The sequence below is a fragment of the Neoarius graeffei genome, chromosome 18, assembly GCF_027579695.1.
Source record: "Neoarius graeffei isolate fNeoGra1 chromosome 18, fNeoGra1.pri, whole genome shotgun sequence".
Taxonomy (NCBI): domain Eukaryota; kingdom Metazoa; phylum Chordata; class Actinopteri; order Siluriformes; family Ariidae; genus Neoarius; species Neoarius graeffei.
In genome coordinates, this window is record NC_083586.1 from 5,495,774 (window position 1) to 5,784,131 (window position 288,358).

Here is a 288,358-nt window from a genome sequence, read left to right on the forward strand (position 1 = left end):
TAGACACAGACACACATTCACACCTACGGTCAATTTAGAGTCACCAGTTAACCTAACCTGCATGTCTTTGGACTGTGGGGGAAAACGGAGCACCTGGAAGAAACCCACGCGGACATGGGGAGAACATGCAAACTCCACACAGAAAGGCCTTCGCTGGCCACGGGGCTCGAACCCGGACCTTCTTGCTGTGAGGCAACAGCGCTAAGCACTACACCACCATGCCGCCCACTGTGACAAAGTATTACAATTATTGTTACAAATATTGCATTTTATGTAACACATAAAATACAGGAACATACAAATTACAGAGCATACAACATATTACATTGTTACATTTAAAGGGGAGAATTATGGTACAGGTTGTCGAGCAATGTCTCCTGACATCTTGGTTAGGACAGACACTCATGTTGCAGTCTAGTACCAAGATTTGGCCAATTGCTCCCAGCTGCGACCAAGATGTGACCAACCAGAGAGCCTTCCTCTTCAAAGAATGGCCGTTTACTTTAGGTCATAGTTTCGACAGGATTATCTCATGGCTTTTTTTGTGTGTGAAAATCCCAACATCCTAACCTTGAAATCCTTTGTTGACGACAAGATGGCACCAGGTGCATGTGGAGCGTCGGCAGCAATTTTGGCTTATGCATTGTTTTTAAATGTTTTGGGTTTTAGATTTGAAAATTGTTGTATTGCCGCAACTATTGTGGAAGTGTACTCATTCAAAAGTTTTTGGACAGAGACGGTCAATCCTCAGCGAATGCTGAAAAAACTTTTTGGACATAGCAGTGTTGCTCTGATCACCATACAGTCCAGTCTCACTGGTAAGGCAAATGGAGCCTGAGAAATGCGATAAGCTGATGCTTTTGGCACCATATTATCCATCTGTCTGTTGCTTTCTGGAGATATCCATCAATGTCCTGGCCCAAACAACTAACACCAGCCAAAGCAGTGATTGTCCTAACTGTGGAAAGGTGGTGAGAGTTAAGGTGAAAGCAGTTGCTTGTGACTTTTGTGATGTCTTTGTTCACATAAAATTTGCTAAGATCACTTTGAAAACATAGGATTTGGCCATAAGGAATAAATCTGATATTCCCCTGGTGTGTAATAGGTGCTGTTTGAATGAAACATGTCAGGCAAATCTGATTGATGGTCCAGAGGAGACAATGCGTTGTTCTGAGGACAGTTTGGATGATATAAGGAATGATTGTGAGGCTGTTTTTAAATCAGAAAGGACTTCATTTTATTCATATTAATGCAAGGAGTTTGCTGCCTAAGCTTGAGGAGATCAGGCACTTCGCATCTACATCTAAGGCTGCTGTGATTGCTGTGTCGGAGACCTGGCTTGATTGTTCCATTCAAGATGTTGAAGTCAAGCTTGAGGGTTACTTCATCTACCAGCATGATCATAGCAGAAACAGAGGAGGAGTGTGCCTGTTTATAAGAGATGATTTAACATATCCGCGGTTCGATCTTCAGGTGAAGGATTTGGAGACAGCATGGGTTGAACTGCTGCTTCGCAAGACCAAGCCCATTATAATTGGTGTTTGCTACAGACCCCCTAAGGAAACAGATTTTTATGAACTCCTTGAAACTGTCTGTTGTAAGAGTAACGTATGCATGGAGAAAGAATATATCATTATGGGTAACTTTAATACAAACCTGTTACTGCCTCTTAGTAGTCTGAAAGAATCCTTCTTAAATTTCTGTAAAATGTCTAGTTTGCAACCGTCAGATATGTGAGGGAAGCGGGTGTAAGTGCAGAAGTAATCAGTTTAATAAAGTGCAGGGAACAGTGTGCAGATACACACAGGCAAACAATCCAAATCGGCAGGCAAGATCCAAGATATGAAACAAGCAAAGGGTCGGGCGAGACGCATACAGGATATCAACGGCAAAGCGAGAACGGGAATAAGAAACGGGCACAGGAATTAGGAAAACAGGAAATCAAGAACATTGTCTGATAGAAAAGCTCAGTAATGCATACAGACGTAGCGTAATACTTCACGATGATCATGCATCAGCACAGTCCTTAAATAAATGCACACACATTTCCTTAATTGAGTTCAGGTGTGCATTGTTAACAGCGTGCATGCTGGAGTCTGCTCAACGCGCACGCAGCCTGAGGCGTGCCTTCAGGTGCACACGCCACAGCATGCAGGACTGACAGAAACCCCTCCCAAAGAGCTCCCACTGAGAGTGAAAATCCGTCATACATGGCTCCGGTGGGGGTTCAGGCTCAGGACAAGACTTGGATTCCTGACTAGGAGTGGGCTTGAGCTCAGGACTTGATTTGGGCTCTAGGCCAGAATCATGCTCAGACTCCGGACTTGACTTGGGTCTTGGACTTGGCTTGGATCCAGGACTGAAGGTGAACTCAAGCTCCGGGCTGGATTCGAGCTCTGGAGATGAGTTGAGCTTTGGGCTGGACTCTGGCTCCAGCTCAGGAGATGACTCAGGCTTGAGCTCTGGATTTGGCTTGGACTCAGGGCTGGGCTTGAGCTCTGGAGACAACTTGAGCTCTGGGTTGGACTCTGGAGACAGTTCAGGAGATGACTCAAGTTGGAGTTCTGGAACTGGCTTGGACACAGGGCTGGAATTGTGCTCGAGCTCCGAAGATGACTTGGGTTCTGTGGATGACTTAAAGCATATATGCAGAATCACAGCTTCACTTTTTATTTATAAATGCCTGAAACCTCAAGAATGACATAGGAATAGTTTTTAACTAATGTGTAATGGTCAAACAACCATTTTGTTTTTTTAAGCATTAACAATAAATCTAATATAGTAATTTTTATGATTAAAGTGATTCATATAGGTAGCCATCTGAGTGAATGACCTTGAGATCCGTGACGTCACAGAAGGAAGTCGATCGGTCTCATCATTTCCGCTATACTAAAACACAGAACTGACTGCAACTCCGATCCTCCATTTTGAGCTAATTTATCGCCATGCCACATAGATGTTTTTGGTGGGTGCAGCAACATGACAGAAGGTGGATTTATGTTGCATTTATGGCCCAAGAATGTTCAAACTGAAAAGATTTAGACACGTTTTGTGAGAAATTCACAGGCACGTTGGGTGCCTAATGAAGTGGTCTCTCCTTTGCTCTGCACATTTTACTGAGGACTCTTATGAAACCTCTGATCTGTTGAGGAGCATTGGTTATAAGCCCACATTGAAAGAGGGTGCAGAATCAACAATTAAAGGAAAATAAAACTAAGAAAAGGGAAAGTAAGTTCAGTTGCACCAATTCTTCTGGAGTGTGAGCCGAGGGTTGTTGCTAAAACCCGGGACGGTATGGGACATATTATCGCTTGGGCAGTTACCTACCTGCAGTTCTTGCTAAAACCGGTGATGTCCCGTCCCAGGTTTTAGCAATTGCCTGAGCCGAGCAGTAATGGCGGAGTACTCCATATGGAGAAAATGGAGAATGAGTGGACCAGCCATCTGATTTCTCCACTGGATGTGTTTACCTCAGCAGCAACATCTTGTTCTTAAATGGAAGAAGTGAATGAACGGAGAACTGAACGAACAACTGAGTCAGATTGTTTCAAAACAAATCGGCCACGAGATTGGCCTTCAAGAAACGAGAACACAGACTGGTAAGCTGCGACTCTCATTTGGATACAAAAAACAGCAACACTTGTTGTTTACATGCATTTAGATTAATACATGTAACTTATGTATTTAAAGGAACAGTCCACCGTACTTCCATAATGAAATATGCTCTTATCTGAATTGAGACGAGCTGCTCCGTACCTCTCCGAGCTTTGCGCGACCTCCCAGTCAGTCAGACGCGCTGTCACTCCTGTTAGCAATGTAGCTAGGCTAAGCATGGCCAATGGTATTTTTTGGGGCTGTAGTTAGATGCGACCAAACTCTTCCGCGTTTTTCCTGTTTACACAGGTTTATATGACCAGTGATATGAAACAAGTTCAGTTACACAAATTGAAATGTAGCGATTTTCTATGCTATGGAAAGTCCGCACTATAATGACAGGCATACTAACACCTTCTGCGCGCTTCGACAGCGCATTGATACTGAGCTCCGTATCAATGCACTGTCGAAACGCGCAGAAGGTGTTAGTACGCCTGTCATTATAGTGCGGACTTTCCATAGCATAGAAAATCGCTATGTTTCAATTTGTGTAACTGAACTTGTTTCATATCACTGGTCATATAAACCTGTGTAAACAGGAAAAACGCGGAAGAGTTTGGTCGCATCTAACTACAGCCCCAAAAAATACCATTGGCCATGCTGAGCCTAGCTACATTGCTAACAGGAGTGACAGCGCGTCTGACTGACTGGGAGGTCGCGCAAAGCTCGGAGAGGTGCGGAGCAGCTCGTCTCAATTTAGATAAGAGCATATTTCATTATGGAAGTACGGTGGACTGTTCCTTTAAGTTACTGGTATAATATTATTTAATTTGCTTCAGAATATGATTGTCTCAGTTCATCTGATTATTTAATTAGCCTTTTACATTTTATCAGTGAAAATGCATGCATGTACATGTATGTTGCATAAGTTATAAAACATATCCTGTTTTAATGAGAGTCAACCTTGGTTCCAAAGGTTGTTATTGCTGGGGTGGTTGTGAGGTTTTGACATCCCTCTCAGCCTACAAAATGCCCCAGTGGCATAGTGCAATATATAGCCTCTGGCAACCTAATGTCCAGATCCTGGCCTAAACGTGGCAGAACTGTTTAATACCAACAAGAGAAGGGGTGAAAGGCGGGTTACTGGCACCTTAAAACCAGTCTCTGCGATTTGTCAAGCTTGCTTCCTGCACTATACTTAGATCCCTTTTGTCATCACTTTGACCTTTTTTTTTTTTAGCTGGCCTTCATCTAATACCCCCTAGTCGATGGCAGACTTTGGAACACAGTCCCCTGGATACTGCTTTGGAACACAGTCCCCTGGTTGGCATTAGGAAGGGCACCCAGCTGTAAAAATGTACCTTGATTTTATTATGGCAGTCTGTTGTGATGAGCGTGTAAACGGGACCCCCTACAGGGGTATCGTTAATGGTAAGGTGGGTGTCAGGCATGGGCACCATCAGACCGTCAGTCCGCGACCATGCCAGTGTTTTCGCATTGCAACAGTGGATATAGGAACAATGAGAGGCAGAGCAGGTGAAGCTGTAGAGACAATCTCACACAAAGATTGACCTCTGTTGCTTACAGGAAACAAGGTGGAGAGGTGCAACTGCACACATGATTAGTGGTAGAGATAGTAGGTATAAATTTTTCTCGGTTGGAAATGAGAAGGGGACCGGGGTGATGGTCTGTTATTAGCAGAAAGGTGGGTCGAGTATGTCTTTGCCGCAAAAAAGAGAGCAAGTTTTCTGATGTCAACAGTAACATGCAGGATGTTTTCCGCATTGCTAAACAGATGAAAAGAGAAAACAGGGATTGCATGGGCGACTGCTGCATCAGGGACGACGATGGTAACTTAACCCTCAATGATGATGCCAAGAAAATGGCATGGAAGGAACCAGTGGCGGCTGGTAGTCTTTCAAACAGGGGAGGCTGGTCGGTTACGATATTTCCAGATTTTAAAAGAAAAAAGAAAAAACATCAATTTTGCCCATACTCTTGCTTCTGATCTGGCTGATTGTTGGCAGGGTCACAAACTGTGAAACAACAGGTTCTTTTGGCCCATTAGCCTACTGTCCAATATACATGATGGTGGTGTTGGGGGGGTATATTTTAACATTTTATATTTTAAAATTGTGGCATGTTTAAAAATTGATCATTATTGAAAGCAGCTCTTTGTCAGGAACCTCAGCAGTAACAGCAGAGTGTTCTGGAATAGGCACAAGCACTGACCTTGGGGAGCCAAACAGAGCTGGGTGCCACACATTTCATTCAATGACACTTTCCCTATATTTTACTTATTTTGACTGAGAAATGTTTTATTGACAATTTTAATAACCCTTCACTTTTAATCCAGGTCTGTAGTGTGAAATGTTCTCAGCTGTGTTTTTGTTTAAAAATGTTTTCCAAATTGTAGCTGTGTTTAATTCATATCCAGAAAAATATATATTCCAATATAATATACTCAGCATAAACATTTTAAATAGATTCTATATTTTTGGTCTATCCATGACATATTACTAAAGTAGCCTATTTACTGTTGTTGATGTGGGTCACTTGCTGTTAGCCAATTCACTTTCTTGTACCAGGAGCGCTGAAAGGAACGAGTATTATTCCCAACCTTTTTCACCAAGTCAATTTGAGGCATTGGTCTACCCTGCTCTTTAATTTAAATTTTTTCCTCGAAAGGAAGACTGGCAAATGGCTTCGCCAAAATTAAATCAGCAATGCTTGGCATCCGTGAGCAGCTTTCTTGCTAGCTGACTAGCCCCCTCAAGTTCAGTCACTCAAATAAATCAGGCAGAAAAATGACAAAGTCCCACAGCTCAGTTTTACCATGGGCATCAGGCTGGGGAAAAAAAAAAAAAAGTCCCACAGTTCAGAAAAAATGACACAGTCCCACTGCACAGTTTTACCATGGGCATCAGGCTGAAAAATGACAAAGTCCCACAGTTCAGAAAAATGGCAAAGTCCCACTGCTCAGTTTTACCATGGGCTCGAGTTGTACCTTTTTTTTTTTTTTTTTAGACAGGGCGGATGGACCAGGGCATTCGTCCGCCTGGCCGTGCCTGACGAGGAGTGCTCTCGGCCGGCTTGGGAGGCCGATGGCAGCCCCTCCTGGAAGTGCGGTTCAGAAAAAAATGGCAAAGTCCCACTGCTCAGTTTTACCATGGGCATTAGGCGGAAAAATGGCAAAGTCCCACTGCTCAGTTTTACCATGGGCTCGAGTTGTACCTTTTTTTTTTTTTTTTAGACAGGGCAGACGGACCAGGGCATTTGTCCGCCTGGCCGTGCCCGACGAGGAGCGCTCTCGGCCGGCTTGGGAGGCCGATGGCAGCCCCTCCTGGAAGTGCAGTTCAGAAAAAAATGGCAAAGTTCCACTGCTCAATTTTACCATGGGCATCAGGCTGAAAGAAAGAAAGAAGTCCCACAGTTCAGAAAAAAATGGGGCATGTGGGGGCGTGGTCAAGCATCGGTCTGTGACCGGAGGGCGGAGTCAGGGAAGTGGCAGAATCACTACACCTGATGTGAATTAACCAGTGTTTGTGTGTCTTCCTAGCAGCCGCACCCCATTTAAGGAAGAGAGCGAGAGCAGAGCGGGCTCTCTCCCGACCAGAACATGCGCGCGTGCGTGTGTGTATGTATATATATATATATCTCAGAGGTGGAAAGAGTACTAAAATATTATACTCAAGTACAAGTACTGTTACTCTGATGAAATTTTACTTAAGTACAAGTAAAGTTACCAGACAAAAAATCTACTCAAGTAAAAAGTAAAAAGTAGATCATTTAAAATGTACTTTGAGTAAAAGTAAAACGTTACTTTTAACAATGGGTGTTTTCTGCCTCCATTGTGTTGTGCAAAAATGAAAAAGAAGAGGAAACAAGGATATATGTACATCTCAACCCAGATGTTTTATTTAAAGGAAGTGTATCAAATTGAATGCTTAGGATAATGCTCCATTAAAACTGAGACAAACAAAAAAGGTCAATACACACAGTCATGTCGTTTACATCGCCCTGACCACACACAAAGCATTGTACATGAAATATAAAAGTGAAATGTTGCACCGAAATCTCGTAGCTTGCCTGTGTGCACTGTGTGTTATTGAACAATTCAATTCAAACATTATTTGTTTTGCTTAGTATTCCTTTCTGGCCTGTTGGATGTAGAATGGTAGGAGGACTGATCACGTCAGGTTGGCGAGCTAACTTGCTTGCATGATTAGCCAACCGAATAACAGACTAGTTACCGTTATGTTACAGTACCAACAGGTTGCTACTTCAACATTAGCAATGCCATCCACTATTTTTGGAATATAACCAGCCTATTGTCGGTTTTACTATGGAAAGGAAACATTACGATCAGGGGCGCAGATACGTTTTTTGAACTGGGGGGGACAAAGCTGCCAGCAAACCAACCCCAACCCCGATATGCCTGTCAAACTTGTTGTGGGTAACCATAGCAACCAAGCTCGAGCTCGAAACCTGTGCAGTCTGCGCAGCTCAACCAACCGAATATCAGTCTTTGTTTTGTTTTATGTGAGTTGTTGCAACTATGTATACACTGCTGTGCACCTCAATAAACCGAATGGTAATTAGTCTTTTGATTTTTCTGTGAAGTTTGCCTTATGCAAAGAAAGACAGCATAGACGTTTTTTCCTCCCTATAAGTGGGGGGGACCGAACGAGGTGAATTCAAATCTGGGTGGGACGAATCCCACCCGTCCCACCCTCTATCTGCGCCCGTGATTATGATGCCAATGACAATACTTACCTCAACATGCTTGCACAGATTAGACGTCGAATTTTTGTATGCCGCAATGGTTGTCTTCTTGGGCACACAATCTGCATTGCATAATGAAACTGTCACCCCTTTTCTCTACGAAGCTGAAGTGATCACGTATGTAGGGCCAGGGGTGCACTTCATTACTGGAAGAAATTGCGTTTTCTGCAGGGTCGTCCACCACAGGTTCCTCGGTCTCCTCCATGTCCACAGGGGTGCTTTATCAACACCCGTGGCCCAGGGGCTAGGCCCCTCATAGGCTACCTGTCAACCCTACCCTTACCGTTGGCCAGGAAAACACTCTTATTTTATTTGCAATACGTGTCAAGCATTTACAGTGTAAGCGCGTAATTAGCCTAGAAGCCTACGACAGGTTACGTTTGGCTCAGCGTAGCTGCGCAAGGCCCATGCTCACATCGCTCAAATACACCGAAATACACGAAACCAAGTCCTACTAGGGTCTATTTTACCGATCTATGTTCAAGCATCATGCAAGTCTTCCTTCTCCTTGAATAAGACCGTGCATTCAACTGCCTTTTTGACATGACTGCATCGAAATACCACTTGCAACAATATTTCACGCACTCCATCAAGAAAAAAGTTAAACATGATGAACACGGGCATACTGTTTTGAGCATACGATTTTTTAAAAAGAAACTAGCTACATCAAAGTCCTTCAATAAACCCATCCTTTAGCACAAATGAGCTTAACCTAGTTCAAAGCATGACGCTAGCAGTAGCTGCATAAGGCAAAATCGTGTGGGCCTTTCATCAACAACAAGCCACGGCGGGCAAACATTAATAATCAAGCGTCCTTACCTTAAAACCTTGTCTTGACCACAGAACTTCAAGTATTTCACTTAAATCCACACGGGTTAACAATACCCCCAACACAGCTAGCGAGAAATGTGGATCTGCGCTAGCTTTGTATTGCTGTTCCCCTCAGTATGCTTACTCTGTCTGCTGCCCGAACTGTGAACATTATAGGCTACAATCTTTTCATCAATTTCTTCAGTAGATGCCGTTTTAGACATTTTATTATCCCCATCGAAATATGCTATTATACTAACAGGATTATAACTCAAATCACACGACACATATTCAAATCACAACTGATTTATTTTACTGTTGGACAGATCATAGCATATCTAGCCTAGCTGCACATAGCCTAGCTGCTGGTAGGCTGATAACTGATAAGTAGCTGATATTCTGAACAGATTGGTGATCCTTACCTTAAAAAAGTCTGTGACTTTAGGCAACGATTCTATCATTACTTGCATCTCTCTCTTTTTTTCCTTTTATGCACCCCGCTAACATGTGAACGCTTCATCTTTCAAAGTCTCTAAATTTGTGTCTCAGTAGTCTGCAGTCTTTGGCGCACTTTCGTGCGTGACGTTACATTTTGTTGCATTTTATTCTGGTACAGTTGTGGGTGTTCGTTTCGCGAACCACATCCATCATGTCTCTAACAGCAGGCTACTGTGCGCTCATTTATTTCTAACCTTATTTCTATCCGTACATTAATGTAGGCCCACGATTCCGACAGTTTATTATTTTATTAATATTACAAGGCCCCTGATTGGCTGTGGCCCAGGGGCTTGAGCCCCCCGAAGCCCCCCCCCTTAAAGCGCCGGTGCATGTCCATCATAGTCTGTGTGAGACTCGCGCGCGCGACAACTGTCCTTCCCGTGATTCATTTCCAGAACGCATTTCCCCAGGGGCGATTTTTAATGTGGGGGGGACACACTGGCGGGGGGGGTCCTCCGCCAGAAAAATTTTAATTAATTTTCAACAATAAGTCCTCATTCAACTAGTCCATATATTCATCAGCCTGTTTTTAAACCCACCGCTACGCCTAAGATAATGAGATGAATGTGACACAATTTATCACCAACAATGACTTTATGGGTGCATTTTACTTTTTATTTTGTGTTTTCTATTTAGTTTTAGATGTAACACAACATGCCACTGGGCCAAGCAATAGTGACACTCAACTGTATGTTTAAAAATAAGAATATTCATAATCTCACGCAATGAACAGGCATGACATGGCATCATGCAAACTTCATAACACAAAATCACACTGTGTCAAGCAACGGTGACACAAATAATTTCACACAATGAACAGGTGCAATTTTGTTCACCACCAACAGTGACTTTAGTGGGTACATTTTACTTTTTTCCGATTTAGCGATACTCATAAAAATGGCATGGCATCATGCAGTCTTCATAACAAAATTACACTGGGTCAAGCAATGACACATAAAAGAGAACTTCACACAATGAACAAGTGCAGTTTTGTCAATCTACATGCAATGATGGTACTACAGTAGCATTTACAGATTAGTATAACAAATAGATTTATAGATATAACTCCTTATATTGGTGCCGCCACAATTTCTACCACTTCATAACTTTTATCCCCCTTTCCTTCACAATCCACCTGGAATAACATCCATCTCTCTCCACTGCTTTCCTTTCTACTATTCCTTCCCCATACACTGATTTCCCATCTTACTTTCCAGAAAACTGCCAAAGACCAGACAAAACAAGGAATCAATAAATATCATCAGAGCAGACTTGACCTCATTCTTGGCATTACAGTAAGGCAGGCCTACTGGGTTTGAATGAAATGATAGCTAACGTTAAGGTAGCTGATACATCTAACATTGACTAGCCAGCTAACTGCACTAACATTTCCATTGGGACAAAAAAACCTGTCCTGTGGGGAAATTTTGACTGACTTTCCGCTTCTTTGTAAAGAATGTCCTTATGTCCATTGTGTCTGGGAGCAAATACTGCAAACAATTCATCATCAATCAAGAATACCCCATTAGGCTAAGCTTATTTCACTGTTTAGTTGAATATTAATTTAACGCGTCCTAGGGTTAATTTTGAGGGCAGATAACAAAAGAATAAGGTTTTAGCAAAAGCTAGACATTGTGAGGTTGCAATGGGGATGACGTCACCTCCTCCACTTTCCAGCAGCTGCACCAACATTTCTGTGCTCGCACTGAGATTCACTTCACTCGCACGCGGTGAGCTGTTGTAGGGAACGCCCGGAAAACCCGGAGTGGATTTTCAGTGCTCTGTGTATTCTCTTATCGATCAAGTGGAATGGATTCTTTCACGAAGCAATAGAAACGGCGCTGGGTGAACTAATATTTGATGTTAAATGTGGGGGGGTCCAAACGAAGAATTATGAAATGTGAGGGGGACATGTCCCCTTCACATTCAATGGTGGCGACGCCCATGCATTTCCCCTTCTCCGTTTTAGCCTTTTTTTTATTTTTTATTTATTTATTTTTTTACTCAGTAACGGTTGTGATGTAAAATGTACCGAAGTACACTACTTAAAAGAAAACATACTTAAGTAAAAGTAAAAGTACACTCTTTAAAAATTACTTGAAAAAGTATAAGTACACAAAAAAGCTACTCAAGTACAGTAACGCGAGTAATGTAATTCGTTACTTTCCACCTCTGAGATATATATATATATATATATATATATATATATATATATATATGAATGAATAAACATGTAGAAGCTGAAAAGCTGACAATAAAAGAGAGTTATTGAGAACTCAGTACTGGCCTGCCGTGCTTCTGTGCTCCACCCACCTAGAACGCTTGCTACAGTGGTGCTGAAACCCAGGGTTGGAGTGCCGAAGCAGAACAGCCCTATGGAGTCTTCCCCTTTCGCCGAGCTGGTCCACGCCCTCCCCACGGCCCAGCAAAGCCAGCACCAGGCACTAGTCGCCCTCCGGAAGGAACAGGAACAGCGGTTCGAGGCCCTGGTTCTGGCTCAGCAGGAAGAGCGACAGGCGTTCCGGCACCTCCTCACGTCGGCAGGGTCCACCGCTGCAGGGCCGTCCCCCTTCACCCTGACGAAGATGGGCCCGCAGGACGATCCCGAGGCCTTCCTCACGTTCTTTGAGCAGGTGGCAGAGACTTCGGGGTGGCCGATGGAACAGCGCATGGCGCGCCTCCTCCCCCTGCTAACGGGAGAGGCGCAGCTGGCCGCGCTACAGCTCCCTGCCGACCGCCAGCTGGCCTACGCGGACCTTCGCCTGGCCGTCCTCCAGTGTGTGGGGCGCACCCCCGAGCAACAACGGCAGCGCTTCCGCGCTTTGCGCTTGGAGGAAGTCGGCCAACCGTTCGCATTTGGCCAGCAACTCCGGGACACCTGCGGGCGGTGGTTGAGGGCCGACAACCGCAACGCCGAGGGGATCATCGACCAGGTGGCGCTGGAGCAGTTCATTGCGCGTCTACCAGCCGGAGCTGCAGAGTGGGTCCAGTGACACCAACCGGCGTCGCTGGATCAGGCCATCGAGCTGGCGGAGGACCATTTGGCGGCTGTCCCGACGGCAGGACAGCAGACAACCTCTTCTCCCCTCTCTCCGTCTCCTCCCGTGTCTCCTCCTCACCCCATTCCCCCACCGCAGAGGCGGGGGCCGGCCCCACCCCAGCCGGCCCGCCGCACCCGCGGTGCCCTCCCGTTTCTCCCTTCTGTGTCTGTCTCTTCCCCCTCTCAGGTGAGTGAGCCCCAGAGCACCAGTGCAGAGAGGAAGCCCAGGCCGGTTTGCTGGCGCTGCGGGGAGCCGGGTCACCTCCAACAGCAGTGCTCGGTAATGGAGGTGGGCGCGGTGGTTCGGATCCCCGACGCGCCAGGAGCCGCCCTCGATCGGGTCGGAGTGTATCGCATACCGGTGAGTATCCAAGGGGATACATATCAGGCGTTGGTGGATTCTGGTTGTAATCAGACCTCAATCCACCAAAACCTGGTGCAAGATGAGGCACTGGGGGGAGCACAATTCGTGAAGGTGTTGTGTGTGCACAGGGATGTTCACAGCTACCCTTTAGTGTCGGTCCACATTTTTTTTCGAGGGGAAAAATTTATAGTAAAGGCGGCGGTTAATCCTCGCCTTACCCACTCTATAAATTTGGGGACTGATTGGCCGGGATTTGGGGAATTAATGAGGCACCTAGTAAAGAGTGGGTCCTGCCATAGTTTAATAAGGGGAGGTCCCGGTGTCGCATTGGCGGGAGCAGCTGTCACAGAGCCGTCTACATCAGCTCCGCGTCAGAGTGAGGAGCCGCCGGCTCCTCCTCTCTCTCGGGGAATCCCTCGCGGATTTCCCGTTAGATCAGTCACGAGACGAGACTCTGCGGCATGCATTTGACCAAGTAAGAGTAATCGATGGTCAAATTCTCCAGCCAAATGCCACCCCGTCCTTCCCCTACTTCGCGATTATGAAGGATAGATTATACCAAGTGACGCAGGACACTCGGACTAAAAAGCAAGTCAAGCAGCTTTTGATTCCAAAAAGCCGCCAGGAATTGGTATTCCAGGCGGCTCACTTTAATCCCATGGCTGGACGCTTAGGGCAGGATAAAACACTAGCCTGAATAATGGCCCGGTTCTATTGGCCAGGGATTCGCGGCGATGTCTGTAGGTGGTGTACGGCGTGCCGCAAATGCCAGTTAGTAAATCCAGCGGCCATTCCAAAAGCGCCTTTGCGCCCTCTCCCATTAATTGAGACCCCGTTCGAAAGAATTGGGATGGATCACGTTGGGCCATTAGATCGGTCAACACGAGGGTACCGCTTTATATTAGTTCTGGTGGATTATGCAACGCGATACCCGGAAGCAGTGCCTCTTCGCAATATCTCAGCACACAGTATTGCGGAGGCGCTCTTCCGAGTTGGAATCCCGAAAGAGATTCTGACTGATCAAGGCACCGCGTTTATGTCACATACACTAAAGGAACTGTATAGGTTGTTGGGTATTAAGCTGATCTGCACCAGCGTGTATCACCCACAAACGGATGGTTTAGTTGAACGGTTCAATCACACCCTCTGTTCGGACCATGCGCCCCTCCAGTGGCTCCACCGCATGAAGGATGCCAACGCGCAGATCACCCGTTGGTATCTGGCACTCCAACCCTTTAACTTCAAGGTGGTTCACAGGCCGGGGGTGCAGATGGTCGTGCTGGACTTCCTCTCCCGTCGGGGGGGGGGGGGGGGGGGGGGGGGAGGAGTCGGCTGCGGGCCGGACGGCTGCCCGGCCTGAGTCGGGCGGTGGGGGTATGTAGCAGTGGGGACGTGGTCAAGCGGTGGTCTGTGACCAGAGGGCGGAGTCAGGGAAGGTAAGTGGCAGAATCACTACACCTGATGTGAATTAACCTGTGTTTGTGTGTCTTCCCCAGTGACCACGCCCTATTTAAGGAGAGCGAGAGCAGAGCGGGTCTCTCACGACCAGAACACGTGTGTGTGGCGTGTGTGTGTATAGTTATATATGAATAAATGTGTAGAAGCTGAAAAGCTGTCAATAAAAGAGTTATTGAGAACTCAGTACTGGCCTGCCGTGCTTCTGTGCTCCACCCAAGTAGAACGCTTGTTACACCCGCCTTTCGCCCGTAGTCAGCTGGGATAGGCTCCAGCTTGCCTGCGACCCTGTAGAACAGGATAAAGTGGCTAGAGATAATGAGACGAGATGAGACATTCATTTGGAAAGGAGATATTCAAAACAGGGTTCATGGTGACTGAGTTTATTATTATTTTTATTTATTTATTTTTAACTGAGACATGGTCAATTCCCAGGACAAGACAAAGAATGCAAAATCTCATCTCATCTCATCTCATTATCTCTAGCCGCTTTATCCTGTTCTACAGGGTCGCAGGCAAGCTGGAGCCTATCCCAGCTGACTACAGGCGAAAGGCGGGGTACACCCTGGACAAATCGCCAAGTCATTACAGGGCTGACACATAGACATAGACAACCATTCACACCTACGGTCAATTTAGAGTTGCCAGTTAACCTAACCTGCATGTCTTTGGACTATGGGGGAAACTGGAGCGAGTTTGTTGGCATTGATCGAGTTCTCCCTAATCATCGTAGTAGCTGTACTAGTCAGTCTTTACTGAGATGTGAGGCCAGATGGATTTTTTATTTAAAAACATTGCAACCGAATGGATTGAATGATGATTTTGACTTGACTTGTTTTCTATGAATAGTTTGTACATTTAGTCTTATGTTTATTGTCTGATGTTTTTTTTTTCTTTTCTGCGTTTATTTTTTATTTATTTTATTTTTTTAAATTAAATTTATTTAATTATTTTTTTATTTTTTATTTATTTATTATTATTTAATTTATTTATTTTTTGTTATTTTCTTTCCTTATAACAGTTGTTATGACTATAAATTATGTCATTAGTTAAATCATAACAAGAACGGAACTGATGATAGGATGTCTTTATCCATGCACCTTAACCTGTATTCAAGCTTGGTTGTAGACCTACTACCTGTTTTCCGTGTACGTGGCCTTGTCTATATATGGGTGTCTTTATTTTTAATTGTTTGCACTGAGGATGGTCTGATTGTGGCCGAAACGTTTGCACTTTTCACTTGAGTAGCACTTTTTGTTTGTTTTAATATGCAATAAAAGTGCATTATTATATCGGCATACAGGTGTGCGAGTTCCCTTTGTTTGGTTCTAGTTATTCTATTGGAACTTACGCACCCACCAGGTATCAATTTTAAGGCGCGGTACCTTCATTGGAAAGCACGTTCATTGATTGTTTGGGTATTCTGCTGCCACCATCTTTAGTAGATGGTTTACGATGGCTAATTTTGCCGAAATTAACAGTCTTACGGACAATTATGCGCAAACGCGCACCTTCTTAGAAGCGGATATTGAGAGTATACTTTTTCCACGGACTGCCCTCACTGAAAGTTTCTCAACAGCTGCCACAACAGCGGATTTAAATCATAAATTCAAACAGTTGTCGCTTAAGAAAACTCGCTATGTCTTACATGGCACAATACTGAGTGAGTACGTGCGCGCTAAGAGGATTCCTCGAGGACTACGTATTCAGAAGCCACCAACTCTGGGCCGTCAAGACCCAGAGTTTTGCCAGCAGTGGTGCCGGATTCTTAATAAGGCTTCCTTGGACCTCACAGTCCTTATCATTGAACACGCACATAAGCAACTAACCCTCATTAGCGCGGAGATGGACAGCCTGTCAACACAGCTCCAGTCAGCCTGGTCTTCAGAAGACCTGTCCAAGTTTAAGGAGGAAATCAAGACTTCGACTGAAAGATATGAAAAGGAACTGAAAAAAAGAAAACTGGCTAAATTTAAAAAGAGACACCTTGGATTATAAAAATGACAACGTGTACCCTTGGTTAAAAGAAAACAAGGATCCGACGCATAGGCGCATTCATCCCAGAGATGCGCCAACATCTGAGTCCAGTGCTTCCGAACTGCCCTCTGACTCTGACGGGGATTTTTTAGATCCATCACACGCTCGTGGAGAGAAACAGCCGCGCCAGCTAACCGCGCAGGCTGTGCACGGGCCAGGAGGGGCAGGAGAAGCAAGAGTGGACACAAGATCTCGACCAGCCAGGTCTTACAACGTTCCTACGAGGCGGAGCAACAGGGACAGGAGGTATGTGAACTACTATTCAATCTCTCGGATGTGAACTTTGACCAGGACGAGATAAGTCTTCTCAATAATGGATTTTCCTTTGCTCCAACCCCTGTGGCCAACCCTTTTCAAACGAAAGTTGAACTTTTCAAATTCTACTGTGCCATGAAACTTAAATATTTCTTTCATAAGGACAGAATTGTTTCCCCACTGCCTACTGTCACCACAGAGATGACATCTGTGACTGCATTCAGACCCAAGAGCACATTTACAGCACCAGTGAACAATGCAGCCATTGACACCTTCTGTAAGTTGGTAGATAGGGATATCGAGTCCATGTACTTGTCTGCATCTGCTACATCGAAGAGGCGTAATTGCACCAAAGAACAATTAAGTTCGCCGTCATCCCTGTCTAAGAACAACGTCATATTCAAGAGTGCTGATAAAGGAGGGGGTCTAGTCAGCATGAATCGTTCTGATTATTAACAAGAAGTACTTAGACAATGGTCGGATGCTGACTCTTACAAAAAGTTACATAATAACCCCACAGGATCTTATAAGAGGGAAATTGATATTTTCCTTAATGATGCATTGGAGAAGGGTTATCTTAGTACACAAGAGAGGAAATTTCTTTCCTCAGATAACCCAATCATCCCTGTCATTTATATATATTACCTAAAGTACATAAACCCTTTAATACATTTCCCACAGGTCGCCTAATTGTGTCGAGCATAGGCTCACTAACTGAATCCCTCTCGAAGTTCGCTGATGCGTACTTAAGACCCCTTGTGGAAGCTTTACCTTCCTATCTCAGAGACACTGGGGATTTAATTGAAACACTGACAAGTTGATTTAGGGGAAAGTGAAACATTTTTAATCACCAAGGATGTTACTAGCCTTTATACCAATATCCCTCATGATATTGGTCTTGCGGCGCTGCAGTTTTTTTTTTTAAATACTCGCCCTCAATGTTCCCCGCCAATTGATTTTCTAACTGAAATGGCGAAATTGGTTTTAACCAAGAATTATTTCTTGTTCAATAATGACTTTTTTCTTCAGGTGAGGGGGACAGCGATGGGCGCAACATTTGCTCCTGATTACGCTAATTTGTTTATGGGTTTCTTGGAATACAAACATGTACACACAAATAACCCATTTATTGACAATATATTGATGTTTAAACGCTATATTGATGATCTTTTTGTCATCTGGAAAGGCACAGAAGAACAATTAAAAGAATTCCACCGTTACATGAACAGCTTAGTGGACACCATTACATTTAGCCTGGAATATGATAAAAGTCAGATACATTTCCTTGATACTTGGGTTAAACGTAAAGATGGGAAATTGTTTACAACACTGTATAAAAAACCCACGGATAAAAATAGCTGTTTGCATGCCTCTAGTTTTCATCCTAAGCCCACCAAACGTGGGCTCCCCTATAGTCAATTTTTACGTGTAAGGAGGATTTGTCAGAGGGATGAGGATTTCCTGATAGAGGCATACAAAATGTATGAACAGTTTATCCAGCGTGGTTATGCCACTGATGTCCTTGATTCTGCCTTGGGCCGGGTGAAATCTGAGGGCAATTCAGGTTGCACTTGTTCAGGTGCGAAACCACCGTGCAAGGATCCTCCTCTCGTCTGCTGCACCACGTACACACCTTTTAGTCATCAGATAAAAAATATTGTTAAACAACACTGGCATGTTCTTCAAACTGATGTTGTATGTTCTGAACTTTTTCCCCAGCCGCCCCTTTTTACATACTTTAGGTCTTCTAACCTTAAAGATAGGCTGGTACATTCAGATACTTTTGATCATTCCAAACGCCCGTGCGCATGACTGGATAACATTACTGTTTTTTTCCCCTGCCGTAATTGTGTGTCTTGCAGTAATATTCATAAAACGGATTATTTTATCAGCTTCAAAAACAGGAAGACACTATAATATCAGAACATTTATAACATGTAATTCTGTCAATGTGATCTACCTCCTAAGCTGTCCCTGTGGTCTACAATATGTGGGGTGCACCCGCAGACAGTTGAGAATCCGTCTCAATGAGCATCGGAGCGCGATATATAGGGGGGACTCTAAATCGCCAGTTGCAAGACACTTCAATGAAGCTAAAACATTTGGCTAATGATCTTAAGTTTGTTGGCATTGACCGAGTTCTCCCTAATCGTCGTAGTAGCTGTACTAGTCAGTCTTTACTGAGATGTGAGGCCAGATGGATTTTTTATTTAAAAACATTGCAACCGAATGGATTGAATGATGATTTTGACTTGTTTTCTATGAATAGTTTGTACATTTAGTCTTATTGTCTGCTGGGTTTTTTTTCTCTTTTTATTTTCTGTGTTTATTTATTTATTTATTTATTTATTTATTTCATTATTTATATTTATTTGTTTATTTTTTATTTTATTATTATTTTTTTATTATTTTATTTTATTTCATTTATTTATTTATTTTTATTTATTTATTTTTTGTTGTTGTTATTATCTTTCCTTATGACATTTGTTATGACGATAAATTATGTCATTAGTTAAATCATAACAGGAATGGAACTGATGATAGGATGTCTTTATCCATGCACCCTAACCTGTATTCAAGCTTGGTTGTAGGCCTATTACCTGTTTTCCGTATACGTGGCCTTGTCTATATATGGGTGTGTCTCGTCTCGTCTCGTCTTCTTCCGCTTATCCAGGACCGGGTCGCGGAGGCAGCAGTCTAAGCATGGAAGCCCAAACTTCCCTTTCCCCAGACACCTCGGCCAGCTCCTCGGGAAGAACACCGAGGCGTTCCCAGGCCAGCCGAGAGACATAGTCCCTCCAGCGTGTCCTGGGTCTTCCCCGGGGCCTCCTCCCGGGGGGACATGCCTGGAACACCTCCCCAGGGAGGCGTCCAGGAGGCATCCGAAAAAGATGCCCGAGCCACCTCAGCTGGTTCCTCTCGATGTGGAGGAGCAGCGGCTCTACTCCGAGCTCCTCCCGAGTGACTGTGCTTCTCACCCTATCTCTAAGGGAGCGCCCAGCCACCCTGCGAAGGAAACTCATTTCAGCCGCTTGTATCCGCGATCTTGTTCTTTCTGTCATTACCCAAAGCTCATGACCATAGGTGAGAGTCGGAACGTAGATCGACCGGTAAATTGAGAGCTTCGCCTTTTGGCTCAGCTCCTTCTTCACCACGACGGACCGGTAAAGCGACCGCATCACTGCGGAGGCTGCACCGATCCGCCTGTCGATCTCACGCTCCATCCTTCCCTCACTCGTGAACAAGATCCCGAGATACTTAAACTCCTCCACTTGAGGCAGGACTTCTCCACCAACCTGGAGAGGGCAAGCCACCCTTTTCCGGTCGAGAACCATGGCCTCGGACTTGGAGGTGCTGATTCTCATCCCAGCCGCTTCACACTCGACTGCAAACCGCCCCAGTGCATGCTGAAGGTCCTGGTTTGAAGAAGCCAACAGGACAACATCATCCGCAAAAAGCAGAGATGAAATCCTGTGGTTCCCAAACAGGATTCCTTCCGGCCCCTGGCTGCGCCTAGAAATTCTGTCCATAAAAATTATGAACAGAACCGGTGACAAAGGGCAGCCCTGACGGAGTCCAACATGCACTGGGAACAGGTCTGACTTACTGCCGGCAATGCGAACCAGACTCCTGCTCCGTTCGTACAGGGACCGGACAGCCCTTAGCAAAGAGCCCCGAACCCCATACTCCCGAAGCACCCCCCACAGAATACCACGGGGGACACGGTCGAATGCCTTCTCCAGATCCACAAAGCACATGTGGACTGGTTGGGCAAACTCCCATGAACCCTCGAGCACCCTATGAAGGGTATAGAGCTGGTCCAGTGTTCCGCGACCAGGACGAAAACCGCATTGTTCCTCCTGGATCCGAGGTTCGACTATCGGTCGAATTCTCCTCTCCAGTACCCTGGAGTAAACTTTCCCTGGGAGGCTGAGAAGTGTGATTCCCCTATAATTGGAGCACACTCTCCGGTCCCCTTTCTTAAAAAGAGGGACCACCACCCCAGTCTGCCACTCCAGAGGCACTGTCCCCAACCGCCACGCGATGTTGCAGAGGCGTGTCAACCAAGACAGCCCCACAACATCCAGAGACTTGAGATACTCAGGGCGGATCTCATCCACCCCCGGTGCCTTGCCACCGAGGAGCTTGCAAACCACCTCAGTGACTTCGGCTTGGGTAATGGACGAGTCCACCTCTGAGTCATCAGCCTCAGTCTCCTCAGTGGAAGACATGGCGGTGGGATTGAGGAGATCCTCAAAGTATTCCTTCCACCGCCCGACAATGTCCCCAGTCGAGGTCAACAGCTCCCCACCCGCACTGTAAACAGTGTTGGCAGAGTACTGCTTCCCCCTCCTGAGGCGCCGGACGGTTTGCCAGAATTTCTTCGAGGCCGACCGATAGTCCTTCTCCATGGCCTCCCCGAACTCCTCCCAGTTCCGAGTTTTTGCCTCCGCAACTGCCCGAGCTGCAGCACGCCTGGCCTGCCGATACCCGTCGGCTGCCTCAGGAGTCCCGGAGGTCAACATGGCCCGATAGGACTCCTTCTTCAGCTTGACGGCATCCCTTACTTCCGGTGTCCACCACCGGGTTCGGGGATTGCCGCCACGACAGGCACCGGAGACCTTGCGGCCACAGCTCCGAACAGCTGCGTCCACAATGGAGGTAGAGAACATGGTCCACTCAGACTCAATGTCCCCCGCCTCCCTCGGAAGCTGGGAAAAGCTCTCCCGGAGGTGGGAGTTAAAGACCTCCCCAACAGAGTGCTCGGCCAGACGTTCCCAGCAGACCCTCACCATACGTTTGGGCCTGCCAGGTCTGTCCAGCTTCCTCCTCCGCCAGCGGATCCAACTCACCACCAGGTGGTGATCAGTTGACAACTCAGCCCCTCTCTTCACCCGAGTGTCCAAGACATAGGGTCGGAGATCAGATGACACGACTACAAAGTCGATCATCGACCTCCGACCTAAGGTGTCCTGGTGCCACGTGCACTTATGGACACCCCTATGCTCGAACATGGTGTTCGTTATGGACAAACTGTGACTAGCACAGAAGTCCAATAACAAAACACCACTCGGGTTCAGATCGGGGAGGCCGTTCCTCCCAACCACGCCCCTCCAGGTGTCACTGTCATCGCCCACGTGAGCATTGAAGTCCCCCAGTAGCACAATGGAGTCCCCAGTCTGAGCACCCCTCAGTACCTCTCCCAGGGACTCCAAGAAGGCCGGATACTCTATACTGCTATTTGGCCCGTAGGCACAAACAACAGCAAGAGCCCTCTCCCCAATCCGAAGGCGCAGAGAGGCGACCCTCTCGTTCACTGGGGTAAACTCCAACACATGGCGGCTGAGCTGGGGAGCTATAAGGAAGCCCACACCAGCCCGCCGCCGCTCACCATGGGCGACTCCAGAGAAGTGGAGAGTCCAGCCCCTCTCGAGGAGCTGGGTTCCAGAGCCCAAGCTGTGCGTGGAGGTGAGCCCGACTATCTCTAGCCGGTACCTCTCAACCTCCCGCACAAGCTCAGGCTCCTTCCCCCCCAGCGAAGTGACATTCCATGTCCCAACAGCCAGCCGCTGTGTCCGGGGGTCAGGTCGTCGAGGCCCCTGCCTTCGACTGCCACCCAATCCACACTGCACCAAACCCCTACTGCTACCTCTGTGGGTGGTGAACCCACAGGAGGTCGGGCCCACGTCGCCTCTTCGGGCTGAGCCCGGCCGGGCCCCATGGGCAAAGGCCCGACCACCAAGCGCTCGCATACGAGCCCCAACCCCGGGCCTGGCTCCAGGGTGGGGCCCCGGCTGCGTCCTACCGGGCGACGTCACGGTCCTGGATTTTTTCTCCATAGGGGTTTTTTGGTGAACTGCTCTTGGTCTGGCCTGTCACCTAGGACCTGTCTGCCTTGGGAAACCCTAACAGGGGCATAATGCCCCCGACAACATAGCTCCTAGGATCATTCAAGCACACAAACCCCTCCACCACAATAAGGTGGCAGTTCTAGGAGGGGTATATGGGTGTGTCTTTATTTAAAAAAAAAAAAAATAAATAAAAAAAAAAATATATATGGGTGTGTCTTTATTTTTAATGTTTGCATTGAGGATGGTCTGATTGTGACCGAAACGTTTGCACTTTTCACTTGGGTAGCACTTTTTGTTTGTTTTAATATGCAATAAAAGTGCATTATTATATCGGCATACAGGTGTGCGAGTTCCCTTTGTTTGGTTCTAGTTATTCTATTGGAACTTACGCACCCACCAGGTATCAATTTTAAAGTGCCATTCCACCATTGGATGTATTTTTTTGGCATAAAATACAATATATTTTATGACAACATGACTAGACAGAGAAATCTTTTAGCTTCAAAATGATATATCAAACAATTTTTTGACAACGACAAGTATATTAATTTTGCGACCAAAGTCACCTACCCTTTTAATTTCCGCGTGGTAGTGAAACGTGATGTCATCGGCAGGTTCCCCTTCTTGTGTACCACGTCACGTGTGACGTGGCACAGATTATCAGCAATGGCAGGTAGAACGCGATTGTCAGCTTCGGAAAAGAAGCGAAGGAAAATAGCAAGTGATGCCCAAAGGAGACGGTCGATGGTGAATATCGGCACAGCAATCGACAAGTGGAAATCGCGTTCTATCCGCCATTGCTGATAATCTGTTCCACGTCACACGTGACGTGGTACACAAGAAGGGGAACCTGCCGATGACATGTTTCACTACCGTGCGGAAATTAAAAGGGTAGGTGACTTTGGTCGCAAAATTAATATACTTGTCGTTGTCAAAAAATTATGTTTGATATATCATTTTGAAGCTAAAAGATTTCTCTGTCTAGTCATGTTGTCATAAAATATATTGTATTTTATGCCAAAGAATACATCCAATGGTGGAATGGCACTTTAAGGCGCGGTACCTTCACTGGAAAGCACGTTTATTTTTAACTGAGACATGGTCAATTCCCAGGACAAGACAAAGAATGCAAAATCTCATCTCATTATCTCTAGCCGCTTTATCCTGTTCTACAGGGTCGCAGGCAAGCTGGAGCCTATCACATTAAAAACACATTAAACTAACACATTAAAAAGGCAAGAAACTCATCCACTAATTAACTTTAGACGAGGCACACCTGTTAATTGAAAAGCATTCCGGGTGACGACCTCATGAAGCCGGTGAAGATAATGGCAATAGTGTACAAAGCGTCATCAAGATAAACAGTGACTACTTTGAAGAATCTGAAACATGAAACACTTTTTTTTTTTACACTGTGTTTACCACATAATTTCATACATGTTCCATGTGTTATGTCATAGTTGTGATGTCGTCAGTATTGTTCCAGTGTAATGGTCATGGCCAAAGAAGGAATACTGGACAATAAGTAGGCTTGGCACGGTTATGGGAAAAAAACCGAACCGTACGATACGCCTGTTGCGGTGCAATACGCGTATAAACCGCGGTACCCCTATTTAAGACGTTCGCCAAAAAAAAAGCCGAATGCCCGTATGAAACCACGTGGTTCTCTTTCGCGCGCGAAAGAATTGAAGTGACAGCAGAGTGTGGATGGCAAGTGCAAAAATGGCAAGTGGGAGTGGAGAAGGCAGGTCGTCGTACATAGAGGATGCCCCCGCGGCATTCAAATCAGGTGTGTGGGAACATTTTGGTTTTCCCATTACATGCGATGACGCCGGCAAAAAATCAATTGACAAAAACATCACAATATGCAAGCTTTGTAAAGTACGAATGCCGTACACTCGTGGGAATACTTTAACACACACATCTGTTCAAAAGTAAGCTTTAAGAACTCATTTTTATTTCTTCCAATTATGAAAACTCTGTATGTGACAAAAGACACCTGGTTCCTCTAGATGCCACAACATGGCAGCAAACACTCCTGACACTTTGTATAAATACTGTAGTAAATAAAAAAGCTGTTGAAATCATCCATGTCTTCCCTCTTGCTGTTTCAAAATACTACCTGGCTTTTCATCAGAGATTGTTCATAAAATGTGCTTATGTCAACTCAAACTCAGTTTGTGCATGATTATTTCATTGTAACTATAATTTTAACCTCTCTTAAATGCTGTATCCTAAACTATGTTTACTTAAGGTAAATAGTAGGCTACATGCCCAAATACAGAGTACTTAAGATTTAAAAAAAAAAAAAACCGCAATACGTACCGAACCGCAGACCTCAAACCGCAATACGTACCGAACCGCGACTTTTGTGAACCGTGCCACCCCTAACAATAAGGGGTAAAATTGTGTTACAACGCACATCAAGGTTTCACTTTTTTTGACATCCCAACATTCCCTTCACAACACATCTCATTATCTGTAGCCGCTTTATCCTGTTCTACAGGGTCGCGGGCGAGCTGGATCCTATCCCAGCTGACTACGGGCGAATGGCGGGGTACACCCTGGACAAGTCGCCAGGTCATCACAGGGCTGACACATAGACACAGACAACCATTCACACTCACATTCACACCTACGGTCAATTTAGAGTCACCAGTTAACCTAACCTGCATGTCTTTGGACTGTGGGGGGAAACCGGAGCACCCGGAGGAAACCCACTTGGAGAACATGCAAACTCCGCACAGAAAGGCCCTCGTCGGCCACGGGGCTCGAACCCGGACATTTCTTGCTGTGAGGCGATAGCGCTAACCACTACACGACCATGCCGCCCACGACACAACATGTATCATCAAATCTTAATATGGGTGCACAGGCTCAAATAATGACTGGCAATTTCTTCTGATTCGTACACAATCTGTAAAAAGTTTCTCAGCACTCACAGGGTAATATCCACAGTAAAAGTTGGTGGCAGCTGGGTGTTGGGAGAAGTTCATGTTTGAATCCAAGGAGCCTGGGCTACAGTAGTGATACCCTGTAAAAAAAAAAAAAAGTTAATAAATAATCAAACAAAAACAGACCCAAAGTCAGTTTGAATTACACGATCATGTGTGGCTTATTGTCTGATATCTGGAAACATACACCTATTATTTTGGTTCTTTTTGGAGGTTCTCTGTTCTCCCCTCTTCTCAGAACCGTTAAAACTATGCGGGAACTGTTACTCACGCACAGGCCTTGCGTGTTTAAATTCAAAAGGAGACAAGAGTGCGGGTTTTCTTCTCCAACATACGCTGTGGAAAAACATGAATATTCAATGAGCGCACGCGTGGACTTGTCCAATCAGAATAACAAGCGCGTGCAACTTCATTCTGCCCACTGATCTCTCTGTAAAATATCTGATGGTTTTCTACATTGTACAACAATACTGAAGAGATGGAAACTATCAAATAACATCTGGAACATATATCAGGGATGAGAGTGGCTTGTGATGAAAAAATCTGAAAAATTAGCCGGGGGTCTGGGGGCTGTAGGCCCCCAGTGGGGTCCAGGGGCAAAGCCCCGGTGGGGGCCCAGGGGGCGAAGCCCCCGTGAGCTCATGGATTTTAGAGATTTTTTACCCTAAAAACCAGTTATCATCAAAATTTTATAAATGTTGTTGAAATACCATACCCTGTTTGCTTACAAAATTGACACTGATACAAAAGTAGAACTCTCTTTCAAGTACATACATTACTTAAACTTTCATTTGATAAAGATCAACTACACCTATGTAAAGGAAACATTGACATAGGCCTTTTGTTGTAATAATAATAATAATAATAATAATAATAATAATAATAATAATAACAACAACAACATAGCTGCCAACATTCTGAAGTTGTAAATAGTAATACAAGGTTGGGTACTGAGTCTTGGTGGGGGGGTCGGGCAAAGCCCCCCCCGCCGCCAAAGCTTTCTAGCAAAACTACCCTGAAAAATCACACTAAAACAAAATAGTTTGACAAAATTTATTCTACAAACTAAACTATCATCTTACATTAATTTGCAAAGTTCTTTTCAACAATGGAAACAAATTTACCTGGAACTAGAATACATATATCATCAAAGCAATTTGGCACAGATCAAACATAAAAGGAACCTCTTGTAATCAACACCAAACATAAAAATGCCTCAAAACATGCTTGGCACAAAGTGAAACAGCTCAAAAAAGTGTCAATTTCAACTTGCTTCTTCACATGACTACAAATCAAAAAGAACAGAATCAACAACACACCCCGGGCATCAAATCGTACCCGCCAATCACAACGCAAGGCTTTTGTTTGGATTCTTTGGGCGGGCTTTTGCAGGAGTGACGACAAGGCTGCGTGACGCTGGAGAAAGCGCTAGTGAACAGCGCGCGTTTGACTCCGCTTTGGAATCAGTTTTAGAAGAATTAGACTTGGAGTTTTCGTTGAAACATGAGCAGGAAGAGGCTCTCCGCTCATTCCATGATCGCTGAATCTTCACCAAAACACTCGACGCTCCAGTGGTGTCCCTCTCCACATGCTGTTTGTTTCCCCCTTAGACATATAAACAGACGCCGCATTGAGCTGGTGTCCGGTTGCTGGGATACGTCAGAGTGTCCGCCATATTGGATGTCGCAAATCTTCCCCGTAAACCAATGCAAGTAAATGGACTGAACTTCATAAAGCCCCTTTCTACAATAATATTTAACTCGATGCCTTTTATTCACCCATTAAGACACACACGTATATATTTGGGAAACAAACAGGCATCAAAAAAACATATATAACTTTTAATGTGATGGTTATAAAGAGTGTGCGAAATACCCTGTACACTGCAAACTAGCGACAGATACACGATAGATAGCTCAGGTAAGCTAATCAGTCAGCATACCGTAGCAAGCTACCAAAACCTGAGGCCACAAAGTGAGCTGAATGACCGCCAAACTGAGTTCGGCCAGGTTCTCACGTCATACCAAAACAAAATACATCACTGATTCCTTCCCATTCAGAAAGGTTAAAAACATTCATCATACATTCAAAAACGCTCATCATAGTGTGGCACTGTATTCTCTAATTCTCACTGCTTATAACTCCTACACCTACCCGGTGGAGATGAGCTGGGAAACTGAAGGAACAGTATTGAAAAGTATTTTTCCAGTCTCACCTGTGAAAGGTAATCCCATGTGATCTCGTTTGGACGGTAAACCTGTTGGTACAGTTAAACGCAGTCAATATGGCGGCGAGGATGACGTATGATTCTACGCAGAATGCGACGTCTATGCTTATATGTCTATGGTTTACCCTCCCCCACTGCTTTCTGTCGCTCTGACTACGTCACAGTCACTGTTGCGCTGATTGGTCAGAGCGGGTTCAAATACGAATCCCACCGGTGATAGACTTTGAAAATGACCCATGAAAATTGGCAAAATCGTATTTTATTGTAGTAAATTCGTATTTTCGTAATCAAAACGACAAATCATAATAAATACAATTTATTCATAGTAGTTGGCAGCTATGCAATAATAATAATGTTAAATTTATATAGCGCCTTTCAAGAAACCCAAGGACGCTTTACAAAAAGGAAGAGAAAACTGCGTTGCTATGGAAAAATATGACCACTAGAGGTCTCCCTTGCCCCGTGGCAATGACAAAACAGCACAACGCAAACCCTACCCTACCCCCCTAAAATTTTCTCAACGGATTTGCAACAATATAAAAAAGGTCCATTTTGACTGAAAAAAAGCGGAATTCCACCAAAAAGCAGAAAACTCTCATCCCTGAATATATGGAATTATGTGGTAAACATAGAAAGTGTAAAAAACAAACCCAAAATGTTTCATATTTTAGATAGATTCTTCAAAGTAGCCACCGTTTACCTTGACGCTTTGCACACTATTGGCATTATCTGAACCAGCTTCATGAGGTCTTCACCTGGAATGCTTTTCAATTAACAGGCAAATAATAAAAATACAGTAAACAGCCCTGTTCCACAACTGTAGTCATCCATATGATGTCAAGAACCACTCAGCTAAGTAAAGAGAAATGACATCCATCATTACTTTGACATGAAGTGTGTTTTAATGAATAAAAATAAAGAAAAACTACTGAATGAGGTGTATCCAAACTTTTGACTGGTACTGTAGATGAATATAGAATAACCGTTACAAATCATGAAGTCTTTGAGGTAAATGATTGTGTTTAGAATGCATGTGTAAGTTTGATGTCTTTTTGTCATGAGTTAAAGGGCAGAGGAGTGAAACATGATAGGGTTACACTTTCTCTCTCTGCTTCGCCAGACTACTGACCAGTTCGAGTACGATGGCTGTGATAACAGAGTCTTACTGCAAATGAAGGGGAACCGGGAGATTGTTTATGATGCACAAGCTCCTCCTCTTTTGATGGGTATGCAGCATTCCTTTGGATTTCCCCCCAAATACAGCCTTTTTATTTATTAACTAATTAATAAACTAAGCAACAAACTAATTAATTTACTAAGAAATTAAATTATTTATTTACTTTTGAATAAATAAGGCTGCTTTCTGTGTGTTTTCCTTATACGTAGTGTCATTGCAATGACGAGTCCTGAAGACAGCTGGGTGGCCAAGTGGCAAAGAATATCATTTATACACTTCACTATAATTCAGTCGTTTATATAGATAGAATGCTGTTAAAACTTTTTTCTGTAACATTTAATTTTGTGGGCGGCATGATGGTGTAACCAATATGTTAAGTGTCCTACTAGAGGGGAGAACACTCTGGATTATGTTTACTCCAACATCAAGCGCGCGTACAGAGCCATACCCCTCCCCCACCTCGGCCAGTCAGACCATCTTTCCCTCCTGCTCTCCCCAGCCTACACCCCCCTCAGACGCAGAGCCAGGCCCACCACAAGGACCATCACAACCTGGCCTGACAACGCACTCTCCAAACTACAGGACTGCTTTAAATGGACAGATTGGGACTTATTTGAACACCAGGAGCTGGAGACATTCACAGGAACGGTACTGGACTTTATCAAGTTCTGTATCGGAAATGTGATGGTGAATAAAAACATCCGGGTCTTCCCAAACCAAAAACCCTGGATGACCAGCCAGGTCCGCTCACTCCTCAGGGCTCACGACGCTGCCTTCAAGTCAGGTGACAGAGCTCTGTACAGTGCTGCTCGAGCTGATCTGAAAAGAGAAATTAAAAAAGCCAAGGCAGACCATAGGCTGCGTATAGAATCCCACCTGTCCAGCAACAACATACGGGAGGTGTGGCGGGGTATACAAGACATCACGAACTTTAGGGACTGTGATGCGTCAACAGGAGACTGGAGTGTGCCGCTGGCAGAGGAGCTAAATTGCTTCTTTGCTCGCTTTGAAACATCTCAGCAGCACTCATCTGCTCCAGCCCTGCCCCCACCACCACACAGTTCGTACATCACCCCATTCACTGTGCAGGAGCATGATGTCAGACAGGTGCTCCTGGCAGTGAACCCCAAGAAAGCTGCCGGCCCAGATGGAGTACCTGGTAAGGTGCTCAGAGCGTATGCCCACCAGCTCGCCCCTACCTTCACCAGGATCTTTAACCTCTCCCTGGCTCAGGCAGTCATCCTGCCCTGCCTAAAATCAGCTACAATAATCCCGGTGCCGAAGAAGTCTCCCGTCACCAGCCTGAATGACTACCGTCCTGTGGCCCTCACTCCGGTAATCATGAAGTGCTTCGAGAGACTAGTTCTTCAGCACATCAAGGACCACCTCCCCCCAGACTTCGACCCCTACCAGTTCGCATATCGTGCAAACAGATCCACAGAGGACGCCATCGCAGTAGCTCTACAATCTGTACTGAACCACCTGGAGCAGCAGCAGAGCTACGTCCGCATACTCTTTGTGGATTACAGTTCTGCTTTCAACACAATAATTCCGGACATCCTTATCAGTAAACTGGACACTCTCGGCCTCCCCCCCTCACATGTGCCTGGATAAAGGACTTTCTAACTAACCGGCCCCAGACTGTGAGACTTGGCCCCCACTTCTCCTCCACCTGCACAGTGAGCACCGGCTCTCCACAGGGCTGTGTGCTGAGCCCCCTCCTGTACTGCCTCTACACCCATGACTGTAGTCCGACCCACAACAACAACAACAACCTTATCGTCAAGTTTGCTGACGACACCACAGTGGTCGGACTCATCTCAAAGGGAGACGAGGCAGCCTACAGAGAGGAGGTCCTGAAGTTGGCAGCCTGGTGTTCAGAAAATAACCTTGCTCTGAACACCAAGAAAACCAAAGAGCTCATTGTTGACTTCAGGAAGCACAGCACTGACCTAGCCCCCCTCTACATCAACAACGTGTATGTGGAGAGGGTCCACACCTTCCGGTTTCTCGGCGTCCTCATCTCCGCCGACATCTCCTGGTCAGCAAACATTACAGCAGTCATTAAGAAGGCTCAGCAGCAGCTACACTTCCTGAGAGTCCTCAGGAAGTACAATCTAAACTCCAACCTGCTGCTGACCTTCTACCGCTCATCCATCGAGAGCCTGCTGACGTATTGTATTACAGTATGGTACGGCAGCTGCACTGCTGTAGACAGGGAGAGGCTCCAGAGGGTAGTTAAGGCAGCACAGAAGATCATTGGCTGCCCTCTCCCCTCCCTGATGGACATTTACACCTCCCGCTGCCTTAGCAGAGCTAAGAATATCATCAAGGACAGCTCCCACCCTGGCTTTGATCTGTTCGACCTGTTGCCCTCAGGGAGGCACTACAGGTGCATCAGGACAAAGACAAATCGATTAAATAACAGCTTCTTTCCAAAAGCCATAACCGCACTTAACTTGGATATGCTCTGACTTTATAGTCTATTTATTTTACTATTTACTATTTTATAATGTGCAGTACTTTATAAGGTGACTCTCTCTATGCAATACTTTTATAATGTGCAATATGTTACGGGTACCGGCGGGTACCACATATACAGCTTATGTTCTCTCTGGAAACAGGAGAAATGAATGGAACAAAGAAACCCCACGTCCATTCTGTCTTCTCGCTCAGCAGAAAGAGAGAGGAGGATTTATTAAAATATTCACAATTTAAATCCTCCACTGTTATACTGTCAATACATATACACCCAATGTTCTCTATGTAAAGAAACACAACTTCAAAATAAAATACCATTTATCTTTGTCATCATTCAGCCAGTACTGAATTATAGGTTTTGTTTGATTACTAAATCAAAATTGACAATAACCACTGTTACATATAAATACAGCTTAGACTACAAATCACATATGCTTAAGTGCATGTTTCCTGTTTCAATTTTTAAATCCTTTACTCTTCTGAAAATGCATGAGCTTACAGATTTTTAACTTGTTTTTAACCAATTTTTTTGAAATATAAGTTTTTTTACATCAGCTTTCAACTTTTTTTAGCAGTACATGAAATCCGTTTTTAACCTTAGCTTTTAACATCAGCTTTCACAATATCACACACTTGAAAATATAAAAACTTCCTAAAAATGTTCAAGGAGCTAAAAATAAACCTCTGACTGACGTGACTTAAGTTACCACAGGTGACGTCATCAGGCGCGAAAATGCGGCTACTATTTTGTCCACATATTCATAACACAAGCTTATTACCGGACATTAAAACATTCAGCAACATGTTAACATATTGCACTTCAGTTACTTAGCTTAATTTATTATTTCACCAACCTGGAAACAGGAGAAATTAATGAAACAAGGAAACTCCACGTCCGTTCTGTCTTCTCGCTCAGCAGAAAGAGAAAAGCCGCAAAGCGAACCAAACTGACGTAAAGCCCCTGGGGCCACGTAAACACCACACTGCCCCCTGCTGTCGAACACACATTACTTCTCCTGATATGTACATCAAACACTTTAGTGCAGGGCTTTTCAAAGTGTGGGGCGCCAGAGTTCTTCAGGGGGGGCGCAACGTGAGGAAAAATAAACCAGAATAAGTTACTATTGCGGACATTTAGCGAACTTCAGCTAGCCTTTACCAGAGACAAAATGGATCGATTTTTAGTACCTAAAGCTACAGTGAGTGAGCAGACAGAGTCTGGGCCAAGCAAAAAAACAGACCCTCCAGGATGTTGCGATTTGCAACAACAACTTCTTCGTTGGAGTTTTATGGCAGCTGGCATTCAATATGTTGCATTGCTGCCACCTACAGTATTAACCGGTCAAAGAACTAAATTCTGTTATATAGGCCAGTATCTCGTAAAAACTTGAACAAATGACGTTTGCCCTTCACACTTGTCCCTATGTCCAGCACATTTTTCAATGATACCTCTTTCATGCCATTCTGCATCAAGGAACTGATCAATACTTTTCTATGGCAGTCATAGTTCCTGCAAGACAAAAAAACATGGTGAACTGTCTCCATCTGCTGGCAATAACATAACCCATCCAGATGTTTCCCTAAAATAAATAATGAGCCATTCAGACACTTATGACCTATTCTCAATCTAGTAATAATGACATCTTCCTTACGTTTACCACTTCTGCAAACATTAACTGAATCAGTAACACTACTAGTTATTGAGAATAGATGCCTGCCCTTTATATCTCACTCCCAAAGATGTTGCCATCTCAAAAGAGATTGCTGCCACACAATAGATTTGCCTTCGGACTTTGATAAGGACAGATTAACATCTACGGTTTCCCGTCGAGTCGCCTCCTTAGCCAGCTTATCCACCTTTTCATTAAACTTGATTCCCACATGGGCAGGTATCCATAAAAATGCCACTGTCACTCCATATCTTCCCACATCTCTAACTGCCAAAAGGATGTCATGTACTATATCTTGTCGCCCCTTGGACATTCCCTTCCCAAGACTCCTGATAGCCGACACAGAGTCGCTGCATATCAGCACCTTCCTATTCTGAAGTTTTCCAGCCCACTGCACAGCCATCAGGATAGCATACAACTCCACTGTAAACACACTCAGCAGATCAGAAGTCCTCTTTGAGGCCTGCACATTCATTCCTTAGACTACAAAAGCTGCCCCAGTAACCCCTGTGTCCTGATCCTTTGATCCATCAGTAAATATTAATACATAATCACGATACTTGTCTTCTACATGGCAATGAAAGCTATAAACCATCTCTGCTTCAGGATCTCGCTCCTTAATTTTAAGCAATATTAGGTCAATGTCTGGGACCTCCAGCTGCCACATAGGGATCAACGGCCACAATACTCCTGGGCAAAAGTCCTCTGAAGAATATTCAATTCCTGGGCAACAGATTCTACAGTCCACCCAAAACTGGGCAGATTCGCCACCTCCCTCTCCCAGCTTGGCTCAATCACTCTTCTAACAGGGTGATCGGGACTCTGTCCCATCAAATTAACCCAATAATTGGCCTGCAGCTGTTTTCTCCTCAGACCAAGAGGCATTTCTCCTGTCACAACCTGTAGAGAACAAACTGGGGGAGATTGCACTGCTCCAGTACATAATCTCAACGCAGCAGCTTGGATTACATCCAGCCTAGACAGTACAGATGCCGCTGCAGATGCATAAACCAAGCACCCATAATCAATCCTTGCTCTGATCAAGTAAACATAAATCAGTTTTAAAGAGGCCAAATCTGCTCCCCAGTTCCTTCCAGCAAGACATCTCATCAGGTTCAATACATTTTTACATTTATCCGCCACTCTTGAGATATGTACTCTCCAAGTAAGTCTAGTGTCAAAGAACACTCCTAGAAATTTAAAACAAGAAATCCTTTCCACAGGACGGTTGTAAAGATATAGCTTTAGGCTGTCACAGACCCTCTTCCTTGTAAAAAACATTGTTTTTGTTTTCTCAACTGAGAATCTAAAACCCCACTTCCTACCCCAGTCCTCTACAAGAATCAGAGACTCCTGGACCTTCTTCAAAGTATGTCGCACATTTTCCCCCTCTTCCACAACCCACCATCATCTGCAAACAGGGACTGTCCAATATCAAGCTGAACATCAGAAAAAATATCATTGATCATTATATTAAACAATAGAGGACTGATCACACCAGGGGCGCAGATAGGATTTTTGAACTAGGGGGGACTGAGCTGTCAGCAAATGATTCCATTTTGTGTATGCATGTATGTGTGCGTATATATATATATATATATATATATATATATATATATATATATATATATATATACACACACACACACTACCGTTCAAAAGTTTGGGGTCACTTTGAAATGTCCTTATTTTTGAAAGAAAAGCACTGTTCTTTTCAATGAAGATCACTTTAAACTAATCAGAAATACACTCTATACATTGCTAATGTGGTAAATGACTATTCTAGCTGCAAATGTCTGGTTTTTGGTGCAATATCTCCATAGGTGTATAGAGGCCCATTTCCAGCAACTATCACTCCAGTGTTCTAATGGTACAATGTGTTTGCTCATTGCCTCAAAAGGCTAATGGATGATTAGAAAACCCTTGTACAATCATGTTAGCACAGCTGAAAACAGTTTAGCTCTTTAGAGAAGCTATAAAACTGACCTTCCTTTGAGCAGATTGAGTTTCTGGAGCATCATATTTGTGGGGTCGATTAAATGCTCAAAATGGCCAGAAAAATGTCTTGACTATATTTTCTATTCATTTTACAACTTATGGTGGTAAATAAAAGTGTGACTTTTCATGGAAAACACAAAATTGTCTGGGTGACCCCAAACTTTTGAACGGTAGTGTGTATACATGTTATTTCACCTCCCTCACTGCCATCACCAGGAACTACCTGCAGGCCAGGACAATGATAACATTTTAACATAGCCTATGGAAATCCAAAGTTTACACATTATCATCACGCACAGAAATTGCAAAACTGCAAAACTAGTTTTAAAACCGCTAAGTTCCAACTGTTAAACATAGCGAGAGGCTGGGCTATGTGTGTGTGTGTAAAGTGTAAACCAGTGCATCCTGACTTTCTAACTATGCCTGTGTGTTGCATGAGCAGCAGTCAGTCAACAACTCTTCGCAAAGTTTCCTTATGAAACAATATGCTCGCTGAAATTATGGCAGGGAACGCCAGATTAAACATTAAAACTGCCTTCTGAGCACTGTATCTACAGGCTGCCACCGAAAGGAGGAGGCTACCAGAAAGGCATCTCTACTCCGTACGATTTTACTTTCACTACGACATTACTTTGAACAGACTATCAAAAAATTGCAAGGTGATATGATAAAGTAAGGCACAGTTTACTTACAGTCTTTTTTTTTTAAACGATGCAATCGTTTTCTGCCTTTTGGCACCCTTCATCATGCCGTATTGGGGTCCTGAACTAGGAGGCGCTGTCCCCGATATGCCTGTCAAACTTGTTGTGGGTAACCATAGCAACCAAGCTCGAGCTCGCAACCTGTGCAGTCTGCGCAGTTGCAACTACGTCTGTACTGCTGTGCACCTCAATAAACCGAATGGTAATTAGTCTTTTGATTTTTCCGTGAGGTTTGCCTTATGCAAAGAAAGACAGCATAGACATTTTTTCCTCCCTATAAGTGGGGGGGACCGAATGAGGTGAATTTAAATCTGGGTGGGACGAATCCCCCCCGTCCCCCCCTCTATCTGCGCCCGTGGATCACACTTCCTTGTGGAGTTCCATTCTCAACCAAACATCGACTTGATATGTCCGTCCCTATCTTGACATGAATACTTCTGTTCCTCAAAAAATCCATCACCCAGTTAAAAATATTCCCCCCAATACCCAACAGATGCAACTTAATCAAAAGACCCTCCACCCAAAGCATATCATATGCTTTTTCAACATCCAAAAACACTGCCACTACAGTTTCTCTATTTGTCTAGCTTTTCTGATTTCATCTTCAAGACATATAATAGAGTCAATTGTGTTCCGCCCCTTCCTGAAACCACTTTGATAGCGATTTGCAACTTCAACGCAAATTCAATCAATCCCCGCGAATTCAGGGCGGTGTTGCAATTATATCCAATCACCGCAACTTTCCCGCAAATTTGACCAATCGTTGGCGTCGTCTTGAGGTGACGTCGACAAACTACCTTCCGCCTTACTTCCGTGTATACGTTCAAGAGAAGCAGCATGCGGCAAGTGTTGCCAGATTGGGTGGGTTCAAGTGCATTTTGGCGGGTTTTGAACATATTTTGGGCTGGAAAACGTCAGCAGTATCTGGCAACATTGCATGATGTGCGAGTCAGTGTTTATATAGGCTTAAATTCTGTTACTGAAAGTGTGTTATGTTTACAGTGAAGCACTGTGTGCACTTTACATTATTTTTTTACTTAATACAAGAAATTAATGGATGCCAACATTTTTGCCAAAATGGTATTTTATTTTCCATTGTTTAGGCAGCTTCAGCATCATACTGTGAGATTCTGTTCAAATTGTTTTTTTCTTCTATGAAGCCTGAGCCATTTATTTTATTAGTTTATAATTATTGTTTAATTTAGTCTTCAGGAGAGACTGCCTGCACACAGTACTAGTATTAATAGTTTTTTTTCTTACATGAAAGCTGAGGCATTTATATTATATTTTAAGGTAACTTCATGTTGTGCTGTGAGGTTCTATGCACTTTAACTTTTGAACCAACAGGTGCATTTGGATAAGTAAAGCCTATTTTTCTGCATTTTTGTAGTCCTGGTCATCTTTTATATTGGTAAAGTTGTTTATAGGACCATTTCTCAGTGTCTTTTTGTTTTTTAATCAATAGTTTTTCAGTAATAACTTAATATTTAACATATCACTCAATTTTAATCACAAAAAGAGAAAATCGCAACAATTTCTCACAACTTTCACTTCCTCCCGCAATGTAATCGCAACAAAAACCTAAAAAACACCAAAACTATCATCGCAATTTTTTGGAAAACCCCTGCAACATCAGACATTTTTGCCTGCAACAATCACAAAAAAGGCCCGCGGAATCCTGGGGGGACTGAAAAAAGAAGGAAGTATGACCACGATTATTTAAAGTTTGGATTTTCATGGACTGGATCTGACGATGCTCCAGTGCCACAGTGTGTTGTCTGCCAAGAGGTGCTAGCTAACGATGCTATGAGATGTTTAAAATGTGTTAAACAAGATGTTTTAAAAAGCACAGATGTTGAAAATGTGAAAATAAAAAAAATAAAAATGTGTACAACAACCATTTTTTGAAAATACGACTGGAACATTAAGTATAGCAACAATAAAAATTGTAAGGGGGGGGGGCGCTGTTGTTTATTTGCTCTCTGAGGGGGGACACTCTCCCACACTTTGAAAACCCCTGCTGTAGTGCAATGTTCGCGAATACAGGTTGATTATCCCTTGAATAAACACTCAAAACATTAATTATGAAATTACAAAAACTACCACAAATGTGATAACACTTTAGTGAGCATCACAAATACCTCACTCCATAATGTGAAACGCAACACATACACCTCAGGACTGTGCACCTTACACACAACACATACACCTCAGGACTGTGCACCTTACACACAGCACATACACCTCAGGACTGTGGACCTTACACACAGCACATACACCTCAGGACTGTGGACCTTACACACAGCACATACACCTCAGGACTGTGCACCTTACACACAGCACATACACCTCAGGACTGTGCACCTTACACACAGCACATACACCTCAGGACTGTGCACCTTACCTTACAATAATTCATAATGTGTAATATTTTATCTTATAATGTGACTCTCTCCTGCAATAATTTATAATGTGACTGTTTCTGTGCAATACTTTATATGTGCAATACCTCACTCCATAATGTGTAACACAACACATACACCTCAGACTGTGCATCTTACCCCCTTACACCCCCCCTTTTTCCCCCCTTCCTCTCTCTCTCTACATGCTGTTTGCACTGTTATTGGAGATGCTTTAATCTCATTGTACATGTGTATAGTGACAATAAAGGCATTCCATTCTATTCTATTCTAGTGGTTAGCACTGTCGCCTCACAGCAAGAAGGTCCAGGTTCGAGCCCCATAGCTGGTGAGGGCCTTTCTGTGTGGAGTTTGCATGTTCTCCCCATGTCCGCGTGGGTTTCCTCCGGGTGCTCCGGTTTCCCCCACAGTCCAAAGACATGCAGGTTAGGTTAACTGGTGACTCTAAATTGACCGTAGGTGTGAATGTGAGTGTGAATGGTTGTCTGTGTCTATGTGTCAGCCCTGTGATGACCTGGTGACTTGTTCAGGGTGTACACTGCCTTTCGCCCGTAGTCAGCTGGGATAGGCTCCAGCTTGCCCGCGACCCTGCAAAACAGGTTAAAGCAGCTAGAGATAATGAGAAGAGATTTAATTTTGTGCTGGAAAACGAATGCTTGGGACTCAAATGTTTTTGTACTTGACTCGATAATGTACAAGTCATAAATTAGAAATCTTTAAGAAAGTTTGTATAAAAAAATAGGGTGCTAAAGACTTTGCACAGTACTGTGTATAAATAAAATATTACTGCTTTTGTGAATTTGATATTTTCTTTCACAGGAAACTTCAAAGCAGGTGTGTGTGCACGTGTGTTCACTGCCTCAGATGGGTTAAATGCAGAGAGGAATTTCACAAGTGTGTGATGAATAAAGTTGTGCTTTCTTTCTTTTCTTTCTATAGACCCTTTTCAGTCACGTGACCTTCGTAAACGCGACCACCATTTTGGACATGTAGCGGACTTCGGCTCGAATTGGTTTGAATGCGAGGAAGGCGACAAACGGAGAACATACAAGAAAAAGGAGCGAGATGCAGAAAACGCCTTCGCTATCCAGCGACGTAGGGCATTTACAGGGCGAGCAGAGGGAGAAATAACAACAGTAACGACACATTAGCAACGCCGTACAGAAATAACGGTTTATGGCACAGACCCTTTCGGTTCTCACTCATCTAGCTGCTACAATGACTGCTTAGACTGCAACAATAATACCTAACACACATTTAAGTATCCGTCGTAAAGACGTGAAACTCGTCGAGTGATGAGTGTGTTCATTGATAAGCTAACACAATCTAAAAGTAGACATACCATCACACTGCCCTGGCGCTGTGTACAGTTTACCTTCTATGGTTTGTGCACTCACTATTTGCCATTACTTTCTCCAACCCAGTGTTACAGATTACAGGGAACGGCCTGGATTTAAGAGACAAATACATGTTCCTCTTGTTTTGAACACTTAGCCCGTGTTTACATTATACCGTATCAGCGGATCATCAGATTAACGTTTTTAAAAGCGATTAGTGTGCACACAGCAACACCAATACACGATTCGTCTGCACACAGCAACACCAATTGAGGTATTTCACTCACGTGACCAAGTCATGTGATGCTGCCATTTTGGACGGCACGGCTCGAATCAGTTTGAATGCGAGGAAGGCGACAAACGAAAAACATAAAAGAAAAAGGAGCGAGATGCAGAAAACACCTTCACTATCCAGTGATGTAGGGCATTTACAGGGCGAGCAGAGGGAGAGGTATTTGCAAAAATTGAGGTTAGCAGGCTTAGAGAACGACGTTTACCTGCTTCCACCAGGATTGTTCACTGACGTACGGAAGTACACGAAACCCTCGTCTTTACCTGACTTCGGCCCACATGATCTGTATACCTATGTCGTTAAAAACCCATCGCTATACACAGGTATTGATCTGAAAGCGTATAAGAGTTTGGATGCCTACAAATATTTTGTCAGGCTGGGTAACATGCCTACATCAGCGGGTCGTCCCTGGAGCCGGTGGTCGCCATCTGATTACAGCTAAGGTTTGTTCACATTTTCATTTACTTTCGGTCCTCAGGATAAACAAAATGTTATTAAATGTCATTGAAATAACTTCTTAGTCTGTTGAGACATGGCCCGTTATAAATTTGTTGTTACCAGGCAATGACTAAGAACTGTATTATTAGGGTCGGTGTCTGTGTTGTAGCAGTGTACTAGCAAGTGGAAGGATGGCAAGCCTAAAGACAATCGTTTTTTTTTTTTGTTACATAGTCAAGAGAGGTGTCGGATCACCGGATCCAGTGTAAATAGCTGCCGGAGCCAACGCCCGAGGTTCCGGAGCGCGCTCCGGCTTGCTCCCCCTCAAATTAAGCGCTGTTTGTAGGACACTGCCTCTGATCTGTCCTGCAGTCTACCAACAGCAAAGGAACACAACACTAGCTAATGTCCTTAGCTAATAGCTACTACAGAAGAACAAAGAGGTTACAATGGGTTATTTTAGCCTATTTGGTTACACACTCGCCGCCACAGAATGTTAACAGCAATGTAATGCCTTTTCTGGCTAATTTTATTCGTCTTACCTCCAACAAAGTGGTCACTACACAAGCGTTGGTATGCCGAGGGCTGCCAATCTGTTAATGGCTGCTATCCATCTTCTCCGTCGGGATCCGATAAAATGATAACCCTTGCCTTGTTTGTTGATGGTTACTACATCCAGGTGCACAACAATATAGTGGCATGATGGAAGTCTTGCTGAAAATAAACACTTTCTTTGCTGCCGTTCCTCAATGCTGGCTGTGGTAAACTACTGGTAGTACACGTCCAAAATGGCGGCCGCGTTTGTCGTGACGTCACGTGAAAAGGGTCCATACTGGAACAGTGACTGGAAGATTACAGTAACTGCCATAAACACCGCCTAGTGGACAGTGTTAGTAATACCAGTCACAGACACCACCTAGTGGCCAGTGTTAGTAATACCAGTCACACACACTGCCTAGTGGCCAGTGTTAGTAATACCAGTCACAGACACCACCTAGTGGCCAGTGTTAGTAATTACCAGGCACGGTGGTGTAGTGGTTAGCACTGTCGCCTCACAGCAAGAAGGTCCTGGGTTCGAGCCCCGTGGCCGGCGAGGGCCTTTCTGTGAGGAGTTTGCATGTTCTCCCCGTGTCTGCGTGGGTTTCCTCCGGGTGCTCTGGTTTCCCCCACAGTCCAAAGACATGCAGGTTAGGTTAACTGGTGACTCTAAATTGACCGTAGGTGTGAATGTGAGTGTGCATGGTTGTCTGTGTCTATGTGTCAGCCCTGTGATGACCTGGCGACTTGTCCAGGGTGTACCCCGCCTTTCGCCCGTAGTCAGCTGGGATAGGCTCCAGCTTGCCTGCGACCCTGTAGAAGGATAAAGCGGCTAGAGATAATGAGATGAGATGAGACACACCGCCTAGTGGCCAGTGTTAGTAATTACCAGTCATACACACCGCCTAGTGGCCAGTGTTAGTAATTACCAGTCATACACACCGCCTAGTGGCCAGTGTTAGTAATACCAGTCACATGTACCACCTAGTGGCCAGTGTTAGTAATTACCAGTCATACACACCACCTAGTGACCCAGTGTTAGTAATTACCAGTCACACACACCGCCTAGTGAAGAATGTCTTAGCATTAAGAGGCTTTTGGGAAACCCAGCCCTCATCAGTATGAAGGTAAAGAAGGAATGAGGTCATTCCATGCCAAATCAACAAATATCTGACAAATTTATGCTCGACCATCTCAGATGTCAATGAAATTTGGAGGGCTCAGAGATACTATTAAAAGAAGTTAATCCCCAAAATTTGAGCTTCCTATCTCCAACAGTTTCAGAGATACAGGCATTTGAATTTTTCGATTTTTTTTTCATTTTGCTCAAAACATACATATTTCAAAGTGTAATATAATCTTTATTATGCAAGATAGAAACCTAAAATTTTGCACAGAGAGACTCAATGTCTTGTACTACAAGCTTCAACTTAGAATTTCAATGGTCATTGTATATTAGATGGTGATTTTAACAAGGAAATTAAAAAGACAAATTTGCATTTTTTGCATTTTTAACTCATTCTGGAAGCTTGCCTGTGGCAGTAATGCTTAAACTAAGAATGTTATTCAAATCTACACAGAAATATCTACCAATTTCAGTTTTACCAAGTCCTAGTTTGTCTGTAATAGGGTTTTGAAATTTGCCGATTTCTAAAACGCCATTTTCAGTAGCAAGAAATCCAATGTGGGATAGCAGTTAGGAACTTGTAAATTTTTTTCAGTAATCCCCAAGACCCATATTTTATATTTCCAAATTTTTGTTCTGTGTCTCTCAAGTATTTTTAAACTACAGGGGTTTAAAAAATCCATTTTCACCAAATTCGAATTTTTGATATATTTTCATATAACTGATATTTGAGGGTTAATAAATGCTTCAATAAGGTTCAAGTAGGTTAGGAGACATGTTTCTTACTCAATTTTAAATAAAATTTCAATTAATGCTCAGTGTTAATTATTTGTAAATTGATTTTAATCTAAGACTGTGTAACATTAGCAATCAATGACCAGCTATTGTGTACCAGTCAACAGCCAGCCTTATCAATATCAACACAGCACAATAGGTGACCTTTGATACCAGAACAGGTGACTCATATCTTATAGTTTTAGAGTCTGTAAACTGCATACTTGTTCAGATAACATTATATTGTTTGGATTATATTAAATACATTGTAATACAGAGCACTGAGAAAATTTACCAATGTTATTAACTGAATGTGTTTCTTTGCAAGGATTGGATATTTTGAATAGTTGAATAGGGAATTTAATTGTAGTTGCTTTCAATTTGAGATCAGTATAAATGAGTTTGTTCTTAGACATTTAGAAATGGCTGAACTTCCTCCCTGTTCTATAGGAATTGGACTAAAGAAAGATTCTGACTGCCATAAACTAACATACAACAGAAACTGTAAGTTAAATACACTCTCTCAGTATAGTTTGGAGCAAATTTCATTAATTAAACAGAGAACTGAACTTGAGAACATTTCAAGCACAGACACAGTATGTCTGCATCATGAGAAACTGTTTCTGATGAAATATGAAGAGCTACAGAAAAGTTGTTGTGATCCATATGAAAGGCACAAGAAAAAAGTTAAAACAGAATTACGTTCAATTCTTCCTGAAACAGCAGATTCACTTTCAAAACTGATAAATAAAAATATTAAACCTGGACAAAAATTGTGTTCTAAATGTTCACAGAGAGGCGGCACGGTGGTGTAGTGGTTAGCGCTGTCGCCTCACAGCAAGAAGGCCCGGGTTCGAGCCCCGTGGCCGGCGAGGGCCTTTCTGTGCGGAGTTTGCATGTTCTCTCCGTGTGCGCATGGGTTTCCTCCGGGTGCTCCGGTTTCCCCCACAGTCCAAAGACATGCAGGTTAGGTTAACTCGTGACTCTAAATTGACCGTAGGTGTGAATGTGAGTGTGAATGGTTGTCTGTGTCTATGTGTCAGCCCTGTGATGACCTGGCGACTTGTCCAGGGTGTACCCCGCCTTTCGCCCGTAGTCAGCTGGGATAGGCTCCAGCTTGCCTGTGACCCTGTAGAACAGGATAAAGCAGCTAGAGATAATGAGATGAGATGTTCACAGAGAGTGAAAGAACATTTAAGCCAAGCAGATTCAGCAGGTTCTACAGAATCAGAACAAGAGAGCATGTGTGTAGATGTGGATCCAACATACACTGGTGAGGTAGCTGAATCACTTGACAAAAGCCTTGTGTCAATTGGTTGCTCTCCACTGAAAATTGCCAAGTATAGCCACAAACAGAAAGCTGCATATGGCAAAGCAAAGCTGCAACGAGTAGAAGAAACTTTACGTTCTAAAATGAAATTTTATTAATTAATGAAATTTGCTCCAAACTATACTGAGAGAGTGTATTTAACTTACAATTTCTGTTGTATGTTAGTTTATGGCAGTCAGAATCTTTCTTTAGTCCAATTCCTATAGAACAGGGAGGAAGTTCAGCCATTTCTAGATGTCTAAGAACAAACTCATTTATACTGATCTCAAATTGAAAGCAACTACAATTAAATTCCCTAGTCAACTATTCAAAATATCCAATCCTTACAAAGAAACACATTCAGTTAATAACATTGGTAAATTTTCTCAGTGCTCTGTATTACAATGTATTTAATATAATCCAAACAATATAATGTTATCTGAACAAGTATGCAGTTTACAGACTCTAAAACTATAAGATATGAGTCACCTGTTCTGGTATCAAAGGTCACCTATTGTGCTGTGTTGATATTGATAAGGCTGGCTGTTGACTGGTACACAATAGCTGGTCATTGATTGCTAATGTTACACAATCTTAGATTAAAATCAATTTACAAATAATTAATACTGAGCATTAATTGAAATTTTATTTAAAATTGAGGAAGAAACATGTCTCCTAACCTACTTGAGCCTTATTGAAGCATTTATTAACCCTCGAATATCAGTTATATGAAAATATATAAAAAATTCAAATTTGGTGAAAATGGATTTTTTAAACCCCTGTAGTTTAAAAATACTTGAGAGACACAGTACAAAAATTTGGAAATATAAAATATGGGTCTTGGGGATTACTGAAAAAAATTTACAAGTTCCTAACTGCTATCCCACATTGGATTTCTTGCTACTGAAAATGGCATGTTTTAGAAATCAGCGAATTTCAAAACCCTATTACAGACAAACTAGGAATAGTGGAGACTTGGTAAAACTGAAATTGGTAGATATTTCTGTGTAGATTTGAATAACATTCTTAGTTTAAGCATTACTGCTACAGGCAAGCTTCCAGAATGAGTTAAAAATGCAAAAAATGCAAATTTGTCTTTTTAATTTCCTTGTTAAACTCACCATCTAATATACAATGGCCATTGAAATTCTAAGTTGAAGCTTGTATTACAAGACATTGAGTCTCTCTATGCAAAATTTTAGGTTTCTATCTTGCATAATAAAGATTATATTGCACTTTGAACTATGTATGTTTTGAGCAAAAAACAAAATTGAAAAATTCAAATGCCTGTATCTCTGAAACTGTTGGTGATAGGAAGCTCAAGTTTTGGGGATTAAGTTCTTTTAATAGTATCTCTGAGCCCTCCAAATTTCATTGAAATCTGAGATGGTCGAGCATAACCTCTTGTTGATTTGGCATGGAATGACCCAAAAGACAGTTATGAGATTAGTGTGTGTTGTGTTAGTAGACTATTAAAACTTTAAAAAATACAAATCACTCAGTTAGTACAAGGTGACTTACTACAAAGGAGAAGATTAAACTGCTGAGATTCGCTATTGAATTGATGACAAGTTGCTGATAATCTCTGGAAACTCGCTTTTACTCACTCTGAAGGTTTGTGTTGCTCTGAAGCTCTGTGTGGATGTGTGGCTCTTATATACTGTAGCTGCAGATTTTGAAACATAACTCATTAAACTGTTTTCATTTAAACTAATTAAATTGTCTGAATCATGTTAGCTGGGTTTTCTCCTAAACTTTAGGGGAAAACCCAGGTCATGTGACCAGGTGACATCAGCTCCCTGAGAGAGAGAGAGAGAGAGAGCGAGAGAGAGAGAGCGAGAGAGAGAGAGCGCATCCTGATTGCTCTGTCTTGCTCAGTAGCCCATTCAGTGTTCTGTGTGGGTGGCTTTACATCTCTCCCGGACCGAGAGCTCATAGGCTCGTCAGAGTGAAGCCATCTGGCCACCATCTTACCTCTCACATCACATGGATTTGGTTTGTGTGTTAAACCATCATATCTGATCAAACTGGCCCCAAGACAAGTTTCTCCTGACCCCCATCCCCATTACCTCCTCTTATTTTCTCAACTTTACCCCCATTCCTTACTAGGGTGACCATTTCCATAACACCAAAAAGGAGGACATTATGCGGCATATCGATAAATTACTATGGTGTACATAGGACTCTGGTATACTCTCATTTACAATACAATTTTGTGTGGTTTAAAAAATATGTTGTGTAGCTGAATAGGAAAAAATATTAATGAAAAGTCAAAAGTGTTTGTTCACAGTATTTGTATTTATTCAATAAATTGTGGTGTTCAAAAACTGACCACTGAGATGAATCTTTTAAAGTGCAGAGTGCCACAAAGCATATCATGTGTGAACTTAAATGTAAAAAACAAATAACAGGTAACATACATAATAAAAAAATGCTTTTTTAAAAAGCACAAATAACCTTTTATGTAAAACAACAAAAGAGATTTAAAAAAACTAAAACATTTACATTCAACTGCTCAAAAAGTATAGCATTTCTAAAGTGCTTCAGTCTTTTGGGGACTTGTCTTCAGTGTCTTCATTTGTATATGGTTGTGTGTGTGTGTGTGTGTGTGTGTGTGTGTGTGTGTGTGTGTGTGTGTGTGTGTGCAACAGTCCACCTGTATTTAAGCAAACTCCACATTCACCCTTTGTAGCAGCTCAGGAGACAACAGCACCTCTCATGGCTCATGGCTTCCAAGCCCCCACTGCCCCCTGGGCCTATTTATATCCTGCAGGGACTGGTACAAATAACAATGTAGCAACAATACTGTAATCAACCTTCAAAAAACTGTATTGTTTTCAACCCCATAAATATTTCATGTAGCCCATCAGTAAAATCATAAGACTAGTGTACTCACCAAAATAGTTGATTGTCTATCTGCAATAGTCTACTTCTGTTCTTTCCTGGCTGCATCCAAGAGTTTTTTGTTTCCAATGAACTTCTTGTACACCTCTGTTAGACCATAAGGTGAACCCCATTTTCGTTTTAGGTCGCTCCGACGTCTCTGAACCACATGCTCTTTAGCTGATAAAAAGGACCAAGTTATGTTACACTTATAGCAAACTTTCCACGTCACAGAATCGCACTCATTTTTTAAATCGAGACATTTTCTGAAGAACTATTTTCCTCAGAGCTGAATGCGATTTTGATGTCACGAGACACCACGTGACCGCGCTAAACCAATTGCGTAGCCGATTTACAACAACAAACTGGAAAAATGACAGCCTGCCTGGTGTTGTCAAATGTAACCAACATAAAGGAATCTCCCAAAATATCCTTCTAAAGTGGGCCAAATTGATTCTAAATAGTGCTTTATTTATAGCATGAAGAACAATGATGCAAGTGACCTTTCATGTTGTCATTTTGATCAATAAATGGAAATAATTCTAATTATCAATGATAAGGAACATTCAGGTATTCATTTGTTCATTTATTCACTCACAACTATATACAACACATAAAAACAATCATAAGTATACATTGACTGGCATAAACTTATATACATATATAAATAAACATCATTATCATTCATTTTATTATGATATCAATGGAATAGAATAGAGGTAAAAACCACATGACATGCTATTCCTCACTGTCAGTGCAGTTATCTTCTTTCTCTTCTGTTTCCTTTGTGTTCGAACAGCTGGAACACCTGCACAAGTCTGTACAACAGAGTCCTGCAGAGACACAGGAGCATCTGTTTGTCTCACAGGCACTCCCTCTGCAACCACAGTGTATCACATGCAGAACAGTGTCAGGGGCTGGATTTCTTGTCATCCATGTCACTTGTAGATTTCCATCTTCCAGATGCCAACCATATCCAGCGGGAGATGGAGCGCCAATGTTTTGTTTCACACATGACCTCATGATTGCAGCCTGATAATTTGCCCTTTTGCAGTGCTGGTGGAGGGCATCACTTGTTGGGGGGATAGATAATTCTGGCAAGGCTGATGATGCCATACAGAAAGCCTTGTACCTAGCCTCATTGATATTTTCTGCAGCTGGCTGATCGTACAGATGGCATACATATTTGCAAAGTAATGCAAATGTTGAGTGGTCTAAGTTAAAGTCAGTCCCCAGATTTTTGAAAGCCTTCAGATAGACATCTTTCTCACATGCCACAGCAAATGTCTTCCTTTTGCCTTTGCCATAAAAGGCACTTGTGGAGTCACAACCAGTGAATGTATGTATCCCAATCAAGGCTGAACACACACTGGCTCCGAGAGCTGATGACACCTTGGTAATGTCAATGATGCGTGTCCTGTTGCCCGTCCCTGTGAAAAAGTATAAATTAGAAATTAGACAAATGCAAGGAGATTGTGTACAGTCAGTAGCAGTGTAGATAGTCATTCAACTACTTTGTGTGTGTGTGTGTGTGTGTGTGTGTGTGTGTGTGTGTGTGTGTGTGTGTGCTGGGGGATGGGGGATGGGATGCATTTGCATAGATTACCTACTGTGTAGTGGGGGATGAGGGTGAGATGCCTTTTAGGTGGGGTTTACATTAGACCGTATCAGCGGATCATCAGATTAACGTTTTTAAAACGATTAGTGTGCACACAGCAACGCCAATACACGATTCATGTGCACACAGCAACGCCAATACACGGATACGCTCGGCTCCGCAGGCATCCTGCACTCCAAATCACTCTGCCCTGAACAGCGAGTGCCCTCTGGAGGGTGCGCACTCCGGCCCTGCGCAGCTCACAGATCGCGCGAGTGGAGTGCACGAGCAGTGATTTGGGACTGAGCCGCTGTGTGTGTGATCTCAGTGCATGTCGGGCATGCGCGTCACTTACCACTTGCAAGTGGAAGGATGGCAAGCCTAAAGACAATCATAACTACACAATGGGCAGTATTTGCATCAGTATTTGCAGTATTTTCATACTTTTATACTCTTTAATGAAAGGTGATACAAGGCGGAAGTCCGCGCCATTTTTCAGCAGTCACGTCACATGACCAACGCCAGCGAATCAGGAAGGTGGATGTCACAGTGACGTTCTCCAATGATGACGCCAGCTAGAGCTCAGCACAGCGTATCCGTGTATCCGCGTATTCTCTTTACACAGCACCGGACCAGACACGATCTGGATTGAATACATGGACCCTGGCAGATTCCCGTTTCCCGGCGTTTCCAGGCATTTTAATGTAAACGGACAGTGCATCCGCGAAGAAAACGAGACAGATACGGTCTAATGTAAACTTGGCCATAGGCTACATCCACACGACAACGGCAACGAGATGTTATTTAAAAAAATATTGCGTCCAAATGGGCAACGATCAGTAAAATATCAGGTCCATATGGCAACGCAACGCTTGCTGAAAACGATGCAATACACATGCCACACCTCTAGGGGCGCTGTAAGACGGTCCCTTCAGAGACACCAGAACAATAGAAGAAGTAAGGACGCATGCGCATAAACTATTATGCGCGAGACTTCATATTAGCCACAAAGTCAGGAAAATCTGTTCGTAAAATTACGTTATAATGACCAAATACAATGAAAAGTATTTTTCCAGTCTCACCTGTGAAAGGTAATCCCATGTGATCTCGTTTGGACGGTAAACCTGTTGGTACAGTTAAATGCAGCACATGAATGAGGCATCTTTATTCTCCACTTTGACCTATCCAATATGGCGGCGAGGATGATGTATGATTCTTCGCGGAAGGTGGCGTCTTTAATGGTCTGGAATAAATTGAATGCTACACATTGATGGATTAATTTGTTGTTCTACGCCCTTTTTGAGGAATGTATTGTAGGACTTAAACCAACATCTGAAGAGGTGAGATTGCTCCTTTTTTTCCCTATTTTTGCTGGCGGGATTGACTCTGCCCTAAGGGCTATTTTCTCTCTTTCTCTCACTTTGCACCATTACACAATAAATATTCACAGTGAAAATATTTTGTAAGCGCGTTTCATGAACCAAGTTATAGGATTTGTTGACAACTTGCATCGAGTTCGTTACACTTCTACCCGGTGTGAAGCACTGACAGTCATGTGGTTGTGACGTCATCGTAAACAAATCCGTTCTACTCATCCAGACGACTTCGCAACGGCAACGTTGCCAGATCTTTCCACTCTGGAAACCGTTCTCAAAAAGCTTGCGTTTTGGGCACCCAAAACGCCGGTGCCGTGTGGATGCCAGGCCTAAACGATAAGCAATTGTATCGGAGTCACCTGAATCCGTTGCCGTGTGGACAGGGCCCTAGCTTACCTGCGGTTAAAGTCTGTGTCTTTGACAAAGCTTCTTTTTGTTGTCTGCCAGCCTTGACGACATATTTGCAGGTTTTCTTGCATATTATACAGATGGCAGGAAGGCTGGGGCCAGAGCTCGAGATGGGCAGGCTTGATCTGGAACGAAGTTTCCTTGTCGGAGTCGTGCCAGTCACTGTTGCAGGGATAGCCTCGCTGGTCTGGGGGTCTTGTTTATCATCTCCCCGCTCTTTCTCTTGCACGAGACGCCTTTTTGCTCTTTCAATTTCACGCTTGTCAATGAACCTCTGGTAACATGTGGGATGGAAAGCCGCGTCTTCGGGAATTTTATCAAAATCCAAGTCAAGACAGTGTTTGTAATGTTCGGATACGTGTCTGCAGTCACCCTCAACTCCAGCCACTGCCGAAGGCTGTTTCGGTAAGTATTCCACCGTATGCTGGTGAAATTCTGTGTTTTTTCATGCTTCACAGAAGATATGTGCATATAACAAGTCTTACTTGTCAAAGATTTAGTTTTTTCAACAGTTTCGGCCGAGTTTTCTTCTTCTTCTTCGGTACTGCTGGATGATAGCACTGCTACTCCGGTGGCTGCCATGCTGCTTCTGTTTACCTAGCACAGCTGGTAGCTACCAGCTACCCAATTCGTCCAGTCTGATGACGTTTCAACCGTGGCACCTCTCGCGAGCCAAAGTGTTATTACGCCTGCCGAATATGTACATACGCCTTGGAGACACTAGTTCTTCATTAAATGTTGCGATTTAAGAAATGAGCGTGATTCTGTGACACGAACTGTTTTGTTGTAATCTTACCACAACTCTTCTTTTTTATGAACTGAAGCGTGTGCGGTTCGGAGAGGTCGGAGCGGGATCCCTTTTTGGAAGGACTTTTCGAGGTTCACCTTATGGCTTATGCACAGGGATAAGTGAAATTGACACACACTTGCAGCTCAGCCTTGACACTGTCCACATCCAGATGATTCCTCTTGTTTCTCCATGCAGTTGTCATCATTGAAAATACACGTTCTGTGTGTGCATTGCTGCATGGGATGGAGAAAATATAGGCGCTGACCTTCCTGAGATTCACAAGTGGTACATCTGCTTTGGAAAACAGTTTCAAATATCATTCCTCACTGTGGCAACCTTCCATTTCTGGTGAACTGAAGGAACCTTCCACCATAGCATATTCCTCATACAGTCCATCCATATCATTGTCCAGATTGCAGGCCTGGACAGCAGCACTGTAGTCTTCAAATGGCACAGCAGTTGTGAGGCCAAGCTTGGCCACTTTGCTATGAAAGCTTGTGTCAGAGAAGTCATATCTTTCAGTGATGTATTTCTTTGCTCTTTCATAAAAAAAGAGAAAATCTGCTTCACATTTTTTTGACTGGCAAGGGGGCAGCTGCTTCAGTTTGCTGTTAACAGTAAACCCAAAGAACCTGTCCTTCATCCTTATTTCTAGCTTTTGTTTTAGTTCAGTCATTACCTTAAACACAGATGTAATGCTGAATGATTTTGCCTCAAGTGCTTCAATCGTGTCGGAGAACACCTTCAGAGCATGACTGAGAAACAGAAAATGTGTCTCTGATACCTCATTTCTTTCCTCTCCAAAACATCTCGACACAATTCTGGCACATTCCCTCTCACCCACACTCTGGAAGTAGCTGGTCAGGGCCTTCCAATATTTCAGGATTCTGTCAATGGATGGCAGCAGGGACAACCACCTGGTGACAACATGCTGTAGCAGGTTGCATTCCTCCACTTCCACAAACTCACAGAATTCCTTCAATTGTGCTGTTCTGCTTGCTGATATGCTGAAATGGCTGTAAACCTTCAGCACAGCATTTTCCACATCAAAATCAAGGCTGCTTGCTGCATATCTGGTTGCTGCATATCTGGTTGCATTATGCAGAATATGGGCCAAACAGTTTGCAGGTCTTTTTTGCTCAGTTTCAACTTCTGATACACACTGTTATGTTTGCCATAATTGACACTGGCATTGTCTGCTGCATATGCAGACATGTTCTTCACTTCTAAGCCAGATATCTCAAGTTTTGCCAGCAGCTGGTTTGTTATGGCCTCTGACGTTTCGTTGCTGTCACTATAGAAATCCAACAGGACATGTTGGATGCCTTCATCAAAGCGAAAATACCTTACCACAATGGGAAAACACTTGGTCGTTCCTTTATTTGAGGCGTCGGTTGCAGGGCCACGTTAAACCTTGCCGAGGCCCTGGGCAGACACCCCCCCGAGGCCCCAGCCCCGCCTGTTGTCAACTGCGCTCAGCAAATTCACCCCCTCAGACGTGCCTGTATAACTAGACACAGAAACTTAAATAATGACAGTGGCACAATTAGAAATACTATTGAATGATAAAACTTTATATCCATCAACACCTATTTAATCGAGAAAAAGCAATGGTGAAATAGGCAATTGCATGGTGAAAAAATCCATCAGACATCATGGGTAACAAGTCTGGTTAACTAAAGTTTAGCCTCAAGAGGCCTTTGAATGAGTGAGTCAATGAACAACATGTCAAGAACATAACCGAGGCCTACAACAGTTTCTTTAGTTTTCAGAACAAGAACATTCATTTGGTATATAATCGTTCGTTTTCATTTTGGAATCCAGGCGACTTTTAACTTGTGAAAACAAAGAGCGATAACAAAGAAAGAAAAATATCTTGCTTCTCAGAAATAAATCTCAAAATGTTAGGCTATGTGAAACATTTCATCCTTTCACAAACGTAATGTCCCAAACAGCAGTGGCACACAGCTTTGCACATTCAGTTTGACAGCCATGGGTCAACTTACAAGGGCACTTTCCTACTTTTCTGGAAAGCGAAGTCATTAATTAAATCATTGAACTCAAGCTGGCGTAGCATGTGAAGACATGGTGGACAGTGATCATATTGACAATGACGGATGATTTATGTGACGGGACAAGGTGGGCTTCCTTACGGGTGGCAAAATGCATCAAACATGTTATCAATATGATCAAAACTTCTGAAAATATCGTTTCATATTTTCTGATCTCGCTACCTCCGAGGCCCCCTAGTGGCCAAGGCCCTGGGCAGCTGCCCATGAAGCCCATTAGGATAACGCATCCTTGGTCGGTTGCCACAGAGAAGGATAGGTTGTTTTCTTTTATGTAGTCGGTATGTAACTGTACAGAATAGGGCCCGAGGACGTTCTCGCACAATGCCTTGGCTTTTGATCAGCCACAAGTGATCCCTTTTGCTGTGGGCGAGTCACTGAAAATCTCCCGGTCCACTTTCACGCTGCAGTCTACACTTCTGTATAACTGGTGATGCTTTACAGCATGGTAAACCTTACACAGCTCAGCAGCGGTTATTTTATTATCCAAGGGCGACGAAGCTTCATGAAAAAATGTCCTCATTGAGGAGGCACCTGCTGCATGTCTATTGCTTTTATGTTTCTGCGTATCCGCAGGCCGTTCAATGGCCGCTTTCCCCTTACTGCTTACATCAACATCACATCGACAAAGTTTGCAGAAGCCATGGAATGAGTCTCGACTGCTTTTTGACAAACTCATGCTCTTTCGTCCATTCTGAATTGAATGTGACGGCACGGTGGTGTAGTGGTTAGTGCTGTCGCCTCACAGCAAGAAGGTCCGGGTTTGAGCCCCGTGGCCGGCGAGGGCCTTTCTGTGCAGAGTTTGCATGTTCTCCCCGTGTCCGCGTGGGTTTCCTCCGGGTGCTCCGGTTTCCCCCCACAGTCCAAAGACATGCAGGTTAGGTTAACTGGTGACTCTAAATTGACCGTAGGTGTGAATATGAGTGTGAATGGTTGTCTGTGTCTATGTGTCAGCCCTGTGATGACCTGGTGACTTGTCCAGGGTGTACCCCGCCTTTCGCCCATAGTCAGCTGGGATAGGCTCCAGCTTGCCTGCGACCCTGGAGAACAGGATAAAGTGGCTACAGATAATGAGATGAGATGAATTGAACGTTTTGGCATGATGCTAACTTTCTGTCAATGAAGCCGGCATGCATATGATGTAACAGCACATGGAGCCTTGTTTATGTTTTTAACCAATAATATAGCAGATATTTATGTGACACCGCTCTTAGCCAATCATTTGTTAGACCAGATATGTTACGTTGTATTGCATCCCAGCAAAGATTTTAGAACTCTGCTCTTCAAGCCGAGTGCCTCAAAATGGAGGACAAACACGCGTCCGGCTTGATGCTGCACTGGATGCCGGACCGGGCATTCAAAAGCCGGACTGTCCAGCCACCCTGTTCCTTACATATCTTTATAGCGCTCCTCTTCACTGTTATTGGGTTTTTTTTCCAGTTCAGTCTCTGATCGTTTTTTGAACTCATGAATATGGCTCTTTTAAAACTATAATTAATTTTACTGACATGTCGCCCGAGCAATCTGTCCCATCCCGTTCCGTGGCAGTGCCTGAGGAAATGAGTGGTGAAGACGCTAATCTGAAGACGAATTTATCATCATCATCATCACCCGAATGAGGGAAAGTTTATCATTTGAACGAAGCGTCTGTGGGAACATGGGAGTATTTTCGGTATAAAACTTTTTTCCCCCTGAGGAAAACATAATGTATGCTTATTCAGAAAAAAAACCCCCGTTGCAGTTTTGAGAGAAGCTCTGCCTCACGCATCGTGTTTCTGTTTCCCAGCTGAAGCACAGGCGCACCCTCTGATGGATTAGCCAACAAGCTAGCTCCAGTTTTTCCCGCACAAAACTCGCCTTTCTCTGAGAAATACGGCTTCGTTTTAGAAATAAACCTGTTCTGGAGAGTGGGTAACCACTCTCCTTCAGAATCGTCCTGAAGTGTTATTTATTTTTACTAAACAACACTTAAATTACCAGTTTTTTTGTGTACAGACTACTATATATGTGGATTTATTTCAGGACTGCCGAAAATTTAACCGGCGAAGTTTCCTCAAGATATACTAGTGCATCTCAAAAAATTAGAATATTGTGAAAAAGTTCAATATTTTCCATCAGTTATTTAAGAAAGTGAAAATGTTATATATTATAGACTCATTACACATAAACTAAAATGTTTCAAGCATTTTTCTATTTTAATTTTAATCAGTATGGCATACAGTACAAAAACAAAAAACCCATCTCAAAATTCGGCACTTTGTATAACTTGCAATGGGGTCCAAATTCAAACTAAATCTTCTGTTAAATATCTAGGGGCTGAAATTGACCAGTGTCTTACTGGTCATCTAATGGCTGCAAATTGGATCAAAAAAGGTACATCTAGACTAAAATTTTGGTCAGGCAAAGCAAATTTCTCACTGGGTCTATGAAAAAACTCTTGGCTTTGGCTTTGATTCAGTGTCACTTCGATTACTTTTGTTGTTGGTGGTATAAAAGTCTCAGTTCTAGAGACAAATTCAAATTTTGCAAAGCAAAATTATAACATTTGTTCTTGGCCTCTCTCCTCGTTCTCATATTGCTGTTTCAGAATTTAGACAGATAAATTGGCTTCCAGTTGAAAAAAGGGTAGATCAAATTATACTCTCACACACTCACAAAATTGTTCTGGGCAATGCTGCTAGCTATATGTACAAGGGCTTTACTCTGGTAAACCAGCATCACCATTACCAGACAAGGAGAAGTGCATCAAATTTTGTTATAAACAGAGTAAATTCAAATGGTAAAGTTTCTTTTGGTCATGTTGCAAAAACCCTTTGGAATGCACTTTCTACCTCCTTGACCCAAATTATTGATACAAAATTGTTCAAATTTAAGGTCAAGGAGTACTTTTTACAGGAAATTGAAAATAGCGAAAATAGTGTCTTCATTTTTTATTAATCTTTTCATTTTTCCAGGTCTTCTTGCCCGAATTTCTCTTTGGTACCTTTCATTTTCTACGCTTTTTCATTTTATCCTTGTTTACAAGAGTTTATTTACACTCACTTTGTATTTAATTTTATTTGTGATATTTGTCAGTTTATATGTGATCTCTTTTAGTCCATTGTATTTAATTTATACTTAACAATGCTAGACATGTGATATTATATTCTAATCTGTGTTGCGCAATCTTATGCTAACTTGCTTATTTGTTTTTTTATGCACATTTATTTTTTTTACTTTTTAGTTGTAATTATATTCAGTTTATATGCTTATGTTCTTAATGTTTTATTTCTGACTTTCCTGTTTGTTCCTGTTTTCCATCCAAGGTGGCGCCGCAGATGGCTACCACGGGACTTTGCTCTCTCGTACTTTTTTTCTGTCTGTACTATGAAAGCTAAGTTGAACCAGAGTCAAATTCCTCGTGTGTGTAACATACCTGGCAATAAAGTGCTTCTGATTCTGATTGTTCATATTTTTTCTACTGTTTGACACACCTTAAATGTATTTTTAATTTTTAAATAATATTGATTGAGTTATGTCATCTTATAATTTTTGCAACTTTTATATATTCATTATACTCAGTTTAATCAGTTATAATATTTTGATGATTCTGTGATTTTAAATATTTTAATTTTGTCGTCGACAAATCACATCTAGTGACTATAACAATATATAGGACCGCAATGGAAATACCATAAGAGACTTCTCTTTATTGCATTTTTATCCTGCAACTATATTTTAAAATATCAATTACATTCTATTAATTTTCATTTGTATTTTTGTTGTTTTTATGCTTTATGCACTTGTAAATTTTTAATTTGTCTATCTCTTTGTTGCAAATAAACTCAATTATTTCAGCTTATTTTTCTGTTTTGTATAGTTTGACTATCTATCTATCTATCTATCTATCTATCTATCTATCTATCTATCTATCTATCTATCTATCTATCTATCTATCTATCTATCTATCTATCTATCTATCAATCAACACAAAGGCTATCCTTCCTTTCTGTTTAGGACAGTTGTTGAAACAGGAATAGTTTCTCATGTTATTTGCCATTTTCACTTCATTCTCACAGTCAGGTCCTAACAGCATTTATTGGTCACAAGCTGCATGAATATTGTGACAGTGAATTATGTGACAAATGAATACTGTTCAGACCTGACTGTAAGAGAAAGATAAACTGAAATAATTTCCGTAAAAATAATTATAGCAGTGGGAAAAAAAGTCAGGAGAAACTTGTCTTGGGGCCAGTTTGATCAGATATGACGGTTTAACACACAAACCAAATCCACGCGATGTGAGGGGTAAGATGGCGGCCAGATGGCTTCACTCTGACGAGCCTATGAGCTCTCGGTCCGGGAGAGAAGATGCAAAGCCACCCACACAGAACACTGAATGGGCTACTGAGCAAGACAGAGCGATCAGGATGCTCTCTCTCTCTCTCTCTGGGAGCTGATGGCACCTGGTCACGTGACTTGGGTTTTCCCCTAAAGTTTAGGAGAAAACCCAGCTCACATGCTTCGGACAGTTTAATTAGTTTAAATGAAAACAGTTTAATTAGTTATGTTTCAAAATCTGCAGCTATATAAGAGCCACACATCCACACAGAGCTTCAGAGCGACACAAACCTTCAGAGCGAGTAACAGCGATTATCAGCAATTTATCAGCGACTATCAGCGGTTTAATCTTCTCCTTCAAGTTCAAGTCAGCTTTATTGTCAGTTTCTTCATATGCACAGGTCATACAAGGAAATTGAAATTACGTTTCTCTCTATCCCATGTAAAGACAGACAACCATAGGACGGACATTAACAAGACAAACATTAAAGCGCAAGACAGGACCAATAACAGTGTAATAAGCAATAAGTAATAAAGTAATGATTTAAAAAAAAAGGGGGGGGGAATTGAAACATTTAACATTTAGAAAAAAAAACTAGGCTAAAGACAGGAAGATAAGAACAAGACTAGTATACAAGACACACAGTACAGTACAGCACAGTCCAGTTGAGGTTATCACAGTAGCAGCATTATGTAGAATAATGTGTTAAATAAATAATAATGTTAATAATGTGTAGCAGCATTCAGAAGCAGCATATAGTAAGTTGTTATATTGCAGGGCCCAAGGTAGTTCTTATGAGATAGCTCAGGTAAGGTGCAAAGTCACATATGTAGTTCCATAGAGAAGTCTTTTCCATGGAGGGCAGCAGCAACAAGAAACAGTGTATGGTGTGTAAAAAATAGTGAGGTAGTACAGGTAAAGGTGCAAAAGTCACATAGTGCAGTTCCATAGTCAGAGTCTTTCCTGAGTTCAAGTCTTTCCGTGTGTGTGTGTGGCTTCCTGAGTCAGAGTCTTTCCGTGTGTGTGTGTTGTGTGTATGTGTTTGTGAAAGGGGGTGGGTGTTCCTGAGTCAGAGTCTTTCCCATGCGGGGGGGGGGCAAGATCCTAACTTCTTGGCTGTCTGGTGGGTGGAGCTGTCAGTGATGGGAGAGAGTTCAACATCCTGACGGCCTGGTGGATGAAGCTGTTGGTGAGTCTGGTGGTTCTGGACCGTAGGCTCCTGTACCTCTTACCAGAGGGCAGGAGGCTAAACAGGTTGTGTGCTGGGTGAGTCTCATCTCTCACGATTGTGAGAGCTTTGCAGGTGAGGCAGGTGGTGTATATGTCTTGCAGGGAGGGGAGGGGTGCATTGATGATCTTCCCAGCTGTGTTCACTATACGCTGCAGGGCTTTCCTGTTGTGGTCAGTGCAGCTCCCACCCCATACAGTGATGCAGCTGGAGAGGATGCTCTCAATGGTCCCTCTGTAGAACGTAGTAAGTCACCTTGTACTAACTGAGTGATTTGTATTTTAAGTTTTAATAGTTTACTAACATGATATACATTAATCTCATAACTGTGTATTCTCACTCCTTCTTCTTTACCTTCATACTGATCAGGGCTGGGTTTCCCAAAAGCCTCTTAATGCTAAGACATTCTTCACTAGGGGAGAGAGAGAGAGAGAGAGAGAGAGAGAGAGAGCATTGTGCTGCTTGCTCTACCATTTAACGATAATCTTTTTGCTGCGATGCTTTTGGGAAACCCACCTTCAGCCTTTAGGTCCTTACGTTTTACGATTCCTCCAGTCTCCATCGAGAAATGCATTTTAGTGTACTTATCCTCAGCTTTGTTTAAGTGTTTGAACTGAATATCATCAGTTTTGAAAAAAAAAATCATGTATGTGGTAAGAGTAAGAATAGTTTAAGCTTGTTTAATGGTTTGATCTGGCCCAAGCAATGAGGACAAAAGATCCCCTAACCATGTAGCCTATGGAACTGAGATACATTAACAATCTGGCATCCGTTACACACACAGTGGCATGCACAGAGACACGAGGTGGTGCTCAAGCACCTGCCCCTCTGCCCTCTGCCCAAAAAAGTGCCCTTTTGAATTTTTTTTTTTTTTTACAGTTTACTGAGGCCAATGTCGACATGATCTTTTAGAAAAGCCGTGGCATTAAAAGCGTGTGAAAATAATGTGCCGGTGCCCCCTCTGCACACACACTGGACCTCTGTCTCTCTTGCTCTGTCATGTGAACAAGCATGCAGTGCATTCAATGTGAGGTTGCAGCAGCATAGCGTCCTGGAAGCCACGGCCTTGTCGTAGCGCAGACAACACATCGGGCAGTCAGTCAGCTCTTCCCCTGCCCCACCAGCCAGGTAACACATGAATCGAGTGAAAATGTATTGTTTGCCCTCTAAGCCCAAGCTGTAATTATTTTGTCATGAAGTAGCCTGTTGCATACAGAAACAACTGCACATGGCAGCCTTTGCCAGCTTATTTGCTCCCTTTCCATATGGAGAAACAAACTGAACAACATTTTAAATGTAGCCTACACCATTGAGGCAACCCCACTCTCCATCAATTCCGACCTGTTTTTATAACATGATTAAGAATATCATGTTATGCTAGTGTGGCAAAGTGGTGGAGTTTTTAACAAACGACTACACCACCTGGGGAATTTCACCCCAAGAATTCTACCGGTGCAAAATAGCTTCACCTTTAAGGACACAGGTTCGAATAAATACAAGAGCAGGAGACATGATTTCCATCAAAAATACAATAATTTTTATTTACATTAATGCTATATGATCAGTTCACTCAAGCATCCACGATGTCACATACAATATAATAAAAATACAAATAAAAAGACCATGGGGGAAGGAAGACACAGGACCACAGCATGGTTTATTTAGTATGGAGAAACGAAGGCAAGGCGGTAGCTTATGGCAGTCAGTGAGGATAAAGGATAAAGACACACCACACTTAAAAACGGCAATAAAGCAAACCACAGCAAATCACAACAAATAGGGAAAAAAAAAGCACACAATCAAAAGAAAAAGTAAATCACCAAATGTGCATGAAGAATCGGACCGTGAAGGGAGGGGGTTCCACCACCAGACTGCTTGGGCCAATCAGCACCCATCCCATCCACACACACTCAAAACAGAGAAGAACAACAGAAGATCAGCACCAGAGGCAGACACGATTTGCCCCATGACGGCCACAAAAATCATCCTGAATACTACCCAACTTGCTTGCCCCAGAGCATGAGGGCCCTCCGTACCACACAAGGCAGATGGTCGCTGCCAGTGATCTCCCCCCGATGGTCCAAAACAAAATTAAAATAAAATATACAAGCCAAAGCCAATGAGCACACCCAAACACACCCACATCTCTCCCATGGAAACTGTAATTAGAGTTAAAGAAAACAAAAAAACAAGTAAAACACTAAAAGTAAACAAAAAAAAACAACCTCCCACTATCACCCCTACAAATAAATGTATGCAAAGGCCACTAGTGCCACCCACGAAGGATAGCCTGCAGGTTGACCGAAGTGGAGGGAGACCAAGGAGTAGTCCGTAGAACGAGGCCCCGCCCTTTCCTTGCTGTACAGGCCGCAACTTCACACTCCGAATATACCCACACTACAAATAACTAGATCACAGCTGGCCACCTAAATGGCACACCAGACAAAGCACACAAACAACCAAAAAAAAAAAGGAAACAAAACAGCAGTGGTCAGACGTGGAGTCAGCGGCAATCGGACTTGGCCGCAGTGACTGGAGCATTGTGCCGGTTTCGAGTGGATGAAATGACCAAAAAGTGTCCGAGCTGCTTCGCATTCAGACGAACCACCAGGCATTCAGACGGGCCACCAGGAAGTACTGGATAAAATGGCAGGCAGACAGGGCAAATTAACAAACGCTGGTGGTAATCAAGGAAGCAACCATATGGACCCTTTTCACGTGACGTCACGACAAACGCGGCCACCATTTTGGACATGAACTACCAGTAGTCTACCACAGCCAACAACGAGGAATGACAGCGAAGCATCGAAAGGAATATAGCCATCAAAGAAAGTTTTTACTTTCAGCAAGACTTCCATCATGCCATTATATTGTTGTGCACCTGGATGTAGTAACCATCAACACACAATGCAAGATTTATCATTTTATCGGATCCCGACAGATGCTGACCGATAGAGAAGATGGATGGTCTCTAAAATATTGGCAAAATGATGTTTATTGACATAGCAATCGTGTGTAACGGGAAGCATTTGCATATCCGAAGTGTTGTGTTTACATCAAACATAAAATAAACCGATATGACAACAACTGCTGCTGCCAGGTTGGGGGGACAAACTAGTAGAAAGGAAGTGTGCCAACAGTGCCAACACACTTCCTTTGTGGTTGATTCTGCTTTAAGGTAAGATGCATTTAATTATTCATCTGCTGTGGGTTTGGAATCGGTAGCCTGACCGATTCGTTCATGTTTGTGGTGCCATTTGTTTGTTGATGCATGTTGAAATGGAAGATTGGTTGTTGACATGATTTCCAGTGATGCTTTGGTGCTGCTGTGGATCAGATGTGTTGAGTAGCCTGACTGTTTTTTTTTCTTGCGTGTGATATCATTGTTGACACGAGGTTGTTTTTTGAACATGCCAATGCGGACATGATTTCCCCTGATGAGTTATGACTTCAGACGTGATGCGTGTGTGGAGGTGTGGAGTCCGCATGATATGTGCATAAGATAGTGTAGGTATCATGCCGCCATCTTGTGTCTAAGAACTACAACTCCCAGCCAACTTCCGCGTTGACTACGTCACGCCTGGGCGGGATCACGGACAGCACATTCCTCAGGAATTCAACAAGAGACTTTGAAAACTCCATTTTCCTTCATCTCTAAGTCTGATCCCGAGCGGAACGGACCTAAAAAGAAACACTCATCAGACATCTGAACCGCGCGTTTTCTCCTCTAACTCCAATCAAGTTAGATTTCGGAAACACGCGATCATCAACTCAAGCGAGTTACTAAACCGGTTTTTGCAAGTATTATTTTCTTTTAAAAGTGTATGCAACGGCAAGTGAAAGCAATTTTATTTTTGCTTAGAAAAGTGGCTGGCCCCTAGTCTGGTTAACACCAGACCATATCACAAGTGAAATATGGTCTGGAATCTGCCTATTGAATTTCTCGTAGGGGAGGTGTGGTTTACGATTGTCAACGGCCATTTATTGGACATTGCGAATGTCTATCATTTGGTGTATACGTAGCCCATGGCCAATCATGGCAGTTGTACCCGGTGACGTAGTTAGAGCGACGAAGAAGACGAAGAGGCGAAGAAAGACTGTAATGCCAAACGCTGTTCTTTTTTTAAAACAAACTTTCGCTCTAAACTATTCAGAACAGTGTCTAAAGCTTGATCGAAAGTTTGGTTCATATCGCTCGCCGCCATGTTAAATGTGATCCGTAAACAGTCCCAAATAAACTACAAGCTTCCGTTTGTCGAGTAGTATGCGTCACCGTCTTTCCACCCCTCTCCACTCTCTGATTGGCTCCCTAACTCAGGCGAGCCTTTAGACCATAGTTTCCATGCTGTCTTTTCAGATCGGAACGATTGTGCAAAGCAGCATGGGATTTCCCAGGCTAGCTGGCCCCCCTTTTCTCTTCTTAAATCCACGCGCGCGGCACTGCTGAAAAGACTTTCGTCATCATCCACGAAGATCTTCAAAGCAATCTCTCTTCCTCACCGAAGCGCAAACTCCTAGAGCTTCCAACTTCAGACAGAACTTTTCTTCAGACAGAAGACGAACTTCTTTTGCAGTAAGGAAGGCACTGGGCGAAAGATTAGTCTTAGGGATTAGTTATTCACTTAATGTGAAGTTATATGAAGTTAAATGAAGTGTATACACTGAATTTTGGTTCTCTATCATTTGTTTGTTGATTTAAAATTGGTTAATCCATAAGTTTGTGCATGTCTCTCTCTTATTCTTTTACTAATATCCTCAATCTCCTTAACATACATTTTGACCTTAAGATTTCAGTGAGTTTGATAATGTTATGAGTGTGGAATTCTTTGTTACTTAGAAAACACGTGCTCACTAAATCATGAGGATTCCCCTCCTCCAAGATTGCAGATAAGACACCCTGGCCCATCCTGGCACAGACCAAATTCCTTGAAACTTAACTCTTTCATACACACACACACACACACACACACACGCACACACACATACTCTGTTATAAAGGTTTCATTCTGTTACCATTCAATTATTAAGTTTTAATTTTTCCCTTTTTTTTTATTAATTTCCTTTTATTATCTTTTTATAATAAACTCCATTATTGAAATTGTGTGGTCCAGCAGAGAAATTATCTGCTGTCCTAATACTTTTGAAGTTGCCCAATCGCAAAGAATTCAAGGAAGGTGTAGATGATTTGTAACATGGTAAGTGATCAATAATCTCATCTCATCTCATTATCTCTAGCCGCTTTATCCTTCTACAGGGTCGCAGGCAAGCCGGAGCCTATCCCAGCTGACTACGGGCGAAAGGCAGGGTACACCCTGGACAAGTCGCCAGGTCATCACAGGGCTGACACATAGACACAGACAACCATTCACACTCACATTCACACCTACGGTCAATTTAGAGTCACCAGTTAACCTAACCTGCATGTCTTTGGACTGTGGGGGAAACCGGAGCACCCGGAGGAAACCCACGCGGACACGGGGAGAACATGCAAACTCCACACAGAAAGGCCCTTGCCGGCCCCGGGGCTCGAACCTGGACCTTCTTGCTGTGAGGCGACAGCGCTAACCACTACACCACTGTGCCGCCCGTGATCAATAATGATATACCATTTTAGCTGTCTGGTAATTTATTGTTAAGTACCAGGATCAATGGTATGATTCACTAAATGATTCATTGAACGATCCACTAAATGATTCCCTGATTTGATTCATTGAATGATTCGCTTCAAACAATTCAAATGAGACTGATTCTATGGTATGATTCAATTCAAATGAGTCAAATTAAACAATTCAATAGGATTGATTCATTTTAACTATTAACCTTCAAATTTAATGAGACTGATTTCATGTAATTATTAAAGATTGATCACTTATCCAATCTTAAATACACAAAATCATTAATTACACCTACATAATTGGTGCCCCATGTGAGGCGATTGGTTTGTCAACTTCTTGAGTATTGTTACAGCAGATTCTATCCCCAGGTGTGTTAAAATGATTAAAACAGGAGTGTGATAACCATGTCACAAATTCTAACAACCTATTGATAACTTAGGATAAGAGAACATCTCCAAACAATTAAACCTTGTTAATTAATTAATTACATAGTTAATATTAATCCTAATTGATTAATAATTAACTCATTGATTGGTTAATTACCCAATACCCAATCTAAATAAAATGGCATCCCCTCGTGTCTCAGAGACTGAAGACAATGAGCAAGACGTGTCCCTTTTTGAGGTCATCGCAGACCTCATTCACTGCTCTGACTCCAATAGGGCAACCGTTAGGGGCATGAGTCGGCATGATTGCCAAGCTGGCATAATCAACTCAATAGCACAAATGAGAGATCCAAAGAGAACAACAATCAGTGTCCAAGATGCACTAGGTAAACTATTCTTGTTACACTTCCAAGATGCTGATCAAGAGATCAGATCTCTGTGTGGAGAGGTTGACAGGCTGACCACCAGCAACGCCAAGCTGACAGCTGAGGTCAATGATTTATCTAGGGAGCGTAGCCTCTTGAAGGACTCCCTCGATGAGTGCGCCGAAAGTCTAGAGAAAGCTGAGAAAGGTGCCGGAAGGGCTGCCAAGGAGCAGAACCCCAAAGAAGGGTGCGAGGGGCGTGAGACCCCCAACCATGCGTCAAAGTTTAGAGCTGGAAGAGGTGTCTGAACTGGACACCGAGGATTACCTGGTTGAGCACCAGGCACCCCGCCAACCTCCATCAACTCGCTACACGACTCCGTCGTCATCTAGCCAGGGTGGAGTTGCCCTGCGCTCATCCCGAGCCCAGGCCCACAGCACACCTAGGTCAGTGCGCTACAGCTTCCCTGATCCACCTTCGGGTGAATCAGACTACGACTCTCGTGCGGAACGGGAGCAATTCCAGAGTAGCTCAGATAGTGAGCACTCAGGAGAGCGAAGGGGGTTGCGTAAAGACGCGCACCAAGCCCTCCGCATACGGCAAATTGACCTACTTGCCAAAGATATCGAGAGATTCGATCCCGATAATAAAAGAACCAATGTAAATGATTATTTACGAGAAATTGACCGATGCCTGATGGACCTACTGTGAGCCACAATGTGAGAGAAGCTTAAACTGGTCTGGAAAACCTCCAGTAGTAGCGTCCATGCCTTTTTAGAGACACTACCACCAAACGTTCGCGATAGTTATTCGAAACTTCGCAATTACATGAGGGAAGAATATGCACCATACACGGATGAAACCTCCGTGACGTTGTGTGCAATACAAATCAAACAAACGGTCTGCGGTGCCTCATGAATATTATAGACAGCTACGTACTGCCTACTTTCAGGGTAGCAATGCACCAGGTTTAGAAGATAGGGGCTTCAAATCCCTTTTCTTACATAACCTCCACCCAAGCGTGCGGACTCAAGTCACACTGACGTGTCGACAAAATTGCTACTCGATGAAGGAAACTAGGCAGCTAGCCCAAATGACCTGGGAGACCATTGTCAAAACCGCAAACAGAAACGATGATGAACCCAGAGTCCTTAGCCTCCAAGGTGAGGACAAGCCCCCGCTAACCTTAGGAGGTGAAGCACCAAAAGGGGGACCCACCTGGAAAAATCCTGGTCCAGCCCGTTCCTTGCCGAGCCATCACCAAGGTGAAGGGAAGAAACAGCAAGGTAAGGCCAGGAGAGACCGATGGCAAGGTCATAGTGACTATGGCAACCGCCCACCATGTAAAAAGGGTCATAAGGAACAAAGCGGTTGGTGGCAAGATTGTCATCCCCGCTCTGGCCAGAGATGGCAGGAGCGTCCTGACCGTAACACTAAACGTAAGGGTAGAAATGAACAACACAGTGACTCAGACCAACCTGATGAGTCCCACTCAGAGCTGGACTCTTTGAAGGCCTGCTTGGCTGAATTTAAGATACTGTTACAAAACCAGTCAAATTCCTCAACCGACAAAACAGAAGAGCCCAAGAAGGATGGCGAAGTCCTCCCGTTGGCGTGACTAGGCCGAGAACCACGAGTATATCTCGTGAAAGGGGGAGGAAATCCCTCTGAAACAGCAGGCGAGGGTCAGGATGTAGGGCCCCCCCTGGTGGCGAAGGCAAACCCACAAAATGCACCTCTCATGTGCGCTAGTCTTCACCACCATCTCTGACACACGGCTCTCATAAGGCGACCCAATCCCAACCAAGCCCTGCAATATAAACTTAGTCAGCTTTACACAAATCAAAATCCCACAGTCGTTGGATCCCACAAAACATGCACAAACTCATTGCAATGAGATTAGTGTGAACACTGATCAACCAAGTGCCATGCGAGATAAAATTTCTGATGAACTTCAGTTCATGTCTTTGCACACTGAGTCCGGTGTCGAAACATCCGACATTGCGATTCCCCCTAGTGGCCACAATTCTTTGAAAAACCTCCCTCTATCCATCGACTCAGACACAGGCACCCATTTCACTGCTGGTGTAATGGCTGCGCTGTGGAACATGTTAGACGTCGAGGCGAAATTCGATATCGCTCACCACCCTCAATCCTCTGGTCAGGTTGAACGAGCCAATCAAACCATTGTGAGCATGCTGCAAAAGTATGTCACTCACCATGGTAAAGATTGGGATGTGAAACTTCCCTTGGTGCTAAGGGCCATCAGGGCCACCCCTCATCACACCACTGGAGTCACACTCTTTGGGATGATGACTGGGTGAGAGACGGTTCTTCCCCCACATCTCCTATACAAACCAGAGGACATGAGCATCGCCAATGCATACACCGCACATCAACATGTCAGCGACCTACGACGCCACCTACAGTCAACCTTTACAGGTGCCCAAAAGAATCTGAATTCGAGTGTAGGACACACAGCCTACTACGTCCGAATCTCAGAGAAGTTCCTACCATTCTGGTTGAGACATTTCGATCGTGGGAAAACTGTTCCCCATCGTGTATCACATTAGGACACCCCGACCTAATCAAACGCTCTCATATCGATGGGTCCATAATAATCGAAGCAAACTTTTTGAACACTCCTCACTCCAAAAGGGGGTGGACGATAGCTAGGCCCATCCTGTCTACTTAGCTTGTATGCATCACTTATCTTTAAGCGTACACCAACATTCCCGATCACATTTATCAACCCAATAAATAAAATAAAAAAAAAAAAACCTTCTGTATGTTACAGAATGGACTCCCTCAGAATCCTGTGCATCCTCCTCACCCTACAACTGAGTCAGTCAAGTGAGGTGGTGGAGCCTGGCCCCCCAGCTGGCATCATCCTGCAGGAGGCTTCCTGGGCTCCTTCTTACAAACTGTCGCATCCACATTCAACGGGTATACGCCCGGCTAGACCCATGGGCCGTATTCCGCAAACACCTCAAGTCACTGATACCTTTGATCGACGATAACGGACCAAATGGCGAGATATCTAATATAGTCGTATACGCTAAATGCACCACTACCCACATGTTAGAACAGTTACAAAAGTTCATAGTCACCGAGGAAGAACGGAGTGGTAAAACATGTCAGAAAAGGTTCCTCGGGGGTTTAATTATTGGTGCATCTGCCATTGGATCCTTGTTGTCTATTGGTCTCTCTGTGGCCAACACAGTCAGTTTGAATACGCTGAAAAAAAAGAAGTTAGCATTCTGCAAAAGGAAATGCCCGAGATCCGAGAGAAACTGCTTATCCAACAAAACAAGCTGCAGGGCTTAGGCAAATCCCTGCAGGGAACTATATTAACCGTTAACATGCATACTGATCTAATCTATAACACTATGCAGACTGTAGACAAATTGGCTAAAAAAGTCAAGAATGAGATCAAATATGTCAGAGAAATAAGGCATTTAATGCAAGACCTGCTTAGAGAAGTAGGTGACTCAATCAGTTCCCTGAGTAGTGGCAAGGTCCCATCGTATCTCACACCCCTTAGCTTGGTGGAGAATATACTACAATCCACCACTACTACTAACGTGCATTCCTCGCAAATACACCTGGCATATAGTCTTGGCAGTGCTATCCCCATTTTTGCGAGTCCACAAGATTTCGAGATAGGTTTCATTCTAAATCTACCCATCATTGAGAGAAACAACATATATAGACTCAAGTCTGTCCTCAACATAGGTTTCTGGAAAGACGATGTTCGCATATACATACAAACACCACCCATGGTAGCATACCATGATGACAACCCCTCTGTCTACTTTATTCCCAGCCTAGAGATGTGCACCTCCACTAAAGACATCCACTGGGTCTGCCCAAGCAACCCATTTATTAGAGACACTACGGATCGCCTATGCGGTCTGAGGGCGAAAGCGCCCGAACAAAAGTGTGTAGGTCAAATGTCCGCAAAGGATGAGGATATGGACACTAGAGTAGAGAGAGCTGGTAGTCGGTGGGTTGTTAACACTCCAAAAACTGAAATCTTGATGTCATACAATCAGCACCACACAGCCACAAGAATGAAAATCCCAAACCAAACGGTGTTCCTTATGCCGCTTTTCCACTACAAACGCGGCTGAGCCGTGCCGTGCTGAGTCGAGCTGAGTTGGGCTGAGCGGGGCTGTTGGAGTTGCATTTCGACTACAACCGCGCTGAACCGTGCTGGCTGGAAGTGGGTGGACACATTGGGTGGAGTTAGCGAAAGTGGGTGGACGTCACGTGATGTCGTTAAGCAGCGCAAACAGTGACATCAGTGACAGTGGCGGAACAAGTCAGAGCCGGGCCGGGGGCGGGGCAAATGACCGGGCCCTTTATTAAAGCTTATCATAACATCATTTTAGGCTACAAAATGTCCGCAACTGTGGTGTTTACCAATTTCAACACTACCGGGTGCAACTATGTTATTTAGTACATCAAGTCCTTCAAACGAACATGTAACTCAGAAACAAAAAACATTAGGATACTGTAAATGGCTCATAATAAAACATCAATAGCCTATACTGCGCACATTATTTGAAGGGCATACGAATGAGCGCTCAGAGGTTGCAACGGTGACAGGAAGAGTCAGAAATAAAAGGAGGGCGGTGCAAACCTCACTGAATGCACTGTGTTTACCAATTTCAACACTACGGGGTGCAACTATGTTATTTTGTACATTAAGTCCTTCAAACGAACATGTAACTCAGAAACAAAAAAACATTAGGTGACATACTGTACATGGCTCATAATAAAACATCAATAGCCTACTGCGCGCATTATTTGAAGGGCATACGATGAGCCTTGCGCTCCGCGAACTCGTCCACGATGCTCTGTATGTCACTGATTCAGTGATCTTTTAAGCGGTAGTCTCACGACCCGAATAGTAAACAATAAACATGGAGGACATGGAGTCGTTAGTGTTGCTGGTCTTGGTGCTGTGGCTTGTTGTCACCGACAATGCCAACAGATACTGGCAAGAGCGTATAGATGAGGTGAGGCGCATAAGGCTTCAGAAATTCTCGTAATTCGTAATTCTTCTTCTTCCGGGTTTACGGTGTTTACAGATCCCAGCGTGCTCGCGGGGCGTGTGTGAGTATGTGAGGACACTCCTCCTCACCAATCAGTGCACAGGGGAGTGTCTGCTCACGCCCCCAACCTCACTCGGCACGGCTTGGCTCGCTTCAGCCCCACTCCAAAACGGTGCGAGTTTTAGGGGCTAAGCAGGGCTGAAACGAGCCGAGTCGTGCTGGTTTTTGGTAGTCGAAATGCGAGCCGTGTCGGGCTGAAGTGAGCTGAAGCGAGCTGAAGTGAGCTGAAAAAGGGTAGTGGAAAAGGGCCATAAGTGTACCACAGGGAGCCACCATTCACATAGGTGACATCACCCTACATCATCTTAGTACTGACCGGTATGATTCGGAGATTGAGATGATAGACGCCTTCGAAGGTTATGATCTTGAGATCAGTAACACCCTCCAACAGCAATTGCTGGTTGAAGGGACCAAAACGGTGAAATTTAGTGTAGATCAGAATGGAATTTCGACCATAGTCTCCCAAAACCAGGTCAGAGGGTCACTTGACCTCGAATCTGCTCTAAGTCTGATTGTTTTGGGACTTCTTCTCTGTGGCTGGGTCTTTTCTGCTGGTATCGCATGCATGCTACACAAACGAATAGCGACACTATACGCCAAGCTGGATAAAGGGGTCTGCTTTTTTATCAGACATCTAATTTTTTAGGTTTGTTTACCTGACATGCAACTGACAGTAGAAGGCGTGACTGACCTGTCAATCCAGACAGGAAGGCCATGCCTTCGGAAACATCAGCTGATAAAAGATGCGTCACCAATAACATCCGGTGACACTCTGAGGAAGACGACAGTCGTACATCGAAACATGTCAGGTAAACAAACCTAAAAAATTAGATGTCTGATAAAAAAGAAAAAACTAACAATATTCAATATAAGACATAATGAACGTAATCGAAAGATTAAAATTAAGTTATGGAGATGAAAGCATCAAGGAGTTTTGCCCCCTTGAAAGATTGACACGGAAACGGGCACGCTACAGGAATCACCTGAGATTCAATCTGCGCTGCCGGGATGAAGAAGTCGTACAGGCCAGCCTGAACATCAAGAACCCGATTCCAACCAGAAACGCGGAAAAAATGATCAGGAAAGTGCGGATGACTCTGGTAAAAGAACGGATACGGTGCACAACTGACAAACTCAATAATATCAACAGCAAACTACATAGGGAGATGGAAACTTTCAAAAGCCGGTTTCCCCAAAACAAGGAAATGGAAATAGCAATACACGGACACTTGGCAGACATACACGAGCAGGAATTCACAGAGACAAAAACCCGACAAATCCGAAAACTGGACAAACTCATTGCACAGAAAAAGAAGGCAGAACCGGAGCACGCACACATCAACAAAAAATGGATCCACAACATATCAAGGTACAAACTCTCACAAGCAGAACGCAGTATACTAGGAAAAGGACTCAACTACGCTGTCACACCGCACAATATACCACACGATGAATTCATTCTGGCAACTGAATTAGCATGTGAGAAAATACAGGATCAGGGAAAAAAAGCAGCAATAAGAAACGCAATAGCTGGTATATTGAAAACGGCCAAACCACCACCCAGTAACCTCACCAAACAGGAAGCCAAAGCCATGAGAACATTAGCAAAAAATAAAGACATCACAATCCTCCCAGCAGATAAAGGCAGAACAGTAGTTATCATGGACACCGAAGAATATGAACACAAAATGATGGAATTACTCAGTGACAATGCCTTCAAGATATTAAGAAAAGACCCAACAGAAGACAAGAAAAAGAAACTTAAAGCATTACTCAAACCACTACTCGATGAAAATAAAATAGATAAACAGGCATATAATCATTTAGTACCCACAGCCAGTGTCATCCCCAGGATTTACTGCACACCAAAAATACACAAACCAGGAACACCATTACGCCCCATAGTAGATAGCATTGGTTCAGTCACATACAACTTATCAAAAGCACTCACTGAAATAATTAAACCATTACTAGGACTCACAGACCAACACTGCAAAAACTCAAAACAACTGGCAGAAGAACTAAAAAACATAAAAATGCAACAAGACGAAGTTTTCATTTCACACGATGTCATATCTCTTTTCACCAGAACACCCACGGAAGCCACCATACAGGTAGTACAAGACAAATTAAAAACAGATAGGACGCTCAAGAAATGCACAAACCTCACTGTACAAGACATCACTCAGCTCCTTCAATTCATCGCCACATCCACATACTTTCAGTTCAGGAACACAATTTACAGACAAAAGGAAGGTTTTGCCATGGGAGACCCACTATCAGCCATCATGTGTGGCTTTTTCATGGAAGACCCGGAGCAGAGAGCACCCACTACAATACCAGTGGAATACAGACCAACACTCTGGAAACGGTATGTGGACGACATATTGGAAAAAGTAAAGAGGGGACACACTCAACAACTTACCGACCATCTCAATACTATAGACAATACCGGCAATATAAAATTTACACATGAAGAGGAAACGGAGCAGTCAATAGCATTTTTGGACTTAAAAATACATCACACAGAAGAGGGGGATATCAAAATAAAAGTACACAGGAAACCCACACATACTGACCAATATTTTAACTGGACTTCCGAACACCCCATAATGCACAAAATATCCATAGTTAGAACATTGCATGAACCCGCAGCAATAATTACAGATGCACAGGACAAAGAACAGGAAGAACAACATATACAACATGCACTGAAGGCATGTCAATATCCACAATGGGCAATATCCAAAGGGGCGGAACAGGTCAAAAACAATAAAACACAGAAGAAAGAGAAAAAACAAACCAACAAACAAGAACACAAGGGAGTAGTGACATTACCATACATCAGAGGAATAATGGAACGCATTCAAAGAGCAATGAGGAAATACAACATTAACACACCTGTCAAACCACACACAACACTCCGTCAGATCCTGGTTCATCCCAAAGACAGAATACATCCGGAAAACAGATGCAACACCATATATGAGATTCCATGCCAATTATGCAATAAAACTTACATTGGGGAGACAGGAAGGAGTTTCAACACAAGAAAAAATGAACATAAGAAAGAGTGCGAAAAGGAGACAGCTACAAGACAAACCCGAACAATAAAAGAAAAGGCACAACAGGAAAATTATAAGTCAGCCATAACAGATCATTGCAAAAGGGAAAATCATATTATGGACTGGGGGAATGCCAGAGTCATCCGCACAGAAGATAATAAAGATCAGCGCTGGATCAGGGAGGCCATAGAGATCCGTAAGCGAAGTCCGAGGACCATCAACCGAGATGAGGGAGCATATATGCTCTCCCATACCTGGAGTGCCATCTTGCAGGGGACGAACTGACAGTAGAAGGCGTGACCGACCTGTCAATCCAGACAGGAAGGCCACGCCTTCGGAAACATCAGCTGATAAAAGATGCGTCACCAATAACATCCGGTGACACTCTGAGGAAGACGACAGTCGTACGTCGAAACATGTCAGGTAAACAAACCTAAAAAATTAGATGTCTGATAAAAAAGAAAAAACTAACAATTATATATAAGACATAATGAACGTAATCGAAAGAAAGGGGTCTGCGTTCCTGACAGCTTCGGCCATAGTAGCGCACACTTTCTGGCCAAACCACCTGTTGCCGTTACCGTGCCAGAAGATTAGGTTAACACCCTAACCACTAACACTTCTTTTCTCTACTCCACTTCCTCTCTTTTCTTGTTTTATTATTTTCTTTGAGTAGGAAATGAAGTATATATATGTAATCTTCACTGAAATGAAGTATATATGTAGTGTTCACTGAAATGAAATATATGTAGCGTTCACTGTTTGAACTTTGAGGTAACCCTAATCTAGTTAGATAATGATTATCTGCCCAAGTGCCTATGGTGATTGTATGCTCAAATGCCTCTACCTCCAACTGTCTCACTAGAACTCACAAGTTTACACAGTCTTCACAGGACACCATGAACTGTACGGAACAAGTCTACCTCAAGGACTATGGACACGGCGATGATACGGTATGGTGCTCTCAGTGCTACGACTCCGTCATACCCCTGAGACCAAAAGGAGGAATGTAGGTATCATGCCACCATCTTGTGTCTAAGAACTACAACTCTCAGCCCATTTCCGAGTTGACTACGTCACGCCTGGGCGGGATCACGGACAGCACATTCCTCAGGAATTCAACAAGAGACTTGGAAAACTCCATTTTCCTTCATCTCTAAGTCTGATCCCGAGCGGAACGGACCTAAAAAGAGACACTCATCATCAGACGTCTGACCCGCGCGTTTTCTCCTCTAACTCCGATCAAGTTAGATTTCGGAAACACGTGATCATCAACTCAAGCGAGTTACTAAACCGGTTTTTGCAAGTATTATTTTCTTTTAAAAGCGTACGAAACAGCAAGTGAAAGCAATTTTATTTTGCTTAGAAAAGTGGCTGGCCCCCCTTTTCTCTTCTTAAATCCACACGCGCGGCACTGCTGAAAAGACTTTCGTCATCATCCACGAAGATCTTCAAAGCAATCTCTCTCTTCCTCACTGAAGCGCAAACTCCTAGAGCTTCCAACTTCAGACAGAACTTTTCTTCAGACAGAAGATGAACTTCTTTTGCAGTAAGGAAGGCACTGGGCGAAAGATTAGTCTTAGGGATTAGTTATTCACTTAATGTGAAGTTATATGAAGTTAAATGAAGTGTATACACTAAATTTTGGTTCTCTATCATTTGTTTGTTGATTTAAAATTGGTTAATCCATAAGTTTGTGCATGTCTCTCTCTTATTCTTTTACTAATATCCTCAATCTCCTTCACATACATTTTGACCTTATTAAGATTTCAGTGAGTTTGATAATGTTATGAGTGTGGAATTCTTTGTTACTTAGAAAACACGTGCTCACTAAATCAGGAGGATTCCCCTCCTCCAAGATTGCAGATAAGACACCCTGGCCCATCCTGGCATGGACCAAATTCCTTGAAACTTAACTCTTTCATACACACACACACACACACACACTCTGTTATAAAGGTTTCATTCTGTTGCCATTCAATTATTAAGTTTTAATTTTTCCCTTTTTTTATTAATTTCCTTTTATTATCTTTTTATAATAAACTCCATTATTATTGAAATTGTGTGGTGTCTATCTGCTGTCCTAATACTTTTGAAGTTGCCCAATCGCAAAGAATTCAAGGAAGGTGTAGACAATTTGTAACATGGTAAGTGATCAATAATGATATACCATTTTAGCTGTCTGGTAATTTATTGTTAAGTACCAGGATCAATGGTATGATTCACTAAATGATTCATTGAATGATCCACTAAATGATTCACTAAATGATTCCCTGATTCGATTCATTGAATGATTCACTTCAAACGATTCAAATTAGACTGATTCTATGGTATGATTCAATTCAAATGAGTCAAATTAAATGATTCAATAGGATTGATTCATTTTAACTATTAACCTTCAAATTTAATGAGACTGATTTCATGTAATTATTAAAGATTGATCACTTATCCAATCTTAAATACACAAAATCATTAATTACACCTACAATAGGCTTCTCATGTGTTTGGAGATCCACACTCTGAGACAAGCACAAGCACCCCCAAGGGAAAAAAAGGGACCCCCCGAAAATATCGGCATAGTTCGAACACTGGGTTGGAGAAAGTAATGGCAAATAGTGAGTGCACAAACCATAGAAGGTAAACTGTACACAGCGCCAGGGCAGTGTGATGGTATGTCTACTTTTAGATTGTGTTAGCTTATCAATGAACACACTCGTCACTCGACGAGTTTCACGTCTTTACGACGGATACTTATATGTGTGTTAGGTATTATTGTTGCAGTCTAAGCAGTCATTGTAGCAGCTTAGATTGCAACAATGTGCCATAAACCGTTATTTCTTCATGTCCAAAATGGCGGTCACGCTTACGAAGGTCACGTGAGTGAAAAGGGTCTATAGGTCAAAAAAAAAAGAGTACCTTAATAACCCACGTTCGAACAAATGCTTCATGTTAAACACAGCACAGCAAGAATGGATGGGTACTAGAGTGAAAGAAAGCACACTTATGACAGTTGCACATTGTAATGTACCCACACCATAAACGCATCCCACCGTGGTGGTAAACAAGGAGGGCTCACCTTAATGAAAGCAAGCCGAACGCGGAAGGTTAAACTCTCGTTGGGCTTGGCAGAGCCCCTCGGCCAGATACAACAAAACCTGAAAAGCTGGAACCAGGAAATGCAAACTAAGAGGATGATCACATGAAATATCGCCCTAAGCAGCATGAGATGAGGGCTTACCGGTTGTAACAAGTGCACGATCTCTTCGAAAATCCAGTAACTTTAAGCCTCGAGTTGCCAGCCCTGCCCAACGGCAACCTGGCCGGAGCATATATAGCCATTCGGACCCACCCTCCAATTACCGGCACTCCCGTCAGCTGGCAGCATGGGACCACCTAGTCACCCACTACACTAGTATGCACGCCGTTATGCAAATAAAGGAGAGCTCCGTTGAGCCCACTGAGTGTGTATATTTCGTTACAAATTTTAAGATGATCTCACGGAAATCTGTGAATAAACACAGTCTTGAGACTCAAGTCAGTGACGGGAAGATCAGACTTTCAGACTTTATCAGACTTTTTAAAGATGGAACTACAGAAAAATACCCAAAACTTTGATATGATTATGAACACAAGAGGAGGGTTAAATCTCAGACTTTTATAATAAGGTGTTCCACATGCACAAAAAAGTGCCCTTTTTCCCCCCCAGAGCACTTGCCCCCCAAAATGTCTGTGCACGCCACTGCACACACAACATTCTGGGAAAAAAAAATCAGTATACACCACCATGTTTTAGGCAAAGTTATCCAAGGCAAACATAAGTTGAAACGTTCCACTCTATTGCTTTGGCTTATCGAATGATTTACTGTATTTTTAAAATCACAAACAAGGCAGGCTACAACTGCGCTGCTGCACATGTAGTACGGAGTAAACCTGAAAAGTAAACCCGATCTGCTCAGAGAGTCATATGAGCTCCTCTTGAGCTCCTCTTTAGCCTCTTTCAAGATGTTGAATATAGGGTTTTGATGGCGCATCCTATATGGAAAGCCACTAGAGGCAAAACATGGCCACGTTCACATTACACCACAGGTTCCTGAATGTGGTCTTGGAATGCACCATTTTCTCCTGGTTCAGCTATAATCAGCTAATTAACTAATTATACAACAGTTCAGTAATATACAGACTCACTAATTTGATTGGCTGAGCAGCATTCCATTTGTGCCTATGTTTAGTATAACCGAACTGGGACGTTACCCCTTTTCGACCCACAGAGAACGGATTCTGTTCTTGTTCAAAGAATCCTGAATGGAATTGGTTCAAGAACCTGTTCCCTGTTGGTCGAAAAGGCATACCTACTCATTCGTAAGTTTTTTTTTTTGTAGGCTGTTGCCACGATGTCATCATGTTGTCAGAATCAGTGTAATGCATCTCTCATAACCCGGGATGAAACAGTACTGTCGTGTGTGTGTGTATTATTTACCAGCTGGGGGGGTCCATATCGTGAAATACTGTGACCGAGGTCTTGAAAATACTGACCGAGGCCTCTGGGCCAAGGTCACAGTATTTCACAATACGGACCGACCTTAAGCTGGGAAATAATATATTTATTTTTTCATCTCTTTATCTCTAGCCGCTTTATCCTGTTCTACAGGGTCGCAGGCAAGCTGGAGCCTATCCCAGCTGACTACGAAGTTCGAAAATGTAAATGTAACAGCTTCATGAAAGTGCGCTGATGGTTACCATGGAAACCCCATGTCTCCTGCACTGCGTTCCTCCCCCGAGTCGTGCGTGCGCTCATTCGCTTTTGTGTTCTTGGTCTCAGAGCCGCGCGCACCAAACAGAGACAGAATCAACGTTTAACATCATTAACAATGCACTTTTTATGGAGACATTTTAATGTTATTCTTTATTTTTTATCCAGTTGAATATTTAGCATACCAATGTATTTTCATCTCTTAAAAATGACCGAGATCCGGACCGCGGGGGCCTCAGAGCTGGCTGCAGCCATGGAGATGAAAAAGACGCTAATAAGAAGATAAGACAGTTCAATGACAAATGGAAGTTCAGGTGAGATTGGCTAGTTCATAGCAAAACCAAAAATACCATGTACTGCGAAGACTGTAGAAAGTCTGGCAAAGACAGGCACCAGTAATTTTAAACTCGAAACTATAAAGGACCACGAAAAGTCAAATGCACACACCGGTACTATAACATCAAAACAGGCAAAGACGGCTGGTCACTACAGGACAGCATTGCTTTCAGTCCCTGGCTGTCATGAAGTCAGCTGAGCTGGAGAGGATGGAGCTGCTGTTTAGAAACGTTCACGCGATTGGAAAGAAGTTGATCTCACCCTAGCTATCAACTTATGGCCTGCTGGAAGCCTCAGGTCATGAAGACCATTTTTCATGGACCATTCAGACTTATCTGATGATGAATGTAATGAGGACATTTAATGTCTCTCTCTACACACACACACACACACACACACACACACACACACACACACACACACACACTATTAATAGATAATACATAATATACATAATAATACTTGATAATACTTGCATATCAAAACATCAAATGTTTTTCAATGATAAATGTTTTGAATTGGACTTTTAATATTAGAATCAGTTCAGTTGCACTGAATGTTATTTTTCATATCATATGATATTTCATATTGTAAGGGGCTTGAATTTGAATTCAATAAACAGAATACTCTGTTTATATTTTTATCTGAATTGGTTGCATGTTTTCATATAGGGAGCTACCTTAACAGCACTGAATACTTGAGTGCTATTGTAGAGATACATTATACGCTGCCATTCATAATTAAATCTAGATCTTCTGAACTTTAACATATCATGGTGAATAAAAAACTTCGATTTCCTGGCAACAAAATTGTGGCTAGTGAAAAGGCTGAATGGCTAGTGACTCAGGAAAACCACTAGCCACAGTGGCCGGTCAGCAAAAAGTTAATGTAAAGCCATATATATATATATATATATATATATATATATATATATATATATATATATATATATATATATATATATATATAACCTTTCTGACCCATCTTTACCAAGGATGCCAATACTTCTGAATCTGACTGCATGCACATAGTATAATTGATACCGATAATGTTTTTTTTCACTGAAATGAATGAGCTGTGATGTGTTTTCGTTCCTTCAGCTGAGCGAGCACTGGAAAGCGTCCCAGCTGTTGAGACAGCTGCAGTTGGGGACAGCAGTCCAGTTGTGGTTCCAGTTTCAGCTGCAAAAGAACTTCCAGCTACAACTGATGCAGTGCCTCCTACAGCTGTGTCACCTGTGAGTGAAGTTCAGTCAGACAAGGACACAACAGTAAGAACAAAACACGAGTAATGAGTCGTAATAATAATAATAATAATAATAAAAGAAGAAGAAGAATGAGTTCCTCTGTGTCCAGGATGGACCCACATCACCATTTGCTGGGAAAAGGCTGACCGTCTACATGTTGGAATCATGTCCTGTAGATGAACAAGTCCAGATGGTGCGTGAGTTTCACACTCATACACGCATAAAAAACACACACCAACATCTGGCTCATACACACTCCTGCTCTGCAGCTCAGCGTATAATCCACTGTTTGTTTCTTTTTGGGGTTTTTTGTGGCCACTGCCTCAAAGAGGCGAAGCGAGGCAGTAGCCACTATGTCATCGTGTTGTAAGAATGAGTGTAACTATAGTGAATCTTTGTAACCAATCAGCACTTATCCTGATCAAGTTCGATTACCCATTCTACTTCTTGATAAACTTCAGAACCAATCAGAAACAGAAACGGAAAAAGAGAAACCTCGTTATAACTTCGTAGTGTTGTAAGATAATCAGCAGATAAAAAGATAAACGAAATTCACCTTGTGGTTCACCAGGGCTACTGATTCGATATCGAGTAAGTGGTGTTCGTTTGAAGAAAATTTACCTTTTTGATTATCACGGCTTTTGCTTGGTCCTTCTGAAAGGTCAAATGAAAGATTTTGAAAGGTTTATTTTTTTAGCTTTTTGGCAGATAGCTTGAGAAGCCAATATCAAACTTCTGCTATTGGCTTTAATTTTTTAATTGTATTTTTTATTTCAGAGTCTTTACACTCCACTTGTGAAACAAAATGTGCTCATTAGTTCTAAATAATGCTTCAAAGACAATTCATGAACAAGTGCTTTCATACTATTTTGAAAATAGATCGAGTTTACAGCACTGCATTTAGAACAAAATACACTAAACAAAACATGGTAACCAAAACACTCCAAGCCCTGATGCTGCTCACAGCTTGGTGATGCTTGCAAGAGATGAGGTGAGTAGAATTGATAACATGTATATATGCTATATTTACTGTATGGACATGGGATCAGAAAACTATTTTATTTATAAACAGTAGCCACATGGACCCATAGGGTACCTTTTTTTTCTCCGCCATTATGGTTTGCAATGTGTTTCCTTGTTGAGATCGAAAACTTCTTCTCCAAGCACCTGCTTTCAACTCATCTTGCTTTTGTTTCTCAATAATCGAGAATAGAAAGAGTCTGGCGCCTGAACCCCACCCATGTTACATGATTGGATGGCTGGGACCATTCACTCAATTTCTGTTCTCTCACACCTCACTCACTCTCTCTGTCTATCTGCAGATGATCATTTGTTGCCTCTTGTTGAGAAAATCCACCCGAACTTGGCAAATAAGATCACCTGGATACTTGTGGGGAACCAGAACAATTACAAAATCATGAACATGATCAGCGATCCTGAGCTCCTGTATGCCAAAGTGAGCGCACACACAATATACTGTACACACACACACTGCACCAATACACACACACTGCACCAACACACACACTCAAGCAATTTACCGAGTGTTTCATCTCTGATTCTTAAAAACGTCTGATATTGAAATGATGAATTAACTTTGGCTATGTGGAAACAAAACCCCACCCACCAATCCCTCTTTCCTCCTCTGTGTGTGTGTGTAGGTGGATGAAATGGACGCGATCCTGAAGGTGAGGGAAGCTGGTCTCAAGCCGGTGAGGATCTTTTAATAAAAACTGGATGTGTGCTGAAATTCAGTTCTGAGACACACAACGATATTTTGTATTCTATTTCTATTGAAACGTTTCGTCACATCACAGTTTACACAGAGATCAAAAATGTTCAGGAATCGTTTCTGACCTTGTGCACTTCTCCTACAGGAAGCCGTCAAGATGCTGTTCGGTGACAAGAACAGGAAAAGAAGGAAGAAGAAGAAGAAGAAGAAGGAGTATAGATTTTAAAAATGCATCCAATATTGCAAGTCTTGTAAAGTGCTCTACATTTTGATTGTCATTTTATGAAGAAGTCTTTGTCACATGCACACATTTTAAATAGAATTTCAAAATAAACTTCAACATAAACTGCAAATTTATTCACTTGAAGGTTAAATTCTTAAATATTTTATCTTGAGGTATATTTTCTCATCTTTTAATGGAAAGCAGTTTGAGCTGCAGTTTCTGTACTGAAAATGCTATGTGAATAAAATATGTTATGATTATTATTGAAGTTATTATTAATCAGTAAGAATTGTGGTTTATCTGCATGAAACAGGGAACTTTAACAGAGCCACAGAGTGAAAACTTGATTCTGTGAATCCGATTAAGTTGTAAATGTCTGAGTTGGATAAAGAACCTGAAGGTCCAGCTGTTCCAGGGGTTTTACTATGAACTGCGTGACTTCACACAGACAAAATCTCACTGACATTGTTTCACTCATTTGCTGCTCGTGATTGCTGAGGCTTCGGGGAATATTCTTCAAATCATGTCCTGACCCATCTGAGAATAACTTCTCCAGTAGACCATGAGCACCTGACTTTTCTCAGAAATCTGAAACAATCATCTCATCTCATTATCTGTAGCTGCTTTATCCTGTTCTACAGGGTCGCAGGCAAGCTGGAGCCTATCCCAGCTGACTACGGGCGAAAGGCGGTGTGTGTGCAATTGGTCTTAAGTGATCAGTCTCATTAAATCAGTCTCATTAAATCAGTCTCATTAAATAATAACATTAATTTTGGTGTTTACTAATAAATTACCAAACAGCTTAATTATGGTATATTCCAAATTATTATGATCACTACTGATGCAGCAATAATCTATTACTTACCGTATTACATAGACACTACAGCCAATAGCATTCATATACACTTGGGTGAAGGCAATTTGGAGTTCTTTGAGATTGTTTGACTTCAAGGATACAGCAGCAACAGACAGACAGGCACAGTTTAACAGAATAATTAAATTTATTATAACAATGATACTAAATGGGTAATAGCAGTTGAATACATTCAATATGGTCAGCAGCAATATATATATATATATATATATATATATATATATATATATATATATATATATATATATAAGGCATAAACAGTGAGGTGAGGTAGTACACTCGATGGGCATGTGTGTGTGTGTGTGTGTGTGTGTGTGTGTGTGTGTGTGTGTGTGTGTGTGTATGAGAGGGAGAGCGAGAGGAGAGATAGTTGTTGTCTCCTTGCTGCCAAGCGAGTGACTGAGCTCTTAGGGCGTGTCCCGTGCGCGGCTGCACAGTATGAGAAGGGAGGAGTGCGAGGCAGAGAGGAGGAGGGAGAGAGTTTGAATATGCGCACGGGAGGTGCATGGACAGAATGTGTTTATGCATGAAGATGTGCTGTAAAGTTTGGAATGTTATCTAAGGTGTTGGGGGAAGGGAAAATCACATCGTGGTCTTCTTGAGACAAAGGAATTCGTCATGGTTGCTAATCCCACTACCTTATAACATTACCAAATCCACTGAAATCTTGATGAGGTCAAAGTGTGTGTAATAATGAAATTAAGGGGTGTTAGAAAGGATAGAGAAAAGCATGCAACAACTTATCTATTAAAACAACGGAGAGAACAATGTAGAACCACAATGATCAACTTGACTCTCTAAGTGTCTACAATGTGCACAATTAAACAGTTTCTGAGTTTAAATTCACACTACTTCATAAAGCTAATTCCTAAGACTAGTTTGCCCAAATGCCAGCCTTACTTCCAGTATCTTGCTCCTATGTAGGAATGCAAAGATGTCCCTAAGTTCCGCGGCGTTTCGGGTGCTCGCGGAGGTTCACAGAAAGAGCAGAGAATTCCTTGATCCGAAGCTTTGTCATTTGTGAGGAAAAGTCTCTGACCAAATAATGTGCACAGTGATTAAGTCAGAAGGAATCCGGTCGCTTCTAACTTTTAATTAACTGCTTGGGCTGCAGTCGTAACGTTACTTATAATAAACAAATAAACCGGTTGTAACTCAATTGAGTGAGACGACGCAACTTAGGTCCTCTTTACCATGGCCAGTGGTATATATGAAAGTGCATTGAGTCTTCTTTCTTGCAAGGCAGACCTCGTGATTTTGGATAGTCCGATGAGTGGGGGTATCTCTATGTCTGTATGACGCGAAAGTCCACAGAGAGAGAGAGCGAGAGAGGGGGTGACCGGGTCACTTATAGAGTCAGTCACATGACTTTGCCATTTTTCTGAACTGTGGGACTTTGCCATTTTTCTGAACTGTGGGAATTTGTCATTTTTCTGAACTGTGGGTGTAAGGTTTTATTCCTTTGTAAGGATAAATAATTGTAAGGATTTATTCTTAATTGTAAGGATTTATTCTGTTCAGTTAAAAATTACCTTCTGGTCAGCTAGACACAGTATCTTTGTTTAAAAATTCCATTCTGTCTGAACATTGCTATCATATCATGAGAACAGGCTGTGCATCAGGGACAGCCCTATGCTATCATATCATCAGAACATTCTGCTTATTTTGATATGAAATGTGTATTATTGATCAGAAATGTGTCTGAACAGCATCAAGGTCTTCAGTGATGTCACACTTATTCTTACACACACAGACACAGATATCAAAATGATGTCATTTCATCCACACAGATAACACACACATATAAAATCCCCTGTATTCTCTTGTCTCATGGGGACTTGTGAATAAAAGATTGCGAACTTATGGGGTTCCTGTCTTTTTTTCGCGACTCACTCCCAGACTTCTGGGTGACATGGGGGGACTGATCTCGAGATGGGGTAATCGCTCTCTGGACGCTGAGGGCAAGAGGTGAAGAACCCTAACAGTGGGACTTTGCCATTTTTCTGAACTGTGGGACTTAGTCATGTTTCTGCCTGATGCCCATGGTAAAAAAAGTCAGGACTTAATCATCATCAAAGAGAGAGAGAGAGAGAGAGAGAGAGAGAGAGAGAGAGAGAGAGAAGATTGAGAGAGAGAGGACTACCAGGAAATACAGAAAAATAAAAAGACATTAGATTACAGGGAACTAACCATAAGTTTGCTGTTCTCTGCCAAGAGAGACAGTCACAGCTGTGGCCAAAACTTTGCTGAAAGCAACCCAACCCTGGACCCTTGGACCCAATGAGTAGCACCTGTATACATATAACAAGTTTGGAGGCTTTGGGATAGATTTAACTTTTAATTCCATTTTTCAACATTTTTTATCTAATCAGGCCATGGAACTGCAACCCAACTTCCTAACCCAGGCTGCAACCCAACCCCCCACAGCTCTTTGTCCTGCTTAATGGCCCTTCCTTTGTTTTGGGCTCTCTGGTACACCAGTCTGCCTGCAAAACCTAACTGGAGGCCAATATATCCCACTATTGCCATCTGGTGGTCAGAGCAGGTAATGCAGTGCCACCTCAGCTTCTTCCCTGGAATGGTCAGCAATGGTGCTGAACTTCCCGACTTAAGTGAACTTAGATTTATTGCCATCTGATGGTCACAGCAGGTAATGCAGGGCCACTTCAGCTTCTCCCTGTTATGGTCAGCAAGTATGCTGACCTTCCTGACTTGAGTGATCTTAGATTTATTAAATGACAATGTAAAAAAAAATCTTATTCTTTTTGGGCTAACACTGTACATACTTGGTCAGCAAGTATGCTGAACTTCCTGACTTATGCGAGCTGGGATTTATTTAATGACAGTGATGTTTTTTGTGAGTTTTCTGTCAACATGAACCACTTTTTTTCTGGCCACTTTGACTGTGCTGGTCTTAATGACCATATATATCCATTTTGTGTTCCTGAATAAGGTTTTTCCTGTGATTTGCAGTGCAAAGGCACCATCTATTGACCGCTATTGGTAATGCAGTGCAAAGGTATACAGTTGAGGTTTGATTTCCTGTTCTCAGAAAGACGGAGACGTTTGCCAGGGCAAGACGCTCTACATGTGCCTCATGTTTACAAGTTTATAAAGTTTCTTTATACTCCACGGGGGCAATGCCCTCTTATGGCATGATTTTGCACATATGTTCAATTCATGTGTAAAATAAAGGAGAGGAGAAAAGGAATTGGATACCCTCGGTATCTTTTCTTTGTTCACCTCACCTATTCCTTTATACATGCTGGATAGCTGAGTATGCATACGCTTAGTGAGGCCAGTACAGTAAGAGGGCAGACCCTCACTTGTCAAGAATTAGACAGAACTTCACCTGCTACTAAAAACTTTTGCCTGTCAAGACGACGCCATTAATCTGCGCTCACCATGGGACTTGTCCAGACTTGCCTGCTCCATAAGACATGGATCACCCGACCGAAATGCCACTCCCCCCTGGTGTGACGGAAGCAGAAGTCAGAGACTGGGAGGTGAGATCAGAGCTATCTGCCTCATGCTCTGTTCGTGCTCCATCCCAACAGGGGTCAACCAGCAGCTCTCGAAAGAGCACAATGTTAGCAGCTGCTAAGGCAAAAGCCCAAGCAGCAAGAACCAAAGCTGCCTATTCTGAAAGAGAAATGGCACTGCAACTTCAGAAAGCCAAAGCAGAAGCTGAATTAGAAGCATTGCAGTGTAAGAAAGAAATGGAGGCTGCAATAGCCGAAGCAGCAGTTCTTCAGGCTGAATTAGACGACGACAGCAGTCGCAGGCAACCTGGATCAGAGCTGGACCAAAGGTACTTCACTGCACACAATGTGCCAACACAAAGACAGATAAAGCAAGAAAGCCCCACCACTTCACCCAACCTACATAGTCACCAGTTTCCACCAGCATGTCCTCCGACGTAGCATCCAATGACAGCTCCTGCACAGACACCAATGTATTCCCCAGCACGGACCCAGAGACCAACATCAGCTCCAAGGCAGCTGCCATCACTGCCACAGTTACCACTACAGCTACAACAGCCACCCATGCCACCTGCAAGTGCGAACTACATGCCACCCCAAGCCAGCAACAAAGCATGGCAGGGAGGAAAAGACTATGGGCTTCCTGCTCCTGCTCCACGCCCTGCCTCACCATGTCACACATGTGCCCGGGGTGGCCACAGCTCCCCAACGGCTGACCTGGCAAAGTTCATCGCTAGGAATCAAATTGTCTCCACAGGACTGATGAAGTTTGATGATAAGGCAGAGAATTACTGGGCATGGAAAGCCTCATTCTGCAATGCCATAGACAATATAGGCCTGACAGTAGCAGAAGAGACTGACCTCCTCATCAAATGGCTCGGCAAAGAGTCATCCGAGCAAGCACGTAGGCTCAGAGCAGCATACATCAGAAACCCCCAGGGTGGCCTCGATGCCATCTGGCAGTGCATGGAAGAGTGCTACAGCACCCCTGAAGCCATCAAAGGGGCAGTGTTCACCAGACTAGAAAGCTTCCCAAAAATATCAAACAAAGAGCCAGCCAAGCTACATGACTTAGCCGACTTATTACAAGAACTGTATGCTGCAAAGCAGGATGGATTTCTTCCAGGACTAGCTTACTTAGACACTGCTAGGGGAGTAGCCCCAATCATAGAAAAGCTCCCGTACAGCCTACAGGAGAAGTGGATGTTCTATGGTTCTCAGATAAAGCATGAGCACCAGATCTCCTTCCCTCCATTCAGTGTGTTTGTCAATTTCATTCAGAGCCAAGCCAAGGCAAGAAATGATCCCAGTTTCAGAGTCACAATGCCTCCTCAACCTGCCACAAACAGAGACAAGCCCAAAAGCTTCCAGAGCAAAATGAATCAGCCCGTTGTGGTCCACAAGACTCAAATTGCCGAGTCCAGCCAGAAAGGTGGGCCTGTAACTGACACTTCAGATCTCACCAAGCATTGCCCAAGCCACAAAAAGCCCCATTCATTAGGATCATGTAGGAGCTTTAGAGACAAACTGCTAGCTGACCGTAAACAATATCTCAAAGACAATTCCATCTGCTATGGCTGTTGTGCTTCAACCACACACATTGCAAAGGACTGTGACAAAACCATAACATGTGCTGAATGCCAGAGCAACAAGCATGTCGAAGCCCTCCACCCAGGTCCTTCACCATCGAAAGCAAAGCCACCCCCACCTGTGTCAGAGGATGGTAGGGAGGGCTGTGAGAACCAGCAGCCTCCAGAGATTGTCTCCTCTAAGTGCACTGAAGTATGCGGTGAGGGGATGAGTGCTAGAGGTTGCTCCAAAATATGTTTAGTTACTGTCTACCCACAAGGCCAGAGAGAAGCAGCAACTAGAGTATATGCTATCATCGATGAGCAAAGTAACAAGTCCCTTGCACGATCAGAATTCTTTGAGATATTCGGCAACAAAAGCACCCCATCTTCGTACTCTCTCAAGACATGTGCGGGCAGCATGGAGGTGTTCAGTACACTGTAAAAAATGTCCGTAGAATTAACAGGGAATTTATGTAAAATCATGACATAAAAAAACTGTAAATACAAAAATAATGAAGCAGTGTGTAATTTACATCAATATACTGTAAAACTCCTCACCAAATACCACTGTTAATTTAACAGTAAGAATATGTTGAATTGATCATATTTTTTTGTAGAATTTACAAATTGTTGTAGTTTAAACACAGACAAACTGTAATACTAAAACAGAATGTGATAGTTAAAATTACATAATTGCCCTGTTAAAAAAAATACAAAAACGGCCACTGTCGTGGCTCAGTCGACTAAGGCGCCATACCGTGAATCTGGGGACCCGGGTTCGATTCTGACCCAAGGTCATTTCCCAGTCTCTCTCTAGCTCATTTCCTGTCTCTACACTGTCCTATTCAATAAAGGTGAAAAAAGCCCCCCCCAAAAAAATATCTGTCTAGTAGATCATTGAAACCAGCATACAAAAATCCCGTTGTTCTTACGGAAAAAAACTGGCAGCTGGAGTCACCAGAAAAAATCCGTAAAATATACAGCAAAACGGTAATTGCTTTTACGGTACAGCTTGTACATTTTACAGTTAAATCCAGCATATAAAACACTGGACTTCTGTTATATTTGCTACTTTAAACTGTAAAATGTACATGCTGTGCTGTAAAAGCAATTACCGTTTTGCTGTATATTTTACGGATTTTTTCTGGTGACTCCAGCTGCCAGTTTTTTTCCGTAAAAACAACGGGATTTTTTTTACAGTGTAGGAGAGCATGTGGCTACATGCTGGAGTCACTGGACAAGAAGACCTGCATCCCTCTACCAGTCCTCATTGAATGCGATGAACTCCCAGACAATAGGTCCAAAATCCCAACACCCAGTGCAGCTTTGCATCACCCTCACCTGAGATGCATAGCCAGTGAGATTCCCCCCATAGACTCTAATGTTCAAATACTGTTGTTGCTAGGAAGAGACATTTTGAAAATACACAAGGTCAGGAAACAAATCAATGGCCCAGACAATGCCCCATTCACTCAAAAGTTAGACCTCGGCTGGGTGGTGGTCGGTGATGTGTGCCTCGGCACAGCGCACCGCCCCTCCTCAGTCACTTCCCTCAAGACATGCATCCTAGGAAATGGCAGCCCCAGCTACCTCGCACCCTGCCACAGCCAGCTATGCGTGAAAGACTCTCCACACAGCCACTCAGTCCTTCAAGTTCCTCTGCCTCAGCAAGCTGCTGCCCACACTGCTCCTCTGTTCCATGGGGACGACCTGGAGTCCTCCATTTTCCACTGCACTAACAAAGACCACCAACCTGCTCCATCTATCGATGACCTCAACTTCCTGAAGCTCATGGATAGTGAAGTCTGTCAAGATAGCACCCAAAGCTGGGTTGCACCCTTACCTTTCTGGGCTCCGAGAAAACATCTGCCCAACAACAGAGACTATGCTATAAAAAGACTTAAGTCAGTTTGCCACACACTAGAGAAAAATCCTGTCATGAGGGAACATTACCCAGAGTCAGACTCTGAAATCAGACCTCAGACCACAGTATTAATCACTGAAACCACACAACACAGCTTAGGAACTGAGCGCTTCGAGTGTTTCTCAAAGTGGACTTCTGTACTGAGAGCACTTGCGCTCTTGATTCACATTGCTCAGTGTTTCAGGCAAACGAACAAAGACACATGCAGAGGGTGGCATACCTGTAAGAAAGCAATCACACCAGAGAACCTGGAAAAGGCAAAAAACATACTGATCAAGAACATGCAACAGGAAAGATATCCTACTGAATTCAGCAACATACAGAGTAAGACAGACATTCCAAAACACAGCCACATTGCAAAGCTCCGCCCACTGATTGACAGTTGTGGACTTCTCAGAGTTGGCGGATGCATTACACAGTCAGGCCTTGAGGTGAACCATACCAATCCCCTCATCATCCCGACTCAGCACCACCTTATGACACTCCTTGTGCACCACTACCATGAGCAGGTAAAACACCAGGGCAGACACTTCACAGAGGGAGCCATCAGGGATGCTGGGCTGTGGCTGGTGGGTGTGAAGAAATGCATCAGAGGCACACTATTCTGGTGTGTCACCTGCAGGAGATTGCATGGCAAGATAGAACATCAGCTGATGGCAGATCTGCCTGCAGACAGGCTTCAAGCCGCCCCGCCTTTCACGTACATCGGCCTGGACGTGTTTGGGCCATGGGAGGTCATCTGCCATCGGACGAGAGGTGGACAAGCCAACGACAAAAGGTGGGCTGCACGGTTCACATGTCTGTGTGTGAGTGCTGTACACATTGAAGTGATAGAGACACTGAGTGCATCTAGTTTCATTAATGCTCTGCGGAGATTTTTCTCCATCAGAGGCCCTGCAACACAGATTAGGTCAGACAGAGGGACAAATTTTACTGGTGCATCAAAAGAACTGAATCTGGAAGACGACACAGACATGCAACGTTACCTGCAAAATCAGCAATGCACATGGATATTCAACCCCCCGCATGCCTCCCATATGTGAGGGGCCTGGGAGCGACTCATCGGTGTGGCTTGTCGCATCCTGGACTCCACGCTCCTGCAACAATGCTTCTCTTCATTGACACATGAAGTCCTCATCACACTCATGGCAGAAGTTTGTGCGATCATGAATGCGAGACCTCTGCTGCCTGTTTCAACTGACCCCGAGAACCCACTTATACTCACCCCATCCATGCTCCTAACACAAAAGACAGGAGCCCCGTCATCACCTCCACCTGACTTTGGCAAGGCCAAGATCATCCGTCACCAGTGGAAGCTGGTACAGCACCTTGCAGAGACATTCTGGCATAAATGGCAACGTGAGTACTTGAGCACCCTGCAAAGTCATGCCAAATGGCAGGACAAAAGACCTAACTTGCAAGAAGGAGACATCGTCCTGATGAAGGACAATGCAGTTCCAAGAAATCACTGGCCGATGGCAATGGTCATCAAAACCTTTCCCAGCAAAGACAATGTTGTAAGGACTGTAGATGTCAGAGCTATTCGCCAAGGCATGCCTAAAGAGTACAAAAGACCAGTTACTGAACTTGTGTTACTTTTCTCTCCTAAACAGGATGTTGATTGTGTTTAAGTGTCTTAAGAGGTAATAGATTTGTGGTATCCTTAAGATACCAGGCAGGGAGTGTGCTGGTCTTAATTACCATATATACCCATTTTGTGTTCCTGAATAAGGTTTTTCCTGTGATTTGCAGTGCAAAGGCGCCATCGACTGACCACTATTGGTAACGCAGTGCAAAGGTATACAGTTGAGTTTTGATTTCCTGTTCTCAGAAAGATGGAGATATTTGCCAGAGCAAGACGCTCTACATGTGCCTCATGTTTACAAGTTTATAAAGTTTCTTTATACCCCACGGGGGCAATGCCCTCTTATGGCGTGATTTTGTGCATATGTTCAATTCATGTGTAAAATAAAGGAGAGCAGAAAAGGAATTGGATACCCTCTGCATCTTTTCTTTGTTCACCTCACCTAGCCATTTATACGTGCTGGATAGCTGAGTACGCATACGCTTAGTGAGGCCAGTACATTGACCAATTGGACTTCTCAGTATTGGTACTTGCATCGGTAGCATGCGCTGGGGAAAAAATTTGGATTTTCTGAAAAAAAATCATATTCATAAATCATATTCATATTCTTTGTGGGCTAACACTGTGCAGGGGTGTGTAGAACCCTTTCTGATGGTTTTTGTAGGTTCTCTGTCCACTTGCACCACTTTTTCAAAGGCCTTGGCCTTGTCAGCCCTGGCCTTGAGAGCCCTGGCCTCGAGAGCCCTGGCCTCGAGAGCCCTTGCCTTGACAGCACATGCGCCGGGAGAAAAAAAAATTTCTGAAAAAAAAAATCTGAAATTTAAGACTCTAGAGGGGTGTGTGGAACCCAAGCCCGACGACCCCTGATGTTTTTATGGTGCTTTTATACATGAAAAGCACATATGCAAGTGTAAAATCTCATGGGCTTGGTGAGTCAGCATACACCAGCACACTGACTGATCTAACTAAAAAGGGGGCATCAGATCCGGTCCAGTGGACGGAGCAATGCCAGCAGGCTTTCTCTAAGGTAAAGGCTGCATTGTGTGGGGGGCCACTGTTACACTCCCCTGACTTTTCTCTCCCCTTTGTTTTGCAGACGGATGTGTCGGACAGAGGGCTGGGGGCTGTTCTGTCCCAGGAGGTGGAGGGGGAGGACTGTCCAGTGCTGTACATCAGCCGGAAGCTGTCGGTGCATGAGGGCAGGTACAGCTTAGAAAGGAATGCCTCACAATCAAGTGGGTGGTCCTCGCCCTCCGCTACTACCTGCTGGGGGTGCCCTTTCACCCTCTGGCCAGACCATGCGCCCCTGCAGTGGCTCCAATGCATGAAGGATGCCAATGCGCGGATCACCCGTTGGTATCTGGCACTCCAGCCATTTAAGTTCGAGGTGGTCCACAGGCCAGGGGCGCAGATGGTCATGGCGAATTTCCTCTCCCATCACGGGGGCGGGGAGTCAGCTGCAGGACGGACGGCTCCCCGGCCTGAGTCTGGCGGTGGGGGTATGTGGCAGCAGGGGCATGGTCAAGCATCGGTCTGTGAATGGAGGGCGGAGTCAGGGAAGGTAAGTGGCAGAATCACTGCACCTGATGGGAATTAACCTGTGTTTGTGTGTCTTCCCCATTGACCACGCCCTATAAGAGGAGAGGGAGAGCAGAGGAAGGGGGCTCTCCCCCAACCTGAACACTTGTGTGTGTGTCTGTGTGCGTGTGTGTGCGTGTGTGTGTGGGAGAATAAATGTAAAGCTTAAAAGCTAAAATAAAAGGGTTTTTGCGAGCTCAGTTCTGGCCTGCCGTGCTTCTGTGCTCCACCCACCTTAACTATTTCTACATGCATGTATAACGGCAGTTTTTGTTTGCATGTTTTGGTTGATGGATCTTTCTCCTAACTTTCTCCTAACGTTTGTAAAGTGGGAACTTTGGGAGAGCTTTTGGAGAACGTTCCCTTTTGGTTGTATTAAAGGTCCCCTTACTACTGCAATACAAGAAAACTTTGGAAAACCTGATGACAATGTTCCAGTTGGGTTCTTTGAGCGTTAGCTACAGACATACAGTCAAGAGTGAATTTGAGTAAATAAAAGTCAAATTTGAGGGTTAGATGAGGACATACAGTCAGTAGTAAACTGTTATGCAACTTAGCAAGAGTTAGCTGCCTTGGTGAATGAATATCACTAAATTCACATTTGTTTGCTCCTTGTAGTATCAGCACAATCAGCTGGCATCAAAAGGAGCAACCTGCCAGAAAAACTGCAGTAACATTGGGCGAGATGTCAAGGTCAGTCAAACTTGTAAATACAACAGAATCCTATCCCAGAGAATAATTTGTGAAGCTGTAACTTAAAATTTGCCTCATTTTTGCAGATGCCCCAAAGGTACTGTGCCCAGCCAAAAGTACTGCACTCAGCTGTGAGAAGCACCAGAGGGACATCCACCGGAGGGCCTTGGAGGAACTGCGCCTGGCCACGAGAAGCTTGTAAGGTACCAGACACAGACGTGACGACAGGTTCACAAAGGTACCACCCCAAGCCACTCAAGGACCACAAAGGTACTTTGCCCAGACAGTACATAGAGCCTCAAAGGTATTACACCCAGCCACGGGTGGTCCTCAGAGGTCCTGTGGCCATTCAAGTTTGCCTCTGGGCACTCCCTGGTGGTCTAGTGGCTAGGATTCAGTGCTCTCACCGCCACGGCCTCGGTTTGATTCCTGGTCAGGGAAAAGTCTTGGCTTGGGTGTGTGTGTGTGTGTGTGTTTTTTTTAACCCCCACCTCCCTGTCATTATTACTAAAATAGTATCAGACTCTCTGTCGGAACAAACTCTTCCTTTGAGCCAGATTCGAACCAGCGACCTAAGGATGGCCATTGTAAGCATCTACAGTCCTTTTTTTGGCCTGATGCCCATTTTTTCTGAACTGTGGGACTTTGTCATGTTTCTGCCTGATGCCCATGGTAAAAAAGTCAGGACTTAGGCCCTGTCCACACGGCAACGGATTCAGGTGAATCTGATAAAATTGTTTATCTTTTCAGCCTGGCATCCACATGGCACTGGCGTTTTGGGTGCTCCAAAACGAAATCTTTTGAGAACGGGTTCCAGAATGAAAAAATCTGGCAACAGCGCTGTTGCGAAGTCGTCTGGATGAGTAAAAAATATAATACTTATGTGCAGTTGTTTCTGTATGCGACGGGCTACTTCACGACAAAATAATTACAGCTTGGGCTTAGAGGGCAAACAATACATTTTCACTCGATTCATGTGTTACCTGGCTGGTGGGGCAGGGGAAGAGCTGACTGACTGCCCGATGTGTTGTCTGCGCTACGACAAGGCCGTGGCTTCCAGGGCGCTATGCTGCTGCAACCTCACAGTGAATGCACTGCACGCTTGTTCATGTGACAGAGCAAGAGAGACAGAGGTCTGGTGTGTGTGCGGAGGGGGCACACATCGGGACATTATTTTCACACACGCTTTTAATGCTGTGGCTTTTCTAAAAGATCATGTTGACATTGGCCTCAGTAAACTGTAAAAAAAAAATTCAAAAGGGCACTTTTTTGGACAGAGGGCAGAGGGGCAGGTGCTTGAGCACCACCTTGTGTCTATCTGTGCACGCCACTGAGAACACTTGTGTGTGTGCGCACGTGCGTGCCTGGGACAATGAATGTAAAAGCTGAAAAGCTACAATAAAAGAGGGTTTTGAGAACTCAAAAAAAAAAGAAATCAGAGAAATTTCTCAGTCCTTCAGCATCCTTTGACTGGATTTTGGGCCAGTTGGATAACTTTTCTCTGAAGGCCTTTTGGATGATAAACGGCTACCCATACCTCTGATTGAGCTTGTTCCAAGCATCACTGTACGCTTCACTGTCACTCTGATAGAAAGTCCCTTCTAAACACTTGAGAGCAGAGCCACCTACGTATCATTTGAGGTAGTGCAGCTTATCAGCAGTGGAGATGTTCTTTCTTTCTATGAGTGACATAAATGAAGCTTTCCACTCAACAAAGTCAATTGGATTCCCATTAAACACAGTGGGCTCTGGCATTGGAAGCCTATTAATAGCGATGCTGTCATGAACGGCTTGTGCTAGGCAAGCGATGTTGATGGGAGGAGATGGAGCGTTGGCTGTCTGAAGATGTGTTGTGGCCAGACGAGGAATGTAGCTGTGTGGCACAGGGTCATGCAAGGACTGAAAAGACTGGTTATCAGACTCCTCTTTTACTTCTCTGTAGTAGGCTTCAAGTCTGGCCTGAGCAGCCTTTAGGTCTCTTTCAACTTGCATACATTTTAATTCAGCTTTGTATTTTTCCCATTCCCTCCTTTGTTCCTCCTCTAGGGCTCTTATCTTCTCCTGTTGTTTCTTTTTCTCATCTACATTCTCAGCTACATCTGTGGCCACTTCTGCTCACTTGGCTGCAACACTGGAGTGCTTGGAGTGACAACTAGAGTTCAATTTTGAAGCAGAACCATAAATGGACTGGGAGTAGTCAGGCTCCAGCAGCTCATGCAAGCGCCTTCCTTCATGTTCTGCATCCTTTACACCAGTCAGTCTTTCATTCAGAATTTTAACAATGTCACTCGTTACAGCAGTGCAAGCATCAACTTTGCACTTTAGCTCTGTGTCTGGTGTGCCTTGCGCTCAGTTCATCATAAACTTTCATAATGTCCGTTTTGCTTTTTTCCAGTTCGTCAGCAAGGAATGCCAGGTGCTTTTCTGTCAGCTCAGATTTTAGTTCTTGCCATGTTTTACGAACTTGGGCTTTCCACTGTTCATAAAGGCTAACAAGTTTCTTTTCCCTTTTGCTCTGTTCTTCTCTACGATATGCTAGCATTTTTTCAGTGGGAATTCGCGTGTGCTCGGAGTGCCTAGCTAAATCTGTAGCATCTTGTTCATCATTTAACAGTTCAGCAAGAAGTTTTTGCTTGGTTTGTAAAGTCTCTTTCAGATCATGTCTGACAGCACCTTGTTTTCTTTCCTTTTCAAGCATTTCCTTGCATTCTTCTATTACCTTTCGAAGGATGGCGATCTGCTCCTCCTTATCCTTGCTGGGCAGATTAGCATCGTTTCCCTCCATTTTCGTTATCCTTTGTCCTTTTGTCCTTTAATCCATGTCGCTCCTTTTACCACCACACTGTCTTCAACTGACCACTGTTCTTGTCCTTTTCATCTGGAGAAATAGTCCTTTCCTCCATTGAAATGTTCGATGCAGCAGGTTAGCTGGAGAGGTGAAGCTCTTACTGTACAGATCCCATAAGTATGTGATGGCAATGATCTTGACTGCTGGTGAAGTTCATGGTTTATTTTCTTCTTAACACAGTACACTTTCAATAAACTTGGCAAACAACGACCACCATAAGAGCTTGTGCCTCCTTATGGGTCTGTAAATTAGATTAGATAGAACTTTGTAAAACTGTTCAACTTTATGCATCTGTCTCTGATGAGGGCCGTAACCTTACTGAGTATTCCATAGCAAGTAAAAGGAAAGTAAACAAAATGATGTTGACCCTTATCAAAATAAAAGCCTGCTTTTCACATTAATCCATAGGGTGGCTTAAGGCCTCTGTACTCTGAGAAATCTTAACTAATGAGCAATCCTTTATGCAAATATCAAAAAATAATCATCTCAGAAATATTGCACAGGTAATCAACTTGAAATAATAAATCTTTCAGGGGGTTATTTACACAGACTGTGGAAACTTCACACTGGCCTTCAAACACATTGGTGTCACAGTCCGGTCCAGTCCATCCATGCCTGAGTTTGTGGGACTTCCACGCCAGCTCCAGGCCGGATCCAGGACAGGAATTCAGTCCTGCCTTGCTGAAGGCCACTTTCCTGAAGCGGCACTCCCACACCTGCTACCACTCCTCTCCCATCAGCCAGAGCCTTTTTAAGAACTGTTTGGAGCTACTCCAGTTGTCAGACTGTGTTTAGTAGACTTTCCTTACCTCACTTCAACTTGTTGGTATTGGTCCTTGGGGGTTTTTTTTGTCTAGTTTTCCATCCAGTTGTTTGCCCCTGTTTTACTTGCCTGTTCTTTTGGATTGTGTTTTGCTTCCTCTGCCTGGATTTCCCTTATCCCTGTGTTCATCAGTTTTGGTGAAGATTTTTCTGTCCTGTTTTTGTCCCTGACTGTGCCTACCTGCTCCCTCTGTGTTTTTGATCTCCTGGCCTGTTCTTTGACTGCTGACTTTTGCCTGAGCCCTACTGTACCTCTGCCCTGGACTTCATTAAAGAAGGGTGTCTCTTCCCCCGTACACTGCCTGTCTTGGGTCCTCACTTCACTTCAGCTTGCCATTTCTGACACATTGGATTCTTTGCCTATTCTCTCTTTCTCCAGACTCTAGGGCCTTGATTTCCAAATGAAATAGAAAATTTACTTTCATATGAAAAAAGGACTTTGGACCACTGAGCAACAGTCCAGTTCTTTCTCTCCTTAGCCCAGGTTACACACTTCTGACATAGTCTCTGGTTCAGGAGTGGCTTGACATTAGGAACGTGACCATTGTAGCCTCTTTCCTGAAGACATCTGTGCATGATGGCTCTTGATGCACTGACACCAGCCTCAGGCTACATCCACACGACAATGGCAACGAGATGTTATTTAAAAATATATCGCGTCCAAATGGGCAACAATCAGTAAAATATCAGGTCCATATGGCAACGCAACGCTTGCTGAAAACGATGCAATACACATGCCACACCTCTAGGGGCGCTGTAAGACGGTCCCTTCGGAGACACCAGAACAATAGAAGAAGTAACGACGCATGCGCATAAACTATTATGCGCGAGACTTCATATTAGCCACAAAGTCAGGAAAATCTGTTTGTAAAATTACATTATAATGACCAAATACAATGAAAAGTATTTTTCCAGTCTCACCTGTGAAAGGTAATCCCATGTGATCTCGTTTGGACAGAAAACCTGTTGGTACAGTTAAACGCAGCTAATCTTTATTCTCTGCTTTGACCTATCCAATATGGCGGCGAGGATGACGTATGATTCTACGCGGAAGGCGGCGTCTTTAATGGTCCGGAATAAATTGAATGATACATGTTGATGGATTAATTTGTTGTTTCTCACCTGTGAAAGGTAATCCCATATGATCTCGTTTGGACGGTAAACCTGTTGGTACAGTTAAACGCAGCTAATCTTTATTCTCCGCTTTGACCTCTCCAATATGGCGGCGAGGATGACGTATGATTCTACGCGGAAGGCGGCGTCTTTAATGGTCCGGAATAAATTGGATTAATTTGCTCCTCTACGCCCTTTTTGAGGAATGTATTGTCGGACTTAAATCAACATCTGAAGAGGTGAGATCGCTCCTTTTTCCCCCTATTTTTGCTGGCGGGATTGCACCATTACACAATAAATATTCACAGTGAAAATATTTTGTAAGTGCGTTTCATGAACCAAGTTATAGGATTTGTTGACAACTCGCATCGGAATGAGAAGATCATTGGCACTACTAGTGTTAAGAATCAGACCATTTCATAAATGAATATTTTGCTGTAGAGCTGCAGTGTTTGTACAATTGCATGTTTTTGCTTCACTATTACTGTCACTATTCTGGTTCTTGCATTACTACTGTGAACTAACACTAAACATAATAATAATAATAATAATAATATCCAAGCTCGTGTTTCACTCTCACTAGTGCTCTGTAAGGCTTTTTCCTGGTGATATTCGTTACACTTCTACCCGGTGTGAAGCACTCACAGTCATGTGCTTGTGATGTCATCATAAACAAATCCGTTCTACTCATCCAGATGACTTCACAATGGCAACGTTGCCAGATCTTTCCACTCTGGAACCCGTTCTCAAAAAGATTGCGTTTTGGGCACCCAAAACGCCGGTGCCGTGTGGACGCCAGGCCTAAATGATAAGCAATTGTATCGGAGTCACCTGAATCCGTTGCCGTGTGGACAGGGCCTCAGTCCACTCCTTGTGAAGCTCTTCCAAGTTCTTGAATCAACTTTTCTTGACAATCCTCTCAAGGCTGTGGTCATCCCTCTTGCTTGTATAGCTTTTCCAGCCAGCCTTTTCAACAGTGATCTCCTGTGGATTACCCTCCTTGTAGAGGTGGGGGTGATTGTCTTCTGGAAAACTGTTAACTCGGCAGTCTTCTCCATGTTTGTGGTTGCATGTACTGAACGAGACTGAGAGATACAGTATTTATACTGTTTTACTCAAATGTGTACAGTATAAGAATTGTATGGTTTTGAGCTCAAAGCCTCTGATCCTTGGAGAGAGAGAACTGTATTTTACAACTAGCTTTGGCAGCAATGAAACCTATTACTTTAACTCAAGGCTAAAGGCCCAACTCACAATGCTCTGTATCCTGTTTTTGCACTGGTTTTATTCTTAAAGTTGTGAGCAGAAATGATTTGGCGCCATTTTCACCCCCAGTGTGATAAGCGGGTGCGTGACCAGCGCCTTCATGGCTGCAGGAGCGGACGGCTGCTTGCTTGTGCTGGATTACCTCTACCTCCTCCCCCTCAAGTCTTGTGTTTTAAAGTGTACTTGTGTTATTGTGTGCTTATGTGTAGAGGTTTTTAAATGTTCCCACACTATACTCCTGACAGGAGCATGGGGGGGTTCTTTTTTTTCCTCATCTCTCCTCATGTTGTTATTATTGTGTTTCCTTTTCTTTTATCCCTGTCTTCCTGTCCTGTTCCCCTTCTGTAAGGACAGGTTGATGGTCAATTTCACTGGTCACAGTGATGATAAATGGTTCATTCATTCATATTTGTATCTCCACTGCTTTGATGCTTCTTTCAGGATGTTGGTCTGCTTGCTGCTATTCTTCTTCTGCCATTCTGTCTTCTCTTTACAAAATAAATTACACCTCCTAAGATGTGTAGATCCTCCACTGAGGGTCACCCTAATTGTGTCATAACTGATCATGTTTTATCTTAGCTCATGTGGAAAAGGAAATATTGGAAAGCGTTGCTATTACCTCTGCCAAGGAGGTTGTGTTTTTGGTGCAATTTTTTTTTCCAATAAATTGACTTGTATGATGCTTTTAACAATAGGCCTTGTCACAAATCAGCTTGACAGAAAAATACAGATTTTTAAATCAATTAATGAATAAATTTATCCCTAATGAGCAAGCCTGAGGCAATGATGGCAAGGAAAAACTCCCTGAAACAACAAAAAGAAACCCATCCTTATTTGGGTGATGACACTGCATGACTATAAATAACTCACTTCTATAAGTGTGTCCTATATGGTAAAAAATGCAATTGTATAACCAGGAAATTCATTAGCATTTTAACATGAAGTCTATCTTGTTGACATTATCAACTGTTCATTGACAGAGACTTGAGTGCAAAACTTTTCATGACAACTGCAGTCCTAAAGTGTATATTTAGATTGTCCATATGGGGCCATCTTCCACAGGAGAGAAGTGATGATAACCTCAGCTAGAAATAGGGCATCAGGATGGATCAGGGGCTGTACATCTAGGGCCATCCTAACATAGGCGAAGTGATGAGAACTCCAGCCAGAAGTATGGCAGCAGGATGGATCAGGCAGGTCCAAAGAGCAGAAGAGGTCAGCATCACTGGTATATCAAGGAGTGACATGTAACTTGACACACACAGAGAGAGAGAGAGAAACTGATATTGTTACATTTGCCCATTGTCACCTATAGTTAAGAAAACGTGTTCCAAGTGCAAGCAATGACTCCAGCAAGATTAACAATAACAGCATAACTGAAATGGAGAGCCAGAAAGTGACACAGACATGAGGGAGCCTTGGAACATAAAGCAGCAGCTATTCCAATGTCAACAAACCCAAGTGAGAGTGGGGGGGACGACAGCATTCATACATCCCAGTTTACCAAAACACTGTGTGCCTGAGGACCCTCCAGATGTACTCCTTTAACTAATAAAAACTATTAGAAAAAGCTTGATGAAAAAGATATGTTTTCAGCATTAAACACTGAGACTGTCTGTCTGAGTCCTGAACACTACTTGGAAGGCTGTTCCATAACTGTGGGGCTTTGTAAAAAAAGGCTCTGCCCCCTGATGTAGTCTTTATTATATGAGGTACCAACAGGTAGCCTGCACCTTTTGATCCAAGTTGGCATTGTGGGTCCAGAAGGACCAGAATTTCGTTCATGTACTGTGGTGCAAGACCATTCAGTGCTTTAAAAGTCAATAGTAGTATTTTATAATCAAATGTGAAATTTGATTGGGAGCCAATACAATGTGGATAAGATAGGGGTGATGTGGTCATATCTTCTAGTAAGGACTCCTGCTGCTGTATTTTGAACTAACTGGAGCTTGTTTATGCACTTATTTATGCACTTATTGGGCGGCACAGTGATGTACGGGTTAGCACGGTCGCCTCACAGCAAGAAAGTTCCAGGTTCAAACCCAGTGGCTGGCGAGGGCCTTTCTGTGTGGAGTTTGCATGCTCTCCCCATGTCTGCATGGGTTTCCTCCGGGTGCTCCGGTTTCCCCCACAATCCAAAGACATGCAGTTAGGTTGACGTGGGGTGGCCTTGGGCTGACGTGGGGCAGCCTTGGGCTGAGGTGCCCTTGAACAAGGTACCTAACCCCTGACTGCTCCCCGGGCGCTCTGGTGTGGCTGCCCACTGCTCTGTGTGTGTGCATGTGTTCACTGCTTCAGATGGGTTAAATGCAGAGGATGAATTTCACTGTGCTTGAAGTGTGCATGTGACGAATAAAGGTTTCTTCTTCTTCTTCTTATTGGATGTGGCAGCAGGGGCGTGGTTAAGCATCGATCTATGAATGGAGGGTGGAGTCAGGGAAGGTAAGTGGCAGAATTACTGCACCTGATGTGAGTTAACCTGTGCTTGTGTGTCTTCCCCAGTGACTGCACCCTAGAAAAGGAGAGAGAGCAGAGAAAGGGAGCTCTCTCCCGACCCGAATGCATGTATGTGCGTGAGAGTGAATGAGCTGAAAAGCCACCTATAAAACAGAAAATAAAAAGTTTCTGAGAACTCAGTTCTGGCCTGCCGTGCTTCTGTGCTCCACCCACTTGGTCTGGTTCTACAGTGGTGCCGAAATCCGGGATGGAGCGCAGAAGGAGACAGCCCCATGGAGTCCTCCCCCTTCAAGGACCTGGTCTATGCCCTCGCCTCGGCCCAACAGAGCCAGCACCAGGCACTGGTTGCCCTCCAGAAGGAGCAAGAAGAACAGTTCGAAGCCCTGGTGCGGGCACAGCAGGAAGATCGCCAGGCATTCCAGCACCTGCTCGCATCAGCGGGGTCCACCACCACTGCGGACCCTCCCCCACCTCACCCTAACGAAGATGGGTCTGCACAATGACCCTGAAGCCTTCCTCGCTCTTTTTGAGCAGGCAGCAGAGGCATTGGGTTGGCCGGTGGAACAGCGCATGGTGCGCCTCCTCCCCCTGCTAACGGGCGAGGCGCAGCTAGCCGCGCTACAGCTCCCCGCCAACAGCCGGCTGGTCTATGCCGATCTCCACAGGGCCGTCCTCCAACGTGTGGGGCGCACCTCAAAGCAGCAACGGCAGTGCTTCCGCACACTGCGCCTGGAGGTCGGCCGGCCGTTCACATTTGGCCAGCAACTCCGGGACGCCTGTCGGCCGACAACCACAACACCGAGGGAATCATCGACCTGGTGGCGCTGGAACAATTCACCACCTGACTTCCAGAAGGAAGAGCGGAGTGGCTCCAGTGCCATTGCCCGGCGTCGCTGGATCAGGCCATCGAGCTGGCGGAGGACCATTTGGCGGCTGTTCCGACGGCAGGACAGCATGTCTCCTCTTCTCCCCTTTCTTCTCTCTCTCTCTCTCTCCCCTTCTGTTTCTCGTCCTCACCCCATTCCCCCACCGCGGAGGCGGGGGCCGGCTCCACCCCAGACGGCCCGCAGCACCCACGGTGCCCTACCGGTTCCTACTTCCATGTCTGTGTCTCCCCCCCCCCTCAAGTGAGTGAGCTCCGAAACACTGGTGCAGAGGGAGAGCCTGGGCCGGTATGCTTGCGCTGCAGGGAGCCGGGGGCACCTCCAGCATCAATGCTCGGCGATGGAGGTGGGCGCGGTGGTCCAGATCCCTGACATGACAGGAACCACCCTCGATCGGGCCAGAGCGTATCGCATACCGGTGAGTGTCCAAGGGGATACGTATCAGGCTTTGGTGGACTCCGGCTGTAATCAGACCTCAATCCACCAAAGCCTGGTGCAAGACGAGGCATTGGGGAGAGCACAATTGGTGAAGGTGTTGTGTGTGCACAGGGATGTTCACAACTACCCTTTAGTGTTGGTCCATATTCTATTTCAAGGGGAGAAATTTATAGTAAAGGCGGCGGTTAATCCTCGCCTTACCCACTCGATAATTTTGGGGACTGATTGGCTGGGATTTAGGGAATTAATGGCACATTTAGTGAGGAGTGGGGCCTGCCATAATTTAGCGGCAGGAGGTCCCGGTGTGGCATTGGTGGAAGCAGCTGTCACAGAGCCGTCTACGTCATCACCGCATCAGAGTGAGGAGCAGCAGGCTCCTCCTCCCTCTCTCGGGGAATCCCTCGCAGATTTCCTGTTAAAGCAGTCGCGAGACGAGACTCTGCGGCATGCGTTTGACCAAGTGAGAGTAATCAATGGTCAAATGCTCCAGCCAAACGCCACCCCATCCTTCCCCTATTTTTCCATTATTAAGGATAGGTTATACTGAGTGACGCAGGACACTTAGACGAAGGAACTGATAACACAGCTTTTGATCCCAAAGAGCCACCGGGAATTTATATTCCAGGCAGCTCACTTTAATCCCATGGCCGGACACTTAGGGCAGGATAAGACACTAGCCCAAATAATGGCCTGGTTCTATTGGCCAGGGATTCGCAGCGATGTCTGTAGGTGGTGTACGGCGTGCCGAGAATGCCAGTTAGTAAATCCAGTGGCCATTCAAAAAGCACCTTTGCGCCCTCTGCCATTAATTGAGACCCCATTCAAGAGAAGTGGGATAGATCTCGTTGGGCCGTTAGATCGGTCAACATGAGGATATCGCTTTAATTTAGTTCTGGTGGACTATGCAACGCGATATCTGGAAACAGTGCCTCTTCACAATATCTCAGCAGGCAGTATTGCGGAAGCACTCTTCCGCATCATCTCCCGAGTCAGAATCCCCAAAGAGATTCTGACTGATCAAGGCACTATGTTTATGTCACGCACACTGCACGAACTGTATGGGTTACTGGGAATTAAGCCTATCCGTACCAGCATTTATCACCCACAAACAGATGGCTTAGTCAAACGGTTCAACTGCACCCTCAAGAACATTATTTGAAAATTTGTAAGCAAGGACGCACGCAGCTGGGATAAATGGCTCGAGCCCGTTATTCACAGTGCGAGAGGTCCCACAAGCCTCCATGAGGTTCTCCCCATTCTAATTATTATACGGGCGTAAGCCGCGTGACATTTTAGATGTGCTGTGTGAAAATTGGGAGGAAGGACCTTCAACAAGCAAAAATGAAATTCAATATGTTATGGACCTGCGCGCCAAACTCCACACCCTCACACACCTAACCCAGGAGAATTTGTGTCAGGCCCAAGAACGTCAAGTTCGTCTGTACAACAGGGGCACGTGCCTTAGGGAATTCACACCGGGAGATAAAGTACTCGTGTTGTTGCCCACTTCGAGCTCCAAATTGATCGCCAGGTGGCAAGGACCCTTTGAGGTCACACGGCGAGTCAGGGACATAGATTATGAGGTGCGGTGAATGGACAGGGGTGGGGCGTTATAGATTTACCACCTATTTAAAACTTTGGAACGAGGAGGTTCCCGTGGCGTTGGTGTCGGTGGTTCCAGAGAAGGCGGAGCTGGGGCCGGAGGTTCAAAAGGGAACATTGACATCGAGTACCTCTCCGGTCCCCTGTGGAGACCACCTGTCCCCGACCCAACTCATGGGGGTTGCCCAGTTGCAGACCGAATTTTCGGACATGTTCTCGCCCCTGCCCGGCCGCACCAGCCTCATAGAACACCACATAGAGATGCCCCCAGGGGTGGTAGTGCGCAGCCGCCCTTACAGGCTACCTGAACACAAGAAAAAAGTGGTTTGGGAAGAACCCAAGGCAATGCTCGAAATGGGCATCATCGAGGAGTCCCACAGTGACTGGAGCAGCCCAGTGGTCTTGGTTCCCAAGGCCGACGGGTCGGTCCGGTTCTGTGTAGACTATAGAAAAGTCAATGCGGTGTCTAAATTTGATGCATACCCAATGCCTCGTATTGTAGTACGGTATCTGGGCTTCCACTTGGGCAATGGGCAGGTGTGTCCCCAAATTAATAAGATAGCAGTGATTGTGGCCTGCCCGAGGCCCAAGACCAAAAAGGGGGTGAGACAGTTCCTGGGGCTGGCTAGCTACTATTGTAGGTTTATACCTAATTATTTGGACGTCACCAGCCCGCTGACTGATCTCACTAAAAAGGGGGCACCAGATCCGGTCCAGTGGACGGAGCAATGCCAGCGGGCTTTCTCTGAGGTAAAGGCTGCACTGTGTGTGGGGCCACTGTTACACTCCCCTGACTTTTCTCTCCCCTTTGTTTTGCAGACCGATGCGTCAGACAGAGGGCTGGGGGCTGTTCTGTCCCAGGAGGTGGAGGATCGTCCAGTGCTGTACATCAGCCGGAAGCTGTCGGTGCGTGAGGGCCGGTACAGCACCATAGAAAAGGAGTGCCCTCTCCCGTCAAAAGGGGGGGCAGGGTCAGCTGCAGGCCGGACGGCTCCTGGGCCTGAGTCGGGCGGTGGGGGTATGTGGCAGCGGGGGCGTGGTCAAGTGGTGGTCTGTGAATGGAGGGCGGAGTCAGGGAAGGTAAGTGGCAGAATCACTGCACCTGATGTGAGTTAACCTGTGTTTGTGTGTCTTCCCCAGTGACCACGCCCTATAAAAGGAGAGAGAGAGTAGAGAAAGCGTGCTCTCTCCCGACCCAAATGCATGTGTGTGCAAGAGTGAATGAGCTGAAAAGCCACCTATAAAACAGAAAATAAAAAGTTTCTGAGAATTCAGTTCTGGCCTGCCGTGCTTCTGTGCTCCACCCACTTGCTCTGGTTCTACATTGGAATATCCAGACAGTCAGGTATTACAATAATCCAACTTAGAGTTAACAAAAGCATGAACTAGTTTTTCTGCATCATGTAGTGACATTATATTTCTTAACTTAGCAATATTTAACCCTTGTAATGTGTTAGAAAGCTGTTCACATCTGTAGTGTTAGCGGGTCAAATTTGACCCGTGATTTAAATCAGCCTGAAAATGCTTAAAATCACTAGTTTTCTTCCAATATTGTTTTTCACCTCATTGCTAACTTAGTATGTATTCATATCCATGGAACCATTGTTGGAATTTTTTTAGTTGGCTCCACAGACCTTGTATCTTAAAATATACCACTCATTTTTTAATTACAAAAACTGTTTAAATTCACTTATTATATTTCTTTTACTCATAGAATGAGTAATTATAAACTGTAAATGTCTTATAAACTGATATTAGAGTACACCTACCAAAAAAAACTTTTTTTTTTTTAATTTAAAATGATTAACAATTAACATTTGTGGTGTTACGGGTCAAAACTGACCCGTATAGATAAATGGTAGGATAAAGACAACAAGTCAATTTCTTTCCATAAAACCAACTTTTATTTAACCATACCAATTAACCAACCAATTAAACCATAAAATGAACAATGATTAACAACACTGTGTGAGTGAGTGAGTGAGTGAGTGAGTGAGTGTGTGTGTGCCTGCATGAAACTGAACTGGGCAGGTGTGTAGTTCTGAATGAGCCATAAACTAAACACTGGAAACATTTTTGTCCAAACCAATATTACTATGCCCAAACATCCCTGATGCGAGCAAGATTGTCATTCACACGACGAGCAACTCTTGTCTCCCTGTAGTCAAAGCGGAGCACTCTTGATAATACATGAAAGGCTTGAAGTGACATTGTGGCATGAAAAATAGGGCGGCCTGACTCACTATCCCATAAGCTGGCAGTAGCTTCATTACAGGATCTGTACACCCCCGCAAGAAGCAACAGTCCCATGTAGGCATCTAGCTGTGTTTTGTCCAACTCCATCCAGCTATCACCAAACACTCTTCTCCCTTCCATGTTGGTCATCTCGAGTAGGATAATCTGAAGAGGTTGTGGAAAGAACAGTTCAAACGTTGACTTGATGTCTTGGGCGTGTGACACAGCGTATCTGGTAGGACCTGGAGTCATTCTGAGGATGTTCTCCCTTGGTGCCCTGCATTGGGTTTGAAGAGGGCTTGATGACCATGAAATGTCACCTCTTCTTGACTTGAACACCTCTCTTTCAGCATCTGTGACATCTGGGTCCTCCTCAGATGTTTGGTCTTGTTCAGGGTCAAGCTGAACCTCATCCTCATCCTCAGACACATCCCCTTCAGCTTCACTTTCCCCTCTGTCTTCAGGATCACTGTCATGACCAAAGATGTGATCCAGCGCCTCATGAACAGTATACCTCTTGCTCATGTTGACTGATGCTCCTACAGAATTCAACTGATAATATCCCATCCTACAGAGGGTATCAATATGCTGCGAGAAAGTTTGAGTTCACATGGGGGGTGGTGATGTAGGGGGCCGTGTGTGTGTGTGCGCCTGCATGCATGTGTGTTCCTGTGTCTCTCTGTCTGTGCATGTGTGTGTGAAGGGGGTCTGTGTGTGTGTGTGTGTGTGTGTGTGTGTGCGCGTGCGCACATCTGCATGCATGTGTGTGTGTGTTTGTGTGATGTGGGCCATAACTGGGCATATTGGGCCATAATTGATCCCCAGAGCAACCCATAGCTTTTAAGTGATGCATAGAACAGCCAGTCTTCTCTGCCGGGTCATTTTTGACCCGTAACACCACAAATGTAACTTTTTTATTTTGAAACCTTTAGAATTTACTAAAATGGTGAAAATCAATTTTGCTGCATTTAATCAGATGTGTCTGAGGATTAGATGAAGCCTCATTCCAGTACAAAAATCCAAATGGTACTTTTTACAAACTTGAAAACGGGTCAATTTTGACCCGAATACAATATAAGGGTTAAGAAGAAGAAGCTATTATTTCTCACATGCACAATCAAGCACAGTGAAAATTCATCCTCTACATTTAACCCATCTGAAGCAGTGAACACAGAGCATTGGGCAGCCATACTACAGCACCTGGGGAGCAGCTAGGGGTTCAGTACCTTGCTCAAGGGCACTTTAGCCCAAGGCCACCCCATGTGAACCTAACTGCATGTCTTTGAACTGTGGGGGAAACTGGAGCACCCGGAAGAAACCCACACAGACATGGGGAGAACATGCAAACTCCACATAGAACGCCCCCGGGGGGGGGGGGGGTTTGAACCCAAAACCTTCTTGCTGTGAGGTGAGAGTGCTAACCACTACACCATTGTGCCACCCTATATTTCTGAGATGAGAGAAAGCTACCCGGGCTAATGTTAATATGAGTTTCAAACCAAAGACTGGAGTCAATGATCACCCCAAGGTCTTTTACTGCTCCTCATGAAGAAACTGAAAGGCCATCCACAGTTATTATGTAATCCTACTTCTAGCTGCATGTGGTCCTAATACAGGTACTTCTGTCTTGTCAGAGTTAAGTGAGATACCCTGAAACCGAGATGCTGATCTCTTCTGCTGCTCAGACCTGCCTGATCCATCCTGATGCCCTATATCTGGGTGGAGTCTCATCACATCGCTCCTGTGGAGGACAGCCCCATAAGGACAGTTGAAAGTCACACTTGGAAGATGTTCTGGACACTTACAGTAATGCTTTTATGGCTGAGGACTTACAGTTGACTTGCTAACTTTAGGACTGCAGTTGTCAAGAACAGTTTTGCAGTCAAGTTTTCATCAATGAAGAGTTTATAACATCAACAAAACTGACTTCATGTTAAAACTGTTAAAATGTTATAATCACATTGTTATCACCCAAATGAAGATGGGTTCCCTTTTGAGTCTGGTTCCTCTCAAGATTTCTTCCTCATGTCATCTGAGGGAGTTTTTCCTTGCCACTGTCACCACAGGCATGCTCATTGGGGATAGGTTAGGGATACAATTAGCTCTTGTTTGAAGTCATTAAAATTCTGTAAAGCTGCTTTGCGACAATGTCTGTTGTTAAAAGTGCTATAAAAATAAACTTGACACATTCCTCAGTTTTATTAAGCTGGTGTCTCTCATCTGGCTTTGCAGAAACATACAACTGTGTGTCATCAGCATAACAGTGGAAACTAATACCATGCTTACAAATAATATTACCCAGAGGTAACATATAGAAAGAAAAAAGCAATGGGCCTAAAACGGAACCATGTGGAACACCAAACTTTACCTTAGTATGCAAAGGAATATTGCCATTTACATCAACAAACTGACAGTGATCAATTAAATAAGAGCTGAGCCAGGAGAGGGCTGTTCCCTTAACTCCCACATTGTCTAGTCTATCCAGGAGAATGGAACCATCAATGGTGTCAAAGGCTGCACTAAGGTCAAGCAATACAAGCAGCGAGACACAGCCCTGATCAGATGCCAACAGTAGGCCGTTTACTACTTTAATCAGAGCTGTCTCTGTGCTATGATGCTGTCTAAATCCTGACTGATACATTTCATGGATGTTATTCCTATGTATATATGAGCATAACTGCTGTGCGACAGCTTTTTCTAGGATCTCAGAGATAAAGCAGAGGTTTGGTATTGGCCTATAATTGGACAGCTGACAGGGGTCGAGGTCAGGTTCTTTTTTAATCAAGGGTTTGATAACTGCTAGTTTAAAGGATTTGGGTACATTGCCACTGCTAAAAGAATAATTTTTTTTTTTTTTTTAGAAGAGTTTTGATTGCTTCTAGTGTTCTGTTTGAAGAATCATGAAGGTAAGAGATCTAGTACACAAGTTGAAGATTTTGATGAGGAAATAAGTGAAATTATTTCAGACTCAAAAGGGGAGTAAAAGATGAATCATTGCTCTGATGTGGTTATAGTGTTCTCTGCACGGATACTTATCAAATTGGCTGGCTTTAAATTGATATTTTCAATTTTGTTCTGGGGGGGGGGGGGAATAATGATCCTACTACATATTGAAGGTGTGCATGTGTCTGTGGTGGTCTTATTCCTAGTTCATATTGCCAAAGTATAAGGATCTAGGATTATTTTTGTTATATTCTATTAGAGAGAAAAACATTGATCTACTGCATTAAGAGCTTGTCTATATAGTTCAAGAGGCTCTCCTTCCATGCTAATTGGAATACTATCAACTTTGTTTGACACCATTTTCTAACTTTGTTTTAAGCTGCATGTGTGATCATTATACCAGGGTGCAATTTTTTTTTCTCTTGAATTATTTTCTTTTAAGCGGAGCTACATCATCTAAAGTATCGGAGAATATTGACTCAAAGCTGATAAAAGTTCTGTGGAGTTTGATGGTGATCCAAACAAGTTGATAACTAGGGGAAACTTCTGATAAATCTTCATGCAGTAGCTGGTGTAAATGTAATTTTGAAGTGATGGTGTGGCAAGCTGCATACAGAATATTTTTGCTCAGACGTATTTTGAATCAGATGAGAGTCTGACGCTACCTCAGATGATGTGGAAGTCAGACTATATTTTCTATATTTAATACAAGTATTAGATCAAGAGTGTGACCACCATTATGGGTCAGTCCTATGACGTTCTGATTAAACCCTAATGAATCTAAAATGGACACGAACACTGTTTTCAGAGGGTCTTCAGGGTTATTGAAGTTTTAGGGTTCTCCCAGTCAGAACGGTCAACTTACTTCTCGAGACCCAATGCCTTCGTGCCACCTACGGATCCGGGACAGAGACACCGTGAAAGAAACAGACCAGGAAAACCAGAGATAGGTTTCACAGCCAGTTTATTCACAGTTCCTTCGTCGAAATGAAAACATTTTTGAAAACATTTTATAGCATCCATTTATCTCTGTGTTTATGTTTTGTCTACATGTACGTAAACACGTGTATGTTATGTGTGTGTGTGGGCGTGTGTGTTACGTGTAGGAATGTGGCGTAGAAATGTGTGTGTGTAGGATGTCAGACTATGACATCAGCTATGTTTGTCTCCTCAATTGCGTGCAATTGAGGGGACCTTGATCTGGGGCAGGTTACATCAGTGTGTGTGTGTATAAATCTTGAATCAAGCATAACATAATGACATTTCTGATGATATGACATGATAGCAAGGTACAAACAGATTTTAAAGGTCATTGCTTACGTACACCCCTTCAGGGCAGATATAACATAGGGCAATACGTACTTAAGATGGTGATGGAATTTTTAAACACATAATATATCTAGTCTACGAAGTCTAGTCAAAGAAGGTCAAATACATCAGAAATTAATGCCAAGTTAAACAGAAATAGTTTAAAGGATCTAAAAGCTAAAGGATGAAAAGCTAAAATATTAAAATCATAAATTCTTAACACATGAATGTGTGTCTTGTGCTAAGTCAGCAAATTACATCTTGATTTCATCAATATGTAGTAAGACAATCATAGGCAAAATAACAAATAAGAATATGTCTAACAATTTTAAACAAAGATATGTTAAAAGAAAATAAACAAAAATAAGAATAAACTTAAAGAAAGTCATACGAAACATAAGAAAAAATAAGAATATGTCTGGCAAAAACAAAGAAATGCTACTTCACCGGAGGAAGGTCAAACAGGATTCAGGATTAAACTCAAAGTCTTAACATTAGAATCATAAAGTCTTAACATTCGAATCAAAGTCTTAACAATCCTAAATTATATTCTGTAATTATAAAACTAACTTAAAACTATAAAACTAACATGAATCACTTAATGCAGCTTTAAATCTAACATTAAATCCAACATTCAATCATTTCAACTTCAGATTCAACATTAAAGAAACTGGTTAACTCTACCAATCTTAAATCACAATCCTATCTATAAAACCAACTTATATCATGGCTTTAAATTTAAATTTTAATCCCAAATACACGTTGGCTATGCAGCTGCGAGTGTGTGAGAGTGGGTCTGACATCATTGCAGACCTTGGCGCTATCCAGACACATCTCTGATCAACAATACACATCCCACATCAAAACAAGCAAAATGTTCTTAATGTCTAGCTGAGACAGAAGGCCATTTCAACCGAACAGAATCCATCCTACAAAGGAATAAAACCTAACATGAAGTGAATATTAAAGTCGACAATAATTCATTTTTTGTCCAAAGAAACAACCAGTTTGAGATGAAATCCGCAAATTCAGAAAGAAATTCAGAACACAGACCACAGATCTGTAAATAATTAGCTGAACTGACTGGGTAGACTTATTTTTTTGCTATGCATGTTAATATAAAGAACTTCAATCATATTGAAATTTTGTTCAGGTTTTTGTATGATGTCTAGGTTATCATAACAAATAACTATGACGCCTTGTCCACTACCAGTTAGACGAAGCTGATACATATAGCTGAGAATGAAGCATATAGCTTCATTTAAATGCGGCATACTCATTTGGTTTGATCCACATTTCCGTTAAACATAGTACATTAAACTCCTGCTCCGTAATAATTCTATGAAGAATTAGTCTCATGCTACAGTACTACACTGACAGTGTTACAGTTGAATCATTATTTATATGGTGGTAATTAATGACTACTTAATAACTACATAAGATCAAAAGAAAACATTAACAGTCTTGTTTAAAAATCACTAAGATTTTTTTAAAATATGTAGTCCTTTAATATGAACAATTAGGATCAAAGTACAGGACATTTTCAGCAAAAGCATGAATAAAAAACATTTAATTTGACAACTTTAAAGCATGCAATGTCTCGGAGTTATTGCACTTGTGGGTTTTAAATGTACCTGAATAAGTAAAACTCTTCCCACACTGTGAGCAGTGATACGGTTTCTCTCCTGTGTGAATGCGCTGGTGTGTTTGGAGAGCACTCTGGCAAGTAAAACTCTTTCCACACTGTGAGCAGCGATACGGCTTCTCTCCTGTGTGAATGTGCTGGTGTGTTTGGAGAGCACTCTGACGAGTAAAACTCTTCCCACACTGTGAGCAGTGATACGGCTTCACTCCTGTGTGAATGCGCTGGTGTGTTTGGAGAGCACTCTGACGAGTAAAACTCTTCCCACACTGTGAGCAGTGATACGGCTTCTCTCCTGTGTGAATGCGCTGGTGTTTTTGGAGATCACTCTGACAAGTAAAACTCTTTCCACACTGTGAGCAGTGATACGGCTTCTCTCCTGTGTGAATGCGCTGGTGTAGTCGGAGAGTACTCTGATGAGTAAAACTCTTCCCACACTGTGGGCAGTGATACGGCTTCTCTCCTGTGTGAATGCGCTGGTGTTTTTGGAGATCACTCTGACAAGTAAAACTCTTTCCACACTGTGAGCAGTGATATGGCTTCTCTCCTGTGTGAATGCGCTGGTGTAGTCGGAGAGAACTCTGATGAGTAAAACTCTTCCCACACTGTGGGCAGTGATACGGCTTCTCTCCTGTGTGAATGCGCTGGTGTTTTTGGAGATCACTCTGACAAGTAAAACTCTTTCCACACTGTGAGCAGTGAAACGGCTTCTCTCCTGTGTGAATGCGCTGGTGTAGTCGGAGAGTACTCTGCTGAGTAAAACTCTTCCCACACTGTGAGCAGTGATACGGCTTCACTCCTGTGTGACTGCGCTGGTGTTTTTGGAGATGACTCTGCTGAGTAAAACTCTTCCCACACTGTGAGCAGTGATACGGCTTCTCTCCTGTGTGAATGCGCTGGTGTTTTTGGAGAGCACTCTGCTGAGTAAAACTCTTCCCACACTGTGAGCAGTGAAACGGCTTCTCTCCTGTGTGAATGCGCTGGTGTGTTTGGAGATGACTCTGACGAGTAAAACTCTTCCCACATTGTGAGCAGTGATACGGCTTCTCTCCTGTGTGAATGCGCTGGTGTCGTTGGAGATCTCTCTGATGAGTAAAACTCTTTCCACACTGTGAGCAGTGATACGGCTTCTCTCCTGTGTGAATGCGCTGGTGTCGTTGGAGATCTCTCTGATGAGTAAAACTCTTTCCACACTGTGAGCAGTGATACGGCTTCTCTCCTGTGTGAATGCGTTGGTGTCGTTGGAGAGCACTCTGCTGAGTAAAACTCTTCCCACACTGTGAGCAGTGATGCGGCTTCTCTCCTGTGTGAATACGCTGGTGTGTTTGGAGATCTCTCTGATGAGTAAAACTCTTCCCACACTGTGAGCAGTGATACGGCTTCTCTCCTGTGTGAATGCGCTGGTGTTGTTGGAGAGTACTCTGCTGAGTAAAACTCTTCCCACACTGTGAGCAGTGATACAGCTTCTCTCCTGTGTGAATGTGCTGGTGTGTTTGGAGAGCACTCTGACGAGTAAAACTCTTTCCACACTGTGAGCAGTGATACGGCTTCTCTCCTGTGTTAATGTGCTGGTGTCGTTGGAGAGCACTCTGTTCAGTAAAACTCTTCCCACACTGTGAGCAGTCATGTGGCTTTACTCCTTTGTGACTGCACTGGTTCCATGAGAGTGCATTCTGATGACCAAAACTTTTGACACAGTCTGAGCTGTGGTGAATTTCCTTCTCTACATCATTATGAGAAGTGTCAGAACTGAAAGCATCAGTTGATGTTGGCTGACTACTGGAGCATTTGGAGGGGATTTGAAGTTCATATTTAATCTCTCTTGATTCCTGAAGTCTCACAGACTCTTCATCGTGGTATCTCTGGATGCACTGGTCAAGGCTACTTTGAGATGCACAGGAACGAGGACATGTGGAGCAGGAAAAGACTTGCAGCAAAGTGTTCTTTACTTCTGGGGAAGTGAAAGGACAAAAGTATCAGAAATTTTACATGAAATGCAACAAGATTATAAAATCTAACCACAGTAACCTAATGTAAGGGAGCATTTTTACTGAACCTCAAACTTTCAAGATTCTACATGAAGACTGAGGAGAAAAAAAAAAGTATCTTTGAGGACAAAGATACAGCAGCCACTAGCTAGGAATACTTGTAGATTCAATAAGGTGCTGGTACAACAGCTAGGCACAGCACTGGTCATAGCCCCGTGGGTCAGACTGACTAAGGGGGAGTAGTTGGTTTCTGTTTGATATAATGTTAAGTCTAGGTAATGGCAAGCCTCGCCTTATTTACATCTCATCCAGGATTAATAAGGAGACTCAGCCCGAGCATTCAAGGATCTGAAACATACAACAATGGGCCTTATTTATCAATCTGGTTATGAATAGATTTATCTAGAAGCATTTACACAAGAAGGTCTTTATTTTTACATATGGATTGTCATATTTAAAATGCTTATTAATTTCAATGAAACACACAGTTAATGAAATTAAATTTTGTGGGATTTTGTGAAACCCACTTGATTCATATTAATGTAAATGGTAAAAGAAAGAAAGCCAGCATCCATAAATTAAGACATAAGAATGGCCATACAGAATTGCAGGCATATAAAAAAAAAAAGGACACACTGCAACAGTTCAAATGGCATTCAATTCAGTCTGCAGCAGTGCAGACGTTTTGCACCATCACATGACCCCCACAGCAATGGTAACTACACCGCCATGACAGTAAGCATGCTTGTAGTGCTTCATTCAGATGAGTTAGTTATTATTGATCAGTATGGGAAGGTTTTGTTGTTTTTGTATGTGCAAATTGTTCTGAATGAAAGAGACATCAAATGTTTTAATTTACCAAAAGAAATTTTTCATCGGGGGAAACAAAATGGAGAGATTTCTACGTAGAGATGAAAGTGGAGCAAAGGAAAAAACCCTGAGATTTTTTTTTTTGGGGGGGGGGGGGGGCAATGTCCCCCGAAAATATTTTAATAAAATAACATGCAAAACCCTGCATTCTAGTGCATTTTAGTACTTATTTTCACTAAAACAAGTTATAACTTTTAAGCCTTTTTCTTTCATGTACATTAATGATTAACATGTCAAAAATATCAAATTTAATTCCCCTAGTTATTGAGTAATTTTCAGGAGTGCATTTAGAAAACGCGGTGGTTTTCCTGGCTACACAGTTAATTACTTTGAAAAAAAAAATCAGACAGTAAACTCAGCAAAATCCTAAAACGCTACTGTTAAAAAGTAAAAGTCTGTTAGAGTTTCTAAAGCTTTCAGGTTTCAATGTTGGGGACATTGAGCCTCGTTTATCAATCTTTTAGTAGAGTTGTGCGTTTGCATAAGCTAAAGTGAACTAAAAATTTCCAATTCATATTTATGTGAGTTGAAGCCAATTGTTTACATTAGTTCGTATTGTCTGTAAATTTAAACACACCAATGAATACCAAATTTCTCATATAAATCAGGGGCGTAGGGTGTGTGTGTGTGTGTGTCACACATTGACTGGCAGCCTGAGTACATTATGTAACAAAACATAATTACCATTGCTAGTTTTAGGCAGCTTAGAAACCGGCTCTTCCATTATTGCTGTTTCTTCCACGTTTTCTTGATGTTGTGTTCTAGAAATGGCACTAAAACTTAGCTTCCAAACCACAAAATGCAACTTTGATGGGGGGAAAAATATTTTTTAATATATATATATATATATATATATATATATATATATACACACACACACACACACATATATATAATAAATTGCTTACCTCTCTTCACGTCGAAAGAAGGAGGAAAGTTTTGCTTGTTTTGACACGGCGAATTATTAACACAAGAGAAAATACTCGTTATTCGCAACTAAAAAGACTGCAGCTACACTGGCAGCTTGAACATGCTTTCTAGTGTGATTGTGTTGCGCAGAACGGTGTCAGTCCTGAAGGCGCGCGCGCGCACCTAACGAGCTCCAGCATGTGCGCCGTTAACAAAGAACACCTGTCTTTAATCAATGAACTATGTTTGGGCTATTTAAGGACTGCGCCCATGCAAGGACGATGCGAAGTATTACGCCGTGTCTAGGAGCGTGAAAAATCCGAAAAATAAATTTCTCCATTCGGAAAACCGGAGATAAGAGTTTTGTCAAATATCCGGATTTCCGGGTCATTCGCAGAAAAAATCCTGCGGAAAATCTAAAAACCCGGAATTCCGGGAAATTCCGTAAACACTTTCATGATCAGGGTTGTAAACGTAAAAGGGAAAAATGGTGCACAAACATTGGGCAGAACTCTGTTGAACGGAGAGGTCAAAAATACGATCATATGCTCACTTCATTTCCACAAAGGTAAGAATTCCAAAAATAAAAAAAATTTATTTCAAAACTGCAGCAAGGTGCTCATTCTTATACAGTGAAGTGAACATGAGCGTCAACACAGCAGCTTGTCATTGAGACTTTAAAAGTGCATTTACATTCAGGGGTCCTTCGGAGCACGTTGTGCGCGCACTTGGGACCTTGTCATTATGGGAAATGCCCGATGCTGATTTGACTGCAATCAGCATGCGCATATAAGGATGCTGTTTTCACAGAGACTTTGCAAGTATGCGGTGGTAGACAGATCTAAGTGCAGGAATAGTGTTTATTAGCAAGCGTGATATTTGCAAAAATATAACACAAGCAAAACCAAAAGCTGAGTCATAAACATGGCTCAAATCATGACAGTGATTTAAAAAAACAAAAACAAAAAAACGGCAACATTCAAAAAGACTGTGTTCTTATATGGGTGTGCCGATTGTTCTCAAATCAGCATCAAGTGTTTCCCATAACGACTGGGGCCTGTGAGCGAGCGCAGCTGCTTGAGCGTGTGTAGGCGTGACAGTCAAGAGTTCGCCTGCTGTGTGACCACAACTTTTAGTTTGCCTGTATATCGCCAAGCATCATCACCAAAACACCTATTTTTCATTGATAACCCATTGCAAAGCATTGCGAGTTGCAGTGTGACTGTAGCTTTACGCCCATGTTCACTTCACTGTACAAGAATAAGCACCTTGCTAAACTTTGTCTCTTATGCTCAACTCTCTGTATAAGATTGAGCGCCTCACTGCACTTCATATGTTTACGAGCCATTTTCCCTTCTACGTTTTCAAATCTTTCTCGTTTTTTCCCCCCGATAATGAATTACTTTTGGTAAATTTAAAAATCTGATGTCTTTTGTTTCATTCAGAATGATTTACACATCCAAAAACACAGAAAAATCTTCCCATACTGATCAATAACAACTAACTCGTCTGAATGAAGCACTACAAGCATGCCTCCTGTCATGGTGGTGTAGTTACCATTGCTATGGGGGTCATGTGATGGTGCAAAGCCTCTACAGGAATTTCCTTACTGTATTATGCAAAGAATGCCACGGTGTGGTTTGTAGTAATAAAGCAACCACTTACTTGTCCCTGAATATGTTGAAATTTTCGAGCTGAAAGAGTTTAAGGAGTTAAAAATAAAGATTCTTTCTGTATGGCATGACTCGTGGAATTATTGAATTTAATACTAAAAATAATGTTATTGCTTATTAAATTGGTTGATAATATAAATACTGTATCACGTGCTCCTGAAATAAAGTAAATGTGTTCTAATTGATTTGTATAATGCTTGATGGGTTTGACGGACAACTGTATTAGCCAATTAACAACTTTGCTTGGTTCAGGCATGCTGCATGTGCGTGTTCAACTAACTTCTATCCAGCCAGCTGGTTATATTGCACTGAAGATATTATAAAATGTTTTTTTTTGTCCCTCCCTCCTGTGTGTTTCTGTAATATGGGGAGGTCTGAAAGCATTGTCCTATATTGTGTGTTTGTTGTGATAGGCCATGTGTTTATTTACCCTGATTTTCTCCCTAATTTAGCCATGGCCAATTCCCACCCATCAGGCTACTCTTCTGTATCACACAACAACCCCCAACCAGGGAGAGCTAAGGCTACCATGTGCTTCCTCCGAGGCAAGTAACACCAGTTGCCCGCATCTTTTACTCATACAATGTCAGTGGGTGGCGTAACACACTCAGAGGAAAGCCCAATCCACTCACTTCCATATGAATGTGCATGAGCTCACAGACACCCGTGACTCACTGGTGTAATTAACAGAGGAGAGAGAGGGCATGTCACCCCTCCCTCCCAGAGAGCCTAGCCAATTTTTCTCTCTTGAGCTCCCGACCACAGATGACTGTGGCATTATCAGGATTAGAATGTGGCAATCTCCCGAAAATAGGGAAGATGATGGGGAGGATATTTTTCTGCTACACCACTCAGAATCCACAGGGCATGCATTTTACACTACTTCTGGTTAAATTGTGCATGATGAATAAAAATACAGCAGTATTTTGTGGTTTACTATATATTCAGTTTCAAACAAGTAACCCTAGAAATGGGTTATGATTTTCAAATAGTCATTAAAACATTTAAAAAAAAATCAATTAGTTTATGCGACAATCCTTTTTTTCTTGCTTTGAAAAAAAGAAGTTTCCCCTGTGTTCACTTGGTGCCCACTATCATCATGACCTTTTTGTTCCATTTGAGTTTTGCGAATTTTGGTTAAAGGCAGAACATGATCCTCATCAGGAAATGGCTCGAAACACAAATACAATCAACAGTATTTCAGAATAACCAGCACTGAGTTTATTCAGTATGTTGAATGGAAGATGTTTGGTTATTTTATTTCTGTCATCAGTATTAAGTTGTACTCATGAGAAATGTCGATTAATTAGCACTCTTATGGAGAAAAGCCAGACGTTACAAAGGATTCGCAATAGCAAGGGATGTAGTGGGCTGACTTCACGTGTCTCAGAGGAAGCCGACAGACTTCACCCTCTCTGGTTGGTCATTGTCATATGATAGAGAAGTCCTACCTGGTTGGTGGAACTGGCCAAAATGAGTTCTCTGGGGCAGTGCTCTGGTTATTGTAGACTCCATTGTACAACAGTATTCATCCCAGAAACAATATTAGGCTAAGAAATAGGTCACTAGATGATGCAGAAAATAACCTCTATAATCTCTTAGACTATAGTAACACCTTTCTGTCTGGTTGTTCCTGTAGGTGCAGGACTGAGTTCTTTGGTGCCCTCCTCTTCATACCACACCAAGAGCTCCTGTCCTGGGTTAATGGGTCGACAGCAACGATACAGAATTCCCCCTCGATACTGAAATGCCACAAGATTCTGTTCTTTATTATTATGGGCACAATTCACATACCTAAAAGAATGAGGCAAGATTCCAGAAAAGGTAAAAATCAGATCAGCCTTACAAACTTAGAGAAAGCATGGCAGAGATACCAGTGACAGCAAGAAGATAAAGTTCTTCCAACAAATTATGAGCTGTAAAATCAAATCACTAAAAAGATCCAACAACTGGTGTATTTCTCACCTCATCCAATTCACATGCATCTCTCTTTTGGTGTCGATGTATTTTTCACACTGTATGCTCCTGTATATCTGTAGAAAAATACCACATTTACATTTTCTTCACTAAATCAATCAATCAATCAATCAATCAATCAATCAATCAATCAATCTCTTTAAATGAGGGATACAGAAATGAGAACGATGGCTCGTGCCAATATTACATTAAGGCTTATGAAGGTTGAATTAAAGTTCTTGACTGTATCTTTAGATTCACAAAACAGCTGACAAGCTTGGAGATTAATTTAGTAACTACAGGAAAATGCAGGCAAGGCTTTATCAGAATTTAGGCAAAGGAAAGGTTTCTCATAAAAGGCTTTACATCTGACATGGCAAAGCTGCGCTGTGAATCAGACCTCTCTGATAAATATCTGCCCCTTGTGTTTTGGTCTCTAAACAGACAGCTTAAAAAAAAACAAACAAACAAAAAAAAACCCACACAACTATAAAGTCAGTTCTGCCACCAAATTGGTTTTATAGAAAAATATTTTGGATTTGTACAAGTAATTGTTATTTGCCATAAATGTTCAGTAGGTAATGTTGGTTTAGTTCAGTATTGCAGTGTTAATTTTGAATTTAAAGAATTTTAAACGAGACTTCGTCTTGTACTGAAAATTGTAGTTTCATTTTAGTCTTTTTATTTAATTTATTAATTTTTTTTGTTTCGTTTTCATCAAGATTTAAGAAGTGGAACTCAGTTTTCATTTTAGTCTAATTCTAGTCAAAGTTTTAGTCATAATTTTCTCACACAGTTGCATGGTACTTGTAAAATGTTTTAAGAGGGGCTGTTGCAGGAGGGGTATTGTGGGATGACCCCCCAGTATGTGTCTGTTTTTTTTTTGCTATGCAGGTTATGTGGAGTTAGCCACGACTGTAATGGTGATGACCGCTATTTTCATATGAAGATGTTACTTTGTTCAGACCAATGCCATGTGTATCTGTGTCCTGATGCATATATCTGTTAGAATCTAGGAGCATTATGAAAGCCATGCGAGTAGGTGAGTGAGCCTACCAAACCAGATTCACTTCTTCCTAACTATGGTCAGGAACCTGAAAAAGAGGGAAGGCAACATACTGGAATGAATTTTGCTAAAGGATATTTCTCCTGGCTGGAAAATTCCCTCAAGAAATACGTTAGGATGTCTGTATGGACAGACCAGCTATTTTGGCTCATCTTTATTCGCCAGGGCATAATGACCAGAGATTTTGCTTTGCTGTCTTTTTACTGGCCCTTTCTGTGGGCTGGTCATTTTGGGTTCACATGACAGCATGCTGTGTGCCTGTTCTCACTTGTCAAATCACAACCAAGTTAGCTAATGCACATTAACATTCTAAACTAATGCAAAAGCAGTGCACAGCAATGAAACAAAAGCCATGTCCAAAAAAAGGTCAAAAATTAAAGGAGGGGCCAAACAAATTTAGGAAAAAAGCAGGCATTAGGAGGCATAGGCTTTCAAATGTAAACAAAAGTGCTCTGAGGGCACAATATCCCCCACTGGCAACTATGTCATAACTCTGGTAAAATGCGATGGAATTGAATGAAATTGCAATATGCATATTACCGACATATACAAAGAATCCTGTCAAGTTCTGTGAAATTCCTCGAAAAATTGAGAGAGGAGTTGATTTCAGAAGGTGAGTATCCTTCCCAGATGGAAGGATGGACATTGCCATGACATAATCCCCCTTCGGGCATTTCGGACAGTGGGAGATTTATTTAAAAAAAATTAAAAAATTATATATATATATATAAAAAAAAAAAAATCTCCTTCTCACCCCCGGCGGGGGGGTGGTATCCATGTCATCCTCAAGCTCGGGTCCTCTACCAGAGGCCTGGGAGTTTGAGGGTTCTGCGCAGTATCTTCGATGTTCCTAGGACTGCGCTCTTCTGGATTGAGGCTTCAGATGTTGTTCCTGGGATTTGCTGGAGCCACTCTCCCAGTTTGGGGGTTACTGCCCCAAGTGCCCCCACTACCATGGGGACCACGCAACCCTTGACCTTCCACATCCGTTCCAGCTGCTCTTTCAACCCTTGATACTTCTCAAGTTTCTCATGTTCCTTCATCCTGATGTTGGCGTCAGCTGGGATCGCCACATCTATCACCACCACCCTCTTCTGCTCTTTGTCCACCACCACTATGTCCGGTCGGTTAGCCAGGATCTGTTTGTCAGTCTGGAAGCTGAAGTCCCACAGAACCTTGGCCCTGTTGTTCTCAGCCACCTTCTGTGGTATGGCCCATTGGGACTTGGGTACTTCTATTCCATACTGGTTGCAGATGTTCCTGTATACTATCCCAGCCGCTTGGTTGTGCCTCTCCATGTACGCTGATCCAGCTAGCATCTTACACCCTGCTACTATGTGCTAGACTGTTTCAGGGGCTTCTTTGCACAGTCTGCATCTTGGGTCTGATCTACTCTGGTAGATCCTGGCCTCTATGGCTCTTGTGCTTATGGCCTGTTCTTGTGCTGCCATGATTAGTGCCTCTGTGCTGTCTGTCAGTCCTGCATTATCCAGTCACTGTTAGGATTTCTTGACATCAGCCACTTCCTCTATCTGACGGTGGTACATGCCATGTAGGGGTTTGTCTCTCCAGGTTGTCTGTTCCTCCTCCTCCTCTGCACTCTCATCAGGGTTCTGCTGCCTGAGACATTCACTTAGCAGTTCATCCTTTGGGGCCATCTTTCTGATGTATTCTCGGATTTTCGATGTTTCATCCTGGACCGTGGTCTTGATGCTCACTAGCCCTCGGCCTCCCTCTTTCCGCTTAGTGTATAGTCTCAGGGTGCTGGACTTGGGGTGGAACCCTCCATGCATGGTGAGGAGCTTTCTAGTCTTGATATCTGTGGCTTCTATCTCCTCCTTTGGCCAGTTTATGATACCAGCGGGGTATCTGATGACTGGTAGTGCGTACATGTTGATGGCTCAGGCCTTGTTCTTACCATTCAGCTGACTTTTCAGGACCTGCCTTACTCTCTGGAGGTATTTGGCTGTGGTTGACTTCCTTGTGGCCTCTTCATGGTTTCCATTAGCCTGTGGGATGCCAAGGTACATGTAGCTGTCTTGGATATCACCTATGTTGCCCTCTGGTAGGTCAATCCCCTCAGTCCGGATCATCTTGCCTCTCTGAGACCATCCGGCCACACTTGTCCAATCCGAATGACATCCCTATGTCATCGCTGTAGATCCGGGTGGTGTGGATCAGCGAGTCTATTTCTCGCTCATTCCTGGCATACAGCTTGATGTCATCCATGTAGAGCAGGTGGCTGATTGTTGCCCCACTACGGAATCGGTACCCGTAGCCGCTCTTCGTGATGATCCGACTGAGGGGGTTCAGGCCTATGCAGAACAGCAGTGGTGATAGTGCATCTCCTTGGTATATGCCGCACTTGATGTTGACTTGGGCAATGGGTTTTGAGTTGGCCTCTAGGGTTGTCTTCCACATTTCCATTGAGTTCTGGATGAAGGTCCTTAGGTTCCTGTTGATCTTATACAGTTCCAGACATTCCAGTATCCATGTGTGTGGCATTGAGTCGTAGGCTTTCTTGTAGTCAATCCAGGCAGTGCACAGGTTGTCTCTTCTTACAGTCTCGGGCAACTGTTCTATCAACCAGTAGCTGGTGCTTGGCTCCTCTGGTGTTACTGCCAATTCCTTTCTGTGCCTCGCTCATGTATTGAGCCACATGCTTACTCATTTTTGCCGCAATGATGCCTGACAGGGCCTTCCATGTTGTGCAGAGACAGGTAATTGGCCGGTAGTTGGATGGGATGGGTCCCTTCTGGGGGTCCTTCATGATTAGGACTGTCCTGCCTTGGGTTAGCCATTCTGGGTGGGTTCCATCCCTCAGCAGCTGGTTCATCTGTGCTGCTAGGCGTTCATGGAGTGCAGTTAGCTTCTTCAGCCAGTACGTATGGATCATATCGGGGCCTGGTGCTGTCCAGCTCTTCATCTTTGACACTCTTTCTTGGACATCTGCCATTGAGATGGTTACTGGTTCTTGTTCTGGGAGGTTGCTGTGGTCAGCTCTTAGGTCCACTAACCATTGGGCATCGGTGTTGTGTGATGCCTTTCTTTCCCATATGTCTTTCCAGTATTTTTCCACCTCAGCTCTTGGTGGGTCTGACCGGTTGTTGTTCCCCTGCCATTGAGAGTACACCTTGGCTGGTTCAGTGGAGAACAGCTTGTTTATTCTCCTGGCCTCTCCCTCCTTGGTGTATCTCTTCAACCGGGTGGCCAGAGCTGTTAGTCGCTGTTTGGCAGTTTTGAGTGCCTCTGGTATGGAGAGTGAGTTGTACTTCCTGGGTGCCCCTTTATTCACCATGTTCCCTTTCTGTAGTTCAGCTAGCTGGCTAACTTCTCTCCGTGCTGCCTTTATCTTGGCCTCTAATCGTCTCTTCCATGGTGGATACTGTTTGTTATGTCCCGAGCCCACCTTGTGTCCAAGCATCTCCATGATTACTGTTGCTGTACTGTGTATCAGCTTGTTGGTTTCAGTGATGGTTCTTGTGGAGATTGTCTTCAGAGCAGCATTCACATCGACTAGTAGATCTTCTGAAGGTACTTGGCAACTCAGCTTCGGTATTCGTCGGGGGCTCCAGGTTTCCAGTTGGGTCACGATCTTCCTTCTCAGGTCAGCAGCTCATGTGTTGAGGCTGTTAGCTGTTGGGGCTTGGTACCCAATCTCTGGTGGTGGGGATGATGACATCTCCCTGCTGACCTGTCTTCCTGGCTTCCCCTTGCCGTAGCATCGTTGTTGTATTTCATTAATCTCTAGTTGTGATAGTAGATTTCGATTACGGATGTTGGAACACTGGGCTAATAGCTGTTTCTTTGTTAGCCTTGATTGTGGGTTTCGAAGTATCCAATGGTCCCACATTCGCTGCATGTATCCCCTCTCTCTGGGATTGCTTGTATAGTAGCATTCCAGCAAATCCGTATTTTCTGTCCTCGTCCATCGATGTCTTGTTCCAGTAGCCCATTTCTCATCAGTTTGCCCTGGTTCCCTAGCAACTGACGCAGACCTTGTTGACCCGGGCGACGTCTGAGCCAGTATGACTATCAGTTATGTCTTCACTCATTCCTGAGGTAGGCTGATATATCATGAGGGGTTTTTGCCTAAGGACCCTTACTGGATGATGTTTTGCCCCGACTGGGATTCAAACCCCGATCTCCTGCGTCGTAGTCAGTGAGCGTTACCACTGTACTATCCAACTGACTGACACACACACACACACACTCTCTCTCTCTCTCTCTCTGGGCATCTGCATTTTCCTCCAGGTGCTCTGGTTTCCCCCCCACAGTTCAAAGACATGCAGATTAGGTAAAATAATCCAGCCACCCCATTGCACAAGCTAGTACATACTTAGGTGGGGTTTACATTAGACCGTATCAGCGGATCATCAGATTAACGTTTTTAAAAACGATTAGCATGCACACAGCAACGCCAATACACGATTCGCGTGCACACAGCAACGCCAATACACAGATACGCTAATCACATGACTAATTCGGCACGTAAGTTGAAACGTGTCAGTGCGGCTCATCGCTTCCTCTTCAGCGGCTGCGCTCCAAATCACTCCGCCCTGAACAGCGAGTGCCCTCTGGAGGGTGCGCACTCCGGCCCTGCGCAGCTCACAGAGCGCGCGAGTGTAGTGCACGAGCAGTGATTCGGGACTGAGCCGCTGTGCGCAAGTCACTTACCACTTGCAAGTGGAAGGATGGCAAGCCTAAAGACCATCATAACTACACAATGGGCAGTATTTGCATCAGTATTTTCATACTTTTATACTCTTTAATGAAAGGTGATACAAGGCGGAAGTCCGTGCCATTTTTCAGCAGTCGTGTCACATGACCAACGCCAGCGAATCAGGAAGGTGGATGTCACAGTGACGTTGTCCAATGACGACGCCAGCTAGAGCTCAGCACAGCGTATCCGCGTATTCTCAATGTTTACACAGCACCGGACCAGACACGATCTGGATTGAATACGTGGACCCTGGCGGATTCCCGTTTCCCGGCGTTTTAATGTAAACGGACAGTGCATCCGTGAAGAAAACGGGACAGATACGGTCTAATGTAAACTTGGCCTTAGTGCTGGTCCCAAGCCTGGCTAGTTTGGTGAGGGTTGTGTCAAGAAGGGCAGCCAGTGTAAAACCTATGCCAAATCAAATATGCGGAACAGATCTGCTGTGGCCACCCCTAATGGGAGCAGCCGAAAGAAAAAAGTAGTTTGGGCACTAGCATCCTTAACTGACCCCAATGCTATTTTTGAGGAGCAGAATGAAGAGCTCAATATGGACATTAAAACATAGCTATAGGCATGTTCATTTAAAACTGCTGTAATTTGCCCAACCATAACTGACTTTCATATGTACCAGAGGTTTTCAAGCTTGTTGGGGGTGAGGCACACCAAATTAAGGTTGATTATTGATTATGAAGAATGTCACACACATTATGATAGGCTTTAAGGTCATTAGCAAGATTTGACCCACAGTGTACTACAGCAGACTGTCATAATTGTTAAACAGATAGGTAAATCAGACAGGCCATTGTATAATTTATTAAAAACATGAGGCAATGCTCATTACAGTGTTTCCCATTAGTTACAGTTGTGGTCAGAAGTTTACATACAGTGACAAATGTCATGATATGAATGATATGAGTGATATGAATGTCATAGCAATATTTGGGCTTTCAATGATTTCTCTGAACTGTTCTTATTCTGTGGCAGAATGATTATACAGCATACATCTTGAAGAAGAAAAAAAGGCAGAGAATTCAGTGCACAATTTTCTTTGGGTTTTCTGAAATCAACACAGGGTCAAAAGTATACATACAAGGTCAAAATTTTACATACAGCACACCTAATATTTGTTTCTTTGCAAGATTGACTTCGACCAAACATTTTTTGTTTACCATGAACAAGCTTCTGGCATAATTCTGGTTGGATATTTCATGACTCTTCATGGTAGAACTGGTAGAGTTCAGTTCATTCCCCCCCCCCCGGCATGGACTTGACTTTTAAGCACGGGCCATATATTTTCAATAGGGTTGAAGTCAGGGCTTGTTTTAAGCTTAATGTTAGCCTGCTTTATCCTCCACAACCAGCTCTGATGCACGTTTGGGTTCATTGTCCTGTTGTGACTCCCAATCATGTTCAAGTTTCCAGTGGTTTGAGGTTATGCTGAAGAATTCTAAGGTAATCCTCCTTCATTATTCCATCCACTTTGTGCAATGAACCAGTTCCACTGGCAGTAAAACAAAGTTTGTGTTGAAAGTTTGTGAACCCTTAGAATTTTCTACATTTCTGCATAAACATGACCGAAAACACCATATTTTCACACAAGTCCTAAAAGTAGATAAAGAGAACCCAGTTAAACAAATGAGACAAAAATATTATACTTGGTAATTTATTTATTGAGGAAAATGATCCAATATTACATATCTGTGAGTGGCAAAAGTATGTGAACCTCTAGGATTAGCAGTTAATTTGAAGGTGAAATTAGAGTCAGGTGTTTTCAATCAATGGGGTGACAATCAGGTGTGAGTGGGCATGTGATAGGTTGATTTTGATCCAGCTAAAAGAATTCATTTCTTAAAAACATGAACAAAAGAGAATTCATTAATTAATTTAGTAAATAAATAAGTTATGATTCATAACTATATACACAGTTTTTATGTAAACATTCCGGTCCTGTAAAAGGAGGTTAAAAGGATGAACAAAGATGAAAAGGATCAGTGATTCTGCAATCTACTAATTCAGTCCTGGTGTCTGAGATCGATTGGTCGAATCTACAGGGGAAGAAGGGGGCTTTCGCGCGCACTTTGCTCCATTCTCAATGAAGCTAACAGAGAAGAAGCACTGTGTCCAGCGTCTTTATTGAGATTCCCCCTTTTTCAGGTATAAAACGAGTATTTCTGCCCTTACATGATTGTATGTGTTGTTAAACTGCTTTGTGTCCAGTTTGAGTAACTTTGACCGAACTTTGAGTGATTTGGAGCATTATTTTGATTGGCACATTATTCACTGGTTCATTGCACAATACAACAGGTAGCTATTATGGCGTGGTGTGCGTTCTGATTGCGTTTAGCACTTTAGCAGATACATGTAGTGGATAACGTTGTTAATGTGTGTTGTTGAGTTACATACATTTGAGGTAATTCTTTAAGTAGCTATTTATGATTGGGATCAAACACTATCAGAGAGAAAGAAAATGGTTAATTGTGTTTACAATGCTTTAATTTATTTCAAATGCACTTTTAGTTTAAGGTTATGTTGAATTATTAAGATTTGTACACACCTCTATGTTTACCTGTAGCATTTTTCCTGTAAGAAAGGGAAAGAAGAAGAAATGGGAATATACTTACCTGAGTACTCACCTGATTGAAATTAACCTGTAAGACAATTTAATAAATTACAATATACTTACCTGATTAAATGTGACCTTTAGCAAAAAAGGAGAAATGTTATGATACTTACCAGTGTGTTTACCTGTGAAAAGAAAAAAAGGCTAATATTCAAATGAAACAAAATTGTGATTATGTAAATATTTTCATTCCATATTCTCAGTGAAGCTAACAGAGAAGAAGCACTGTGTCCAGCATCTTTATTGAGATTCCCCTTTTTTCAGGGTGTAACAGGCACCCTGTTTTATTTAAAGAACAGGGATCTATTAAAGTCTGATCTTCACAACACGTTTGTGGAAGTGTATCATGGCACGAACAAAGGAAATTTCTGAGGACCTCAGAAAAAGCATTGTTGATGCTCATCAGGCTGGAAAAGGTTACAAAACCATCTCTAAAGAGTTTGGACTCCATCAATCCACAGTCAGACAGATTGTGTACAAATGGAAGAAATTCAAGACCATTGTTACTCTCCCCAGGAGTGGTCAGCCAACAAAGATCACTCCAAGAGCAAAGCGTGTAATAGCCGGCGAGGTCACAAAGGACCCCAGAGTAACGTCTAAGCAACTGAAGGCCTCTCTCACATTGGCTAATGTTAATGTTCATGAGTCCACCATCAGGGGAACACTGAACAACAATGGTGTGCATGGCAGGGTTGCAGGAGAAAGCCACTGCTCTCCAAAAAGAACATTGCTGCTCATCTGCAGTTTGCTAAAGATCATGTGGACAAGCCAGAAGGCTATTGGAAAAATGATTTGTGGATGGATGAGACCAAAATAGAACTTTCTGGTTTCAATGAGAATCGTTATGTTTGGAGAAAGGAAAACACTGCATTCCAGCATAAGAACCTTATCCCATCTATGTAACATGGTGGTGGTAGTATCATGGTTTGGGCCTGTTTTGCTGCATCTGGACCAGGATGGCTTGCCATCATTGATGGAACAATGAATGCTGAATTATACCAGTGAATTCTAAAGGAAAAATGTCAGGACATCTGTCCATGAACTGAATCTCAAGAAAAGGTGGGTCATGCAGCAAGACAACGACCCTAAGCACACAAGTCATTCTACCAAAGAATGGTTAAAGAAGAATAAAGTTAATGTTTTGGAATGGCCAAGTCAAAGTCCTGACCTTAATCCAATCGAAATGTTGTGGAAGGGCTTGAAGCGAGCAGTTCATGTGAAGAAACCCACCAATATCCCAGAGTTGAATCTGTTCTGTATGGAGGAATGGGCTAAAATTTCTCCAAGCTGGTGTGCAGGACTGATCAACAGTTACCAGAAACATTTAGTTGCAGTTATTGCTGCACAAAGGGGGTCACACCAGATACTGAAAGCAAAGGTTCACATACTTTTGCCACTCACAGACATGTAATATTGGATCATTTTCCTCAATAAATAAATGACCAAGTATAATATTTTTCGTCTCATTTCTTTAACTGGGTTCTCTTTATCTACTTTTAGGACTTGTGTGAAAATCTGATGTTGTTTTAAGTCATATTTATGCAGAAATACAGAAAATTCTCAAGGGTTCACAAACTTTCAAGCACTACTGTAAGAGGCCTTGGCAAGATAAGAGACAGTATGGAAGTCTCAGCAGCTCGTAATTTATAACCTAAGTGAGTGTATGTAAATATTGGATCCTGTGTTGATTTCAGAAAACCTAAAAGAAATTAAAACTTCTGCACCAAATTAATGTTTTTTTCCTATTAAAGAAATATGTTGTACAATCATTTCACCACAGAAAATGAACAGTTCAGAGAAATCACTGAAAGCCCAATATTGCCATGACATTCATATCCAAGATGACATTCATGTCACCTGTATGTAAACTTCTGACCACAACTGTACCTAGACTGTGGTGGCTGAAACATTTTCAGAACACAACACCATGTGATTTGAGACTGATAACATTAATTTTACAGTATCCACTACAGTCCTGCATTAGTCCAAACACAATTTTCTTCTTTTGGCTGCTCCCAATTAGGGGTCGTCACAGCGGATCTTTCTTCTCCATTGCTCCCTGTCTTCCACATCCTTCTCTACCACACCTGCCACTTTCATGTCCTCTCTACCACATCCATGTATCTCCTCTTTGGCCTTCCTCGTTTTCGGGTGCCTGGCAGCTCCATCCTCAACATTCTCCTTCCAACATGCTCTGCATCTCTTCTCAGGATGTGCCCATACCATCTCAGTCTCATCTCTCTTAGCTTAATTCCCAAGCTCTCCACATGTGCTGTCCCTCAGACGTGCTCGTTCCTTATCCTGTCCAACCTTGTGACTCCCATCCCAAACCTTAACATCCTCAACTCTGTCACCTCCAACTTTGCCTCCTGTCTCTTCATTAAGGGTACTGTCTCCAATCCATACATCACAGCTGATCTCACTAATGTCTTATCAGGGCTCGAAATTTGTGGTGGTCCAGTCGCCCGAGGTGACTTAATTTGTCATTTGGCGGGTAATTCCTGTCACTCGCCAGCCCGGCTGGCTAGTTGAAAATAAAAAATATATATGAAGTGAAGATTCAGACTAGGGCTATGCGATACATCTCTGAAAATTCTGTGTGAGATACATAAAATTTATTATATTGTAACTATCGAGTATTTTATGGTCATTGTAGGTACACACACAGTCCCTTTAAGAAACTACATTTCCCATCAGCCAACTTCCGCGTGACCTGCTTCACGCCAGGGCGGGATCACTAACGTCACTTCCTCCCTGAAGGCATAAGAAACGGAACAACGCTTCCGTCTCTCTCTCTCATCGTGGATGTCAAGCCATCTGGACACAAAGAGATACCCTGCACCAGAAAACCCAAGAAAGACGTCTTTTTCTTGCAAGATCCACGTTTTAGCGCGATTTCTTTGTTTACCTTTGGCCACGGTAAAAATCCAGAAACGTGCGATTTTAAACTCAGAGTTATAACCGTTTTTTTAATTCGTATATCAGTAACATTACCAAACTGCCGCCAAGCAGTTAATTTAAATTTAGGAGTGACCGGATCCTCCTAATTAAAGCGCTGTGCACATTGTCTGATCAGAGACTTTCTTTTCATCACGAGCGACCACGCGTCGGACCAAGAAATTCTCTGCGCCTCACGTCCTTCACAACGGTGAAACTCCAAAAGTCTCGGAACATATCTCCATAATCTTGCTATAAGCAAGATACTGAAGTAAGAGACTGGCATTTTGGGCATAAAAACTAGTCCTAGGAATTAGTTTTATTGAAGCAGTGTGAATTAAACTCAGGAACGGTTTAATTGTGTACACTGTAGACACTCTGTGTTGAATTGATGATTGTTCTATTTTGTTTTAATCTCTCAATTGTTTAATAGATAGGCTTTGCATGCTCTCTCTCTATTCCTGGCTAACACTTTAATTTCATTATTACACGTATCTTATCCGCATCAAGATTTCAGTGGATTTAGTACTGTTATAAGCTAGTGAAATTAGCCTATGGCTAATTCTTTTGTCCCATTAGCCTCCAGGGCTAAGGGTATTGTCTCAAGGGAACACGTGGCGGTCCCCCCCACACTCACATACACACCTTTTGTCTTAACTCCACGAGGTAGGATCCTTGGGCCTTAGCTAGCCACATACGGCTAATTCTTTTGTCTAATTAGCAACCAAAGCTAACCCTCTTGTTTACTTAGAAACATGTGGTCACCAGGCCTCACACACACAAACACATCTTAGCTAGCATTCTTTTGTCTTGTTAGCAAGCTAGGCTAACCTTTTGCTTAGGCCACAGGCCTCACAAACACATCTTAGCTACCAAAGCTAACTCTTATGTTCTACTTAAAGGTGGGGTATGAGATTTTGGAATAACGGTTCCCGCAAGCCATATTTTGAAAAGAAACACGCCCGCCCTCGCCATGCTCCCACCCCCCGCATCTCCACCTCTCCTCCCCCTTATAAAGCCTGAGAAAGTCAGCCTTTATAATGGGTGTCTATTGCGTTACACACCAGTGGAGAGAGCTTGGAAAAATAGCTCAAACTTTCTCATTTAAACTGTGTTTTCAGCCCCAATTTTCACTCCACACACATAATTTTCTCGAAAGTAGTAGCCACACTTGTCCTGATTCACACAATGTGTCTACCTACACAATAGGACTTGCAGTTTTTGAATGAGAAGCCTGAAAATGAAGAGAGGACAGCAACGCAGCCTCATAGACTGTCATTATAAACTTGGCAGAAAAGTCACTCATTTTTAACTCGCTCTAGTGACCTCATTTTTTACACTACAGACAAAAATTACATAATTGTGTTCAGGAGATACTTGTGGCACTCACTGTGAAAGAATTTTGTGAATATCTCCTTCCGTTTTCGTGTAAATCCCCGTTGTTTGGAGGGAGCGCACTGAGAAAATCCTGCGCTCTGTGTGACACTCTGCTCGCTCTCTCTCTCACACACACACACACACACACACACAAGGGACGGGCTGCTCGCAGGCTTCAGTCTGATTGACGTGTCAGTATCCAATCATTTTGAGGTGGTACCTTGATATGATTGGATGGCGTTTTTCCTTTATTTTACACTGTAGACTGGATTAAAATATTTCGTTTTTGGGTCAAACCTTCTATTGTACTGCTTGCAACATGGGTGTGAGGAGCTTTTCAAGCAATATGGTAAAAAATACTCCTGAAAAAAATCTCATACCCCACCTTTAAACACGTGGTCACCCCCCAACACACTCACACACCAAGTATATATCATATTTGTATATAAAGATTTCAACTGCTATTATTCAATTTTTATCATTGTTATAACAAATTCAATTATTATTGAAACTGTGCGTTTATTTGTTGTTCCGATATTTTTGAAGTACCCAACCTTAAAGAATTCCAAGGTGCATATGAGTTATGTAATATGGTAAGTGATCATAATAATTTGGAATATACCATAATTTTAGCTGTTTGGTAATTTATTATTAAGCACCAAAATTAATGGTATTAATTAATGAGACTGATTTAATGAGATTGATCACTTAATTACCAATTGCACCTACATCATCTGCCGACTTGCGTTTGTTTCGTGTTTGTTTAAAACCTTTTCCGGTGGTTTTCTCCCTGTCCCTCAGGCAGTAACGTGAGAGACTGCCTAAGGGTAAAAAAAAAACAACGTCACACACTCGCCACCCAATCCCGGGCGACATCTAGGTGCTGAAAGGAACTTGTGGGAAGATTTTCTAGTTTCAGTTTACAGCGCTGACTCAGTTCGTGCAATCGCTGCTGTTGCATAGGCTACCGTGTAAGCTCTGTCAATTTCAGCGACAAATTAAAAATGGAACTAGTAAGGGGTCAGTTATCTGGCATTTTTTTGGATATCGCGAGGAGGACGTGGAACAGCAAATGGCGATTTGTAAAGTGTGCAAAAAAACCCCTGTCATCATGAAAGGCAGCAGCACTACAAAGCATGTTGGACATATTTTGGGTGCTATAGTCATGATAGTAAGTATATTTGTTTTCAATACTCATACAACAAGTTGCTAAGTTTTCCAATATATTATTTGTTTATTATATTATAGTGCTCTGTGTTGTTCTCATTTATGTATTTAACAACAGTATCAAAATACTCGGGTCTTGAAATAAATGCACATTAGTCATGAACAATGGTAACTCCTCTTTTTTGCGTTATTTTTGACAGAAGTAAAATTCATACATGAACAAATTTTGGCTAGTTGATTTTCTGTTTGGTGAGTTACTTTGGAAGGTAACTAGTCTGGCTGGCTGGTGAAAAAATATATGAATTTCGAGCCCTGGTTATACATCTTACCTTTCACTTTTGCTGGGACTTTCCTATCACAAATGACTCCCAAAATCCTTCTTCAACTGCTCCACCCTGCCCGCGCACTCTCTCACCTCACTATCGCAGCCCACATTTTCCTGCACAGTTGACTCCAGGAAACTGAATTCACCAACTTTCTTTACATCTTCTCCTTGAATCTTCACTCCACTCTCATCCCCATTCTCATTGATGCACATGTATTCTGTTTCATAGTCAAAACACAATTTTATGGTTTTCAATTTAAGACAGCAAATGTCAATGCAGAAGTTAGCATTGATAATTAGCATTCATCAAACTTTAGCTTAGTTAGGGAACGTTAACATCAACGTATCTGAATCTCATCTCATTTTAAAACAACACACTGTTGAATTTCTAGAGTTTTAGTTTGTTTCCAAGTCAGAAAACTGCTAACATGTCCGGTAGCATATATTTGTCATTCAAAATACAAGTGCATGTGTGGCAGCAAGGGTGTGGTTGAATGTCGGCTGTGAAGGGTGAGGAGTCAGTTTGAACCAGCAGGTAACATGTCATGAGTGACACCTGTGTCTCATTACTGGCTATTTATTAACATTTGTCTGTGTGTCTTTCAGATGGCCAGTAACGAATATGAGAGAGACAGAGAGAGCCATGTTCCCCAATGTGTGTGTTCACAGCTTAGTAGTCACTGAAAAGTGACAATAATAAAAGTGCTCCTGGAATTGTAGTGCCTGTCTCCAGTTTCTCAGAAGTAAAGAGTTCTTACAGCATGCTCTAACCAAAGTTCAAAATAGGTCTGTTTTTGGCTAAAGTTAAATTATTGTGTGTTCTCTAGTCAATATTTTATATTTTCTAAAAAAATAAACATCAACTAGTGGAACACAAGTAACCACTTCTGCTTCATTTCTTTGAGGGCTGAAATGCATGCTCCATTTTTTTTGTTTTTTGACAGTTTATGAACTGTTAAACTCCTTTATCATGCTTTGTGGGTGTGACCTTTTTAGTATGGCATCATTATTCTTACCTATACAATTAGGGTGTTTAAATTACTCATGCACAAAATTATTTCAAGCAAGTTCTTCATAAATCTAAACTTTTAATTTTGCCCTCAAAGTGCACCAGTTTGATACACTTAACTTTAAAGTGCATATCACGGGTAAATTCTGGAGCAAGATCAATGTAATTCTCCTATTTTATATTAAACTTTGGTCAAATATCTAACATTCTGCATTCTTCGCAAATTTTTTACCTTGCACAATACCAGAAGAATTCAGTTGAAATCAAGCCATTTGAGGCAAATTCGTCCGCCTCTGAAAAAACTTGGCACTTGCATTTCCCGGCAAACATTGATTTTCGTGACGTCATGTGCAGGACGCCTCCTACATCAGCGCTGGTTTGTTTATGAGAAAACGACCTGGTGGTTTTCTGCAAATTTCTTCAACGTTATCACGTAATTATTAAAATTGTTAACAGATGTATCATAGGAGGGTGTAGCAACACCAATCTTGATGGGATTAGTACTCATCATTTTCCAAAAGACCAGAGAATGAGAGAGAAATGGGAGCGCTTTGTGCGAGGCACCCGGAAAAAGCCGAGGACCAAGCAGAGCCGAGAAAAAGACCAAGAAAATCGGCAATTCACATGTTGACTGTTGCCAGGGTAAGAAATAATTCTGACATCTCATTCTTCATCCAAAAGGTGAAGTAACGTTGCGCTCAGGTGGCGATTCCATATTTCAATGCAAAATCGCTAGTTACTAAACTTGGTCTACACAGGCTGTGCACTAAAACCATGCAAGCTCTCGCAGCCTGCTGGCACTTCCGCAGGTAACGTCATGAATCTGGCTCCAGACTCCCTTGGGATTTTTCCAGACGTGTTTTGTTATTTTATTTTTTTCTGCTGTAGACAGATGGCCTTGTGCAAAATTACCCTTCTGGATGGGTGTGTAAAGGGACATACTTTCAAAAAAAAAAAAATTGGTCCAGAATATGCACTTTAAAATGTACAAAATTTTCTTACAGGGGAGCCTGCTCCCAGACCCTGCAGAGCGAGGTTCACTGACCATAGTTTCACAAAATCCTGTGGGAAACACTATTATTCTGCCTGTGCAGTTTTTTATTTATTTAATTAATTTATTTTTTAACTGTTACTGGAACATCTCCCTGTTCTTTTGCAGGTTAGGGTGGCTGTGGAAGAACTCACTCACTCAACTCAAAACGCAAAAGTAGGTGACCGTGATTATGCAACATACCCGAGCAAGCATGGTGATGGGTAGTGATCTAACGTGGCGAGTGTGTTGCGAGACAAAGATCTCAGCTTCCCATGTAAGACTTTGTGGTCTGTACATCTCATGGATTGAGGCGAAGTCGTTTTATTTTACGACAAGATGCATGCCTATCAAAATTTTGGCCAGAAGTGATCAATTACGGCAGGATTCTCTGTCATGGTGGGTCATTGCTCTTTAGTCCCTAATGCTCTCCAGCCCCTAATCCTCTCCAAGCTTTAACATTAACAGTCCTGTGGTAAGATGATTGGCGGATGAGTCAATGAAAGAGGCAGAAACCGTTTTACAATAAAAGTGCACCTTTTTTTAACTGTCTTTTTTTAAATAATTTTTCTTGAAAAGGTGCAAATATAAACAGTGCAATAACAAAAAATGCCAGGAAAAAAAAGGCAAAATAAAAACAAAACAAAAATAACCATAAAGTTGCTAGGCTATGCTGCTAAAGAACCTTGCACAAACTTTTCACCACCTTACAGACACACCTTACTGAGGCTATGAGGCTTAATACAGCCTAAAGCTAGCTGTAACCCCTCCAAACTGGCTTACACCATTCACAATAATCAATGAACTCAATGTCAACAAAATTCTCACAAAATAATGACTCAAATAAGAAAACAAAATAAACAAGAAAATCATTTTCATTCATTCAAAACATTTCTGTACAGTTACAGAAATGGCTGTAATATGCTAAATATTGTAATGGCTGTAAATATGTAAAATATGGCTATTTTTTAGAAGGGGAAAATACCCCTTCTAAAAATGGACCATTCCCTCAGTTCCCCGCCAAACACGCCTGTTTACAGTGAATGTTATGGTCCTTCGGGTTCCCCCCGGAACCAGGAAGTGGATGCTGGAATGAACTGTGTAGAACTTTGCGCGGGTGGGTGGAGCACAGAAGTACGGCAGGCCAGAACTGAGTTTTCAAAAACTCTATTATACCACTTTTCAGCATATTCACTGTCCCAGACACTCAGACACACGCACATCAGCCGTCTGGTTGGGGAGAGAGCTCTCTTCCTCTGCTCTCCTTATATAGGGCGTGGTCGCTAAGAAGACACACAAACACAGGTTAATTAACATCAGGTGTAGTGATTCTGCCACTTACCTTCCCTGACTCCACCCTCCGGTCACAGACCGACGCTTGACCACGCCCCCGCTGACACATACCCCCACCGCCCGACTCAGGCCGGGCAGCCGTCCGGCCTGCAGCCGACTACCCCCCCCGACGGGAGAGGAAGTCCGCCACAACCATCTGCGCCCCTGGCCTGTGGATCACCTTGAAGTTAAAGGGCTGGAGTGCCAGATACCAACGGGTGATCTGCGCATTGGCATCCTTCATGCGGTGGAGCCACTGAGGGGCGCATGGTCCGAACAGAGGGTGAAAGGATGTCCAAGCAGGTAGTAGCAGAGGGCAAGGACCGCCCACTTGATGGCTAGGCACTCCTTCTCGATTATGCTGTAGCGCCCCTCCCGCACGGACAGCTTCCTGCTGATATACAGCACGGGGCGACCCTCCACCTCCACCTCCTGGGACAAAACCGCCCCCAGCCCTCTGTCCGACGTGTCTGTCTGCAACATAAAGGGAAAAGTCAGGGGAGTGTAACAGTGGCCCCCCACACAGTGCAGCCTTCACCTCAGAGAAAGCCCGCTGGCATTGCTCCGTCCACTGGACCGGATCTGGTGCTCCCTTTTTAGTGAGACCAGTCAGCGGGCTGGTGACGTCCAAATAATTAGGTATAAACCTACGATAGTAGCCAGCCAGCCCCAGAAACTGTCTCACCCCCTTTTTGGTCTTGGGCCTCGGGCAGGCTGCAATCGCTGCTGTCTTATTAATTTGGGGACGCACCTGCCCATTGCCCAAGTGGAAGCCCAGATATAAGTACTTCCACCCGCCCAATCGCACACTTCTTCGGGTTGGCCGTGAGACCTGCTCGCCTCAGCGACCTAAGGACGGCCCTCAGATGCAAATGCCGCTGCCAGTCATTACTATAGATTATAATGTCATCCAAGTATGCGGCCGCATAGGTGGCATGGGGGTGAAGGACCCTATCCATAAGCCGCTGGAACGTAGCAGGTGACCCAAACAGCCCAAAAGGAAGTGTGACAAATTGGTGTAAGCCAAATGGTGTGGAAAACGCCGTTTTTTTCTTGGGATAATGGAGTCAAGGGGATCTGCCAATAACCCTTTTTCAGATCCAGTATCGAATAAAAGTGAGCCGTGCCTAGTCGATCCAGCCATGGGATTAAAGTGAGCCGCCTGGAATACCAATTCCCGGCGGCTCTTTGGAATCAAAAGCTGTGAGACCGTCTCCTCAGTCTGAGTGTCCTGCATCACTCAGTATAATCTCTCTCTCATAATGGAGAAATGGGGAAGGACGGGGTGGCGTTTGGCTGGAGTGTTTGACCATCAATTACTCTCACTTGGTCAAACGCATGCCGCAGAGTCTCGTCTCGTGACTGTTCTCACAGGAAATCCATGAGGGATTCCCCGAGAGAGGGAGGAGGAGCCTGCTGCTCCTCGCTCTGACATGGAGATGACGTAGACGGCTCTGTGACAGCTGCTCCCGCCAATGCCACACCGGGACCTCCCCCTGCTGAACTACGGCAGGACCCACTCTTCACTAAATGAGTCATTAATTCCCGAAATCCCGACCAAGCAGTCAACAAATTTATCGAGTGGTTAAGGCGAGGATTAACCGCCGCCTTTACACTAAATTTCTCCCCTCGAATATTGCTGGAGCGCAACTCTGCCTTTAGATCTGAAAACAACAATCTCTACAGCACTGCCAGGACGGTGCACTCTCAAGAGAGCCATCAGGAGGGCCAAGGCAGACTACAGGCAGAGGATAGAGGGATACTTCAGTGGTGGAGACCCACAGCAGACATGGTGAGGTTCTGAATGCCTTTCTAAGTGCAAAGGCAGAGATGATATAACAAGCAGCAGTGATTCTCTTGAAGAGGAGCTGAATCATTTCTTTGCTCGATTTGAGGTGGGTGATGCAGAGACTAGGAAGAAGCTGATACCAACAGCGGTCAGCCGGACACTGAATGTCAACACTGATGATGTCAGGAGTGCGCTCCGTGGTGTGAACACCAGGAAAGCTGCTGGTCCCGATAGTATACTAGGAAGAGCACTCAGAGACTGCACAGACCAACTGGCAGAGGTATTATGTAAAATCTTTAATCTCTCCCTGTCTCTATGCACTGTCCCAAAATGTCTGAAGTCTGCCACTATTGTGCCTATACCTAAGAAGACATATACTGTATTAGCAGCCTAAATGACTTCAGACCAGCTGCTCTTACCCCCACTGTTATGAAGTGTTTTGAGAAGCTGGTCTTGAGTTATATCAAAGCAGCTCTCCCACCCACCCTGGACAAGCACCAGTTCGCATATAGAGCAAATAGGCCAACAGAAGATGCCATTAGTACAGCACTACATACCAATCTGTTCCATCTGGAACACCCTAAAATATATGCGAGGATGCCATTTCTGGACTTTAGCTCAGCATTTAACATGACCTTTTTTCACTGTTATACAAGCGAGATGGCAGCACGCACAGACACTGCAGCTCTCAGCTCTCCGTCAATGTGTAATGCACTAGTATTGTTTGTATGTGTAGTGTGCTTTAGAACATGGTGTCATGCCACACACATCTACAGTCGCACAGAACTCCTGAACATTGGACTACGATGCCAGATTGCAGTCACGAGCGATTTCCAGCAGACCCACAATATTCTGCTGGACATAGCAAGAGCTCCAGCGTCTCCGTGGATTGTTGTCGGCCCCTACAAGTGGCACAGGTGGCGGAGGGAGCGCAAGCAGAAGCGGAGTTGCCGAGCGGGCCTGCTAACCAGGCTAAGGAAGTAGCCATTCAAACCCCCATTACCCAGCATCTTCTTGACCAATGCAAGATCCTTCATTTACAAGATCGACGAGCTGGAATTATATCTTGCAGTAAACCCCTCTGTTCGTGACTGTTGTGTGCTGATCATCATGGAGACCTGGCTACATCAACTGATCCCGGATACTACAGTACAGCTAGCGGGCCGTACCGCTCATCGCTACGACAGAAACGGAGACTCCGGTAAGAGCAGAGGAGGGGGACTGTGTGTATATGTTCACAATGACTGGTGTACAAACAGTAAGATCACACACACCCATTGCTCTCCTGACATAGAAGCAGTGATAGTTGTTTGCAGACCTTTTTATCTGCCCAGAGAGCTGACAGTGGTACTCATTACTGCTGTTTATATTCCACCAAATGCTAACGTTAGCATAGCTCTCGCCCACCTACATGACATTGTTAATAGACAGCAGCAAGTTCATCCTGAGGGAGTACAAATCATTTGCTGGGGATTTTAATCAAGCATGCTTAAAGAAAGACTGTCCTTCCCAAATTTGTACAGTATGTACAGTGCTCCACCAGAGGGATTAACACACTGGACCATGTCTATTCTAATCTGAAGCATGCTTACAGAGCAGTCCCCCTCCCACATCTGGGTCTGTCTGACCATCTCTCACTGCTCCTCATCCCTGCATACACTCCCCTCAGGAAGAAAACTAAGCCGGTCATAAAGACTGTAAAAACCTGGCCGGAGGGTGCACTCTCCAAGCTGCAGGACTGCTTCGCTGTCACAGAATTGGATACCCTTGAACAACAGGGCTTTACTGACACTGTTCTGTTTTACATCAAGTTTTGTATGGATAATGTCACGGTGGACAAGCACATTCGTGTTTATCCAAACAGAAAACCCTGGATGACAAGCGATGTTCAGTCACTCCTGAGGGCCCGTAACTCTGCCTTCAGGACAGGTGACAAGGCCCTGTACAGCACGGTGAGAGCAGATTTAAGGAAGGGCATTAAAAGTGCAAAGGAGGCCTACAAAAGGAAGGTGGAGGACCATCTGTCAAACAACCACCCACGTCAAGTGTGGCAGGGACTAAAACACCTGACAAACTATAAAGACAACACCTCTGTGACCATCAGTGCCAACGCCTCACTGGCAGAGGAATTAAACCATTTCTTTGCTCACTTTGAGGCAATGAGGCCTCACACAGTCACACACCCCTCACAGGCCACAAGCTCATACACACTCTGCAGGAACATCAAGTGAGGCATGTGTTCAGATCTGTGAACACAAGGAAAGCCGCTGGACCAGATGGAGTACCTGGTGAAGTACTCAAATTCTGTGCTTACCAGCTCTCAGCAGCCTTCACGAAGATCTTTAATTTCTCCCTGACACACGCCACTGTCCCACCTTGTCTCAAGTCGGCTACTATAATCCCCATCCCCAAAAACTCAACCACCAGCAATCTCAGTGATTACAGACCTATTGCCTTGACACCAGTAGTCGCTAAATGCTTTGACTGACTAAGGTCACATCACATTAAGGACTGCCTCCCTCCTGCCTTTGATCCATATCAATTTCACATACAGAGCAAACCAATCTACTGATGATGCCATTTCCACAGCCCTCCACACTGCTCTGAGCCACCTGGAACAGCCGGGGACCACTGTAAGGATGCCCTTCGTCGATTACAGCTCGGCTTTTAATACCATCATCCCTGACATCCTTGTAGACAAGCTGGCTGCCATGGACTTTCCCCCAGCTACTTGTGCCTGGATCAAAGACTTTCTTACAAACTGCCCACAGACTGTCAAGACTGGTACCCACAGCTCCTCCACCCTCACGCTTAGCACTGACTCTCCACAAGGCTGTGCGCTGAGCCCTCTTCTGTATACCATCTACACCCATGACTGTTGTAGCAGTTCCTGATGTGGGTGGAGCACAGAAGCACGGCAGGCGAGAGTTGATGTTCACACACAAACACTTTATTGAGCTTTTCAGTTTTCACTCACTCACTCAACACTCACACATGCGTTGTAGTTGGGAGGGAGCCCCTTTTCTCTGCTCTCGCTCTCCTTTTATACTCTATCCCTGTAAAACAAACACACACACACACACTAATTGACAGCAGGTGGAATGACTTGGCCACTGACCTTCCCCGACCCCGCCCTCCATTCACAGACTGCTGCTTGGCCACACCCCCGCTGCCACATACCCACACCACCCAACTCAGGCTGGGGAACTGTCCGGCCTGAAGCTGACTCCCCCTCAGACGGGACAGGAAGTCCGCCACCACCATCTGTGCCCCCGGCCTGTGGATCACCTTGAACTTAAATGGCTGGAGGGCGAGATACCAACGGGTGATCCGCGCATTGGCTGCGTGATTTGCTAATCGGCATTCACAGCACACCGCACACACCCGACGGACATCCCTGCGAATCCCTGGCCAATAGAACCAGGCCATTATTCGGGCTAGTGTTTTATCTTGCCCCAAGTGTCCAGCCATGGGATTAAAGTGAGCCGCATGGAATAGGAGTTCCCTATGGCTCTTTGGGGTTAACAACTGGGTCACTCGTTCACTAGTTTGAGTGTCCTGCGTCACTCGGTACAATCTATCTTAAATAACCGTAAAATAAGGGAAGGTTGGTGCCGCACTTGGCTGAAGAGTTTGACCATCAATTACTCTCACTTGGTCAAACGCATGCCGCAGAGTCTTGTCTCGCGACTGCTCTAATGGGAAATCCCCAAGGGAATCCCTGAGAGAGGGAGGAGGAGCGGGCTGCTCCTCACTCTGATGCGGTGTTGACGTAAACAGCTCTGTGACAGCTTCTCCAGTTAATGCCACACCGGGATCTTCCCATGACCTACTAGTGCAGGACCCACTACATGTTAAATATTCCATCAGTTTTTAAACCCTGGCTAATCAGTACCCAAAATCAACGAGTGGGTGAGACGAGGACTAACCGCCGCCTTTATGCATTTGGCCCCGGAATAGAATACGGACAGACACTAAGGGATAATTGTGAACATCCCCGTGCACACAACACCTTCACCGCTTGTACTCTCCCCAGTGCCTCACCTTGCACCAGGCATTGGTGAATTGAGGTCTGATTACAACCGGAATCCACCAAAGTGTGATATGTATCCCCTTGAACACTTACTTGTATGCGATACATTCAGGCCCGATCGGGGGCGGTTTCTGGCATGTCGGGGATCCAGATTACAGCTCCCACCTCCCTTGCGGAGCTCTGACTCTGGAGATGCTCCGATTCCCCGCTGCGCCAGCACACCGGCCCAGGTTTTCCCTCTGCACTGGTGTTATGGGTGTCACTCACCTGAGGTGGAGACCACAGACATGGAAGAGGGAGATGGGAGGACACCACGGGTGCAATGGGCTGGCTGGGGAGGAGCCAGCCGCAGCCTCTGTGGCAGGGGAACGGGGTGGGGAGGGGGAACAAGAGGGAGAGAGAAGAGAAGCGAGGAGAGGCACCTTGTCTGCCTGTCGTTGGAGCCGCCTCCAGATGGTCCTCCACCAGCTCGATGGCTCATTCCAGTGACGCCGGGCGATGACACTGGACCCATTCCGCTGTTCCTTCCGGAAGTCAAGAGATAAACTGTTCCAGTGCCACCAGATCGATGATCTCATCAGCGTCGCGGTCTTCCGCCCTCAGCCACCACCGGCAGGCGTCCCGGAGCTGCTGGCCAAATGCAAACGGCCGGCTGACCTCCAACGCCAGCATCCGGAAGCGCTGGCGATGATGTTCCGGGGAGCGGCCAACCCGCTGTAGGATGACTTTCCTCAGGTCAGCATACATCAGTCAGCTGTCAGCAGGGAGCTGCTTGTGCTGCGAGCTGCGCCTCACCAGTCAGGAGCGGGAGGAGGCGTGCCGCACACTGCTCCAGTGGCCACCCCCACGCCTTGGCTGCTTGCTCGAAGAGGGCGAGGAACGCTTCTGGATCATCCTGCAGTCCCATCTTCGTGAGGGTGCCGGCAGCGGTGGTCGACGCCCCTGGTGATGCGAGCAGGTGCCGGAATGCCTGGCGATCTTCCTGCTGGGCCAGCATCAAGGCTTCGAAGCGTTGCTCTTGTTCCTTTTGGAGGGTGATCAGCGCTTGATGCTGATTCTGCTGGGCGGTAGCAAGGGCAAGGATAAGTGCTTCGAATGGGGAGGACTCCATGGGGTGGTTCCCTTCTGTGCTCCTGGGTTTCGGCACCACTGTAGCAGTTCCTGATGTGGGTGCAGCACAAAAGCACGGCAGGTGAGAGTTGATGTTCACACACACTTTATTGAGCTTTTAAACTAACTAACTCACTCACTCACTCACTCACTCACTCACTCAACATGCACACATCCGTTGTGGTCAGGAGGGAGCCCCTTTTCTCTGCTCGCTCTCTCTCCTTTTATGCTCCATCCCTGTCACAAAAACACACACGCGCTCATTAATTGACAGCGGGTGGAATGACTTAGCCACTTACCTTCCCTGACCCCGCCCTCCATTCACAGATTGCTGCTTGGCCACGCACCCGCTGCCACAACTGTACTCCCACCCACCCTACCAACACAATAATTAAATTTGCGAATGACACCACCTAGGTGGGGCTCATAATTGGAGGGGATGAGTCGGCCTACAGGTACGAGGTGCAACAGCTGGCAGAGTAGTGTGCCAAAAACAACCTGGCTCTCAACACCAAGAAAAGAAAGGTGGTGGTCATGGACTTCAGGAGGCACAAAGCTGACCCCACTCCCCTCTACATCAATGGAGACTGCATGGAGATGGTCCGCACCTTTAAATTGAGGACCTCTCCTGGTTGAGGACCTCGCCTGGTCAGCTAACACAACAGCCATGGTGAGGAAGGCCCAACAGCAAATCCACTTCCTGAGAGTCCTCAGAAGGAATAGACTGGAGGAGAGGCCATTGGTGACCACCTACCACTCCACCATTGAGAGTGTGCTGGCTTTCTCCATCACGGTGTGGTATGCTGGCTGCACAGAGGCTGACAAGAAAAAGCTGCAGAGGGTGATAAGGTCAACTGAAAAGACAATTGGCTGTCCTCTGCCCTCCCTAGATGACATCGCTAACTCTATGTCTCTCCAGAACCAGGAAGATCATTCGCGACCACCTCCATCCCGGACACCACCTGCTCAGCCTGCTGCCCTCTGGAATGAGGTACAGGAGCATAAAGAGTAGAACAAACAGCCTGAAAAACAGCTTCTTTCCATGGGCTGTGAGGACACTTAATACACACATGGGTTGCTAAAATGTTCTTTGCTATTTTTATGAAGTGCAATAACTTGACTACCGTGATCTTATTTATTTGTTCCATTTTCATGACATGACCAATATTTTGTTTTTGTGTGTTGTTGTATTTTTATATGTTCTCGCTTTTATGTATGTTTTTATGTGTTTTTAATACAACTTCAGTTGCGGCAAATCAATTTCATTGTATGGGTGTGTGTAATGACAATAAAGGCTATCTTATCTTATCATACCCAGCAGAATGGAGAACAAACTGCTGGACCTGGGTGTGGATCAGCACATGTGCAGCTGGATCAGAGACTTTTTAACCAACCGTTCTCAGGTTGTCAGGATGGGGACTCATCACTCCTCCTCTCTGACAATTAATACTGGGGCCCTGCAAGGGTGCATACCGAGTCCTCTCCTGTTTTCCCTTTATACACATGACTGCATACCAACCTATAGCACAAATACCATTATTAAATTTGCAGATGACACTACTGTAGTTGGTCTGATACACAATGGTGTTGAATCTGCATACAGGGATGAGGTCCGCAGACTAACAGAGTGGTGCTCCACGAACAACCTAGAATAGAATAGAATGCCCTTTATTGTCATTTTACAATCAATTGTATAACGAGATTAGAAGCTTCTCCATTTCCAGTGCAAAAAAAAAAAAAAAAAACCTTAAATCTCATCTCATTATCTCTAGCCGCTTTATCCTGTTCTACAGGGTCGCAGGCAAGCTGGAGCCTATCCCAGCTGACTATGGGCGAAAGGCGGGGTACACCCTGGACAAGTCGCCAGGTCATCACAGGGCTGACACAGAGACACAGACAACCATTCACACTCACATTCACACCTACGGTCAATTTAGAGTCACCAGTTAACCTAACCTGTATGTCTTTGGACTGTGGGGGAAACCGGAGCACCCGGAGGAAACCCACGCGGACACGGGCAGAACATGCAAACTCCGCACAGAAAGGCCCTCGCCGGCCACGGGGCTCGAACCCAGACCTTCTTGCTGTGAGGCGACAGTGCTAACCACTACACCACCGTGCCGCCCCAAAACCTTAAATCCTCACACATAAACATTACAAAAATTGAAATATGTATAAAAAAGTGTCTTATATCCAAGTATGAATATGGATGGCTATGTCCAGAATAAATAATAAATTATTTGTATTGCACAGAATGTAAAAGCAACAGTGACAGATGTTTTGCATAATGTCGAAATTATATTTGTTTTCTCTTAGATTTCAATATGGTGATGGCTCTTGGGAAGAAGCTGTTTTTCATTCTAGTAGTCCTTGTTTTAATACATCTGTAGCGCCTCCCAGAAGGAAACAGCTCAAAGCTGGGAGGCAGGATGTGAATTGTTCTTAATGATGCTCCGAGCTCTGCTGATGCACCGGGTGGTGTACATGTCTGTCAGGGAGGGGAGAGGGCAGCCAACTATCCTCTGCACTGCTGCGACTGTCCTCTGAAGCCTCCCTCTGTCTGCAGCAGTGCAGCTCCCGTACCAGGTGGACAAGCAGTACGTCAGCAGGCTTTCAATGGAGGAACAGTAGAAGGCCAGCAGCAGCTTCTAGTCTAGATTGTTCTTCCTGAGGACTCTCAGGAAGTGTAGATGCTGCTGAGCCTTCTTTATAACAGCTGAGATATTGATTGTCCAGGAGAGGTCGTCAGAGATCTGGACTCCCAGGAATCTGAAATCATGAACCCTCTCCACACACTCGCCGTTGATGTAGAGGGGGAGGTGGTCACTATTCTTCCTCCTGAAGTCCACAATGATCTTTGTCTTTGTAGTGTTTAGAGCCAGGTTGTTTACTGAGCACCAGGTCATGGGCCTCTGAACCTCCTCCCTGTAGGCTGTCTTGTCTCCATCTGAGATCAGCCCAACCACTGTGGTGTCATCAGCAAATTTGACAATCATGTTGTCGCCGTGAACTGGACTACAGTCATAGGTGTAGAGACAGTACAGGAGGGGACTCAGCACGCAGCCCTGTGGTGAATCGGTGCTCAGTGTACGTGTGGAAGAAAGGTGGGGGCCCAAGTCTCTCAGTCTGGGGCCTGTTGGTCAAGAAGTCCTTAATCCAGGTGCACATGAGAGGGGGGAGGCCTAAAATGTCCAGCTTTGTGATCAGAATGTCCAGGATGATCGTATTAAATGCCGAGCTGTAGTCTACAAAGAGCATTCTTGCATAGCTCTGCTGCTGTTCCAGATGGCTCAACACAGCGTGCAGAGCTATGGCGATGGCGTCCTCCGTAGATCTGTTCGCCCGGTATGCAAACTGGTGGGGGTCAAGTGTGTGGGGGGAGACAGTCTTTGATGTGCTGAAGGACCAGTCTCTCAAAGCACTTCATAATTACCAGGGTGAGGGCAACAGGGTGGTCGTCATTGAGGCTGGTTATGGGTGACTCTTTTGGGACGGGAATTATTATGGCTGACTTCAGGCAGGTAGGGATGACTGCTTGAGCCAACGAGAGGTTGAAGATCCTGCAGAGGATGTAGGACAGCTGGTGGGCACATGCTATGAGCACCTTGCCAGGTACTCCGTCCGGACCGGCAGCCTTCCTGGGGTTCACTGCCTGGAGCACACGCCTCACCTCCTGCTCTTCTAGTGGAGGGGTGCGGGCAGGGCTAGAGCAAGTGAGTGTCACTGCGGAGATTCGAAATGAGCAAAGAAGCAATTGAGCTCCTCTGCCAGCGACTTACTTGGGACTCCTGATGTCACATCACCGCCTCTGAAGTTGGTGATGTTCTGTATGCCCTGCCACACCTCTCGTGGTCTGTTGCTGGCGAGGTGGGACTATCTTCCTTTTATAGCCAGGTCCGGATATTCAGAATTCTGTAACCCTGCAGGCATTTTTGGGGAAAAGTTGTTATACAGCATTTTTAGAAAATTCAATGTCTTCTAAATACAAATCCACCATATAACATTGAAATCAGGTCCCCAGTTTTTTTGTAATTCTTGGTTAAAAATAGATGTCGTCTTCCCAGGCTGGAAATTAATGGCAGATAGGCTAACATTTTTATATATCACCATAAAACTTTACCAGTTTCTTGCTTACATTAGTACAAACACTTTTCGTATTACAAGTTGTCTGAAATGTTATGTTTACATATGCAAATGAGGCCTGACATACTGGAATATTAGGTGCATAATCCAAAACTGATGAAGATCAAGTGAAACTTAAAAACTAATGTATATTTTTGTTGATACAAACCATAAACATGTCCTATGTTGTTTTGTTAAATTTGAACATTGTTTTTTTCATGATTAAATTAAGAAATATTAAATTGGGGTGAGCCCGTAGGTCGCGTTAACCGACAATTGTCCGTCATTGACAGATTTTTTTTAGCTATGACGGAAAAATCTGAAGGCCGTTGGTCATTTTGACGGATGTTTACCATTACCATTACCAATAACAATAATAGCCTAATAATAACAATAATAAAACATAATGAAACACACAATTGAAATGATTGGCAAGTTGTGGCAGAGTTTTCTTACATACAGTATACATAGTCTTCACTGCCGTCACTTTCAATCTGAGCCGACGTTGCGGCAGTCTTGATGTTCAGTGCATAGGCTACTCATGTATACATTGTAGCCACTGCGCAAGGCTGTTCCCCCCTATCGCGCTCCTGACCACGCTCTGACTTTTCTAACCACTAGCACAGTGTATTAATGTTTCCCTTCTCTGCAGAAGACACGTCATTTTTGCTATTAAAAAAAGAGATGCATTTTAATGTTTGTGTCGTTTCCCTGCCTGTACGTCTTAATGCAATAGCGCTCATTTAGGCTAGTTGTTTTCTTGTTTTTAAAATGAAACAAATGCCGATTTATTGTATTCTTCCCCAGCAAGCTTAGGAAGCTTAGGAAGATCACTGCTCGAATATCTGCTAAACTATCATTTTAACGAGAGCACGGGTAGACAAAATAACATTTAAACATAACTTCGTTTTATTTAAGACCTTCCGTGTCAGCCCACTACGGGTCACCGCAGGGTGCAGCTGCACCACTGGTGCAGAAAGACCGCATGCTGCAGGATTTCCTCCCTATGAAGAGAGTACTAGCAGGGTCGGGAAATCCAACTTTCAGAGGCTCTTGCCGGCTTCTGATCACTTCCCTGGGAGAAATGTTTCCCGACTTCAGAACTTTGGCTGAAGTGGCGCTGGTTATTCCAGTCTCCAGTGTCGCAGCAGAGCGCGGGTTCAGCCTTCAGAATAAAATTAAAACGTCAATGAGAAGTCGTCTGTCCGAGGCAAAGACGCAAAATTTAATGACAATTGCCTCGGCAGCAGTCTCCACTGACGACTTTGATTATGCACAAGCGAGCTCCCAATTTAAATCCATGCGGGCCAGAAGGAAGGTTTGAGCTCACGCAAACAGGTCAAATTAGATTGTCACTTAAATCACTGTAGTGGACTGTTCATATTTTAACTGCAATTGTCTTGCTACGTTGTAAAATAACATTGTTCATATGCCCGTTAAGACACAACAGCCGCAATGTTTTTAGCGGAGGGAAAATGGGTTCACAAGTGACCGAACGTCAGAATCTCTGTTCATCTTTTTGCATCATAAATACATAAATAAATGATTAAATAATACAAGCTTGTTCTGTGAATTAATTTTTAAATGAAAATGAGTCCATGAAAACACAAGTTATTAAATATATAGCATTTATAGCCTATATACATTGTCATTTAAAAGTTAAAATAAAATGACAGATAATAATGGACAATGACGGAATTTTTACGACCCTGTCCGTCAAAATGACGGACAATGAAAAAGTCTAACACAACCACTGGGTGAGCCTGATCAATTTAAAAGTGGGACGAATTAAACAAAAATTTCCTTGCGATCAATGGATTTCTGTTAGATGGCATTTTTTGAGTATATGCTTGCAAAACTGACCATCCCCAGGACATCTTGTGTCTTAATGTCATTCCAATCAAACATTATTCATGAAAATTGTTTTTTAAGCCCTTGAAGTAAATTTTATCAGGTTCAAAGGCCGTATTCGCCAAGATCTTAACTGCTGGTGTTGTATGTCCTGATCACTTTGATGACAAAGACCTAGAAGAGGAGCCCATGCTCATAATTGATGGTCAAGCTCTGGTCATTGCCCTTGCTAAGCCACAAGGAGCAAAGACATTTGGGGACCTTGCTGATGTCTTTGTAGAGGCTGTACTCAAAAGCGAAGCAAAATTCCAACGGATTGATGTATCGTTTGATCGCTACCAAACACACTCAATCAAAACTGGAACACGGAAGCGCCGCGGAAGAGGCTTGGTGGCAATCCGAAGACCTGTTGAAAGCACAGATTTGCCTCTTCCTGTAAAGTGGGAAAACTTCATTGCTCATCAGGACAACAAGGCTGACCTTGCTCGATTCCTGTCGCAACAGCTGATTCTGAGAGCACCAGTCAACAAAACCATAGTGACAGCAGGTGGCTTTAGTGATGAGGGTGTCGAAGCATCCAATGCAACACTGAACACCAACTGCATGGAAGCTAAGCATGAGGAAGCAGACACCAGAATTGTTCTCCACTGCATAACAAGCAAGGCATCAACCATTGTTGTTTCAGCAAGAGACACTGACATCTTGCTCCTACTGATTGCCCACTTCCACATGATGCCATGCAAAAAGCTCTGGATGAAAGCAGGTACATCAAAGGAAAGAAAATACTTCCCAATTCACGCTATTGTGAAACAATTGAAGATGGAACCACAGGTTCTGAAGCTGCTTCCAGCTTTCCATGCACTGACTGGAAGTGATTCAACTTCATATATTGCAGGGCACACAAAAAAGTCATGTTGGGATGTGTTTGTGCAGCACCATCATCTCTTAAAGGGACTTGGTGAAGGTCCAGAGCTTAGTGAACACGCCATTCAGAATGTAGAACAGTTTGTCTGCAAACTGTATGGTGCAATGGATGCTGACCACATCAATGATGTCAGAGCAAGCATGCTTGTAAGGGGCATGACAATAGAAAGGCTGCCACCAACTAGAGATGCACTGTACTTCCATATTCAGCACTCTCACTTTCAAACTTTAGTCTGGAACCAAGCTAACTTGCAGAAGCCAGTTCTCCCACCCCCTGAGACCATGGGGTGGAAAATGGAGGAAAACTTGCTTGTTCTTCAGCTCATGTCACTGCCACCAGTTCCAGAGGTTTGTGAGTTCATCTCCTGTGCCTGCTGCACGGGATGCAAGACAGGCCGATGTGGATGCAAGCCTAACCCATGTACTGCATCTTGCAAATGCAGAATGTCAAATAGTACTTGCATGAATCAATAGCTTCTGTTATGTCAGTAGGTGACACTACAGCAGGGGTGGCCAACCAGTTGGAGACCAAGAGCCATATTTTTTACTGTGTTACCACAAAGAGCCACATCATACACATGGGCACACGAACATCACCCATCCCTTCCTCTCTCTCTCTCTCGCTCACACACACACACACACACACACACACACACACACACACACACACCCCTCTGCTCAGCCAGATTAATAGTAAATGTCACACACCAACATATTTACTCCTACAGTACTAAGACCACAGGCTGAAGCCAGTCATTTTTAACAATGAACATTGTGTGCACTTACTATGCTTAGTGGGACTCATGGCATTACCAAAAAAAGCCACACCATACACATGACCGCACATGAACATCGCCCCCCCCCACTCTCTCTCTCCCTCACAGACACACACGCTCACGCATGCACCTCTGCTCAGCCAGATTAATAGTAAATGTCACACACCAACATGAGAGAAATTTACTCCTTCAGGTCAGTACTAATACCACAGGCCAGTCATTTACAGCAATCAATAGTGTGTGCACTTACTATGTATGTTGCTTAGTGGGACTTCTGACATTCCTTGCCTTGAACAATCCTCTTCAAATCTGGCTTGTATTCCGTTGTTGCCACTCGAAGCAGTTCTTTCACATGGGTGTCAGTCAGAACAGAACGATGCTTTGACTTCACGTGTTTCATGGTAGAGAACACAGACTTGCAGACGCATGTTGACCCAAACATTGACAGTATCTTATTCGGGTATTTTTCGAGTGGCACACTTTTCCAAAACTCAATGGTGCCTTCCCTCAAAACAGGTTTCAGTTGGTCTTCCTCACGAAGATCGATCATCTCCAACTCAGCCGCAGCCTCATCTGTGACTAGCGGGGCTTTCAAACAGTCCATCTCCGCATTGAATGGGTCGACGAGGAACGTAATCTGTGGCCTTTTCAGTTGTATATCACGGAACCGGGTTACAAAGCTTTCGTGCAGGTTTTCAATTAGTGTTGCATATCTGGCTCCTTGCTTATTCAGGGAGGCGGTGGTGACTTGCCCGCTGGCTTTTAGCAGAGTGGGAAAATGCATTAAATCTCCCTTTTGAATGTGCGCCTTGGACAGCTTCAGTTTGTTGACAAACGCAAACACACTTTGCACCAGGTCAGGCAGCACTTTTAATTTACCCTGCAGTGTAAGGTTCAGTCTGTCCAAGTGGCACAACATGTCGACCAAAAAGGCCAGATCCATAATCCACTTGAGGTCCGAGAGCTCCGGATAGTCCTTGTCCTTCTCTTCCATGAACAGTTTCACGGCATCCAAAAGTTCAAAGAAGCAAGAGAGTACCTTGCCTTTTGACAGCCACCTCACAGTGCAGTGCAGTGGCAGATCACCTGGAAGCCCTTGGTCAAGCTCAGCGATGAGATTCTTGAATTGCCTGTGGTTAAGAGCATGTGTGCGGATGTAGTTGACGATTTCCATCACAGGTTTCATGACGTTGTCTAAATTCAATGATTTAGACACGAGTTGCTCCCTGTGGATGATGCAGTGGAAATTCCAAAACTCGGGAAATGTTTCGTCAGCTTTGCACAGCCCGACAAGCCCGTTCACAGATCCGATCATGGCTGGCACTCCATCCGTGGCTATCGCAGTTAGTTTACGTATGGGCAAATTTGCTTTTTCAAATGCAGCCATCATTGTTTCTTTCACATCTATACCACGGGTTCTGTCTTTCAATGGCACAATATCAAGGAGTTCTTCTTTGATCACACAATCATTTGACACAGAGCATGCGAATATTGCAAACTGAGGCTTGTCTATGTCACAACTCTCATCCAAAGCGACACTAAAATACGCACAGGCTTGAAGGTCGGAGTGCAACTGTGATTCAATAGCTGTGTTAATGTCCGATATCCAGTGTTCAACAGTGTGCCGGGACAGTTGGATGTCTGATACCATGCATTTTAGTTTGTCATTTTCAGGAGACAAGATTTCAACAGCGTCACTGAGGCATTTCTTAACAAACTCCCCTTCGTTGTATGGCTTTTTAGCCCGTGCAATGTTCCAAGCCAGTTGATACGATGCAAGCGTTACTGTCTCTGAGTGCTTCGTAAATTTTTGGAAAATCTGTACCTGTTTTTCTGCCTGACTCTTTAAAGGCAAGGCAAAGCAAGTTTATTTATATAGCACATTTCATACACAGTGGCAGTTCAATGTGCTTTACAGAAGTAAAAGCAAAACAGTAAGCAATAGAAAATAAAATTACATAAAATAAATGGGGAAGAAAAATAATAAGAATTAAACAATAGTAGAAATAAAATAATAAAATGAAGTAAAAGTTCAATTAAAAAAACAGCAGAATAAAATAGAATAAAAGTTAAGTAAAATTTAAAAACATGCAGAGACTGTAAAAGTAAAGAGTTTAAAACATGTAGAGATGACAATATTAGTAATTTAGCAGAAAGCATCTGAAAACAGCTTGGTCTTTAACCTAGATTTGAAGCTGCCAACAGCAGGAGCATTTTTGATGTCCTCTGGGAGTTGGTTCCATAGCTGTACTGCATAGTAGCTAAAAGCTGCTTCACCACACTTTGTTTTAACAACAGGTTTTACCAGTAAATTTTTCTGCTGCGATCTGGTAGATCTGATTGAGTTAGGCTGCTGCAACATATCAGAGAGGTAATTGGGCCCCCTTGAATGTCTCTACCAGTGCATCGATCAAATCAATAGCTGGATGTCACAAAATTTTCTTCAGTTGAACACAGATAAAACAGAAGTAATTCTATTTGGAAAAAAAGATGAAAGACTCAGGATTACCACTATTCTTGACACAAAAGGGATTAAAACTAAAGAAATGGTTAAAAATCTTGGTGTTTTCATTGACAGCGAGCTAAACTTTGACAGTCACATGAAAGCAATCACTAAAACGGCATTTTATCACCTAAAAAACATCTCCAAACTAAGAGGACTTATGTCAAAAAATGATCTGGAAAAACTAATACATGCCTTCATCTCTAGTAGGGTTGATTACTGCAATGGCCTTTTCACAGGCCTGCCAAAAAAGACCATCAAACGACTTCAGCTGGTTCAAAATGCAGCGGCGAGGGTTCTCACACGAACAAAAAGAACAGAGCACATTACCCCAATTCTAAGGTCCCTTCACTGTCTTCCAGTAAGCTACAGAATTGACTTTAAAGCATTGCTGCTGGTGTACAAATCTCTAAATGGTACAGGGCCCAATTACCTCTCTGATATGTTGCAGCGGCCTAACCCAATCGGATCTACCAGATCGCAACAGAAAAATTTACTATTAAAACCAGTTGTTAAAACAAAGTGTGGTGAAGCAGCTTTTAGCTACTATGCAGTACATCTATGGAACCAACTGCCAGAGGACATTAAAAATGCTCCTGCTGTTGGCAGCTTCAAATCTAGGTTAAAGACCAAGCTGTTTTCAGATGCTTTCTGTTAAATAATTAATATTTTTACATTTTTTATAATCTTTACTTTCTCTGCATGTTTTAAATTTACTTTAATTTTATTCTATTTTATTCCGCTGGTTTCTTTTTCTCTTTTTTTCTTTTTGGCATTTTATTATTTTATTTCTACTGTTGTTTAATTCTTATTTTCTTTTAATTAATTGTTTTAGATTAAAAATAAAATTATTTTATGCAATTTTATTTCTCTATTGTTTACTGTTTTTGCTTCTGTAAAGCACATTGAACTGCCATTGTGTATGAAATGTGCTATATAAATAAACTTGCCTTGCCTTGCCCTGTACCATTTAGAGATTTGTACACCAGCAGCAATGCTTTAAAGTCAATTCTGTAGCTTACTGGAAGCCAGTGAAGGGACCTTAGAATTGGAGTAATGTGCTCTGTTCTTTTTGTTCGTGTGAGAACCCTAGCTGCTGCATTTTGAACCAGCTGAAGTCGTTTGATGGTCTTTTTTGGCAGGCCTGTGAAAAGGCCATTGCAGTAATCAACCCTACTAGAGATGAAGGCATGTATAAGTTTTTCCAGATCATTTTTTGACATAAGTCCTCTTAGTTTGGAAATGTTTTTTAGGTGATAAAATGCTGTTTTAGTGATTGCTTTCATGTGACTGTCAAAGTTTAGCTCGCTGTCAATGAAAACACCAAGATTTTTAACCATTTCTTTTGTTTTAATCCCTTTTGTGTCAAGAATAGTGGTAATCCTGAGTCTTTCATCTTTTTTTCCAAATAGAATTACTTCTGTTTTATCTGTGTTCAGCTGAAGAAAATTTTGTGACATCCAGTTGTTGATTTGATCGATACACTGGTAGAGACATTCAAGGGGGGCATAATCATTAGGTGATAAAGCAAAATAAATTTGGGTGTCATCTGCATAGCAGTGATACAAAATTGAATTGTTCTTGATAATTTGCCCAAGTGGGAGCATATAAAGGTTGAATAGTAATGGTCCAAGAATCGACCCCTGGGGGACACCACAGGTCAAGGACATTGATGTTGAGGAACAATTTCCCATGGTAACAAAGAAGCTTCTATCTTTTAAGTATGATTTTAACCAATTGATAACTTTACCAGTCAACCCAACCCAGTGTTCAAGTCGATATAGAAGTATGTTGTGATCAACAGTATCAAAAGCTGCACTGAGGTCCAGTAATACCAGGACCGATGTTTTGCCTGCATCAGTATTAAGACGTATGTCATTTATAACTTTAATCAACGCTGTTTCAGTGCTATGATTGGCACGAAATCCTGACTGAAAGTTATCAAAACAGCTGTTTGATATCAAGAAGGCAGTTAATTGATTGAAGACAATTTTTTCAAGGATTTTCCCGATGAATGGTAGATTTGATATTGGCCTGAAGTTATTTAATACTGAAGCATCCAGATTATTCTTTTTAAGTAGAGGCTTTACAACGGCTTTTTTCAGGGACACAGGAACAATGCCAGTCTCTAGGGATGTATTTATGATTTGAGGCACATTTGTAATTATAAGATGAAGAACAGACTTAAAAAAGTTGGTGGGCAGAATGTCCAATTCAGATGTTGGGGAACTGAGATTTTGTACAGTTTTTTCAAGAGTCTCAATCAATTAAACAAAATTCTGACATTGTGTTGAAGTTATCTGTCTGTGTCACTGGTGATTGCAGTTTTTCAATTATTTGCAACTGAGATATATTATGAGCAATATTCTGCCATATTTTATCAATTTTACCTTTGAAGAAGGATGCAAACTCATTGCATTTATTAACTGAGAGAAGTTCAGGTGCTAATTGTGGTGGGGGATTAGTTAGCTTCTCTACTGTTGAAAATAGCACACGGGCATTGTTCATATTCCTGTTGATGTTGGAGAAGAAAGACTGTCTTTCTTTACAAAATTTCATAATTATATTTACAAAGCATCTCTTTATGGATCTGATAATGGATGTGAAGTTTAGATTTGCACCATTTTCTTTCAGTCTTCCTACATTCTCTCTTTAGCAGTTTAACAGCTGGATATTGCTTCCATGGTGCTTTCTGCTCATCATTGACTCTTAATTTTGAATGGAGCAATATCATCCATAATTTGGGTCATATTTAAATTAAAAATTTCCAGTAAATCATCTACAGAGTCTGACATTTTGGTTGAGATCCCAGAGAGAGCTTGCTCAAAGAGAACACGTGTTGTCATTTATGACTCTCCTACCCATAGTCGTTGAGCTGTTCTGAATGTGAGGAGACATAGAAACATCAGAGAAAACACAAAAATGATCAGATAAGGCCAGGTCAACAACAGTAGTAGAAACAGTAAGACCCTTTGTGATGACGAGGTCAAGGGTATGACCACGAGAGTGGGTCAGCCCCTGTACATGTTGTACTAGGTTGAAGTTGTCAATAAGTGCAAGTAGTTCTCTGGCATAAGTGTTTTCAGGATTATCTACATGCAAGTTAAAATCCCCAGATATAATAAGACAGTCAAACTCTAAGCAAATGACTGACAACAGTTCACCAAACTCTTCCAGAAAAACTTTGGCTGAATGTCTCGGAGGCCTGTAAATAGTTAATAATATGTTAGGAGAGCATGTAACAAGTGCACATAAGTGTTCAAAGGATGTAAAATCACCAAGTGAGGATTGTTTACATTGAAAAGAGACTTTGAATATATTTGCGATCCCTCCACCTTTCCCCTGTCGGGTAACATTCATAAAATTAAAATTTGGGGGAGTTGCTTCAATAAGGGTGGTAGCACTATTTGCTTGATCCAGCCAAGTTTCAGTTAGAAGCAAAAAATCAAGATTGTGTTTGCAGATAAGATCATTAATTAAAAATGACTTGTTTGAAAGTGATCTAACGTTCAGAAGAGCTAGCTTTACAGAAAGTCTAGAAGTAATATCCGCTTGGGCATTCTGATATTGTTTTGAAACAGGAAGGAGACTAGACTGGTTTACCCCCTGGGTTAAATATGCTCTATGTTTTCTATTTCTTATCAACACAGGAATAGAGAATGGCATAGGCATACTGGGTCCCAGCTTGTTTTCAAAACTACACCCAATGCAGGGACCCACAGCACATCATACAAGACTTTCTGTATGTTCCATTTGGTTTGACGGTGAAAGAATTGGAGATGTCATGTATCTTTTAGATGGTGAAAAAGATTGGTAACCAGCTGAAAGTCCTGGGCGAACACAGTTCAATCTGTTGGTTAATTTTTGATGAACTGGGTACACTGCTTGTCGCGACAGATTTGGGCTGAAAAAGAGAGTGTAGCCATTGGCAGCAGTCTCTGCATACTATTAGGGAAATCCATGCAGGGGGAGATGGAGATGGTACAATAAAATCAGAAGAGCGAGACTTTGGTGAGGTCTTTGTAAGTGTCTCCATGACTGTCTCTGTGATACTTGCATGGGGTCGAGATGTGGATGATGCAGCCTTGACATGATTATCTTTAGTCAGGTTCTCAATCTGGATGGAATCGCATGATAAAATCGCATGCTCACATTCTCCGTGTGATTGTTGATGTCCTTGGCAGTCTGCCCCAGATGGTTCTTGGCAGTCTGCCCCAGATGGCTGTGTGTCCTTGGTGAAGACTTGCATAGATGATTGTTTTGGCTTTGCAGAGGTATTGTTGATATTAACTAGGTCAGTCTGCGACATCTTATCAACTGTTTTCCTCAATGTTGGCTGAGAGAAAATTGCAAGTCTATAATGATCTGCTAAGACTTTGGTCCCAATCCAGCTGAGTTCAGTGCTATTTGGCTTGAAGAATTCTCTGCGATTCCAGAAAAGGTTAAAATTGTCTATGAAGTTCATACCAGATGAAAAACAAGTTTTTCCAAGCCAGGTGTTAAGACTGAAGAGTCGAGTAAATGCAAAGCTTCCCCTTGCAGGGAGTGGGCCACTGATAAAGATTGTATTCCAGTCTTATAGAGATCAGAAAAAAGCTTTCTGAAATCATCTTGGACAAACAGCTGTTCTCTGAAAACATCATTTGCTCCCACATGCACAACAATATGTTTGATAGTTTTATGCTCGGACATGAACTTCAAAATGCTGTCTTTGGTGTCAGAGACGGATGCATTTGGAAGGCAGCAAATAATCATCCCATGTCCTTTCAAATGTCTTACAGTGGAATCACCAAGAACAAGGGTTGTGGGATCAGGTGGTGTTACGAGCTGCTTTTTGCCTCTTCCCACAGCTCTTCGGTTGTGGTGCGATCTCTTTCTATGATGTGCTTGTCCGCCTGAAAATTCCGCTTCCACATCCCTGAGGCATTCAAATTTGTTCTGAAGCCTTATGGGCTGTGGATTTTCCATAGGATTGTAAATCCTATTGTAATTTGTAGACCTAGCTCTATTTCTAATAGCATGGCTGTGGAGCATGGGTTGCATAGTATCAGAATGAGCTGGTGTTGAGGTAATTACTCTTCTGTTTTTATTTTTGGGCCTGCCACCCATCATGTGCCAGTTTTCTGTACTCACATTTTGCCCCCATCCCCACTCGATCTGCAATGCCATCGGCCTGTCGGGGTGCATTCTCTGCATTTTCAGCCACTGTTTCTGTACTCCTTTCCTGAGATATCGCTCTTAATTCGTCCATCTTTGGCAGAGCATCAATCTTTGATTCCAGGATAGAAATCCTCTGTTCTAGTTCTGTGCATTTTCTGCAGGATCTCCTGGATTTTTTGCCCCCTGGCATTTTGTTTTAAAAGCTAACTTATCTTATAAAGATGAAAAATAAAATGAAAAAAAAAAGTGGAAATGAAATTAAAATTAAATTAAAAGCTTATAAAGATGAAAAATAAAATGAAAAAATAGTGGAAATTAAATGAGAAAGCAAAGTAAAATAAAGATCAAGCAGGAGCAAAGCAGGAGCAAAGCAAAGAAGCGTCCTACTCACTTGAGCTACCAACTTGTTCTTGTGAAGTTCAATCCCTTTTGGAAATTCCTTGTCGATGTTAGCATGAAGTGAGCTGAAGTGGCGCTGAAGATTGGAAGCTTTGAAATGAGCTAATGACGACTGACGTATAAGGCAGAATGGCTTGCCATTACCTTCAACAAAAAAGTACAAACTCTCCCACTCTGTTAAAAATGTCCTATGTTCGTCTTCATATTTTCGTTTTGCTGTGCATTTTTTCATTGCCATTTTGAGAGGCTACTTGACACAAGATACACCTTGCCCAAAAACTTAGCGATTATCTCACGCTGTTGCGGTCCGTGGGGCATGGGAAGTGTGGGGGGAGGGCGGTGGATCAGAGGGCTGCGCACGTTTTCGCGGAAGCTGCGCGGATGTGCGTGGCTTTATGATTTGCTGTTTTCTTCTCGTGCTTCCTGTGTTTCGTGGATTGTGGCGGCATTTGCTTGTTTAGTAATTTTAATACAGAATTAAAACTTTTAAAAAAATTACAATAAAACACTCTTAAAAATTAAAAAACACTTAAATTTCACACTCTGTCTCTGCTCGCAGCGCGCGGATGGGGGAGGGGCTGCTCGCTCTCTCTCTCACACACACGAGGGAGGGGCTGCTCCCTCTCTCTCTCACACACACACACGCATATGAGGGAGGGGCTGCTCCCTCTCTCTCTCTCTCTCACACACACACACACATATATATATATACATATATATATATATATATACATATATATATATATATATATATATATATATATATATATATATATATATATATATATATATATGAGGGAGGGGCTGCTCCCTCTCTCACACACATGAGGGAGGGACTACTCCCTCTCAGAGAGACACATTCACACAGTTCACTGCATCACTCTCACAATTTCCCACAGGGGAATTGTCTCTAGTTTAACCGACAACCAAAAAAAAATTAACCGGTTGACGTTGATTCGGCAAACACAAACTTCGATATGAACATAAGAGCCGCATGACACCGGGCAAAGAGCTGCAGGTTGGCCACCCAAGCACTACCGTGTCTTCTTTTTGTTTATTGTTGAAAACTATCCAAGGCCTGGATTAGATTTAATAGGCCAATAGGCTAGGTTTACGTTCAAATGTTCACGTTTATGATATTACTGTTCTTGTCATGCACATAGTTTTCATGGATATAGGTTTTCATTATCAACATGTTTGAAAACCTGTGGATGTATAGTTTAGTTTTATTGAGCAATGGTTAAACTACAGTAAATGCATTATAAAGTTTTGCCAGCCATGTTTATTTTATTTTTATTTATTTTTGCCTTTTTTGTTGTTTTTTTGTCCCCCCGCAAAAAAAAAAAAAAAAAAAAAAAACTCAGGGTAGTACATAAAGCTACTGCCATCTTGACCATTTGAGTCTCAGTTCATGTACTTATCAATTTGGTGCAAATCCGTCCACCCATTTAAAAGTTATCACGCAAGCAAAAAATCGGCCACATTGACAGTCGGCCATCTTGATAGCGTTGGCCTCCAAAATTTAATCAGTTAATGTACCTATTATAGAGTGTTAACACACAAGATTTCGTGCAAATCTGTCAACCCGTTCCAAAGTTATTGCGCAAACAAAAAGTCAGCCACCTTGAAAGTCGGCCATCTTGAAAGAGTTGGTCTCCAAAATTTTGTCAGTTCATGTATCTATTTCAGAGTATTAACACACAAGATTTGGTGCAAATCCATCCATCCATTCCAAAGTTATTGCACAAACACAAAATACACCGGCGGCCATGTATGTTTTGTCGTTTACGGCTAAACCGTAACTTTTAGAGAATGTTATATGGCAGAAATGGATTCAGCACCCAAAAATCATATAGAAACAACACTTGAATTACTTTTCCTCAAAAATGCCTACACCTTCTTATTTAAAGCCCTTTTTCAATTTGGGGACCTGGCTATTATAGTCCGCTTCGGCTTTTTTAATCCCTTTCTTCAGATCAACTCGAGTCGTGCTGTAAAGGACTCTGTCGCCTGACCTGAAGGCAGTGTTGCGGGCCTTGAGGAGTGAGCGAACCTGGCTGGTCATCCAGGGTTTCTGATTTGGAAAAACCCAGATGGTTTTGTCCACAGATACAGTTCCCATACAGAACTTGATGTAGTCCAAAACTGTCTCTGTGAACGTTTCCAGGTCCTGATGTTCAAATAGGTCCCAGTCACTGTGTTGAAAGCAGTCCTGGAGTTCGTTGAGTGCATTCTCAGGCCAAGTTGTTACAGTCTTTGTGGTGGGCCTGAATCTGCATCATCTGGGGGGGGGGTATGCAGGGATGAGCATATGCAGGATGAGCAGCAAGGAAAGATGATCTGACTGTCCAAGGTGGGGGAGGGGCATGGCTCTGTAACTGTGTTTGATGTTGGAGTACACATGATCGAGAGTCCTTTCCCCTCTTGTTGGACACTTCACATGCTGGTGAAACTTCAGGAGTACAGTCTTAAGATTGGTCTTATTAAAGTCTCCAGCTATAATATGGCACTCAACATCTCCAAAACCAAGGAGATGATCATTGATTTCAGGAGACAATGTGAAGGCCCTGTTCCCCTATACATTAGGGGTGATGCAGTTCAGTGTATGTCCTCATATAAATTTCTGGGCACATACATCACAAGACCTCACATGGTCTACAAATATGACTGCCCTGGTGAAGAAAGCACAGCAGCGTCTGTATTTCCTTCGGACATTGAAAACACTGGACATATCACATCAGCTGCTTCTTTCATTCTATCGCTGTTCTATTGAAAACATTCTCACCTATGGGATGCTGGTGTGGTTTGTGAGCTGCACAGCAGCTGACAAGAAGGCCCTGCAGAGAGTAATCACAGCAGCACAGAAAATCATTGGAACTCCGTTACAAACACTACAGGACATGGTGCTTCCGCCGCGCAACCAACATCATTAGAGACTTATCACACCCTGGTTACCATCTTTCCATTCTGTTGCCCTCCTCTGGGAGGTGCTTCACGTCCTTAAAAACTCACACCTCCAAACTTAAGAACAGTTTTTATCCAAGTGCTCTTATGCCCCTTTTCCACCAAAGCAGTTCCAGGGCTGGTTCGGGGCCAGTGCTTAGTTTGGAACCGGGTTTTCTGTTTCCACTGACAAAGAACTGGCTCTGGGGCCAGAAAAACCGGTTCCAGGCTAGCACCAACTCTCTGCTGGACCAGAGGAAACAACCGCTTACGTCAGTGGGGGGGGCGGAGTTGTTAAGACCAACAACAATAAGACCGCAAAAGATTGCCATTTTTAAGCAACGAGAAGCAGCAGCTGTACAAACGCGAAGGTCATCCATTATTATTATTATTGTTGTTGTTGTTGCTGCTGCTTCTTCCGTGTTGTTTTTGCTTCGATATTCGCGCCAAGGTTTATACAAACGTAACTGACGTATACAGCGATGTAATGACATGGGTTCCCTTAGCACCACGAGCTATGGAAAAGCAAACTGGTTCTCAGCTGGCTCGCAAGTTGAACGAGTTGTGAACCAGCACCAGCACTGGCCCCGAACCAGCCCTGGAACTGATTTAGTGGAAAAGGGGTATTAGAGAACTAAACTCTAAGAACTGATCTTTTGGGGTGTGCAATATGTCTTTGGATGTGCAATATGATCAGTCCTGTGAAATATGCACTTTATTTATTGTTCTTGTGATTGTCCCCCATTTATGGGTTTTACCTCACCTTTTATTGTCTTATGGTGTTTTATTACTATTACTACTACTACTAATAATAATAATAATAATAATCTTTATGTTTTTATGTCTGTTTTTTATGACCCATTTATGTTTTTATGTCTTTTTATATGATTCACTAGAGAAATAGAATTTCATTGTACATTGTGCAATGGCAATAAAAAGGATATTAAATAAACTTGCTTTAGGGTCTTGCTCATAAAGCTGGGGCCTTGGTCTGTTAGCACCTCCTTGGGTATACCAACTCTAGAGAAGAGCTGGAGCATGGCAGTGGCTAAATGTCTGGCTGTGATTTCTCTAAAAGAAAAGGCTTCAGGGTATCTTGTAGCATAGTTGCAAATGACCAAGACAAACCTATTTCTTGATCTACTAAAGGTCCAACTATGTCCACCCTAATTCTCTCAAATGGAGTGTATACGGGGTGTATAGGGGAATCAAACAGGCATGATTAAAACATTTACCACCTGACAGCTGACACTGAGGACAGGACTTACAGAAACTCTTCACATCTTCATACAGCCCTGGCCAATAAAACCGCTTACTGATTCTTTGCAAAGACTTCATGTAAGTCAAGTGACCTGCCCATGGTACAGTGTGACCAAGCTCAAGCACTTCCTTCCTGCACTTCTGTGGGACCATAAGCTGCAAACCTCTTCACTCTGTCTGTACAGAAGGCTATTCTGCAGCAAGTACACCTCCTTTCCCAGTGCAGGAGCAAAGACTGTACCCTCACATGTCTTCTTAAAACATGGGTCTAATGTGATGTCTGAACACTGTTCCTCAGCAAGGTCACTCAAAACATCAAATCAGCTTCAGTTAAAGGTCCAACATCAGACTCTGGCTGAATGTCTGTCTGTTTTACAATCTCCCCAGTAGTCCTTCTGTGCCTCTCACACCTCTCATCCCTTGTCTGAGAGGGCTCGGCTGGAACATCTTCCCCACAATAAGGCACATAGCACACCAGGTATATACTGTACAAATCTAACTAATCCTCACTGAACTGATGTTCAAATTATATTTTGTTTGCATGTGTGAATTAATGTAAATGAAATCGATTGTGTAAAATGTCATACCAACTGCATACCCCAGCATCAAATCAACTCGTATTGTGGTAAATTTTGTTGTATCAAAAATCATTGGCCTGTTGGTGTGGTAACAAGTTTTATATTAACTTCAGCATTAATTATAGTTAACAGTATCTGTTCAAATCCTCTAGTGTCATGCTTCTCTGATTATCCTCAATGTTTAGAAAAGAAAGTTGTTGTAAGGTGTGAATGGATAAGTTCTTTTTTTTTTTGTGTGTGTGTGTAAGGGGGGGGGTTGTGTGAAGCTACCATGTTGCCGTGGATGCAGCAGAGTCAAGGAAAACTTGGTACAGTTTTTCTCAGCTGCATTTGGGAAAACAGACTATTATGTAATGTTGATGGAAACTATGATGAATAATATCTTGTGTAACAGAGGACCATGCTTAGAAGTAGTTATGGGAGGACCTATGTTAATGACTACCTGGGCTTGTGATTTTATGTGATTCTTCATGAATAATTACTTTAAAATTATACAGTAAATAAATATTTGCTTGAGCATTATTTCAGATGTTACTAGTATTTCTATTACCAACAGGTGAATTTCCACCACACTGGCTAAAAGAATCGATGTAGGAACTTGTGATTTAAACCCCTACTCCACATATCTTTGGCAAGAAGAAATTGATATTAACTGGAGCTACCTTCACCTAGTTGTTACTTACAAATATACAGTCTTTATAATAAATTTGTGAGAAACTCACAACCCAGGAGTCTCCACTTTTCCTGGCTTCCTCTTGGTTTACCAGCTCTCCCTGGTAGGGTCCAAAGTGTGCACCTACTGGAATCGTCTCCCCCTTATTAAACACTCCCAGGCCTGCGTCAGGAATACTGGACTTCTTGATTTCTAGCCCAGGAGGAAGAGTTTGTCTGGCTCGGTCAGAGACTCCCATGGGAACAGGAGTATCGGGGATGAAGAGGGGCAGTCCATGAACCTCACATTTGTTGAAGAAGAAGGATTTGCAAACTTCACAGTCTGGGCATAGAGAAAACACAATAGGAAGAAATGAGGCCCAAATGTATGTACAGTGTGTGTGTGTATCTAAGACCATATACAGTACATTAGTATGGTACAAAGATTATCTGAAGAAAGCTTGCCAGTAAGGTTCATTGAGCATCTGGTTGAGACTAGAGGTGTCCATCAGGATTGAGATCTCACAGGACATGAGGTACAGGAGTATAAATTTTTTACTTCCTTGTGGGAGTAAACAAGTGGTCAGATATCAGTCTTGCAGGGCAAAATAAAACAATGTTCATTAACATGAGTGTGGCACTGTGTGATATATTTACGGCATCCTTAGGACCTGCCTGGTCAGGGTCATGGTTGTTTTAAATTTGGCTACTTGTTTCCTTATCTTCTGGGAAACAGAATTTCCCAAATTTGTCAGGAAATTACATGCAGGTACAAACAAAAATAACTATGCACAGAATTAAAAAAAATAAGTAAAATGTCTCATGCACATCTTTATTTGAGCTTGCTGACAATTCTGCCATTTCTAGATCTAGGCATTTTTTCCAATGCCATACATTTGGATTCATATTTAATCACAAAAAAAAAAAATATCTAGTGGCAATTTAAGCATAACCAATTTGTTTAAGAAGAAACCAGTGGACCCAGAGGAAACCCATGCAGACAGGGGGAAAACTTGCAAAACTTCACACAGACAGCAACCCGAGCTCAGAATTGAATCCAGAACCTGTGATGCCCCTAAATCCGTATACAGATATTTGGACACCTGTCCATCACATCCCTATGTGCTTATTAAACATCCCATTCCAGAGGAATACTAAAGAAGCATTCTCTCTTTCCTGTATTAATCACAGCCAATTGGGGTCTTCTGCGAGCTCATGCATGTGGAGAAGAGAGCACGTAGCACTTTCCTCTGGGTGTGTTTTGCTACCCCTTGATGGAGCATGAGCTGCATTTGTAAAAGAGGAAGTTGATGGCTTCACATGTCTGGGAGGAAGCATGTGTTAGCCTTCACTCACATGGTTAGAGAGACCTGGCTGGTGGGTGGGTACTAGCAGGTGACAACATTGGGGAGAAAATGGGTGGGAAAAAAAACCTATAATCTTCTAATGTGGTGAAGACATTAGGACAGGTTTATTTAACATTTACTGAAGGAGACCCAGATATCAGTCAGTAAGTTTCCCATGATAGGGGAGTCTTCAGGACAGAGGAGTTTGTGCTTTCTGGTTTCCTCAGTCACACAAGAACTTGCATTTTTTTTTTGTCTCAGAACAAAAACACAGGAGTGGCTGGAGAGAATGACAGACATTCTGTAATATTAAATGTAAACAGAAACAAATAAAACATGCAACGTGTCATTCATTAATAAATTAAAATTTTTAATTGTTGGCAAATCACTGTGGTATGAGGGGAATAATACACTTTGGGCTGTTCTGTTATATGAAAATAAAAATCACCCGCCATAGATTTTTATATAACAGCATGACCCATGGTGTGATATTCCACACTTTTTTGGTTCAGGTTAACATCATCTCTTCATAATGACAAATGTATTTTAAGGAAATTAAAATAAATATTATATATATTAGGGCTGTTGAAGCTAACGCGTTATTAGTGCGTTAATGCAATTTCATTTGATCGCGATTAAAAAAAATGCCGGCGTTATCGCAGAGTATTTAAACAACAGTGAATTGGGCTCATCTTGGTAAGGAACAATGCAGATTTTCGCGGGTGACTAGCATGCAAAATAAAGCTAGTTATAACATTAACTTTGTGGTAAAACGTAGCTCTACAGCTTGTCAAATAAACCAGCAACATGGTCAGTTAAATTGTAGTCTGCATATGCGATGCGGTGTGAGTTCCGTTTACTTTCACTTTACCGGGTGAAATGTGTTGATATCTGATGGGCTACGATCGGGAATGCGCACATTCCCTTATCTCCACCTGTAGATTGTAGGTAGCCTAGCGATTTCCAAATAGCCTACTGCTTCACTTGAATGAACTTGCAGGAGTCAAACTACTTCCTCTTTGCTCTTCGAAATGTACCTTGCAGCTATTACAGTTGAGAAAAAAAAAAATATAGTCTTATTTCTCCAAATCGTATTTTGCACATAGCCTATGCCCAACAGATGTCTGATAGGCTACATTGGAAAGAATATGCTGCATGCCTAGATCTAATATCAAACCCGAATGCCAAATATTTGTGAATTAGGCCTATATATTGTCTGTCATAGAGAAGATGAGCATATATTCAAATGTTTGCTCTGATGTAGAAATGTATTTGAGTACAATTTAAACAGATGTTTAAAGATTTTTTTTTGCGATTAACTACATAATTTTATGAGCTTAATCGCGATTAAAAATTTTAATCGTTTGACAGCCCTAATATAAAATTACTTAGTTTCTCTCGGTCCTTCCTACCATATTACACTCTCTATAGACAAAGTTCACACCATCAATAAAAATATCAAATTCAATTTAATTTTGTCATAGTTTGTTGATTAAATAATCAGAGACTGAGGCTACATCCCAAATGTACTGTATTGGACTTTAAGTGCACTAGTTAGTGTGTAGGGTAGAATAAACAGTGAGTGTTACTGAGCACCAGAGAGGGCTGATGTCTTACAGAGGTGGTCTTTATTGTCATGATCTTCCATGTTAATGGAAAGACATTCAGGTGGGTTGTCAAGGTCATCTCCATGGTTGGAGATATTCAGCTCCAGCGTCTCCTCTTTCTTCACACGGACTTCTGACGTCCCTCCATCTTTGGATGTCTCTGTGTTCATGTCTTCACACACCTAAAGCTCAAACAACAAATTTGTTAGGGCAGGACGGTATCCATCCCACTCGGGAAGGTGCTGCTCTCATTTCTCACAGCATAGCTCATAGTCTCAGAAGAGGCCTAGTTAATCTGTGACAATCCAGAGCCAAGGACAGGGAGCAGACAAACAGACTAAACGGACTGTCTGCTAGCTGCACAGAGCCATCACTCAGGTTCCACTATGTCGAGTCTGTGTCTGTTCCCCGAGCGATACAAAAAAGGAGAAATACTCAGTTTGTTCTAGTAATCTAATTAATATAAAATTAGATCATACTGACTGTACAGCCACTGCCAGCACCTTTGATCTAAACGTAGAACGATTAAATATTAGATCTCTTATATCTGAAGCGCTAATTGTTAATGAACGTATCACTGATCAGGAGTTTAATGTACTGTTTAAGAGAAACATGGATTAAAACAAATGAGTGTACAGCATTAAATGCAACTAGTCATCCTGGTTACAGTTATATACACACCAGCCTTGTCTAACTGGTAGAGGAGGAGGCGTCGGGGTTATTTATAATGATTATCTAGGTGTAACACAAAAACCTGGACATAAATTCAATACGTTTGAAGTTCTTCATGCTAACAACATATGTATTACAGTTAAATTATGTTAATTACTGTTAAAAATTGCATTCGGTACACATCTGCACCATACCGAAAGTCCTGTACCGAAACAGTGCGGTACGAATACATGTACCATTACACTCCTACAAGATGATAAACTGGAGCACAGCAGGAGACAGACATAAGAAGCTGTTGCCTCCAATCAGCCACACCTGGTCCTTTCCTAGCTAGGTATTTATCGTTCCCCTGGACACAATACACTCCAGGCCAGTAGAAGGTGCACACACACACTAACACAAAGAGTAAATACTGGCTCCAACACGCATCACTGCTCACAGTGTGAAAAAAGTTCTTCTCATGAGAGCAGTCTCCAAATACACCAGCATGTTCACAAAGGAGAGAAGCCATATTACTGCTCACACTGTGGGAAGAGTTTTACTACACAGAGCCATCTCCAAATATACCAGTGCATTCACACAGGAGACAAGCCAGATCACTGCTCACAGTGTGGAAAAATGTTGACTTATTCAGTTACATTTCAGTCCCACAAGTACACCAAGTCAGAGACATTCCATGATTTAAAAGTTGTCAAATTAAATATACTTATTATTGTGTTTGCTGAAAATAACCTGTACTTTTATCCTTATTGTTCATATATGACCACATATATTAAAACAATCTTATAGTAATGTTTTATTTTGATCTTATGTACTTATTTCAGGGTTCTCCACTTTTCAAAAATAAAAAGGTGGTGGCGGAGCCCCGGTGTGGGGCCAGGGAGGCAAAGCCCCCCTGGAGCTGATGGACTTTGGGCTTTTTTGACAGTGAAGCTGGCCAATAAATGTATAGGAAATGCTAAATCATTTTACAAAAAAAAAAAAAACATTCTTACTGTACATATCATCTTTATTGTCAATGTGAGACTCATAACAGTGACATTTCAGTTGAGACTGATGCGCCTGTCTCCTGATGGGCTTCCATCACAAGTACTGACTGCCTTCTGTTTAGGTGGATTTGATGCAGCCTCTTCATTAACCCTTTTCTCCCCCTTTTTCACCAGCCATTGGCGCAAATCCATTTTCAGATCTCACTTGATTGAAATCCACCATTTTTTTAAGTTTAGACAACAATACTCCAGCCAGCTAGAGGTTGACAGATTTTTTTTTTTGATGTGCACTGTCTAACCTCTAGCATCTTAATGCTAAAAATAAGGAGCAAATTTTCACGCATCACAATATCGCTGAAAAGCTGCAAATATGCTGTCAGTTTCAAATATAAACATACATTCTTGATTATTTCTGGAGCAGTTGATAATTATTTATTGATCCTATGCCAAATCATGTTCTAAAATTGCATTATTTTAATGTAATAAACATTTTATTTTTGCAATGAACAGTGAACCTCCTACACATGCTGCAATCCAAAAGCTGCGGTAATTACAAAATGCAGAATCCGTAATGTATTGAGCGAAACGAGTATGACATAGCATATGTTTACATGTAAATTTCAGTTTCTGAAATTATTTTTTCTGTGTGAAAAATAAATGAACTTCCATGCAAATACATACGACAGCGATAATCTCCATAAAAAAATTTCATGGACATGCTTTCGCTCAAAGCTGTGTTTTGCTTTTTCAATTAACCGGAAGTAATGAAATTTGCATACTAGGGTTGGGCGGTATCCAAATTTTGATACCTTTAAACTGTCTCTGTGTTTTCCCGGGGTATACGGTATTACCGAGAAAAAAATAATATTTTGTTTCGGCCTACTGTGTAACGTGCGCCTATGCCTCAAATGTACTATTTAAAAGCAGCATAGCGAATTGTGTGCATTGTGGTATGGATTAAGCAGCAAAGCGAATTTTGTGCATTGATGAATGGATTGAGAGATATTTCAAAGCATCACGCAACTCTTCCTTCATCTTGAAAATAGCATTCAACTGTCGTTTACACATGTCTGCGTTGAAACGCCATTTGCAGCACTATTTCACCTACTCCATCAAAAAAAAGTACACGATGAGCAGGATCATACCCTTTCAAGCATGGGAAATAAAAAAAAGAAAAAGAATCAACCAACACCCAGGTCCGTTTAGACTGCGCGATAAACCATATTCTTCAGCGCAAATGAGGCGAACCTAATTCAAATGCGTGATAGCTGCACAAGGCAAAATCATATGGGCCCACGTCATGCCATGGCGGGGAAATTAATAATCAAATGGCCTTACCTTGCTTAAAACGTTGTCTTGATCACATAACTCCTTACAATTATTCCACTTAAATCCATACGGTTTAACACACCCAACAAAGATAGCAAGCGCATTGCTAATTCCCACCAGAAACCTAACAGTTCACGCTACGATGTTTTCTTCCGTTTCTTCAGTAGATGACATTTCAAACGTTTATTACCCACATCCCAAATGTCATACGTTATATTATTTTACCTTGTTGTTACTCATGTAACCTACTCAAAACACAACTCATTGGAGAGATCTCGTGGAAGTGGAGTACCCCAGGCTATGGTGTGCCTTAGGGGACATATTAGATTTTTCGTTTGGTTTGAAACCAAAATACTGCCACACTGCCGATGTTGTATTTTTTTTTGCCACTAACTCGTTATCTTGACTTGCCATCTTTCAACCGCGGTCTCAGTCTCTTTTTTTTTTTTTTTTAGATAGGACAGTATAGAGAGACAGGAAATGAGCGGGGGAGAGAGAGAGACGGGATCGGGAAATAACCTCGGGTCGGAATCGAACCCGGGTTCCCGGATTTATGGTACGGTGCCTTAGCCATCTGAGCCATGACACCCCCGGTCTCAGTCTCTTGCGAAGCTTTCTGTCAGACTCCAAATGTCACGCAGGGTTGCCATGGTAACGACATAAACAACCCTGCACGCGATGAGAACTTCTTTAGGAAATTGATAGAATTAGTGAAAATATGATCACACAGTTATTCGGGATGATCTTCAATTTATTATTTTATATTATGACCTCATGTACTCCATATTTATTTAGATATTATATATTTTTTAAAAATGACGGTAATGAGACCGATACCGTTGGTACTTTTGGATACCTCGGGATACCTTCTTACCGTAATACCGCCCAACCCTATTGCATACACAATTTCATGAGAAATTTGACTGGATATTTTTGTCACTGAAATTTAATGATAACGTTATTGTTTTTCATAAACTGTTCCTGTCTATGAAATTCAACAATATTTGGTCACGTTAGTCTGAAATTATTGATTCAATAAAGAGCAAATTTACCTCTTCCAGCTACTGCAAGTTGTCTGCTTCCAAATACTTGTGCGAATTTCGATCGTTTTAACTGTAGAATGCCCTCGTATATCTGTATGCAGTCGGCTGGATGTTTTTCTATTGCAATCGCGTGGCCACTTCAGGTAGCCCCGCATGCATTTGTTTAATGGTCTTCTGTGTGTTAAATAGTTAAAAAATTATAAGAAAGTGAATACGATTTATTTGGTGTATAATGATGAAGTTACTTTTTTTTTTTTGACCACGGGAAGGGTGGCGGCGGGCCAGAATTATAATGTAGCGGTGCACCACTTTAGAAGGGCCCATGGAGAACAATGTATTTAATTGTCCTTAATTACCACCATACAAGTAATAATTTAACTATAACACTATCAGTGTAGTACTGCTGCATGAGTTCAATGTACTATGTTAAACGGAAATGTGGATCAAACCAAACGAGTATGTCGCATTTAAATGAAGCTATACGCTTCATCCTCAGCTATACTGTATGCATTAGCCTCATCTAACTGGTAGAGAAGGCATCACAGTTATTTATAATGACAATCCAGACATCATACAAAAACTTAACCAACTTTTGAATATGTTTGAAGTTCTTTATACTAACGTGTAGCCAAAAATAAAAAATAAATCTACCCAGTCAATTCAGCTAATTAGAACCCCAGTTCCAAAAAAAATTTGTGATGCTGTGTAAAACATAAATAAAAACAGAATGCAAAGATTTGCAAATCATGGAAACCCTGTATTTCATTGAAAATAGTACCAAGACAACATATCAAATGTTGAAACTGAGAAACTGTTTTTTGAAAAATGTGTTCGTTTTGAACTTGATGTTCGCAACCAGGCCTGGAATTTCGTCATTTTAGGGGCAAGGCCACTTGGCCTTTTGTGCTGTCAATTTTTTGAGGGCACGAAGGCCAAAAGCCAGGGCACCAAGGCCATGAAATAAAACAATGATTTTAAGTTCACGTCTATAATTAATTAAATTTAAGGACTAATGACTCTTCTGAGGAAGATTGGAGTTTCAGTCGAAACTATCAAGCAGGTAAAGAAACATCTCCTACACTTATGCCTGAAGATAAGAAAATATTGAACATATCTAAACTCATCAATCCATCACTCACTTCAAAAATTGTAAAACTTATTAAAACTATATCCTTTCATAATTTTTGTTCAATTGACATCGAATGTGCAAGAGCATCTTCAGACTACTGTACTACTACGCAGATTTTTGATTAATCAAAATTGAGCCTGGAGTACATCAAAATGTTTGACTGTAAATGGAACATATACTAGCATGCAGGCTACTGATTAACCCATAAGAGCCCAGACCAATTTCTCAATCAAGAAAAATTATTGAGGAAATAAAATGAACTAAATAGATGACAAAGAAAACATTTCTGACCTTTTATTTTTTAAAATAGCACTTTCATATCTCAAGATCTGAAATATTAAATTGCAAATTTGCAGAACACTGCAACACTATTACACTGTTAACCCCAAAGTTCAAAAGAAAACATACAATACTAGTAACAAAACAATGCTAACTGCATAGATTAAAAAAGTGGCTATGAACAGACAACAGCACACATCACGCATCATATTACGGCAGGAACAAGCAGTAGTAACATCCATGACCTTACGCTTAAAGCTCGACAAAGGAAAAACTTGACAGCAAGCTAATTAGCATTTGTTAGCGGCTATAGTCGGTACTCGGCACGTTAAAAGTGGGTCAACGTTATAACGACATAACGTTACTGTACAAGCAATGCTTATTTAATGGTAACAAACTTAAGCCCTATATGTTGAAATTCCTATCTTATTCGTTCATTAATTTATCACACAGTCTTACCTCAGTCAACTTCTTCCCTCCTTCTGTGAAAATTCAACGTCTCAGACGCAGACACAAGTGGGCGGGGGATGCGTTTGATTAAGTCTCCTGGTTGGCTGGTGATAGATTGGTGTCATTATAGCACGTCAGAGCAGTTCATGCCAAGCTCAAGTCTGATCCACCACTGATGAGTTGCCCAATAAGAACCCAGACTGTCATCAAAAGACGTATTTTTTTCTCAATAGACACAGGTGATGTTAAAGCCTATTGGCAGTCACGAGGCAGACTACAAAACCGCAGGGCATCAAGGCCACTGTGGCCTTATGGCAGATATTTTTTTTCCAAGGGCACAAGGCCAAATTGAGAGGGCACAAGAGCCATGGCCCTCGTGAAATTCCTGCCCTGTCAGCAACACATTTCAGAAACGTTGGGACGGGGCAACAAAAGAATGAAAAAGTTGTGTAATGCTAAAAAAATAATAATAATTTTATAAAATAATTTGGTTAATTGGCAACATGTTAGTAACATGATTGGGTATTAAAAGAGCATCCCAGAGAGGCAGAGTCTCTCAGAAGTAAAGATAGGGAGGGGTTCACCACTCTGTGAAAGACTGCGTGGGCAAACAGTGCAACAATTTAAGAATAACGTTCCTCAATGTAAAACTGCAAAGAATTTGGGGATCACATCATCTATGGTACATAATATCATTAAAAGATTCAGAGAATCTGGAGATCTCTGTATGCAAGAGACAAGGCTGAAAACTGACATTGGATGCCTGTAATCTTCAGGCGACACTGTATTAAAAGCAGAAATGTGTCTGTTGTGTAAATCACTGTATGGGCTCAGGAACACTTCAGAAAAAAACATTGTCTGTGAAAACACGTCATTACTGCATCCACAAATGCAAGTTAAAATAAAATAAACCCAGAGCATCAACGAAGCAGTTGCTCCAACAGCTGTACCATGAGAAACCAGACTCATTTATAACTAGCCAAGTTGCTGTTCATGAGAACAATGAGACCTTCCCAAACGTTTACAGAGTGTGTTGTTAAAAGTAGACATGATGCAACACAGTGGCAGTGTTCTCCCCAGAGCACTTTTGTGTTTCAGGGCTGATGCGCTTTAATTTCATGCCCACACACTCTAAATTTGCCAACACGCTATTTTTTTTTACTCAGACACTTGCTGAAAAATCACGTCAGATTTCTACCTTGTGATGTTTGGGCCATATGTTGAAGGAAAATCAGTGTTTTGGACTGGTTTGCTGCCATGATGCACTCAGGCAGACCAGAAATACCCCTGGGAAATTCCCAACCACAACAAAACGCCCTCAAGCAGTTTGCTGTTGCACTGATACCATGACACTTCAGTGCGTGGGCAAGCACCCTTGCACTGACATCACATTTACCTTAGCAACTGTAGCTAGGCTATGCCTGGGGGGACAAGCAAACTTTGCTTACATACTGTTCACATACTGAAGCCAAGCGAACATGTCCGGTGTCTATTGCCTGAAGAAAACTACAGCCAAAAAAAAAAAAGCTGTACTACCGTATTACTTGGATAATCTTTGTCAGAAAGAAGCAAAGGATAGATATATGGAGAAATTAGAGTTTATTAGTGGTTATGATCCATACAAAATTCCTCGAAATGATTGGAGTGATGGTGCAGATTTGTGGCCTAGCGTTAGCTACATGTTGGAATATACCTTCTTGCCCCCCCAAGAGTCCTGACACGGAAGAACAGTTTAGAGAGAAAAAAAAAAAAGACAACCACACAACAGAATGTCGCAAGAGCCAAAGCATTTACTCTCAAAGGACTCCTACCTGAACTGTTGGCAAGATGGTATTCCCAGCCCTCCATGTCTCAACAACCCCAAGGACACCACTATTTGCACACCATAATTTATACAGCTTTTTATTGCTAAAACAATATAGGAGATGTTACTTTTTGTAAAATAAAATATCTTATTCTAGACTTCCAAACAATATTGTAAGATGTTAATTTTTTTTTTTACATACATGATGCTGACATCAAACTCAAAATGAGCAGATATTTTTATAAACAAATAAAATCTCAATATCAACATTTGATATGTTGTCTTTGTACCATTTTCAATTAAATATATGCTTTCCATAATTGCTGGGATGCTGCAATTATCAATCGTGATTGAGCGTCAGCTGTGAAAGGTGAGGAGGCAGGTTGAACCAGCAGGTAACATGTGATGAGGTGCACCTGTGTCAAATTACTGGTTGTCTATTAACCTGTGTCTCGGTATGTCTTTCAGACAGTCAGGAATGAGAGAGTTGTGACACGCCGTTGCGTGTGTTTGTCACTGAAAAGTGTATGAAAATAAAAGAACTAACCTGTTCTGAACCCTGCTTCCCATTCCTCTGTTTTTACCAAAGTTAAAAAGTTGTTACACTGGTGCCGAAACCCAGGACTGAGGAATGTAAACTGTGGGTGAACAGAAGCAGTTGAATCTGTTAGAAAACGACTCCTTTGAGACAGCACCTTATTGGATAGAACGAACCTCACCACGGACCAGATTTGCACTCTGCTTGACCTCTACCTGACTACCACTTATTTCCAGTTTAATGAAAGTTTCTACAGACAGAAGCATGGATGCGCCATGGGCTCACTGGTATCCCCTATTGTGGCCAACCTTTACATGGAGGAAGTGGAACATAAAGCTTTGACCACTTGACCACTGAAGGCTTGCTCATTGGGGATAGATTAGGGATAAATTAGCTCATGTTTTAAGTCGTTCAAATTCTGTAAAGCTGCTTTGCGACAATGTTTATTGTTAAAAGCGCTATACAAATAAACTTGACTTGACACTTTTTCAGGAGTTGCTCCCAGCCACTGGTTCAGATATGTGGATGACACCTGGGTTAAGATCAAAACCCATGAGGTGGAAGCCTTCTCTAAGCACATCAATGCAGTGGATATTAACATCAACTTCACTCGGAAGGACGTCAGTGGGAATAATCTAGCCTTCTTGGATTGTGATGTACACATTAGACAAGACAAAAGCCTGAGCATCGAGGTCTACCGGAAACCCACACACACAGACCAGTACCTACTCTTTGACTCTCACCACCCACTGGAACACAAATTAGGGGTCATTAGGACCTTGCAACACAGGGCTTAGAATATCCCTACAACGGTAGAGGGAAAAGAGAAGGAGCGGAATCACATCAAGAAAGCACTTCAGAACTGCGGGTATCCCAACTGGTCTTTCCTCAAGAGCAGAAAAAGGAACATAACGGACAAGGAGGATAACAGGAACAAATGCAAGAACACTGTTATTCCCTACATTTCTGGTCTATCTGAGAAACTCAGGAGGATCTTCTACAAACACAGCATTCCGGTACATTTCAGACCCAGTAACACTCTGAAGCAGAAACTGGTCCACCCTAAGGACAGAATACCCAGACACAAACAGGACAACATAGTGTATGCCATTCAGTGCAGTGAGGAATGCACGGACTTGTAAATTGGGGAGACAAAACAACCGCTTTACAGGCGCATGGCTCAACACAGGAGAGCCAGTTCCTCAGGCCAGGACTTTGCTGTCTACCTTCATCTTAACAACAAAGGACACTCATTTCAGGATTGCAACGTATGCATTTTAGCCAGAGAGGATCGTTGGTATGAGCGAGGAGTTAAAGAAGCCATTTTTGTCAACCTGGAATGGCCATCACTGAACAGAGGTGGGGGTCTAAGACATCATTTATCAGCCACCTACAATGCAGTCCTTGGCACACTTCCCAGACAACTGAATGCACACCAAAACCCAGCTGTTTTCAGTGACTCACAGGAGGACAGAGACAATCAGCATTTCATTGATCACCCTAACGGGCAATCCATTGATCATTCTAACGACTCTCTCGAGGCCGTTCACAACCAGCCCCCAGTGACCCACACCAACAGGATGACTCAATGACACCTTAGATGAGCTTTTCATCCATGAGAGGATAAATACCTGATGCTCCCTACCAGTCAGACAGAACTGAAGAAGCCTTTCGGATGAAAGGTGAAACGTCTTCAAGAATCTTCAAGCAAGTCCAGTTGCTCTCTTACCACCCACAGTTTACCATGACCTGGATGACTGAGAATCTTCACAGACATGACTGAGGAATGTACATCACCATGGGATCCAAACCAGACATGCAATTAGGTTAACATGGGGCAGCCTTGGGCTGAAGTGCCCTTGTGCAAGCTACCTAACCCCTAACTGTGTCACAGTCTGGCCCAGTCCACCCATGCCTTAGATTGTGGGACTTCCATGCCGGCTCCAGGCCGAATCCAGGACAGAAATTCAGTCTTGCCTTGCTGAAGGCCATTTCCTGAAGCAGCACTCCCACACCTGCTACCACTCCTCTCCCATCAGCCAGGGCTTTTTAAGAACTGTTTAGAGCTACTCCATTTGCCAGACTGTCCCTAGTAGACTTTCCTCACCTCACTACAACTCATTGGTATTGGGTCGCTTGAGTCCCCCTGCCTGAATTTCTCCTTGTTTTTTGTCAAGTTTTTCTGTCCATTTTTTTGTCCCTGTTTTTTGCCTGCCTGCTATTTTGAATTGTGCCTTTTGCAACCTCTGCCTGGATTTCCCTTGTCCCTTTGTTCATCAGTTTTTGTGAAGTTTTTTCTGTCCTGTTTTTTGTCCCTGATCATGTCTACCTGCTCCTCTGTGTTTTTGACCTCCTGGCCTGTTTTTTGACTACCGATTTTTGCCTGAGCCCTACTGTACCTTTTGCCTTTCTGCCATATACTTCATTAAAAGAAGTTCTCTCTTTACATTGCCTGTTTTCTGAGTCTCCTCTTGGGTCCTCACTTCACCTCAGCTCACCACTCCTGACAAACTGTTCCCCTAGGTGCTGTAGTATGGCTGCCCACTGCTCTGGGTGTGTGCGCGTGGGCATGTTCACTGCTTCAGATGGGTTAAATGCAGAGGATGAATTTCACTGTGCTTGAGTGTGCATGCGACAAATAACGGCTTCTTCTTTTTCTTTAAAGAGCTCTTCCAAACGCTCGCCAAAAACCTCCAGCACCAGCAGCACGCCCTTGTTGCGCTGACAGTCGATCAGGGCTGGTGCTTCCAGGCTCTGCTCGAAGCCTAAGCAAGGACCCGCAGGTGATACGGAGCTGGATACAGTCTGTGGGTGCTCCAGCGATCGTCCCTGCAGCCAGCATGCCCGTCCAGCTGGTGAAGATGGGCCCCCAGGACAATCCCAACACCTTCCTTGAACTGTCTGAGTGTGTCACGAAGGCGAGCTTGTGGTCAACCTCTCAGTGGGCAGCTTGCCTTCTGCCACTCCTGTTGGGGGGAGTCCAGCTCGCGGCTCGACAGATCCCGGCCACCAACAGGCTGGAGTACCCCCACCTGAAGCAAGCCATCTTTCCCACAGTTGTGGGAGGGCACTGAGTAGCGCTTGTCCAAGGTGTTGATCATTTTCCTAAATCCCTCGTTTTGTACGGTGTTAATGGAGGCCATATCTTTGGCCAAGTGATGTGATCGCCTCTGTTATCTCCTTATGCCTATGGAAGCTTGATGGGTATGGTGATGCATTGTGCAAGGTTTCGGTCATCAGCGTCTGTGCTGTCGGGCAACAGACATTGTTTCACTTGCTGTTTTTTTGTCCTTAACAGCTTCGTCATATTGCACTCTGTGGTGACGTTTAAGGTGATTGTATAAATTGGTGTTACCATGTGGTGCTGATGTACCATGGTGGTGTAGTGGTCCTCACTGTCGCCTCATGGCAAGAAGGTTCCGGGTTCGAACCCCGCGACCAAGAGGGGCCTTTCTGTGTGGAGTTTGCATGTTCTCCCCGTGTCTGCGTGAGTTTCCTCCGGGTGCTCCGGATTCCCCCACAGTTCAAAGACATGCAGATTGTACAATGGGGCCACTGTAATTGGCGCAAGCTGTAGTGGTTTCCAAGCCATAATGTATGTACATACAGTGCTCAGCATAAATGAGTAACATTTTAAACAATATCTCAATGAACACAATTTCCAAAATGTTGACAAGACAAAGTTTAATATAACATCTGTTTAACTTATAAGGTGAAAGTAAGAAAGCACAACTTGATTCATCACACACTTGTGAAATTTCCTCTCTGCATTTAACCCACCTGAAGCAGAGAACACACACATGCACAATGAGCACACACCCATACCCAGAACAGTGGGCAGCCATGCTAACAGCACCCAAGGAGCAGTTGGGAATTAGGTGCCTCGCTCAAGGGCACCTCAGCCCAAGGCTGTCCCATAAATCTAACCACGTCTTTGGATTGTGGGGGAAACCAGAGCACCCGGAGGAAACCCATGCAGACACGGGGAGAACATGCAAACTCCACACAGAAAGGCCCTTGCCGGCCGCTGGGTTCAAACCCAGAACCTTCTTGCTGTGAGGCGACTATGTTAACCACTACACCACCGTGCCGCCCACGGTTAATGTTAGATTTAAAGCCATGATTTAAGTTAGTTTTATAGCTACATGTGATTTAGGATTGTTAAATCTTTATGATTTAATATTTTAGAGCTTTTTAAGATCCTTTATTATAACAGTGATTTTAAACTATCCCTGTGTAACCTGACCTTCATCCAGTGGAGAAGACACGCACTTCTTTGCTAAGACTAAACATAGTAGAATTGTCGTAAAAACATCTCGCACGCTTTGACGTGCATACATGCTGAAATTGCTGAATTGCTGATATGAATATTATTTTGCTTATGATTGAAGGTTTCATTCACACACACATATTGTAAGGTTTTATTCCTTTGTAAGGATAAATAATTGTAAATATTTATTCTTGACCAAGAAGTCAGTAATTTTTAATACTTATTCTTAATATTGTAGTTAGAATGCCAGCTAGAAGGCATTGAATTCTGTGTAACTTGTAAGTTACTGTGTGACCTTCCTCCAGTCACAGAGAAGTGCTGACCTACTTTGCTAGACTAGACATAAACATGTCTTTGTTTAAAATGGTAAATGCTGAGTTGTTAAGAACATATTCTTGATATGGGATGTTTTGCCTATGATTGTTTTACTACATATTAATGAAATTAAGATGTAATTTGCTGACTTAGCACAAGACTTGGCACATTTACATGCGCGCACACAACACACACATTTTCACTCTCTACATGCCAAGGAGACACACACACACACACACACACCTTCACCCACCCCTCTCTGAGGTCACACACAAACAAACACACACACACACACACACATTCGACAGACACAATAGCCGTTTAGAGAGATTATAATTTGTTATAAAAGGTGTTTGTAATATTTCATCTTTGGCGAGAAAACTGTGAATAAACAGCAGTGAAACCGATCTCTGGTTCTCTGTTTTTTTGCGGTGTTCCGTCCCAGAATTCTGCAGGTGGCACGAGGGCACTGGTCTCGAGAAGTTGACCGTTCCAGCTGGGGGAACCCTAACAATTTGGGGGCTCGTCCGGGATACTTCCGATCAGATAGGGGGTCTCTTTTAATTGATTAGTTGGGGGGGGACTTCCGCCTGGTTGGTAGTATCAGAAAAAAACCCAGTTTATTTTTTTGGTTATCCTCGTGTAAAGGCACGGGAAGATGTTTTTATTTGGTGATCCTCGTAGTTTGTTTACGGGATGATTTTATTTGGTGATCCTCGTAGTTTGTTTACGGGATGATTTTATTTGGTGATCCTCGTAATTTGTTTACGGGATGATTTTATTTGGTGATCCTCGTAATTTGTTTACGGGATGATTTTATTTGGTGATCCTCGTAGTTTGTTTACGGGATGATTTTATTTGGTGATCCTCGTAATTTGTTTATGGGATGATTTTATTTGGTAATCCTCGTAGTTTGTTTACGGGATGATTTTATTTGGTGATCCTCGTAGTTTGTTTATGGGATGATTTTATTTGGTGATCCTCGTAGTTTGTTTACGGGATGATTTTATTTGGTGATCCTCGTAATTGGTTTACGGGATGATTTTATTTGGTGATCCTCGTAATTGGTTTACGGGATGATTTTATTTGGTGATCCTCGTAGTTTGTTTACGGGATGATTTTATTTGGTGATCCTCGTAGTTTGTTTACGGGATGATTTTATTTGGTGATCCTCGTAATTGGTTTACGGGATGATTTTATTTGGTGATCCTCGTAATTGGTTTACGGGATGATTTTATTTGGTGATCCTCGTAGTTTGTTTACGGGATGATTTTATTTGGTGATCCTCGTAGTTTGTTTACGGGATGATTTTATTTGGTGATCCTCGTAGTTTGTTTACGGGATGATTTTATTTGGTGATCCTCGTAATTGGTTTACGGGATGATTTTATTTGGTGATCCTCGTAGTTTGTTTACGGGATGATTTTATTTGGTGATCCTCGTAGTTTGTTTATGGGATGATTTTATTTGATGATCCTCGTAATTGGTTTACGGGATGATTTTATTTGGTGATCCTCGTAGTTTGTTTACGGGATGATTTTATTTGGTGATCCTCGTAGTTTGTTTACGGGATGATTTTATTTGGTGATCCTCGTAATTGGTTTACGGGAAGATTTTTGTTTGGTTATCCTCGTAATTGGTTTACGGGAAGATTTTCAGGTTATCCTCGTGAAGTGAATGAGCTGTCACGGGAAGAGCGCGCTTTTTATGTTAAACCCATAATAATTACCCTAATTAATCTTGGGACTGATTCCTTCATGCCACCATGGGGGGAAAAATTGTATTAAGGTGCCCAGACCCCGAGAAAACCCCACGGGATTGGATGAATTGCTGTGGTTTAGCATTCTGGACAATTTGGCAATTAAAATCCTTATAAGATGCAAATTAAAATAATTTACCTAAAATTTGAATGATAATTAACAATGATGTATCCCAGTTACTTTTTCAGAATGAATACAAAGCTCCAATGTTTGACAAAACACAAAGTGTAAATGTTATGCGCTCTTGGGAATTGATTACAGCTCTAAATAAATATTGAAGGGTTTTTTTTAGAATCCATATAACTTTTTTATAACGCCCGTATACTATGTTTATTAAATCAAATCCGTATAAAATACGGACATTCTGTATATTCATTATAATCTCAATGAAAGCTTCACTGAATCGATTCTTTCGAACAAGCTCGCATGCGTGTGAATCAATTTACTTGATTCACTCTTCACTCTTGACTCAGAATCTACGGAAACCTTATTTGTATTCCTGTTTTCAAATTGTAAACAATAATCACACTTTCATGCTGCATGAAATTAAAGTATGAACTTTCCTCAAACCATTACGTGTGCATGAACTCAAACAAATGCAGTCCATGCGTCTGTATTGATTCGCTCAATCGAGTCATTTTTATGTTTCGTCTCGAAAAAGATCCGAATCGTTTGTGAATCTCATCACTGTTACGGAAGGAGAGAAGAGATCCTCTTCCCTCAACATAGAATGGTTGCTTCTTAATCAATTAGTTTCAGCGTTTTATTTTATATTCATTGTGTGTCGATAGTCCGAAACTTGTAACTGGAAAGTTACCAGTAAAGTCACGAGTGGTCCACGAGGTGATCTCTGAACAGGACCCCTGAGTAGTCTACAAGACTATTAATGTGTTTTAATAATTAATAGTGCAGCTATTAATGCAGTTTCATGTCTAGATCCTATAAATGAAGAATACAAAGTAGTTAAAACTAAGACAGAAGTATGTGAAGGTAAAATAACATTAGAACTCCAGTTCCCATAATGCCTTGTGATACAGACATGGTAAAAACAGAAGAAATATATTTAAGGCTTAGAGTTTGATTAATTCAGCCAAATCAAATATCACTTTCAGATTTGAAGATATTTATCAGGAATCATTTTTAAAATATTGAGTAGTATACCACTTCCTGTTTAAAGGCATAATAAAAGGCATCAAATATCAAAACCCTACTTGTGAATGGAAATGCCGAAAAGTTTCTGATGCGTTTTAGCGAGACGTGGACTTGTCTGGGAAATTAGATCCACAGCGAGCCAACCCGCTCTTTACTTCATTTTTGACATTTTTTGAATAATTGTCGTCCTATTATAAATATAATATTTTGAATAAATAGTTCCGTAGCAATATGCTCTGTCTCTTTTCTCAGTCAACATTGAGACAAGACTGACCCAGATAGATAGCAATAATATAAACAAACAACCATCCATGCAGACAAGGACACACAGATATCTGCACTTGGCACTTTCTCACAATAATAAATTTAATATAATTAATCTCTTTATATTACTAGGCAAATTCCATATAAATAAAGTCAAAATGTCCAAGACAACCAATTCTCATTCCCATCAATACTGTTAATTGAATTAAAAATGTATTTTAAGTCTCTGTCACATATCAAATCAAACAAAAGGTGCTTATCAGCTATTCAATTTTATTCAAATTACATTCAGTGAAATTGTTTGTCATTTCAATTTGCCCTGTTTTATATCTCCTTTTCTTTTTTTAAACTTATTGCTCCTTATGAGGCTAAGCTTAAACATGTTCCTCCTATCCACAGAGGATATGGAATAGATAGGCCTTTAATGTATTTAGTTAACCATAATTTTTTTCAGGGGGCGGCACGGTGGTGTAGTGGTTAGCGCTGTCGCCTCACAGCAAGAAGGTCCGGGTTCGAGCCCCGTGGCCGGCGAGGGCCTTTCTGTGCGGAGTTTGCATGTTCTCCCCGTGTCCGCGTGGGTTTCCTCCGGGTGCTCCGGTTTCCCCCACAGTCCAAAGACATGCAGGTTAGGTTAACTGGTGACTCTAAATTGACCGTAGGTGTGAATGTGAGTGTGAATGGTTGTCTGTCTATGTGTCAGCCCTGTGATGACCTGGCGACTTGTCCAGGGTGTACCCCGCCTTTCGCCCGTAGTCAGCTGGGATAGGCTCCAGCTTGCCTGCGACCCTGTAGAACAGGATAAAGCGGCTACAGATAATGAGATGAGAATTTTTTCAGCAAGAAACAGAGTTAACAAACGTTTACTTGAAGAATGTTTTTGTTTGCAGTCTCTGGTTTAGTTCAAGTCTCTGTCTCTCTGGCGGTGGCTACCAGACAGTAAGCAGACGTTTAATTTCAGTACATTCCTCATAAATCAATGTTTTATCAGCCTGACATTTTGCTGTATGGATTGTACATGATTTGGTAAAATACTAATTTAATTTTTTTTTTAAACCCCCCCCCCCCCAAAAAAAAAAAAAATCACAAATTGTGATTTTACACTGTCACAATCAATATTTGTAGTATTTTTATTTTACTCGTATAAAATTGAAACTGAGCCATGTTGGGTTTTTTTTTTTTAAAGAAAGCTAACTCCCGACAGGAAAAAGATAAATTTTCAATGTAGCATCTTGCATGGAGCTTTACTTGTACAATGGCGTGTAAATGCTTGTATAAATGGATGAGTTCACCGCAATCGCCAGCAAGGAACTTGTATGTTGTATGAGGGTTTAAGATATGTTGTCTATAAGAATTCTGAATTGTGTTGAGTAAGAAGAGTCTGTCTTTGATTCTGCGCTTAATCAGTTTTTGGTTGCGTTTCATTGTAGTGTCTTGAACAAAGAATGAATGTTGGATGCTTTGGTGAAAAGCCAGTGAGTGTTTTACTAGGAAAGATGAAAAGCATGTGGAAAGAAAGGCAAAAGTGAATGTTGGATGGGAAAAAAAAAAGTCACAAAAACAAGTTTGTATAAAAGACAAAGATGTGTTGATGTTTGAAGTCTGAAGTGAGCTTGTAAATCTGTTTACTGTATAAAAGAGAACATAATTAAAGGGACAATAAAGATCTGTGTAAGATGTGCATCTGAAAAAAAAAAAAAAAATTGTCCTTCCAGTGGTGTTTATAAATCGGAGACTTGGGTTTATCTTTATTTAACCATTAAGAAAAAAAAAAAAAAAAAAACGTCATTTAAACGCCTGTTTATGTTAAGCAGTACCTCTCTCTCTGGATTGATGTCATCCAAGGCATGGGGAGACCGTGTACCAGCTCGTACAATACACCTGTCAATCCAGTACCTAAATCTGATGGTACCTGGCGTTTTACACAGGATTTACGCAAGATTAATGAATTGATTGTCCCTGTTGCATCCATTGTACCTGACATTTCTTATTGATCTCTGTTCTGCCTTTTTCACATGGGGAGATAGTATACTTGGACACGTCAAGGTTTCATTCGACTCTCCTGCTGTTTTTTCAGCTGTAATTCAAATTCATAATGCACTCTGTGACCTCTCCCTCCCTCAGGACTCTGTGGTCTGTGTGTTCTGGTATCTGCTGAGTCACCAGAAATCTGCCAAGACACTGACACTTGCACCTGCTCCAACATCTGGCGCACAAGGGCTTTAAGGTTTCCAGGACCAAGCTGCAATATTGCATGGACACTTAAGTTTTTGAAGTTTTGAACTTTCTCAAGGCTGTCATTCTAGACACAAAACACCCTGCAACTAAACATGCACTGATGTCTTTTCTGGGTCTTATCAATTACTGCAGACAATGGATCCCTGACTGCTCTTTATATGACAAGATTCTCCGTTCTTCAATCTCTCATCACGGTCCACTGCAACATCCTTTGACCTGGACTGACGCTATGGTGGTCGCTTATCACTCCCTCAAAAGCACCCTTTGTTCCGCCCTTGGGGTTACCTGATCACTTCAAGCCCTTCCAGCTCTAAGCCTCTGTGGAGCATGACGGGGGGATGCGTCCTTGTGCGGGTTTTTTTTTTTTTTATCCAAAACATTAGACATTGTTTCTCAAGGCTTACCTGTGTGTCTAAGGGCCGTCTCTGCATGTGCTCTGATGGTTTTAGATGCGGAAAAATTGGTTTTGTCTCACTCATTGATCTTGCACTCGTCACATCAAGTTAAACAGGTGTTGCAAAATTTACAGACCCATTAAATTAATTTATCAGTAATTTAATTGATAATTAAATTAACATATGACTGTTTATTCTCTGTTCTACTAACAATCTCGAAATTTGTGTCACATCCTCTTTTGATAATGTAAGTCATGCTCTCGCACACCTCCTTAATTCTCAGGATAACACTTGGGATGACATTGATATTGGCTGTCTAAAAATCGTACCTGTACATACTACTAGTATCAGGTCTGATCTCTTTCCTCCAGCCTTCTAGGGATCTTTGTTGATGGTTCTTGTTCTAAACCCTCAGACGGTGTATATTTATAATATTTATAATACCTCTGTGGTTACTCTGTGTGTTCACTGCCTGATATTGTGCATGAGGCATACGCTCTTCCTTTCTCATTTGATTTTTTCATCTTGATTGTGGCCAAATTCTCTGAATGGGTAGAAGCTTTTCCCTGTTCTCAAGAGAACACGAAGGTAGTCACTCGTATTCTGGCAAAAGAAATAATACCTAGTTATAAAATAATAATAATACATTTTATTTATAAGCGTCTTTCAAGGTACCCAAGGACACTGAACAGTAAAACAAAAACAATAAAAGCAGAACAATAAAATAACAAAATAATAAGAAATCAATAATAATTACCTCAAAAGTCACACATATTGTAAGCATCTCTCACTAAACTGGTGTTTTCACATTCCGTACCACCCTCAATCCTCTGGTATCATAGAACGTACTAATCGAACATTGAAAGACAAACTAACTAAGGCCATGCAGGCCACAGGTTCGAAAAATTGGGTAGACTTATTGCCAGCCACTCTGGCTGAAATTCGTATGACACTAAGAAATTATTTTTGGAAGACCTTTCCCTCTCCCCTGGAAGAAGGGAACTCCGGCTCTGGGTACCTCTGATTTGAAAACACATATGGACGAGTATTCTGCAGCCCTTATGGATAAGTTGCATAAAATTTGTGACAATATTATCTCCACCATCAGCACCCACACACCCCTTTCACGTGGGAGACAAGGTACTGGTGCGACTTTTTAAACGATTTGGACAATTGGGAGAACCTAAATATAGTGGGCCTGCAGACATAGTCGCCATTACTTTTATTGCTGTTTTAACTAATCTTTTTCCACAGTGGATCCATGCCACGCGATTGAAGAAGGCTCCATAACAAAGCTGTGTTACAATGATGTGGCAGCGGGGGCGTGGTCAAGCATCGGTCTGTGACAGGAGGGTGGAGCCAGGGAAGGTGAGTGGCAGAATCGCTACACCTGACGGTAATTAACCTGTGTTTTGTGTGTGTTTTCCCAGTAAGCCGCTCACTATTTAAGAAGGCTGAGAGAGAGCAGAAGGAGCGCGACCCGGGATTAGAGGCTGAGCGTGTGTCTGTGTGCTTGCGATCGTACAACTGAAAAGTTGATTAATAAATACGCTGTCTCTACCTCCAAACGTTGTCCTGCCGTCCTCTGTGCTCCACCCACACATTGTCCGCGCTACAGTGGTGCCGAAACCCGGGAAAGGTGGAGCACCAGTTCTGCAGCTCCATGGAATCCTCCCCGTTCGCGGACTTGGTCCACGCCCTCGCCACGGCTCAGCAGAGCCAGCACCAGGCACTCGTCACGCTCCGAAAGGAGCAGGAGCGCCGCTTCGAAGCCCTGGTGCTGGCCCAGCAGGAAGACCGAGAGGCGTTTCGGCGGCTCCTCGCGTCGGCGGGGTCCGGCGGCTCCTCGCGTCGGCGGGGTCCACCAGCGCCCCAGCCACGGGCCCGTCTCCCCTCACTTTGACCAAGATGGGCCCGCAGGACGACCCCGAGACTTTCATCACCTTGTTCGAGCAGGTCGCCGAAGCCTCGGGGTGGCCGATGGAGCAGCGCGCGGCGCGCCTCCTCCCCCTCCTGACGGGAGAGGCGCAGCTGGCCGCACTACAGCTCCCCGCCGACCGCCGGCTGGCCTACGCTGACCTTCGCCGGGCCGTCCTCCAGCGCGTGGGGCGCACGCCGGAGCAGCAGCGCCAGCGCTTCCGCGCGCTGCGGATGGAGGAAGTCGGCAGCCCGTTCGCGTTCGGCCAGCAGCTCCGGGACGCCTGCTGGCGGTGGCTGAGGGCCGAAGATCGCGACGCCGAGGAAATCATCGACCAGGTGGCGCTGGAACAGTTCATCGCCAGCTTACCAGCCGGAACCGCGGAGTGGGTCCAGTGCCACCGCCCGGCGTCGCTGGATCAGGCCGTAGGACTGGCGGAGGATCATCTGGCGGCTGTTCCGGCGGCAGGACAACGGATGACATCGTCTTCTCTCTCCTCTTCTCTCTCTCTGTCTCCCCCCCCTCCGCCAGTGTCCCGTCCTCGCCCCATTCCCCCACCACGGAGGCAGGGGCCGGCTCCACCCCAGCCAGCCCGCCGCACCCGTGGTGCCAGCCCGCCGCACCCGTGGTGCCCTCCCGTGTCTGTCTCTCCCCCCCCTCAGGTGAGTGAGCCCCAGAACACAGCTGCAGAGGGAAGGCCCGGGCCGGTTTGCTGGCGCTGCGGGGAACCGGGCCACCTGCAGCAACAATGTGCGGCGATGGAGGTGGGGGCGGTGGTGCGGATCCCCGACGCGCCAGAGGCTGCCCTCGATCGGGCCGGAGCGTATCGCATACCGGTAAGTGTACAAGGGGCTACATATCAGGCGTTGGTGGATTCAGGCTGCAATCAGACCTCGATCCGCCAAAGCCTGGTGCAAGACGAGGCATTGGGGGGAGCACAAGGGGTGAAGGTGTTGTGTGTGCACGGGGATATTCACAGCTACCCGTTGGTGTCGGTCCACGTATATTTTAGAGGGGAAAAATCGATAGTGAAGGCGGCGGTTAATCCTCGCCTTACCCACTCTTTGATCTTGGGGACTGATTGGCTAGGATTTCAGGGTTTAATGGCACGCCTAGTAAAGAGTGGGTCCTGCCGGTTGACGGGGGAGGGTCCCGGTGTCGCTTTGGCTGGAGCTGCGGTCGCAGAGCCGTCTACGTCATCTCCGCGACAGGGTGAGGAGCCGCCGGCCCCTCCTCTTTCTATTGGGGAATCCCTCGCGGATTTCCCACTGGAACAATCGCGAGACGAGACTCTGCGACACGCGTTTGACCAAGTGAGAGTAATCGATGGTCAAACGCTCCAGCCGAACGCCACCCCGTCCTTCCCCTATTTTTCCATTTTGAAGGATAGGTTATACCAAGTGACGCAGGACACTCAGACGAAAGAGCGAGTCACCCAGTTGTTAATTCCAAAGAGCCGCCGGGAATTGGTATTCCAGGCGGCTCACTTTAATCCCATGGCTGGACACCTCGGGCAGGATAAGACACTCGCCCGGATAATGGCCCGATTCTATTGGCCGGGGATTCGCGGCGACGTCCGTAAGTGGTGTACGGCGTGCCGCGAATGCCAGTTAGTAAATCCAGCGGCCATTCCAAAAGTGCCCTTGCGCCCCCTACCATTAATCGAGACCCTGTTCGAAGGAATTGGGATGGATCTCGTCGGGCCATTAGATCGGTCAACACGAGGGTACCGCTTTATATTAGTTCTGGTGGACTATGCAACGCGATACCCGGAAGCAGTGCCTCTTCGCAATATCTCAGCACGCAGTATTGCAGAGGCCCTCTTCCACGTCATCTCCCGGGTTGGAATCCCGAAAGAGATTCTGACTGACCAAGGCACCTCGTTTATGTCACGAACACTGAGCGAACTGTATGGGCTACTGGGTATTAAGCCGATCCGCACCAGCGTTTATCACCCACAGACGGACGGTTTAGTTGAACGGTTCAATCGCACCCTCAAGAATATTATTAAAAAATTCGTAAGTGAGGACGCACGTAACTGGGATAAGTGGCTCGAACCCTTGTTGTTTGCAGTGCGAGAGGTCCCCCAAGCCTCCACGGGGTTCTCCCCATTTGAATTATTATATGGGCGTAAGCCGCGCGGCATCTTAGATGTACTGCGGGAAAACTGGGAGGAGGGACCTTCACAGAGCAAAAACGAAATTCAGTACGTTATGGATCTGCGCGCAAAACTCCACACGCTCACCCACCTAACTCAGGAGAATATGCGGCAGGCCCAGGAACGGCAAGCCCGCCTGTACAACAAGGGCACGCGCCTTAGAGAGTTCACTCCGGGAGATAAGGTACTCGTCCTGTTGCCCACGTCGAGCTCCAAATTAATCGCCAAGTGGCAAGGACCCTTTAAGGTCACATGGCGAGTCGGGGACGTCAACTATGAGGTTAGGCAAACAGACAGGGAGGGGGCACTACAGATCTACCACCTCAATCTGCTGAAACTATGGAACGAGGAGGTCCCCGTGGCGTTGGTGTCGGTAGTTCCGGAGAAGGCGGAGCTGGGGCCGGAGGTCCCTAAAGGGTCATTGGCATCACGTACCTCTCCGGTCCCCTGTGGAGACCACCTCTCCCCGACCCAACTCACGGAGGTCGCCCAGTTGCAGGCCGAGTTTTCGGATGTGTTCTCGCCCCTGCCCGGTCGCACTAACCTCATAGAACACCACATAGAGACGCCCCCGGGGGTGGTAGTGCATAGCCGTCCTTATAGATTACCCGAACACAAAAAAAAGGTGGTTCGGGAAGAACTTCAGGCCATGCTCGAAATGGGCATCGTCGAGGAGTCCCACAGTGACTGGAGCAGCCCGGTGGTCCTGGTTCCCAAGGCCGACGGATCGGTCCGGTTCTGTGTGGACTATAGAAAAGTCAACGCGGTGTCTAAATTCGACGCGTACCCAATGCCTCGTATTGATGAGCTGCTCGATCGACTAGGCACGGCTCGCTTTTACTCGACACTGGATTTGAAGAAGGGATATTGGCAGATCCCCTTGACTCCATTATCCCGAGAGAAAACGGCCTTTTCCACACCGTTCGGCTTACACCAGTTCGTCACACTTCCGTTTGGGCTGTTTGGGGCACCCGCTACGTTTCAGCGGCTGATGGACCGGGTCCTCTGGCCGCACGCCACCTATGCGGCCGCGTACCTAGACGACATCATTTATAGTAATGATTGGCAGCGGCACCTGCAACACCTGAGGGCCGTCCTTAGGTCGCTGAGGCGGGCGGGACTCACTGCCAACCCGAAGAAGTGTGCGATTGGGCGGGTGGAAGTATGGAATCTGGGCTTCCACTTGGGCAACGGGCAGGTGCGTCCCCAAATTAATAAGACAGCAGCGATTGCGGCCTGCCCGAGGCCCAAGACCAAAAAGGGGGTGAGACAGTTCCTGGGGCTGGCTGGCTACTATCGTAGGTTTATACCTAATTATTCGGACATCACCAGCCCGCTGACTGACCTCACTAAAAAGGGGGCGCCAGATCCGGTCCAGTGGACGGAGCAGTGCCAGCGGGCTTTCTCTGAGGTAAAGGCTGCACTGTGTGGGGGGCCACTCTTACACTCCCCTGACTTCTCTCTCCCTTTTTTGTTGCAGACGGATGCGTCGGACAGAGGGCTGGGGGCCGGACGGGCGCCCGGCCTGAGTCGGGCGGTGGGGGTATGTGGCAGCGGGGGCGTGGTCAAGCATCGGTCTGTGACAGGAGGGTGGAGCCGGGGAAGGTGAGTGGCAGAATCGCTACACCTGACGGTAATTAACCTGTGTTTTGTGTGTGTTTTCCCAGTAAGCCGCTCACTATTTAAGAAGGCTGAGAGAGAGCAGAAGGAGCGCGACCCGGGATTGGAGGCCGAGTGTGTGTCTGTGTGCTTGCGATCGTACAACTGAAAAGTTGATTAATAAATACGCTGTCTCTACCTCCAAACGTTGTCCTGCCGTCCTCTGTGCTCCACCCACACATTGTCCGCGCTACAAATGACAAGTTTGCTATTAACGTTTTTTTCTATGTCCCTATCCAGTCTCCGTTTTCTCTTTCTCTCTCTCTCTCTCTCTCTGAGCTCTACACAGATTTGACGTGACCTGTGTGCAGCCCTGGCCGACTGAGAATCCTCAGATATATATTTTAAGTTCGTTTCTTAGACAAGGATATTTTTTTAAGCTTGTTACCTCGTTAACAGTTTCGGCGAGAATCTCCCGCCTTCTTCAGAAACAGTCACCAGATGTCGAGTGGTGACGTGCCTTATCAGCTGATGTTGCGTTACGGAGGCGTGAACGTCCCGCCCAATTTGACAGGTAGTTCACGCCTCCTGCTGTCAGGTTGCTCCTCCTCCTTCATGTAATAAAGTCTATATTGGTGAAACGGGCAGATGCTTCCATACTCGAAGGAAAGAACACCAAATAGAGTGTGAAAAAGAAACAAGAAGACTCACAAGATCCGAAAAAGAAAAAGCAAACCAAGAAAACCTAAAATCAGCCATTTCAGACCACTGCAAACAGCAAAATCACATAATGAATTGGGAAGAGGCCAGAGTCATTCACGCTGAAGAAAATAGATTCCAGCGTTGGATTTTAGAGGCAGTGGAGATACGTAAGCGGGCGCAGAGGACGATGAACCGGGACGAGGGAGCGTATGCACGGTCGCACACCTGGAGCGCCGTCCTGGAGGAACGACCTGACAGCAGGAGGCGTGAACTACCTGTCAAATTGGGCGGGACGTTCACGCCTCCGTAACGCAACATCAGCTGATAAGGCACGTCACCACTCGACATCTGGTGACTGTTTCTGAAGAAGGCGGGAGATTCTCGCCGAAACTGTTAACGAGGTAACAAGCTTAAAAAAAAATATCCTTGTCTAAGAAACGAACTTAAAATATTTGTAATAGTTAGACATAATGAACATCCACTACGTGAGAATCCTCAGATTACCTGCAAGACGTTGTGAACAAAGACGCCCCCTTTGGGACCAATCATTCTCACTACAACCATGACAGTCCTCATCACGAGTTTTGTGACTACTCTACTGCTGCTCGGAGCAGGGTTACCCGCTCGAGCTGGACCTCAAGACAACATCATCTGGCAATTTGCTAACTGGATTGCACAAGCGCACACCACACGAATGAAAGTTATGTCTGTCATCTGATGCCATCTGATGTATTCTTACACGTCTCTATGCTCTGAAGCTCTGTATTCTTAGAGGATTCTGTTCTCACTATAGGTCAATATGCCCTATAATTCCATTTTCCCTCACTGTTTTAGAACAAATTACTCTGAAGGAAGTAGCGTGTATTTGGGACAAATTAAGAGGTTTTGAGTTTCTCTAAACTCCGGTGAGGTGGGACGAGGGCTGATAGGGCATGCCCGCCCTCTGAGCACCAATACCCGTCAAGAAGAGCAAGGATTAACTCAAGCATATGAGTTATATGTATGATCAGAATATTGGGGTGTGATACTAGATTACAATCTAGTATCAAAGGGGGGAATTGTTAGATTTAAAGCCATGATTTAAGTTAGTTTTATAGCTACACGTGATTTAGGATTGTTAAGACTTTGTGATTTTAAACTATCCCTGTGTAACCTGACCTTCCTCCAGTGGAGAAGACCCACACTTCTTTGCTAAGACTAAACATAGTAGAATTGTCGTAAAAACATCTCGCATGCTTTGACGTGCATAAATGCTGAAATTGCTGAATTGCTGATATGAATATTATTTTGCTTATGATTGAAGGTTTCATTCACACACATATTGTAAGGTTTTATTCCTTTGTAAGGATAAATAATTGTAAATATTTATTCTTGACCAAGAAGGCAGTAATTCTTAATACTTATTCTTAATATTGTAGTTAGAATGCCAGCTAGAAGGCATTGAATTCTGTGTAACTTGTAAGTTACTGTGTGACCTTCCTCCAGTCACAGAGAAGTGCTGACCTACTTTGCTAGACTAGACATAAACATGTCTTTGTTAAATGCTGAGTTGTTAAGAACATATTCTTGATATGGGATGTTTTGCCTATGATTGTTTTACTACATATTAATGAAATTAAGATGTAATTTGCTGACTTAGCACAAGACTTAGCACATTTACATGTGCACACACAACACACACACTTTCACTCTCTACACGCCAAGGACACACACCCAGCTCTCACAACCCAACCCTCCCTGATGACCTCAACAAATTCTTTGCACGGTTTGATGAGGGACCCATTCCCCAACCCCCCATTGAACTTATGGATACTGCATCACATGCACTGGTGCTAAGCGAACACGAGGTTAGGCGGGCCCTCGGCAGCATTAACCCTCGCAAAGCACCAGGACTAGACGGAGTTCCCGGAAAGGTCCTAAAATACTGTGCAGGCCAACTAAGCACAGTCTTCACTAACCTGTTCAACATCTCCCTGGACCAAGCTGCAGTCCCCACCTGCCTTAAAACTAGCACCATTGTTCCTGTCCCCAAGCAGGCGGCCATCAAGTCTCTGAATGACTATCGCCCAGTAGCACTCACGCCCATTGTGATGAAGTGCTTTGAACGACTGGTGCTAGCTCACATCAAATCCAACACCCCCCCATCCCTCAACCCACATCAGTTTGCATACAGGACTAACAGATCAACGTAGGACGGTATTTCATGGGCCCTTCACACTGCCTTCTCACACCTGGAGGAACCAAACAGTTATGTGCGTATGCTATTCATTGACTATAGCTCGGCGTTTAACACCATCCCCCCTCTCAAGCTGGCCACTAAGCTGTACAACCTCGGCTTCAGTGCCCAGCTCTGCAGATGGATACTGGACTTCCTCAGTAACAGACCTCAGTCTGTGTGCATGGGCAAACTCCACTCAAGACCCATCACCTTGAACACAGGCGCGCCGCAGGGATGTGTGCTCAGCCCCCTTCTCTACTCCCTCTTCACACATGACTGTGTTCCTAAGCACAGCACGAACACAATCGTGAAGTTTGCTGACGATACAACTGTGACTAGCCTGATTTCCAACAACAACGAGTCAGCCTAGAGGGAAGAGGTGGAGCACCTGGCACGTTGGAGCCAAGATAACAACCTGGCCCTGAACTCCAAGAAGATGAAGGAGGTGATCTTGGACTTCAGGCGGCGTGGCCAGGGTGACCACCACCAATCCATCAGCATTGGAGGGGAGTCAGTGGAGGTGGTGCAGAGCTTTAGGTTCCTGGGAGTTTACATAAGCCAGGACCTGTCATGGGCCACCAACACCTCGGCAATAGCCAAAAAGGGGGCCCAAAGGCTGCACTTCCTGCGGACACTGAAGAAGGCCCAATTACCATAAAATCTGCTCATCAATTTCTACCGCTGCACCGTTGAATCAGTCATTACATACTGCATTACATCATGGTACTCCAACTGCACCTCCAATAACAAGAAGACGCTACAGCGCATCATTAAAACGGCACAGAGGATCATTGGCAGTCAACTCCCCACACTTGAGGAGATCCATCACACACGCTGCACAAACAGAGCAATAAACATACTGAAGGATCACACACACACCCCGGTCACAGGCTCTTCACCATGCTGCCATCTGGCAGACGCTTCAGGACGCTGCGCAGCCGCAGTACAAGACTGAAGAACAGTTTCTATCCTACTGCCATCAGACTTTTGAACTCCATGCATCACCTGCCACCCCTCATTACTTCAGGATGTGCTGAACTGTGAGATGCTGTGGTCCCCCCAGGCTGGGAAACCTGGAGGTGTGTGCGCGCACGCCTGTAGCCGCAGGCTCTGTGTGTGTGTGTGTGTGTGTGTGCGCGCGCGCGGGGTGGAGTGGGGGTAGGGGGGGATGTCTGTCCAATAGTGTGATCACTGTACTAGGACATTACTGATACTGACCCCTGCTTTCCTGGACTGTGTAGTGGGGACTGTGCAATAAGACCCTGTGCATTGGTCTAGGTAACTATACTGCATTCTGTGGCCACAGCTTTGTAATGTAATATGATGACTCACTTATTACTATTTATACCTCTATTTTTAACTTACCAACTGTGTGCGTGTGTGTGTGTGTGTGTGTGTGTGTGTGTGTCCCATACCAACATTAATCTACCTCTACTGCGTTGCTAACTTGGTCAGTGAATACCTGAACCCTGCACCTATTTATTATTTATCTTAATTTTATATCATCACTTCCAACCTTACCAGTACATTTGATTGTATATATTTATTGTGTATCTTATATTTTCTATATATATTTTAAATATTGATGTACAGTACCTATATTGTTTAAACTACTTAATTTACTTATTATTTTATGGGCATCTGTGGGCTGTTTCTAAACGACAGCTCACTGTACTTGTATGGTGACAAAGTACTACTACTACTACTACTACTACTACACACACAAACACCTTCACCCACCCCTCTCTGAGGTCACACACAAACACACACATTCGACAGACACAATAGCCATTTAGAGAGATTATAATTTGTTATAAAAGGTGTTTGTAATATTTCATCTTTGGCAAGAAAACTGTGAATAAACAGTGAAACCGATCTCTGGTTCTCTGTTTTTTTGCAGTGTTCCGTCCCAGAATTCTGCAGGTGGCACGAGGGCACTGGTCTCGAGAAGTTGACCGTTCCAGCTGGGGGAACCCTAACAATTAATAATAAAACTTAGATTACACATTTTTTCAGTTTTACTCAAATTAGGGTGGTGCAAAAATGAGTACATCCCACAACAAAAACCACTACATCTAGTACTTTGTATGGCCTCCATAATTTTTAACGACAGCACCAAGTCTTCTAGGCATGGAATGAACAAGTTGGCGACATTTTGCAACATCAATCTTTTTCCATTCTTTAACAATGACCTCTTTTAGTGACTGGATGCTGGACGGAGAGTGATGCTCAACTTGTCTCTTCAGAATTCCCCATAGGTGTTCGATTGGGTTCAGATCAGGAGACATACTTGGCCACTGAAATCACTTTCACCGTGTTCTTTTTCAGAAATCCAACAGTGTCCTTAGCTGTGTGTTTAGTCATGTTCGAAAAGTGCACGACGACCAAGGGCACGGAGTGATAGTAGCATCTTCTCTTTCAGTATAGAGCAATACATCTGTGAATTCATGATGCCATCAATGAAATGCAGCTCCCCGACACCAGCAGTACTCATGCAGCCCCACGTAAGGACACTGCCACCACCATGTTTCACTGTAGGCACCATGCATTTTTCTTTGTATTCCTCACCTTTGCGACGCCATACAGTTTTGAAGCCATCAGTTCCAAAAACATTTATCTTGGTCTCATCACTCCAGAGTATAGAGTCCCAGTAGTCTTCATCTTTGTCAGCATGGGCCCTGGCAAACTCTAGGCAGGCTTTTTTTGTCCCTGGTTTAGGAGAGGCTTCTTTTGCGGACGGCATCCATGCATGCCATGCCTCTGCTGTGTACGCCATATTGTGTCACAGGAAATAGTCACCCCAGTTTGGCTTTCTACTTCTTCAGGTAACTGCAGTGAACTTGCATGCCGATTTTCTTCAACCCTTCTCATCAGAAGATGCTCCTGTCGAGGTGTTAACTTCCGTGGGCGACCTGGACGACTCTGTGAGATGGTTGCAGTTTCATCTTTCTTAAAATTTTTGTACCACTTTTGCTACAGTATTCTGACTGGTAAGTAAAGCTTTGCTGATCATCTTGTAGCCTTCACCTTTGTGGCGTAAAGAAATTATTTTCTTTGGGGAATTCTGAAGAGACAAGTTGAACATCACTCTCCATCCAGCATGCAGTCACTAAAAGAGGTCATTGTTGAAGAATGGAAAAAGATTGATGTTGCAAAATGTCACCAACTTGTTCACTCCATGCCTAGAAGACTTGGTGCTGTCATTAAAAATCATGGAGGCCATACAAAGTACTAGATATTGTAGTTTTTGTTGTGGGGTGTACTCATTTTTGCACCACCCTAATTTGAGTAAAACTGAAAAAATGTGTAATCTAAGTTATATTATTAATCTTACTTTCACATAAGTTAAACAGATGTTATATTAAACTTTGTCTTGTCAACATTTTGGAAATTGTGTGTGTTCATTGAGATACTGTTTAAAATGTTACTTTTCAAAGGGGGTGTACTCATTTATGCTGAGCACTGTATATAGAGCTTGCTACGGTAAAAAGCTAATAAAAAAAATTGATATGTCAAAACACTGCTTACAATGTATTTGAGATTGACTATCATCTTGCCTAAATCCAAAATATTTCCACACCACTGAATGGAACCTTTTTTTGGTATGAGCACAGTGGGATCGTTCACTTGGTTTGCACCACCATCAGTTGGGTTTTCTTCTGGATTCATTTCAGGGTTTTTTTTTTTTATTTCCTCTTACCATAAACTTTTCTCTGCTTCTCTCTCACACTCATTCGCTCTGCTCCTCTACTACCACCTTTCTGCTACACTGCACCACATGGTGAAAAGCTGCATTGTCATTGGTTGAGGGAGAAAGCCAAGATGATGCAGAATTAGGGGGCGCTTGAGATTCCCTTTGGAAAAGAAGGAGCACTTGTTTTGATGCAGCTTATGTAATAAACTGCAGAAGAATCATTGACATTTAGAAAGGAGATTGCATAGAGGTGTGAATCGAGATCGCGATTTTATTATGATTAATTGTGCAGCCCTAGTCTGTACTGCCATTAACCCTCTCAAATGAACTCATCCATGCCCGCCAGAACCAGGCAGGTCTGTAAATGTGAAGGGAAAGTGGGGAATTAGCACTTACGCAAGGAGGCAGGGCTACTGGTTCGTGTCCCCGATGCACTTCAGGCTTCCCCTGATCGAGCAGGGGTGTACAGGATAGCTGTGAGTATTCAAGGGGGTACACATCAGGTTTTGGTGGATTCAGGTTGTAATCAGACCTCCATACATCAAAGCCTGACTCCATGCGGGGCACTGGGCAATGAACGTTTGGTGAAGGTTAAGTGTGTGCACAGTGATGTACAAAAATATCCGCTGATGCCCATCACTATCCACTTGTGTGGAGAAAAACATAGCATAGAGACCGCAGTTAGTTCGAGTCTCACTCACACACTGATCCTGGGGACCGACTGGCCAGGGTTTAAAACATTAATGAAACAAATAATCGTGGGCGAGTCCGGCAGTAGCACATCCCTGGAGGATCCTGCCGCAACATTGGCTGGGGAGGCGGCCTCAGGCACTTCTGCGTCAGTTCCACGTCATGACGACACAGAGTGGGGAGAGCCCTCCTTCCTCTCTGGGGAATCCCTTAGGGAACTTCCCATTGGAGCAGGCTTGTGACGAGTCTGAGACACAACTTTGACCAAGTGAAAGTAATTGATGGTCAAATCCTCCAGCCTAACATTACGCTTTCCTGCCTGCATTTTTGTATCGTCAAGGATAGGCTGTATTGAGTGACGCAGGACACTCAAACTAAGGAAAAGATAACACAGATGTTGGTCCCAAAGAGCCACAGGGAACTTTTATTCCATGTGGCTCATCATAATCCTATGGCTGGGCATTTGGAGTAGAATAAAACACTAAATCAACTCATGGCCCGTTTCTATTGGCCAGGGATTTGTGCCGATGACCACAAGTGGTGTGCAGCTTGTCGTGAATGTCAGCTGGTAAATCCAGCGGCCACACCAAAAGTGCCATTAAGCCCATTGCCACAGATGGAGATCCCCTTAGAAAGAACTGGCATGGATCTCATCAGGCCATTAGATTGATCTGCATGCGGGTATCGCTTTGTATTAGTCATTGTGGATCATGCAACGTGATACCCGGAAGCAGCGCCTCTCTGCAATATCTCAGCACACAGTGTTGTGGAGGTGCTCTTCCCATGAACTTTGCAAGATGGTGGCGCATAAGAACGCAGCAACTTCACTCTCCTCGATGCGGCTGTTCCTTTTGTCTGTCTTGTTTGTTTTTGTTTTTTTCCATCGGCGGGAACCTTGACATACAAATGGCAAGACTTGTTAAGGACTGGGACACTGTGCGGTGACTCGGATTTCACCAAAAGTTTTTACATCAACTATCTGCCGCCAGAGATCGCATGACCAGCGGAGTGTTCGTGGATCACCATACCGGGAGGAAGACGCAAGAGGCAGCGCGGGGAACAATGCCAGAACCGCGACTGCAGAGCCGGCATTCAGGCCCGACTAAGGAAAGCCCCGCATAGACCAGTGCTATCCAGCATCTTCCTGACCAACGCCAGATCGCTTAATAATAAGATGGATGAGCTAATGTTGATCATCAATGCACAAAAATCCGTGCAGAACTGCTTGCTGATGGTGATACCAGAGACATGGCTGCACTCGGGAGTCCCGGACAAGGCTATCATGCTAACGGGACGCACAGCACACCGGGCTGACAGAAACGGTGAGTCCGGTAAGAGCAGAGGCGGAGGGCTGTGCATCTACTCTAACAACAGGTGGTGTACAACTGCTACAGTGATTGAAAGATACTGCTCACCTGATCTGGAGTTTGTCACACTGAGATACCGGCCTTTCTGTCTGCCGTGTGAGTTTACCGTTGTTATTGTCATGGCTGTTTACATACCACCCAGCACTAATGCTAATGTAGCATTAAACATCTTGCTAACAGCCATTAGCATACTGCAGTCTTTGCATCCCACTGGGATTTTTATTGCAGCTGGGGACTTTAATCATGTAAACCTACAGACTGTCCTCCCTACATTCCACCAGCATGTTACATGTCCAATGAGAGGTCAAAACACACTGGACCACGTATACAGTAACATTAGGGAAGGCTATAAAAAGTCTCTGCCCATCCGACCATTTATCCCTCTTTCTCACCCCAGCATATAGACCTCTCACTAAGAAAACTATGCCTAGAGTGAGAGACACAAGGATTTTGCCTGACAACTCAATTCCACAACTGCAGGACTGCTTTGAATGCACCAATTGGGACCTATTTGCACAACAGGATTTAGAGGACTATACATCCATGGTTTTGTTTTACATTCATACTTGTATTGAAAAAGGTCACTGTTGAGAAATGAATATGATGTTATCAAAACAACAAACTGTGGATGACCAGGGATGTCTAGCAGCTGCTGAGAGGCCGTGACACAGCCTTTAGGTCTGGCAACATGGAAGTGTACAGCGTTGCCAGATCCAACCTAAAAAGGGGAATCAAAGAGGCAAAAGCAGCCTACAGTAGGAAAATCGAGGGACACTTCTGTGAGGGGGACCCCCAGCGCATCTGGCAGGGAATCCAGCACCCCACAAACCTTAAGGGCTCCACAAATTCAAACACCAGTACCAGCAGGAACCTAGCGGAGCACAACCATTTCTTCGCATGTTTTGAGGTGACTGAGGCAGAGACTGAGTCCACACTTATCACCCATGAGCGACCTGGCACTCACAGTGAGTATGGAGGTGGTCAGGAGAGTGCGCCATGGTGTGAACCCCAGGAAGGCTGCCAGTCCCAACGGTATCCCAGGAAGAGTACTGAAGGGCTGAGCGGACCAGCTGACTGAGGTATTCACTTCTATCTTCAACCTCTCTCTAGCCTCCTGTACTGTCCCCAAATGCTTCAAACCTGCCACCATTGTGCCCATCCCTAAGAAACCATCTGTCAGCAGCCTATGTGACTACAGACCTGTAGCTCTTACCTCAATGGTTATGAAGTTCTTTGAAAGGCTAATGCTAAAACACATCAAAGCCTCTCCCCCTCCCAGTTTGGATCAGCATCAATTTGCATACAGAGCCAACAGGTCGACAGGAGATGCCATCAACACAGCCCTCCACAGCGTGTTGACGCATGTGGAACGACCCGGCGCATATGTAAGAATGTTGTTCATGAACTTTAGTTCTGCTTTTAATATTATCACACCTAGCAGAATGATGTCCAAACTTTACAGTCTGGGTGTCAGCCATCACATCTGCAGATAGATCAAGGACTTAACAGACCATCCACAGTCAGTTAGGCTGGGGTTCCACCACTCCTCAGTCCTGGCCCTCAGTACTGGTGCCCCCCCCCCAGGGCTGTGTACCGAGTCCTTTACTATACACCCATGACTGTACACCTGTCCATGACAGCAACATCATTATTAAGTTCGCAGACGACACTACTGTGGTAGGACTGATGCATAATAACGACAAGACTGCCTAAAGGGATGAAGTTCAGAAACTCACTGCTTGGTGTTCTGACAACAACCTGGTACTCAATTCCTCTAAAACAAAGGAGTTGGTGATAGATTTTCAGATTAAGAGGCAGAAACCTGCCCCTCTTTACATCAAATGGGACATTGTGGAGAGGGTCAGCAACTTCAGATTCTTGAGAACACATATCTCTCAGGACCTCACATGGACTATTTAACACCACTGCTCTTATGAAAAAAAGCACAGCAGAGACTGTACTTTTTGAGGTCACTGAGAAAAGTCAACCTGTCCCAGAAACTGCTGTTGTCCTTTTACAAATGTTCTGTGGAAAGCATCATCACCCACAACATCTTGGTGTGCTTTAAGAGCTGCACCATGGCTGACAAAAAGGCTCTGGAGAGAGCCAGGAAGTCGGCACAGGACATTATACGGACACAGCTGCCCTCACTGACTAATTATATATATATATATATATATATATATATATATATATATATATATATATATATATATATATATAAAAAACACCAGATGCTTGCGCCATGCAGAAATCATCATTAAGGACTGTTCTCACCCAGGAAACAGCCTGTTTATGCTGCTGCCTTCTGGAAGGCACTGTAGCTTCATACAGGCCCCCACCTCCAGACTCATGAAGAGTTTTTATCCAAGTGCCATAAAACAACTCAACTCTTCATTGAAGTATGTGCAATATTCTGTGCAATGTTTTCTGGACTGTCCAATACAAGTGTAATTACTCATCTATATATTAACTTGTTTTATGTCAATGTCTGCTGTATGTGATGTGTGCTGTTTTATGTTACTTATTTTATATTAGCCTTTTTAAAATTTAAAATGTGTTTTAATCTATTTTTTATATTACACTTATTTAATATTAGACTTTTATTTTTATACTGGATATACCACTTGAGGAGTTGCACTGAAATTTCGTTGTATATCTGTGCAATGACAATAAAGGCATTCAATTCAATTTTGCATTACCTCTTGAGTCGGGATTCCAAAAGACATTCTGACTGATCAAGGCACTAAATTTGTCACATACACTGCACAAATTACACAAATTATTGGGGATTAAATTGATTTGTATTAGTGTTCATCATCCGCAAATGGACAGGCTGGTCGAATGATTTAACCAAACACTTAAGAACATGATTCGTAAGTTCATTCATAGGGATGCTGAAAATTCAGACAGGTGGCTTGACCCTCTGTTGTTTGCAGTGCACGAGGTCCCAAAGCCTCCACCAGGTTTTCCCTATTTGAATTGCTGTATGGGCACAAGCCCCATGGTGTCTTAGACATTATTAAAGAAAATTGGGAGGAGGAGCCTTCTCAAAGTAAAAATGAAAAATTCAATAAATGTTCTTGACCTGAGAGCAAAACTCCATGCACTGAGTCACATACCCTAGGAGAATTTGCTACAGGCCCAAGAATGTCAAGCTCACCTGTACAACAGAGGGGCACGGCAAAGGGAATTTGCACCGGGAGATAAAGTCTCCCGTTTTACTGCCCATGGTCACATGGCAAATTAGGGAGTTTGACTACGAGGTCAAATGGCCAGATAGGGGCGACGCGTCAAATTTACCACCTCAATCTCCTGAAACCTTAGAGAGAGGAGGTTCCTGTTACTCTGGCAACAGGAGTTATGGAGAGGGTGGAGCTGGGACTGGAGGGAAGTCCAAAAAGTGCAGCCCAATTCATCCCAGTCTCCTGTGGAGACCACCTCTCACCGTCCCAGAGAGCACAGGTAATTAGGTTGCAGGAGGAATTCTCTGATGTGTTCTCACCCCTCCTTGGTTGCACCAACCTCATAGAACACCACACTGAGACTCCCCCAAGGGTGGTCGTGTGCAACCACCCATATCAGCTCCCTGAACACAAGAAAAATGTGGTGCGGGATGAACTTCAGGCTATGCTTAAGATGGGAGTAATTGAGGAGTCGCACAGCGACTGGAGCAGCCCGGTGGTCTTGGTACCCAAGACCGATGGGCTGGTCCAGTTTTGTTTAGACGATAGAAAAATCAACTCGGTGTGTAAACTTGGCACATATCCGATGCCCCGCATTGATGAACTGCTCGATCAGTTAGGCGCAGCTTGCTTTTACGCAACACTGGATTTGACAAAGGAATACTGGCAGATCCCCTTGACTCCATTATCTTGTGAGAAAACAGCCTTTTACACACTATTTGGCTTACACCAATTTGTCACCCTTCCTTTCGGGTCGTTTGGGGCTCCGGGGATGTTTCAGCGTCTCATGGACCAAATTCTCCTTCCCCACAATGCGTATGCGGCGGCCTACTTAGATGATATAATCATTACTATAAATGATTGGGAGTGGCACCTACATCATCTGAGGGTAGTTCTGAGGTTGCTGAGCTCACAGCAACCCCCCCCCCCCCCCCCAAAAAAAAAAAAAGTGTGCAGTTGGATGGGTGGAAGTACAGTATCTGGGCTTCCACTTGGGTCATGGGCAGGTCCATCCCCAAATTGATAAGACTGCAGTGATTGTGGCCTGCCTGCAACCCAAGACCAAAAAGGGGGTCAGGCAGTTCCTGGGGCTGGCTGGCTATTATAGGTGGGTCGTGTCTAACTTTTCATACATCACCAGCCCGCTGACTGACCTCACTAAAAAGGGGGCGCCAGATCCGGTCCAGTGGATGGAGCCATGCAAACGGGCTTTTGCTCAGGTAAAAGCGCTTATGTGTGGGGGCCCGCTGCTGCATTCTCCTGACTTTTTGCTCCCTTTTGTTTTACAGACTGATGCATCGGACAGAGAGCTGGGGGCCGTTTTGTCCCAGGTGGTGGAGGGGGAGGAGCGTCCAGTGCTGTCCATCAGCCGCAAGCTCTCCATGTGAGTCGAAGTACAGCACCATAGAAAAGGAGTGTTTGGCCATCAAGTGGGCAGTACTCACTCTCCGCTACTACCTACTAGGACGCCCATTCACCCTCTGTTCTGACCATGCCCAGCTCCAGTGACTCCACCGCATGAAGGATGCCAACGCGCAGATCACTCGGTCTCTAGCCCTTCAGCCATTTAAGTTCGAGATAGTCCACAGGACAGGGGCACAGATGGTTGTGGTGGATTACCTAACCCGCCTGGGGGGGTGGGGGTGTCAGCTGAAGGCCGGACGGCTCCCCGGCCTGAGTCAGGCAGTGGGGGCAGGCCTAGACATTAGCACTTGCCCGATGGCCCGGCGGTGTTTATGTCTTTCGGGCCAGTTTGGGCCACTAAATTTGGCCAAACAGTGGTCCGGGCGGGCCAGTACGTTTTCGATACAAATTAACAATTTTATTACTCATATTTTACCCAGAATTGTGAAGAAATTGTTAGTAAAATGCACCTTTTCGATACGAGGTCCGCCATCTTTGTTTTCGTCACCCTCCGCTCCGCAGCAGGAGTGTGTCGTCTTCGTGCACCTTCAGAGATGTTCGGCGCCGTTCGGAAGCGTCATTTTGGCAGGAAAATAGCATCTTGTAGACGAAGACGGTTGCGGCAAGGAGACCATCAGAACGGTGAAATTCAAATAGAAATATGTTCAAACTCCATGCTCCCCAACCAGGCCAAAGGCCAGGTAAACAGTTTGAGCTAAAAACAAACAAACTTCTCATTGTCCGATCGTCGCCATCTTTATACCACTTTCTGCCTCTTCCGCTAGAGAGTTCAGTGGTGTCATCCATTCATAAATACGATCGTGCATAATTTAACTGTCGGGTGTTAACAAACGGTTTCATTTTGAACTCGGCAGCCAATCAGAGTGCGCGACGTCACGCTTGGTTTACAACTCACCAAATATGGCGCCAAATCGTAAAACAGCATTTCAACACACGCGCTTTAGCTTCAGATGGTGTAAAATCGTTCAGACTTTGTATATTAATATCAAAATATCACTGTGCCAGAGAAGCTGATGTTTGAAAAAGTGCTATTTTTTCAATTAATTCCATAGAAAATGAATGGGGAAATTTTGGGTGAATTTTTTTTTTTTGTGACTATGTCGTGAAAAAAAATCGCATTTTGATGAACAAAGTAATAGCATAGGAAATTTTTGATTTTTTAATTCATATTCGTGCATTCTGGTGCAATTTAAGGTGAAATTAACAAAATATGAATAATCTTATTTTCATTAACATTATCTATTTGTTTCCATTTCTTGTTCTATCAATTTCTTAGTTACATTTAAAAATTTCCTTTGTTCTTGTTCTCTGTTCGTTTAACACATGCTGTTGATTACTGTTTTACATTAATAATTGTTTGTATAAGTTTTAGAATAAGCTAAGTTTTGCCTCACCATGCAACTAACTTGTTTATAGAATAAGCTTTGCCTGTAACCCACCCTGTGTGATGTAGACATATATTTTCCTTTTTTGTCATGGTTTCAACTTTGGCTCATATATTCTCAACATTGTAGATATTGAATTCTCACTACTGTAGATATTCTTATAGAAATAGAAGTACAATGAACTTTTTAAATTCACCTTTATATAATAGCCACAAGACACACACACAGGCCAGTGCCAAGTCTGGATGAAAGGTGAGGGTGTCATACTAACCCTTATCAGGGTTTTTTTCTAGAAAAATTTAGTATGAGGGCACTCACCATGGCGAGGGAGCGAAGCGGGGGGGGGGGGGGGGGGGGGATGGTGCCGGTTGTCCCCCCCCCCCCGCCATGCAAAGCCTTTGAAAAATGCTCCAATGGGACATTCTGAGGCTATCCGGGAGGGAAATTGTAACAAATTGTCTGTCAACATTGAAAAAGAAAGAAGTAATAATCTTCTGCCCTGGACAGTCTTTGGCTTTCTTCCATTTCGTGCCACGGGATGACATCATTAAATGCCCAAGTGTCAACAAAAACAACTCGCGAACTACTTCTGTCAAAAGCTCCCGCGCTGGTGGGTGAAAGGTCATTCAGTCTCGAGAAATCTCGCTCTACAAGTCAGCTGACCTTGTATGTAACCCATGTCAAATCTCGTGAGAGCAGCACAAGTAAACAACTAAACAACATGGCTCTCTTAGAACTACCCTCAACTGTGACTGCTACGCGCACTGCATCACTCTCACAATTTCCCACAGGGGAATTGTCGGCTCTAGTTAACAATGCACTTTTTATGGAGACGTTTTAATGTTATTCTTTATTTTTTTTATCCAGTTGAATATTTAGCGTACAAATGTATTTTCAGCTCTTAAAAATGACTGAGGTCTGGACCGCGGGGGCCTCAGAGCTGGCTGCGGCCATGGAGATGAACAAGACGCTAATAGAAAGATAAGACAGTTCAATGACAAATGGAAGTTCGGGCAAGATTGGCTAGTTCATAGCAAAACCGAAAATATCCTGTACTGCGAAGACTGTAGAAAGTCTGGCAAAGACAGGCACCAGTAATTTTAAACTCGAAACTATAAAGGACCACGAAAAGTCAAATGCACACATCGGTCCTATAACATCAAAACAGGCGAAGACAGCTGGTTCACTACAGGACCGCATTGCTTTCAGTCCCTGGCAGTCATGAAGTCGGCTGAGCTCGAGAGGATGGCGCTGCTGTTTAGAAACGTTCACACGATTGTAAAGAAGTTGATCTCGCCCCAGCTATCAACTTATAGCCTGCTGGAAGCCTCAGGTCACGAAGACCATTTTTCATGGACCATTCAGACTCATCTGATGATGAATGTAATGAGGACATTTAATGTCTCTCTCTACACATGTTCTCACACACAAAATTAATAGACAATACATAATATACATAATGCTTGATAATACACAATACTTGCATATCAAAACATCAAATATTTTTCAATGATAAATGTTTTGAATTGGACTTTAATATTAAGAATCAGTTCAGTTGTACTGAATGTTATTTTTCATATTATACGATATTTCATATTGTAAGAGGCTTGAATTTGAGTTCAATAAACAGAATACTCTGTTTATATTTTTGTCTGAATTGGTTGCATGTTTTCATATAGGGAGCTACCTTAACAGCACTGAATACTTGAGTGCTACTGTAGAGATACATTATACGCTGCCATTCATAATTAAAGGGCTGATGACACGAACATGACTCTATGCAATTTCTTAAATAAACTATACAACATGGCAAACATGTTAGATTTCTGTTATAATTACGTGAAAAGAAGCTGTTGTTACGCGAATATCCAACTTTTAATTGCACAGCGCAAAAAAACTGGGTCCGTGGCTCGCGGCCATGTTGTGACGCCAGCGGAAGAACACGCTGCGGTTCACTGGCTGTTCTACTCTGGTTCTACTCAATGGAAATGGTGCATGAAAACGCCGGTGAATTCTCTAGTGCTAGCTCTTCCTCTTCTGGGAGTCTAGAATTGTGTTGATCTCTTCCGAATAGAATCTATGATAGCCTACCCTCTTTACGGGTATATTTTGGGCTAGAAAACTTCAGCAGTATCTGGCAACAGATACTGCTGACGTTTTCCAGCCCAAAATATGTTCAAAACCCACCAAAATGCACTTGAAACCGCCCAACTGGGCGGGAAAAATCCCAATCTGGCAACACTGTGTAAGCATTGCTGATGGTAGTAACACACGTTTGTGCTGAACTGAACACCCAAGAGATTCTTTTAAGCTGGGAAGGGTGTCAAAACAATCCAAAACGAAGTGTTCAGAGCACAGGACGGATGTTGGTGAGGGCTCCCACTTGTCACGAGTGCGCCTGACTTGCTTCACCCACTTCGCATGCAGCTCGGGATCTCTGGGAAACTTGAATAAACTTACCCCATCCTTGTGGGTTTTGGAGCAAAAGCCGGCAACACAACGCGAAGGCATAATAACTATATATATATAATAATGTATAATAATGTCTAATAAAAATACTAATATGATAAACTGAACACCTCTCGCATCAACAACAAACTGGTAAGTTAGGAGGAAGGTTCTTTCACTGACGTCATATAGCTCCTCCTCCTCTTTCGTCTCCTGGGTGCTGTAGCCCTGTCAAATTTGCCCAAATAGCCGCGTTTATCATCATAACTTGTAAAATAGGTGCCTTCGTGAATTAATATATGGATCGGGAATTACTTTTTATGTTATAAAACATCGCCAAAGATGTCAAAAACGTGTCATCAGCACTTTAAATCTAGATCTTCCGAACTTTAACATATGATGGTGAAGAAAAAACTGCAATTTCCTGGCAACAAAATTGTGACTAGTGAAAAGGCTGAATGGCTAGTGACTCGGGAAAACCACTAGCCACAGTGGCCGGTGAGCAAAAAAGTTAATGTAAAGCCCTGATATGATATATATATATATATATATATATATATATATATATACACACACACACACACACGCGCATACACTAGTGAATCTCAAAAAATTAGAATACCATGAAAAAGTTCCTTTTTTTCATAATTTAATTCAAAAAGGTAAACTTTCATATATTCTATATTCATGACATGTAAAGTGAAATATTTAAAGCCTTTTTTGTTTTAATTTTGATGACTATGGCCTATAGCTCATGAAAATCAGAAATCCAGTATCTCAAATTATTAGAATATTCCCCAAGATCAATCAAAAAAAAGGATTTACAATACAGAAATGTTCAACTTCTGAAAAGTATATTCATTTATACACTCAGTACTTGGTTGGGGCTCCTTTACCATGAATTACTGTATCAATGCGGTGTGGCATGGAGGTGATCAGTCTGTGGCACTGCTGAGGTGTTATTGAAGCCCAGGTTGCTTTGATAGTTGCCTTCAGCATATCTGTATTTTTGGGTCGGGTGTTTCTCATCTTCCTCTTGACAATACCCCATAGATTCTCTATGGGGTTCAGGTCAGGAAAGTTGGCTGGCCAATCAAACACAGTAATATCATGGTCAGCAAACCATTTGGAAGTAGTTTTGGCACTGTGGGTAGGTGCCAAGTCCTGCTGGAAAAGGAAATCAGCATCTCCAAAAAGCTCGTCAGCAGATGGAAGCATAAAGTGCTCTAAAATCTCCTGGTAGATGGCTGTGTTGACTTTGGACTTGATAAAATACAGTGAACCAACACCAGCAGATGACATGGCATCCCAAATCATCACAGACTGTGGAAACTTCACACTGGGCTTCAAACACCTTGGATTCTGTGCCTCTCCACTCTTCCTCCAGACTCTAGAACCGTGATTTCCAAATCAAATGCAAAATGTACGTTCATCTCAAAAGAGGACTTTGGACCACTGAGCAACAGTCCATTTCCTTCTCTCCTTAGCCCAGATAAGACACTTCTGACATTGTCTCTGGCTCAGGAGTAGCTTGATATTAGGAATGCGAAAGTTGTATCCCCTTTCTTGAAGATGTCTGTTCGTGATGGGTCTTGATACACTGACACCAGCCTCAGTCCACTCCTTGTGAAGCTCTCCCAAGTTCTTGAATCAACTTTTCTTGACAATCCTCTCAAGACTGCAGCCATCCCTGTTGCTTGTGAACCTTTTCCAGCCACCCTTTTCAGCAATGAAATTTTGTGGCTTACCCTCCTTGTGGAGGGCATCAGTGATCATCTTCTGGACAACAGTCAAGTCAGCAGTCTTCCCCATGATTGTGATTGTGTGTACTGAACTAGACCGAGAGATACACTGTGTTCATACTGTTTTACTAAAACTCAAAATGAAATATTCTAATATTTTGAGATTTTTTTTATGTTTTTGTACTGTATGCCATACTGATTAAAATTGAAATAGAAAAATGCTTGAAACATTTTAGTTTGTGTAAAGAGTCTATAATATATAACATTTTCACTTCTTTTTCACAATATTCTAATTTTTTTGAGATGCACTAGTATATGAGTGATTCCACGCTTATGGGTACTGAAATGGGGACATGAACTTATTTTTAAAAATTCACCTAAAACTAAGCATGCACCGATACCGATACTGGCATCGGTATCGGCCCCGATACTCCACTAATATACTCATACTCGTACTTGTCAAACAGTTGCCGATACCATGAACCGATACCAGTGCCGATCCCATGCGCCAATACCAATGTTCCCCGCAGCGCTTTTTGTTCCATTCGAGAGAGAGAAAAAAAAAAAAAACTGAAGCATTGTTGAGCTCAGGCTTGAGCATAATATGATAGGCTATACCATGCGCCGATAGTGTTCCGTGAAGCGCCTTTTGCCAGCCTCCGTTCGAGGAAAAAAAGCCTCTCCCAGGAAAAAAAATTGTAAATCTCAAGCATTGAGCGTAGGCTAATTTCGTCAGAAGACAAAAAAAATTGTTCGACAACAACCCATTTTTCCATGATGAAGATGTGTTTGCATAGTCATGAAACAGTGCCGTCACAACATCTTTCCCCAACACTGTCATTTTAAACATCTCTCCACACTCCACTCCCTTTCGCTGCCATACGCAGATAGGCCTACGCTAAGATCCCCAACGTTGTCCTTTTTTAATGTTGGCTATTCGCCTAGGTAAGGGTTTTGTAGGACAGGCTACTCACTAACAAACAAATGAAAATCGGATTTTTGTATAGGTGAATCCAACCGGCAGAGTTTTTAAGTACGAGTCCAACCGGGAGAGTTTAAGAGTGAAGAGTGAGAGAGAGAGCTTTAAGAAATGGCTGATTGAGTTTTCCAACTTGTTTCAGTAGAGGGCAACGCTAAGACCAAGGAAATTGACGTCCCATCTACAGGTATGGAGCTCCACGAGCACGGGACGCGATGTTGCGAATGGAAAGCAACAGCGTCTGCCTAACAAGTTCTGCGACTGAACAAGAGCGTGCTCGAGGCATTCAACTCTCCTGCAGCACACAGCAGGATGTGCGCACATGCACATGAGAGGAGGGGGGGGGGCATATTTTAGTCTGCATTACTGGCGATGGAAATTAAATAATACATCGTCGCCGGCCGCCACTGTTATCTTGTGCGCTCTCTGTGATGTTGCGATGGTCACTGCTCCTCCCTTTCACGCCCTTGTCTTGTTGCTAAATGTAATTGGAGTAGTTTAAGCGCACCACCAGAACAACCCTTAAGTCAACCAAGACCGCAATGTTGCGGAAGGCCGATGATAGAGGGAGTAAGTGACCAGCGGAGTGAAATGATCACGCTGCATGTGGTAACTCCCTGCTCTCGCCTCCCTTCATCAACAATCGGTCTTACATGTTGCAAGAGTGCAAGTCTTTCTTGACTTCGAAAGTTGGACATTGTAATCTAATCCAAATAAATAGCAGCCTTTTTCAGAAATTGCAGCAGCTAAATATTTAATTCTTTGTGTAGGCTATTTGCAATGAGTGTAGTTTTCTGGGAGTGAATGTTGCGCGACAATCGAGAGAGGTTGCACACGGAAGCGCAGATAGCCTTGTAGTCCACGTTACACTGCCAGCAGACAGCGCCTTTTCATTTCACGGTAGCGCTTCTTTTGCAACATTGTTATGTAGGCCTAGTAGGCCTAGCGCAGCAGCGTTTAGGTTTTGCAACATTATTGTAACAATGATGCAAAAGATAAGCGCTACCGTGAAGAGGCGCTGTCTGGCTGTGTGACGTGGACTCAAGGCTACTCTGCGCTTCTGGAGCAGCGGAGATTGTCAATGTGAACCCGTGTGCATGATCACTCCAGTTAGAAAACAACATTCACGGGAAATAGATAAAGTAGGCCTATTAAATATTCAAATGCTGCAATTTTTGAAAAATTATATTTTAATAACATCAACAGTATCGGTATCAGTAGTACTCGGTATCGGCAAGTACTGAAATGATAGTACTCATACTCGTATCGGTTTCACAAATGTGGTATCGGTGCATCTCTACCTAAAACCATTTCTTTTTTTTACCATCAGGTCACAAAACATGTAATCTTTAATGAATGATATGTTAAAAGATAACTTTAATTTTCTGAGATGTAATAAAAACATATTTATATGCCAAAGTCAGAACATAACAGAAGTGTTGTGGACATATATATTCTCAATTTTAACAATGTAGAATTACTTTTTGAAACATAGGAAGGTGATGTTTTAGCAAATATAATTAATAAACATGTGTAGTAGAATAAACATACACATTCTTTCAATAAGATTAACATGGTATATAGCTAGATTGTAATTAATTTGTAACAGACGCGAGATGGACAATCGTAACAGAAGTAATGTAACAGACATCATTTTGGAACTCATAGGCTTGACTTTGGCATATAAATATGTTTTTATTACATCTCAGAAAATTAAAGCTATCTTTTAACATATCATTCATTAAAGATTACATATTTTGTGACCTGATGGTAAAAAAAGAAATGGTTTTAGGTGAATAAGTTCATGTCCCCATTTCAGTACCCATAAGTGTGGAATCACTCGTATGTATATATATATATATATATATATATATATATATATATATATATATATATATATATACACACACACACATATACATACACATACACACCTGCAAGTGTTTAGTCTACAAGGTTTCCCATACATAGACCATTGTGTGGCGCAGCGCCACACAATGGATTCCAATCGCCACACAGACTCCCGATTTTGAAAAAAAAACGTTGCGTATCGTTCTGTTCATTCATAGTGCTCTTTCTTCTCGTTCACGCATGCGCGCACACACCCACACACACACAGAGAGAGAGACAGAGAGGCGTGCACACAGGCCTGCCGTTGCACATATACCCGGACTGCAAGTAGGCCTGTTAGGCTAATTAAAAATAACGCAGCCTTCCCGATTCGCCTTCCGACCCCTTATTTTAAAAGGTAGCCTACGTCGCGCTCGTGATGAGCTTTATCATAGCCTTCTTGACTTACATCCCTGAGTCAGGCTATAAACCAATTTTGATGCATACAGTAGCAGCTTGACGTGAGGAACCGGCCTTATTGCATTATCCCGTTTATCCCGCTTCAGCATTCATGCAAGTTATTAATAATGGCTTGACATTCACAATAAATAAGGATTTCCCACTAGCCTAAATAAAATGTTGTTATACTCGCGGGATGCCTAGTTGATGCTATCTGAAGCATAAAATCTGAATATTTGAAGAAACATCTTTATTAGCGAAGTAGAATTGCAAGCGGGATTTCTCAGCTATGAATAGGGCAAGCACATAGAAATTCAGTACTCCTTTGTATATTTTTTTGATGTAATGGAAATTTTTAGTGCTTTGATGATGAAGAAAATATACTTTTTTATCCATAGATTAAAACAGACCTCAGGAATAGGCTCCAAGGGGAACACCTGGCAGCCTGCTTACGAATCTCCATAAATGGTTCCGAACCCAATGACTTCCCTTATGATAGGGCACTTGAGTTTTTTTTCAGGAAGCCATGCAGAATTAAATGTTCTGATAGGGCATGCAGGCTTTGCACCAATTAGGGTAATGCTTTTTCATTATTTTTAGTTGCCTTGGTGTTACCTTAAGTGGTTTCTTACATCCAATTATGATATTTTAATTTTATTATTATTTTGTTGCTACATTATACTATTTATTTCATTTTAGTATTGGTTGAGGTAAGTGTTGAGTTCAATATTTAAAATAAAAACCTCCAGCTTGTTTTTTGCAATTTATTCCTTGAATGTCAACTAAAGAATGATTGAAAGATTGCCACCAAAAAGGCAAAAAACTAAGGTAAAAACTAAACTTTAACTTCAATTTTGGTGAGTAATTTTCATAAATTTAAAAGACAGGTTTTCCACCAACATCAAGCCCAGCAAACTAATGGCCTGCCCTGTAATGTAAAGTTGGGTCGAGGAATGAAACCAGGCAGGGTTCTGGTAAAAATTGTTTTAGCCGTCTTCTCTTAAAGAACTTAAAAGAATTTAGATTGAACTGAATAATCTCAAATGCTTCTTGTAGCTTTAAAATAGTCCCAGCAGGTGACTCTGAAGAAAAATACTGTGTGTTTGAACACCGCCCACTGTAAACACTTTGCATACACCCCAATGACCGACTCCACCGACCACGATTCCCTCATCGGCACGGCACAGTGGAGCACTACAAATTGCTACCTGGTCTGTGGGAAACACTGGTCTATGTCTATTTCTTATCTAGAGTGTTTATACTGTTTATATTGTTTATTTCAGTTATTCTATTTTTATTTATTGCATTGCCTGTTTGCACCGCGGGTCAGAGAGGACTGAAATTTCATCTGTGCTGTATGTCGAGCATGTATAGCATATATGACAAAGTTGACTTGACGACAGCAATTTAATTGATCACTGTCAGTTTGTTGATGTAAATGGCGATTTTTCTATGCATACTAAGGTAAAGTTTGGTGTTCCACAAGGTTCTATCTTAGGCCCACTGGCTTTTTTTCTTTTCACATGTTACCTCTGGGTAATGTTATCCACAAGCATGATATTAGCTTCCACTGTTATGCTGATGACACACAGTTGTATGCTTCTGCAAAGTCAGATGAGAGAAAAAAAGCTTAATAAAACTGATGAATGTGTAAAAGACATTATACACTGGATGCTTATTAACTTCCTTTTACTTAACTCTGACAAGACAGAAGTACCTGTACTAGGACCACATGCAGCTAGAAGTAGGTTTTCTAATTACATAGTAACTCTGGATGGCCTTTCTGTTTTTTTCATGTGCAACAGTAAGACTTTGGGGTGATCTTTGACTCCAGTCTTTCATTTGAAACTCATTTTGATAACATGGCAAAGATGGCTTTATTTCATCTCAGAAATATTCCTAAGAAACAATGTCTTTACATGATGCAGAAAAACTAGTTCATAGATTTGTTCCCTCTAGGTTGGATTATTGTAACGCCTTACTGTCTGGATGTTCCAATAAGTGCATAAACAAGTTCCAGTTAGTTCAAAATGCAGCAACAAGAGTCCTTACAAGAACTAGGAGATATGACCATATCACCCCTATCTTATCCACATTGCACTGGCTCCCAATCAAATTTCATATTGATTATAAAATACTACGATTGACCTTTAAAGCACTGAATGGTCTCATGCCACAGTACCTGAGCGAACTTCTGGTCCTTTATGACTCACCACGCCTACTTAGATCAAAAAGTGTTTGCAGTCTGTTGGCACCTCATATAGTGAAGGCTCCATCAAGGGGCAGAGCCTTTTCTTACTAAGCCCCACAGTTATAGCACAGCCTTCCAAGTAATATTTAGGACTCAGAGAGACAGTCTTAATGTTTACGTCTTGACTGAAAACATATCTGTTTAGTCAAGCCTTTTGTTTGTTTGTATATATGTATGGATGCTGTCTCCCCCATCACCACCACTCTCACACATTCATTCGGGTTTGTTGACAGTGTAGTGGCTGCTGCTTTATGTCCCAGGGCTCCCTCATGTCTGTGTTACTTTCTGGCTCTCCCTTTTAGCTTTGCAGTTATAGTTGGTCTTGCTGGACTTCCTGCTTGTACTCGGAACACAATATACACCGTTTTCTTAACAATTAGGTGACAATGGGCAAACCTAACAATCCGTGTTTCTCTCTCTCTGTCAAGTTACATGTCACTCCTGAGATACCAGTGATGCAGACCTCTCCTGCTCTTTGGACCTGCCTGGTCCATCCTGATGCCTTATGTCTAGCTGGAGTTCTCATCACTTTGCACCTGCAAGGATGGCCCATATGTACAGCGCCTGATCCATCCTGATGCCCTACTTCTAGCTGAGGTTCTCGTTACTTCTCTCCTGTGGAAGATGGCCTCATATGGACAATCTAAATATATAATTTAGGACTGCAGTTATCATGATCCGTTTTGCATTCAAGTCTCCATCAATGAACAGTTGATAACATCAAAATAAACTTCATGTTAAAACTCTAATGAGTTTCCTGGTTATACAATTGCATTTTTTTGACCATATCGGACACACTTATAGAAGGGAGTTATTTATAATCATGCAATCGGTCATCATCCAAATAAAGATGGGTTCCCTTTCGAGGTCATCTCAAGGAGTTTCTCTCTTTCCACTGTCACCTCAGACTTGCTCAACAAGGATACATTTATTAAGTAATATATTTAAAATCTGTATTTTTCTGTCAAACTTGTTTGCAACAATGGCTATTGTTAAAAGCATTCTACAAATAAAGTCAATTTATTGGACAAAAAACTGCACCGAAAACACAACCTCCTTGATAGAGGCAATAACAATGCTTTCCAATCTCTCTTTCTCCACATGAACTCAGCTAAATCATGATCAGTTATGACACGATTAGGATGACCCTCAGTGAATAATCTACACTTCTTAGAGGTGTAACTTTGTGTGAACAGAAGACAGCATGGCAGATGAAGAATAGCAGCGAGCAGACCAACATCCTGATAGAAGTATCAAGGCAGTGGAGATACAAATCACTTCTGGTCACAACTTTAAGAATAAAACCAGAGCAAAAACAGGACGCAGAGCTGTGTGAGTTGGGCCTTTAGCCTTGAGTTAAAGTAACAGGTTTCATTGCTGCCAGAGCTAACTGTTAGACACAGTTCTCTCTCTCCAGGGATCAGAGGCTTCGAGCTCAACACCAAACGATTCTTCCAGTAGCGAGATCTCCAGGTTTAGGAAAACATGCCTAAAATAGTCCGCTATGATTTCATCCATTTTCAATGTGTAAAGCTTTCGGCTTAACATCCTGCAGAGGGGATGACGCTGCCTGATTGGCTTATATATAAATTTAAAAAAAAAAAAACGAGGGAAAAAAAAGGTCTGTAAGAAATCAAGCTGAGAAATAGAAGCTGTAATTGAGAGGAAATCGCAATTTAGCAAAATTAATAATAATAATGTGATGGAAATTAACTTTAAGTGAAGATTATTTAAGTACTTTCAATATACAACTAAGCAGGTTAGCCAAACTACAGCTCTCTCCTGAGTGGATAAGTAGTGCACTACCGAGAGTGCACACGGCATTATTTCAGACTGAACGGAGTTCACTAAAACAGTAAAGTGGAGATATATTAGGGATTCGACCACACACCTTCAGTTTAACTTACCTCAGGGTTTTAAATCCTCAGAGCCAAACACAATAACGTGCTTTTATTTTTATAAACCGAGGGGCTAAAGCTGTTCAGGCGAGCAGCGGTTTTTTCTTCTCCAGTGTTTTCTGTCGGTTGGAGAAGCAGCTACTGGACGCGTTACCGCCACCACCTGGACTGGAGTTTCAGGGTGGAGGACGCCTATCCCAACCCCCCCTTACACACTTCGACTAACAACAATTAAAATGTCGTTTTAAAAAGTGTAATATTACATGCCTGGACCCATTTGGCTGTCTGTGCTGTTTTTTTTTTTTTTCTGCTAGAAGCTAAAATTCTCTGTGGCTGGTTTGCTTCCAGTGGAACTGGTGCAAAGCCCAAAGTGGGCAGAATAATAAAGACTCCTCTAAGGCACAGAAAGCCAGCATCTATTTGAACTGCTGCTCATGTAAGGCAGCTGGGCCATAGAAGGTTCACGCTGCACACTACACACGTGTAAAGAAAAGTGGACAAACGTAGCATGACTTGCTCTGGGCCATAGAACGGCGTTCACGTTGCACGCTGCACACTTCACGCGTGAAGCGAGAAATGAACATGCACACTTTTTTCTAGGTGTGAAGATGGAAATTCCAGTCAATGCATGCGGTCACCGCCGCGCCAGCCAATCAGAACGGGTCTAGGGAGATAACTCCATGCTTTCAGGGGAAAACTTCAGAAAAAATATAATTGAATGGTATAATTGAAAAATAGTTCTTCATCGGGATTGTCAAGCAGATTATGGAATGTTCGGTGAAATTCACCACGGGTTTCTCTCAGAAGGACGTGTTCTCGGCTCCAAATTCTGTTCCTTTTTCTCTTCCTCTGTCTCAGTAAAAGCAGAATGAGGCAATCGTCGTCATCCGAAGAGTCCATATTGTTGGTTACTCAGTCAAAGTAGAACAGACGCAACACGTGAACATCCAAGCATGAAGTTTAATGGCCCAGGGTCCGGTTCTTCACGTGAACGTGTAGCGTGTAGCATGCAGCGTGCAGCGTGAACCTTCTATGGCCCAGCTGCCTAACATAACACTTCCCTACCTATGAGCTCACAGACACTTGTTGCTTGACACCCCTCCCTTCCTGACTTTTGACAATATCAATATTTGAAATCACAATTTCCAGATGACAAGGTGAATGTTTTTCTATTGCACCAATGCCCAAGCAGTTTTCTATCAAAATCTTGATGTCTACAAACGGTGTCTGTCCAAGGTGATATTTAAACAAATATTAGGGATGCTGTATGTATATGTATAAAAGTATACTCTGGAGGTATACTTTTAGGGCAGCATGTTGGTGTGGTGGTTAATGCTGTTACTGCACAGTAAGAAGGTTCTGGGTTCTACAGGGTCGCAGGCAAGCTGGAGCCTATCCCAGCTGACTACGGGCGAAAGGCAGGGTACACCCTGGACAAGTCGCCAGGTCATCACAGGGCTGACACATAGACACAGACAACCATTCACACTCACATTCACACCTACGGTCAATTTAGAGTCACCAGTTAACCTAACCTGCATGTCTTTGGACTGTGGGGGAAACCAGAGCACCCAGAGGAACCCATGCAGACACGGGGAGAACATGCAAACTCCGCACAGAAAGGCCCTCGCTGGCCATGGGGCTCAAACCCGGACCTTCTTGCTGTGAGGCGACAGCGCTAACCACTACACCACCGTGCTGCCCTATTTCTCTTTTTTTATTTTCTCTATTTTTTTTGTTTTGTGTATGTGTTTGTGTAGTTTGATGTTTGTTTTTGTTCGAGTGTTTTTGTCCACTGGTTGTGGTGTAGCTCCAGACCCAGTTTTGGGCATTGGTTCCCTCCAGGCCTTGGTTCGCCATGGGTGATGCCTGTGCTCCTAGCTATGGACTGCAGTGAGCTCATTGCTCATTTTAACATTGTGGTTGTCCAACACTCTGTGCTTTAGTGCTTGGCGTCGTGGTCTGAGTGGTGTTGCCGGCGGCATCACGGCAGCTGTGCTGGCGGTGTGGGACTTATTTTGTGGTCCTTTTCGTGGGCCTGTGGCTGCTACACAATTGGAATGACATCCTGGCCTCTATTTGGTGGACTTTATTATTTATTTATTTGTTCCCAATAATTGTAAAGCCACTTGGATAAACGTTCAGTTTATTTCTCATGTTCACTGGTAATAAAGCACTTCAAATATTCAGTATGAACCTTAATACTTTCTTGAGACCATGATTTAAGTTATGATTTACCACCACTGCTGTGTCACTGGGCTCGTGGTGGTTGTGGCCCCTAGGAGCGGGGCCCTGCTATGATAAGTGTCCTTTATTTTTGTGCATGGAATGGGGCAAACCTAGCATGCATAATCTGATCAAAATAAACTATTAACACATGAAATTGATAGATTTTGTTATCTGGCAACATTTAGTTGATAACGTCATCAGTTTGGTGTTGGAGTAACATTATTGGATAAAACTTCAATTGGAATCGTGTGTGTGCATGCGCGCACGCACGCTAACTACCTAGCTTCATTTGGAGTTCACTTCTTTGTCTCTTGATAGTCACTGTGAGGTACTGAAGCGGGCTAAGGCAAAACAGAGTGCCACAACAGGTAAGACGTTTTCATTGGATACGTTTTCAACATAGACTGAAATGAAATAAATTAATAAATATATTTATTGCTAGTGCTGGAGGACAACTGCGCGATAGTGACAGTAGCACCATGGAAACTACATTGGGCATGTGTGTGTCGATGCTAGGGGGTGGAGTTTCTTTCTAACTAATGCAATGGCATTTAAGCCCAATCAACTGATTCAATGACTGAGCAAGAATGAAATTAATAACCAGGGGTTTGGAGGCAGAAGCCCCCAATAATACTTGTGGAAAAAATATGATTCAGGACACATTACATTAACAGCATTTAAATAATCAGATGAACTGAGACAATCACATTCTGAAGCAAATTAAATAATCTTATATCGGTAACTTAAACACACAATACAAGTTACATGTATTAATCTAAATGCAGGTAAACAACGTGGTATTTTTGTTGTTTTTTTATCCAAATGAGAGTCGGAGCTTACCCATCTGTGTTCTCGCTTCTTGAAGGCCTCATCTTGCGGCCAATTATTTTGAAACAATCTGACTTTCAGTTACTTGTTCAGTTCTCCGTTCATTCACTTCTTCCATGTAAGGGTGAGATGGCAGCAATATCCAATTTAGAAATAAGATGGCTGCTCCACTCATTCTCTCTATACTGTGTATTCCACCATTACTGCTCGGCTCAGGCAATTAGTAAAACCTGGGATGGAGTGGGATGTCACCAGTTTTAGCAACAACCGCGGAGAGGTCACTGCCCAAGCAATATGTCCCGTCCCGTTCCATCCCGGGATTTAGCAACAAGCCTCAGCTCATGCTCCAGGAGGACTGGTGCAACTGAATTCACTTTTAAAAAATAAAATGAAATAAATTATTTTCTTGTTCTTTAATTGTTGGGACTGCACCCTCTTTCAATACGGGCTTATAGCCAACACTCCTCAACAGATCAGAGGTCTCGTACAAGTTTGGAGTTCACAAACAACCGAGCCCAGGACCTCAGATGGGGTAAGAGAGAGCTAAGTTGAGTAAGCCAGGAGTCCATACTGGAATCTTCTGCTCTGTCATCAGACTTCTTGTCCCATCACGACTCATGAAAGTACTGTAAGAGCCTATGGAATGAAGGTTTCACTCAAGGTCACATAACTTGCAACTAGGGTGACACAACAAAGACACATTCCCATACCAGGGCTCAAACCCAGGCCACCTCAGTGAAAACCAGGAATCCTGACCACTAGACCATATTGGACAGCCTTAAAGTCTAAAGGCCACCTTTAAAATGCTTAGGCCATTGTTGAGAACCCAGGATTTTTCCAGAAAAGTAGCTGTCAATTTTCATTTTGTTTAGTTGTGTGGCTAGCAGCTTGAACTTTGTTGTGATTAGAAAGTGTATTATCCAGAACATTGCATGGGATAAAAGAGAGCCATGCCAGCCACAAGCCAAACTTAGAATATTCTCATCCATAATAAGACACAATATCTCTTGCTCCACAAAGTTCACATCCATGCACAGGTTTGATTTTTGTTGGAGTTTAAAAGAACTTTACACAGTCCCATTTCTAAGTGGCTGCAGGAGTGATATTGTGACCAAAGCACGCAGGACTGAATGGAGATGTTATCTGTAAGAAAATTTTCCCTCTCTCAAAGGGTTGCTGGTCATAGCCCATGGTCAGACTGTGAGCAGAAGCTTCGAGCTTTGTCAGAGTTAGCTTTTAGAACACAGGTTTCAGTGGCCTTGTTGAAAGATGTCCTCACTTCAGAAAATGATATAGGTAACTCCAAGAATATTGAACCTTGGTCCAATCTACTGAGCTGTGCAGGCTCTAAGGTGAGCTGTCTTGAACCATAGGACATATATTTTCTTTTAGAACATGAAGCATTTTGACCATCAGGTCACTTGAAAAATGTCACCAGCATGATTCCGGAACAGAAGGTTGCATTTTCAAGCCAACAAGGTGTCATCTTGTCTCTGTATAACTCATACAAAACACCTTTTCCAAATGATTGCCCATCATCTGGAACAAATAATGATCAAAAATACTTGTTTAACCTACAAAATGAGATAGTTAACTCATAGAATTTGAATCTTGGTCCTATCAACTGAGCTGTGGAGGCTATAAGGTGAGCTGTACTGAACCATAGGACATATTTTCTTTTCAAACATGAAAAAGTATGACCATCAGGTCACTTGGAAAATGTTACCAGCATGAGTCTGCTTTATGACCATCATTCTAAAGTCTTATCTTGGTTCAAGGAATCCCTTTCTTGTTATGGTATTGGACTCCTTTGACAAGCATCACAATTTTCAACCATGCCTGTCTTTTTGGAACAAGGATATCAATTGACTAAAAAGCAAGCCTGTTCCTCTGACAAAGACAGAATTAAGCATTGGACCATCAGATTAAAACACTGATGCGCTCCTGAGCTTTCCAGGCTCCATGCTTCTATTTCTTTAAGGGTCAAAGCATGTCAGGACTTTGGACACACATTTTCAACAGGTTCCTTTGATTCAATGGAAGCCCTGCTCATACCATCTGGTGTTTGTCGTATTCAAAAATGTCATAATATACCTTTCCTTTGAACCCTCAAAACAGGGTACCCTCAAAAACCAACTTTTCCACTGATTGCCCATCATGTGACACAAATAGTGACATAAAGGATTCATATAAAATGTAAAAGTGTGAAGTTAACTGAAAGAAAGTTGACACCTTGGTGTTGTCACATTGGATGACAAGTGCCTAAGTTGAGCATCAGTTGTCCACACTTTATATTCACACACTGAGGTGAGAATTGCCATATGATCCATTAATATATTGGGAAGGGAAATCCAGCCAGGTTATGCTTCATATTGAGCTCATTCTCTGCAAAAGCTTGAGTTCAGAGCGATACAAACTTTGTACCATGATGGTTCGGTCTATAACCTTTTAGCTCAGGTGCAATGGTTGCGTATCTGACTCTAGATCAGAAGGTTGCATGCTGAAATCACATTGAGGTCATGCACCAACAGAATGCTGTTGGCTTTTTGCAGAGACTTTCAGATGGACTCCAATCTCTAGGATGACCATTCAGGATTTTGCCAAGCTCATGCAAAAAGGTAATATTGCTCTGCTAACAACTCTTTCACCAAAGTGCCTTTCATAACTTCGCAACCTAATGTAATATGTTTACAAAATTTGTCCACTGGGCTTGCTTGAAAAAATGCCGCAAAATACTGCTTGAGAAGCTTTCAGAACTCAGGTTTCAGTGGCCTTGTTGAAGGATGTCTGAGCTTCAGAAAATGGTATCGGTAACTCAAAGAATGTTGAACCTTGGTCCTATCTACTGAGCTGTGCAGGCTTGAAGGTGAGCTGTATTGAACCATAGGATATGTATTTTCTTTTAGAACATGAAGAATTTTGGCCATCAGGTCACTTGAAAAATGTTACCAGCATGACTCCAGATCAGAAGGTTGCATGTTCAAGCCAACAAGGTGTCATCTTGTCTCTGTATACCTCATACAAAGCAGCGCTCTGCCACCTTTTCCAAGAAGTTTGATCATCAAGTCACTTCGAAAATGTTACCAGCATGAGTCTGCTTTATAACAGTCAAGCTAAAATCTTATCTTGGTTCAAGGAAAACCTTTCTTGTCAATGTATTGGACTCCTTCGACAAGCATCACCATTTTCAACCATACTTGTCTTCTTGGAACAAGGAGACCAATTGACTAATAAACAAGTCTGTTCCTCTGACAAAGATGGAATTCATCATTGGACCATCAGATTAAAACACTGATGTGCTCCCGTCTGAGCTTTCCAGGCTCCACTCTTCTGTTTCTTTAAGAGTCAAAGCATGTCAGGACTTTGGACACACATTTTCAACAGGTTCCTTTGATTCAATTGAAGCCATGCTCATACCGTCTGGTGTTTGTCACATTCAAAAATGTCTTAATATACCTTTCCTTTGAACCCTCAAAACAGGGTACCCTCAAAAACCAACTTTTCCACTGATTGCCCATCATGTGACACAAATAGTGACATAAAGGATTTATCTAAAATGTAGGCTGCAGGGCACGGATGTAGATTGCCTTCTAAACACCATGCTCAAACCACCTGGGGTCCCTGTCTAGCACTTTAACGTCCTCAATATTGACACTGTGGTCAGTACAGGCCTTGTGTATGTAGTATGACACCTCAAACAGGGGTTCAGGGAGCAGGTGTCCTAGCTCAGTCAACTCCTCTTTGGTGTCATACCACATACACAAGGCTTGTCCTGACCACAGCGTCAACATTGAGGACATTAAAGTGCTAGACAGGGACCCCAGGTGGTTTGAGAGTAATGTTAAGAAGGCACTCTACATCCATGCCCTGCAGCTGACCCTAAGTAGAGAGGGGGAGGAGATACCAACTTCCGGAGATCTACACTAAGCTTGTCAGAGCGCATGTGTGCACTGACATCACTTCTTAGCCCAGTTCATCACAGCTGAAGAAGGATCCAGCTGGATCCGAAAATTCCCAAGTGAGTTTTCATTTCTTTGTGTTGAGATCAAAATTGAAATAATAATAATAATTTAAATTCTAAACTGTACCGTATATGAGGTTCAGTGTGGTGAAGAGGCAGTTGTACACATATAGGCCAGCAATGTCAAACTGTTAAATGTTAAATGTTAAATGTTAAAACTACTGCAATAATTCAATTTACTATATTCTTCTGGAAACAACAGCCAAAAAGGGTTCATGGTGACTGATTTATCTTCAATGGTGTGGTTTTTTTTTTTAAAGTAAAGTTTGGAGTCTGAATAGTTCAGTCAGGAAAGCATTAGACTTCTCATCCATTGCCTTCTTGGATGGAAAAGTAAAAACTTAGCTGAAAACCCGATTAGAAGGCATTCACCTTCTCTGATCCAGCCGCTGCTTCAAATCATTCTTTCGCTGTGACATGCTCAAGTACAGAGAGTCTGTTTTGAGGAAAGGTTAGAAAATTGGTTCGATTTTGATGGCATGGTCAAAAGTGTTCTTCTTTGAAAAGAATGCAAGTACAATACTTCAACAAAATAGTCTATGGTTCAAACATTCCCAGTCTAGCCCACTGAAGTCAGCCAGCCCACTGAAACCTGTGTTCTGAAAACTTTTCCAGCAGTATTTTGAGGCATTTTATTTTCAACAATCCCAATGGACAAATTTTGAAAAGATATTACATGAAAGAGCCACTTTTATCCAGGGTGACATATAACAGATCCAGGAAAGCAGCTGGGGGTTTGGTGCCTTGCTTAAGAGTACTTCAGCCATTCCTGCTGATACAGAGACCCAAACGAGCAACCTTTTCATTCCAAAGGTGCCTCTCTAACCATTGGGCCATGACGTCCCCTATTATGCTAGCTTGTTAAGTTATAAAGGGGAATTCAGTGAAAGAATTGTTAGCAGAGCAATCTTATGTTTTGCAGGAGCTTGTCAAAATTCTGGATAGTCATCATCCATCTGAAAGTCCCTGCATTTGACTATGCAAAAAGCCCAACACCATTCTGTTAACACATCTACATGTAAATATCAGGAAATAAAAGCTGAAATTTTGACCTATCATATCTTCATCTTTTGACCTCAAACATAAATGTCTTCAGTGTGTGGCAAAAAAGCAACAGAATTGGCCTTGCTATTCCAGTACTTTTGGCTTTGCAGCTGGAAATACTGTCAGAGCTGTTAATATCAAAAATGAAGTACTACATTCTGAGCAGCACCATGATATAAGCAGCTTTGAGAGGTGTGGTGGTGTAGTAGTTAGCACTGTTGCCACACAGCAAAATGGTTCCAGGTTCGAACTTCATGGCTAGCGGGGGACTTTCTGTGTGAACTTTGCATGTTGTCTGTGTGAAATTCCTCTGGGTGCTCCAGTTTCCTTCCACAGTTCAAAGACATGCAGATGAGGTAAAAAATAATAATCAGCCGCTGGGGTTGCACAAGCTAGTGCATATTTAGTGCTAGTCCCAACCCTGGGTATGGACCCTTTTCACGTGACGTCACAACAAATGCGGCCACCAATTTGGACATGAACTACCAGTAGTCTACCACAGCCAACAACGAGGAACGACGGCGAAGCATCGAAAGGAATATAGCCATCAAAGAAAGTTTTTACTTTCAGCAAGACTTCCATCATGCCATTATATTGTTGTGCACCTGGATGTAGTAACCATCAACACACAAGGCAAGATTTATCATTTTATTGGATCCCGACAGATGCTGACGGACGGAGAAGATGGATGGTCTCTAAAATATTGGCAAAATAAAGTTTATTGACATAGCAATCGTGTGTAATGGGAAGCATTTGCATATCTGAAGTGTTGTGTTTACATCAAAGATAAAATAAACCAATATGACAACGACTGCTGCTGCTAGGTTGGGGACACAAACTAGTAGAAAGGAAGTGTGCCAACAGTGCCAACACACTTCCTTTGTGGTCGATTCTGCTTTAAGGTAAGATGCATTTAATTATTCGTCTGCTGTGGGTTTGGAATCGGTAGCCTGACCGATTCGTTCATGTTTGTGGTGCCATTTGTTTGTTGACGCGTGTTGAAATGGAAGATTAGTTGTTGACATGATTTCCAGTGATGCTTTGGTGTTGCTGTGGATCAGATGTGTTGAGTAGCCTGACCATTTTTTTTTCTTGTGTGTGGTATCATTGTTGACGCGAGGTTGTTTTTTGAATATGCCAATGCGGACATGATTTCCCCTGATGAGTTATGACTTCAGACGTGATGCGTGTGTGGAGGTGTGGAGTCTGTGTGATATGTGCGTAAGATAGGCTTCTCATGTGTTTGGAGATCCGCGCTCTGAGACAAGCGCAAGCGCAAGCACCCCCCCAAGGGAAAAAAAGGGACCCCCCTGAAAATATCGGCATAGTTTGAACACTGGGTTGGAGAAAGTAATGGCAAATAGTGAGTGCACAAACCATAGAAGGTAAACTTTACACAGCACCAGGGCAGTGTGATGGTATGTCTACTTTTAGATTGTGTTAGCTTATCAATGAACACACTTGTCACTCGACGAGTTTCACATCTTTACGACGGATACTTTAATGTGTGTTAGGTATTATTGTTGCAGTCTAAGCAGTCATTGTAGCAGCTAGATGAGCAAGAACCGAAAGGGTCTGTGCCATAAACCGTTATTTCTTCATGTCCAAAATGGCAGTCGTGCTTACGAAGGTCACGTGAGTGAAAAGGGTCCATAGTGAGGAGGGTTACATCTGGTGTTGGGGGTGAAGCTATGCTGAATGAAATATGAGGCTCCTAAACTGATCTGCTGGGGTGACCCCTAATGGGAGCAGCTGAAAGAAGCAGACTCTACTTAATTTTATTGATCTGTTTAAAGGAAATGATTAAAGGGCTAGCTCGCTCTTCCCAAAATCCAATTTGTTGTTGTTGTTGTATTGTTTTGTTTTGAAAGCAGATGATCACTACATGTTAGCTCTCTTTGCAGCAAAATGTCCGCAAATTCACTGTTAGTCATCCTTTCAATACCAATCTCAAACTTTTCTATGTCTATGTGTCATACGTGGAATCTTTGAACAAATTATACCTTTATCATTTCTTTCTTTCATGGGCACCCACATGATGGCCAAGACCAGTTTGGGTCTATTACTGCGAAATGCAAACACCATTTATTTATAATTATTTTAAATTGAGCAATACATCGTGACATTTAAAAATATAAATAAAGCTTAGATTTGTGAGGAACAAAGGAGAATTATGGATCAGAAAGACCGACAGTAAAACACATGACAGTCTGACCTGTCATAATATCCAGTTTCATTGAGTTGGACAAACATGGATTTCTTTCATGTTGTCTCTAAAAAAAAAAAAAAATATATATATATATATATATATATATATATATATATATATATATATATATATATATATACTGTATATGCTCATTGACACTCCCGTTTGACATGTTGAGTGTGATCACAAACTCTCTTTGTCATATATTTTTCATTACTGCTAAGCATTATTTCAGTGTTAAAACACCTACTTTCATTTCATTCCTATTTTCATTGATGTAGTCGAGAACACAATGTAAGTAGCAGCTAAACAGTAAATAGCTTGTGGCTTATCTAGTTATTATGGGATATCTGTGACTATACCTGAAAAACTAAAGCTAATTAAAAACTAAACCTAAATTCCATAAAATGAAGCTAAACCTACTGATACACTTGTAAAATGAATGAGAAACTCAACTGAAATTAAAAAAATAACCTTAACAATTAAAAAACAAAAAAGAATGAAAATTTAAAAACTATAATAATTCTGGTGAGGATGCTGTGTAAAATATAAATAAAAATAAAATGTGTTGGTTTGTAAATCATGGAAACCCTCTCTTTCATTGAAAACAGTCCAAAGACAACATATCAAATGTTGAAACTGAGAAATTTTATTGTTGTTTGAAAAATATATGCTAATTTGAAATTCAATGAAAGGAACACATTTCAAAAAGTTGGGACAGGGGCACTCTGTAAATGTTCTCAAACATTTACAGAGTGTTTTTCAAAGTAGAGGTGATGCAGCACTGTGCTGCATCACCTCTACTTTGAAAAACACTCTGTAAATGTTTGAGAACTGAGGAGACCAAGTGCTGTAGTTTTGAAAGAGAATTGTTGGCTCATTCTTGCCTGATTATAGGATTTCAGTTGCTCAAGAACTTGGAGTCTCCTTTATCGTATTTTGCATTTCATAATGCACCAACTGTTTTCATTGGGAGACAGGTCTGGACTGCAGGCAGGCCAGTTTAGCACCCCGACTCTTTTATTACGGCACCATATAGTTGTAATGTGTGCAGAATGCAGTTTGACATTGTCTTGCTAAAATAAGTAAGGCCTTCCCTGAACAGGACATTGGCAGTGTGTTGCCCTAAAACCTGTATATGTCATTCAGCGTTAATGGTGCCTTCCCAGATGTGCAAGCTACCTATGCCATGTGCACGAATGCCCCCCCATACCATCATAGATGCTGCCTATTGAACTTTGTGCTAATAACAAACTGGATAGATGGTCCATCTCATCTTTAGCCTGGAGGATGCAGCATCTGGGATTTCCAAAAAGAATTTTGCATTTTTATTCATCAGACCACAGGACATATATAGTGGAAGTTAATTATGTCTGACTATTTAAGTATTTTTAAGTTCGTTTCTTAGACAAGGATTTTAAGATCGTTACCTTGTTGACAGTTTCAGCGTGAAACTTCCGCCTTCCTCAGAATTGTCACCAGGTGTCAGGTGGTGATGTGCCTTATCAGCTGATGTTACATTACGGAGGCGTGAACGTCCTGTCCGATTTGACAGGTAGTTCACGCCTCCTGCTTTCAGGTCACTCCCCCAGGGCGGCGCTCCAGGTGTGCGACAGCGCATACGCTCCCTCATACCGGTTTATCTTCCTCTGTGCCCGCTTGCGTATCTCCACTGCCTCTTAAATCCAACGCTGGTATCTATTTTCTTCAGCACGAATGACTCTGGCCTCTTCCCAATTCATTATGTGATTTTGTCATTTGCAGTGGTCTGAAATGGCTGATTTTAGGTTTTCTTGGTATGCTTTTTCTTTTTCAGATCTTGTGTGTCTTTTTGTTGTTTCTTTCTCACATTCTATTTGGTGTTCTTTCCTTCGTGTATGGAAGCATCTGCCCATTTCACCAATATAGACTTTGTTACATGAACGGCAAGGGATTTCATAGATGACATTGCATTTGTTGTCCGGTTGTATTTTGTCTTTGGGGTGAACTAACAACTGTCGGAGGTCCTTGTATGGTTTGACCGGGGTGTTGATATGATATTTCCTCATGGATCGTTGGATGCATTCTGCGACTCCTTTTATGTATGGTAGTGTGACAAAGCCCCGGTTTGTTTTTTCGGTGTTTTTTCTTGTTTGTTTGTTTTTTTCCTTTGTTTGTGTCTGTAGTTTCCCTTTTCGGATTGCCCACGGTGGATATTGGCAGTTTTTTAATGCCTGTTGAATGTGTTGGTCCTCCTCCTGTCTGTCTTTCTCCTCTGTGATGTTCTGTGTTCGGTCGTATAGTGTTCTGATTACTGACATTTTGTGTGCAATGGGATGTTCAGATGTCCAGAGAAGATATTGGTTGGTGTGTGTAGGTTTTCTGTATGTTGTAATTCTAATGTTCCCTTCTTCTGTGTGGTGTATTTTTAGGTCCAAAAAAGCTATTGTCTTGTCCATTTCCTCTTCGTGTGTGAATTTTATGTTGCCTGTCTTGTCTATGGAGTTTAGGTGATCCGTGAGTTGTTGTGTGTGGCCTGTTTTGGTTATTTCGAGGATGTCATCAACGTATCGTTTCCAGAAAATGGGTTTGCCGTTGTCCGGTGCTGTTTCTATGGCTCGGGTTTCCAGATCCTCCATGAAAAAGTTGCATAGAGTGGCAGATAGTGGGTCCCCCATTGCAAATCCCTCTTTTTGTCTGTAAATTGTGCCTCTGAATTGGAAATATGTGGAAGTTGAAATGAAATACAACAGTTTTGTTATGTCCTGTGCTGTAAGTTTTGTGCGTTTTTTCAGAGTTCTGTCTGCTTTTAACCTGTTTTCTACTATGTTGAGTGTGTTTGTGACCGGTGTTTTTGTAAAGAGGGATATGACGTCATGTGATACGAAGATTTCATCCTTTTTTATCTTGATTTCCTTTAATTCTTTCGCCAGTTGTTTTGAGTTTTTGCAGTGGTATTCCGTAAGTCCAAGGAGTGGTTTGATTAAGTCTGCAAGTGTCTTGGAAAGCTTGTAGGTAACTGATCCTATGCTGTCTACAATAGGTCTTAATGGTGCTCCGGGTTTATGAATTTTCGGTGTGCCATATATCCGGGGGGTGATGTTTGCTGTGGGGATAAAGTGGTTGTATGTTTGTTTATCGATTTTGTTGTCGTCCAGTAACGGTTTAAGTAATAGCTTCAGTCTTTTTTCTTTTCCTCCGTCGGGTCTTTTTTGAGTACTTCATATGTGTTTGGGTCCGTGAGCATTTCATTCATTTGTTTTTTGTATTGAGTAGTGTCCAGGATAACCGTAGTCCTCCCTTTGTCAGCCGGTAGTATTGTTATTTTGTTGTTCTTTGCAAGTGTCCTGATGGCTTCCATTTCCTGTTTAGTTGTATTTCTGGATGACAGTTTAGCTGAGGTGAGGATACCTGCTACTTCGTTCCTTAATGCGGCCTTCTGTCCTTGGTCCTGTATCATGTTGCATGCTAGTTCCGTAGCCAATATGAATGCTTCGTGTGGGATTCTATTTGGTGTAATGGCATAATTAAGGCCCCGTGAGAGTATAGTGCGTTCTGCTGTTGTTAGTGTGTGTTTAGACAGGTTGCAAATCCATTTTTCATTTATTTGCTTGTCCTTGCATTTGTTTTGTGTCTTTTTCCTGATAAGCCTATTCAGTTTTTTAATGTGACGTGTTTTTGTTTTTGAGAACTCTTGTTCTTGTATTGTATTCAGATGCTCTTCCATATTTTTTTCCATGTCACTGCTGAGTTTGAACCGGCGTTTGAAATCTTGTTTTCGTTGTGCTATTTCTGTGTTTAAATTGTTGATTTTGTTTGTCGTGCATCTGATTCTTTCTCTTACCAGAGTCATTCGCACTTTTTTGATAGTCCTTTCCGCGTTTCTTGTTGGAATTGGATTTTTGATGTAGAGGCTTGCTGGAATGATGCCCTCGTCCCGGCAGCGGAGATTGAAGCAGAGATGGTTTCTTTGTCGCGCCAGTTTTTTCCATAGTTTTTCCAGGTAGCGTAACTCTTTGGCACAATCTTCTCCATAACTTATTCTTAATATATAGTGGAAGTTCATTATGTCTGACTATTTAAGTATTTTTAAGTTCGTTTCTTAGACAAGGATTTTAAGATCGTTACCTTGTTGACAGTTTCAGCGTGAAACTTCTGCCTTCCTCAGAATTGTCACCAGATGTCAGGTGGTGACGTGCCTTATCAGCTGATGTTACATTACGGAGGCGTGAACGTCCTGTCCGATTTGACAACCCGAGCCATAGAAACAGCACCGGACAACTGCAAACCCATTTTCTGGAAATGATACGTTGATGACATCCTCAAAAAAACCAAAACAGGCCACACACAACAACTCACGGATCACCTAAACTCCATAGACAAGACAGGCAACATAAAATTCACACATGAAGAGGAAATGGACAAGACAATAGCTTTTTTGGACCTAAAAATACACCACACAGAAGAAGGGAATATTAGAATTACAACATACAGAAAACCTACACACACTGACCAATATCTTCTCTGGACATCTGAACATCCCATTGCACACAAAATGTCAGTAATCAGAACACTATACGACCGAACACAGAACATCACAGAGGAGAAAGACAGACAGGAGGAGGACCAACACATTCAACAGGCATTAAAAAACTGCCAATATCCACCGTGGGCAATCCGAAAAGGGAAACCACAGACACAAACAAAGGAAAAAAACAAACAAACAAGAAAAAAACACCGAAAAAACAAACCGGGGCTTTGTCACACTACCATACATAAAAGGAGTCACAGAATGCATCCAACGATCCATGAGGAAATATCATATCAACACCCCGGTCAAACCATACAAGAACCTCCGACAGTTGTTAGTTCACCCCAAAGACAAAATACAACCAGACAACAAATGCAATGTCATCTATGAAATCCCTTGCCGTTCATGTAACAAAGTCTATATTGGTGAAACGGGCAGCTGCTTCCATACATAAAGGAAAGAACACCAAATAGAATGTGAGAAAGAAACAACAAAAAGACACACAAGATCTGAAAAAGAAAAAGCACACCAAGAAAACCTAAAATCAGCCATTTCAGACCACTGCAAATGACAAAATATCATCTCATCTCATTATCTCTAGCCGCTTTATCCTTCTACAGGGTCGCAGGCAAGCTGGAGCCTATCCCAGCTGACTACGGGCGAAAGGCGGGGTACACCCTGGACAAGTCGCCAGGTCATCACAGGGCTGACATATAGACACAGACAACCATTCACACTCACACCTATGGTCAATTTAGAGTCACCAGTTAACCTAACCTGCATGTCTTTGGACTGTGGGGGAAACCGGAGCACCCGGAGGAAACCCATGCAGACACGGGGAGAACATGCAAACTCCGCACAGAAAGGCCCTCGCCGGCCCTGGGGCTCGAACCCAGGACCTTCTTGCTGTGAGGCAACAGCTCTAACCACTACACCACCATGCCGCCCTAATGACAAAATCACATAATGAATTGGGAAGAGGCCAGAGTCATTCACGCTGAAGAAAATAGATACCAGCGTTGGATTTTAGAGGCAGTGGAGATACGCAAGCGGGCACAAAGGATGATAAACTGGGATGAGGGAGTGTATGCGCTGTCGCACACCTGGAGCGCCATCCTGGGGAGCGACCTGACAGCAGGAGGCATGAACTACCTGTCAAATCGGACAGGACGTTCATGCCTCTGTAACATAACATCAGCTGATAAGGCACGTCACCACCTGACATCTGGTGACAATTCTGAGGAAGGTGGAAGTTTCATGCTGAAACTGTCAAAAGGTAGCGATCTTAGAATCCTTGTCTAAGAAACGAACTTAAAAAAGACCACAGGACAGTTTTCCACTTCGCCTCAATCTATTGTGAATGAGCTCGGGTACAGAGAAGGTGGTGGTGGGTCTGAATATTGTTTATATATGGTTTTAACTTCCATTCATGGATGCATTGATGAACTATGTTCACAGACAGTGGTTTTCAGACGTGTTCCTGAGCCCATGTAGTGATTTTCACTACAGAATCGTGTCTGTTTTTAATGCAGTGCCACCTGAGGGCTCAAGAATCATGGAGCATCCATGATTAGTTTTTGTCCTTGTCCCGTTCATACAGAGATTACTTTGGATTCTCTGAATCTTTTCATGACATTATGTCCAGTAAATGATGTGATCCCTAAATTCTTTGCAATTTTATGTTGAAAGTTATTGTAGCACTATTTGTCTTTCACAGACTGGTGAACCCCTCCCCATCTTTACTTTTGAGAGACTCCGCCTTTCTGGTATGCTCTTTTAATAGATAGTTTTCACTGACATCACGGCATTCCGGGAATGCCCCCCAGCTGCCATTTTGGGGGGCAAACAAAACGGACCATCACCATTACTGGCTACGTTATCTCAGATGAATTTATGAAGTTATATAGTCAGTTTTCTAAAATAAAGATCAATGTCGGCAAAATCAAGCAAACGGAAGTATATAGATACATTGGACGACATCTCACGACAATGGTATGCAGCCAAACTGGCCTTGATTGGGGGAATTGACCCCTACAAAGTGGACAAAGAAGCATTTTCAAGTGACTATGCAGGGCTGCCATCCATATCGTACCCTGATATTGTGAACTATTTTGTGAATAGTAAAAGTGCCTACACACTTGACGACCTCAAAGCATACTGGAGTCATACTCAAGGATATTTTGTCTGTGGCTGGGTCCATGAAGTCCACCATATAAAAACAAGTGACAGTCGTGTCCTAATTACAGCCAAGGTATGTAAACATTGGAATTTTAGAGCTCTCAATACTGCATATAAATATGTGTGTGTATAATATCGAGTTGATTTAAGACAAATTTTACATCCATTAGTGGTATTACAGTACACTCAGCGGTTCCAGTAAGGCATTCTCCAGAGATTGTTTACACGATGTTTTGGTTTCCAAAAACAAACTTAAACACAATTGATTGTTTATTTAAACAACTTACCACTTATAAAATGATCGGAGCAGACTTTGCTGTGTTTGGAAGGCTGATAATCCTTGCGGTTGATTCTCGCAAGCCATAGATTTCTCCTTTGTATGCTGAGTTTCTTTGTTTGCTCGCCTTCATGCTCCCGTACAGTGGGAATTCCATAAAAGCTCCACTTGATGTCATCATCTGACCTATTACGACAGCCGTGAATACAACAGGTGTGCACCATTGCTAGCTTTAAATAGTAATAATGTAACTATAAATGTAAATAATATATAAATAAATGTAACTCACGCGTTACAATGTGTGCTCAGTGACCCGTACGGTAAGCTAGCCCCGCAAGATGGCCGCCACTAGGGAATCCCTGACTCTGTGACGTCATGTGAAAACTATCTATACCCACTCATGTTACTGACCTGATTCCAGTTAACCTAATTAGTTGTGAGATGTGCCAGCAGTTTTTTTCAGCATTACACAATTTTTCCATTCTTTTTTTACACAATCTCAACTTTGTTTGAATTGTGTTGTTGACTTTCCATTCAAAATTATCATGAATTAAAAAAAAAATACAATAATACAATTTCAATATTTGACATGTTGTCTTTGTACTATTTTCAATGGATTATGTTGTTTCTGTGATTTGCAAAATTTTGCATCCTGTTTTTACGAACATTTTACACAGCGTTCCAAGTTTTTGGTACCAGGGTTGTACAGAAACCTGTGATTTGCCTTGCAGCTGTCAGAGCTGCTGTTATAGAAAATTAATCAGCACCAAGTAACCTAAGCTCTTGACTGAAGAATTCAGTAAAACAATCAAATAACATTATTCATTCAGCTTAAAGAAATGCTGAAATGAGAAAATTTGTTCTCTGCATTGGATCAGACATCTCCTCTTGGAATTGCAGCTGTTGAAAACTTATTCATATTTTTTGCTTACAAAATGAACAATAGGGCATTGTCCCCTACTTTTTGTTCAACAGCATGATTCAAGGATACAAACCAACAGTTGTCTCTGTATAACTCATAAAAGGCAACTTACTACCACTTTTTCATTGTTTTCAACACTATTTATAAAATGAAGGGGCTTTTGTCATGCACAAACTGGACGAGTGCATTGTATGCATGGATTGGATTGTATGCATACAGTGTGCTGTCATCTTAATTTTAGGGTGTAGATATGGTAAGACGTCCCAAAATTCACAGGGAACAGAAAATTTCCATTCTCGAGCGAACCTAATTCAGTCCTTGGGTGGCTAGGTGCTGCTACTTGTGGAGTACCCAGATTAGCAAGGTGATTTTTTTTTGAAAAGTGAACATTTTGACTGTGTACACTAGCATTCCCAAATTCACTTAAGCAAAGTCTTTCCAATGACAATAAGATACAAACCCACATGCGCTGTGCACTGTGGATTGGAGTCCATAGCCAAAACTTCTTGTTGACCTTGGCCAGCCATTTGACCATACATCCCAGTTACAATCCCAGAAAGCACACAATATTAATGGAAAGACTCTGATTATCACTGAAGTTAATGGTGCATTGCCTGTCTTTGGATTGATAAAATATTTTAGTTGTTAATTTATCTTTACATTGCTTTGAATATCTTATTTCTGAAACCTTGGAGTTGAACAGAGATGTATTATCATATGAAATAATTGTACCTAATCTTGGCAATAGGATTCAATGACTATGAAAAATGACTTCACATCATATTATTCAGTGCAAATGAATCCCAGTGAATATGTTCTGAGAAAATATTATTTTAATGATGTATTGTTGGATAAACACCTTGGGAAGTGGGAGTGTACAAATGCTTGCTTTATGCAAATGTACAGTATGTGGCCAGGTCAGGAAGGATAAGGCTGGACACATCAAAAAGTATTTTTGAGGGTATTTTCCCCCCATTTTTTCTGAATGTTTTGAGCATCTGTTTGATTTTTGTAGAATATAGTAAATGGAATTATTTCAGTAGTCGTAAATCATGGCCTGAGCATGACATTGCTGGCCTATTGAGGTATTTCACTCACGTGACCAAGTCATGTGACGCTGCCATTTTGGACGGCACGGCTCGAATCAGTTTGAATGCGAGGAAGGCGACAAACGAAAAACATAAAAGAAAAAGGAGCGAGATGCAGAAAACACCTTCACTATCCAGCGACGTAGGGCATTTACAGGGCGAGCAGAGGGAGAGGTATTTGCAAAAATTGAGGTTAGCAGGCTTGGAGAACGACGTTTACCTGCTTCCACCAGGATTGTTCACTGACAGCTAAGATTTGTTCACATTTTCATTTACTTTCGGTCCTCAGGATAAACAAAATATTATTAAATGTCATTGAAATAACTTCTTAGTCTGTTGAGACATGGCCCGTTATAAGTTTTTCCTTTACTGTATTTACTAGTTTACTGAGCGCGCTCCGGGGCGGGCTGGCTGGCTGGCTAGTGCTCCGGGGCGGGCTGGCTAGCGCTTCGGAGCCGGCTGGCTGGCTAGCGCTCCGGGGCCAGCTGGCTGGCTAGCTAGCACTCCGGAGTCGGCTGGCTGGCTCACTAGCGCTCCGGGGCCGGCGGGCTGGCTAGCTAGCGCTCCGGGGCCGGCGGGCTGGCTAGCGCTCCGGGGCCGGCTGGCTGGCTAGCTAGCGCTCCGGGGCCGGCTGGCTAGCTAGCTAGCGCTCCGGGGCCGGCTGGCTAGCTAGCTAGCGCTCCGGGGCCGGCTGGCTAGCTAGCTAGCGCTCAGGGGCCGGCTGGCTAGCGCTCCGGGGCGGGCTGGCTGGCTGGCTAGCGCTCCGGGGCGGGCTGGCTGGCTGGCTAGCGCTCCGGGGCCGGCTGGCTGGCTAGCTAGCGCTCCGGGGCCGGCTGGCTAGCTAGCTAGCGCTCCGGGGCCGGCTGGCTAGCTAGCTAGCGCTCAGGGGCCGGCTGGCTAGCGCTCCGGGGCGGGCTGGCTGGCTGGCTAGCGCTCCGGGGCGGGCTGGCTGGCTGGCTAGCGCTCCGGGGCCGGCTGGCTGGCTAGCTAGCGCTCCGGGGCCGGCTGGCTAGCTAGCTAGCGCTCCGGGGCGGGCTGGCTAGCGCTCCGGGGTGGGCTGGCTGGCTGGCTAGTGCTCCGGGGCCGGCTGGCTAGCTAGCTAGCGCTCCGGGGCCGGCTGGCTGGCTAGCTAGCGCTCCGGGGCGGGCTGGCGGGCTAGCTAGCGCTCCGGGGCCAGCTGGCGCTCCGGGGCCGGCTGGCTAGCTAGCGCTCCGGGGCGGGCTGGCGGGCCGGCTGGCTAGCGCTCCGGGGCTGGCTGGCTAGCGCTCCAGGGCCGGCTGGCTCAGTAAACTAGTAAATCCAGTAAAGGAAAAACTTGAGACTGAAAGGTTTTAACAGTCATCCAAATGACTGAACGTAAACATTGCTACAGTAACATACCAGCTACTGTTGTTGACATTAGCTAGCTTGCCATCCAAAATGGCGGACACCGGGGCGTCACGTGACCCTGTGATGTCAGGTGAAATACCTCAGTATGTGTACAACTGCCTCTTCACCACACTGAACCTCATAAACAGTTTAGAATTTAAATGATTTTTTTTCTTTTTTGATCTCAACACAAATAAATGAATTACTTTGTAATTCAGTGACTGGAATTTGAATTGTTCTTCATGGATGACATGACTATTACAACAAAGTCTGTTACTGAAGGAAGATGGATGCTGGAGGACATTGACAGACTGATGACATGGTCGAAGATGAAGTTTAAGCCATCCAAGTCTAGCAGCCTGGCTTTAAAGAAAGACAAAGTTCAGGACCGCTTCAGATTCAGGATAGATGGTGAAGACATTTCAACGGTTGCTCCAGTGCTTTTCAATGCTGAACCTCATCATTGTTACTCTCGACCATCTGTTTGCCGCCATACCACTGAGGCCATGCCCCTGTCCTGGTGCCAAATGTTTAAGCGCGAGCTTTGCTTTTCTCGAGGCCCAGGCAACAAGCGCTAAATACTCCCTTTGTGGTTTCTGTAGTGTAGTGGATATCATGTTTGGCTAACATGTGAAAGGTTCCTGGTTTGAAACGAAGCAGTGCTTGGCCTCTTGGACTGAGACGTGAATAAATGTTGAGCTGTCATCTCTGCTTAGCCTGTGACTTTTGGAAAAACCTTCAGGTATTTTCTGCTCTGTCGTGGTTATCCCTTTTCCCTAACAAGCGAACAGAGGCTCCTCAGAAACCTGGCAGGTCCGTGCTTTGCTTTCATAAATGTCCAGGGCCCTGTACTACGAAGCGGGTTTTCTGGCTTACCAGGGTAACTTCGAGAGTAACTTGATCACGTGCAGCGTAACTTCCCGATTAACCCATACTACGAAAGTTGGCTATGTTCAAACTGAGGTATGCTGCCATGGCAATTTACACTGCGTCTCAAACCTGCTCGTCTCAGGTTATGTTCTTGTTTAACCCGAGGTTTCTGATTAACCACACCCTTTTTAAACACCACCTCTCCACCGACATTTCCTCTAGAGACAATGCCAGCGTACCTGGATGACCCGTGCGATATCGGAGCGCAGATTAGAGATGGGATTTATGGCTCTTTGATGGGATCCGCATCTTTGTGATCCGTTCTTTGAAAAGAGCCGTTCAAAAAACTGGCTCATTTGGCTCTTTTTAAATATTTATTCAGTTTTAAGAAACAGCGTCTAAAGAAGCCAGATCTCTCTGCTTAGACAGTGACATCAATATTTCTGGACATACCTTTTATATAAAGCAACCTAGACTTACATTATTGTAACCCCTAAACGCTCATAAATAACCATTAAAAAACAATGAGGGCTTCAATGAATGTCCATGCAGAACAGCTTTTCTGTAAAAAAAAAGAACCCACTCAAGAACATAGTTATCAAGAACACAAGAATATTTTATAGAAAAACACTTGTTTTACAAAAATATTTAAGTCTGAGATACAAAATAGATACAACTACAATAAATATAACACAAGAACTAGTTATCACACAAGAACATTTTAATAGAAAAAAACAAACTTTCTATATTAAAAATATTGAAATTGTAACAAAAATAGATACAACTAAACAGTCAGATAAATAGATAAAGTTATAACAAGAACACAAGATTATTTTAATAGGAAAAAACAAACTTAATGCAAAAAATATATTATTATTAGAAAAATAGATACAACTAGACAAACAGATAAATAAATAAAATATACAAAAATAGAACAAACAATGACGATAGAATAAATTAAATGAAGTCCGTGCAAAGTAGGTTTCCCACAATATTATCATTAATATCACACAACAACATTATAAACTATATACAAAACAATTTGAACTATTAGGCAAACAGATAAAACTTGAATAAATAAAAGGCAAATGAATGCTTGCTTGCACGCGCGCACACACACACCATTATGAATGATGTTTTTATATTTCATTTTCACCTGTTGCCAGGTGTGTTTGGCACTGCTGTTGCCTCTGAAATGTTCACAGGACATACACCAACTTAGTCAAAGGGACTGAACAATCAGTCATCCTAATTCATGTGACTCTGTGCACATATCAGCTTAAGCAGGCTACTCCATGAATTTACCATACCAAATTTTATTCAGGATTTTTTGGACATTAAACAAGCTATATATGACTGGGGCCACGTCGAAGGACCATTTTCTGTGACTTGTGATTGATCATGAAGCTTTCTCTCATCCTATACTTCTGTTCTGGAACATGTAGAAGGGAGAATGTACTTACGCATTTACCCGATCGGCAATTCGTTGCCAACATGCTTGCCGCTCCTTATTGGCAGCCGCTGTGTTAGATTTTGCTCTTAATGTTGTTTTGAACTCCTTGTAGCTTTGCATTATGACAGCGCATTCTTCCTCCATGAAGTACGGCGACCGTGCCATTGTGAACAGTGGTGATTTGCACTGATAACCTCCCCTTTAACGTGAACGCGCATTAACCCTGATTAGGTTAACACAGGTTCAACAAATCAACTTCATAACTGGCGTCATAGTACCGTTTAACCCCAAACAAGATAACCAGGTTTTGTCAACCCCGGTTTAGTGGGGGAACCCTGGGTTACTTCTGGGTAGGTTGACCTCCGTTCGTAGTACAGGGCCCAGGTGTCTTAAAATCGGGTACTCTCGAAACAGCCAGAAAGACCGACCCTTGTCAGGACTAGACAACTTTTGATAGATTAGCAGTTGTCATGTTCTCCTCCATGCAGATGGTCATCAAGACAAAACCTGGTTGGAACGGTTTCCCTGCCTTTCTGGTTTTCCACCAAGGGAGATAACAGCTGCTGTAAAAAACAAACAAACAAACAAACATTCTCTACATTTCCACTGGCTGTGGAAGCATGGAAATTGCAATTCATCATAAGGAGGTGGTGTTCTCAAATACAACATCCTTCCTCATTTATGGAGTGGTGTCAAGTCAACAGGGCTGCACACAGCATCAGAACTCAGCAAAATGGCACTGACTTTCGATCATGTATCAACAAGTAGGGGTGGGTATTGCCAACAACCTCGCGATACGATACACATCACGATACAGGGGTCATGATATGATACATATTGCGATACATGTGCATCCCAATACATGGTCTTCAAGGCGATATGTATCCCGATATTTCACATTACTTAACATACATTTTTAAGAAAACAGACATATGTATACCCAAATGTTATTTTTTATTTTGCTGTAGAGAAACAGTTACACTGTAGTGCATGTAAAATATGACCTTAACAAGGCTGTAGTGCAGAAATAAAGCTGCCTTTGAAAAAAGTAAACTTAAAACATGGCCTTAACAAGGCTGTAGTGCAAAAAAAGATGGCTTTGATAAAAGTAAACTTAACACATGGCCTTAACAAGGCTGTAGTGGGAAAAAAAAAGCTTTGATAAAAGTAAACTTAAAACATGGCCTTATCAAGGCTGTAGTGCAAAAAACAGATGGCTTTGATAAAAGTAAACTTAAAACATGGCCTTAATAACAAGGCTGTAGTGCGAAAATAAAGCTGCCTTTAAAAATACTTAACTTAAAACATGGCCTTAACAGGAACAAGGCTGTAGTGCAAAAAAGATTGGCTTTGACAATACCAAATGACAGACAATAAATCCTAACCTACTTCTTTTGGTACATTTGCAGGTTTTTGTTCAGAAACAAAAGCTGGTCTACATGGGCTGGTTTGATAACACTTCTCTCAGCTGTAACTATGTCACCAGTGGTGGAGAATATTCTCTCTGCTGCCATGCTTGTTCCTGGCACACACAGAGTGTTTCTAGCCAGATGGGATAGCAGTGGAAACGTATCTTCATGTTTTCTCCACCAAGTTAGTGGGTCAGCTGAAAGCTCTAATGATTCAGTGGCTCTGTATGCTTTTACCTCGCTCATTGCCTGTGCAATGGGAGTGGGTTGACTAGCCTGCTGTGACTTTGGTGAGAATGTCTTTCCAAATAAATCAGAAAGAGCACAACTCTTTTTATAGGGTGGAGGTTGTGTTGGAACTTCAAGCTCTCCTTCAACAGCAGGCTCATGGTCATCCTCAGTAGCCTTCCTCTGAAATACAAAATAAAAACATTTGTTACTAAGAAGTGGTCATAGATTTACAAGTTGTTTAGGTCTGCATTACTTTTGTTAATATTGTATTAGATTGGAGTGTTAGTAGTAGTGGTAGTAGTACTCAATCATTTTAAAAGCAGCAGTAAAATAATAATAATAATAATAATAATAATAATAATAATAATGTAAAAAAAAAAATACTAATCTCTGATAATTCAGCTGCCACTCCTCCCAATGCTGCAAAGATGTCATCTCTTTCCCCCTCTGTAAGGAAGGGCAGGGCTTTGAAACAGGGGTCCAGAGCTGAAGCCATCTGAAGAAAGGATTTGTTGGCATACCTCTTCCCCAGGTCTTGTGCCAGTGCGTTTTTGATGTCTTTTATTATCCCAGAGTCATTAGTTTGCTCCTTGGTGCTCTGGCACAGCTGTGCCTGTAAAGGGGCAATGATGGACACTGTGGGTGTTTTTTCTTCTGACATCACAAGAGTTGCAACTTTCAGAGGCCGCAGGGTTTTAGCAACATCTTCAGCGTTGGAGAGGTCTGCTTCTGATAAAGTCCACAGCTCCTTGGCATTCTTGCGCACCTCAGAGGAGAGCAATGTGGCACAGATAGCGGGCTGCTGCTCGAGGAAGCGCTCCAGCATATCGAATGCACTGTTCCCCCTGGTAGACACGTCAGTCATGAGTTTGTGCTGGGGTAGGTTGAGGAGCTTTTGTTTTTCCTGTAGGACCTGGCTGGCCAGCGCACTCTTTCTGAAAAATGCCACAATCTGTCAAATCTTTCCCAACAGCCTCCCAACTGCAGCTGTCTTAAGGGCACGTTGGGCTGCCAAATTCAAGGTGTGCGCGAAGCATCACACATGTAGCAGTTTGGCATGCTCTGCAGCAATAGTCATATTTGAGGCGTTGTCCGTCACCAACACTGGTTCTTTTTCTGTAATCCACCACTCCTCAAAGACCTCGAGCAGCAACTCCCCCAGATTCTGTCCGCTGTGGCTGCAGAACAACACTCTGGTTTGCAGAACATACGAAACCAGTTCCCAATTTAAAGAAATGTAGTGGCATGTCAGCGTTATATAGGACTGTGTTGCCCTCGAAGTCCACCCGTCACATGCAATGGCTACTCTGCTTGCTTCTGAAATGGAATTGATTACGTGTTGTTTTACCTCAGCATACAAGCGAGGCACAGCGGTTTCTATTATGAAGCGACGAGTCGGTATAGTGTAGCGTGGTTCACATTTCCTCAATTAGTTCTCGGAAGCCTTAGTTTTCAACTGAGCTGTATGGACGCAAGTCTTTGCATATGTAGGATAATAGTGCCGCAGTGATTTTTTTTGAGCCTTTGGTGATGTTGGGGGAAATTTCGTCTGAAACCCCACCGTCAGATTTGCTTGTGTCGTTGTGCTACCACTAGCATTCTTTACTTGCGAAATGCTAGCGTGATGTCGGGTCATGTGGAGGTGCAGATTTGTAGTATTGCCACAGTACTTAACTTTCATTCGGCAGTGTTTGCATACTGCGTGTGTCATGTCCAGGTCCGCCTTTACCTGTTGCTTGGTAAATCCAAAATGCTCCCAAATCCGTACCTTGAATTTGGCTGGGGCGAAAATATTTTCTCTTCACCGTCTTCGTCCATGTTGTGTGTTGTGTGTGTGTTCACTTCTTCTACTGTTAGCAGCGCTGCCGCTTACGGCGCTACTGCCTTGTGTAGTCAAAATGCGCATTGCATAACAAGGAGCAGTTGTCAGATGCAGTTTTCAGAAACTTGATAAACTAATTGTTTGTTGCACGTGAAATATCGATACTGACGCCTCCGTATCGATGCGTGTATCGTGAAGAGGCCCGCAACGATGCATCCCTGTATCGATATTTTGAACACACCCCTATCAACAAGTATTTGCTTTAGACCAGCCAACATGTAGACACTTGCTTGTTAAATCTAAAACAGTGACTGTACAGTTTTCCATTTGTGGAAAAAGTAGCATGTCGCCAACGAAAGAAAATCACACTCGTGTACTTCACTTTTTTTCACAGGACAAGTTGGCCCAGGTGAAATCCGAAATCATTCAGCCCTGTGAACAGCTACTGGAAAGCAGAAGCCCTCAGTCACATCCAAACAAGGTCGTGACAGGCAACTGATTCCTTCCCAGTGCCTTTCATTGTAGCAATGAGATATTGGTATGAAAGGACATGCCTTGGCTAGGAATCAAACCCAGGTCACCCACTTGGAAAGCAGCTATGCTAACCACAATCCAGCCAACACCTACACTGGGGATAAGTGCTTAAGTGGGATTGCTTCTAGTGTTGTGGCCCAGATAACAGCAAACTGGCATGTTTGCTGTAGTGTTGTGGTTATCACATTTGTCTCACATGTGAAAGGATCCAAAGACCAGGCCAAAACAGTGCTTGGTTTCTTGGACTGAGATGTGAATAAATGTTGAGCTGCCATTGCTGCTCTGTCTGTGACTTTTGGAACAACCGAGAACCTGAAAGACCTTCAGGTATTTTTTCCCTTGTCCCCAAAAACCAATCTTCTTACCGAACTGGGAATCATATTAAACCAATCATGTTGTTGCACTAATGCAAGCACACAGTTGTTTTGTATCCCAGTGGCCACTGAAAGTGCAGTCATGCTATGTTTCTCTCCTCATTCATTTAAAGAGGGACTTGATTTTATATTCAATCTATTTTCTCTCCCCAACTCCATCTGCTGCCATCTGTTGGTTACACAATGCTCTACAATTACCAGGAGAGATGGAAACAGTTTCAAAGAACTCCCTGTTTCTCCAGTGAACAAAAATATAAATGCAACACCGAAGATTTAGAAACATTTTATGAACCTATGGTTTAATCTAGTGTTGTAGAACTCGAGACTGATCTCAAGACCACTTTTTGAAGGTTTCGGTCATGTCTTGGAATTGACCACATTTTTACTCAATCTTGTCTTGGTCTCAGACATGGAGAACTCGAGATTTTATCTCAAGACCGGTCAAGACCACAACTCTGGGGATTTCACTAAAATTCTTGTGCACTGTCTGATTTATTTGTTAGCATCGTTATTGTGATTGGATGTAAAATTTCCTGCTTCAAATGCAACCAATAACATGACTCATTGCCATGTGTTTCGACAAGGAAACACATTGCAAATGGTAATGGGGAAGAAAAAAAATAGGTACCCTATAGGTCCATGTGGCTACTGCTTACAAATAAAATAGTTTTCTGATCTCATGCCCATACAGTAAATATAGCATATATACATGTGATGAATTCTACTCGCCTCATCTCTTGCAAGCATCACCAAACTGTGAGCAGCATCAGGGCTTGGAGTGTTTTGCTTACCAATTTTGTTTAGTGTATTTTGTTATAAATACAGTGCTGTGAACTTGATCTATTTTCAAAATAGTATGAAAGCACTTGTTCATGAATTGTCTTCGAAGCATTATTTAGAACTAATGAGCACATTTTGTTTCACAAGTGGAGTGTAAAGACTCTGAAATAAAAAAAATTCAATTAAAAATGTTATGCAAATAGCAGAAGTTTAATATCACCTTCTCAATCTATCTGCCAAAAAGCTCAAAAAAACCTTACAAAACCTTTCATTTAACCTTTCAGAAGGACCAAACAAAAGCCGTGTTAATCAAAAAGGTAAATTTTCTTAAAATGAACACCACTTACTCGATATCGAATCAGTAGCCTTGGTGAACCATGAGGTGAATTTTGTTTATCTTTTTATCTGCCGATTATCTTATGACACTACGAATTTATGATGAGGTTTCTCTTATTCTGTTTCTGGTTCTGAAGTTTATCAGGAAGCAGAACGGGTAATCGAACTTGATCAGGATAAGTGCTGATTGGTTACGAAGTTTCACTATTGTTACACTCATTCTTACAACACGATTACATAGTGGCTACTGCCTCACTTCACCTTTATGAGGCAGTAGCCACAAAAAACCCCCAAAACAAACAGTGGATTAAATGCTGAGCTGCAGAGCAGGAGTGTCTATGAGCCAGATGTTGGTGTGCATTTTTTTTTGTGCATGTATGAGCATGCGGTTTTACTGAATGCTAGCAGTGGCTCCCTGGTGTAAACAATAGTCCCATGGCTATATGCCAGCTGCCCTAATGTGAGCGCGAACAGAAGTCCCCAAACAAGCAGAAAAAACACGAGTGTTCTGAACATAGTTTGTGTAGTAAAATAAATAGCAGTTAAAAGAAACTAAGTAAACTGTGAAAAACTGTGTACCACAGTCCCACTGGGAGAGGAAGCCTTGACCAGGTCAAGTATTGGGGATAGATGGGTCCATATGGCTGCGGGGCCCTTTTCTTTTGATGAGTTGATTGTGCCAAAGCAGACATGTTCTTCCACTCCACCAACACTTGATGGGTAACACAGTTGACATTTCTTTCATTTTAGGCCCTTGTACTAGCTGCTAGGTGCTAACATGTCACCTGATGATCTTGTTCAATGTCTGTTTAAACAATCTTTCTCTACAGTGTTGTAAATATAATATCTAAATCAAGTGCACACGAACATGTTGATAACACAGTTGACGAGCAATTAACCCGCTCTATGTGCAGACAATAATATTGATGAAATATTGAAGAGGAGGAGAATAGACAGACCACACTGAAGTTAAAATTTCCTCCACTGAAGGAAGTGACATCACGTGCTGTTGGACAGGTGACTTTGGAGCAAACCATTGCTGAGATAAAGGGGGTTTGCCAATGTCTAACACAGTTGACAGAGATTTCTCGGACACATCCAAAGTGAATAATTGAATAGATAGTAGTGAGTCAAATAGATTTAAAAACACCTTTATCATGTTTTAATGGTTATTTTCAACAAAAAAAATGATGAAAATAATATACAAAAACATGCATCCTACTGTTAATTTGCAGAGCAAACCTTGACCTTTAACAAATCGGACAGCACAAAAAAAAAATCCAATGTAGTGTATGCAATTTCTGCAAAATAAATGATGGGACTTGCTGACGTTTTGTATTAAATTAAAAAAGAATGTCTACCAATGTAAAATTGATAATATTTTGAAGTGAATATTTTGTAAAATTGAAAAATACAACCTGTGGACATGACATGTACCCCTACTTATAGAATCAACCGAATAAGTTAGGTCAATGGATTAAAAAGATCGACATGAGTATTAAAATAGAACATCTCCAAAAGACTGCCTTGTTAGGAACAGCGAGAATATTGCGGAAAGTTTTGGAAAAATGAAAATGATGCTTATGACGAAAATTCCTTTGGACCTTCGGCTACTAGTTGTAGCTCGCTCCTGAGGACAAATCCGGTTTAACATCTATATACTGAGAAATGTAGAAACCAGGGCAGGAATTTCACGAGGGCCACGGCCCTCATGCCCTCTCAATCTCGTCTTGTGCCCTTGGAAAAAAATATCTGCCGTAAGGCCACAGTGGCCTTGATGCCCTGCGGTTTTGCGGTTTTGTAGTCTGCCTCGTGACTGCCAATAGGCTTTAACGTCACCTGCGTCCATTGAGAAAAAAATACGTCTTTTGATGACATTCTGGATTCTTATTGGGCAACTCATCAGTGGTGGATTGGACTCGAGCCTGGCATGAACCGCTCTGACATGCTATAACGACACCAATCTATCACCAGCCAACCAGGAGACTTAGTCAAACGCATCCCCCACCCACTTGTGTCCGCATCTGAGACGTTGAATTTTCACAGGAGGAGGGAAGAAGTTGACTGAGGTAAGACTGTGTGATAAATTAACGAACGAATAAGATAGGAATTTCAACATATAGGGCTTAAGTTTGTTACCATTAAATAAGCATTGCTTGTACAGTAACGTTATGTCGTTACAACGTTGACCCACTTTTAACGCGCCGAGTACCGACTGTAGACGCTAACAAATGCTAATTAGCTTGCTGTCAAAAGTGCAAAGACCTTAAATTGCTCTGTGTAAATTAGAAAATGGTGTAACTTACTCTGTAGCCGTCAACGGACAAGCACAGACTTGTCTTGAGTTTTGAGCCAATCACAACAGGGCAGCACTGTGGCCTGAGGTAAAACATGATAGTTTAAGTTTGTTTAAATTACAAAAATGAGTACACTCAATGACTGTCTCATATACTGTACTCTTCATATACTCATACTGTTTAAGTAATGCAATAAAACTAATCTTTAAAAGTGGTATTTACTCAAACTGTTTGCACAGAATGAACTTTAGGGTTAACAGTGTAATAGTGTTGCAGTGTTCTGCAAATTTGCAATTTAATATTTCAGATCTTGAGACATGAAAGTGCTATTTAAAAAAAATAAAAGGTCAGAAATGTTTTCTTTGTCATCTATTTAGTTCATTTTATTTCCTCGATAATTTTCCTTGATTGAGAAATCGGTCTGGGTTCTTATGGGTTAATCAGTAGCCTGCATGCTAGTATATGTTCCATTTACAGTCAAACATTTTGATGTACTCCAGGCTCAATTTTGATTAATCAAAAATCTGCGTAGTAGTACAGTCTGAAGATGCTGTTGCACATTCGGTGTCAATTGAACAAAAATTATGGGAGGATATAGGTTTAATAAGTTTTACAATTTTTGAAGTGAGTGATGGATCGATAAGTTTAGATGTGTTCAATATTTCCTTATCTTCAGACATAATAGTGTAGGAGATGTTTCTTTACCTGCTTGATAGTTTCAACTGAGACTCCAATCTTCCTCAGAAGAGTCATTAGTCCTTAAATTAAATTCATTATAGACGTGAACTTAAAATCGTTGTTTTATTTTATGGCCTTGGTGCCCTGGCTTTTGGCCTTCGTGCCCTCAAAAAATTGACAGCACAAAAGGCCAAGTGGCCTTGCCCCTAAAATGATGAAATTCCAGGCCTGGTAGAAACACATAATAATAATAATAATAATAATAATAATAAATGAACTAAGTAGGGAAATACTAGGAGAAATGCTAAAGATTGATGAATAATGTAAATAATAATGGGTGTGTTAGACAGCGCTGTGTTCTGCGTGGCTCTTGACTCCCATCGTGTAGCCAAGTTTAGGAAGTGCACGTTCCCTTTGTTGATTAAAGTCACAGCGTTTCAGCAATAAATCTGTAGGAAATAGCTGGGGCGGGCTTATCAGTGCTAGGCTTGTTGCCTGTGAGAAAATGTATTTCTCATCTCATTATCTCTAGCCGCTTTATCCTTCTACAGGGTTGCAGGCAAGCTGGAGCCTATCCCAGCTGACTACGGGCGAAAGGCGGGGTACACCCTGGACAAGTCGCCAGGTCATCACAGGGCTGACACATAGACACAGACAACCACTCACACTCACATTCACACCTACGGTCAATTTAGAGTCACCAGTTAACCTAACCTGCATGTCTTTGGACTGTGGGGGAAACCGGAGCACCCGGAGGAAACCCACGCGGACACGGGGAGAACATGCAAACTCCACACAGAAAGGCCCTCGCCGACCCTGGGGCTCGAACCCAGGACCTTCTTGCTGTGAGGCGACAGCGCTAACCACTACACCACCGTGCCGCCCCAGAAAATGTATTTAATAATAATAATAATAATAATAATAATAGATGTTGTACTGGATGGCTGTTGGTTTCCCTCATGTGGCCACATTTGGAAACTTTACTTGCTGCATTTTCAGTCTATAGACCCCTTCGCATGTTTGTAAACAAACCGACCGTTGCCAGGATGCGCGCGCAGCCTGGACTCAGAAACAATGGCACTGCCCATAGACCGGCATTATGAGCTGTCAGATTATGCAAAACAATTGTCGTTACAAGATCGAGAATGCTACATAAATAAAAGTTAACTCTAACAAGTGGACATCGCCTACCGGAAATGTATTTAATTAAAGATTGGACAGACGATGTTAATAAGTTTTCCTCTGATACCTGAAGGCAGTCATACTATTTACAAAAAATGTCAAACTAAAAAAAAAAAAAAAACTATTTACAAAAGTAGCCTGCCATCAACATTCTGCAGCCGGTTTCACTAAAGTAGTTTAGACTGGTCTATGGGTTAAGATTGGTCTTAAGTTTCTTTATAGATCAGTCTAATGCAAGTAAGACAGTTTCACAAAAGTTAAGACTAATTTTTTAAGTCTAATTTTAGGCTTAAAAAGTAAGACACCCTCCCCCCAGTCTAATATGGGTCTAAGGGCTATATCACCATGGTAATAACTGAAATAGTGTGTGAATCAGTGTGTGTGTGTGTGTGTGTGTGTTGTTGTTGTTGTTATTATTATTATTATAGTGTTGTTATTGTGTTCTTGTTATTATTACTATTGTTGTTATTATTATTATTACTATTGTTGCTATTATTACTGGACATACTTTCTTAAATGAATAAAATTGAATTAAAAAAAAAACTGTCAAGCCATAAGTGCCATCAATGTCAATAACTACAAGAAAGCTTGAAAATGTTAAGGCAGTGAAGTGCAAGTATGTAATACACAAATTTAGGCTATTATAATCTAACTATAAAGTATTCAATAAAGAACAAACAGTGTAATGCCAGCTTATTCATTTTATTACTTATAAATAATATAAATATATCAATTCATTTATGCATATAATTACATCACCACTCATCACTTATCTCTCTCTCACACACACACACACACACACACACACTACTACTACATCACTCCTCCATCTGCGCGAGTCTCTTCAATTTAAGTTGCAGTTGCTCCAAAAGGAAAGACTGCAACTTAAATTGAAGAGACTCACGCAGATGGAGGAGTGATGTAGATAATAATGGCGACTCGCCTCCATAGATCTCTATCACCATTTCGGTGGTGACTTTTAGTTTCTTTGCTTTCCCTCCTCCCGTTGGGGGTCCCGTTTTCCGCTTGTATATTTCCTTTTTTGCCTCTGGCACCATATTTTTAAACCTCTTCTGCACAGCTGACACGTCTCGTACCGCAGCGGGGTTAACGCTGTTCACCGCATCGGTGATTTTTTTTTCTACACCTCATGTTTCTTTTTGTTGGTACACTCCTCATTGAATTTCCCCAACAAAACCCCTTTGTAGGAATTAAATTCTTCAAGAATGGCTAAATTCTCTGAGTGCGTGAACGGCACTGACCGGTTGCTGTCCGCCATTTTTTTTTTGTTTTGAAAAGAGTCTTAAATTACCAACAATCCTTTGCGGCATAGTACAACTTAAGATAGTCAGTCTTAACTGCTTTGTGCAACAGTTTTTGTTAGACGTCTATGCTAAGTCCGACTATACCCTCTGTCTAAGTTATAGTCATAGTCTATCTTAGTGAAACCGGCTCCTGGTTACAGCAAGACTACAACTTGATTAACAATGGGACATTCATATTAATTTTGTTTTAATCAAATTATGCCAGTGATGTGATGGCAATGTGGCTTTAGCTGCAACAGCAAATACCAACACTAAACAGCAATTAGCAGGAGGTAATGGCATGAAAGGAATGATAGTGTAAAGAGTGCAGCTAAGAGAAATCAGAGCTGCGTAAAAAGCAAGAGGCAGAGACCAGAAATGAAACTGAACGGGGCGGGAGCTAGGTTAGAGCAGTCAACGTAAGTTGGCATTTAGAGTGAGGGCACACAATTTTACTTTTCCATCCTTGCTTTAAAATTGTGATTTTCGGCATACACAAATAATGATGGCACAAAATCTGGACTGCTTGAGTCAAGCGAGACCTCTCCTACAAACAAAATTGCATGCAAAGCCAAGTTAACATGCTAACAATATTCATTACATTCTGTAACTATGACCCAGCTAATCAGACAAACGTTACCAAAGTATTTTGCTACATCCATAAACAAAGACTAGAAAGAATAAAAAAGAAAGATTTAATAAATAGCCTGATCTTACCTGTGATGAAGTGGGCGCTGCAAACCTGCGCATTTTTGATAGTGCTTTCATCCCAGTCTACACGTTTGATGGCTTGTAGCCATAGACGTCGGTGATTTTTTTGGAATGGGTGAGATCCTGCTGGAATTCTGTACATTTTAACCCCATCACTGCTACGATTTTGACACCCGACAACACAACAACTAGGCATTTCTTCCAAATATTTCTTCTCGTCTCTACCGTCTGAATCTTTTTTGGGTCCAGGTTGCGCGCGCAATTTCCTCTTACGTATGAATGACATTTACTGCGAAGGGGTCTATAAATCAGTTAAAATAATGAAATGACCCAATAATTGTAATGGAGGATATGGATGCATGCCGCTCCCATCCCATTCATCCATGAGAGATGTGAAGAGCGTGGGTTTATTTGTCACCATTGTGTATTAATGCCTGCCTTCAACCCACCGTACTGCATGGCAGTTTGATCAACACTGGAGTGTGAATTGAGGAATATTGTAGACATGTAATGCATTAAGTAGTTAGATCAAAAATAATCAAAATAAATAATCACAAAACTAAATAAATACATCGATCTAGTCAAAACAGAGTGCAGATGTATATTGAGGTATTTCACTCACGTGACCAAGTCATGTGATGCTGCCATTTTGGACGGCACGGCTTGAATCAGTTTGAATGCGAGGAAGGCGACAAACGAAAAACATAAAAGAAAAAGGAGCGAGATGCAGAAAACACCTTCACTATCCAGCGACGTAGGGCATTTACAGGGCGAGCAGAGGGAGAGGTATTTGCAAAAATTGAGGTTAGCAGGCTTAGAGAACGACGTTTACCTGCTTCCACCAGGATTGTTCACTGACGTACGGAAGTACACGAAGCCCTCGTCTTTACCTGACCTCGGCCCACATGATCTGTATACCTATGTCGTTAAAAACCCATCGCCATACACAGGTATTGATCTGAAAGCGTATACGAGTTTGGATGCCTACAAATATTTTGTGTCAGGCTGGGTAACATGCCTACATCAGTGGGTCATCCCTGGAGCCGGTGGTCGCCATCTGATTACAGCTAAGGTTTGTTCACATTTTCATTTACTTTCGGTCCTCAGGATAAACAAAATGTTATTAAATGGCATTGAAATAACTTCTTAGTCTGTTGAGACATGGCCCGTTATAAATTTGCTGTTACCAGGCAATGACCAAGAACTGTATTATTAGGGTCGGTGTAGTTGTAGCAGTGTATTAGCAACTAGCTGTTAGCACTAGCTAATGTCAACAACATCGTAGCTAGTATGTTACTGTAGCAATATTTACGTTCAGTCATTTGGATGACTGTTAAAACCTTTCAGTCTCAAGTTTTTCCTTTACTGGATTTACTAGTTTACTGAGCTAGCGCGCTCGGCCGAGCCGGGAGCCATCGCGCGCTCTCCGGCCGAGCCGGGAGCCATCGCGCGCTCTCCGGCCGAGCCGGGAGCCATCGCGCGCTCTCCGGCCGAGCCGGGAGCCATCGCGCGCTCGCCGGCCGAGCCGGGAGCCATCGCGCGCTCGCCGGCCGAGCCGGGAGCCATCGCGCGCTCGCCGGCCGAGCCGGGAGCCATCGCGCGCTCGCCGGCCGAGCCGGGAGCCATCGCGCGCTCGCCGGCCGAGCCGGGAGCCATCGCGCGCTCTCCGGCCGAGCCGGGAGCCATCGCGCGCTCGGCGGCCGAGCCGGGAGCCATCGCGCGCTCGGCGGCCGAGCCGGGAGCCATCGCGCGCTCGGCGGCCGAGCCGGGAGCCATCGCGCGCTCGCTCAGTAAACTAGTAAATCCAGTAAAGGAAAAACTTGAGACTGAAAGGTTTTAACAGTCATCCAAATGACTGAACGTAAATATTGCTACAGTAACATACTAGCTACTGTTGTTGACATTAGCTAGCTTGCCGTCCAAAATGGTGGACACCGGGGCGTCACGTGACCCTGTGATGTCAGGTGAAATACCTCAATACATTTACTGTAACCCAGATTGGGAAGATGATGGGCCTTAAACCCCCATTTACTGTGAGCATAGTGTTTATAGACCCTTTTCATGTGACGTCACGACAAACGCGGCCGCCATTTTGGACATGTACTACCAGGAGTTTACCACAGCCAGCACTGAGGAACAGCAGCAAAAAGTTTTTACTTTCAGCAAGACTTCCATCATGCCACTATATTGTTGTGCACCTGGATGTAGTAACCATCAACAAACAAGGCAAGGTTTATCATTTTATCGGATCCCGACAGAGAAGACGGATAGCGGCCATTAACAGGAAAGATTGGCAGCCCTCGGCATACCAACGCTTGTGTAGTGACCACTTTGTTGTAGGTAAGATGAATAAAATTAGCCAGAAAAGGCATTACATTGCTGTTAACATTCTGTGGTGGCGAGTGTGTAACCAAATAGGTTAAAATAACCCATTGTAACCTCTTTGTTCTTCTGTAGTAGCTATTGTTGACTAGCTAATGTCAACAACATAGTAGCTAGTATGTTACTGTAGCAATGTTTACGTTCAGTCATTTGGATGACTGTTAAAACCTTTCAGTCTCAAGTTTTTCCTTTACTGTATTTACTAGTTTACTGTAATTATGATCCGGCAGCTATTTACACCAGATCCAGTGTAAATAGCTGCCGGAGCCGACGTCCCAGCTTGCCCGAGCGCGCTAGCTCCCAGCCTACCCGAGCATGCTAGCTCCCAGCCTGCCCGAGTGCGCTAGCTCCGGCAAGCTCGGACGTCGGCTCCGGCAGCTATTTACACTGGATCCGGTGTAAATAGCTGCCGGATCATAATTACAGTAAACTAGTAAATACAGTAAAGGAAAAACTTGAGACTGAAAGGTTTTAACAGTCATCCAAATGACTGAACGTAAACATTGCTACAGTAACATACCAGCTACTATGTTGTTGACATTAGCTAGTGCTAACAGCTAGCTGCTAGTACACTGCTACAACACAGACACCGACTCTAATAATACAGTTCTTGGTCACTGCCTGGTAACAGCAAATTTATAACGGGCCATGTCTCAACAGACTAAGAAGTTATTTCAATGACATTTAATAACATTTTGTTTATCCTGAGGACCGAAAGTAAATGAAAATGTGAACAAACCTTAGCTGTAATAAGATGGCGACCACCAGCTCCAGGGACGACCCGCTGACGTAGGCATGTTACCCAGCCTGACACAAAATATTTGTAGGCATCCAAACTCTTATACGCTTTCAGATCAATACCTGTGTATGGCGATGGGTTTTTAACGAAATAGGTATACAGATCATGTGGGCCGAAGTCAGGTAAAGACAAGGGCTTAGTGTACTTCCGTATGTCAGTGAACAATCCTGGTGGAAGCAGGTAAACGTCGTTCTCTAAGCCTGCTAACCTCAATTTTTGCAAATACCTCTCCCTCTGCTCGCCCTGTAAATGCCCTACGTCACTGGATAGTGAAGGTGTTTTCTGCATCTCGCTCCTTTTTCTTTTAATGTTTTTCATTTGTCGCCTTCCTCGCATTCAAACTGATTCGAGCCGAAGTCCACTACATGTCCAAAATGGCGGTCGCGTTTACGAAGGTCACGTGACTGAAAAGGGTCTATAGAGAAGAAAAGGCCTGGGAGTAGACAGTGCTGAGTGTGTTCATTAGAGCGCTGGCTTTATTTTGACATATGGGTTTGATGTTCTGCATGTTGGTTTATTTTGCCCAAATGGTGAAATGAATAAGATTTCCCTGTAAATGAAACTTGGAGTTTAAGAATGAGGTTAGTGTTGGTGAAAATGCAGCGAATTTAGAACTTTATAGATTCTGTATTAAATGTTGCATTTGTGAGAGCTGATAAAGTAAGGGCCGATATTTGTTATTGCATTCCTTTCTGTGCTGCTGCTGGTAACTTAGATAAATTAGTGGCATGTTCATTGATGTTTATATAATTATTTTGTCTATTTTAAAATTATTTTATCTTAACCGTCCCAGGCGGGATGACACCACTTGGAAATTGAAATTGGCATGTTATGATTGCTGTCTGACAACGTCACATGTGCAGGGTTGAATAGCCGAGTGCAATCCCTTGTATCAGGTCATCTGTGTCAGGGACACCCCCTCCCCCATCTTGGCTATTGAGGTATTTCACCTGACGTCACAGGGTCACGTGACGCCCCGGTGTCCACCATTTTGGACGGCAAGCTAGCTAATGTCAACAACATAGTAGCTGGTATGTTACTGTAGCAATATTTACGTTCAGTCATTTGGATGACTGTTAAAACCTTTCAGTCTCAAGTTTTTCCTTTACTGGATTTACTAGTTTACTGAGCTAGCGCGCGATGGCTCCGGGCTCGGCCGGAGAGCGCGCGATGGCTCCGGGCTCGGCCGGAGAGCGCGCGATGGCTCCGGGCTCGGCCGGAGAGCGCGCGATGGCTCCGGGCTCGGCCGGAGAGCGCGCGATGGCTCCGGGCTCGGCCGGAGAGCGCGCGATGGCTCCGGGCTCGGCCGGAGAGCGCGCGATGGCTCCGGGCTCGGCCGGAGAGCGCGCGATGGCTCCCGGCTCGGCCGGAGAGCGCGCGATGGCTCCCGGCTCGGCCGGAGAGCGCGCGATGGCTCCGGGCTCGGCCGGAGAGCGCGCGATGGCTCCGGGCTCGGCCGGAGAGCGCGCGATGGCTCCGGGCTCGGCCGGAGAGCGCGCGATGGCTCCGGGCTCGGCCGGAGAGCGCGCGATGGCTCCGGGCTCGGCCGGAGAGCGCGCGATGGCTCCGGGCTCGGCCGGAGAGCGCGCGATGGCTCAGTAAACTAGTAAATCCAGTAAAGGAAAAACTTGAGACTGAAAGGTTTTAACAGTCATCCAAATGACTGAACGTAAACATTGCTACAGTAACATACCAGCTACTATGTTGTTGACATTAGTTAGTGCTAACAGCTAGTTGCTAATACACTGCTACAACTACACCGACCCTAATAATACAGTTCTTGGTCATTGCCTGGTAACAGCAAATTTATAACGGGCCATGTCTCAACAGACTAAGAAGTTATTTCAATAACATTTTGTTTATCCTGAGGCCCGAAAGTAAATGAAAATGTGAACAAACCTTAGCTGTAATCAGATGAAGACCACCGGCTCCAGGGACGACCCGCTGATGTAGGCATGTTACCCAGCCTGACACAAAATATTTGTAGGCATCCAAACTCTTATACGCTTTCAGATCAATACCTGTGTATGGCTATGGGTTTTTAACGACATAGGTATACAGATCATGTGGGCCGAAGTCAGGTAAAGACGAGGGCTTCGTGTACTTCCGTACGTCAGTGAACAATCCTGGTGGAAGCAGGTAAACGTCGTTCTCTAAGCCTGCTAACCTCAATTTTTGCAAATACCTCTCCCTCTGCTCGCCCTGTAAATGCCCTACGTCGCTGGATAGTGAAGGTGTTTTCTGCATCTCGCTCCTTTTTCTTTTATGTTTTTCGTTTGTCGCCTTCCTCGCATTCAAACTGATTCGAGCCGTGCCGTCCAAAATGGCAGCGTCACATGACTTGGTCACGTGAGTGAAATACCTCAATACACAGGACTCCCCCTCAGTATCATGGAGCTGAAATGGCGATACTGGATCATTTGATATCCTACAAAAACAGTGTTCAGTTTGAGAATGATGCTTAAGAAGGTGTCTTCTGGACAACCTAATCAATGTAAAAGTTCTGGCACAGCCATTTTCACAACACTGAAAATATTCAGATGCCTAATTGGCACAGTGCACCGCACATCCGTGTTTTGCAGCGAAAACCAACATATGCTGTTTTATTCACATATTCAGTAGAGCTATTTGCTGTGGTGACATTAGTTACTGACTAATTCTCTGTAGTGTTTTAGAAATTGTGATCGGAGGCCAATTTTGGGAATGAGACTCGCAATGGGGCCCTCATCTAAAAGAAGAAAACTCTCATCTACTGCCTCACCTGAAACACAGAAAACCGTAGTTGTACGTTGTGGGTCTTATAATGGCACAAATTATACAGCTAACCCACTCCCATCCCAGCCCTTATCCACAGACACACAATACACATTTTACTGTGTATTATATTGTATACTATTGTTGATAAATATAAGTATTGTAGTTTTCCATTGCAGAAACTTCCAGCAATTACACATTTACCTCCAAAACCATCTGTGAGCTTGTGAAGCTGCTATTTTGCAAGTTTGTTTTTGACACAGCTGTCCGTTTATATGCATACAAAGGCTGCAGGAGAAACACACATCTGTCAAAACAAAATCAACATGTCTGTCTCAATGAAGAAAAGTAGCAGCAATGTCGTAACATTTGATGGTATCTGTGTCAATATGAATAAGGATTGACATTCACCACCTCTATCACCATGCAAACTGGCTAACTGTGAATACATTTTTCCATGTAATTTTGCTGCCTTTACAGGAGGGAGAGTTTGTATAAGCACATCATAATATTACAAACCTTAATCTGTGTAGCTTTAAACTGCCCCCTTGCCAGTCGCCGTCTTCCCGGGCACAAAGACTGTTCATTGGGGAAAAAACAGTGCTTTTAAATGTAGTGTGACCCAGCGGCTGGGGTGTTTCGACTCAACAGCAGCCCAACAGCTGCGCAAGGTTAGAAGTGACCGTGCCTGAGCACACTGGACAATGCCTAGCTGTTAAAAGTACACAAAACTACACAACATGGTCGTCACAAACAAACCATTATTTGTTTATGTTAATTAATCAGATCATCCACAATCATCGCTGAAAATCAGCAGGGGAAGGAGCTTAGAAACAGCTGGTTATGGCTTGCGGCTCCTTGTCCCATTGACTGTCCATTCCCTTCCCTGTCGGTTCCCTTCTGTCTGTGGATCGCCACTCTGCTGATCCGCTGAAACCACTTTGTTTACTGCCCTCCAAAATCAGCCCTTTTCCAGTGCATTTTGAAAGATACTGGACAGGACAGATGGAAGAATAGCTTTTTTTTTTAAATTGTAATGTAGCGCAAATACTATAATGACTGATTTAAATGGATGCAGCTGCTGGGTAGATTACATCATATTTGACTGTCCTCAACCACTAAGCCAGCAGCTGGGTTATAGAAAGCAACTCAGAATGAGTTAAAATAACCCAAGAATATGACCCCACAGCCTCGACCCAGCGTTTAGGTTGGGGGAGGAAGAAAAACAAGGCAGCGTTTTTTCGAGGGTACTTGTGTGGTGAAGCGTCGGCTCTGTTAACAGTGTACACAGACATCGGTGTGGATCAGAGCTGAGTGCCGGGCCGAGTAATAAGGTGATGTTCTGTGTTCTGTGACCTGTAGCTGTAGTGGACCGAGGAGTTTAGAATCCGGGCCTTGAAGCCACAGACGGGCTCAAAAGGGAACGCCAATGTTGCACAAACACAGAGTGCTTTTACTAACCTCATTACAGTGATGGCTGTTTGTTTGTTGACAGGGAGTAACTGCGCATGAGCAGACCATGATCTGTCGGCAGTTGTTTGCAGTTCGCTCAGCCGATCAAAACGGCGTAAAAAATAATGTGAATGATAATGTTTCTGTGCACAGAAAGGATGAAGAATGCGCTCGCCAGTGAAAAGCTGTGGCGTTCTGTTTCTTTTTGAATGTGTTTTACTGCGGGACCGTTGTTCTTAGGCATGAGGCCCGCCCACTCCGGGTCTCAACTCGGTCCTGTAGAGAGAGTGTATAAAGGCTGTGGGTGCTGCGCAGTGACATGAACTGAGCGGTTTGATTTGGAGAGAGCAGCGCGATGTCTGGCAGAGGAAAGGGCGGCAAGGGGCTCGGGAAAGGAGGCGCTAAGCGGCACCGGAAAGTTCTTCGCGACAACATCCAGGGAATCACCAAGCCGGCTATTCGCCGTCTGGCTCGCCGTGGCGGTGTGAAGCGCATTTCCGGCCTGATCTACGAAGAGACCCGCGGTGTGCTGAAAGTGTTCTTGGAGAACGTGATCCGCGACGCCGTTACTTACACGGAGCATGCCAAGAGAAAGACCGTCACCGCTATGGATGTGGTGTACGCCCTGAAACGCCAGGGACGCACTCTGTACGGCTTCGGCGGTTAAACGCTCCGACACTGAACCGCACCAACACAACGGCTCTTTTAAGAGCCACCCACTTACTCATAGAAGAGTAAACTCGTGTTTGTCTGTGTTGTTCCTTTGTCTTACACTAAATGCAGAGTTGAATGAATACTTATTTACGGAAGATACATCGAGAAAAGTTGCTATATCAATGAGTAAGTAAAGGAGCTATTTTACTTACAAAGCGAAAATAACCGAGTAAAAATTATATGGGTGCTGCGCAATGACTTCTATTGAGTCGCTTGACTGAGTTATTTTAAATGTTTTATTTGTATCTGCGGATAAATGGAAGTCTGCCTTGTGACAATATACCTTGTTAAAAGCACAAAACGTATGTGAAGTGGTGAATGTATTGAAATACGCACAAGGCTTTGTCCTTGATACATGTAGATCAATTATTAAATACAGCATTACCTTTGCTCATTTCCAAGCAGCGGAGAAAACTTTCTGCTTCTCTCTTCTGATTACTGAAGCGGCGCTCAGACACCACAATATCTAAAAGGACAAAAACCTGTCAGTCAAACCGCGAGGAGTTCTAGAACTCTGGCCACTGTGTCCTAACAGCTGTTCTGTTTCACTGCTCCGACTCCACTCGAACCGTGAGCTCAAACAGAACGGTGTTCCGTGCAGGGGATGGAGACGGGCTCGTTTCTGTGAGACAGTGAGGTGGCTCTTAAAAGAGCCTTTGTGTGCGTTAGACGGAGTCCGCGTTTAAGCGCGCTCTCCGCGAATACGGCGTGCCAGCTGAATGTCCTTGGGCATAATGGTCACTCTCTTGGCGTGGATGGCACACAGGTTAGTGTCCTCGAACAGGCCGACCAAGTATGCCTCGCTCGCCTCCTGCAGTGCCATGACAGCCGAGCTCTGGAAGCGCAAATCGGTCTTAAAGTCCTGAGCGATTTCTCTTACCAGGCGCTGGAAGGGCAGCTTACGGATGAGCAGCTCAGTAGATTTCTGATAACGGCGGATCTCCCTCAGAGCCACGGTGCCGGGCCTGTAACGGTGAGGCTTCTTCACGCCGCCGGTAGCGGGGGCGCTCTTGCGGGCAGCCTTCGTGGCGAGCTGCTTCCTGGGCGCCTTGCCACCAGTGGATTTACGGGCCGTCTGCTTGGTTCTTGCCATGGCGGAGAGCTCTGCACTTCACAGATGAGAAACAGAATAAACGGCGCCGGCGGACGCTGGCTTTTTCAACTCTAACAGCGCCCTGCGCTCATTGGGCGTCTTGAACGCGGTCGCCTGTCATTGGAGAGAACGCGCTGCGTCACCTATTCGCTATTGGACCGTCTTTTCCCGCCGACACAGTTTGAGAAACAGCCACACCCGTCCCTAATTTATTGCCGCTCGCGCGGCTCCGCAGAGCCAACAGCGCAGCTTAGCGCGTTTTGTAGGTTCAATCGCCGCACGGACAGCGCCGTCATAATCTATTTTCACCCATCAGCCTTCCTTTATCGCCAGCACACTACTGTTATTATTATTATACTATTACGACTAAAATGCATCATTACTATTAACACCACTTGATTATACTGTTTATGAATTCCATTTATGCTAGAGCTATGAAACACCCCAAAACCTAGAAAAGGATTTAAAAAGAGTGCACTTTTTGAGTATAGATGGGTGGCTCTTAAAAGAGCCTTTGGGGACTGACGAATGCAGCAGTGGGGGAGTTTATTTAGTCTTGACGGCCTTCTCGGTCTTTTTGGGCAAAAGTACCGCCTGAATGTTCGGCAGCACACCACCCTGAGCGATGGTCACTCCGCCGAGCAGTTTGTTCAGCTCCTCGTCGTTGCGTACAGCGAGCTGTAAGTGGCGGGGAATGATGCGAGTCTTCTTGTTGTCACGAGCGGCGTTACCGGCCAACTCCAGGATCTCAGCAGTCAGGTACTCCAGCACGGCGGCCAGATAAACTGGAGCGCCGGCGCCGACACGCTCGGCATAGTTGCCTTTCCGCAGGAGCCTGTGGACACGGCCCACAGGAAACTGGAGTCCGGCTCTGGATGAACGAGTTTTAGGTTTAGCTTTAGCCTTACCACCGGTCTTTCCTCTTCCGCTCATTCTGCTGCTCAGATCTGTTGCAGGAACAACTCTGAAATAAAAAGCGCTGCAGCTCGTGCCCTCTGTGATAAAGACAACACGGCTCTTCTCTGATTGGTTAAGATCGTTGTAGCTGAAAAACCAATCACAAACATGCCGTCAAATTCCAGCGTCAGCCTGCGTGACAACCATCCCACGGGTGTAAGAGAGAGAGAGAGAGAGAGAGAGAGATGAAAAAGGAAAGAAGGGAATATAGGCATATATATTATAAAGTTTATATATCGATGTAAAGAAATGTAAATTGTTATTATTTCCATCAGCCCTGACTCAGTTCATGTTCTCCCAGCGCCCTCCTGTCACCGTTTTGTAAAGCAGGAATCAACTCCACCACAACAATCAGCAGCATCTGATATCCTGAGTGAATATGGAATACTGCTCTTTCAACGAAAACATGGGTGGCTCTTAAAAGAGCCGTTATGGGAAAGAAAACTTTAGTCAAACATGTTTACTTCTTTTTGGGGGCCGCCTTTTTCGCCTTGGCCGTTTTGGGCTTTACGGCTTTGGGCTTGGCAGTTTTTGTCTTCTTCGCGCTCTTGGCAGCCTTTTTGGGGGTCGACGGTTTTTTCGCCTTCTTCGGCCTTTTAGTGGCTTTCCTGGCGGCGGGGGGCTTCTTCGCCTTCTTAGGAGACTTCCTGGCGGCGGGTTTCTTGGCTACCTTCTTAGCGGCGGTTGGCTTTTTGGCGGCCGCCTTTCTGGCTTTGGGCGCGGCTTTCTTGTCTTCGGTCTGCGTCTTGTTCAGCTTGAAAGAGCCAGACGCACCGGTCCCTTTGGTCTGCACCAGGACGCTTTTCCTCACAAGGTTCCTGACGGCGATGTTGACGCGGGAGTTGTTCTTCTCCACATCGTATCCGGCGGCCTGTAAAGCTTTCTTCAAGGCGGAGAGGGACACGCCGCTCCTCTCCTGCGACGCAGAAACCGCTTTGATGATGAGCTCGCCGACGCTCGGGCCTGATTTCTTGCTCTTTGAAGCTGCTTTCTTCTTGGGCGCTTTGGCCGGCGCGGCGGCGGGAGCGACTTCTGCCATCTGTCTCGGAGCTCCGGAGCGGAAGCGAGTGAAACGCTGTGTGGGAAACGGAGGCCGGGGGCGGGGCTTAAAAGCGCTCATGAGAACGTTTGAGACTCAACCGCGCTGCCGCTGAGTGAGCGTGCTGCCGTCACACACTCGCACTTGTGTTTTCTCACGGCGTTTCTCGGCGAAAATAAGACTCGGAAGACAAGATCCAAAGCGATCGAGCACACGTTTAGCGAGAACGGGCTTTCTCGTTCCTCCCGAGCTCCAGCAGGCCCAGGTACAGACCGAGCGTGTCGCGCAGTGGCCATAAAACAGCACGGTGCGGCTCGAGCCGGCGGGCTGCGCGCTTTGTGCGATGCCGTGTGTAAAAACGGGCTGAGAAACGGCGTGGCCGCTGTAAGCGCTCTGGGCTGAGTGGAAGGAAGGAGAGCCCTGTCAATGACCCTGATGGATTTCCACTGTCCGAGTGTAGTGTGCAGTTTTGGAAACGGAGCCGCTTTTGTGCTGTGGAAAGCACAGCTTTGGAGTGAGTGTTCGCGCCTGGGTCTCAGGGGTGTGTGTGTGTGTGTGTGTGTGTCAGGTGTGTGTGTGTGTGTCTATGTGGGCGAGTTGTGGTGTTGGATTTGGTGGAATTTGATGTGCCAACAGGAAGACTAGGCCAGGCGGAGACTCTGCTGCAGCCTTTTGGTTATTTTATTCCACACTCCTGGAGCTCTACTCGGACGACATCAAAGGAGATGTGAACCCTACTGTGGGATTCCTTCCTGATGCTATAATCCTAACACGAATCATGTTGTGAAGCTATAACCTGAACACAAATCACTTTACGCAGCTACAACCCTAAAAATAATCACTTTGCGCAGCTACAACCCTAAAAATTATCACTTTGCGCAGCTACAACCCTAAAAATAATCACTTTGCGCAGCTACAACCCTAAAAATAATCACTTTGCACAGATACAACCCTAAAAATAATCACTTTGCGCAGTTACAACCCTAAAAATAATCACCTTGCGCAGCTACAACCCTAAAAATAATCACTTTGCACAGCTACAACCCTAAAAATTATCACTTTGCGCAGCTATAACCCTAACACGAATCACTTTGGGCAGCTGTAAGGACATTAGACACTGGATGCTGGAAAATAAATTTACCATCGGAATTTTTCTCAACTTATCTAAAGCTTTTAATACTGTAGATCACACTATACTACTCAATAAACTAAACTCCTATGGTTTTAAAGGTTTTGCCAGTGGTTAAAAGATTATCTGTCAGATAGAAAGCAATTTGTTTTTAGTAATAGTTTTGTCTCATCCCATAAAACTGTACCATGTGGAGTCCCTCAAGGATCCATCCTTGGTCCTCTTTTGTTCTTGATTTATGTGAATGACCTCGCTTTGGTATCAGACAAACTCTTTACATTACTATTTGCAGATGATACTAATCTATTCATGTCTCATAAAAATTTTGATACACTTATAATAATGATAAATGATGAACTAGGCAAGCTAAATCATTGGTTCAAGGCAAATAAGTTGTCCATTAATATAGATAAAACAAATTTCATAATCTTTACAGGAAGAAATAAGAAATACAGTATAGAAATGGCTAAGATATTCATAGATGAATAACCCATTAAACAGGTAATTAATACACGTTTTCTTGGAGTCATAATAGATGAAAAACTCACATGGAAGTTTCATATTGATCATATTTGCAAACAGATTTACAAGAATATTGGAATCATAAGAAAAGTTGCAAGTTGCCTTTCACGTAAAATATTTATGACTTTGTATTACAGCTTGATATACCCCTATTTAACATATTGCGATATTATCTAGGCAAATACATATTATACTACTTCCATCGAACCACTGTACCAGTTACAAAAGTGCTTTGTGAGAATTGCATCAAATGTCCCTTTCTTACCAAACTCAGTGACTCTATTTTACGATCTGAAAGTCTTGACAGTATATAACATAAACAAACTTCAAACAGCCATTTTCGTTCATAAAGTAATCCATAAAAGTTCTTATTTACCAGAACATTACAAGGATTTATTCAAATTCAATTTAGATATCCATAGTCATAGTACCAGACAGCCAGGGGCGCCGCTAGGGGGGGAAAAGTTAGGACGATTCTAAGGGCCTGGCACTGACAGGGGGGCCTGTGAGGGATATTAATATTATTTTAATAGTATTGCCTTGTGTAAGTTTTTGAAATAAAATATTTCATTTCATCTGTTAAAATATGCAAATTATACATGGTTATGATTTGCTATAACATTTTTCTTGAATTATTTATGATATTGTCATTTCACCCCTCCACCCTTTTTACTAATGGTACAGTCTGATTCTGGGAGCGGGACACGTGAAATATGTAGCTCCGTGCATGCGCAGAGCCGCTATTAGCGCAGCTTAGAGCAGCTGTCAGTTTTTCTATGTGCGCAACAGAGGTGTACATTCTAGAAGTTGCTAAGCAGGAGCAGGTGTGATAAATTATGAAGTCCGGATATCACACTGTGTGCGAAAAAAAATCACCTTTTTTCATAGGTATCTTTATTGTATAATTAAGTCTAGATGTTTTGCCATTGTTCATGTGTGGATTTGTTGATATTGGTAAGTATTTAACTTTAATACAGGGGTGCTTGAAAGTTTGTGAACCCTTTAGAATTTTCTATATTTCTGCATAAATATGACCTAAAACATCATCAGATTTTCACACAAGTCCTAAAAGTAGATAAAGAGAACCCAGTTAAACAAATGAGACAAGAATATTATACTTGGTCATTTATTTATTGAGGAAAATGATCCAATATTACACATCTGTGAGTGGCAAAAGTATGTGAACCTTTGCTTTCAGTATCTGGTGTGACCCCCTTGTGCAGCAATAACTGTAACTAAACGTTTCCGGTAACTGTTGATCAGTTCTGCACACCGGCTTGGAGGAATTTTAGCCCATTCCTCCATACAGAACAGCTTCAACTCTGGGATGTTGGTGGGTTTCCTTACGCTTCAGGTCCTTCCACAACATTTCCATTGGATTAAGATCAGGACTTTGACTTGGCCATTCCAAAACATTAACTTTATTCTTCTTTAATCATTCTTTGGTAGAACAACTTGTGTGCTTAGGGTCATTGTCCTGCTGCATGACCCACCTTCTCTTGAGATTCAGTTCATGGACAGATGTCCTGACATTTTCCTTCAGAATTCACTGGTATAATTCAGAATTCATTGTTCCATCAATGACGGCAAGCCGTCCTGGCCCAGATGCAGCAAAACAGGCCCAAACCATGATACTACCACCACCATGTTTCACAGATGGGATAAGGTTCTTATGCTGGAATGCAGTGTTTTCCTTTCTCCAAACATAACGCTTCTCATTTAAACTAAAAAGTTCTATTTTGGTCTCATCCATCCACAAAACATTTTTCCAATAGCCTTCTGGCTTGTCCATGTGATCTTTAGCAAACTGCAGATGAGCAGAAATGTTCTTTTGGAGAGCAGTGGCTTTCTCCTTGCAACTCTGCCATGCACACCATTGTTGTTCAGTGTTCTCCTGATGGTGGACTCATGAACATTAACATTAGCCAATGTGAGAGAGGCCTTCAGTTGCTTTGAAGTTACCCTTGGGTCCTTTGTGACCTCATCGACTATTACATGCCTCGCTCTTGGAGTGATCTTTGTTGGTCGACCACTCCTGGGGAGGGTAACAATGGTCTTGAATGTCCTCCATTTGTACCCAATCTGTCTGACTGTGGATTGGTGGAGTCCAAACTCTTTAGAGATGGTTTTGTAACCTTTTCCAGTCTGATGAGCATCAACAACGCTTTTTCTGAGGTCCTCAGAAATCTCCTTTGTTCATGCCATGATACACAAACATGTGTTGTGAATATCAGACTTTGATAGATCCCTGTTCTTTAAATAAAACAGGGTGCCCACTCACACCTGATTGTCATCCCATTGATTGAAAACACCTGACTCTAATTTCACCTTCAAATTAACTGCTAATCCTAGAGGTTCACATACTTTTGCCACTCACAGATATGTAATATTGGATCATTTTCCTCAATAAATAAATGACCAAGTATAATATTTTTGTCTCATTTGTTTAACTGGGTTCTCTTTATCTACTTTTAGGACTTGTGTGAAAAACTGATGATGTTTTAGATTATATTTATGCAGAAATATAGAAAATTCTAAAGGGTTCACAAACTTTCAAGCACCACTGTATTTTGCACATTAGCTGTGGTCATAGATATCATTGCTATTGTTCATGTGTGGATTTATTGATACTGTTGCTAAGTATTTAACTTGAATATTTGAACATTTGCTGTGTTTTCTAATAAATGTGTGATGCCTAAAAGAAACCAAAAACACTTAGTGGATTTCTTGCAGTGCACTCTGTAATTGTATCAAAAAACTAGTGTAGTTATTCATCAAGGCATACATTTGATCACATACAATAAGTCAATAAATGGAGGAAACAAAGAAATAAATTTTGTAATCCTGATTATTGATGATGTTTGCTGGAGAGCTCTGGAGTATCCATAATGTGCATACAGAATGTTATAAATCCATACTGATACAGTGATGCATGCAATTTCTCTCAATACAAACATTTGGATTGAATGAACTCCATAGGCTACTGAGTGGCCTAATAATAGTTGCTCATAAAAGAAAAAATATATCTTCCATATATATCATGGAATTTTCATTTTAAGGCAACAGTCTATTCAGTCTAATTCTGACAGTTCTGCATTTAAAATGTTCATATACCAAATAATTGTATCACCTAAACTTGATAGGTAGCTGATCACATGAATAGTAAAGTAGAAGTGCCAGCCAAAAACAGACTTCAAATTCAGTTGCTTGAGCTTGAAAATTTTACCAGGGGGGCCCTAAATTGTAATCTTTCATAGGGCCCAAGATTTCTAGCGGCACCCCTACAGACAGCAAAACAATTTAAGGCCAATAATGACAAAACGTAATCTAAGGCAATTCACAATAATGTTTAGAGGCCCCTCCATATGGAACAGTTTAAGTCAATCCCTAAGAAATTGTTTGTCCCTACCCACTTTCAAAAAATATATAAAAAATGACTTCATAGACGGGCGGCACAGTGGTGTAGTGGTTAGCACTGTCGCCTCACAGCAAGAAGGTCCTGGGTTTGAGCCCCGGGGCCGGCGAGGGCCTTTCTGTGTGGAGTTTGCATGTTCTCCCCGTGTCCGCGTGGGTTTGCTCCGGTTTCCCCCACAGTCCAAAGACATGCAGGTTAGGTTAACTGGTGACTCTAAATTGACCGTAGGTGTGAATGTGAGTGTGAATGGTTGTCTGTGTCTATTGCCGCTTTTCCACTACAAACGTGGCTGAGCCGTGCCGTGCTGAGTTGGGCTGAGTCGAGCTGAGCGGGGCTGTTGGAGTTGCATTTCGACTACAACCGCGCTGAACCGTGCTGGCTGGAAGTGGGTGGACACATTGGGTGGAGTTAGCGAAAGTGGGTGGACGTCACGTGATGTCGTTAAGCAGCGCAAACAGTGACATCAGTGACAGTGGCGGAACAAGTCAGAGCCGGGCCGGGGGCGGGGCAAATGACCGGGCCCTTTATTAAAGCTTATCATAACATCATTTTAGGCTACAAAATGTCCGCAACTGCGGTGTTTACCAATTTCAACACTACCGGGTGCAACTATGTTATTTAGTACATCAAGTCCTTCAAACGAACATGTAACTCAGAAACAAAAAACATTAGGATACTGTACATGGCTCATAATAAAACATCAATAGCCTATACTGCGCACATTATTTGAAGGGCATACGAATGAGCGCTCAGAGGTTGCAACGGTGACAGGAAGAGTCAGAAATAAAAGGAGGGCGGTGCAAACCTCACTGAATGCACTGTGTTTACCAATTTCAACACTACGGGGTGCAACTATGTTATTTTGTACATTAAGTCCTTCAAACGAACGTAACTCAGAAACAAAAAAACATTAGGTGACATACTGTACATGGCTCATAATCAGTGATGGGAATAACGGCGTTAGAATAAACGGCGTTACTAACGGCGTTACTTTTTTTAGTAACGAGTAATCTAACTAATTACTTTTTACATCGTTATAACGCCATTCCCGTTACTTACAATAAAATACTATGCGTTACTTTATTAAAGCTGTTCTCATCTGGCACGCTGCTCGCTCAGCCTTTCTTTCCTCTGCTTTAGTGTGGGGCGGGGAGACGCGAGACAACGGCACAGTAAGCCAATCAGAGTAGATTTGGACAACATATGTCGGTAGGCCACGCCTACTGCACTACTGCGCACGCTTTCAATCGGAAGACCCAGCGATGGCGAGTGGTCAGCCCAACACTGCGCTTTCACACTGGAAATACAGCCATTACTTTTCATTACTTGAAATAAAAGGCAAGTGTTTACGTGCAATGCACATTATGTCGAGGAACAAAGCGTTTGTCCTCGTCAGTGGCCAGTAATTAGTAACATAATTTTAATAACTGCAAAAATATATTACATTTGATAGATGTCTTATCTCACATTGTCCCACAAAAATATTAATATAGTGTAGATAATGTTACTAACTGGTTCTGTTAAGTGTCCATTTCAGTCATTAAACACATTTAACATTCACTTTTATTATGATTACACTAAATGAATTTGATTTTTTTTTTGGGGGGGGGGAACAAAATGTAACGGAATAATTACTTTCCCTGGTAATTAGTTACTTTTATGACAAAGTAACTCCGTTACTAACTCAGTTACTTTTTGGGAAAAGTAACTAGTAACTATAACTAATTACTTTTTGAAAGTAACGTGCCCAACACTGGTCATAATAAAACATCAATAGCCTACTGCGCGCATTATTTGAAGGGCATACGACGAGCCTTGCGCTCCGCGAACTCGTCCACGATGCTCTGTATGTCACTGATTCAGTGATCTTTTAAGCGGTAGTCTCACGACCCGAATAGTAAACAATAAACATGGAGGACATGGAGTCGTTAGTGTTGCTGGTCTTGGTGCTGTGGCTTGTTGTCACCGACAACGCGGACAGATACTGGCAAGAGCGTATAGATGAGGCGAGGCGCATAAGGCTTCAGAAATTCTCGTAATTCGTAATTCTTCTTCTTCCGGGTTTGCGGTGTTTACAGATCCCAGCGTGCTCGCGGGGCGTGTGTGGGCATGTGAGGACACTCCTCCTCACCAATCAGTGCACAGGGGAGTGTCTCCTCACGCCCCCAACCTCACTCGGCACGGTTTGGCTCGCTTCAGCCCCACTCCAAAACGGTGCGAGTTTTAGGGGCTAAGCAGGGCTGAAACGAGCTGAGTCGTGCTGGTTTTTGGTAGTCGAAACGCGAGCCGTGTCGGGCTGAAGTGAGCTGAAGCGAGCTGAAGTGAGCTGAAAAAGGGTAGTGGAAAAGGGCCATAAGTGTCAGCCCTGTGATGACCTGGCGACTTGTCCAGGGTGTACCCCGACTTTCGCCCGTAGTCAGCTGGGATAGGCTCCAGCTTGCCTGCGACCCTGTAGAAGGATAAAGCGGCTAGAGATAATGAGATGAATGAGACTTCATAGACAAGCCAACTACTTCCTCCTGATTTGTTTGTTTTTCTTGTTTTTTATGTTTACTTATATACATAAAGATTTGGTATTTACTTTTTTTTAACTTTTTCTACTATGTACTTATGATTTATTACTTATTAGTTTAAATTGTGTATTTGGTTTTCTTTAACTTCTGTTTAATTTGATATGTTATTTGATTGTATTATCTCATAAGTTAGTTAGTTCGTTAGTTTTTCCTTATTTTCTTGTATTTCGATAATGATTTGCTTTTATCTTTTGTTTGATCTTATTTATTTATGTATGTATGTTATAATCACAGAAATTGTTATGACCATACAGTAATTAATCATAGTATAGGGGAAAACCCTTGAAAAACCTTGGAGGTTTCTGGTCTTCCCCTGCATGTTCTTTTTTCTCTGTTTTAACAAAATGACTTGTTTATTTTATGTGCAAATAAACAATAAACAATGCTTATTAATTTCCTTCTGCTTAACTCTGACAAGACTGAAGTACTTGTACTCGGACCACATGCAGCTAGAAGTACACTGTAAAAAATTTACTGTAAATTTTACAGGAAATTCCTGGCTAATAGTTGCCGCAAATTTACTGTAAATAGGATACAGGACTATTACCGTAGAATAAACACAACAAGGTACTGTACTTAAGACAACACACTACTGTAATATATTACAATATCTTCATGTAAATTTCCAGGGTTTTCCTGTAAATTTACAGGATAGAATACTGTAAATTTACAGGAAATCCCTGGAAATTTACATGAAGATATTGTAATATTACAGTAGTGTGTTGTCTTAAGTACAGTACCTTGTTGTGTTTATTCTACGGTAATAGTCCTGTATCCTATTTACAGTAAATTTGCGGCAACTATTAGCCAGGAATTTCCTGTAAAATTTACAGTAAATTTTTTACAGTGTTGGATAAATTCTTTCATCCTTCTGAAAAGAAACACAAAAAAGTAGTATATGTTATCCACTTTTTTATTTAAAATACAGCAACTGTCTACAACAGTTAATGCAATCAGTAACAATAAATGAAACAAAAGCTCACGGGGGCTGCTGAATTCATACATGGCTGCCCTATAACAAGTAACATTGACAAGTAACAGTCTCTTCATGCATCATATTTAAAAGAAAGACAAAATAAAACCAAATGAAGACCCTGTGGAGTTATTTTTTAAATGTATAACAGACTTTACAGAAAGCATAGACATTGATGGTGGTAGTAAATATTCATAAAAAGAAAACAGAAAATAAAAAAAAAATGAATAGCCAGCATAAATTCTGGAAATGAACTACAACCCCAAAACAGAAAAAGTTGTGACAGATGGGAAATTGTGAATAGCTACCACCACTCTGATGTAGCCACCACCACTCAACACAAATAGGAGGTCTCACACACACACACACACACACACACAGTAAAATAAGTTTGTAGTGTTTATGTTACAGTTTTTCACGATTGTTTACACACAATTCTGGGTACTTGTAGCACAATGATGACAACATGTCACTCATGCACCAACTCCCTTAACCAATTCAGCTAAACTACAAACACAATTTCTGCTTCACACTCAAATTGCAGTTCTTTAACACACTTTTTTCAAAACACTACACACAATTCTCTGCATTTGGCACAATTTTCATGAAGAAAATGACTTGTTTTCATCAAGAACACACTGACATTCAAAATTCTAAATTCCATTACCATTCGATGTATAGACCCTTTTCAGTCACGTGACCTTCGTAAACGCGACCGCCATTTTGGACAGGTAGTGGACTTCAGCTCGAATCGGTTTGAATGCGAGGAAGGCGACAAACATAAAAGAAAAAGGAGCAAGATGCAGAAAACTGTATTTACTAGTTTACTGTAATTATGATCTGGCAGCTACTTACACCGGATCCAGTGTAAATAGCTGCTGCGAGCTAGCTGCCGGAGCCGCCGGCCGCGAGCTAGCTGCCGGAGCCGCGGGCTAGCGCGCGCTTCCCGGCCGGACCCGCGGGCTAGCGCGCGCGCTTCCCGGCCGGAGCCGCGGGCTAGCGCGCGCGCTTCCCGGCCGGAGCCGCGGGCTAGCGCGCGCGTTTCACTGCTGGAGCCGTGGGCTAGCGCTCGCGCTTCCTGGCCGGAGCCGCGGGCTAGAGCGCGCTCTCCCTCCCCGGCCGGAGCCGCGGGCTAGAGCGCGCTCTCCCTCCCCGGCCGGAGCCGCGAGCTAGCGTGCGCGCTCTCCCTCCCCGGCCGGCTGCGAGCTAGCGCGCGCGCGCTCTGGAACCTCGGACGTTGGCTCCGGCAGCTATTTACACTGGATCCGGTGTAAATAGCTGCCAGATCATAATTACAGTAAACTAGAATGGAATGTTAACAGCAATGTAATGCCTTTTCTGGCTAATTTTATTCGTCTTACCTCCAACAAAGTGGTCACTACACAAGCGTTGGTATGCCGCTATCCATCTTCTCCGTCGGTCAGCATCTACCGGAATCCGATAAAATGATAACCCTTGCCTTGTTTGTTGATGGTTACTACATCCAGGTGCGCAACAATATAGTGGTATGATGGAAGTCTTGCTGAAAATAAACACTTTCTTTGCTGCCGTTCCTCAATGTTGGCTGTGGTAAACTACTGGTAGTACACGTCCAAAATGGCGGCCGCGTTTGTCCATACTTCATCACTGGGATGAACACTTGTCACAACTGTTAACTAGAAAAAATCAGAGCTTTTTAACAAGGGAAAACATTACATGTGATATTGAACAGATGAGAAGATGCAGCACATTGTGTTACTATAAAGGCTACAGTACATTCTTCTGTTTTTTGAATGTAGATCAGGTGCATTTTTGTGCACATTGTGCATTTTGTGCACCATAAAACTTCACTACAGTTTTTTCGCAATTGCCAACACATTTTCTGGAAGCATGTCTCACATTGTCTCACATGTCTCAGAGCTCAACACACAAATCCCAAAACTCACACATAGTGTCAGGAATATACGTAAAATTAATTTTTGCCACCCTGTCTGTGCGCTATGAGCATTACAGTTTTTCTCAACTGCTAACACACATTTTCTGAAAACATGTCTCACATTCTCAAAACTCTACACACAAATCCAACAAACTCACACACAATGGGCAAAACACCTCACTTCTCCTGCAAAATGACACTCTTCACTCAAAACATTTAACTTTAAAAAACGCTATTTTTGTTAGGGTTTTGCTGGGATTCGAACCTGGTTCGTTGGTGTGATAATCCAGCAAACCCCCACTAGGCCACCAGGGGGATGACTCAAATGCAGAGGCGTGAGGCGGAAGTAGAAAAAGAATCAAAAGGTTTATTTAAACTATATACACTATATACAGGGCAAAACAAAAGACAAAAAAAAAACCAAAGAGTATTATCCAAAAGAAAAGCAAAGTGCAAAAATTCAAAAGCTAAGAAGATCAAAAAACACAGTACAAAGGAAACTGGAGATAAACATAACAGCACAAAGACTCCGTGACAAGAGGACTGAACTCAGGGGTATAAATAGACAAACTAATTAAGGACACAGGTGAAGATAATTAGGCAATTAACACAAACACAAAACACAGGAACAGTGGCGGCCTCTAGAGGCCAAAATAAACATGACATGAAAAGGAAATAACAGCGGCCTCTAGAGGCCAAAACAGTCCTAGTCCTAACAGGACCCCCCCCTCTAGGAGCGTCTCCTGACGTTCCCAGGGCGATCCGGATGGGCCGAATGGAAGTCCCGACATAGTTCTTTATCAAGGACATCCCGAGCAGGAACCCAGCAGCGCTCCTCAGGACCATAGCCCTCCCAGTCCACCAGATATTGCAACCCGCCGCGGACCCGGCGGGAGTCAAGCAGGCGATTCACAGTGAACACAGTCTGCCCCTGGAAGATGCGGGGGGGTGGGGGGTTCCTAGGGGCAGGGGCATACGTAGACGTCAGTACGGGCCGTAACAGGGAAACATGGAAAGTGGGGTTGATCCTCAGAGTCCGGGGCAACTGGAGCCGGTAGGAGACAGGGTTCACCCTGCGCACCACCTTGAAGGGGCCAATGTAGCGAGGAGCAAGCTTGCGGTTCTCCACCCGCAGTGGAAGGTCCTTAGTGGACAGCCAAACACGCTGCCCAGGGCGGAAAGCGTGTGCAGGTCTTCTATGGCGGTTGGCCTGAGTCTGGTTGGTTCTGGAGGTCTGTATGAGGGTCTTCCTGACCTTGCTCCAGGTCTTGCGACACCGTCTCACATATTGGTTGACCGAGGGCACCCCCGCGTCCTCCTCCTGGTCCGGGAACAGAGGTGGCTGGAACCCGAATTGGCACTGGAATGGCGACAGCTTGGTGGCCGATGACTGCAGGGTGTTGTGGGCGTACTCCGCCCATGGCAGCCAGGTGCTCCACGATGTCGGGTTATCCATAGCCAGGCCTCGCAGGGTGGTTTCCAGGTCCTGGTTGAGCCTCTCCGTCTGACCATTGGACTGTGGGTGAAACCCAGAGGAGAGGCTGGCAGTGGCTCCGATGACCTTGCAGAACCCGTGCCACACTCGGGAGGAGAACTGGGGCCCTCGGTCTGAGACGATGTCCTGTGGAAGACCAAAGACTCGGAAGACATGATTAAACAAAAGTTTCGCAGTTTCAAGAGCAGAGGGGAGTTTGCACAGTGGTATGAAGCGGCAGGCCTTGGAGAATCTGTCAACTAAGACCAAAATGACCGTGTTACCTTGTGACTCAGGGAGACCCGTGATAAAGTCGACTGCCACGTGGGACCAGGGACGCCGGGGAATGGTCAGAGGATGCAGGAGACCCTGGGGACGCTGTCGTGGGTTCTTGGTTCTGGTGCAAACCTCACAGGACAGGACAAATGACCTTACTTCCTTCTCCATGTTAGGCCACCAGAAGCGTCTTTTCAGGAAGTCCAGGGTCCTCCGAGCTCCCGGGTGGGCGGTGAGAGGGGAAGAGTGACCCCACTGGAGAACCTTGGCCCGGGCTTGATGTGGGACGTACAAGAGGCCTGGTGGCCCCGTCCCAGGACCGGGGTCCTGGCGTTGGGCTCGTCGGACAGCCTCCTCAATACCCCAGCGAACAGGGGCCACAATCCGGGACACAGGGATAATAGGCCCGACTTCATTCTCCCTGTTAATGGCAGAGAACAGTCTGGACAGTGCGTCAGGTTTGGTGTTCTTGGAGCCGGGGCGGTATGAGAGGGTGAAGTCAAACCGACTGAAAAACAGGGCCCACCTAGCCTGTCGAGGGTTCAGTCTCTTGGCTTGCTGGAGGTACTCCAGGTTCTTGTGGTCAGTCCAAACCAGGAATGGATGTTGTGCTCCCTCCAGCCAGTGCCTCCACTCCTCAAGGGCCAGTTTGACCGCTAGCAGTTCTCGATCCCCCACATCGTACCGGGACTCAGCAGGACTCAGGCGGTGGGAGAAGTAAGCGCAGGGGTGCAGCTTTCCTTCCGAACGTTGAGAGAGCGCCGCGCCGACACCACTGTCCGAGGCGTCCACCTCCACGATGAATGGTTGGGAGGTGTCCGGGAGAACCAGAATGGGTGCCATGCAGAAGCGGTCCTTGAGGTCTTTGAACGCCTTTTCTGCCTGAGGAGACCAGCCATAAGATCCACCTGTCCCTTTGGTGAGGTCTGACATGGGTGCTGCCACAGAACTGAAGTTCCTGATGAACTTGCGGTAGAAGTTAGCGAATCCTAAGAACCGCTGAACCTCCTTAACGGACTTGGGAGTAGGCCAATCCCGGACGGCCAGGGTCTTGGCAGGGTCCATTTGGAGTTGGCCTGTCCGTACAATAAATCCCAGAAAGGAGACCTCGGGAACATGAAATTCGCATTTCTGGGCCTTGGCGAACAGATTGTTCTGTAGCAGCCTCTGGAGAACCTGGCGGACATGGTGGCGGTGCTCCTGCACGGTCTTGGAAAAGATAAGGATGTCGTCGAGGTAGACAAAAACGTATAGGTTAATCATGTCCCTTAAGACGTCGTTGATTAGGGCCTGAAAAACAGCTGGTGCGTTGGTGAGTCCGAAGGGCATCACCTGGTATTCGTAGTGCCCAGACGGGGTGTTAAAGGCAGTCTTCCACTCGTCTCCCTGTCGGATACGGATGAGGTGGTATGCGTTCCGTAGGTCCAACTTGGTGAAGACGGTGGCGCCTTGGAGCAGGTCGAAAGCTGTGGACATCAGCGGAAGGGGATATCGGTTGCGCACAGTGATCTTATTCAGGCCCCTGTAATCAATACATGGTCGGAGCCCCCCATCCTTCTTGCCGACAAAGAAGAAGCCGGCTCCAGCAGGTGAAGTGGAGGGTCGAATAAACCCAGAGACCAGGGCATCTTTGAGGTATTCCTCCGTGGCCTTGCGTTCTGGCTGAGAGAGTGAAAACAGTCTGCCACGAGGAGGGGTAGTCCCAGGGAGCAAGTCGATGGCACAGTCGTAGGCCCGGTGCGGAGGAAGAACGGCGGCCCTGCTCTTGCTGAATACCTCCTTGAGATCCCAGTACTCTGTGGGAACTTGAGATAACTCGGTGAGATCAGGGGGCTCGGCAGGAGACACAGGAGAACTAGAGAGCAGACAAGAGGCATGGCATGCAGGGCCCCATTCCACAACCTGGCTTGTTACCCAGTCTATGCGAGGGTTGTGGCGAGTAAGCCAAGGAAGGCCTAGAATAACTGGGAACTCAGGTGAAGGAATCAGGTGCAGGGATATTTCTTCCTTGTGACCTTGAGACTGGAGGAAAACTGGAGAAGTAACTTGGGTGACTCTTCCATCACCTAACGCTTGGCCATCGAGGGCAGACACAGACAGTGGGACTTCAAGAGGTGCAGTCGGAATATTGATGCTTTGGGCGAAGTGAATATCCATAAAGTTCCCAGCCGCCCCTGAGTCTATCAAAGCTTGACAAGAGTGGACAGACTCACCCCAGGAGATGGAGACCGGGATGTAGATTCCTTGGCCAGGGAGTCCGGGAGAGAGGGTAGGCCCCGTCACAACCCTCCCTCGGCTGGACGGGGCGGTCCTTTTCCCAAGAGTTCGGGACATGATGCTCGGAAGTGACCAGGCTTGCCACAGTAGATGCAGCACTTGTCCCTCCTTCTGCGCTCCCTCTCAGATGCGGAGAGGCGAGTACGACCCACTTGCATGGGTTCTGGACAGTCACTGAAGGAGGTAGACGGTCTCCAGGTAGAGGTAGGGAGGCTGGGGGGGCTCAAGGCTTGGTGGCGTTCTCTCATCCTGTTGTCCAGACGAATAGCATGCGAGATGAGGGTTTCGAGGTCACTTGGGCATCCAATAGAGGCCAGACCGTCCTTGATGGGGTCAGACAGACCATGGTGGAAGGCTGACACCAGGGCAGTCTCGTTCCATCCACTTACTGCTGCGAGTGTTCGGAACGAGATGGCGTAATCTGCGACGCTTCCTCCTTGCCGGATGGACATGAGCTTTCGGGCTGCGTCGGTACTGATGTCTGCCTGATCGAAGACCCGAAGCATCTCTTCAGAAAACAGCTGGAAATCAAAGCACTCAGGTCCCTGTCTTTGCCAGATAGCAGTAGCCCAGGCTCGCGCCTTACCAGCTAATAAGGTGATCACAAAGGCAATCTTGCGGCGATCCGTAGTGTAGGTGGTAGGCTGAAGCTCAAAGGTGAGTTGACACTGGGTAAGGAACTCTCGGCACTCACTGTGCTTGCCGTCATACCTCTGTGGTGCAGGAAGGCTGGGTTCGCGAGGTGAAGAAGGCAGCATTGCAGGAGGCACTGGAGCAGGAGTGGGAGCTGGATCAGGAGCAGGAACTGGATCAGGAGCAGGAGATGCAGGCAGAGATGTCAGCTGTGCCAGGGTTTTCCCAATTTGCTGAAGCAGTTCCTCGTGGCGAGCGAGGGCCTCACGTTGGCTGGTGAGCGTACGTCCATGAGCGTCCATGGTCGCTCCGAAGCGTGTCAAAGCTGCCATAATTCCCTGAAGGTTGGCCGGGTAGACAGTTGAAGCAGCCTCTGCTGAGTCGGTCATGACGGAGTCTTTCTGTTAGGGTTTTGCTGGGATTCGAACCTGGTTCGTTGGTGTGATAATCCAGCAAACCCCCACTAGGCCACCAGGGGGATGACTCAAATGCAGAGGCGTGAGGCGGAAGTAGAAAAAGAATCAAAAGGTTTATTTAAACTATATACACTATATACAGGGCAAAACAAAAGACAAAAAAAAAACCAAAGAGTATTATCCAAAAGAAAAGCAAAGTGCAAAAATTCAAAAGCTAAGAAGATCAAAAAACACAGTACAAAGGAAACTGGAGATAAACATAACAGCACAAAGACTCCGTGACAAGAGGACTGAACTCAGGGGTATAAATAGACAAACTAATTAAGGACACAGGTGAAGATAATTAGGCAATTAACACAAACACAAAACACAGGAACAGTGGCGGCCTCTAGAGGCCAAAATAAACATGACATGAAAAGGAAATAACAGCGGCCTCTAGAGGCCAAAACAGTCCTAGTCCTAACAATTTTGTTGTCAAAATGACACACACAGCCATCATTTCAATAGACACTCATAACCATTGACCTCCAATGTGCATATGCTAACACACTATTGTAAGATGAGTGGAAAAACATCATAATGACTTAGACCTTTTTTTGTTCAGTGTTCAATTTACTACAGATTGTATGTGTGTTATGAAATATTGCTTTTATACTCACAGCGCACATGAAAGGGTGGCAAAAATGTATTTTATGTGTTCTTATGACACTGTGTGAGTTTTGGGATTTGTGTGTAGAGCTCTGAGACATGTGAGGCAATGTGAGACATGCTTTCAGAAAATGTGTGTTAGCAATTGTGAAAAAACTGTAATGAAGTTTTATGGTGCACAAAATGCATAATATGCACAAAAATGCACCTGATCCACTTTCAAAAAACAGAAGAATGTACTGTAGCCTTTATAGTAACACACTGTGCTGCATCTTCTCATCTATTCAATATCGTGAAAAACTAACAAACACTACAAACTTATTTTACTGTGTGTGTGTGTGTGTGTGTGTGTGAGAGAGAGAGACAGAGACCTCCTATTTGTGTTGAGTGGTGGTGGCTACATCAGAGCGGTGGTAGCTACACCAACTCCCTACCTACCCAACCCCAGCACTCACCAGTTTACAGGCAACCCACCAACTGAAAATCTAACATTTTTCGCAACAAAGTGCACACTGGTGCGTTCAGCCCCCGTCGTTGCCCAGTCTTGCTGCCTGTCTGGGTGTTAATGCCACAAAACATAACAATGATTTTAGACCTGTAGCCTTAACATCTATAGTAATGAAGTCTTTTGAACGTATAATGGTTGGAAATCTGAAGCAAGAAGTACAACATTTATTAGATCCTTATCAGTTTGCCTATCAGAATAACCGAGGCACTGATGATGCTCTAAACATTACAATACATTTAATTTTAAAGCATCTTGAAAACACAAAGGCCTATGCTAGACTGTTGTTTATGGATTTTAGTTCCGCGTTCAATACGATCCTCCCACAGATCCTTTTAAAGACGCTGGATCAGATGGATGTTAACCCATTCCTAATCAAGTGGTACTTTGCTTTTTTCACTGGTAGGCAGCAACAAGTGAAAGTTAATTCCACCCTGTCTCACATACAGGAAATAAATACAGGCGCTCCTCAAGGGTGCGTGAGTTCTCCTATTCTCTTTACATTATACACAAACAATTGCAACAGTCAACACAGTAATAATTATATCATCAAGTTCTCAGATGACACAGCTTTACTGAGTCTTCTGTCAGCTCAGTCCAACACTGGAGAGTACCGCACAGAGGTGTAGGACATAGTGCTGTGGTGTGAGGACCACAATCTTATTTTAAATGTGGACAAGACAAAAGAAATGATTTTTGACCCAAGAGGGGTGGGGGATCATAGTCCTGTGTATATTAAGGGGGAGATGGTTCAACAAGTATCACAATTTAAGTATTTGGGCATACACTTTGATTGTCAGTTACAGTGGACTACACATGTTGCATCTGTCTGCTCAAAGATCTGTCAACAGCTGCACTTCCTAAGAAGACTTAGGGTGCATGGTGTTGATGAAAGCATCATGCTCTTGTTTTATAGGGCCACTATTGAATCTGTCATCCGTTATGGCATTACAACATGGTTTGGGAACTTAAGTGTAAAAGGCAGAACACAACTGCAGACTCTTGTGAAGAGGGCAGGGAAAATAATGGGCACACAGCCCCCATGCTCTTTGCAAGAAATATTTGAAGAGACAGTCAGGAGGCAGGGGTTAAAAATTTCTGCTGATCCAACACATGTTACACTATGAGTATGAGCTTCTGCCTTCTGGCAGAAGGTATAGGATGCCAGTATGTAAGTTTAACAGATACAAATTCTCCCTGGTACCCATGTCCATCAAATTAATTAACAACAAGTTGAATAGATAGAGAGAGGGTGTTTGCAGGTGACAAGATAATAGAGCAATGGTCTTGTAGGGGATACTTATTTATTTATTTTAACAGGATGTGCAATATTGGTAGAAAGGTGCACATGTCAATTGGGCAACTGTGCAAGGGGATGGTGGGGGTATTTATCTATTATTTAGAGGGCTGTGCAATATTTAGAGAAACGTGCAATAAGTTTATTATCTTTAGAAGGGGATTGTGCGATGCAGGGAAAGTGTGCAATATGCTGTGTATTTATGAGTGCTGCTTGTTGCCTATGTGAAGGTATTTGACTAAACATTTGGAGGAGAATTGTGCAATAACTGTTGGACTGAGGTTTTTTATGGCGTGTGTAGGGAGTGGACAGTGTGTGTGTGTGTGTGTGGGGGGGTATTTGTTATCTGTGATGATGTTATATGTTGTTGTGTTATATGTGCTATGTGTGATACCAATGCCCTGTAAGCCCAAGACAAATTTCTCTGCATAGAGACAATAAAGATCAATCAATCAATCAATCAATCAATCAATCAATCAATCAATCAATCAATCAATCAATCAATCAATCAATCAATCAATCAATCAATCAAAAAGGCTCTGAAAAGACAGAGGGGAAAAACACAATTGGGCTGTGCATGTTGGTAATAACAAATAACCTACTGGCAATAGGTGTAGAGGGTCTAGTGGGCAAATAATTAAAGGGAAATTCTGGCCAATTTCAACATGTAGTTGTACTATGTTTTAACATATTCAAAATATCATTCCAAAAAGTTAAGTGTTGTGTTGCAAGGTGTCTGTTGATGTTGCATAACTTTTGGGATGATATTTGGAGTAAGTTAAGATGCTTAAACCACTATGTAAAAAATAAACCCAGTATGCCCCCCAGTTAGCAGGCAAGGATCATGGAAAGGGATGAACAAAAAAAGCATCAAGTCAAGGGTAGCGTCACCACTGCACGTTGAAATGGCCCGGAATTCTCCTTTAATTATTGAAATAAATAAAAATACTGATGCATTTCAGTGGAAGAGATTACTGTGTGTGTGCGCGCGTGTGTATGTGGGTGTGTTTGTGTGTTAGGAAGAGAGAAATGTGGTGGCGTGTATGTGTGTACAGTAGAACAAGTTTTGGCAATGGGCATTTTAATGCTAGTGCAATTGAAACACACCTCTGGATGAATTCTAGGGTGGCTGCTGCTTCTGCAGGATACTGCAGGTTAAAGACATAATATGCCGCAAACATAGCAATTAAGCCATGCAGCAGACTGCTATGGGGCCCCATCACACACACACCTTCGATGGACATGTACCACATGTCAGCATGTAGAAGTTCACCTGAAATCCATCAACAACATAACTACAAACTACACAGCACACTAGAGCTACCTACAATGCATCCTTTAATCTCACAAATGTACTGTACGATTTACTTTGCGCGACACACTCTCAAAGAACACTAAATAGAGCTTCCCTCAACCACAGGCATTCTTTTAAGAACTTCTACAAAATAAGGAAAAATTATACCTGGTACGATTAATTGAGGTGTGCATGGGGCGATTGATGATGTGTGAATGTCCGCAGTTGTGGCAGAGGGCTGGAGAAGAAAAACAATGAGGTAACCATGAGTAAGTTGAGTACACCACAACAAAGAAAACAAGACCTGTCATTAGTACTCTAACCTGGCTCTCGCCAGATATAGGTGATTCTGCAAACCTCCACAAGGGGGCTTAGCTCCTCATATTAGCTCCTCACTTATTTGGGGAGCCTCAAAGTAGGACAACAATGGTGGAAGTGACGCATCAGCATTGACTCTGTAATTTCAACTGTATTGTCAAATCTACAACATATTGTGTCTTTAAAAGACAAACAGAGAACGGTTTTGAAGGAATTTATTGGTGGCAAGGCCACTCCTTCTGAAAACAAATCCAACACAGCACTCTCCCAGATGTATGTGTGGAGCAAGGCAGAACCACATCCATCAGGCAAAACCGAGGTTGTACTCAACACCAAGAGGCAAATCAGCTTCAATGTATGATGCCAGTATAGATGGCGGTCTGATGGCCAGGCTAATCAGTCAGTGGAGTATTACAATATCTAAATAATAACTTACTTGGTCTCCGTGGTTGCTCCCCCAGCAGGTAGGATAATAATAACAATAGTATAGATAGCAAATAGTAAGTAAAAATTATGCCGCACGAGAGCGAGTATGTCTATGAACAGCGCAGTGGTCAGAGTTAACAAAGGAACAAGCTGGTAACATGTCCGCCATGGCGGTGATAAAGTCACAATCCCAAGCCCTATTAACAATTAAAAAGTAGCAGGACAGAGTGAAGGGAGGGAGTGGTTGAATATGTAATGCAAGTTATACTCACATCAACTATGAGGAAGATACCATCATCCTGCTCCTTAAAGTGGGCCAGCAGGCACATGACCAGGCAAATTGACTGGTTGCCACTTCTGTATTTTTGTACAGCCTTCTCTACACTTGGCGTCTTCTGCTGTGCAAAGTACTCCAACATTTTGTGCTGCTTGTCGTTTATGGCGGCTGCCATCTTCTCTCGGATGGGGACTCCCGTCAGCTCGGTGAAGTGCTGGAAGAGGCCATGCAGGGAGAAGAGATACAGCCAGTCTTCTTTCAGCTTCGAGATGCTGTGTGGTGGGTCACAATTTAGGTCCCGGCGCTGGAGAATATACGTTTTTTGGAGCCAAGTCTGCAGCACTCCTCTCTCCACACCTGACATTCCTTCCTGGGTGGGGGGTAACAACAAAAAGAAAATACAAGTTTGTGCATCCAAGATGTAAGATATTAATTATTAACATTAATTTCCACTACATCTACCTGGGCATATAGCTGCTGCATCTGAATCTTCATCCCTTGCAATGTTTCTTCGGTCTCGCCTGAGGGGAGCTGTTGAGGTGCCCATTGGACACATCCATACTGGTCAACAGGATGTCCGCCATTTGCTTGTACCTGGGGACTGCTCTGCTTAGTTTTTCTTAACCGTGCCAATGTGACGTTTCGGTTGACATGTTCAATTCTAGTTTTTACCTGCTGGATGAGTGATGCTCCAGCAACTGTGTCATCATCATTTACATCCCCAAAACATACAGGGTACTGATGTATTATCTCATTCACAACCTTCACGCAGATCCCTCTATTGGGATTCACATTGTGCACCCTCATTTGGTCAACCAGCTCTCTGACCATTGCTCTTCTGGCGGCAGGATTTGGCCTGGTGGAATTAGTGATGGCTGACCTGATCTCTTGTGGCATCTTCGACCAGTTAACCTTAAAGAATGCAAACAAAAAATGTGGAATAAATAGGACACAAGGATAGGAATTTTGTAGTATCACTGTAAAAAGCCAACTGATAATATAACGCAACCTGCTGCAAGAACTTATCCTGAAGTTTATTTATCTTAAAGGAGAATTCCGGCCAATTTCAACATGCAGCATTCCAACTTATCTTGAACTTAAAACATGTTTTTATGATACTTTGATTTGTTACAATTAGTTACAATATACGAAAACCTGGCTGGTCTTGGAATCAATGAGTCATGGGTTTTAATCCCATAACAGCAAGAAAAAAGGACTTGAATGGAGAGATATTTTTGTGATTGAAAGTCCCATTGGAGCTCTGCACAGTGTATGATAAGAACCTGTTGTCGGCTGGCTGTTTTATCCACCTGCGTGGATTCTGTACTCTTGCTGACGCAGTTTAGGAGAACATATTGTCATGTAGCTCGGAATTGTTTGGTATGCTCTCTAAATAACATAATACTCTGTAGCCCAGTGGTAGCCACTGGTTACAAGGCGGGGTTTGGGATCAGATGCAGCCTCTGATTGTTTGGAAGCTGCTGTCACTCAAAGGCTGCGCTCACATGTGATTGGCGCGATACAATAAAACTTTAGAGCGCATATAAAACTATTCTGATGTACACACAATGACATTTGTTCTTCCAAACGGAGTCGGTAGGAGTACAGAAACCACGGAAACAGCTACAACAGCCAGCCAACTAGAAAACAGGTTCTAACCACACACTATACTGCTCCAATGGGACTTTCAATGTTAAACACCTAGCCACTTAGCATTTCTGGCATCTCTGGATGCGTGTGCAGCACAGCTGTTTGCAAACGGAGAAACCCATGTATAAGTAAATGTTTTCCCCCTCGATGACTCCGCCTTTCCTCCTCGCTGGGGCGGGCCAAAGGTGCCGACTGCATCTATGTGCATACCTAACAAGTAAAACAGATTAAGATCAGCCCTCCACAAACCTTGAAATTTCCAGGCCATGATGTGCATGGTGAAGGCAGAGTTGGGCTTGATGTACAGAGTGTCCCAGGTATGGAGAGTTGTGGATTCCCTGCAGGGGAACAGGTTGAAGATGGTTCTGGAGACCCAGGAGGAGATAGGGCTGAGAAGGAACCTGAAAAAATATTTATCATTACTCCATTATGACCCATACATACTATGGTGTATTAAACACCCATCACATTTTCACCATACAAAAAGTCTACCAAATGTACCATAAACTAAGTCTAGAGATTGCACAGCTAAGAGATTAGGGGTGTACTCCAAGCAGTTTCTGAATCACTAGTCTCCCTAAATTCAACACGAAATACAAGAACATTCATTTGCCACATACATACAGATATTTGTGTAAAATGTGTAGTGAGATGAGCTTATGGCAAAGATAAATGATTAAGAGCTGATCTTTGTCTGGTCTCTACCAAATCAATTCACCAATAGTGAAATGAAAATGTCAAATGTCAACAGCTGACATGGAAAGAGACACGCAAGCTAATCCACCACGGCAAGGTGCCAGCTCAACAGGGTTAGTTTTTTTTTTTTGTCTTTTTGAAAGAATAAATGAAATAGAACCATTTAACAATGTAAGATGTAAGGAAGAGAACAAAGAGGAGAATATTAAATTCATAACATACATTCACACCCCTTTCAATGTTTTTATGTTTTGATTTTTATTTCTAAACATTGCAGCGATCTCCTAC

The 288,358-nt window shown here is 43.3% G+C and overlaps 5 protein-coding genes across 11 annotated transcripts; 1 reads left to right on the forward strand and 4 right to left on the reverse strand.

The window, feature by feature from the left end:
* Positions 1-110,903: 110,903 nt before the first annotated feature.
* LOC132865862 (zinc finger protein 271-like) lies at positions 110,904-219,626 on the reverse strand. 7 transcript variants are annotated; one of them, XM_060898362.1, is made up of 7 exons: positions 219,521-219,626; positions 168,951-169,122; positions 166,059-166,330; positions 120,312-120,379; positions 119,962-120,140; positions 112,899-114,857; positions 110,904-112,193 (listed from the first exon to the last, which is right to left on the reverse strand). In XM_060898362.1, exons 2-7 carry the CDS (start codon positions 169,108-169,110, stop codon positions 112,174-112,176), a joined length of 2,658 nt encoding a protein of 885 aa, XP_060754345.1. In that variant the 5' UTR covers positions 169,111-169,122; positions 219,521-219,626; the 3' UTR covers positions 110,904-112,173. The 7 variants fall into 7 exon arrangements, with proteins under 7 accessions (XP_060754345.1, XP_060754342.1, XP_060754344.1 ...); XM_060898359.1 differs by adding an exon at positions 216,893-216,964 and having other exon boundaries at positions 110,904-114,857; XM_060898361.1 differs by having other exon boundaries at positions 110,904-114,854.
* Positions 219,627-260,345: 40,719 nt separating this feature from the next.
* Positions 260,346-263,533, reverse strand: LOC132865892 (histone H3). The gene is made up of 2 exons (XM_060898402.1): positions 262,653-263,533; positions 260,346-260,389 (listed from the first exon to the last, which is right to left on the reverse strand). Exon 1 carries the CDS (start codon positions 263,358-263,360, stop codon positions 262,950-262,952), a length of 411 nt encoding a protein of 136 aa, XP_060754385.1. The 5' UTR covers positions 263,361-263,533; the 3' UTR covers positions 260,346-260,389; positions 262,653-262,949.
* LOC132865918 (histone H4) lies at positions 261,899-262,281 on the forward strand. The gene has a single exon (XM_060898424.1). It carries the CDS (start codon positions 261,909-261,911, stop codon positions 262,218-262,220), a length of 312 nt encoding a protein of 103 aa, XP_060754407.1. The 5' UTR covers positions 261,899-261,908; the 3' UTR covers positions 262,221-262,281.
* Positions 263,534-263,906: 373 nt separating the features above from the next.
* On the reverse strand, positions 263,907-264,727 carry LOC132865900 (histone H2A-like). The gene has a single exon (XM_060898408.1). The coding sequence runs from the start codon at positions 264,291-264,293 to the stop codon at positions 263,907-263,909; it is 387 nt and encodes a 128-aa protein (XP_060754391.1). The 5' UTR covers positions 264,294-264,727.
* A 50-nt stretch (positions 264,728-264,777) lies between these two features.
* LOC132865883 (histone H1-like) lies at positions 264,778-265,401 on the reverse strand. Its single transcript, XM_060898396.1, has one exon. The coding sequence runs from the start codon at positions 265,354-265,356 to the stop codon at positions 264,778-264,780; it is 579 nt and encodes a 192-aa protein (XP_060754379.1). The 5' UTR covers positions 265,357-265,401.
* Positions 265,402-288,358: the final 22,957 nt, after the last annotated feature.

Bases quoted from the DNA above. Each gene is read 5' to 3' on its own strand.
- LOC132865862 (XM_060898358.1), bottom strand. From the start codon at position 169,110: ATGAACACAGAGACATCCAAAGATGGAGGGACGTCAGAAGTCCGTGTG. The intron at 120,380-166,058 runs GTGAGTTTCTCA...ATTTTTCTACAG, and splicing joins AAAGTGGAGACTCCTGGGTT to ATATACAGGAGCATACAGTG. The intron at 114,858-119,961 runs GTGTTACTATAG...TCACTTCCCCAG, and splicing joins AGGAACAACCAGACAGAAAG to AAGTAAAGAACACTTTGCTG.
- LOC132865918 (XM_060898424.1), top strand. From the start codon at position 261,909: ATGTCTGGCAGAGGAAAGGGCGGCAAGGGGCTCGGGAAAGGAGGCGCT.
- LOC132865892 (XM_060898402.1), bottom strand. From the start codon at position 263,360: ATGGCAAGAACCAAGCAGACGGCCCGTAAATCCACTGGTGGCAAGGCG.
- LOC132865900 (XM_060898408.1), bottom strand. From the start codon at position 264,293: ATGAGCGGAAGAGGAAAGACCGGTGGTAAGGCTAAAGCTAAACCTAAA.
- LOC132865883 (XM_060898396.1), bottom strand. From the start codon at position 265,356: ATGGCAGAAGTCGCTCCCGCCGCCGCGCCGGCCAAAGCGCCCAAGAAG.